The following is a 288,358-nucleotide window of genomic DNA, read 5'->3' on the forward strand; positions in this document are numbered from 1 at the left end:
TTATTTTCTTAAAAGTATGATTTTTCCCTTTGATTTTAAATTAAATCTGCGAATCTCAGTAATATGTGTCAATATTTCCCTTTTAAACATAATCAGAATGTAATTTCCACTGAAAAAAGTGATGGATTATTTTGATGCCCAGCACCATCTGGCTACATCAGAGCCTTTCTGTGGATGTTTTACTGTTGTTGTTTGCTCTGGATTAGAATTGGATTCTTTGAGCCATAAAGCGTCACATATTGCACAAAAACACAGTCCAATCAGAGCTCACTCTGTATGCTGTGCGCTACTGAGGCATCCTAGAATTAACTCTCTTGTTTGTTCTTGAGACTGACTAGAATGTTTAAACAGGATTCACCACAACTTATATGCGAATGTAGTTTATGCCCAGACTATATACACAATGCGGTCATACATGATGCATTTAATTTTATATCACAGTAAAAGGGTATTTTTCACAGTAAATTACATTTTTGCTCTAAATTCACCAAAATATAACCATGTGGCAATACCCATTTTCAGATTATGGATAGGTATAATTGAATTGTGCTTATTTTATAAGAATCTTGATGGACAAAATCATAACACAAGTTGCAAAACAAATCATTACATGACTAATCTGTTAAAACAAAAATGATCAGTTTTGACTCAGATGGAACTCAGATGGAAAACAGTTATTATGCATGCAGATATGACACAATCTATATTCTATATTAATGCAGCAATTGAAAATGAAATAGCATACAGTTAGGTTAATAAACTACAATAAATGGTGGACAATTTATTAGCTGTGATTATTTATGTGTTTACTTCGAATAATCTTTTCAGCATATATTGATTATTTGCAATTAATTAGATTATTTATTATTATTATTATTATTGATGTTCTAATTATTTTACATGCATGCATGTGTTCATGCAAAGTAGTAATGTTGATAAGAAATATATGAAAATATGCCATCCAATCAATGGATGAAAAACAACACATGCAGTGTTACAAGAGCAGACACTTCTAGTCAATGTTTAGAAAGTCATGAAGATTATTTGAGCAGCTGTGGCAGTTATCAAAGGTTCTTCTGCTTCTCTCTGGCAATACGGGCAGAGGAGTTAGCAGGAGGAGGTCCAGAGCGGTAGATGTGTGTAACCTTCATGACACCCTTCATTACTGGGCACAATCTGACAGCGGCTCTGTAGAGCAGATGGTGGGGAGGGGACACAATCTGAACCGTTCAATCTCTCATGCTTTACCCCAGCAGTGGACCCATAACAGATCCCAGCGGCACCTCAGAGCCTGTCCTTGTGAAGGTGCATGGATGGAGGGTAGCACAGGGCTGGGTCAGCCTGCATGGGGTAATCGTCCTTTCACAATCTCCTGCCATGCACTGGTAATCATCGAGGGTAGCAGTTGTGATGGGGCAAAACCTCTGAATACTTTCATTTGCATATCAGAAATGCAGGCTACTGATTTGGCTTGGCTTTGAGTTTTTTTGAGTTAAGATTCTGCTGCCTAAAAGACACAGAGATTTGTAAGCATGGGTTCCACTTTGCATTAAAAAGTGGTAAGAACAAGTTTTGGTCACACTTTATATTAGGTGGCCGTAACTACTATGTACTTACATCAAAAAATAAGTACAATGTACTTATTGTGTACATATTGTATTGCAAAACACATTTGCTGCTATTGAGGTGGGATACGGGTAAGGTATGGTGATATGGGTAGGTTTAAGGGTGGGTTAAGGTGTAAGTGATGGGTCAACAGTGTAATTCTAAATGTAATTACATAAATTAATTACAGATGTAATTACATATAGGCATTTTTAAAAATATAAGTACTATGTAAACACATGTATGTACACAATAAGTGCATTGTACCAAATTATTAATTTAAATGTAAGTACATAGTAGTTAAGGCCTCCTAATATAAAGTGTGACCCAAGTTTTGAATTATTTGTAGAGTATGAAGGTAGAGATTTTCACTGGATGGATTTTTCAATTTCACTACCGCAAGATTATGTCCCGCTCCCACCCAAAATATGCTATTGCCTGCAGTTTTCACGTTTTGTCCCTCTTCTGACTGCCAAAGTCCACAGAAAGTGGTCTATGTGGATTTTTTTTAATTTTTCAATCCTCTTTGGGTTGTATCATCTGAAGTTCTAGTGTCATAGGCTATATTTTTTCCAATTCCCAAACAAACAATGCTTCTGATCTCAAGCGCCAGACTTCTGTGTGCTGTATGTAAGCGCATTTTTTCAGCAGACAAAATAATGTGCTTTCCGTCACTGTCACAGACAATCCAGAATCATTGAGAATAGGGGAGCCTATGTCTGTAAAAAAAAAATTTTTTTTTTTTTTTTTGTGGCACAATAGGTGAACAACACAAATAACATTTTGTAACATTTTGACAGGGTTAGTGATTTGGTTCAAAAACATGCTGGTTGAAAGTCTCTTCACATCCTGACAGCAATTTCTGAGTTAAGTGGTCTAAATGTGTTTATATGTATTTATATCTGTGGAAGGCACGGGACCATAAAATGTTTGTCCAATCATATCCCTTGGTCCGAGGGCTATGATAGGCTGTCTTACCTGTCTGTCAACGTATGTATTTGCATACCTCCACACACCCTGTTTGTGTAGACATGATACATCATCAGTACATTCCATTACGCTATTGTAGACCGAGCAAGAATGGAAGATAGTTTTATTATAATATTATGAGCTTAGTACTGTAATGTTTTCTCACCAGCGAATGAGGAAATCTGACAGTGTTGCATTTGGACTTTTGCTTTCCTGTCTCAAACCTATCTTATGTAACAAAAAAAGGGCCATTTGGTATTCCTAAAGGCACAGAGGTGGTTGTAGTGATTAAGACCTGTAGGCCAAATGTGTATACATCAGGGGTCTGCTAATTGTCACACCTTTAGCATGGTGGGAAAAGTTGTAATCTGCTGATTGGTCAGTTTGAATTTCTCAGATTTGTTTTTTCATCACATAAAAGCTCTCTCTTTTTCAATTCAATGCAATTTTCCATTTTTCTTAGTTCCTCTTCCTCTCTTTTTGGTGCTCTGCCCAAAAATACTAAATATTAAAATATTAAACTAAACTATTAAAACTACTTTCATTACAGTACTTGAGTAAATTTTTTTCTACTTTCTTGAGTATAATTAAATTGTGGTACTTTTACTTGAGTTGAATAAAAATAAAGTATTTAACTTCTCTACATTTATTTCCCACCAAAAGTACAACCAAAAAAAAAAGACAAAGGTGCCGATCAGGTGCTGATGGAGAAACAGAGCGAGCCGGCATTTGGCGGGCACCTTTCAAACTTCTGGGGTGGAGCCCTGCACTTCAGGAAATAACAAAGAGGTCTGACTCGGGTGCAAAACCGATCACAACTTCCAGTTCAGCTGGGGGGCTGGGCCATTCAAACCGTGCTTTGCATTGACTGTAAAACGCATTGGCGTTTTGAATCAGCATCATTAGCGTTTCAATATATTAGTGAATGTGAGATATGCTCTGATTTTAAATCGTGCTTTTGACAGCTCCTGAAATGTGTCATACCACTGATATTACCAGAGCACTCAGCAGTTTAAGTAAATCGAAACTTGGTTGATAGAAGGACACAATTATTGCATGGATGGAGCAAGAACAATGTAAGTGTCCAAAATGCATGCACAAAATTCAGTGCAGTGAAACTAAAGCTAAAATAACCTTAACATTAACAACAGCACTTAAATAAGAGCACATGCATTTTACGGGCATCTGACTGACAGATCAACCATGATTTATTTGTCAGTCTCATGCATGTAAAATCACTTTTTTCTGTGTGCACGCTTTGGATGTGTGTGCACATGGGTGAAACAAGATAATATCTGTATGACCAGACGATTTATTAATATCCAAAATTAACGACGTGAAACATGAAGGAGCGCTGAACACTCTCATGCAGTGTATGTTTCATTCATACTCGAAGCTCGAGGGTGCTCTCGCGCAGAAGGTCCAAAACGGCCTAGTAGAAGTAATAACCTATGACCTGCAGGAAATCCTTAATACGGACAAAGGCATCCCACTATCGATGTAGTGATAAAAATAATAATAATAATAATAAATTTAAAAAATAAATAAAGTGAAATTTTACATGTTGCATTGTAAATATTACATCCATAAACAAAAATGTGCTAACCGTATACCCAATTGTGAATTATTCTTAAAAGAGTTAAAAAAATAAATAAATAAATAAACATTTCATAGAATTTTTTTTTTGTATCATTTGACATTCATTTACATACATGCTCTGTACAATTAACTGTTTCATCATCTCATGCATCTATTTTGTTGCCAGTTCAAGTGTAACCAGAACAAAATACTGTTATTAAACCATTTCAATTATAAATTATGTGCTAACTAGCCTTGACTTAACATTAACATTGAAGTGCTACCTATTGCAAAAAGATATAGTCACACAATAGCGACACTCTCCCAAATATGTTGTTATTGTATTTTTGTCTTGGTAACAGTGGGTGATACTATAAAATAATTTTACAGTTTTATACCACAATCATGCTGATAATGTTAATTTAGTCCCCTGGCAATACAACCTGAACCACTGTAGTTAAACCACCCTTACATGTACGATTTCTGAAATAACTCTCCTGAATAAGAGAGAATGATTAGTGAGTGTTCAGATTCAAAGCTTCTGTAGAAAACACACTATTTGCAGATTTGATGATCTCGCCTGAACACCAATTCAAACCTAATGGTGTCGATGTCTAGGAGGCCTAACTAAACCTGAAGACAGCATATGGGAGCATGAATAAACTTGGTTTACAGTGAAGTAATAAGGAAATCATGGATAGATTATGTTATGCCTGAACTTGTGACCAAATATGGCACCAGTGGAACAAATGCCATGTAGATGAATGGGAAAGCTACGGGATACTAGCATTCTTGCAGTATCAGAGCACTTTGGATGCAAAGCACTTTTACTCTTTTCATATTTCACATGTTTTAAGTTTTAAAGAGAAAGAAGAAAAAAGGCTACATAGCCTCAGAGGCTTTGCTGAGAGGCCTTGGTAAACCCAAAGGCAGCATATGTAAGCATGATCCCAGTCAGTTCCATCTCAAGCAGCATTATTTTTAATGTTTACATCTCTCTATGGGTGCTTCTCCAATGGAAGGCTGCATCTTAGTAAGGATTCATCCAGTCCTCCTGAGGCTTTAAGGCTAAAGTCCTGCTCAGAATTAAATGCTAGAATGAGACCCTTTTTTGTTGTTGTTTTACATTGCATAATGAAATTGAACAAACTCAGTGTCGATTCATTGTCAGCTAACTGTTTTTCATGAATTGGAATATGTGCAAAGGTTTGGGGGTAATTGAGGATACACCTGATACGTCCTTCAAAAAAGACTGAATGAAGCAACCGAAACAAAGACTGCCTAAAAAGGATCCTTCAAATTGAGACGTCCTTCACTGGGGCTTGATGACATGGCAGCCAGGATATGCAGCCTTACTAGTCTTTCTGTTATAGACTGAGATACATTGCTTAAACAGACCCCCCTCCCCTCCCCTCCCCCCATTAGCTTGGAAACAAAAAGTGCTCCGGTATTTCAAGATGTCCTTGGGATGTGTAATGTTTTGGGAGTTTGCTTTTCTGAGGGGAAGGGTCTCTGGATACCTAGTGGCATAGTCTACAATCAGTAGTACCCCACTAGGGAGCCACAAAGGACAGGACACCATTCTTTAACCATAAAGAAGAGAGAAAGTTGAGCCAACTGGGAACCTTAGTTGCTTTTCCTCATTAACAGTTTAAATTGTTCCCAACAATGCATGAGCTGATCATCTTTTTCTGCTCCATCTGAAATGAAACACCAAAAATAGATTTCTGAAAGCAATCAACCAAAGCCAGTGACATGGGTTCCATTCCCAAGGAAAAACAAGAACTGACAAAATGCGTTTGAATGCAATGTAAGTTGCTTTGGATAAAACATTTGCCAAATGTCTAAACCATTTGTCAACCAATCTATTACTCTGTTGAATGGTTCACTCCTCCTCACTGGATAGGCCTCACTGGTGTAGCAAATTAGCTCAAAAGGGAAATATTTATAATTAATTATACCTAGTTATAATTAATAATAAATATTTAGATTAGATCTTAGAATTAACTGTAGTAGAATCAATATTACAATTATTTGATCTGTCCGTCCACCGAGCAGACAATATAATCATTTATCAATTCTAGGAAAGATTATTTTCCTGGCCAAGGAAGAATAGCTTTCCTATTTTGCGCAGTACTAGCAGTAGTTTAGCATGTAGCAAGGAGCAGCATTCAGTGACTTCGAATCATGAGCAGGACACAGAGTGTCAGTCCTCTGTCGTGTGTGTCATGTGTTCCCGCCTCTTGTGTCCATATTTGGTCTTGTTCCTGTCCTTGTTAAGTGTGATTATTAGTTAAGTCTTGTCCAGCCGTGTTTTGTTAATTATCAGTAATTGTCATGTGTATTAGGTTCCTGCCTGTTTAGTTAGATTTTGTCTGGTCTACTCGTTATTCCCCGGTGTTCCTGTCTGTGTCAACCTTGCCTTGTCTTGCCCTGTCCTGATGTCATCATTAAATACTATTATTTTGAAGTTTATCCTCGTCTCCGTGTTCCTCATTCCTCCCTGCTCTGTGCACCGTGACACAGAGACAATCAATTGTGAATATAAGGGATTTAATAAATGAAACTATAGCAAACTAAACAATATACAACTAAACTAAGCAAAACACACACACACACACACACACACACACATATATATATATATTAATATTAGGGGTGGCACGATACGTACCGAACCGACATGGTACAGACTTCTCGGCATGAGGCCTTACAACAAATACAGGCATTTCACCCCCAGTCCAGAAGGGGGTGCCCGCAGTAATGCAATGCTGTTTGATAACCGCCAGCAGAAGAACAGCGAATGCTGAGTTGCGCACTTGAAAACAAAGCCCCCTAGACAGTGACCATGTGCTGATTCTGAACACATCTCTCACTGACAAGGGAGTATACTTGAAAGGCTTGCGCACTCAACTGTTTGCGAAATGGAGCTTTATGCTCGTGTATCCTACCTCTCTCATTCTGCACAAATCCAAATATTCCGTAATGTTTCCATATTTGCAATATAACTGAATGCAAAACTATTATTTATTATGTAAATGATAGGCTTTGTACTTCAGTCGCGTTCCAACGGTGACACAGAGGAGGGTGCGCTGATGTTTGGTTCACTGTATTTTATTTTGATAAAGTACCAACTGTGCTGTCAAGTTAGCAATGCTGGAACTGATGTGTTGTTTGTGTGTGTATGTGTGTGTGTGTGTGTGTGTGTGTGCGCTCGTGCTCTCCAGAGCGATCACTTCAACTGTTTCCTTATACCAGTAGAATCAACTTTAAATGTCTTATTAATAATGCATCACTGTATAAAGGTCTGCTTTTATTTGTGTACACTCACAATGAAAACAAAAAAATAAAACAAATAGGATGTCGCTTTCTGCCATTTGAGTTTCCTTTCTGTGAACAAAGTAAGTGTGTCACAAAAATGAACTGAAACTCAGCATATATAGGCTGTTACGTGTTTTTTCCCCCCTTAATTGTTTATCTGTAAACTAAATTAAATTTCAATAATTTATTCCTTGTATGTATATATGTACTGCAGATTTTGTATATATAAAATAATGTATTAATATTTAGTATTTTCACATCTAGGTGGAAAAAAAATAGTAATTTGTACTATTGTCTGTTCAAAATAAATGAAAAGAAACCGAGCATAGTAGATTTTTTTTGCTTCCTGTTGTACCAAAATCGAAACGAACCGTGACCCCGAACCGAGGTACGTACCGTACACTGCAGTTTTACTTCAAAGCATAGTAAAAATTGTATGATGCAGTTCACTATCACATATTAAAGCAGAGATACACTCATATACTTGAATATAAGCATTGAGAGTCTAACTAATACAAATAAAGAGTTGAAACTAGGCTAATATACTAGGGGAACATACATACAACACATGCATATATCGGATACATTTATAACCACTTAAGTATGGTCTAAATAAAGAAAATGTCTTTATGTGTGTGTTTATCTAGGAGGTAGTCCACTAGTCTAGTCAGGGCGTTGGTGCCTGGTACCGGGGGGTCATTTATGTCTCTTTAGAATGTGTTTGAAGTTTAATGGGGAGACCAGAGAGTTGATCTGTTTAGCATCTTCTTGATAGTGGAGGAAAACCATTGGCAATTTAGCACTCATATAAATGTAGAATGTAGGGCCAGGTCTGTAATTTATATGCAAATGTCAAAAGGCTAAAAGGGTCTTTTAAAACATAAATCCCCAACGATCATCACTGATCCTAAGCAGACGCTACACTGGATAGGCCTGGATAAGCAACATTCGGTTGCTTCATTCAGCCTTTCTTGAAGGACATATCAGGTGTATCCTCAACCACCCCCAAACCTTTGCACATATTCCAATTCACGAAAAACAGTTAGTTGACAATGAATCGACACAGTTTGTTCAATTTCATTATGCAATGCAAAACAAAAAAAAAGGTCTCATTCTAGATAGTAAATCAGCATCTAGCTGTTGTTCAGATTCCAGAAGGAGGAGGGGTGCTAAGGATATTCATGGCTTGTTGAGACATTGACTGACCTTGTGTCCTTGTTGGCGCATTTCTAAAGGTATGTTGTATGGGTGTTTGTCAGCCATTGACGCAAACCTCTTCCATCACTCTTATAGTCTCTCCTGCATGCGGGAGTCCTTTATGAGATCAAGCAGAGTCCTCTCTCCTAGTTAACATGCATAGGCATCGTTGGGAACAAGCAACTGTAGTATTCAAGCAACTTCACATGACTGTTGTCCATGAAGGAGCCAATTTTGAGGCAGCCGCATCTGCTGTGTGGCTTGAATCTCGAAGGCGCACCCACAGACCAAACATGCATGTTGACAATTGCAGCAGAATTCACAATGGAGACAGACCCATTATCTACAGCTAGAGGGTACTCCTTGAAGATGTAATAACTATCTGCAGAGGTGGTCAACAGAACATTATTCCCTCTTCAGAGATCCAGTTGTGGAAGAGGTGTAGCCACTTACTCACTTATTTGACCTTGTGGTTTGAGTGATTTTGCCCCACAGCCAGTTGCTCAGTGACTAACTGAAGGTGCTGGAGTTATTCAGCGAGTATACGTCCTGGTTTTCCATGAGGAATATGTCTCAAAAGAAATTAAAACTGAAGTAAGAGACATGCATTGAACCACATATTTCTGTGAGGTATGTTAAAGTACTGCATGGGTTACAATTTTACTTTTTGGCATTTGGGGTATGGCTGATGACTCAATGTATTCATGACCAGAGGTGTAAAAAGTACTCAAAATTTTACTCAAGTAAAAGTAAAAATACTCAGTGAACATTTTACTCAATTAAAAGTACAAGTATCTGGCCAAAAACATACTTGAGTAAAAGTAAAAAAGTACAACTTTAAATTGTACTCAAGTATTAAAAAAGTAGAAGTACTTTTTTTTTTTTTCTGACAGACATACAGAATTTTGGTAAAAGGACAAAACTAAACAAAATGCAATGGCACAGGTCAAACACATATCTATTGCAGCGATAACAATTAAAATGCAGCACAGCGGAACACACACACACAAAAAATTGCAGGAAAAGGAATTAAAAGGAAACTCCATCCTTTCCACCCTCATGCCATCCCATATATGTGTGTGTGTGTGTATATATATATATATATATATATATATATATATATATATATATATATATATGACTTTTATTTATCAGATGAACACAAACTAAGATCTAAATCATCTAAACTAAATCATCTCTCTTCGTATAATAAGACAAGTATGGGACTTCCAAAAATGACACTTCAAAAACTACACAAAGTGAATATGACAGTAACTCATACAACCCCTGTTAATGAATCAGTGTCTTCTAAAGTGAACGTTACAAATACTAATATTTTTAACTAGACTGTCGTGTTCACTTTGTGTTGTTTCTATAGTGGTCCTGTCCCCTTGCATTACACAGACTAAAAATCTTTGCTTGTGTTCATCTGAAGAAAGAAAGTCATAAACATCTGGGACAACATGAGAATCTTAATTTTTGGGTGAACTATCACTTAATAACAATGTGATGCGGAGCTTAGAAACATATTTCAGACAGAATGCAAGAATGGGCTAAATTAATGAGGAGTGTCATAGAATTAAAACATACAACATTAACGTTTTGAAAGGCCACTTTTTTTGTGTTGTCTACGTCACAACTAATTGTTTATTTGGGGCATTTTTATTTGGGCATTTTCTCAGCAAATGTTGCTACATAATTATTTGCAACTAATTATATGAATTAATGAGCAAATCATGTAATTATAAAGATTAAAAATATATATATTCATTGAGAGTCCAAATTCATAGTCAATGCGTCATATAATGACATATTATTAAAACAACGTATCCACTATCTGGTAAGAACATCACAACATGAATTACAATTAAGTAAACATACAATGTTCATTTAAACACTTTTTTTGGATATTTGTAACATTTAATTTAAAAAAGAATTATAATAATAATAATTCCCACAAAAATATTAATTATATTTAAATTTTCTTCACTGATTTTATTTGCACTCAATCTTGTGCATTCAGCCAATATATTACACAGCTAATGGCTCTATTAAAACAAAGAATAATGAATAAATTTTTTGGGAGAAACACAACTTTGCTACCTCAACATACTTCCTCAGATTTGATGGTGAACTTTTGAACCCAGACATTTACCTGATAAAAGTCATAACTGAAGCAGAACTGTGTGTTTTGATGCATGAAAACAATGATCATTGGTTCTCACGTCAAGAACACGTTTGAGATTCCGTTTACCATATTTAATGTGCATAAGATAAAATAAAAACAATGTACTTTTTAAGTTGAGATAAAATTGTAAGGAGTAAACAGTACTGTTTTTTTCTTCAGAAATGTAATTAAGTAAAAGTACAAGTAGTCAGTTTAAATTGTACTTGAATAAAGTATCAAGTAAAATCACTCAAGTATTTTACACCACTGTTCATGACTCTATAATGATTTAATGTGAAGTGTGGACCTGTCTGACACATAAGATGAAGAAAGATGAATTTCAGAGACTGATGCTGGGAAACTGGCCATACAAGTTCTCAAAAACTGCATTTAAAAGCCATTTGTTTGAAAAATTCCACAGTTGTTAAATAGTTCTTTAGGTAGATTATAGGTAATAGAATTAGCTCTTCATTTAAGCTTTCATTTTGAATTTTAGCTTTAGGAAATCGAATCATAGAGATTCGCCGGATCTGATTAATTGGTATTAATCAAAACGTATAATTTATACTTTCTTAATGACTCGAGCCAGCGAGCATTAAACCAGTATATTTTAGCAATTTTGTTTATCTCATGGATACGATAATAATACAGAATTGGTTGGGAAATTTATGAGCAACAGGTAACACGATCTTTGGCAAATAATTTAAGATTTGAAAATCACGGCACCAGACTATTCATTAAAAATTAATCAAGAGTTTATTTACTATTCTAGGATACAATACAAAACACATACACACACATACACACGTTCTGGCAAGATGAAAGCAGTTTGAAGAAAGTTTAAGGCTATTCTCTTTCCTGAGAATAAAGACGACCTGAAGACCTCACAAACAGAAGACTCGACTATCGTTATCTTTTAAAGATTAATTCAAGTCAGCTCAGCAAATAGAGATTGTTTGTTTACTTGCTTTGAGTTGAGTTGAAGGCTGTTCTTCTTGAGGGAATCCCAGACTTTCGCGCTGATGTGTCGTGGTCGCGTGACGTCACTCGGGAATCCTCTTTTGGATTGGTGGCTTCCTGGCAGCGCGAATGGCAAGGCTTTGAAGTTCTTACGCTGCAGGCTTTGCAAGTTACTTTGGTCAGACGTGGACAGAGTGTCCTTTGAGATGTCCTTTGAGATGATCAGCTGGATGTTAAGTCTGTAGGCGGGTAGGCAAGACCAAAGTTTCCAAGCAGCCAAGTTTTCCAGCTCAGTTTTTTTTCTTCTGCAGCTTTTCAAAAGCTGTGTGTCTGTTTTTATCGGACTGATGTGAGTCCATCCACTGCTTGGTCCAATCACATTGTCTCTGTAGGGCAGAGCCCCGCCCAGCATGGCTTCTCTTTGTGCATACATTAAGATAATGTTTCATCCATCATGTGAGGCACATTTCTTAATAACTTCTTATAAAAGTATTCGTCGTTCATACAAGACTGAAAATCGACATATACAGTTATTTCAACTTCTGGCATTTGAGATAAGCTTTAACCCAATACTACACACGGCTATCTATTCAAAAAGACAGTTATAAGGTAAAGATCAAACTAAACACACCATGCATAGCATAACACACCAAGCATATATATAAATATATATAAGACATCAAACATGAGGTATTTGTCATATCAAATACCTATAATTTTACCTACTAAACGGGTTAAGTCATAGATTAAAATACCCTTAGTTCTAATAACCACAGCAAGATAAACAAAACATAAAATACCACATTCATATATATATTGTCTCTTGAGTATATTGCTTTAATAGCAGCAGTCTTTCCTTGATTGTCCTTTTGGCAAAGTCCATAAAAGTTTGGGTGCTTTTTTTTTAGAAGGAGAGAAAAAGAGCACATTCCTTTGGAAGGCGGGAGACCAAAGCTGAGGTCGTGAGGTCATTAGGAGTATCACGTTATGTGGCTCTGGTGATCTTCTTAGCTCAGACGAAGCTGTAAGTCAGTCATTTTTTTGTTTATCAGAAGGTAGTTTATGGTAAGCGGGGTCGCAGTATCGCGAACGCTCTGGTTCTGGAACCTCTCCAAAGAAGTAGTTCTTTGTTGTTAACTCCATGCAGATGTAGCGCGGTCATTTCATCCTCAAACTTATCATGGTTTACGAGTCTCTCGAGGTGATAAGGAGAGTATGGCCGGATGCTAGTCAGAGAATTGTGGCGTTGGTGTTGGTCATTTGTTCATTTTATGAGTCGATGATGGAAGATAAGTTCCTTGGAATGTTCTGAGTTAAGCTTATGTGTGTGCGTTCTTTTCGACCAGGTTCTACATAGAATATTAAGGGCCAGTTTTACTAAACAAGGCAAATTAGCGCGAGAGTGCAATTTCAAAACAGCAAGGATGGGCATGGAAATTTCTGCGGCTGATTTACTAACTATGCGCAAATTTAAAGAACAGATACACCATCTCATTTACATATCAGCCAACGCAATATACCAAGCGCAGCACAAATTAGCGTAATTGCAAACAATATGTTCAGATGATGTGTTCTTCTGGCATTCCAAATAAATTAATACGTGTGGAAAAAAAAATTCTCCCTTCTACCACACGCTCTCTGTTCTTTGTGGTGCCTCCTCCTAGCAACAACAAATGCAGCCATTTCAAGCGCAAAATAGTTTAAGACATGCTTGTTTGGGCGTTAAATAATGGCGCAAATACCAGTAATTATATGAGCGTAAGCGTTAGTAAATCGCATAGCGTGATCCATTTAAATACTCTCCTCACATTAATTTTGCCTCTGAAAGTGAAACTCCTACAAATGTCTATTCAATAAGGTCAGGCGCAAAAATAACTTTTCAGTGCTTTTCATACAAAATAACAAATTTGTCACTGCGCATCTTTTTAAAAACCTGACAGTACTATTTTAACACCAAAAGACAGTTTACGCTGATGCGAGCTGTTAGCAAACATTTTCGTTCACTGGTCCTTGCTGGTGGAATGATCTTCTCAATCTCATCCGGAATGCTGAGTCCCTGCCAATATGTAAGCAACAGCTGAAAAATCATCTCCTCAGTGAGCACTTAACTGCATCCAATAAAAAAATTAAAATAAAATAAAAGAAAAAAGCTTTCACTCTCCATTAATCCCTTGTTGTTGTAGCTTGTACTTCAACAATGTTTGAAACTTTGCATTACAAGCACTTTTGGTGTTATGTGCCTCTTTATCACGAATAGCTTGTTTTACTCATTTGTAAGTTGCATTGGATACAAGTGTTTGTTAAATGCATACATGTAAATATAAATGTATTAATAAACAGTATTTGGTAACACTTTAGAATTGGGAACACTTATTCACTATTAACTACGACTTTTCCCTCAATAAATTCCTAATTTGCTGCTTATTAATAGTTAGTAAGGTAGTTGTTAATTTTAGGGATTGGGTAGGATTAGGTATGTAGCAACATGATCTCACAGAATTCCGTGTAATGTTCACGGACTTAATTAACCTCCGAATCTGTGGTGGCATCACGGAATCGCCGAAAATTCCGTGATGGGCTCATAGAAAAAATTCCGTGATGGGCTCATAGAAAAAATTCCGTGATGGGCTCACAGAAGTGATACCAATGTAAGTCAGTGACAGGCATCAGCCGTGCTCCACGCACGGAAACCCTTAGCATTAAAGGAAAAAACATTAAAGGAATAGGTCGCCCCAAAATAAAACTTATCCCCCTCATACCATCCCAGATGTATACAACTTTCTTTTGCAGAGACTATAGGGAAAATTGTGAACTGTGACCAAAACTTTGATGCTCAAAAAAGCAAAAAAAAAAAAAAAGTGTGCAGTTTATAAATCAATAAGAATTATCAGCTGTATATTGCTATATGACAACTACAGATTTTAGCCAGAGCTAAGTAAGCAAAAATGTATTAATTATTCCTCTTTTACACAGTGTCTGAAAAAAAGAAGAGAGAGAGAGAGAGAGAGAGAGAGAGAGGATTTCCAATGATTGCAAATAGCCAACCTTGACATCAAATAAAATTAAATTATTCAATTAATTAATAATTTAATAATATTTTTTATTTATTTGCAAGCTTTATGGCTATTGTTCATCAACAACATGTAAGCTGTGTAGAACAGTTAATTATTGTGGGACTTCTAGTAGGACCTTACTGAATATTTATAGACCAGTACGATAACTATAGTGATATAACATTTTAAAAATCGTTCTAATTATAAGAGAACAGTCCACACCACACACACACACACACATATATACTTTTTTTTTTTTTTTTTTCAGTTTATGAATGATAAAACCATTGACAGCCAATCAGAATCCATTCGAGTTTAAAGAGCTCATCATTTAAAGTAGCATTGGTATGAATTATCATATCTTTATCATTCTTGTGTGAACAGGCTTTAATGTATTTCTAATAACACATACCCAAGATTAACATCCATAAAAAAAGCATAATTTTCATATTTTGAAAGTTGCAAGCACAGATCAGATTTGGTTATTTCCCACACTAATTGCAGTGATATGCATTGTTTTAGTTTCTCATAATGTAGGTTAAATGTTTAAACACTGCAAGAGGAGGGAACCTCTAATTAAAACCCATAAAGATATGTCAAACAGGGTACAAAAAACATGTGACATTTAATGAACAGTCATGCTCATACTAATTTGACTATTGGAATTTTACAAATTCTGAGAAGAGTTAACATCATAAGTGAAGTGCAGTAGTATGTGTCACTGGTGCGTGGTTGTAGTATTTAAATAAATGAAAGACAGGAGAACGAAACAGCATCAACTCACAATCCCATTTAATAAACTCAAGATCGGACAAATACAAGGGGAGAACTGAGGACTTTTATATGAACGGGAACAAAAGAGAAAACAACATAATTCAAATCAGGTGGGGACAATGAAAGATAATTAACTAATGAGAACAGGAACTAAACCATATAAGGACAGACAGGAACTTCGGATGGGTAGACACGTGACAGTATGACACTTGTTCATGAATCTGGTATTAAGTCATGTGTTATAATTGTGGAAGATATTCCCGGCGATCAGGGTTAATTAGGTTCTCCACTCAAGAGACTCACTGAAGAACCTTAAGTATGAAAACACGTACGCTCTCCTGTCTCGAACTAGTTCACTGACCCCATCACTCAAAGCACATCTGATTTCTCATTGTGCAATGCCCGACCTCAGAAACGATCAGCTTGACAGATGAGGACGATGCTGGAACGTCACACCAATCCACCAGCACTGCTGAACACAAGAAGTCTGCTGGTGTCGGTGGGTTAAAAACGCTGGAGGAAAGACAGTAACTATGCGGTGTATTTGGAGAGGAGGTTGTAATGAGAGAAACAAAAGACGTGGGTTGGAGAGCCTCTGGTTCCTCTGGCAGAGACGGATGGAGTGAGAGACGCCGCTTTACCGGAGCAAACACTGGCAGAGCGGAACAGCGAGATGGCCTAAGATCGAGGACTTCAGTCAGAGCCATCAATCACAGACTCCATCACACAACAGCAGCAGATAGTTAACACTGAGTGTATCGACTGACTTCAATAAAGTACTAATGGCATGTTGTATCTGTATGCAGTGTTTTCAAGAAAAAGCAGACAAAGACAATGCAACAATGATGATTTCCATCACATTCAGTGTCAGAATCTGGCTCAAACATGTATTGCTGTATTCAGGTAGCCATCCAGAGTTATTAATACAGTTATATGAGTGTTTCGAATGTTTTGCATTGCTTCCTATGCAAAGACCCTAAAAAATTGTCCATTTATATTGAAGCCATGAAGAATAAGCCTCCCTTTCAGTCAGAGAGCCATTGACTGGGTGAAAAATTAAGTGAATTTAAAGGAAAATAATAATAATAATAAAGGTATTTCTGAACACATTCATTTAATACAATATAGCAAAAAGCAAAGGTGGGTAACATAAAATTGCTTATTGTTTTCTTTAGTAAAAAACAAGCTTGCAATTTTGATATGTATATAGCGCTTTTTTAATATAAAGACAGTGAAATTTCAGCTAATTCAATTATGATGGATTAATCATGTTAATAACAAAAATATCAGATTATTCGTGATTGAATTTGACTCCACTGACAGCCACAGACAATCATAAATCATCCATACACTGAATGTCGGCAGTTTCACCCTCAAGCTTTCATTTGTACTGGAAGACCTTTGAGACTCTTTAGTGTTAATTAACAGTATTTTCCCCCAATATACACCTTATATTCTTCATCTTTAAAATAAATAAATAAATCAAATAAAATCACTTAACCTCTTTATCTGCAGGATGTCATTATGTTTGTACATTATGCGGTAAAGGCCAACATATGTCAGAATAAAGTGAAAAATCATAAGCGAGCCATACTGTTGACATATTCATGTTATGAGATAACGTTTTTAAAATGATCTTTATATCAACAGTAGCTATATATTATATAGCCAAACACCCATATTTAAAGGCAATTTTATTGTGTGATGTGTAACAAAATGTTAGCCATCTTGTTTCTTGCTGATACCAGAACATATAAATATTGCGTATGTACAAAATAGACATTAAAATGCGCACGCGACATGGCAAACTTTATCTCTCAAGCGTAAATAGGGGGATGAATAATAGCTAATTATTTCTCTAAGATGTGATAATATATTGTGAAATGTCAAGTTTATTTCATTGTATCTAGAATTTTATTTTATTTTTTTATGGATATAAGAGTAAAATGTGAGTTATGTGATGTATGTAGTGTTTGGTATTTTGCTACTGTGTTTGAATGTTTATTAAAGTAAAATAATGCAATAATTTTTTTTTTTTTTAAATCAGTGTTAATGTGCAAACTACTAAAAATATGCAACTGTAAATGTATAGACTTACAATATTTTAAGGTTTGTTTTTCCGTGTGTTTTAATGTGTTATACATTTTAAAGGTGTAATAATAATTATAATATTTAATAAGTAATAAATGATAATAATAATTAGTGCATTAGACTTACTTTTAGAATGCATTATATAAAGGTGTTGTGTTACCAAAAATAGTAATTTGTAACTAATTTATAATATTAATTAAGAATTACAAAGTGACACTATATTCAGTTCAGTCTTAATATTCCCTTTGTTAAAAATGCATATCAAATGAGATTAGTAGTTATTTGTATCTATTTACAACCCGCTTACAAAGTGAACTTTAATGTCAAGTTATAACATTATTACAGAATTGTGCCCTTTGAAAGAAGGCTGTTGCAATTAAATACTCAAAGTTTATTGTTTCCAGTGGTGTTGTTGCAACATTTAGATGACATATCACAGAACATCTGCAACAATTATGTGTTCTCTCACATTCTGGCTCCTTCTCTGTTTCATCACTGTCCTCCACACTCTTGCAATTTCATTGGCTGTTGCTCATGCTGCTTCTCTTGCTCATCAAGACTGTGCTCTCCTGACAACTTGTTCAACAGACATACAGACATACACGTTTGAAATTTGTCTTGGTACCTGCAACTTGCAGCACGTCTCATGAGTGCACACAACAGAAGACCGTCGTGACTGTCGGCTATGATGTGGGATGTTTTAGTCTCAGACATACACATTAAAAAGGTGATGTGATTCAGTCTAGTAGTGTTTGCTTGGCTTCAGGAAAAAATAAAAATTAAATAAATAAACTCGATATTTTGACATTTTGTTCATTAAAAGAGACAATCTCAGCTGACTACGTAGGGGAGGGGGATAAATAAAAACTTTGAGACCAAGCCTCTGACCTCTGATTGGTTGGCAGTGGGAGGAACTGATGCCCATTGGCTAGTGCTGATCTATCACCACCCATAATTATATTTTAGCAAATCAATTTAGACCAATGCAAATACAGTAATTAATATTCATGAGCTCAACATCCTTCCAGGTTTAGCAGAAAGACAGTGAGCTGCTGACAATGTGCAATCTACCTGAGGGAAGTCTAATGTTGTTAAATAGATGAAAATATCTGACCCTCGCTAAATTGTAGTTTTTAATCTCACATCTCATTATTGCTCCCAGACTTCAGCTAATCCACAAACAGACCAAATGGACCAAGCAATGCCTTCATGACTTTTGTCATAGTTTCAGGTTTGGAATGCAGATATAGCAAAGTACATGGGAGACCATAGCAAATATGATTTTATGATTTGCGGTCCCTTTTCAACAGCAAAATCAAATAATAAAAAATAAAATAGAAATCACAATTGCATTTCCAAAACTTACAATTTACAGTCACTTCCACAGCAGCTTTATTAGAATCCACATTGAAGCAGTATATGACTTGTATATACACAGGCTTCAGACTTTAGATTTTAAAAAGACAGCACTGCTTTTAAAGATTTATAGTCAATGTATAGTTTATGCATATACAATTTATAGTTTATGTGAAGACGTTCATGTGAAGTTCACTCAAAATTAAAAGTTGTTATATTTTGCAAAGACTATTAAATGTTAAAAGTAATGGCTTTAAATTATACAGTAATGTTGAATGGCTATATTTAATGGATACAATTGGATAAAATTGAGGGAGAAATGCATTTAGTAGAGACATCAGTAGCTGTATTGCTACTTGCCTTCATTAATAATAGACTACTTAGTAATAAGATGACATTAAGCATATTGAAAAATATACTACCTTTATGTTGCTTCTACAGCAATTTAGAGCTCCAATGTGAAATTATGAAAGTATCAATATATTATATTAATATTTGCTTAATCACAATTAATGGCAGAAATATATGTGGTTATTATTATTATTATTATTATTATTTAAATAATTGACAGCACTATATATATATATATATATATATATATATATATATATATACTGTATATATATATGTATATAGTGCTGCCAATTTTTATGTTTGTTTTAGCCTGTCCAGATCCAGACGTTTAATATTAACATATGAAAATTGTGCCACAAATATATATATATATATATATATATATATATATATATATATATAAATATATTCTTTTTTCAAAAGTAAGTGACCACTGAGAAGAATATGCTTGAGATGAAATATGAGACGCAAATATGAACAAAGTGAAAATCAAGATAAATATCACTTATGAACTGAATATTTTATTGTACTTTTTTTTCCAATCGTGGTAAGTTCATGAAATTATTTTTTTAAATAAAACAAATAAAATATTATTTTTGTGTATTTAGCAAGAAGATATCCACATATTTTGTCTGAATGATTAAAAAAAAATATATATATTTTTTGTGTATGTATGTGTGTGTGTGGCACGTCTCTGCCTCTAAGCATATTTTTAAACACTACATGTGCGATGAGTGTATAAATACAAAAGTCTCTTAAGGTTTTTTTTTTTTCTTTTTTTCCTTCTTCATTCCTATCTCTTGTTATTTCCGCTGCTTGATCCACTCCTATTTTGGTGGTGAAAAGGGAACAAGTGTCAGTTCAATCACATCTCACATCAGCAATCATTTTGTGCTAGATGTGACATTTTACATTCTCCTTTCTTCTTGCTAAATACAAAATATATATATATATATATATATATATATATATATATATATATATATATATATGCTTTGTATTTGCTTTGTTTATTCATTATATACAGTATATATATATATATATATACATACAGGTATATTATATTTTATATATATATATATATATATATATATATATATATAATTTTATGAATTTACCACATGATTGGAAAAAAGTACAATAAAAATATTCAGTTCATAAGTGATATCTATCCTGATTTTTACTCTGTTCATATTTATGCCTCATATTTCATCTCAAGCATATTCTTCTCAGTGGTCACTTACTTTTGAAAATAAATAAAATAAATAAATTAATTAATATATATATATATATATATATATATATATATATATATAACAATCAAATAAAACCATTAGTAGCAAACATAAAAAACCTTCCAAAAAATAAAGAAAAATGTCTGTAGGTAGAGATGTAGTGTCTATTTGCAGTATGTATGAAAAATATGGATTTATGACAAATGGGTTATGGGAACATGTTGAATATTAACATGACACACAGCTCTCTCTCTCACTCCGTTTCATCCCCGTCTCAAGCTGCTATCGGTGGCCTATTTGAGTTTGGCAGGGGTACATTGTTAGCGTGCCCAGGTCCATGTTTTTGCAAGCAGGAAAGGTTGTACGCTGGTCATCGCTATGTAAATATGTTCTATTCTGTCAATCACAAAGCATAAATTGGGGCTGCAAATATGTCAGTGTCTTAGCCTGGTGCTGAAAATCTCTGGCTAGATTTTTAATGTAATATTGGCTTCAAATAACGAAACATAATTTTAAAGGCCTTTTTTTAGATCATAAATTGGGTCTTTTAAAATATTTTCAGGATTTAGGCTTGACATTGTTCTAGTTTTAATGCAAAGGCGATGGATCATTTGAGAGTAGCTCTTAGTTGCTTCCAGTTTTCAAACTTTTATTTGTGCACAAATTTATTCTGTCCCAGTTCATGATAGTGTAGAAAGACAGAGAGATGGGTTGATTTTTCCAGCTGCCGCCTTTCCTGACAGCCAGTGATGCCCTAGTACATGGCGAACTTGTAGGATGCTGCTTCTGTCCCACGAAGAAGTACTGAATAAAATAGGAGTGTGTTCAGGAACTGTACATGGCAGCCAGAGTCAGTCTCCAGCACATGACTGATGATACTGTTTCTGTGGTGAAATGACATTTTAGGCAGGACTGTTTGCTCGTAAATGCACAGATGCTAATGAATGTGTTTGGCAATACCAGAGTCATTGACTTTCCCAGCAGGACAGATTAAGAGTGCATTTGGGAACATTTCTAAAGCAGATGCAATGATTCCTGTTTGTTTTTCTTGTCCTCCGATTGAGCAAGTAGCATGTTCATTTAAAACAACAACAAAAAAAAACCCTTAAGGAGCCTTTGTTACAGAAGAGTGTATGCCACTAATTCTGATAAAATACATAAATAGTTAAGCATAAGTTGGGAAATTTCATTTCTAAAATGCTTTCATCGGGAACTATTTTAATTTAGTGCTAGAGATACAGTGAAAGTTGCTTTACTGCATCAGATATGTCACTTTGCTCACAGCTCATAGCAAAGAGTGAGAAAAAAAAAAAAAAAAGGCTTATCCGCATTGTCGATTGCATGCTCATTCTATGATATTCTCACCCAGTCAATGCTTCAGTCTTGTAATGCAAATGGCAATGTTAAACCAAGGTTAACAATGTCCCTTTTTTATTGGGAATAAATATTACACAAACATTCTAGAAATGGACATAATTCATCCTGAACTTATATCAGCAGCCGGATAACGTGATTTTTGTTAGTAAATAGTGTATCTTTGGATTTATATGCATATGTTTGCTTTCTCACCAGCAAATGGTTTGCTGTTTTTCCTGAAGCGTTCATCTGAGAAGTGCTTCTCTATGAGTACACTTGTCTCCCTCTTCATATCGCAGTATTTTCTCAGAAGACTTTTATCAAGGTCAGATCTTCAGCTATTCAGTAAGTGCCCGATTTGATGCTGTCTAAACGGAAACAGGAAGAGGACAATGAGGAGAACAGGATTACTGGGGGTTGTAGTTCCTCGGTGAAATGCTTTCCCAGTAATCCTATTATACCGGCTCAGTCCGTTGTGCTCCAATTCTGCTGGGCCGCAGGGGCCGCCGCCAGTCTTTCTGATGTCATCGGCTGATTAAGGACAGACAAAGAGTGTCACAGAAGGAGATCTGGAAAAATATTTTTCATGCTTTTTTTTTTTTTTTTTCACAGTGATGTTATTAAACTGCCCAATCCTCTAAGCTCAGTGACCCATGATCTTCACTTTGACCACACAAGTGGAACTTCATGTACTTTTAGCCCTCTGAGTTACAAATAATTTCTTACTATGTCAGAAGGTTTGGTGAGAGACTTTATATTGGTATTCTAGGAAACAAGAAGATCATACTGGCGGCAACCAGTAGATAAACTAAAATGTAAACTATAAACGTTATACATATATGTAAATTGTTTAGACATGTCAACATTAGGTGGCGCTGTAACCAACCTTGTTTCAGGTGTTTCTACATTTTTATTTCAAATATCAAACCAAATCAAACCAATGGCAAGATACAATGGCTTGTACTAAAATAACTATTTATTTATTTTTGACGAGCATTTTTTTATCTTTTTATTTTTTATTTTATTTATTTGTTTATTTTTTTAACAAAACTTGACCCCCATAATATTTTGTTGCATAAATATCTGAACATATCTGAAGTTTACTAAGAAAACAACCGATATTTTGAATAAAAAGTTGAGAAAATCATGTTTTTGTCAAAGACTATGTCCAGATCGGATTTAGAGTAATGTTCAAAACACAGATGGAATCAGTCATTTCCATCAACACCCTCAAAGCTTCACAGTCCTAAACCACTTCCTGGCTCAACATTACTTTCTGTACTGTTCAAACTATATGTTGTTAATGTTTGATAATTGCATTATATTACATATGCATCTGCTTACATATGTGATTGCAGTTTTTGATTCTTCTTCGCTGTTGTGATCTAGAGATTCAGTACTCTTTCTGAAGATGTGTTAGCACCTCTTACCGTAAAACAGTGAAAACATGGAAAGCCAAAAAAGTCTGGAAATGGCGGAAAAATATGTGGATAATGTGGATAGGCAATGTGGCTGGCAAAGAACTCAAGACAAATTAGCATAATGTAATGTTTTTTCTGACTGGTAGGTTCAGGCAATGACATTGCAGTACAAAGCACTGGCAAGAAACAGCTTGGCTTCCAGTTCTTCATCAGCTATAATTGAAAATCCATCCAAAATCATTTGCAATGCTTGGCCTGAAGATTCAGAAGAAGTCTCTTCATACGGACAAAAAATTGTAGAAGAAGACAAACAAAATCTAAATCCAAGACTGTGGTCAGTTCAATCTATGGAGACTGGAGAGTCAAATCGATGAATTCACTCAACTCAACATGAGCTTAGAAATCAGAAGAAAACACAGAATGTTCCCAGAAAAAAGGTTTATAAGCAGAAGAAAAAGTCAAAACTGGGGACTCAGTTGAAGGACTCTCAGACCCATCCCAGTCAATGCACCGACTTTCATTATTTTGTTCACAGTATGGTTTTAGGGCTGCTGCAGGCTGGCAGACCAAAGAAACAGCATAGCAAGAACACCAACAGATGCACATTTGGCTCTCGGCCCTTGATAATAACGTTCTTATCTTGTGTCCAAATCTGACATAAAACCCTACAGGGTTGGAGGTTTAAGGGTACGATCGATCTATCCCAGGTTAGTCCTGCCGTCTGATGCTGGGGCACAGGGGATATTCATGACATATTGTTGATGTTTAGTGTTATTCCTCTCAAAGAGCAAAGCTCAAATCTCGCTCTGCTCCTCTGTGATTGAAGATGCTGATAGAGATGATAAATCTTTGTCCTTATTGCTTTCTTCTGCCTCGTGGCACATTTTCTCAGAGCTAAAGCTGAGAATGAAGATTTATGGCGTTTCATGACTGTTGTGTTTTTCTGCAAATTAGGATCCTGTTTTTATATAGTTGCCACACCATATTTACAAATGCATGCATCTTAAAAAAAGCATGCTTTTTTTCCTCAGTTAGGTGACAAAATGAGGAATTTGTTCTAATCGTCGGACTGTCTTTGCCAGAAACAATTTGTTGAGATGTCTCATACAGAACCTGATACAGAACCACCATGTTTGCATCAAACATCACTGCTTTGTTGTTTTTCAAAGCAAACTAAATGTATTTGAAGTAAAATGATGGCATAGCGATTCTTCTGGGACTGTTTCAAAAGCATCATCACGCTTCATATTCCACATGCTTGAAAACTTCCCCAATGTAAAACTTCTTTGAATGGCAGTGAATACTGTCTCCTGGACTTAGGAGTACTTATAGATAGAAAAGCAAGGAACATTTTTCAAGATCCTCATTTAAATCACACCCAGTCGTCTTTGCTGCAACAAAAGGGGAAAACTTTGAATTGATGCAGCCCTATACCTGGGCCATTTCCTTTGAATGTTCTCAGTAACCCAAGGCTAGATGTACAATAACCTGGAAGCAGGCCATTATAGTGGCTTCACATTCATGTAGTGATTTTGTACTGAATCATAGTGTTTCAGCTGCATTGCTATGGAATAGCATGCTGATCTACCAATTTATCTGTTGCCATTACCTTGGCCTGTGTAAATTCATTTCCACTTAACAGTGTCCCTGCATTTCGGTCTGGACAAAGTTTGAGGCTTGTATAGACATGAAAGAAGCCATGTGCATTTTTGAAATACTTAAATAGTCAAAAGAGTATTGCTTTGTGAAACTGTTTAAAAAAATATATAAAAATCCATTGGCCTACATATATAACCGAAAGATGCCTAAAATTTGTAGCCCAGAGTTATTTTAAATGTATATAAAGCTGAATTTAAATATAAAAAGAACAATTATATACAATTCACACTAATATCTGTGAATTAAATAATTGCATTATAGTCAGATGGGGAAACAAAAGTGTCTGAGTAGCTGTGCAGTGCATCAAAAACAAAAACAAATCTGTCATATGGAGTGGGTGCTTGCAGCGTAGACAGCTCTATTTTTTAATAGAAGCTATTTAGTTTTGGCATGTCATGGCACTCACTTCCAATGCAGACACTGTGTCTCTGTTGTCATGATAATCAGCACTGTGAGGAATTATTCCCAGCCCGTGTGAAGCCAGTCGAGGGGTCGGGATCTGGACCACGCTAATTGGTGACCTTTGGTCTAGACCACCATTAAACCACAAACACAAGATAACTATCCAAGACTGATATCTTAGAATTTGGACACTGTTATTTAATCAGTACACCCTCAGAAAAAAAAAAAAAAAAAAGGTACAAAAGCTGTCACTGCTGCAAAACCTTTTCACAGGTACACTTTGATACCTTTTAGGTACTAGTACATTTAAGTTACCAGTATAGACCCTTTAGGTACAAAGTGTACCTTTTGAAAAGGTACCACCCCAATGAAAGCTTTTGTACCGTTATTTCTGAGAGTGCACCATCCTGAACAAAATAACCAGCCAGCTTCATGTAAACTTGAACATTTCTTGAAATGCTACATTTTTGGACAAATTTCAAAGATAATCTGTGTCTAAAGCTACAGGATATAGTTTAACATAACCAAAATTGCATCTTCATGGGTCTTAAATGGAGACATCTGGGAAAATTTACACAACACTCTTGCATGCACAAACTTCCACTGGATCATGTGCATGAATGATCAACAAAACTGATACTATTGAAATATATATATATATTGTTTTTTTTAGAAAATATTTAAAAAATATATATATTTTCAGCATTTTAATATCCTCACCTTTTCACCAAATAAATAAATTATATCAGAGTATTAAATGGTCAAGATGGATATTCAAATCTGTTTCCATGGTCAGCCTATATGCTGTCTTTTTCATTTTTAGGTGGGCGTGATTTCCTATATTCTTGAGAAGTATAAAAATGCACCAAAAGTCATTGTAGTTAATTTGCTATGTACACATAAAAGTGCTATTAAATAGGACAGTTACCATAGCTTGAAGTTCCTGTACCCTTTGAACAAGTCAATTGGCGTTGACGGTCGGGTGGATCTCCATATCAATTCCTCACGCAATCTTAGCAATGAGCTTGCGATACATTAAGCACAAAGCATGGTGATTTATTAGGACATTGTAATTATATCCTGGCAGAGCATTCGTGGTTTGGGCGGGGGTGTAGCAGTGGGCTAGCTCACACACAAAGACTCATTCGCCTCATTAGCTGCTGCATGCTACAGCATTAATCAGCATTTCACGTAATTGGATGCCACTGGAAGGACAATACCGCAACGTCTGCAGTTTACCGACCACACATCAATACTGGGCTTGGCAGGGGAAGAGGGTGGTTTACTTGACCTTGGTGGGTTGAGAGGCTTATTTCTGTTATGTGAGGAAAATGTAATTGACTGTGACATGTTTTGAGTGCTCATGTGCGTCCATTTCTTTGTGTCCTATGAGTTCACTGTGCAATACTTAAAGGATTCTTGACAAGATGAGGAGCACCTTCTAATTAGTGGCAGTTGCTAAGGTAACCACCATTACTATTGCTCTTAGTGATTCAGTTCAATTATTGTCTATTGTCTAAAGTACTAACTCAAAGAAATAAACCATGGTATATAACTTGTCCCTCAACAACTGTGAATGAATCAGGTGTCTTGTTGAGGAGAGTTGTGCTCTAGTAAATAAAACAGGTAACAAAATCTAAGACCAGAGATTTAAGGGTGGGCCTACCCAATGTTACAGGAAAACACAACTATTTTACTAAGTGGAGATTTTACAGAAATTAGTATAATGTGATTTATACCAATTGGTATAACATACGATTTTTGGAGAAAAAAATGTAAGCATGTAGGTCCAATGTTTTTACAAATTCATACAAATTAGCCACCAATTCGCCATAACATAAAATAGTTAATGTTTGCATCTATATTACGCAAGGAAGCCCAGTGGTGAAAGCTGCATCATAGCAGCAAGATGTACACGTTTGTCAGGTTATGTGACTGTGAGTGTGAAACACATAATGCGTTTTGAACCTTGACTAAAGCAATTTTAAAATCACAACTAAAATGACAACTTTAAGCTATCCATCAGTATCAGTAACATTGATATCAGCTCCTTTCTGTTAAGTGTAATTCAAACAAGACTTATTGGAAAAACATGCCTGTTATGATATTTTGTTGCTTTTTACGCAACACTTTCAAAGTGAAATGTCCAGTGAGTTGCACTAAAAGCATGTTGTTTTATCTGAAACAGATGAGGTTTGCATTTGAAAACAGTGTACCCCTAAATCCCATCCTAAACCCTAGAGTATAGTGCTAACAAAAGCAAGATAAAAGCATATTTATTGAAGTAACCATCTTGCTTCTACAAGTCATTCAATGTGCTTTATATTTCATGGGACTCGATTTACATTAAAGTGAAAGTGACTTGGGCCAAGTATGGTAGCCCATACTCGGAATAAGCACACACACACCCGGAGCAGTGGGCAGTCATCGGGGAGCAGTTGGGTGCTCAAGGGCACCTCAGTCGTGGTATTGAGGGTGGAGAGAGAGTTATACATTCACAATCCCTGCTGGTACTGAGACTCGAACCCGCGACCTTTGGGTTACTAGTCCAATTCTCTAACCATTAGGCCAAGACTTCCCCCCACAAGTGCAATTGCAAGTACTGTGTTGTACCAGGTGCGCTACTGAGCAAGTTTACTATACCAGAAAATCCATACATATGGAGCTGGTTATGTGATGCAAACATTAAAATATATTAGTTTACAAATCATATACTATGGTAAAAGTGTTTTAAGCTCATAACATAGTATTGTGCAAGAAACTGCAGTCTTTATTAATTGATACTCTGCCCCAATAATCATAATTTGTGAAAGGGAATATAAGTTATTGGTGTTTTTCATGCCTCTAGTGTTACATTTCACACCAGTTTCCAGTTGAAATTATGTTTAGATACTTTTTTGATTTTTCCAAAAATATAGTAGAGGCACATTTTTCCAGATAGCCAAGATTGGTGTAATTGTGTCCAAACCACAACACTGCTAAAATCCTTTCAGGTTTTCTTTTTAGTACATTTAAGACTATCCAAACGATGACAATAAACACACTAAGCCTCAGCTGTTATTTCATCCATCTCTATAAATGTTAATAATTTGCCTTTTCTAAACTAATATTTTCCAAACTTTTTCAGACCTGTGATTTGATTCTCTAATGATATGTCATCTTAATAGGAATTATGGGGAAACAAGATTAGATTTGCCCTGTGGTGTGAAACAGTGGCAGAAACTCTTCGTCTCACCAGAGTTCTTCAGCAGTATCAAGGGGTATTGTGTTAGAGTTCAGACTCCAGAAATGTTACTTTTATCCTGGAAGTCTGTAAACTTGAATGCCTCTGTGAACCAGTATGTCCTTGAGCAAGACACTTAACCCAAGTTCCCTCAGGTGCAACCGCAGCATGTTTCTACTGCATCCTTACCTGTTAGTCTCGAAAACTAGCAGAGTCTGCTCAGTGGCCACTCTTACACCAAACAGGCTGAGATTAGAAAATACTGGGACTGAATTGGCATGAAACCATAAACCCCTTGTTTGCTGTGTGATTGCTGCTGACTTTGTGCGGTACAAACAAGCATTGGTCTTCTTATTAAATATAGCATTTTAATGAGAAATAGATTATTATTTGAAACATTCATTTTGAAGAAAGCCGATATAGTTATTTCAACAGAACAGCAGAAATTACATAAAGTACTTGAAAGCAGTTTATCAACCCACTGAACGCTCTATCGAATAGTGTGTCATACATGGTTTCAACAGAAGTGTATGGAAGGCTGTAAGCATGTGCTCGTGTAGATCATTAACAGATTTAGCTTGGACAAGATCCATTTCAGCTGGTGATGTTTCTCCAGATGAGGGCAAATGTTTTCGTGGGGGACCTGCGATATTTACAGAACTTGTGCTCGAGGGGGGTTTGCGTTGTGTTTAATGGACTGTGGTTCAGTTGCTGTAATCTAAGAAAAGCTTTTGATTCCATGGCTATATCAAGACAAAATAGGTATTTACACTTATAATACACATTTAACTCTAATTCATTAACCAAGTTAAGTCTCCTCTCAAAAGGATATTTTCAATTCATGCAGAGTACAGCAAGAAAGCTTTTGGCCCTATTCCCATGAGTCAAGTGGCATGTGTTTAGATTTAGATGGTATCTTCTTGTTAAACCAAAAAAACTAAAAAATAAATAAAAAAGCATTAAAGGGATAGCTAACAGGCACTTAATAAGATTGAATAATAATAATGACAATAAAATAATTAATGCTAATAATAATGGCATTCTCCCTATGCTAGAAATTACTCTAGTTCTCTAAGGTTCTTTTGCACAAAAAATAAAATAAAATAAAATAAAATAAAAATTCCCCCATCCCAAGATTTTAGAGTAGAGAGATTAATCAGTCGACATGTCGAAAAGTTAAACCTGAATTGCATCAAGGAATATAAAACCCAAATGAAATCTTATAAAAGTAAAGTGTACATTTGGTATACAAGCAGATTTTGAGATTAAAACCATCATAGATATTTGAAGCTTTAATATACTGTTCTTGTGGATTCACTCTTGTTAATGAAAATGCAATGGCTTTACAATGTCATGCCATAATCCCGCAGTACATATATATATATATAATTTTCTTTTTTTTTTCAGACCACTGTGCTATATTTCATTAGAAAAAGACTGAAAAACAAAAATACAAAAGCAATTTATAGGACATTTCTCACAAAATGTGCCCAGCTTCTTTTTTTTTTTTTTTTTCATCCCTCTGAGAAATGTATGGCTTTATGCTGACCCTTAAAGAAAAGAGAAATGATCAAATTTAGTTCACGGTGCTGCAAAAAAGCTTGACACATCAGCAATCACAACGTGTACATTATGCGAAGCAGTACGAAATAGCATGAATTGATTATGTTCAACCATAGATACTGCACTCAGGCACCGAAGCGACTCGACCTCGCTGAAGAACAAGAGCGCGAATCTGAAAATACAACAGAGGGAGCCCACGCAGGATTCAGTTCACCTGGCGGGCGGCAATAAACGGCAATCAAGAAAACTGGACCTCCAGCAAGAAACAGTGGACGTCTGTACTGAACTCACTGCCAAGCTCTCTTGGAGGGTGTCGTATGAAAGGACAAGACACAGTACAGTCAATGAATCCTTACACTGTATAAACCTCATCTAAAAGATGCATGATAACAACATGGTGGTGCCTCAAATTAATTACTGTATTTTGGTTCTGCCCTTACGTAGTTGTCTTTACATCTCTAAAAATGTGTTAACCAGTAAAGAATGGCAGTTTAAGATGTACCTTTGTTCCCTCAAAGTAAAATCAAGGCCTCTGTGTCACTGGATGTTGAATTTAATAGTAATAGTGATCTTTTATCGTATTCTTCTTTTTTAGGAAATGACAGACATGCTTCGACAAATATGATACAGTATTTTTTTTTTTCCTTTAGTGAACTAAAATGATTTCTCTCTATATTTTTAGTTTCCCGTTTAACAATTACACTTACAAAGTTGTTAATAATACATCAAAAAGCAAACCAAAAGGTTCCAAATCAAACGGAGAAAGAAAATAAAAAGGATTATCTCTCTCTTTTTTTTTTCTTTGTCCTCAATACGTTTTCTTCTTTGTAACTGTGTTTTCAGCAAAGTTTGGTAGTCAGGTGGTCTGATTGTTTCAAGATTTCTGTGTTGTACATGTCCAAGGCATGATTCACGCGAATCATCTCGCTGTTGTTGAGCTTGAGCCGATGTTTCAGCATACAGGAGAACAGGTCCAGCTGGGGCTTCCCAGGGGCCACCGGAGGGGCCAGACGGTTAATTCTCTCCCGTATGTCCAGCAGCAGGAGCATGATGGACGACGAGGAGTAGAACTGGGTCCCCTGTGTGTACGACTGATTGACCTGCTGCACGGCGCTCCTCAGCAGGTCGGCGTTGAATCGCAGGCTGTAGCCGAACACTTGTATGTCAGAGATCTTGATGTAGATCTGCCGCTTGTTGGGGTCGGACAAGTCCACTGGGCCCTGGCCCGTGTCATTCCGCAGGACGGTGGGCACCTTAGCGCGGCTTCGCAGGTAGATGTGCACTGTCTCGAAGAAGGTCTTCCAGCGGTTTCCCAACAGCAGGGTCCAGTTAAAGCACTGCGAGTTCTGCAGTCGCACCTTCTCCCAGCGCGGGTATCCGTGCTCGCCGAACGGCATGCTCCAACCCTCCGAATGGCTTCCGCTGAACGGGTTGACGTAAACGAAGAACATGGGGTCCACGCTGCTGTTGCGCATCTGGCAGATCTTCATGGACAGGCCTACGATCATGTGTAGGTAGTCCATTCGGTTCTTGTTGCTCTTGAGCGTCAGCGACATGCGTTTGCGCCACCGCGGGTCGAAGAAGGTCTCCAGGCGCACCTCGTTGCTGATGAAGGTCGTGTGGATGTGCAGCCGTGAGTCCATCTTCTGCAGCAGGTACTTGAGCTCCAGGTCCTGGAAGTCCAGGTCTGTCTCGAAGCTGATGAACTGCTCGCTGCGCTCTGAATCCACGTTCTGCGGCTCACAGCGTCCGCGGTATAGCTTGTAGCCCTTGTTGCAGGAGCCGCATTGCGAGATGTTGGCCAGGCTGCACATGGCACAGCTGTTGTTGCCGCCAATCACGCAAGGGATGGGCCGCTGGCAAAGGGTAGCCCCCGTGTGGCACACGCACGTGCGCTGGCTCTCCAGGAAGGTTCCCCAGAAGCCGTTCTCGTTGCAGTAGAGGAACGACTGCACGCGGTTCAGCCACTGTAGCACCGATCTGAAAGCAGACAGATAACAATGCAGTCAAGGCAGGTGGGTAGAAGGATCCATTAATAATGCAGTGTTAAGTCCAAAGGCACAAAGCTAGCGCCTCAGCTTCCTGACGTTTGTTACAGTCTAATCACTAAAATGGATAATGTATTCTGTCAAATTTTCCCAATGCACACCTCGTCTTTTCTCTCCCCGCAGGCATTTTGCCTTGTCATTCTGAAAGCCTTTGGAGCTTCTCTGCTGCAAGAGGGGAGAACTGAACGCCTGAATTTTGATTTCCGGGAGACAAAGTGCTAAAGGTTACGATGACATGCTAATGAACTCAGAGAGTCAGATGTGGGATATTCTTACTTGATATACCTGTCTTCCATCTGATGTTAGAGACACAAAAAGGCAATGCTACAGTTAGCTTTGCAGTTCTTTGATTGCTGACAAAGAATTCTCCTTGAAACCAATTTTTGAAGGTCAAGCGATGACGTTATGCAGGGCTAGCATTTGTTTGGCCAGTGTGTGATTGTAAACAGAGGGTCATTTGCCTTGTTTTATCATGCAATATATAAAATTTGATTTATGGATGTATATTATTTGCACAGAAGCAAATGTTTATTAGGGATGCACAGGTACTGATACTGGCATCAGTATCGGGCTAGGTACTCTCAAGTCACATTTATAATAATAATAATAATAATAATGGTGTTAATGCTTAAAATTCATCATAAAAATCATTTAAATTTCAGCAGCTCTACAGAAGACAATAGTGTCATTATTTGGCTCAAGTCAGTTCAGTGTGGATTCATTTCAATTTGTAACACTAGCTATGTTTCCATCCACATACTTTTATTTATTTTTTATTATTTATTTTTCATTTTTGGATATCACATAAAAAATGCTGCATGGAAATGTCAATATAATAATAATAATAATAATAATAATAATAATAAATCACATAAAATCTTAAACGAGAAATATCTGAGCTCAGTTCAGGCGGATTTTATTATTATTATTATTATTATTATTATTATTATTTATTTATTTTTATTATTATTATTTTTTTTATCCAATAAGAAAACACTATAATTTGAACACATGTATTATTTATTACACATTTACTGTTTTCTTGAATACATGGGATAGAAACTGTTTTTCCCAAATATTTGCAATACTGTAATTTTCTGCATAAGTTCAGTTAACAAGTTTGGATGGAAACATAGCTAGTATTGATAATGTAAAGAGTCATTATTCTGCTCAATTCAGTTCTACCTGTCTTCTCATTTGCTAGGGTGATCAAATATACAGATAAACAATAAAACGTGTACAATACATTTAACAGGCATAATTAAGTATTTAAATGAATAAAGGAAACATTTACTGAACCCTTTTCCTCCTTTGATATTAGTTGATGGGTAACACTTTATTTTAGGGTCTCTTAACTAGTTGCTTATTAGCATGCATATTACTAGAATATTAGCCATTTATTAGTAGTAATTAAGCATATATTAATGCCTTATTCTACATTACCTTATTCTACATCCCTAATCCTACCCAATACCTAAACTTAACAACTACCTTACTAACTATTAATAAGCAGCAAATTAGGAATTTATTGAGGGAAAAGTCGTAGTTAATAGTGAATAAGTGTTCCCAATTCTAAAGTGTCACCAGTTGATGAATATAATATGAGATGGAAGTCTGATTTTAAGTGCTGTGCTGTTCTATTGTAATCTTTCAAGTAGGATGTTGCAAAATAAATTTTAAATGTTGAATTGAACTCAAACTGTGATCAACAAAGAATCTGTCAGACTGAGCCTAAATACTTTCAGTTTACCATATTATAACTTTAATTTCAACCACATTAGCCAGGCAATGTAAATGACGTGTCCCTGCACAAACCACAAAACCTGTGCAACCCAGTGTAAGTGTGACTCCACAAACCCTAACTAATCATATCAAATTTGTCCTATTTGAAATACAAACACATTTCTGAAATGATATGTGCAATGGAAATTGAAAGCAACAGATATGAGCATTCCTTCATTAGTCAGTTATCGTGAACTATATGCAATTTCCACAGACTAGCAATAGTGAAATGAAACTGTAAATTTATAAGCATCTCTCATAATAGACCACATGGCATTCAATCTATATAAGTAAAGAAATATTCCTAGCCAAATGTTATTTGATTTTCAGTTCACTCCAGATTACCTGACCAATAAAAAAACTTAAGATTAGTCTTTTGGATTTGAAGCCATACGCAGTCGTAAATGCTTGTGACATTTAATATTGTATTTTTCATATTTATTCGCAATAAGCAAGCTTTATGCGGTCTGACTCCCATGTGTTATATTCTCTAACTGCTTTCCCCAATATGGATCTCAGAGTGGCTTGCTGGTTTTATTTTGCACAATTATTTGTTTTGCTGAAACAAGTGGCTGACTTGAGTTTGCCGTGGGGGATGAGATGGAGAAGACGAGGAAGAATGCTGTTTGTTTTCACATCCGCATGTTTGTAATGACGCATCAGAGCGCTCTGCTGCACAGACTGTGTGACGTACATCACCGCAATTTCTCTCCTGATGGATAATGGAGGAGAGGAGAGAGAGCAGACTGTAGATGTAAGCCATATAGTGTGAGGAGGAGGCCTGCATGTAGGGTTCATTTCTTTTACTAAATTAAAGATGCTGCAAGTGATACAGCAACCTGTCAAATATCACCGAAACACAGTATGTGTTTCAGCTGTCTCCGTGTCAGCACTAGACTCCATAAACAGGGGCATGTGAGTCAGACAGAGAACTTGGAAGTGTCTCTGTACCATGCAGGGTTATTATAATAAACCTAAACTAAAGCCATAACAAGTTATACTAATTCAAGACAAACAATAATAAATATGATGAACTTGAAAAATAAAATATTTTACAAAACCTTAAACTTAGTTTATGTCATCTAGTTGCCAAATAAACATTTTTACTTAATGTACTAAACTAAATAAACCTAAAACTGAAATTAAAATTAATACAAAATTATAAAGACATACAACAACAACAACAACAATAATAATAATAATAATAAATCTGCCTATAAGACAATAAAAAGATAATTAAGTCTCTTAATGGCTGTAAGACAATACAAATGCATACAGAAATATGCACATTTATTATACCAAATAATAAATATGATAAACATTTAAAATAACAATATATACATAAAAAAGTCAATATTTTATTTCAATTAATTGCATTTGATCCCATTTATTAACTAATTTAAAAATATAAAATAAAAAATATAGACATTAACAAAACATAACAGCAAACATCTTAGAAAATGTAAAAATCTGGTAGTTTCTGCAAGTGCAATATTGTATGTTTCTGCAGAAAACAGCTGCTAAGATGACAAAAAATAAATAAATAAAAAACATTAAAAATATGCACATAATACCAATTAGGTAAAAATCAGCTGCAGAAGCCTTCCTTCACAGCCTGACCCATAAAATATTTGAGTTTATACAAAGCATACATGTACATACACAAATGTTAAAAGCACATGAGTAACTGTTGTGTGGGTGTAAATAAGAGTATTTCTCTATCCTCAGAATGCACATAATCACAGCCACGGTTTATCCGGTAGAGATCAGAGCAAACAACAAACATCCATTAATTACAAGCAGCTAGTACGGTAATTTTGGGGTTTTGCATAAACTGAAATGACCAGCACGGTGTGCTTACTCGTTTAATTGCATCATTTGATTTTATTAAATATCACACTACTTTTGCGATGCATCCAGTAGTCAAATGGCAGAGAAATCCCTGAGGCGTGGATCTATCTGTCACTGCAGTGCTTTTGCTCTGGTTAGAGCAATTTATCAGACTCTGCATCAAAGGGTGTTTAAATCTACAGTATGGGATTCATACTTATGTTTCACACAAAAGCCTTGTGATGTCTTTGGACCGTTTGGCATCAAAGTTCAGTTCATTTGACTTGTATAAATGCAGTTTGTCTGCAGTTTGGGGTTAACAGGGCTTGACAGTGTGAGGTATCATGTCTTTTGTGACTAACAGATGTGCAAACTGTAAAATATATTTAGGAGTACATGTGTGTAAGATATAAAAAGTTGGTCTCTGCAGTCACTAACATAACATAACATAGTTTTTTTAATAGTAGTAGTAGTAGTAGTATTGATTTATTGATTTATTTCCTCCCATAGGCCATAAAAATATTACATATCCTAAATGTTATAACAAAAGTCTTAATTGAGGTCTTGAATTCGGGGCAGAAAAAACAAAAAACAAAAACAAAAAAAACAACGGGAATTGCAATATGGCTTGTGATTATTAAACTTCAAAAGGCTGTGATTTAATGCAATACATATTTGATTGCTGCAGGTTTCAAAGTAAAAAACATGGAGCTGCTGTACGTTTTCCAGAGTCACCATTTCAGAGCAGTAGGAAATCAATGAATACCACGCATTGATGCCAAGAGGTTGCTGAAATATGACTATGTTTACTTTATGGAGTTTATATTGTAGTATGTTTTAAAGGGTTGTAACAGTGCATATTTTATTTCCCTGATATGTTTGAACAAGCAGCTGGAAGTAGTAATAAAGCACATACATTTCAAAATAAAAGTCCTATGTGTGTACACTATTCTGGGCTTGTTTATAATTAAAAGTCCTCCCACATTGTGGAGAACATTTTATCTCTCTCTCTCTCTCTCTTGTTGTTATTGGTATTTTGGTTAACAATAAACTGAATCTGGCATTTGATTTGATCCGGAAGCAGAAATATAAATCTAGTATACTTGTGTCCTCATATCACTTTATTAAGGAAAGAAAAGTAATGGTAACACTTTATAGGGACCAATTCTCATGATTAACTAGTTGCTTATTATCATGCCTATTGTTTATTAATACTTATAAAGCACATATTCTACATGACCATATTATACATCCCTAATCCTATACCCAATATCTAAACTTAACAACTACCTTACTATTAATAAGCAGCAAATTAGGAATTTACAGAGACAAAATAGTTAATGGCGAGAACTGGACCTTAAAATAAAGTGTGACCAAAATAATTATTTAATCAGTTTTCATTGTGCCCCTATAGTTCTTTATGTGCTCCTAAACTTTTGAAATTAAGAACACGTGCTGCTTGGGAAAAAAAAAAAAAAAAAGTAAACGTCAAGCCCTGGTTCATGTGAACTTCAGTAAGACTGCAACTGAAAGCAAGCTGTCATGAGTAACGACATATAATTTGCACATTTTCATGCTCCCGATAACACTTTTTATAGTATATTGCTCATAGCTGCTTGTCTCAAAATAAACTGCCTTAAAGCACAGCTCACGTTTTTTGCCTCATGTGACTCATCCTAAAGACAAATGCTGTTCTATGAGTGTGGATATTTGGTAGTAAATTGAAAAACAAAAAGACAAACAGTTTAATAACAGAGAGAAACTGGCATCATCCCTTCAGAGTTATTACAGTGGTAAACAGCTGATGCTAGTACTGACATCAATGATGATTTCAGACCTCGTGGAAAGAGGTGTATGGGAGCACGAGGATGCTGGATATCGAACAAGCAATCAAACAAAGTTGAAAAAAAACCTTGAAAAGCGTGGAAACAGCCTTAAAAGATCTCTTATTGGGAATTTTAGCCAACAGGACATTTTTAAGGTTACCTGATATTGGACTCCACTCAGGGAGAAGAAACAATAAAGGCAAAATATTCATGTAAAACTTGCATCAGCTTTTTCTCAGCCAGGAATAAACAGCAGCTGACTTTGAGACGCTTCCCTAAAAGTAGAAACTGCACAATTTGCAAAAGGCCAATAATTGAGCAAAGGCGAGGTTAAAGCTGAGCTCTGGTTCCTCTGCCCGGGTCTACAGACAGACCTTGTGCGTCGGCACTATTGCATCAAGAACGGACGAGAGGGAATATCTCGCTATATCACGGTATATATACAGAGGATCTGCCCTTAATATAGAAACAGCAGCGTAATCTACTTATCATAGAGGAGAAACATGCCGCTCTTAAACCAAGTCAGCGTGACCACCAGTGGGAAAATCTGCATTTTATTTGAGCACTTTTTCTGTTTTATCAATGCAAGAGTCACAAAAATGTGTGCAATTTATTGTCAGTTATTATGTATTGTTGATAAACAATATAAAGCATTGAAAACAATAAGTGATATTGCTAACTAAAAAATACTCTAGTTTATAAGGTGACAAGCTTGCATGACAAAACTACTTTAGTACTTAAAACTATCTCCTATCTTTCCTCATGGCTACATGAAAATGAATAGCCAGATCAGATTTAAACAGCACACAACATCTGCTTTTCATTTTTATGCAGCAGCGTTTAAAAAATAGAAAAAAGAAAAGAAAAGAAAGAAAGACTGCATTTGACAAAAAAAGAAGCAAAAAAACGAGAGAAACCGGTCACTTGAATGCACATTAAGTCTCACAATCATGATTTCTGAACTCCTTAAGTAAGAACTTCCCAAGAAAACTTGGCAGTAATCACAAGTAACCAAAGTTTGGAGCCAAATTAAGTTTTCTTCCTCTAGATAATTGGTGTGCCATCAAACTGGAAGCAGCGTGTCTGCAGAATGGAGTTAGTTAGCTTCTGTCTCTGGAGTCTATGGGGCGGATGGAGGCAGTTTGCTGCTAATAATGAGCAACGGGAAGCTGCTCAGTGTCAGCAGGAAACTCTTCCTCAAGCGAGCAGCCATCTTTCTTCATCAGGGCCTTCAGGCCAAAGAGCAGGTCAGCGGAGACAGAACGGACATCCTGAGTGACAGCACAGCTAGCACAACAACATCGCTGATATATGCCTTTATTTAGGGCTGATGTGAGCTCAGATGCTTATAAAACAAATACTTTCAGCTCTGACTAGATGAGTAAAGTACATCAGATAAATTGTATATCAAAACAGCAAGCTATGCTAATGAACTTGATGGAAGAACTGTACATTATAGTTATTGTTTTTTGGGTGTATATGTACATTCAAATGGCTCTAATTCTTGATACTGTATCTGTAGTGCGTCAGAACTGACTGTCTTCAGAATTTGTCACAGGTTTCATATTTCGAATGCTTATGTTTCTTGGGTTGTCATATAGTTGTGTTGAATATAATGATGTGTCTTTCAGCAAACCGACAGATGGCAGCAATAACAGTAACAACCTTCCCAACAAGTTTTCAGCCTAAGGTTACAGATGCAAACTTTTTGCATGCTTAAAAAGTTACAGTATACTTGAGCTGAAAGTTTGTAATGATCACTGCAAGAGAAGTTTGCATTATTTGGACAGAATAGGAACTTCAACATGAAACGCTGTTCAAAAACTAATTTCACTTCTTCAATTTGCCACATTTTTTAACATATAATCTATCTATCTATCTATCTATCTATCTATCTATCTATCTATCTATCTATCTATCTATCTATCTATCTATCTATCTATCTATAGGGTACAACAGGGCTAAAGGTGCCCAGGGGTAAAAGGCACCTTTGATTTTATTTTCCTCTAAACCACTAGATGGCACAAAAACTTGACTTAGCACTTTCTGAAACATCTGCTTTTCAAGATGCACATGCAAATTTGGCTGATCCTTGACTCAATTGCGGGCAGCAGTGCAAAGTTGATTCTGTGCTAATTTGATCCAATACTTGATTTTCTTTTTCTTTTCTTTTTTATGTTGTTGAAGTAGCAAATGAGAATCTCTAAAATTATTGCATATATTTTTGAGACAAAGGTCTTCTTAATATTTTTAATTTTGTTTAAGGTAATTAAATCAACAGTTTTTCAATAATGGAAGTTTGGTATTTGGGGTAAAAAGTGCCCCTGCTTTTGGGCAAAAGTCAAAATAACTAACATGATATTAAATAGCTGGCTGAATTTTCTGTTTGTTGACATGACATTGATACCAATACTGCTACTGCATGGTGTCTCTATTCAATTTTCCCTCAATTTTCCCTATTAATTATAGCCATTCAACATTACAGTATAATTGAAAGCCATTATTTTTTACATTTAATAGGCTCTGGGATATTAAGTGATTTTAAAACAATCTTCACATAAACTATAAATTTCATATGCATAAGCTATACAAATTAATCTTTATTAATCAGCGACTAGAGCAGTCGAGTGATTTCTCTTTTTCTTTTGTTCCTTGAGTTACATCAATGACAGACTTCAGCAGGTTTTACTTTAAAAGCAGCGCTGTCTTTAAAACCTGATGCACATGACGCAGATCTGACACATATCCGATTTTCTCCCAACTCTTTACAGTCATCTAAGACTTTATAACTCAAACTATGTTTACGAGATAACTCGCCAAAACCGCATATTTTGACATAATTGTGTGTGTTTTCGTCCGTTGAAGTGCTACTGGTGCGCTGTGTACTGCGGCTTGGTGTATGTGTACATCCAAACGTAGCCTACTTTACTGCACCGTTTCTGCGGTGTAACCTCAGGTATGTGTTGCCACATTCTTGAGTTATGAAGAATAAAGAAGGGAAAAGTTAATCTTCCGAAATGAAGAAGCAATATCTTCTCAGGTAAAAGTTATTAGAACCGTGTCTAGGCACAAGCTGGCCATCACACTGCTCTGAACTTATCAGCCCGTTTGTATTCTATTATTTGATTCACTCTTGTCGCTTATGACAGAACAGCTAACCAATCACGATGAGCTCATCTTGGGAAAAGAAGATTATTTTATTTGCTTACGTCAGAAACAGCGAATCTCTTTAAAAACTGGCTGTTGTTCTCACTACATTGCATTGCATTGCATTGTTATATTTCGGAAAAGTTTTACCCACCAAATGGCGACTGACACTGTTACATTTACTCGCCAACATCGATTTTTACTCGCATTTGGCGCTTGGCGAGTGTTAATTTTAGGCCCTGGTTATATATATATGTATTTATACAACAGTTCTTTCTGGTTCTCGAATCTGATTGGCTGATAGGTATGTGATATTGGAGTCCAACAGAGCTCCTCGTCCTCTTCACTGTTTGTATCACTCCACTTTCCGAAGTTGCCGTATTTCTCACAGAGCGTGTCATGGTGGATGGCCAAATCCAATATAATTTTTAAAAAATAATACTGTTTTGTGTCATGGAATGCAGTTTTAAGAGTTTTTTTAGGCAAGAATGTGCTGGCTTGGACTTCAAATACGCGGTTTGTTAATAAAGATAAGGTCTACTTCAAAATTTGCTTCGACGTTTTCGGAGACGGGAGATCCATCGATTCAGCGGCCATTCAGAGCTCATTACACCCGCAGAGAGTGCCTGACCGTGGCCAGATCTTCTGGAATTTACCGCTGACTCTGATGTCTCTATAGTGGTTAAACACGAGATATAATTTGTGTTGGGTAAATCTAACGGCCAGTCTTTGGTCTCATTAAATTACTATTTGTTCCAGAGCAAATAGTTTTGGCAAAATATTATCATGTTTATTCAATGCTGTATATCGCGCTGTCTTTGTACGGTTGGCTGAATTTCCTAGCAACTTTTATGATGGCTGTTCTTGTTGTTGTTTATTACAGTAAACATGATTATTCAATAAATAATATTTTATATAAATAATAATAGTATTTAATAATAGTGTTTAGTACCGAGGCATGGTGCGTGTTCGTGATTGTGATTTTAGTTACATTGTTCCGCCATTAGATGGCGACAAGAGACTGTTTTCATGAGACAGCGCTGCAGTAAAGACCTTTATTTTGAAAAATAAATGCTTTTGTGAAGTTATTTTTACATTCAACAAGGACGCCGCTAACAAATGAGCAGTGCTGTCATCACAAATCACGCTTAATGGATGAAAGGATATTGAAATAAGACAAAGATAAAGCTTTCCTCAGTGGACATTTAGACCTATGTTTTATTGTCTGTAGGAGATGCTGTATCAAATGCAGGTAATCACAGTCGCTCAGTCCATCTCTCTCTCATAATACTCTACATAATACACTGCCACAGCCATATCACCCTGCAGCCCAAGACCGGTTGCCCATGGAAGCTAAGCAGGGCTGAGCCTGGTCAGTACCTGGATGGGAGACCTCCTGGGAAAACTAGGTTGCTGCTGGAAGAGGTGTTAGTGAGGCCAGCAGGGGGTACTCACCCTGTAGTCTGTGTGGGTCCTAACGCCCCAGTATAGTGACGGGGACACTACACTGTAAAAAAGCACCGTCTTTCGGATGAGATGTTAAACCGAGGTCCTGACTCTCTGTGGTCATTAAAAATCCCATGACACTCATCGTAAAGAGTAGGGGTGTAACCCCGGTGTCCTGGCCAAATTCCCTCCACTGGCCCTTGTCAATCATGGCTTCCCAATAATCCCCATCCACTTGATTGGCTCTACGACACTCTCTCCTCTCCACCTGTAGCTGGTGTGTGGTGAGCGCACTGGCGCCGTTGTCCTGTGGCTGCCGTCGCATCATCCAAGTGGATGCTGCACACTGGTGGTGGTTGAGGAGAGACCCCCCATGATTGTAAAGCGCTTTGGGTGTATTGCAATACACATGAAATCGCTATATAAATGCCTCATTCATTCATTCATACAAGCTTTTACTATAGTAATACAATAAGTTTTCAATGAGGCAACTCAACGTTCCTTCGATACTATTTCTAAAGTGACCTTTTGGAATTAGTAATGGAGGCTTGGGCTCAACTGTTAAACTGTCAACTTTAGATTTAAATCTGTGGCGGAAGGAAGTAGTTCTGCACAAAAGAGGAATTTTAAAGACACTTCATTGTTTTTTCTAATTTATTTACATACTCGTGCCATCAAACTGTTGTATAAACGCAATATCACAGAAGTAATATATATATATATATATATATATATATATATATATATATAATTTTTTTATTGTAATTTTTATTGTAAAATATGTATTTTTATTTTAAAATATTTTAATGATAGTATATGTATTGAACAAAAATAAATTATATTTATCAAAATAAGCAAAACAGGACAAACTTTGCTAAAGTGATTGTTTTGAACAAGTATTAACTTTTTAAAAGCTGTAAAAAGTAATTTTTGTTAAATGTTTAATAAACTGTTGTTAAATTGTATTGGTTTCATGATTTCAATTTTAAATTTTGAATATTAAAATGTAATGTAATTATTAAAATTGAATAATAATAATAATAATATATATATATATATATATATATATATATATATATTTTTTTTTTTTTTTAATCCAGAAAACAAACAAATAAATAACATCTAGTTTAATGTAGCAGACATTTTCAAGTATACTTGAGTACTGATATTTGAAATCTGATAATTGATGCATTAAGTATGTTCAGTTGAATTCCAAAAGTATGTTTCTATCCGAAGCATTTATTGAAGTTGAGGTGTATAAGCATAGGAACTGTGTTCAAACTCTCTGCTTTCCCCCAGAGATTGTTTACCATGACGAATTTGTTACCCCTGCTGCTTAGTTTATTCAAATGGGATGCTAATTTGGTGCACTGTTATCAGTTAGCTAAACTAGCCGCTCTGACTTTGAAGTATGAATCTAATATGTTGCACATAAACATAAATAGACTCTCTCACCCTCAGCAAAACAACACTCTACTTTGAAGTCCAGTGTTTAACAAATTAGCCCCGACAATCACATGCAACCTTTCTATTTGCCGCACAAACGCTGAACCGATAACATTCCCGTGCTTACCTGGAATTAAAATAGTCCATTGCGTTTTGTATTCCCCTCTCTCTCTGTGCTATTGCCATCAAACGTCCTTGATGTGAGCCCCACAGAGCTCTAACTCTGCTCTGCTTGGCTTTGATAACGCTTCAGCACAGACCTTGTCAAAGCCGCCATTGAAGCGTGGGTGAGCCACTTCCACATTAGTGACAGTTGATGCTCTCCAACTCCTTAACCGTATAAACAGTTTTTTTTTTTTTTTTTGTCATTTATTTTAGAGTTTGATTTATTTGCATTTCCTGAGTGTGCATATTATTGTCTGTTTGATAAGTCAAGTTTCCTAGTGGACAGATAACTTTATTTGTCTACGTTTCAGGCGGTGATTTTGACGCTTTTTAATAGATCACTGCACTCTTTAATTTCACTTCAGTCAGAAAGATTGCTCTTTCATTTATCAATATCAACAGTACGCTTCATTAGCAATCAGATATACACCTTGAAAGGCGAGTCACATTTGTTTATATAGCACTTTATACAATACATATTGTTTCAAGGCAGCTTCTCATTAATTAAAAATAAATAGCAATGCTGTTATAAAATGCATCAATTATAGACAAAGTTTAGCTGTAAAGGACATGGTACCATGGGCTGCATTTTTTTTATTTTTTATTTTTTTACTTATCTTAGAGTGAAGATACAGAAGATAATAGTGTCATTATTTAGCTAAATTATGATTCAGTTCAGTTCAATAACAGTTGAGTTTAAAGTTAAAAGAGTTTTTTAAACAAATTCAGTTTCAGCTGTAAAGCAGCTCTATAGAAGACAGTAGTGTCATTATCCAGATCAATTTAGTTCAAATTTTGTTCCCGTTCCGATAGTGTCAGTACAGTTAAATCTTTTAAACCCCAATTTATCAGCATGAAGTCTGGTTTACTTTGTATTTTATTCATGCAAAAATCCCCTAACTTAAATGGGAAGAGACTGACTGACAGTCACTTTTGTTATTAGTTGTTTTTTAGGGATGGATAAATCTAAAATTGATGATACTGATATGATAGACTGTGGCCAAAACATGCATTCAAATAATTAAACAGAAGTGTGAGCCTACAATTAGAGGTACAGATTCTCTCTCTCTCTCTCTCTCTCTCTCTCTCTCACTCACTCTATTTTCGTGCACTAATTTTGTATTTAATATACTAAAAATGATTCTTTAGTACTTCTTAAGATAAACTTCTCGGTTATGTACGTAACCCTCGTTCTCTGATGGAGGGAATGGAGACGTTATGACGTGACGACATTAGGGGATTCACTTGAGAGCTCCAATCACCTCTGATATTAAGAGAAAATGTCAATGAATATTGGCTAGTGGATTTTGCATACCTGAGCCACTCCCCGTGCATACAGGTATAAATAGGCGACAGGTGCATCCACTCATCAGGTTTTACGCTGAGGAGCCGAGAACGTGTCCCGTGCACCCAGCGATGGTTTCAAGATTGTGGCATGGGGACATAACGTCTCCGTTCCCTCCATCAGGGAACGAGGGTTACGTACGTAACCGAGACGTTCCCTATCTACCTGAACCCCGTCACAACCTTAGGCATGCAAATGTTGACAAGCAAGCGCGTGACAGACAAATGCCCTGCAAAGGTCGCAACCTTCCCATCGCCCAAGCACAGATTCACTGACCTTGGTACCCGCAGGGACCAGAGGTGAGTACATCACTGCTGGAGTTAGCCAAGCCGCTGTTCCTTTCCCCACAGAGTTTGGAAGGGATTTCGACCTTCAATGAAAGATAGCTTCAGGTCTTTCCTATTTGTTGTTACAGCTTGGCAGTAACGACGGGGAAGCGGGACTTCTGGAGAAGGGCGCTACGGAGGCCACATCCTGCCCATAGGGAGGTGACATGTGGAGACACTGATATAGACTGAGCCAGGCCTGGGGCAGTACTACATATGACTGGACTCTGGGGTAGATCCTACCTAGGCGTAGGGAGGAGGGCTGCCAGTAGAGCCTGACAGAGTGCTCTGTCAAGGGAAGACACAGGTTTATCATGAGGGAAACCTTACCGTGGAAGAATACACATATGGGAATCAAGCCATATGGACACCTAGCCCAGTACAGGGGCTGACCGGAGACCTGGGCGAGCAAACACCAGTACTAGGGGTGCTGGAGGAACTCCACCAGGGTTCGCCGTCCGGGGAACTGAACTGGAGGAGGAAAAAGGCGTTCGTTTCCCCGGGTGAGGGGGAATGGCGCAGCAAGCGTGACACCGGCCAGCTCTTCCTGCCATTTACCTGTTACCCAACACATGGGAAGAAACTGGCTCAATGCAGAGACTATAAAATCTTGCGAAGGTATTCGGTGTTGCCCAGCCCGCAGCTCTACAGATGTCTGCCAGTGAGCCACCGTGCGCCAACGCATAGGAGGTGGCAACACTCCATGTGGAGTGAGCCCTCACCCCTAGGGGGCGCGGCTCGCCTTGGCATCCACTATCCAGTGGGCCAACCTCTGATTGGAGACAGCCTTCCCTTTCTGCTGACCTCCGTGGCAAACAAGAGCTGCTCAGAGCTCCTAAAGCTCCGGGTGCGGTCCACGTATAGCGCAATGCTCTTATGGGACACAGCAACGCCAAGGCAGGATCTGCCTCATCCGAGGGCAGTGTTTGCAGGTTCACCACCTGATTGCGGAAGGGCGTGGTGGGAACCTTAGGCACGTATCCAGGCCGGGGCCTCAGGACAACGTGATAGTAGGCCGGCCCGAACACAAGACACTTTTCGCTCACCGAAAATGCTTGGAGGTCCCGACCCTCTTGACGGAAGTGAGCACGGTCAGCAGCACTGTCTAGCAGACAGGAACTTCAGCTCCACTGAGTCCAGCAGCTCAAGGGGACCCCTCTGAAGTCCAGTCAGGACAATAGAGAGATCCCAGGAGGGCACCAAGGGTGACCTAGGAGGATTTAACCTTCTGGCACCCCTCAGGAACCTCACAACGAGATCGTGCTTTCCCAGGGACCGGCCATCCACTGCATCGTGATGGGCCACGATAGCAGCCACATACGCTCTCAAGGTGTAGGGTGACAGCCTACGCTCCAACCTTCCTTGCAGGAATAAGCACTATTCCAATCATGCATCTTCGAGGGTCTTGTTGTGAGAAGAACAGCCGATCGTGAACAGACTCCACCCCAAGGCAAGAGCTCGCCTCATAGAGAGGGCTCTGGCCTGAGTGAAAGTGTCTTCCACCACCGCACTCACGTCTGCCGCGTCATCCAGGAACCACACATGGAGGTTCCCAGATCTGGACGCTGGTGCCACATGGGGCCGGGCCCCTGAGAAAGAAGGTCCTTGCTCAGAGGGATGCGCCAGGAGGGGCTGTTATGAGGAGCATGAGTTCTGAAACCCAGGTCCAGGTCCTCGCTGACCTTGCACAGTGTTTGTGCGGGAAGGCTCACTGGGGGAAGCTCAAACTTGTGTAAGCTAAAGGCCAGCTGTGTGCTAGTGCGTCCGTGCCGAGGGGGCCTCGGTCAGGGAGACATACAACTGGCCGTGGGAGGACTTGTGGATGGGAAACCAGGTTTATTTGAGCTTCCCCGAATTGACTCCAGAACAGCTGGATCATCTCGGAATGGAGTCATCATTTTCCTGGGAATGTGAGCTGTCGTGAGAGCACATCGGCTGCACGATTAAGCTCCCCCAGGATGTGGACAGCGTGCAGTGACTTGCGCTAGGCCTGACTCCAGAGGAGGAGATGGTGGGCGAGTTGTGGCATGCGACGTGATCGTAGATAACACTGCTGGTTGATGTATGAGACAGCCGCAGTGTTGTCCATGCGGACCAACACGTGTTAGCCAAGCAGCAGCGGCCAGACCATTGCGAGGCTAGTAGTACTGCCAGCAACTCGAGGCAATTGATGTGCCAAAGCAGTCGAGGCCCTGTCCAGAACCCAGAGGCTGCCTGCCCATTGCATGTAGCGCACCAGCCTGTACTGGAGGCAACCGTCGTGACTATGACATGCCGAGGCACATGTTCTAAGGACACTCCGACCCGTAGAAAGACAAGGTCCGTCCAGGGGCTGAATGAGCAGCAATGTGTTGGCATGAGGGTCACGCGAACTATGCTGCAGCACCATGCCATCTCGGGACTCGAGAGTGTAACCTGTGCTGAAGTGGTCCCATATGAAGCAATCCGAGCGACGAGATTGCAGCTGCGAATGCCATATGCCCCAGGAGCCTCTGAACGTGTTTCAGTGGTACCACAATCCTGCCTCTCAGGGCAGTCCTGCCAAATCTCCATTCTCAGAGGACGATTGCTTATCCCCCGATGCAGTGATCGACATCTGATCCTCTATCGGCACGCTGAATGAAATGCTGGGCACGCCGTGAGACGACACAGCAGAATCACCGGGGAGCTGCACAGAACAGCTGCTGCGGGACGAGTGAAAGGTCCGTGGGGACTGGCCCGGTGGAAAGGCTCTCACTGTAACCCTCAGATCTCCCAGAGCACTAGCCGATGGTTCTCTGCTCATGGCAGAGAAGCCAGCGCGGGTAGTGACAGAGGGAGCCCCTCCCATCCCCTTGAGGAGAGAGTAGCGTGATCGCAGCGCTACCATAGTTACACGCTCAGAACGAACACATAAACCATCCACGTACGCAGCTTCAGCGTGCTGGATGCCCAGACACTGAAGACAACAGTTGTGGCTGTCGACGGAGGATAGGAAACGACCTCAACCAAGAGGATACGGCCGGAACGGCGTCTTTAAAAAGACGCGAACCGACCGTGATTTGCTCTTTTAGGAAATCTGCTCTTTTAGTTGAAGTGCCCAGGGGAATTCGCTACAGACAGGGACACTGCTGTTCACACCGTGACGCCAACCAGAACAGCTTCCAGACAGATGATGAATGGCTTTGTGGCGATCAACACGTTCATCCACTCAGCTCCGAAGCAGAAATCTGATGAGTGGATGCACCTGTCGCCTATTTATACCCGTATGCACGGGGAGTGGCTCAGGTATGCAGAATCCACTAGCCAATATTCATTGGCATTTTCTCTTAATATCAGAGGTGATTGGGGCTCCCAAATGAATCCCCTAATGTCGTCACGACATAACTCGTAATGACCGACAGACAGGGAACTTAAGGTCATCTAAGAGTACTCAACTGTGTAGAGCCCTGCATGGGCCTCAAATTTAGGCCCTAGCCCGGCCCTGGCCCGAGACGTTCAGGCCCTAGCCCGGCCTGTGTCTGACAGCTTATCAGAATTACCGGCCCGAGTCCTACCCGGGCCCGTCTTTTTTTTTTTTTCTTCTCCCAAAATGGCTAATGTTTCCGCTATTAAAATAGTTCAGTTTTGTATGTAATAGCAAAGTGATTATATTTAGTTTTTTTATTAAGTTCATTTAGAAAAACGTTTGGAGCATTTCTTGTTCATTAAATAAGTTTTTTTCTTTCTTAAAGTAACGACCAAGCGGCCGGCTGCAAACCGGCAGGCTGATCATAGCTTATGTTTGATGAATTTAGCCTTCTCAAATCATCAAGACTTGCCTAAAATAAAATCTATAGATATACTGAAACAGTTCAAGCATATAATATTTAAACGTTAAACCTAGATAAATGTGCGCTGCATCCAATAGTTAAAAGCTAAAGCGCATGACATGGAGGCACCAGCGCAATTAATTGCATTTTTTTTTTCAATGGAAACAACTTAAAATAATTTGTACTCATAAAGGTAAGAGTAATACATCATTCGGAACTGTAAAGGGTCTACTTTTATTTGTGTGCACTCACAATATCAACCAAACGTTATGCTTTTATAAAATAAAGAAAACGATGCACTTTCTGCCGTCTTCACAAAAATGAACTGAAAGTCAGCGAATACATGCATCACAGACATGATAAATATATCTATAGAAAGCTTTAAATTACTACGTAACGAAATAAAATTAAATCGAAAGCAAAAACACTTTCATTATAATCATAATCCGTGAAGATGCACTTCTCTCTAAAGGCGCGTCTAATGAGGAGATGGCGAATCAGGATCATCATCTTCATCTTTGCGACACTGACACAGAAAACACTAGTTTATTAGTAAATAATTCAAATATCTCCTTACTATTTCCCCCCGGACACATTCATGGTAATTACTTTTGCTGGGGCTTTACAGCAAGCTTTATTGCGTGTATTTGAACACAGAACTCTTCAGCTGCGCTGATGGCACTTGCCGCTGCTGCAGAAATCTAAACACCATCGAGCCGCTCTCAGTCGCGGCAGCACGGCCTCGTGTTGTTCCCACTAGCGCAGCTATTTTTTTTTTTTTCATCACTAATTGATGGATGTCAAAAATATAAAAATGAGGAGAAGCCTAAAACTGGCCCGAGGCCCGGCCCGCGTCTTAACTATGACATGAAAATTGGCCCGAAGCCCGGCCCTAGGGACGTAAATAAGTTGGGGCCCGTCAGTCCCGGGCCGAAATGCAGGGCTCTAAAACTGTGCTATTTTGGAACACCATGAATATGAACTAAAATGCACTTTTAACATACTATCTCTGTATTTAAAAAATGTATTTAGTTACCACTTGTAGTACACTTAAGTATTCTAGTGTATGAAAGATGGTTCAAGTGTACTACAAGTGGTAACTAATTTTTTTTTTTAAATACAGAGATCGTATGTTAAAAGTGCATTCTAGTTCATATTCATGGCGTTCCAAAATAGCACAGTTGAGTACACTTAGATGACCTTAAGTTTATCTTAAGAAGTACTGGTCCCACTTTATATTAGGTGGCCTTAACTACTATGTACTTACATTTAAATTAATCATTTGGTACAATTCACTTATTGCGTACATACATGTTTTTACATTTTACTTATATTTTTAAAAATACCTATATGCAATTACATCTGTAATGAATTTATATAATTACATTTATAATTATGCCGTTGACCCATCCCTTACACCTTCACCCACCCTTAAACCTACCCATACCACCAAAACTGTCCCTAACCTTACCCGTATCCCACCTCAATAGCAGCAATTGTGTTTTGCAATACAGTATGAACAGAATAAGTACATTGTACTTATTTTGTAATTTTAGTACATAGTAGTTAAGGCCACCTAATATAGAGTGTGACCAAATATTGTAACAACTGATAAGAACTTTTGGTAACACTTTAGAATAGGGAACACTAATTCACTATTAACTACAACTTTTTTTAATTACTACTAATAAATGGTTAATATTCTAGTAATATGCATGCTAATAAGAAACTAATTAAGATACCCTAAAATAAAGTGTTACCGAACTTTTAAGTAACAGATCACTGAAACATTTAGAAATAGCTTATTCTAGTCTCAGTTGGAGGAATAGTCAGGTGTTGAAGCTCTTTCCATTACATCAACAACAAGTAAAAAATACTTCTTTGAATTGGTTTTGTGGATGCAGAACAACACAAAGAATCAGAAAAAAATAATGCCTGTGAGAGGGAGAGGAATAGCTGTAGAAGGTAGAGGAGTAGTTGGATCAGAAAAGGGTAGAAGAGGTAGGGGAGAGGAGTGAGAATGTGTGTTAGACTGTGCATTTTTTATGATTGTTTGTTTTTTTCCCCTTACACATGTGGAACCTATGAAAGCTTATTTCTGCCATGGAATATAAAGGGTAATGGGTACTTGTGACTTTATCTCAGAATTCTGACTTTTTTCTTGCAATTGTGAATTTACAGTATCTCACAATTCTGATAAAGTCTGAATTGCAAGATGTAAACTCACAATTCCAATATAGGTCTGAATTGTGAGATAAAAAGGTCACAATTACTGTTTTTACTTTTTTTATTCTGTGACGGAAACAAGCTTGCATAGTAACCAAAGGCTATGTATGTTGGATTTTTTGTTGATCACTGGCATCACTACCATGGGGGCACCATCACAACACTCCAACACTCGCCCACTGGAAGGTTCAAGGTTCCAATTGAATTTCTGCATAGGGGACCCTATTTTTTTCTATTGTACATTCTATAAAGTAAAGATTCATTCAGTTTTAGATAGTATGTTGCCAAGAATGAACAATGTAAAAATGTAAAAACACAATATTAAAAATGTAAAATGGTTTTCAGATGAAGGTAAACTGAAGGCTAAATTACAAAAAAAAGAAAGAAAACTATGGATTTTTATATAGCCTATCATATGCAGGTAAAACTGAGACACGACAAGTAATGCAGTTTTTGCAATGCCATTAATTGTTTTATCATTTTTACAGTTTATGCTCTATGATTGACTGTATGTTCCTATTGGACAGAAAACCAGTGCCAATGTTTTGACCGAATGACTTGATTTTGATTCGTGTTTGCTGTGTTTTCATAGAGTAAGCATATGTAGAAAAAGGTATTCAGCATTTTGAAATGTGTTTTTATTTATTTCACAAAATGTGGTTTTGGCCAGAAAATTAACTAATTGGCTAATTGTGTGATGTAGGTGTGTTGCTGTCTTAAGAGTTTAGAAAAAGTACTTTAAATATTGGTAAACGCTTGTTAGCAATTAAAAAAAAAAAAATGTAAGTAGCCTTTGTCCTTCCTTGTTTTTGCAAATACTTTTTAGCTAGGAATCAAATGGTAAAATGTTGTGATTCATTTGGAAGCTGGTTGGTTCAGTTCATGAATCTCCTTAAATCCCTAATGAGAAAATGAATGGGAAAATACTTCCAGAACCAGAAAGATGCTGAAAGTGGACAGCTAACTCTAAAAATAAAGCTTCTGATGGTGCCATGAAGAACCTTTAGCATCTGTCAAACCTTTCGAGTCCACAAAATGTTTATTATAGTGTAAAATGGCTTGTTGGATAATTAAAATGTTCTTCACACTTAGAAAATAATGGTTCTTTTAAGAACTGTTCACTGAAAAGTTATTTTAGGAACCAAAAATTGTTTCATTTTCCCTTTGGAGCATTATTGGTCCCACTTTATATTAGGTGGCCTTAACTACTATGTACTTACGTCAAAAAAATAAGTACAATGTACTAATTGTGCTCATATTGTATTCCAAAACACTTTTGCTGCTATTGAGGTTGCATACAGGTAAGGTTAGGGACAAGTTTGGTGGTATGGGTAGGTTTAAGGGTGGATTAAGGTGTAAGGGATGGGTCAACATTGTAACTATAAATGTAATTACAGAAATGAATTAAAGATGTGATTACATGCAGATATTTTTAAAATATAAAAACATGTATGCACATAATAAGTGCATTGTATCAAATGATTAACATCAATGTAAGTACATAGTAGTTAAGGCCACCTAATATAAAGTGGGACCACATAATTTTTTTAATAGTGTCCCATTGAGCTCTATTATGAGCAGTTCTTGAAATACAATCCTAGTTCCCCGCTGTATTATTCTGTAAGAGAACATCAGCTCTCACCTCTCTCTGGGCATCTGGTGGTTGGGGTTGTGGTGGCAGCGAATGCTCAGACCGAAGAGTTTCCTGGCCGTGCGCTGGATCTTCAGTCTTTGGGCCTCCAGTGAACTCTGCAAGAGTCGGTAGCGGTTCTGAAGGTCCCAGTCGCTGCCCCACAGCAGGTGCACGCTGCTCACTGGCAGGAAGTGTGTCGCGGGCAGACGTTTCAGAAACGACTTAAACTCATCTAAGGTGAGAGAGAGAGAGAGAGAGGTGCTCATACGGCGAAGGGCAAAAGCATATCCACATAAACCACATGTTGATACTTGGAATCCATTGTGGGAGAAATCTGTTAAGAGTGATGGAGAAAAGTGTTGACTTTAACGGACAAGGATTGATTATAACCACAAAAACTGTGTCAATATACCATTAAAGAGCATTCAGAGTTCAGTGTGCAGAGTCGAAATGATTTCCATCTCATATCTTTCACCATTCAATCCTTCAATGTCTCTTAAAGTCAACATGCAAAGCCATTTGCAATCCATTTTACTTATATAATGTCAAATTTCTAAGAGCTATATACAAAGAGTTATCTATTAGCTATAGGCTGCCTTACCGAAACAATAGCCTAAAACAGTGATTAAAAATTAAAAGTTTTGACTGCTAGTTAACATTAATAACATTAATTAGTAGCCTGTGTACCAAATCAAAAATTGTTTAATTAAAAAAAAATGACTCTTTTTTTTCTGTAGTTTAAAAAAGTACAAAAAGTAACTTTAGAAAGAAAAAGTTAATAAATTCAATGCGCATTTTATTTATTTTTTTCTTTTTTTCTTTCTTTCTTTCTTTTTTCATAATTAATCACACAGCCCTAGTTCAAATTTTTTGGCATTATATCACAAATTATATCACAAAAACGTGTGAGTTTACTTTAAAGTCCAGGTATAAGTTAATGCAAATACTTTTTCTTTTTTTTTCAATTTGGACACCAAAAACAGGTTGGAGCTCTTTTATTTTGAAAGAGCACCAGGCTGATGCAGTTAAATCTAAAATGCATTTTAGTTTAAAATGTACAATGATTTCCCCCAGACCCCCATTGAGGGACCAAGGCCCATCCTCTATAATCTCACAAAATCCTGTGGATAACATTGAATCATGATTAAACAGAATAGACTGTTTTTCATGTTGACTTTAAACCATGTTTTGGTAGAATTTAGCTTCAACCCTACAGGATTGAACACCACTGCTTTAAACAACATTTCAAACGGGAGTCCAATGACACAGTCATGTCAGACAGCAGTCAGATGAGCTCTAACTATGAACGTGCCTGTAGCACGCGGCACATACAAGAAAAGTGTCTGTTTGAGTGCAGTCAAGTTTGGTTGATGGTCCATTTAAATATTTGCAGCATAGTCATATTGGGAATGTCAATATAATGGTCTAAACATGCACTCACGGTGTTTAACAACTCCACCTGCTTGTTTCCTTTGATGTGTTTGATATGCTATTAAAATGACACAGTGTGGCATCTGAATCCAGAAAGCGCTGCTGGCTCTGATGCAATGACACATGACTGTCTGCAGAGCGCCTGTGTTTACTGGTGTGTTACTTGATGAAAATTATGTGTCAAGAACAAGAAGGAATCGAAAACATGCGCACACATACACATGCACAGTAGAGCTGTAATGATACAAACACTGTCATCTTTTCCCAAGAATACCGGGAATGCATTTATCACTGCCTGTACATATGAAGGTAGCAAGCTTTCCTTCTTTTTTTAAAGTACAGAGCAGAGCATATTGTTTTCTGTTATGTTTTAAAGGATATTTAAAAGGCATTAAAAAGAAAGAAAAAAACTTTAGGTTGACTTTGGACAGTTTCTTTAATAATAACAGAATATTTCAAAGCAGAATAAAACAGGTGTGCTCCAGGAATTTGTTGCATTCCCTGTTTTTGCAAAACTATTTTATTAAAACTGAGCTCTCAAACTTTGGCAAATGAATGTATGTATGTATTTACATATGTTTTTTTTTTTGTTTGTTTGTTTTTTTGTAAAACACTCCTTGTCTGTATATGCTCACTTCTAAGCATCCTTTAAACCTCCACTGACTTACTATGTAAAATGTGCACTGACACTGTCAAAGCTGCACTTTAATATTTACTGTAAGCATGCAGATATTCTCTATTTGATCGCTTATATACTTTAACTGTATGTGCATACTCATGTCACTCAAACTAGTGTTTATTTGTTACATCTCTTTTGTAATTACATATATATATATATATATATATATATATATATATATATTGTGACGAGTCGGTTACCTCCCCCCTTATTGTCATCACCACCCCGTCCCATATTCGCCGCCCGGAGTGGGTGTGCGAGAGAGGAGGGGCGTGGAAACAGCGAGGGCTGGCGGCGTGTGATGAGGCACACCTGGATTGCATGAAGCACACCTGGATTGCATGAAGCCTCATCACCGCCGCTGTTTAAATGCCAAGCGCGCCTCTCCTCGAGAGACCGGTCTCTTCCCCCGTGCATGCACGCTGGTGTCCTCGTGGGTCCAGGAAGGGAGCGTAGAGGGACTTCCGCGCCACCGGAGACGTGAGCTGCCGAATCCGCGGTCCGGACGAAAGCCGCACCCGTATTACGGCCGTCGGGCCAGGATGCCGGGCCGTACAAGTCCTGCCAAAGGCCGTGGACAAAGAGGAAGAGCCGCCGCTAGGATGAAGCCACCGCCCCTCGCGCCCCGGACCAGAGCGGGAGCGAGTGCGGCCGCCGGACTCCGCCCCTTACTTGGACCCTCCCTTCCAGAACACTGCCCTCCTTCACAAGCCCCGCAGCACGACGAGGACACCAGACCCCCTGTTTATTTTGGACACTTTCTCCCCCTGGACACTTTATTTTATTATTTCTGTTGAATAAAAGCCTCTCCAAGGCCTGACGCCACACCCACTGTCTGTCGTTGGCTCCTCCCGTCACTGTATCTATCTATCTATCTATCTATATATATACATACACATACAGGTGCATCTCAATAAATTAGAATGTCGTAAAAAAGTTTTTTTGTTTTAATTTTGATGATTAGAGCTTACAGCTCATGAAAGTCAAAAATCAGTATCTCAAAATATTAGAATATTTACATTTGAGTTTCAATTAATGACCATCTCTACAGTATAAATTCTGGGTATCTCTTGTTCTTTGAAACCACAATAATGGAGAACACTGATGACTTGGCAATGATCCAGAAGATGAACATTGACGCACTCCACAAAGAGGATAAGTCACAGAAGGTCATTACTGAAAGGTGTGGCTGTTTACAGAGTGCTGTATCAAAGCATATTAAATGCAAAGTTGACTGGAAGGAAGAATTTGGGTAGGAAAAGGTGCACAAGTAACAGGAATGACTGCAAGCTTGAGAATACTGTCAAGTAAAGCTGATTCAAACACTTGTGAGAGCTTCACAAGGAGAGAACTGAAGCTGGAGTCAGTGTATCAAGAGTCACCACGCTCAGACGTCTTCAGGAAAAGGGCTACCAAGCCACTTCTGAAACAGAGACAACTTCAGAAGCATCTTACCTGGGCTAAGGAGAAAAAGAACTGGACTGTTGCTCAGTGGTCCAAAGTCCTCTTTTCAGATGAAAGTACATTTTGCATTTTATTTGGAAATCAAGGTCCCAGAGTCTGGAGGAAGAGTGGAGAGGCACAGAATCCATGTTGCTTGAAGTCCAGTGTGAAGTTTCCACAGTCAGTGATGATTTGGGCTGCCATGTCATCTGCTGGTGTTGGTCCACTGTGTTTTCACAGTCCACAGTCAACGCAGCCATCTATCAGGACATTTTAGACCACTTCATGCTTCCTTCTGCTGACAAGCTTTATGGAGATGCTGATTTCATTTTCCAGCAGGATTTGGCACCTGCCCACACTGCCAAAGGTACCAAAAGCTGGTTCAATGACCATAGTGTTACTGTGCTTGATTGGCCAGCAAACTCGCCTGAACTGTATCCCCATAGAGAATCTATGGGGTATTGTCAAGAGGAAGATGAGAGACACCAGACCCAACAATGCAGATGAGCTGAAGGCTTCTATCAAAGCAACCTGGGCTTCCATACCACCTCAGCAGTGCCACAAACTGATCACCTCCATGCCACGCTAAATTGAGGCAGTAATTAAAGCAAAAGGAGCCCCTACCAAGTATTGAGTACATATACGGTAAATGAACATACTTTCCAGAAGGCCAACGATTCACTAAAAATGTTTTTACATTTTTTTTTATTGGTCTTATGAAGTATTCTAATTTGTTGAGATTGTTGTGAATTGGTGGGTTTTTGTTAAATGTGAGCCAAAATCATTAAAAGAACCAAAGACTTAAAGTCTGTGTACATTGAATTTATTTAATACACGAGTTTCACAATTTGAGTTGAATTACTGAAATAAATGAACTTTTCCACGACATTCTAATTTATTGAGATGCACCTGTATATATATATATATATATATATATATATATATATATATATATACTGTGCTGCTTGAAAGTTTGTTATATATTTGTTTGTTATATATTTACATTATTTTCTAAGAATTCAACGGCCCGTCAATAATTATTCCTTAAATACTATTCCTATATATATATATATGTATACTTTTGATCGGTACTGTGGCCTATATATTTTTGCTGAAAAGTGTCATCATCATTTATAAAATGTAACAATCATTGGTAACACTTCATAATAAGTATTCACCAATAAAGTTCTCACAAATCATTAGCAAACTATTAATTAATAGTTAATTCATAGTTTATAAACTGTAGTTAATATATTAATAGACTCTGTACAAATAGTGAGTTCTTCATTCATTATCACTGTAATTAACACAATTATTATTATTTTTTAAATTAAAATGCAATGAATTAAGAGATTTAAAGGCTCGATTTAAACCAACAATTATAGAACACTTATTGCATTCATATTCAGTGTTATTTAAAATGTTTACAAATACATTAAGGACACACGCATGCACACACACACACGAGAACTATTAATGAGTTGAACAATAATAATTTGGTTAATTACTATAACTATAACTATAACTATAAACTAATAGTTTGCAAAAATGATTTGTAAGAACTCTATTAGTGTATACTTATTAAGGAATGTCACCCAATCATTTATAAATCTTCTATGACTACTAGTATTTCAAAATAATGTTCAGTTTTCACAGGTGATGACAGGAGACTCTGGGTCTTCAACAATTGGGACACTAAATGTTTGCACTAAAAATCTCAGAGGCTTCCTAATTTTCCACCCTATTATGACTGGAATTATCCAGACAGTTTATATCTGACAAATCGGTGACAATCATATTCAGTCATGCCTCTAAATGATGGGTTAGGTGATGATTTAAGAACTGACTGGCATTAAATTAAGACTTTATTAACACATTCAAACAATTATTACTTCCCTAATTGATCAACTTGACATTTCAGAAGATTCATCTGTTCATGCTGGAGCGTTTTCTCCTTGGGCCGGTCCAGAGGAATATTGCTGCGACCTTGAGGTTCACAGACTCAATTTGAGTGTCCTCTGCTCTATATAAATATATCGCAGTGTCTGGTTTTATTTGGACCTTTTATTACCTGTTAATAATATATAAGCTAGCGTGCTCATAAGGTGGATATTGAGCAATCACCTTGGGGAGTAACCTATTTCTGCTTTATGTTTTTTGTTCAGAAATATTTGATCAGCGAGGTGAAAAATGTCTGTCAGCGTGTGAGCTGCATTTAATGCGATCTACGCAGGACAGCCCTTTAAGGTCGACGACATTCAGAGAACCTTTCCACAACCATTTTGCAATGTTATATAGTAGTGTTTATCAGATGAATGTTATTAACTAAACTTCATGACTGAAAATGTTAAAGCAGGGTTAAGCGTATATGAAAGCTACACACGCACAACTTTTTTTCCTTTACTTACAGTCTTCTGGCCCAGGGAACCAGAAAATACATGTAGTCTACTCAGGGTTATTACAGTTAAATAAAACTAAAACCATGTGAAAGAAAGAAAATATGTATCTTGAAATATGAAATGTTAGCTGAACGTTAGCTTAAAATAAATTACATATATTTCAGCTCAGCTAATTCTCATTTTAATTTAGTTTAACATGCCATACTAAAATACTTCAAATTGAAATAAAACGATTAACTACATTGACTTATTAAAGAAAATAAAAACTAATAAATAATATTAACACTTTAAAAATAAAACAAATACAAAAAATGAAAACTAATTCTAAATGTTTAAAAATATGATAGCATATAACTTTTTATTTATGTCAGCTAGCTGCTAAAGCAGCATTTATTTGTTCTCATTTTAATTTAGCTTAACTTGATGTACTAAAATAACTAAAACTTAAACTGATACTTTATATACATGTATGTTGCTTTGGCAGCTAGGTGAGATAAAAACAACTTTTCAATATTTTCAAACATTTTGTAAGTATCTCCTTATTATATTATCAACCTAGTATCTCATTCAAACTAAACTAACACTGATTGTATTGCACTAATGGCTCTGTAAATAAAACAAAGATTATATAATATATTATATATATATATATATATATATATATATAACTTGTTAGTTGTTAGTTGCCATTTCTTTGTAATAGATTTTACAAAGAAGAGATTTTTTTCTTTTTCTTTTTTCTCTACTGTATGTTTCAGACTACCTGAAGGTCACTCTGTAGGTGATATTCTACATCAAGGACCAATGATTTTACAACCATCCTTTTTTTGGTTTTAACTGTATGCAGTTACACAGTTATTAATGCATGAACAGACCTTTTGAGTTGCTCGTATCCAGCATACTTTTCATTACTCCATTTAGTGGACTAATGATGCCTGAGATTGTGTTCCTTCAGAAATGCAATTTACTCCTTGCAGATCAGGAAGGTGCTGTAGAAGGGCCATTAACAGACCAGAAACATGACAATATGCCCTTAATGTAATGGTCAGACCTTATTTAAATATATAAGAACCATAGCAATTAATGCACATACAAGGGACAGTAGGAATTTTCACAATTTTAAAGTCAGTCGTTTTCTATAGCACTTTGTAGGATATAAATAGTTTCTTTTAAAGCAGCTTTAAAGAAAACTGATGTGAATGTTTATAATATCATAATATCTTCATGCCTTACAGCCGCATTTAGCAGATTAGAGCTGGACAATAATATAGTTACATTTTGTGACAATATAAACAATCAAGCAGCTGAGATTTGCTATACATTATATATTGCTTTGCATAAGTGTAAAGTGTGTATGTGTATGTGTGAGTAAGTGTATATACATACTTATATACGTATATATCCAACATGTGTCAGTGATGATTTGGTTACACATGTAAAAAAACAAATGGGAACCATACACTGATGTCAGAAGAACATTTATCTTTGCTGGATGTTTAGTTTGCATGTTTGTTTGTTCTCTTAAACTGACAGACAAAATCTAAATGGGATACACATACTGTCATGTTTGCAATGCAATGCAGCTCTGATATCAGAGAAATAGTTGGTAGGAATAGGAGATTCATTCATAAACCTGCACAACCTTTCTGTGAATCTATCTTTTGGGAGCGGGAATGGAGCAGAGCTTTCGCCCGTGGCGTGCGATTTGAGTTCAGGCAGTGGGGTGAAATTGACTGTTACAATAAACCGCAAGAAGTGCCTCTTCTCCCAGAGAAAGCATTGTGGGGCGCTGAATTATTCATGCTTGCTTTATTGCAGATTGGCTCAAAGAGAGAAGTTAGCATGCAAGTCCTATGCAGAGTTTTCAGTACAAGGCAGCTCACAGAAATCAACAACAGACTGAGCATATAAGCAGCTGATTAATAACATTTAATACTTATGGTCAACCGGCCAAGGACAGCCTAGATTCAGTAAGTTTCCTTGCTTAAATATGCAGTCATTTGTTACCCATTTGCATTACCTTGGTTTTTGATTATTATGTTCATTTGATTGCTGTTCAAGCATTTGGAATCAGTATGACTTTATTCATCAAGGATGCTTTAAATTGATTAAAAGTGACAGTAAAGTCATTTAAACTGTTACAAAAGAGTTCTATTTCAAATTAATGGTGTTCTTTTGAACTTTCTATTCATCAAATCATGAAAAATAAAATGTATAAGATTCCACACAACTATTCAGCAGCACAACTGTTTTCAACATTGATAATAATCAGAAATATTTCTTGAACAGCGAATCAGCATATTAGAATGACGGATTATGTGACACTGGAGCCTGGAGTAATGATGCAGAAAATTCAGCTTTGATCACAGCAATACATTGTTTTACTATATATTCACATAGTTATTCTAAATTGTAATAATATTTCACAATATTACTGTTTTATAATGCATTTTTGATCAAATAAATGCAGCCGTGGCATGCAACTTTTAGTAGACCCCCTGTTATACATTGCATTATAAGTCTGTGCTATAATAACATGCACTATATACATGTAGTACTATATTAATCTATTTAAACATTTTATGACGCACACATTAAAAGCCATTAAAATAATCAATGTTAATGTATGAAGTCATATACTTGTATATAACTAACAGATTGTGTTTTTTTTTTGGCAATACAAATAAATATGTTAATCTTTTTAGTTAACTGGATAATTGATGCATTATTTGTCAACATGAAGTCAACTTCCTAATATTTTCTGATTCGTTGACTGAATGCAAATAATAAAATGATGTTCTCTCAGGCAAAAACGAGTGAGAAGTCAAGTATAATGCCTGTAAAGACGGCTGCCGTATAATGAGAACTGAATATATGCCTAGAGAAGAGCCGAGAGCAGCTCCTCTATTGAATGAGCAAACAGACATCTTCTGTTTAATTCAAGCAAAATCAATGAAGATGACTTCAAACGTCACTTAGCCCAATTAGCGCAGTCGTGGAAGTGTGCAGTGGTGAGAGCGTTGTCGAAATCGATCCGCGAATCGGATTACAACACCTGACTCGATGCTCGCTGTCGCCACATCTACTTATTAGTCATGATGTGTGGTGTGGTGAAACTGTCAAATTTGACAATAGATCGTAAAATTGGCTCTAGACCAGACTTGCTGACAGACCTGACAAGCGAACTTGCCGGCTAATGCTGTCAGATCATTGTGTTGGTGTTCTGCGAGCAGACTCAATTTACCACTAGGGTTTTGAAAGGACATTTCCACTGAAAAATTATAGATAGCAATGAATTTCTGTCGTTTTTGGTGTTACCTAGAGTGGCCATCTGTCCAGTTTTAGGTTAGACAGTCCAGTTTAAAAATATCATGTTCGTATATCAGCACAGGCTTGAGTCGGACACTCATTTGTTCTCCATTAAAGATCACTATTGTATACTTCATGCAGTTGTATATATTAAAAACAGAGTGTCTATTTACACTAAGTGCAAATAGCCCACCTTGTTGGCAGAGACTATTTACACTAACTCCGCCCATTTATTGTACATACAATTTATCACTACAAAAATATGCTATTTTCACTTAGTGTAAATAGCATCCATCGCTATTTACACAGTGTAAATACAATTTATCACTACAAAAATATGCTATTTTCACTTAGTGTAAATAGCATCTATTGTTATTTGTACTTAGTGTAAATAGCCTATATCGCTATTTACACTTAAGAGCCGCTGCAAATAGCCGCTGCCTATTAAAAATGTTAATGTTAAGTTTAAGTTAATATTAAGAGACATTTTAGACACAATATTGACAGTATGGATTGTTTTGCTCTATTTTCGCTTATCAGTGGTGATTCGTTGCTGTGTTTATGAACAAATCGAGTGAATGATTCAATAAGCCATTCATAAAGACAGTTGCTATATTCGAAAATGCATACTAATGTACTATCCTTCCTATTTGTAGTAAATCTTTATTTGACATAAATAACACAAGTAAGAGACTTGCACCATTCCTAAACGAATCAGGCATTTTGAATCAGTTGAATCAGTTGAATGAGTGAATAACTGATTCACTCATTAACCCTCTGGGGTCTGAGGGTGTTTTGGGGCCCCGGAGAAGTTTTGACATGCCCTGACATTTGTGCTTTTTTCAGTTGCTTATAAACAGTGACTTGTCACCACCTACTGGTGGTTTTAGTTTCATATTAAAATATAACTTTCATAGCTCTACATATGACACATTCATCCTAACACTATTTATGCAAGTGTAACTGCAGTGTAAATCCATTCATGGCATCTCTGAGCTGCATTAAACAGTCTGTGTAAATGCATCTAAATGATTTCAGATACAGCTTGTGTGCCAATTCTGGAGGGCAAAGATGGATTTTGTTTATATTGATTTAAGTTGATTGATAACAACCCTATAGTGTCTTCTTATTCTAATTAAATTTATTGAATAAATACATTAATTTACATGAAAGATGACACATACTGTGCATTTAATAAAGTTGGCCAGTTTGCCAAAAATGTCCCCAATAATCATACCATTTTGGTGTGGATATCATCCCTTAATGAAAATCTTTATTTTTAGCCACTAGTTTAGGATTTTTTTTTTTCAGTTTTTATCCTGGAAATTTGAATCCTGAAAAGTGTCCAGCTTTTTGGTGTTACAGACATGGCCGCTCTAGTGTTACCTGAGTTCTCAAAGTCGTTGTAAGATGCTTCCCAAGTCTCTGCCATGCCGATGAGTGTATTCTCCATGATCTGGAGGTCCGTGGTGGGACAGTTGCATTGTGGGAACTCGTCGGCACACTGACAAATGCACTGACTGTTCTGGCAGACGTATTCTCCCTCCCCGTTACACATGATGTAGCTGAGAGCTGACTGGACGAACTTCTCCTGCAGGTACTCTGGGAAAATGACCTGCAAACCTGAAAACGTGAAAGAGAATCAATGTTAAAGTCATTACAGAGATCCAAAGACATTATTGATTTCACATCAGCGCCCAACAGGTAGAAAGTGCTGCAGATAGCCGACGACAGAACTTTCTTGATTTCACATTAAGCAGTGCATCGGCCCACTCTGGATACGACCACCAATATGGACCCTACGTAGAGTGTTTACAGTTCAGCTACAGTAAATGAGCTCAGAATATTCTGCCGACAGTGACAGTGAATCATGTTGTCGGAGAGCAGCGAGTTTGTTGTGAAAGTTTTGCCAGAGGTCCACTTGACTTTGAACTGTCCCCTCGGAGTGGGAGGACTTTACATAATGGAATAAAACGGAGGAGTGATTGATGTATTCTGTCGTGATCGGCTTCGGCTTATTTACCAGGGCTGTCATAATATCCTCCACTCTGTGTGTGTGTGTGTGTGTGTGTGTTTGAGTGGGGGTCTGAATGCACACTTGTGTTAAATGCAATTGCAACATTACACCACGTAATAAACTTATGCGAATGATTCCTCGAATCATCAGCCTATAAAACACCAACTAGAACACCTAGGGCTCTAAGCAATCTGGTATATTATTCCCCCCAAAATTCTGTTTCACTTTCTTTTCTTTCTTTTTTTTTTCTTTTTTTTCCAAATTTGGTGTTTTCCATTTTATTTTTATTTAATGCAAATATTTAATCAAACATTATAAATAATCAGCAGTAACAGATACTATATTAATGTTTGCATTAAGAGGTGATATTTGACACCTTAAATTGATTTCCAGGGGATTTTTACCTTTATAGTGGATATTGTTTATAACCTTATTAGTTGCATGCGTAATTTTACATTAAATTATTACATGTAATAAATAAATTAAATTAGAATAATATACTATATGATATACTATAGATCTGTCACTATAAATTTGTTACCAATCAAATGAAATCAGAATCAAGAAGTGGCACACAAGCTGCATCTAAAGTGGCGTTATGTGTTGTTCAGAGATGTAAATCAGTTCTGCTGTGGTTTCATTTGGAAATTTTTGCTGACAAAAACACAATATTGCCAATATTGTGTCAAAAATATCACTTAAAATAACAGTACCTTAAAATAAATTATTGCTCATCAAACTGTGATTTTGCTAAACTAGCATATGATAAAAATATAAAGGTGTCTTAGCCAAGTTCAGGCTGCTCTGTGCCTGCTCAAAATTCAGTGTAAAGATGCAATGCCTATCAAAGCCAGACTATTCCTGCTCTGATTCACCTCAGCCCTCGGATCAACAATTGCTGTGTAAATGCATTTAGGCCACCTCTGAGCAGCTTTTAACAGTCTGTGTAAAGACACCTAAATGCCACTTCATAAGCACTTTTGTGCCACTTTTACAGTGTTTTACACTTTTACAGGGGAATGCATTAGACATTCCTGAAGGACAATTTTTTTTTTTTTTCATATTTATCCATATATACACACTCATTGCCAAAAATATCGGCACCCTTGGTAAATATGATCAAAGAAAGCTGTGAAAATTAATCTGTATTATTGATCCTTTTGATCTTTTATTAAAAAAAAAAAATCACAGAAATCTAACATTTCATTGGATAATAATATTTTAAAATTGAGGGAAATATCATTATGAACTAAATGTTTTTCTCTAATACACATTGGCCACAATTAACGTCACCCTTTTATTCAATACTTTTTGAAACCTCCATTTGCCAGTTTAACAGCTCTAAATTCTCTCCTATAATGCCTGATGAGGTTAGAAAACACCTGACAAGAGATCAGAGACCATTACTTCATCCAGAATCACTCCAGACCCTTTAGATTTCCAGCTCCATGTTGGTGCTTCTTCTCTTCAGTTCACCACTCATTTTCTATAGGGTTCAGGCCAGAGGACTGGAATGGCCAGCAGAAGCTTGGTTTTGTGCTCAGTGACCCATTTTTGTGTTGTTTTTGAGGTTTGTGTTTGGATTATTGTATGGTTGGAAGATCCAAACATGGCCCATTATAAGATTTCTAACAGAGTCAGTCACTTATTGATTTTTTATCTGTTGCTATTTGATAGAATCCATGTTGCCATGTGTCTAAACAAGATGTCCAGGACCTCCAGCAGAAATATAGGCCCACAACATCAAAAATACAGTGGTATATTTCATTGTACATATGGGGTACTTTTTATCCCTGTGTTCACCAAACCCATCTTGAGTGTTTGCTGCTAAAAAGCTAATTTTTTAGTTTCATCTGACCATAGAAGCCAGTCCCATTTGAAGTTCCAGTCATGTCTGGATGAGCTTGGAGAATTGTTCTTGAAACCCTCCCAAACAACATGTGGTGATGTAGGTGCTGTTTGACAATTTTTTTTAAAGGTTTTCTGACCCCGAGACTCAACTATTTTCTGCAATTCTCCAGCTGTGGTGCTTGGAGAGTCTTTAGCCACTCAAACTCTCCTTCTTACCGTGCATTAGGATGATATAGACACACGTCCTCTTCCAGACAGTTTCGTAACATTTTATTTTGATTGGAAATTCTTAATTATTGTCCTGATGGTGGAAATGGGAATTTTCACAGCTCTAGCTCTTTTCTTAAAGCCACTTCACTAACATGTGTCCAATGTGTATTTGAGAAAAACATTTATTTCATAATGATATTTTCCCCCATTTTAAATTCTTATTATCCAATGAAAGGTTAGATTTTTGTGAATTTTTAAAATAAAAGATCAAAAGGATCAACACTACAGATTAATTTTCACAGCCTTCTTTGATCATATTTACCAAGGGTGCCGATATTTTTGGCAATGAGTGTACAGTATATATGGTAATGATAAAGTTATATATATATATATATATATATATACATATATATATATATATATATATATATATATATATATATATATAATGATTTGTGCAACATAGCTACAGCACATCAGGAGACGCAATATATCCCACATGATACAAAAATAAATCAAAAGCCCTATCGAAAGAGCTATTGAGTTGCATGGGGCTTTCGTGCCAGAGACCGTATCATTCTCTTAAATAAATAATAAATCATACCTCAAGCATCGACATAAAACATTGTAATGGAAGCTAGCCCTGATATAATACAGCGTATCCATTTCTAATGGAAGGAAATGTGCAGCGTGCATACGGATAATTGCTTCATAGTAATTACACATTCTCTCTGTGAAGAATTATAGGATTGAGTTTGAGGTTGTGTTGCCTTATTTACCTTTATACACACACACAAAACACAGAACACTTTACAAACTATATATATATATATATATATATATATATATATATATACATATATATATATATATATATATATATATACATATACAATCATATAACTAAATAAATAAACAAACAAAAGCATTAATGTGCATAAATGATTTATTATTACACAAATAACAGGTCTCACATTGACCAATCCTGAATATACAGTTCATGAGTACATTTAAAAGGCCATTTCAAAATGACACATCAATTCATCTACTACAGCAGGCAGCAACCTTCTCTTACTGATGTTTATTAATGTTCATACTGATGAATTTAAACAAATCTCTAACCCTATATGCATTAAACGTTGCAGTATTCTGTTTATGCTACAGACATGAATGATGTGTCAAATTGTCTTGTTGAAGAGAGGTGGGCTGTAACCTGTGATCACCCTTGTGAAAAAGAAGTGCACTTGATTATAATAAATGTGCACTTATACTGTACTTTAAATGTTACAGATATATTTTTGAAAAGGTGTGTAATATTTACGAATTAAAAATCAGCCTTTTTAACCATATTTTAAAGACAAGAAGTTATATGGAAATTACATAGAATAAATAGAAGTTATATATAGAAGTTATAAAGAAATTACATATTACGTAAAAATGTACTTAAGTCCTGCTTCACACACTAATTGCATTTAAAATAAAATTAAACTGAAATCAATTTAATTTAATTGCAATTACCCTGAAATTAAGTGTCCGGAAATTATGCATTCAAGTCATAGTTAAAGTGATAGTTCACCCAAAAATGTAAAATCTGAGAATAATTACTCAGCCTCATCTCGTTCCAAACCTGTAAGACCTTCGTTCATCTTCGGAACACAGATTAAGATATTTTTGATGAAATCCGAGAGCTTTCTGACCCTCCATAAACAGCAAGGGTCAAAACACGTTCAAGGTGCAGAAAAGTACCAAGAACATTGACAAAATAGTCCATGTGATATCAGTGGTTCAACTGTAATTTTATGAAGCTATGAGAATACAAAAAAAAAAAAAATCTAAAATACATTATTTTATTATATTGGTAAAAAGCTATATTTTTAAAAGTGTAATTTATTTATTTTTTTCATAAGGGCAGTACTTACGTTGTTTTAGATTGGTGACTGGGTAAAAGATAAGCCCACAGACATCAAGACTTTTGACTGTAAGCGACCATCCAGCAATGACCAATAACATGCTGGAAAACACATAGGAATACATTACTAACCCTAAAGCAGCATCCTGGCATCATGGCAGTTCTGCATAGGCCAGTGCAGAAAATGCATTTGTCATTTTCCCGGAAGTGAGCTTGGCTGGACTGACCGTTCAGATTCCCAGCATCTCTGAGTCGCAGCATTGCCGAACAGTCAATGTGACAGACATGAGCTGCTATCAGAGTGCAGGACTGATCATCACAGCGGCTCGACTGTCTCTCTCTCCATCAAACTGACTGTGGAGCCCTGAGCCAATATTCATTTAGCTTGATGTATTCCTGCTCCTGCAACTTTAATGTGATTTGTGGGAGAATCCAGATGGTGGGTTCATGGATGGGTGCAGCTCGACGACACTGGCGGTGCCAACAGCCCTGGGTTCACAATAACAGCCCCGATGCAACACACACACAATCCCCGTCTCCATTACTGAAACACTGCAGCGTCGAGAGAGGGATTCCAGTGCTTTTCTCTCTCCCCTATTATCATTTTATCAAACAGCTCTGTCTGAAGTTTGTTTCATTCATGCTTAAATTTACAGCTTCTTTCATTGAGCCTATCTGAATATTTCTGTGTAGTTGAATAGGTGAATAAATGAAGCCACAATAAATTCCCAGACTAATTATTTATGTATGTATGTATTTATTTATTTATTCTTCTCAGTGGATATATATAAGCAAAATAATAATGAAGACAAATAATCATCTTTTTTGTGCTAAATATGTCCTGTTTTTAGTAAGTTTCAAGTTTCATTACTGAGCTTCACTTGTTTATGGGATTCACCTCGATCACTTAATTTTCACACTTTCATTCTTGTAAATACTGCAGGATGATTGCAAAATCTCACTTCATTCAGTTAAATGTGAAAAACAGTCCTCGTACCAGACAAATATAGTGTGTGATGAGCAATCAGGTGTAAAAATACTAATGAGAGCCTGCGGATGCTGAGAGAGGCAGGTTTCGTCAGACCGTCACACATATTCTCAGACTGTGTCCACAACCAAAGTCATACACATGAATGATGGCAGACTGTGACGGAGTTTAATGGACTAAAACTTAAGATAAAACAGGGCACAATTTATCAGTTCAGTCTTGCATTTCAACCCATCAAAAACCAGCCATTCTCCCTGTAGCTGAGCACCTAAATTGCAGGTCTAGTTTATTTAATTGCATCCCATACATCATTCAGCAGTAAGATTTTGGGTGCATGTTATTAAAGTCTGTCTGCCCTGGATTTCATCATAAACTCGGCATCAATTTAGACTAATCTTTGTTGCGTTTGTACATTCTGTACCATTGCATTTCTATTCACAGGTAATATCTCTGTTTTGCTTTAACATGATTTCTTTCGGTCCAGGGCTGGTCTCGACTCCAACTCTGCAGAGAGGATGGATACCCCCTAAATACCAACGAATAAATGCATTTCCTCTTAAGGTCTGAACTATTGATCAGCTCTTGCATGTGCCCTTTATTCAGGTGAGAAGCATGTTATCTAAATGTTAAACTTCATCCATGGGACTTGGCCTTGACTCTGCTATTTTTACGGCGTTTAAATCGGGCCTGATTCCAGAGTTCACAGGCTCTTGGCAACGGCGCGGATTGTGATGCCACAGTCCGCCTCATAAGCAAGGGTTTCATCAAAGATTAATTGAGCATTGTATGCCCCCAAATTCACAAAATAATCATTACCTAATGCACTGATGGAGTGAGAGGCTTTACTTGAATAAGGTGTTAAATTATGGCTCAGCTCCTGTTAAAAATCACATTAAAAAAATGAAGACCTCACGAACCGCCCTTCCCTCGACTGTGTAATCACACTGAGTGGATGCTATGGCCGGCTCATTTAAAGGGTCATAGCTTTATAACAGTGCACTGCACTTTGTAAAGAAAAGCAGCCCGCTCTTTTAATGCCATAAAATAAAATGCGCCACATATGACTTTGGCTTCAGTGACAGTAACGTTAGTCTGAAAATCAGTAATGCAGATCAGATCTGTGGCAATGTTTCCTTGTCCTCCCCTGAAATCACACGATAAAATAAATGGCTTTTTAACCAGTGCCATCAACCTCAGGTGAACGCTTTTACGCCGACCATTGGAACATTATTTTATTAATTTTGCGCCACTGGTTCCTTGAGTATTCATTACTCAGTAACTTGTTGGTGCTGCTAAAATGCCAATGAGAGCCACTCTAGAACCACATAGTAAAAGTTTGATAGGAAACATAAACCAGCTTCTCAGCACATTAACTTCTAACCTAAGCTCATTAGAAAACCATCAGCACTTCAAAAGTGTTCCTATACACGCAAATTGCAATTCCCACACAACACTACAGGCAGTAAACCAGCAACAATTTTTATTAATTTCCACACAAATTACAATGACAGGGCAGATTATTGATTAATAAAGACTTAATTGCACGTGGTTCCTTGCACAATACTATTTTTTGAGTATTTACCAACACTTTTACCATGTGTGATTTGTGAACTAATACATTTTTATGTTTGCATCACATAACCAGCTCCATATGTATGGCTTTTCTAGTAAAGTAAACTTGCTCGGTAGCGCACCCGGTACAGTATTCACTCTGGTGAAACATGAGACACAATAAAAAGTTCAAAGACTTGTAGAACCCACATAAAATCACATAGCTGCTATTGTAAATTTATTTTATCTCAGTACCGGTGAGTCCCTGCTCCTGGTGCCAACATTATTTTGCAGGCACATTTTTTGGTCACACTTTTGGTAGGGTGGTTGTTAAGTTTAGGTATGGGGTTAGATTAAGGGATCTAAAATATGGCCATGCAGAAGAAGGCATCAGTATGTGCTTTATAAGTACTAACAAACAGCCAATATGCTAGTAATATGCATACTGAAATGCCACAATAAGAAATGAGTAAAAGATACACTGACCCTTGTCGTCTCTTCAAGCTGCTATCAGCATGTATGATAAAACACTACTCATTTAGCATCAACTCCAGCAAAGAATGACATGAGAATATTGCACAAGGTTTAAAAATGACTAATAGGCACGAGTGTCAATACAGCGTCATTCTACACAGGCCACCAGAAAGTCAGAAAAGAGTAGGTAACAACTATAAAGAGAAAATGGCATGCAGAGATTGCCTGGCTAATGAGGAACACCGCTGTCTAAAGGGTGAAGCAGAAATTGCACTGTGCACCAAATTGCTGGCTGACGCATGAGAGTGAGCTGCTGAAACACTGAGGACCGACACACACTAGAATTACACGCTGATTTCTGGTCAGTTCTAACCACAGGTTACTTATTTATCTGTTTTCAACAGGAGGCAGGTTTCAGGATAAAAGCATCAAGTTGTATGTATGTACTTTCCAGTAAGCATAATAACTTTGCTCCAAAAGCGTACTGAAATAGGTATGTTCCATGAAGCATGTGACAGAGACACCACTCAAAATTGAGGTGCATTAGTGCCCATCCATTTTTTTAAGCAGCTTTGGTTCAATAATAATAATAATTATTATAATTATAATAATAATTATTATTAATATTATTATTAAATTATTTAAAAAAACAAAATTATAATAATATTAATGATAATAATAACAATTAAACCCGCATATAAGTAAGTTCAAATATCACACTTGCATCAGCAAATGTGTTTTTCTATTCATTTTTGCATTCATGAACACTATCGGGTAGGTTTACGGTTGTGTTTGTTATTTTTCCCATACATTGGAATTCTGAACCGCCGCAATACACACATGAAGCAAAGTAGTAATGACATAGTAATGCGTACCTGTAGCAACAGAATAAAAAGCACAGCAATATGTGCCTGTACCAAAATAATACAAATGTGCCATGGTCACATATTGAATGCACATTTTAGTGCCACTCACTGGACATTTCACTTTGAAACTGCTGCGAAAAACATGAAGTAAAATACGTGATATCAGTGCTGCAGAATTGTCACCAAAAGCACATATATCCAGTGAGCATGGGCTGCAAAAAAATACAAATAATAATAATTTGAAAGATGAAGATACAAGACTGTGAACGTAATGCCTATAGTGAGGGAAAGAGCAACAATCCCATGAAGCACTGCAAATGATAATCAAATAAAAAATGATGGGAAAATTCTAAACTATTGATTTAAAGATGTTGATATAGAAACAATGTATTTTACATTTATTACAGAACATGCATATTTTGAACACAAATTTTAAAGTAGTTAAATATTGTCAAAAAGATTTATTTTGGTGTGATTTTCTTGTTTTGATTCTCTGGTTGGTAGCAATATCTCTGAGAAATGTGGGTAGTATAGTTTTTCACCAGCAAATTCTGATTATATAAACATGATTATTATTATTTTTTTTAAACTCTATGCAGTAGCATTCTGACAATACCATGGATATACCAACCAAACATATACAACCTCATATCTCATAGCAGGTCTGTTTTTAATGGTTTATAAGTTGTTTTTAAAAACCAATTCCCATATAGGACAAATTTAACTTATTTCTGGAAGTTGACTACTGAGGGTTTTTTTTGTTTGTTTTGTTTTGTTATCATTTTAACTACATCACCCATAATTCTGCAGAGAATCTCAACCAATCAGAGAATCACATCAAGCAAATTGCATCTACAGAGTGTAACACAAATTTGAGTGATTAATTAGTTATTACAGTAATTAGACTGAACTATTTGTATTTAAACCTTTCAGTATCTAGTGATATGCATTCATAGTTGATATTCTGACTGACTTGAATGATGTTTTCTTTATCACAGTGCATTCTAAAATTGCCCTGTCTATGAAATATGTAAATTTGGCCCAAAACTTTATCTTGGAAAGCAGCACAGTCATACTGCCAACATTTTATAAAAGTTAAAATTCCTGGTTGGGAGGAAACGCGCTAGGATTTGAACAGAGCTTTTGTGTTTATGCAGTCTTATGGCATAATTCTGAAAGTCTCTTGTAAAAATGACATTTTTGAATTTTCTATATACATACACCGTATTTAAGATGCTAAAATGTCACACAGAGCTGAAATTCTTAATGAGATCTGCTAACAATATCCAGATGCAACATTGCATGATTGTTGCAGTCACTACACAGCCAGTATGGAGTCACAGAAACTATTTGAGAAGTACTTTTTGAAACCTGGAACCATTTCAAACGCAAATCAATATTTCTTTACGTCAGCTCAGAGGACTGTTAGAGTTGCTTTGTAAATAAACGCAGAGTTGAAAGGACGGTAATATCAAGCTGTCGCAAGCATCAGAAAACTAAAACCGAATCAATATAAAAACAGAATGTCTTGAAATTGCTTTGGAGGATGAGGGCTAAGAAAATATATTTACTGTCAGAGCCGGTCTCAAGGAGGAGGGAAATGGCTGATTTATCTGCCCCACTAGTCCAAATAGAAACTCACTCTTGATTGACCACCTCAGATTGAGAGCTGACCTCGGGGTCAGCCAGGAAGGATTTCATCAGCCCGCTGGATGCCTGGCAACCCGGAGAGCCGAATATAAGGATAGTGGCATCAATCTTTTAAATGATGTACCATTACAGAAGAGCTATGCCCAGCGCCTGTGCATTTATAAGGGGAATGATCTTCAGCGACTGTGCCACATCAGTCTGATGCTCTTGTCGCCGCAGTTAAACGTGATTGGATTGTCCGTCATACTGCGCTGATTGTGTTTCGATCTGTATGGTTTAACAAACCGAACAACAGAGCCTCTGATTATTGTGCAGTGTGAAGCTCCTCCATCCTTCCGTTTTCATCTACGGTGCTCGTGCACATTTAAGAGGAAACTCTGCATCTCTCGATCTTCTGAAACGAAACCGCAAAAACATCTCCTTCTGAAATCCTTGAAAATCAACACGACCCCATTTCCATTTGTGAAAATAAGTATTTTCACCAAGTCTGCATTTAATTAATCAAAATACAGTAAAAACAGTACTACTGTGAAATATTATTACAATTTAAAATAACTTCAGTGCTCATGTATTAATAATGGTCCTTATCAGTTTTGAAAACTAGTTTGCTACTAGTTTAAATGTCTTAGTTTCTAGTGTATGCTAATATTTTTGTGTATTTTTTTTTTTTAATGTATTTGAAATAAAAATCTTTTGTAACATTGTAAATGTCTTTACTAGGGGTGTAACGATAAATCGATTAATCTAATGCATCGCAATTCTCTCTGAAATCGATTTTGAGCTTAGTTTTAACAGCAGATGGCACTGCATGCTTTATAAACAGCTTGCTTTCAGTTCCTTACACACACAACTTGAACTTAAAATAATCATTCATAAAGTTCAAAAAGGTTGAAGCGAATTACAAGAGTGTTCACAGTGGGTTGTTTACATTAATCTTGCATCATAAAAGCATAAAAGCAGAGGTGCAAGTATACATTTAACGCACAAGCGGTCTTCTTCGTGAGCATTTGAGTGTGCAGTTAAAAACTAGCCTAGAGCGCCATCTGCTGTTAAAAACTAAGTTCAGAATCGATTCAAGAGAAAATCACAGAATCAATCCATTAATCAATTTATCTTTATACCCCTGCCTTTACTGTCATTTTTTTTTTATTATTAATTTAATGCATCCTTGTTATTATCTATCTATCTATCTATCTATCTATCTACATATTAGTGTCACAAATCTGGTCTATTAACTTCCGTTCACTCATCACCAGAGGTCACCCACTCTCCACATGGACTCTCACACTACACAGACTGTTACACTATACCCTGGACTACATTTCCCATCATCCATTGCACTGATTTCACCCACAGCTGTAACCAATCACACACCCTATATAAGCCATGTACTTCCTCTCTCTCACTGCCAAGTATTGTTTACCATTTATTACTCTTCTAGCAGAGCCAGTTTCCGGTCTAGTTCATAGTTCATAGTTCATAGTTCATAGTTCATAGTTCATAGTTCATAGTTCATAGTTCATAGTTTAGTTTAGTCTAGTCTGTTTACCTGTGTGAAGATCCTTGCCTGTGTATTTCGGATTGCCCTATCGTCTTGCCGTTTGGACTCTGTTTGCCCCTGTCTGGACTATTACTTGTTTACGGATTACCCCTTTTGTCAAGCCCTCTGGATATCATTTGCTTATCGAAGACCCACGCTTGCCCTAGGAATACTCTTTGTCTTGCCTGTGTTATAACTGTTTGCTGGTGTTTTGACCCTGCCTGTGTTTTTGACCATGTCTCTGAATAAAAGCCTTGCAAATGGATCCACACGTCTCACGTCTCGTTCGCCCCGTAACAATTAGGATGACTTCTGAAGGATCATGCGACACTGTAGACTGGAGTAATGATGCAGAAAATTCAGGTGTGATCACAGCAATAAATTACGTTTTACTATATAGTCACATAGAAAAAGCTTATTTTAAATTATAATAACATTTCACTATTGTACTATACTTTTAATCAAACAAATGCAGTTTTTGGACTTCTTTTAAAAAGATAAAACAAATCTTACATATCAAAAACTTCTGACCGATTGCACAATCAATTAATCAATAAGGATGATGATGATGATAATAAAAATACTACTACTACTAATAATAATTCTAAATCCTGATATAAAATAATGGCTCTTTTCCACTGCGTGGTATGACTCGGCTTGGTACGGTTCAGAACGGCACTGCTCAGTTCGGCTCGGTTTGCGTTTCCACTGCAGTTTAGTACCGCTTTAGAGTGTGCGGGATTATTCATGTGTCGTTATAGTTGCGCTGCCTCTACTGCCATGACTCCTGAAAAAACGTTTTCATTCTGCGTCGCTCCATCAAGCTCTCGCTGGATCCACTCCTCGGCTATCAACGAGAGGACAGTCTGTACTTCGTCAACTGCCAACGAAACAGCTATTTTTTGGTTGTTAAAAGAAAAGTGCGCTCGTTCAAAACAGATGTGTTCGATCCTTCGCTGGCTGTGCTGATTTAAATCTAGCGGGTCTGTTGTGTCTCGTGCTGCAAGTTCAGTGACGATTTTCTCCGGCCAATCAGTGATCAGCTGAGTTTACACGTCACGTTTTGGTAATGGTATGGTTCGCTTGGAACCTTGACCGAGGTGGTACTAAAAAAAGTACCAGGTACTACTGTACCCAGTGGAAAACTCCCCAAAAGTGAGCCGTGCCGTAGCATGCAGTGGAAAAGCACCATAAGACACCAGAAATTTTCCCAGAATTTATGGCCATGTCATTTCCGTCAGTCTTTTCCTGAGAAAGACAGAAACATTGATCTGGTCACCTCGAAAGACAAATCATTTTTCATCATGCTGGCTCTTCAATCCCAGGCATATTTTCCATCCACAATTCATCACTGACAAACTTCATTGCACATATGTCCTAATTGAGTTGTTTCGTGTTTATTCATTTGTTTGCCAAATGTTTGCCAATCTTCTGAAGAAAGCAAGAGTGGCAGAGAGAGAGAGTATGAAGATGAGTATGTAATCCATCAAGCAGCAGATGAATTGCCTGTGGGGCTATTTAATTTATTTTCACTCCACTTCTTTGAAAACTGTTGGCTCAGGCTATTCTAACGTATTCATAAATCTTCCAGGATGGGCTTATGGCTCCGGCAAGAACACAACGGGTGTGTATGAAAGAGAGAAACAAAACAAGCGGCAACAAAAAGCAACTTTCTTTCCTCGTTCTGCTAGTGGATTCATTACAATGTGCTGTCAAAAGCCTCTTAAGAGCCTTGTGTCTATCAAGAGAGAAAGTACGGTGTGAATTAACCAATAAACGGCTCGTTTTAACTACAACTGCTTAGAAATGCCTTCTCCTTGATCTCATGTTATTTATTGGTCCCAAATGGCATGTCTTTATCCAAATCGATATCCCAAAGTTACTGATGTTACCAGTTGAGAACGCTAGGAGAAAAATAAGTGAACAGGTCAATTCCACTTCAAAATGTAAAAAAAAAAAAAAAAAAACTTAAGGAAATTGAAACCTGTTCTAATGACTATTATGACCAAATTGAAATAGCTGCAATCCATTTTACATTTGATTTGTTGTTGTTGTTTTCATAATTCCCATTATTCTTAATTATGAGTCTCATTATTTTAATGCAATTTACTTTTCTATTTATTTATATCAGCATAAATTAAAAGCAGTACCAGTTGTTGTGGATGCCATGATGAAAATGCAAAAACATTAATGATCCTAAAAATAGGCTTCGATTTCTTTGTGTAAAATTTTGTAAGCTTCACCCACAGAGACTGGAAACAAAGTGCAAGTTTTTCCAACTTTTAATTAGTAATACTGGAATATGCAAACGCAACCATCTGTTGTGGGTTATACAACAAATCAGTTGTGAGTTGAGTCTCATAAGGCGCCATTTGTGTGACGCGTGTGTCTCTGGCGATGTATGGCGTTGCAAATCACATCCATTCCATATCAGTTATATTGCGCCATAGCAGGGAGCTGCATATGTAGGTTGTATGGCTGATTTTACTCATGTTCACAAATATGAATATTTATTTTGCTCATGGTTTGTTTATTTATTTTTCCTGAGAACAATCATGCTGTGCTGTGAAATGTGTTTAACTGCTGCTGTCATAAATAAATAAAATACATGCATTACATTCTTGCTAGATTATCTACTGCTTTTGAAAAGCGTCATTTGAGCTGTGCTTAAAAAATAAAAAATAAATAAACTTGGTGTTGCTTTGATAGTTGATTTCCCTTCTTTTATTTAGTCTAAATCAAGTGAAGAATCCATATCACACTGTGCAGATTGATGCATTAACCATTAGTCTTCTCATCAACTGTTTCACATTATTTTCCTCATGAATCGGTTTATTTCAATACAGAAAGACATTTACAGGAATATTTTCCCTCAGTTGATGATTACATGTTGTTCAGGTAATGACACGTAGCTTATATGTTTAAGCATCATTCTTTAAGTTTTCCCATTTTCATATTCCCGTTTTTACGCACATCAGTATTATCCTCATCTAATATTTTCAAGTTAACCAGCAAGTGATCTAGCTTGTTGTTTGAAAGGCATTAGAGTTACAGTAAGTTTGGTTTGGATATTGATCACAGAAAGAAGAGACAGAATTGTTTGAAGGTGAAGTGGAGTTTGCACTTTTAGTATGATTTAGTGCCTTACTGAACTGCATGCTTTAGTTTTTAGGTATAAACTCATAGAAATTTGCTGAAAACAGTGATTCTCAGTAAAGGACAAAAGGATATTGAAATATCAAATGTTATGTAAAAAAAAAAAAAAGCATATCCCTTCCACCATAATATCCTACAAATAACTTCTGTGGAACAAAGTCATAAAGCTTCCGTTCATCTCAAAACTTTTACAGGAGAAAAAGAGAGGAAAAATCAATATATCAATACTTTAAAAATAATGCATTTTAAAGCCTCTGCAGTGAGGCATTTCTCTTTTATTTGCATCTGTGGCCACTGGCAGCAGGTGTAGAAGAATCAGCTTCTGCTTTCACTGCCAAATCACATTTACGAGCAAAATATCCTGAAGTACAGATTCAATATGCATTAACAGTGTTAATGGGAAATAGGACTGATAAAAACATCACAATAATCCACAAGTAATCCAGTCCATCAATTAATGTCTTGCGATGCCAAAAACTGTGTGTTTGTAAAAACAAATCCATAATTAAGATGTTTTTAACTTTAAACCATAATAACACTCGCTCCAGTGAAAAGTGTTCTGGTCTGAATCAGGAGAGAAATATGCATAGATCAAGCACTGTTTATAAGCCAAAAACTAAAGTCTAAAATGGTTGTGAGAGACAACAGGATATGGACTTTTTCACTGGAAGAAATTATGGATTATTATCAATTGTGAACTTGAATTTTAGCAACGGTTTGAAGTTAAAAATGTTTTAATGGGTTTGCTTCTTACAAACATGGCTTCACAAGACGTTAATTGATGGACTGGAGTGATGTGGATTATTTTGATGTTTTTATCAGCTCATTCTGATGGCACCCATTCACTGGGTGAGCAAGTGATGGAATGCTAGATTTCTCCAAAGTAACAAACTCAGGATGACCTGAGGGAAAGTAAATTTTCATAAAATATCAGCAAAGAGCTCATGCCATGACATATTGATCTTCTCTTGGTCTCCCGTCTTCATGCGATACAAATTTGCAGGTCAAAGTTCACCAAACTTAAAATTTGGAATGCAGTGAAATGTGAAACTTCCTCTCATAATCCTGCATTTCTGGTCTCCAGCGTTTGCAAATTAAAAAAAATAAAATTAAAAACTCAATGTAACAAAAAGTTTTCCTTAATTCCCACACTAAAATCTCATCTATATTTCATAGTTATATAATCAGCTAATTAGCATCTTGAAGTTCTTGTTTGTTTAGCTCATGACTGAAACGGCATGTTCAAGCAAACTAGTCTAATGACATCAGACTGGGAAATATATTCCTAATCATACTGTAATACTTTCCAAAGCTCACGAAAGCATGAGTTCCTTCTGTTTTAAGATTTAAATATTTCTCATTAAAATACACTGTGAACCAACGAATTTTCCATTCGTAACCAAAACAACTTCACATTCGTGTTGCATTTCCAGCATCTCCATAGCAACAGCTGTTCTCTGTCCCTCTCTGGAAATCAAACTTCATCCCGTGACCTCAGACCAGGCCTGAGCAGCGATCTGTCTCCAGACCTGGAAACCCCAGCGGGTCTGGACCGGGTCTCCAATGCTGGGACTCTGTGCCGGTCTGCATCTGGCTGTCTTCGGGGCAGGAATGATCTCTGTGACCAGCCGTTCGCCCCTCTGGCCTCTCCATTCAACGGACACCTGCTTGAATAGCCTGTTCCCCAGGCCATACTGTTATCACTGATTGAGGCATGCTGGGATAGCGCTAACACAAGCCACATAATGTCAGATGAATAGAGAGTGCGGAAGAACATGGCTGGAAAAAAACGAGCAGGCTGGCCTGACTTGAACGGCTGGATTGTTGAATCAATATGTCATGCTTCTCAGGTGAAACATTAGCATTCTCAGCCAGATGGCAGTAAACATGTCTGCGATATTCAATCGGCCCGGGTCAGAGTGCACTTTATTTCTACAATACATGCTTTCTTCATCCACAGCAGTCATATAGGCAATGCTAGCAAAGATCACTTACTGTGTTATAATATTAACAGCTTGGAAATGAATTGTGAATAAAATTGAATCTTTTTCATATGATCAATATGCATTCATGCATTCTGAGTACAGCTCAAAGCCTTTGTGTTTTTTGCTGTTCAGTTGAAATTGCATTGATATATTACATATGTCCAAATCTACATGATTTCATAATCACCTAGGGTCATCTGAATGACCAGTTAGTTATTTCACAGGCTTGTTTAGGATCATGTCCAGCAGAAACTAATCAGAAACATTTCTTAGGGATGCATGGATGTGGCCTTTAATGGGATAACTAATGAGACTGACGTTACTTTAATTCTTTTCAATATAACCGCTTTTTGTACAACACCATCTTAGGCCACACATTCATTGCATAGTGACTATAATAGATTACAAGATTTAAATCTGTCATTATACAATGTCATAAATGTTACATTTTCAGTTCAATGCACTGTACTGTATGTTGAAGCAAGTGATATAGACCCCCAATTATTCATGTAATGCTACATAAAAATTATGATGAAAACAATTCAATCTATCTCTATATTGTCTGAAGTATTAAAGCTAAAAAATTAAAAATAAAAATAAAAAACACTAATAGTATCTAGTAAGGAGCTTTTTTTGGGAGCTTTTTTTAATTGTTTTTGAAAATAAGGCTACATTTATTTGATCAAAAACATAATAATAATAATTATAAAATATTATTACAATTTCAAATATCTGTATTCTATGTGAATATACGTTAAACTGTAATTAATTGCTTTGATCAAAGCTGAATTTCCAGCATCATTAATCCAGTCTATGTCACATGATCCTTCAGAAATCATTCTAATATGCTGATTTGCTACTCAAGGAATTATTATCAATGTTGAAAACAGTTGTGCTGTTGAATATATTTGTGGAACCCGATTTAAATAAACAAATAAATAAATAAATAATGAATGAATGAATGAATCATTCTTTACTAATTATTAACTATGTTCATGTTGCTTGCAAATGTTATGCTATCACAATACAAGAAAAATACTGCTTTTGAATGACTGTTAATGAAAATTTTTGCCCCCATTAATAGTTACAATATCTTACTAGTTATCTATTTGGTTTTTGGACTGTCTAGCTGACCAGATGGTCATCATATCGTTACATCTCAAACCTGACTTTGTCTGCAGTACACTGTGTAATTAAAAGTGTGAATGTTTTGTCATTTCATTCTCAGCTGTAGTCTGTGCCGTCAGTGTTGCTCCATTCAACTGTCACACTAGTGAAACTCAGGCTTTAGTAATGAAACGAAGATTCGCTGGTGGCATTGTGGGCTGAAGGTCAGTGTGCTCTGACTCGGTTCCAGGGCACAATTACAGTCTAATCTGGTGGAGACGTCACACGATGGGCAAAATGTGGCCGCAGAGAAATGCAGTGATTTCCTCACACACTGCAGCACAGAAATCTAACAGTTATTTCCAAATCAGAAAATCAAAGATCCTACAGGAGCAGACGAGAGCAGCTGATTAGTGTGTGTCTGTGATGTCGACACGATGGCAAAGTTGATTTTATTGCGTTTGGAAATGTAACAGCATGTCATTATCACGCTCCGTCAGATATCCCGAGGCAAAGTCACTTGACTCGTGTCTTTCTCTGAATGAGAACAAGACAGAAAGGAACAAAAAACTACAAGAAATACTGCCTGTTCTGTAAATCATTTGGAAGCTGTGTAAATATTTAAGCAATATTGCAAACACAGTCGCGCTATTATGATGAATAACGGCACGATTGTGATCGGGCTGTGGTTGATCATTATATTCAGTACCAGAAAAAGAGAAAGAAACAACAACAACAACAAAACAAACAAACAAATAAATACTGTCTTACATAATTTTGCTTTAGGTCAAGTTTTCCTGTCAGTGGAAAACAAGCCTAATAATAATAATAATAATAATAATAATAATAATAATAATAATAATAATAATCATCATCATTTGATGTTTTTTTATTTTTTATAAACTAATACTTTTATTCATTAAACTGATCAAAAGTGACAGTAAATACATGTATAATGTTACAATAGACTTATATTTCAAATAAATGTTGTTATTCTGAACTTGAAAGCAGAAAATCAGCATGTTAGAAAAAAATCCTAAAGGATCATGTGACACTGAAGACTGGAGCAATGATGCTAAAACCTCAGCTTTTACGACAGCAATAAATTACATTTTAACATATATTCACATAGAAAACATATTTGAATTTGTAATAATATTTCACAATATTCCTGTACTTTTGATCAAATAAATAATGAGCATAAGAGACTTCTTTCAAAAAAACTCAAACTTTTGACTGGTAAGTGTACATATTCTACAGTGCAGTTCCATTTATAAAGTATTTGTCAAATGGCTTTTTAATGAGGTCACAGCTGCTTTTATGAGGCACACTAAACTAGACAAACATCGATTAAACTGTGAAAGTGAAGTGTGGCGCAGTTTCAGATCGTGATTTAATTTTGATGCATCACAGTGTTGGATTGTGGAATGTATTGTGATGAGGGAGTTGCTGATACCCAGGCCTAATATTGAGTAAGCGACATTTCAGACATGATATGGCCAGATAGTGAGGATTTTTGCTGCAACAGAAATAGTTCCAAAACAGCAGTGGACACAGACCGCAAACTATGAAACGCTCCAGTGCTAATCACTGCTTATTCAATCCATGTAGTGGAGCAGTTGCATAAATCTGCTCGAAAAACAGAGAAACATTTTGAGCAAATACATTAACAACAGCGACGGATTAAAACAACGAAATCATGTGCTTTACAATCACTGACAAAGATGTCAGATAGCTTGCGTTTCAAAACGGAAAATGTCAAATTTCAAGCTCAACCCTAAAAGGCAGTTCCTGAAATACTGTAATGCTGAACTTTGAAAATAGCCACCAGCTCATTATTCTGAAGCAGGACGTACAGAGAGAGACAGAGAGTCCTCTAAACTCCACTGACCTGTAAAGACCTTCATCTTTAGACCTTCAAAAACATCCCTTTAAAAGGTTCGTTCAGCCAAACGTGAAAAATCTGTCAACTTTTAATGATCCTGTCGTTCCAAGCTCTTATGACTCACTTCCTTCTGTGGAGCACAAAAGCAGATGTCTAGCAGAATGTTCACACTGCTCTTTTATGTGAGTGGGGAAAAACGTTATTTGTAGCCCTTGCCATGCAATAATAGTGTCACGTGTATGTTCCTGTTGAGTTCCTGTTTGTCCATATTTGGTTTAGTTCCTGTTCTTATTAGTTAATCATCGTTTATTCTCTTCACCTGTGTTAATCATCTTGTTTACTCCTTGGTTACCCTGTCTTTATAAGCGTTCAGTTTCTATTCAGTCTTTGTCTTGGATTAATGGAAATAGTGTGTTTATGTTTATTAAAAACTCCTTTCATCTACTCCTTCTTTGTGCGATTACTACTACAACCATGTCCCGTGACAGAATCCAAGACCAAAGACAGAAAAGTAAGCGGCGCTCCCTTTTCCCCGTTTTTTGAAAGTTTTTGTTTGCCTGTTTTTCTCCTCTCCGCGGCATGGAAGTCGCCGAACTGTTCTCCGCCCTAGCCCGCAGAGACCTCCCATTCGTGGAATATGCGCACTCGCCACATGGGCAGCTCTTGACGACGCTACGCTTAACTCTCTGTTCTGGATCAGGGCCAATTACCATCACCCCGTGGACCTCTCAGACACCACAGGACTGAGGAGCTGGAGCGAAGGGATCCTCCTGTGTCTGGAGAGTGTCCAGCCCCAATCCAGAACCAGCCCGCCATCTAGACCGTCAGCTGTTCCCCAGTCAAGCCTGTCAGCCGCCGCTGACTCAAGCCCGCTGCCGTCCGTGGCTCCGCAGTCAAGCCCGCCGCCGTTCGCGGCTCACTCAAGCCCGCCGTCCACCGCACATGTGCCCCTGGGAATACTGGTGGAGTATTAGGGGATGTCATTGGCTCCAGCCCCAGAACTATCTCCAGTGTCGGTTCTAGCCCCAGAGCCCATTCCTCCAGTGCCTGTTCCTCCAGTGCCCGTTTCTCCAGAGCCCGTTCCTCCAGAGCTTGTCCCTTAAGTGCTCGCTTCTCCAGAGCTCCCCCTAGATTTCCTAATTCACCCCAAGAAAATATTGGGGGGGGGGCCATATATCCATAGTGGCCGGGCCAAGGCCAGGGAGGCGGATCCACCTGGCCTCCCGTGTCTCCTGATCCGCCATGGCTCCCCGAGTCTCCTGATCAACCATGGCCGCCCGAGTCTCCTGATCCACCATGGCTCCCGGGTCTGCCTGATCCATCCTGGAGGCTGGTGTAGGACAGGGACACAAAGGACCTCCCCGATGGTACTGTTACGGCGCGGGACGCGCCTTCCGGGAGGGGGGCGATATCTGTCACGTGTATGTTCCTGTTGAGTTCCTGTTTGTTCATATTTGGTTTAGTTCCTGTTCTTATTAGTTAATCATCGTTTATTCTCTTCTCCTGTGTCAATCATCTCGTTTACTCCTTGGTTTCCCTGTCTTTATAAGCATTCAGTTTCTGTTCAGTCTTTGTCTTTGATTATTGTTGATTAATGGAAATCGTGTGTTTATGTTTATTAAAAACTCCTTTCGTCTACTTCTTCATGCGATTACTACTACAACCACGTCCCGTGACAAATAGCAGTAAGCTTTGTGTTTTGTTATGTTGTATATGAAACAAGTTCAGCTTTCAACTTCTGTCAGTTTTATTATGAAATTCAAACAATAAATGTGGTTTTGTCACTCTTTAATGTGTTATGATCGCTGTAGTGAAATTATCATCTTATGTAATTGATCAATCAGTGTTTCAGTTATGGAAAGACAGTATAAAACAGCTTGAAAACAATAATGTCATGTAACGTCACATTTACCTTAACTTGACTTAAAGCCTTTATATAGTATAATACATTACAAAAAAAACAACAACAAAAAACAAACAAACAAACATTAATTATTAATGATTAATTAATTAATATTAATTAATTATTGTAACTATAGTTATAATGCATTATAATACATTGTAACACCTTAGAATTCTAATGCATTAAAGCGCATGACAGTCAGATATTATAATGCATTTTAAGCTTGGTTACAATTATTTATGAAAAGATACAATGCATTACATTACAAATACCTTTACAATTCATTATATATAAAGGCTTTAAGTAAAGTGAAAAATAACTATTTAGAGGAATATTGTTTCACTGTATTGCATATTCATTATATTTTCTATTTTAGCTAAAATAAAATAAAATAAAATGAAATTTGCAAACTTCAATTTGGGTTTCTGTGTTTCTGTATATTCAAATATATATATATATATATAACCTCACTATTATTGAAATACTCCTGAAATAAAACTCAGAGAGATGTAATGAACTGTTTTTGCAAATGTGACTGATCTTATACATCATATGCAGTTTGTGTGATTCAACTTTTCCCCATGGTGGTACATGAAGGTAAGTATACAATGACCGACTTCTCATTTAGGTTTTTCTCATTGAGGCAATTGACCAGGCAATTCTTCATCTCCACCTTGTTTATAGATTTCTTTAAACAGCTGATCCTCCCCTCCTTCCATATTCCCATCAGGATTATTACTTGCAATCGACTGCAGTCAGAGGATCGCAAGGCAATTTTATTAATGGCAACAACAATTCCTTCAAAGTGACCTTTCTTAATTCATTAAGAGATGCAGACACAGGAGACGACCCTAATGGGAGACAACAAATGCCATGGCCGTCCCGTGATCGTGGCCATCTCTCACTCATGTAAGTGTGTTAAATCTCAGTCCATGTCAATCACATGCCATATCTTCCCTCAACGTTTCCGCCATCTTTGATGTCAAGTGTCTGTTAGTGTTTAGTCTGTTTAGTGACCGACCGTGCTTGTAGTTTTGCATTTTGTCTTGACATGCGGAAAGAGTCTATTTACCTAGTTCATTTTACAGTTGTTGTTTTTGTTTTTTTTATGTATATAAATAAATACATGTTTTATTCTGCAGTAAAACATAATTAAAATTATACATTTACTTGCAAAACAAAACTGCATAAGATAAAAAATAAAAATAAATTATATATATATATATATATATATATATATATTTGTATTACCCTATTAGCATACAAATGTTTTGCTTATAACAAAAATTAATAAATAAAAAAATAAACAAATAAAAAAGAGCAACAACAGCTGTGTAAAAATAAATAAAATAAACAAAATAGAAATACTAAAAGCAAATTTAAGATCAAAAACACTCCCCCCCCATTTATTTTTTTTAATCTGCTTAGTGGAAAGCAACACAAATATTCAAAATATGAAAATGGTGTCATGATCCACTTATAGTTTCTGCAGCAAACAGTATGTTTTCTGTGAACAGTGTGAATAATGACCTGATGCATTTACCAACATAAGTACTGTAGCATACAACAAAGGACACTTCACAAAATACTCCCGCAATGCAACGCGCTCAACTTGACCTTCCGTTTCCAGTGTATGTATGCAAATATGTGTATAAATATACAGTTCTAAATACAGACAAAGTGTCAGTCCACAGAGGGTCGTGGTGAAATGCATAGTGCTGAAACACATCAGACAGGGAAATGAACAATGACATTGCACTTTCGAGAAACTAAAAGTTTGCGGATGAACAGAACGAAACTTATTGCGAGTGTCCTCAGAAAACTCTTCATAATCAGTTTCTACAGCTGTTCTCTCAGACTCTCTGTTTTGTCTCTGGTGGAAAAGTGAAAACAAAACTTGCAGTTTCATTCCGACCTTCTAAAAATGTGTAGAGCAGGTAATTTATATTTAAACCTGCATTACACCACAGTAACTAAATAAATTATATGATGAAATAGATGAGTTTGAGAGTGTCTCATAGAAAGCACACGGATGGTCTCAGTCACAGGGTTGTGCTTTTGCTTCTGTCTGCAGTGTTGGTCTGTGTATATCATCATTCAGATGTTTTAGGCTGATGTGTTATGTGTCACTGTTTTATCTTGTATTGCACCAAGAGCTCATTAAAATGATGCTGTGTAATAAAATAAAAACATAAAAGAATGTGTTTTGTTCTATCCACCTCATCCAGCAGTTTTGTTATGGATGGAATGAAATAAAGTATTTTTTTTCCACTGATTTATTGTATTTTGACATTAAAAAGTTGTAATTGACATAAAAGGTTGAAACTACAGCATGAAATGTGTATATACAGTGTACACATATATAAAAGTCATGCAATTATGATAAAATGTAATATGTATGTAATTAAAAGTAAAAATTGACCAGATGTAATAATTATGAGATAATAAGTCATAATAATAATAATAATAATAATAATAATAATAATACCAAGTAACAATCATGACACAAAAAGTTGAAATTAGGAGATACAAAGATTATGACATAAAAGAAGGGTGGGGGGAGTATTTTAACTGTTATAATTTCAACTTGTTATCTCATAATTATGACTTAGAATATCATATTTCTGCTGTGTGTCAATTTTTATATCTCAAAGTTCTTACATTTTATCTCATAATTGTGCCTTAGTATTTCATATTTCTGATGATGTGTATGTCATAATTTTTATATCTCAAATTTCTTACATTTTATCTCATAATTGTGACTTAGTATTTCATATTTTTGATTATGTGTATGTCATAGTTTTTGTATCTCATAATTGTGACTTGGTATTTAATATTACAGATGATGTGTGTCATATTTTTATATCTCAAAGTTTATTTCATAATTGTGTCTTATTATTTAGTATTTCTGATGATGCGCATGTCACAATGTTTATATCATAGTTTTTACATTTTAACTCTTTGTGACTTGGTATCGCACAATTTTGACTTTTATCTCAAAGTTATTGCTTACAAAGGCATGATTTTTGTTTTTCTAATGAGACATAAACAGGCTTCTATATTTTCCTATCTGAGCGAGTGGCTGAAAGTCAGAATAAGGTGCAAAGTGGACGAGACCTTATGACAACAGTATGTGAGACTGTTTCATCAGCAGATGTTTGCTCATCTTCAGCTGCTCGTCTCTGAGAAGATATTTCCATCAACAGCCATCAAATCCATCTTCTCCAAACATCTCAAAGACAACAGCCTGATAGCAGACCAACAGCACAAGACTTTTATCCAGATCAAGATGGCACGGATGACCACTCTCTGCCATGACCTGATATACTGTCATCACGATGGGATGTTTTATGCAGCGTAATGACGTGCAGCATCAAAGCCTGTTACCTACTGAGAGCTTTCACAGAGAATATTCAAAATGAGACGGCTAGATAAAAGATGGATAAAGTTGAGCTGCTCGCGGCTCTGACAGATTCCTTTCATTACACACCCCAAATGTGTTAAAAATTTAGTTAACCAAAAGAGAAAATACATAAGACAGCAGAGTGCTTCTACTAACTAGACTATTAGTAGAGTTAAAGCATGAATCATGACACATGCAATTAGACACAAGTGTGGCGCTTGTCTCTAGTTAGATATCAAACTTCACATTAAAACCGACTCATTCAAAGCTGATCACATCCGCTTAACTGTGAGCATGAGGGTGGTGAATGGAGGACAGATTTTGCATGTGAATTCATCCACCAATGCAGACGCAACTCGGTAATAAAACACTCTGACAGTGTTTGTAGTGCCACCGTTGAATCTTCAACACCACAGCAAAAGAAATAATGTTTTATGTGTTGTGAGTTTGCAGCCTGAATTAAATGAAATAATACAACTAAACAATAAATGCAATAAAGGTTATTGCTGTGTCATTGCTGGTCGCATGAAATAAATTCTACAATATGACCACTGTAGCGCAATTCATGAACAAATGACTCTTAGGAGCTAGCTTTAATTAATCATAGGCAAACTCATCTATCACAAACCATTTACACTTTAGGGAAAGAAAAGAAAAAGGTACTGGTAATTTTCTGCCACGACATTTGCCGTTAATTTTAAAATGGCCTGAAAATCATAAGATATAATAAATTAAAGTATAAAAATAAGAAAATTAATAAATAAAGTAATGTACTAATAATATAATAGATTATAAATATTTTATATAAATAATTGTTTTTTTGTTTTTATTTCTAAAACAGAGTGCAATGCATGATCAAATAAAATAAACAATAGTTTACTTTGAGAAAAAAAAATATATATACTTTTTTTTTTTTACAATTTAAAACTTTTTTTAACAACACAATGCAATATGTAACTCTAAAGAAAACTCAAATACTATTGTTTCCATCTTAAAAGTCATTACTGTAAATGTTAAAGAACAGAATTGGTTATGTTTCTTTCGGTTCCCATCCTTGGTGAGCACGTCTTGTGTAACCTCTAGTATTATCAGCCAGACAGATTCATACACATTTATTTTCCCTGCAGGCGCATCTTGTCGCAGCTGTGCAACTGTGTTTCTCTCTTCTAAAGCATGTGTCAATACAGCAGATGTGCACACAGTAAAATCTAAAAAAAAAATAAAAAAAAAAGGGTTTTCTGATAGACAAGAATTATAAAGACATAATGATGTTTTTCATATGTAAATGCTGAAAGGAAAACATTTCTGCACGTTTTGTCTGCTTTTAATTTGACAAGCAGCTGGATTGATGATGGATTCAAAAAGTAATTTATGCAAATCCTAGGTGTTGCTAGACCCTGTTTAGGGGGGGTTTCATCTCAGACCACCTAAAAATCTCTGTGACAAACTCAGCTGTCAGCACCCTTAAACGTCTGTGATTCTGTGAGCTCTGTTCACGCATACATGCTGCTTTTTGAGATGAAATCTGAGCTTATTTTACTCTGAAACGTAACAGTGATTATGTTAGAGTTTGCTATTCCTTCCTATCCGTCACTAGTATAGGTATACAATTAATTCTCATCTGATTTATTTGGTATTTCTGACTCAAATGAGTTTGTAACAGACAGTCAGGCAATACAAATTTGAATTGGGTGCAATGCGAACACAACCAAATGAAACCACAATGAAATTTGAAAACATAAATGAAAACACAAGTCACATACCTTGCAGATGGAGTTTGCTCTCAGGGCTCTGAAGAAGAACAGAACTGACAGAGTCCAGATTATCATACGTGCTGCAGCCGAGTGGACCCGTCCGCGTTTCCGTCACCTGGAGACAGACACAGATCACGTGTCAAGTCTACCCCAATAATAAAAAATGGACAATTTCCTGTATTTGATTGTCTTACACCGCTCTGCTGCACTCTGTTTGTCAGGAACTCATAAATGTCAAAATGACTGAGTTGGCCAATCAAATCAAAGTAGGCGGGGTTACTGTCAACAGAAGAAGCTTGAATTCCAGCATCAGTTTTAACATTTAAAGAGAGTGAGGTAAGATGAAAGGAGTGAAACATTTAATATTGACAGCTGTTTTGTTGTAGAAACTTTAAACGACCGACATTAATATCCAGTTATGCAAACTACTTGACATTTTTCTCAAATATTGCCATTTTGAATTGAAAATATGGTATAATTTAGCCTACATGATCCCTGTGATTCCTAACTGAACGTGATGAGGCAAAATGTTTTCAACATACAAGGGATATAAATGAGAATGATTGTGTGCAAAGTTTAATATATTGTTCACGAATAGGGGTGTGCGATATAAATCGTCTGCGATAATATCGCAATTGTTGTTTTAACGATATGCGATTTGACATTATCGAGTATTTTGCAAAAAAAAAAAAAAAACACCCCTACAGAGTGCACACCATGGGCGTCGCTAGGCCATTTTTAGGGGGGCTTCAGCACTGCTCAGCCCCCCCTAAAAATTCTTTCCCTTTAAATTTCAAATGAAAACGGCAGCAGACTTCGGCTCCTCCCCATCTTTCTGCGCGTTCTTCAATCCACAGACTGCAGTGGCGCAGAGGAGAGGACAAGGTGTGTGTTTATCGATAGATTGTTATAATATCTACATCTATGCAGTTCTTTGCCATAAATACAGTTTACAAAAAGTCATGGGAGAGCAATCGGTTTCCAATCTACTGTAAAGTTTTTGCTGCATTCACCACTCATCACACCACAGCTGTTTCCTTCAGCGAAAGCCCTTAACACATATGAACGCATACTTTATAAAACGATCACGTTATTGCTATTTTCATTTGAAAATTTAGCTTTCAATATAGAACATAATATTACAGTGCATGTGGCATTAACTACCATACAGTTATGCATAGAAATGATTAAAGACAGTGACCGACAGCACTCAGTCAGTGCACTCATTTTAATTGCATATCAGAGTGATTGACAGAGATTGAAACATTGTGTGTGTGTGTGTGTGTGTGTGTTTTGTATAAATTTAAAAAAAAAAAAAATATTGTTTGAATTGAATTGATGTAGAACGGTTCTACAAATTTTCAATCAATTTTTTTGCAAATATTTATTTTTTATTATTATACTCATTGGGGGCTGAGCCCCCCTAAAATGAAAATCCTAGAATCGTCCCTGGTGCACACATACATTACGTGAAGTCTAGACTAGTGCAAGCATGCATTTAGAGTGTGTTCTTTCACTGCATGATTCAGTCTAATAAAATAAATTTAGAATGATCACAAAATTCAAGATATGGGGTCAGAAAATGTATATATTTATATAATTTCATATAGTTAATCAACATCACACAGAGTTACATTTTTTTCTCCAAGAATTACCATGATTACAAATGTAATATAATTATTATTATTTATTTTTTTTTTTTTTTTTACAACAGCTCCAAGAACAAGAAGTTAACTAAGAGTTGTTTTTTTTTTTGCTCCATTTCAACAACAAAACTAATTCTAATCACAGCCACAAAGCTGTTTTATGTCTCTGAGCAACATGACGGTGTTTCATTCCTGAATTAATCAATCGTTTGAATGATTCGGTTCAATTGCAATGACTCAAATATTAACAGTGACTTGCTGCCACCTGCTGCCGGTATTAATTTCACATTTAAAGTTTCCTTTTTATTATTTAAGGAATTTCAAATAACAGTATTCAATGTATTATGTTTAATATATCAGAATATTATTTATGCATTTGTAATTGCAGGTTAAATGCATTCATATTTTGCACTAAACAGTAGTGTGTTACTACATCTAAATTTGCTGATACTGATTTAATTTGCTTGGTAACAGCCCAAATGTCTTATTATTCTAATTCACTGATTAAATGTAAGAATTTGACTTAAAAGATGATGCACACTTTTACAGAAATGGCTTTGCAAAGGTAAAAATATCCATTAAAATGTAAAAATCAAAAATCTTATTGGAAAAGATTAATTTCTGTCAGTATGAACTGACCACCACACAGAATATGAAGAATATCAAAAACTTTAGGTGTCAGCTGTCCATGGTCCTTAAGATACAGAACCAGCACAATAACACACTCACCAAAATATTGTATAATTATCATTAATGATAAAATCCCAGAATCCCAGAAAATATTGAGATATTATTTTTTGTCAATATCGCACACCCCCATTTGCGAATACTTCAAAATGATTACTTCCCAACTAGAATTAAAAGTAATTTCCTTCACCTTTCTGTTTCTTTATACTTAAAGATAGGTTAGGCTATTTCAGAGAGGCTACAGATAGAAAGTTAGTTTTGAGAACATAAGATCCCACACTCCCTGCAAATCAGTCTCCAAAGCCACACCTCCTCCAAAACAGATGAACGCACGCAGGCAGAGCAGAGGCTAACCAGCTACATGGTGAGAGCCGGTATTGGTGGAGGGTAGAATGCAATGCTGTCAGATTACATCATGTCTCATTCACCGGTGAAAAAACATCACAGTACAAAGCAAATAATATTACAAAAATAACACCTTCCATTCTTTCTCGGTCTGCAATAGCATAACCAAGAAACCTTCCACACCTCACTACACCTTCCACAATTTATATAAATACATAAAAATAAATTTAGACTACTTAACTTAGTGATCGCTATTGTGATGTTAAGAGACTTTTAACCTTTAAAATTGTGCCCTACAATTAAAAGTACACAGATTTTTCAGAGTTTTTTTTTTTTTTTTTTTTTTGCCTGAATGCGATAGCTTTTTAGTTTTATCATGTTTGTCAACATGTTCTCACTCCCAACTGGTCACATATTGACACTTGGTCAGGATATTTTTTACCATATTTTTTTAACACACAAGGTACCCCTTTAGTGTCATTTTTCGATGTGCAGGGTCCTCCATTGCCCAATATATAATTTAATCATGACAATAAAACTCCCAATGCCTTTCGCTTCGGCATATTGACGCCAAAGCTTTCTTATTTAAGTCAATGGAGGACCCTACACTTTAAAAAAATGATGCTAAAGGGGTACCCTGTGCATCAAAAAGTGACACTAAAGGGTCCTGACCAAGCATCAATATGTGATGGGTTGGGAGTGATAATGTGTTGCGTTTGTATGTCTGTATGACAAAACATTTTATAATGCAATTTAATTCACTTTGCATTAAGAAGATGATTCAACATGATTTATCCCCTCTCTTTTTATTCATTTATTTGGTTACTTCTACTTTTTAATACTTAAGTGCAGTTTGAAGTTGCACTCTTACTTTCACTCAAGTATGTTTTTGGCCAAATACTTGTACTTTTATTGAGTAACTTCAAAAAGCTTCAAAAAGATGACCTTCAGAGGCTTTATTTTACATAAAAAGTACTGCATTAATGGTCTTTTTCTCAAACATCTTAATCTCTAAAAAATAACTCCAGTGGTTTTATGATCTGGTCAAAATTATAGACACGTTTCTGAATTTATGTTTTGCACGTTTCTCATGATTGCATTTATGTATGCATGCAACATATGTTTATGCATATCCAGCACAGAGCTATAATTTGAAGACATTTTCATTTTTTGTCCCATGTTTTGGTCACTTAATAACTGCCATACCTCCATTTTTGTTACTTTATAGTTTTCTTGAATCACTATTCTGCAATTAGGGAAATAGTAATGAAATAGCAATGAAGTTACTGTGCTTTAACATTTCAAAGCTTTGCATTTCACCCTCTACACATGAAAATGCCTCAATAAACACTTTCTTTTCTTTTCTTTTTTTTTTTAATATCACTATATTATTTACAGCATAAGTTGGTGTTGGTTATTGCTTTATACAGTATGTTCTGCCTTGATGTGTCAGATCATAAAGTGTGCACACCACCTTCCCCCCTAGAAAACTCAATCGATATGTTCATGTATTGGCCCTGGGCGAAAATCGTAAGTCCTATTGCTTAGAAAAGTAATAGCACACCTCCCTTGCAAGCTGCATGATTTGAGGAATCATTCCTGTCTGTAGAACAAACTTTGTGGGATGACTTATGCACTAAAGTTTTGGAAAGAAATAGTATTAACAATAGTGATGAAAACCTGAGCGAACACTCAGCAGTGGATCCTCTGCAATTAATGGGTGCTGTCAGAATGAGAGTTCAAGCAGCAGATAAAAACATCACCATAATCCACATACCTCTAGTCCATGAAATAACATCTTGTAAATCCAAAAGCTGCATGTTCATAAGAAACAAGTCCATTTTAAACTGTGCTTGTATCCACCCACATATTTGTTTAGAGCTGTTTTGGCTTGTACACTGTGCTTTATCTGTGCATATTTCTCACCTGATTCAGACCAGATGACTTTTTCACTGAAGGAAGCATTATTACAGATTATGGAACCAACAGTCTGAGGCTAAAATTGTCTTAATGCTCGATTTGTTTCTTACAAACACGCAGTTAACTGATGGACTGGAGTGGTGTGGATTACTTGTGGATTATTGTGATGTTTTTATCAGCTGTTTGGATGCTCATTCTGACGGCACCCATTCACTGCAGAGGATCTATTGGTGAGTAAGTGATGGAATGATACATTTCTCCAAATCTGATGAAGAAACAAACTCAAACAAACTTGGATGGCCTGAGGTGGAGCACATTTTAATTTTTAGGTGGACTATTCCTTTAAATGTGCAATTAGTTATTTTTTATGGTTTGCTAAATGAAAACTTAATGTTTCTCTTAGATACCACATGAATTATTAAAAGATGCACATTAAATGCATTGCATTCTTCTGTGTACTTCTGTATTTTGGAATTTTTTTTTTGGTCTTAAACCATGAATGCCTGACTCAGAGGTTTGAGTTTCCCAGGTGCATTTGAGGCAGCATTGTTTTCTGATCTCTTCTTGATTGTTTCCAGGTGTTTTGTAGTTTGTTCATTTACCTCCCAGTGTATTTATAGCCCTTGTGTTCTTCTAGTCTTGTACTCCTCGTAAGCTGATGAGTTCTTGGTTTTCTGGATTCTAATTTAAACTAAATATGCACTTGAAACTAGTTCTTCCTGTGTTTCCTCATTGTTATTTTGTCATCTTAATGCAGCCTCCAGAGTCTGATTTACAGCAGCCTTTGACCTAAATACACTCTTTTGTTCTGCAGATAGTGTTACGTCTGCACACTCTCAGGGTCACTTTAATTGCAATGACACGGTAGCAGAACTGCAGCACGTGTCTGACCTTTAGTGCCTGTGGGCAGGTGAAGGCAGGCGACACATCAGAGTGAATCACAATAACACACCTAAAACCTACAAGCTGTTCAACTGTCCCTGTTTGGAAAACACCAGAGAACTGAGAACGAGAAATCACTCTATTTTCAGAATAATTGAGGTAAAAATTAAACTCTGTCATTTAATTATCCTTGTGTCAATCCAGTGCATATGATCATCTGTTTTCCTTGGAACACAACAGCCATATAGTTCTGAATGTTGTACAAATGCAAATGTGCTTCTTGAACAGATTTTAAAAAATAAATAAAATATGAAAAAACAAGTGCACTTAATTTTATTGATCATGCATTTGTAATGCATTTGGAATCCTTAAAGTATATATAAAAACTGTACTTGCAGATAATATAATATTAATGAAATATAAACCTCTTAAGTGCACTTAAAGAGTGTCATTTATGTTTTTAAACTTTTAAGAAGTGCATGTTGTACTAATATCAAATTACTTCTATTGTCTTTGAAATATGGTTAAAGTGGTACTGCTGAATGTACTGACAAAGATTTAGGGTAAGCTAATATATTATTTAATGGCATTTCTATTGAAATGTGTATGTCATGTATTTAAATACATTTGTAATTCCACATTTCTAATGATGAATTTATTCAATTTAGTACAAAATATAGTAACAATATAGTAATGTAATATTAAATAACACACTACAGTTAAAATTGTAATAAAGTACCATATTGAATTCAGTATGGATCTGTTCCTCACAAGTTATTATATGACCTCAGCTGAATGTAACAGAGCAGCATGAACATTCAGATAAATATCTGCTTTAGTGCTTTGTGGAAGAAAATGACTAATAATTCAGACTAAATAACTGGTATTTCATGTTTCAGAAAACTATTTCTTGAAAATCCCTTTATGAAGCTCTGTAACACACGTCACTTGGCATGGAAAGGGAATAATCTCTGGAGTCTAAAAGCTTCAGGACTCTCTCTCACACACACACACACACAAATAATCAGAGGATTAAGACATAGATTGCCAGAGTATAAAACAAAACCAAAGCCCTCGTCTAATGAAGACGGAGATTTGTGGGATTACGCACAAACGCTGAAAAGCCGCATGACTTGATGCTCATTCAAGCTCACACAGATAAACACAATAACAGGCATGTAAACATTTGACTTAAAAGACTGTAAATCTGCCAGCTTTGATTCCACCTGCTCATGTTCGGCATTTAGGAAAGGGCTGTCTGTCCGGATGTGTTTGTGTTGATGTCGTTTCTGCTTTTATCATGTATTCATGTGAAGATCGTCGGGAAGACGGCGACAGCTCCGTGCTCCTATCAAAGCTGGGACTGTTTTGTCTTATGGGGAGATTAGAAGCTCTTGTAGCATTAAAGAACAAACTGTATCCAGAGAAATCTGTGATGAAGCAGGGCATCATGGGACGGCAACTGTGCCTGTTTCTTATTACATCTGTCACCTGTCAGCCCTATAATGAAGTTCTATTTTGAGTTTCTGATAGCAGAGGGACATGAACCTCAGCTACCCGAGAGCCCAATGATGTCTTCATTGTATTATTCAATGTTTTTATTTTTTTTGGTAAACACAGAGGGCAAACTAGAGATATATGTCAGATTTTAGTTAAAAATACTTATTCAGTCTGACAAATAAGCTGTCCATGACAACCTGCAGCTTCTCCAAATTAATTTTCTTTTCTAACATTAGTGCAACATCTGAATGTGACACGACTGATGTTGTAAAGCAGCCAGTTATCAATGTCAATTGTGAATAAAATTCAAATATGTATATCACAGTGTTTGACATAAAAGCATGCTGATGTCTCACAGTATGCCTTAGCTTTAGCCGAGATCTCACATCTGTCATGTCATACAGTCTGACAGGGACTGGAAAAAATAGCACAGAGTGCACTGGGCTTTACTGGAGTCATCCTCAGGATGTGATGATGTTCATGTGCAGAGTATTTATCCATGACTTACTGCTGAAATAACTCATATTATCTGACATATTCCACTATATTTAGAGTGCAGTGCCTTTAAATAAAACACATAAAGTTTTATTTGTTTAGCATTGTATTTAAATGATTTACACTTTTGTTCAACGTTTTGGGGTTGGCCATATATTTTAATGTTTTTGAAATAAGTATTTTCTGCTCAAAATGCAATAAAAAAAATACAGTAATACCGTGAAATAGTATGACATAATAAAATAACTTTTATATGTTAAAATGTAATTCATAAGCTGATTTTTTTTTTTTTTCTCGGTGGAAACTATTTGAAAAATAACTTTATTATAGTTATAGTATCAATGTGTCCTATGGTGTAACGGAAAAATGTAAAAAAAAAAAATAATAATAATAATAATAATAACCTCTAACATTGAAGATAAACCTCTCTCATGCTATTTGTAACTCTAAGAATGAAGATACATTTTTCTCATGTTATTTGTATGGTAAGGTTATTTACTTCTTTTTTTTTTTATTAATTTATTAATGTATTTTTTTCTACATTTTTGCTATGTCACACCATAGGACACAGTCCAATATTTATTTGTCAACTACCCACATATTATAAATGTATTTAATGTCATTTTTGTAACTTTTGATCAAGTTAATGCTTTTTTAATAGCACCTAACAATAATAACAATAGATAGACCTACTGTTTTCTTCTCTAATGGATTGGTTTGTTTTAAGTATGGACTGCTGAACGTTTTGTCAGTACAACAAATTTACCTTTGGACACTAATAAAGTTACTTTGACCTAATGTTTGAGGTACTTTTGGAGTCACAGGGTGTGTCCAAAATCACATATGGTCTGAGTAAGAAAAGGAGTAACAAACTTTGCTACCATTATAAATATATACGTATAGAATGTATAGAATATGTCACGTTATCAACTTCATGTGACTTACAGCGACAGTCGTGTTACTCCACTGCCTTGTACAAATGTATAAATATAGTCTTGTTACTTTAGGTCTAAGGTGGGGAAATCGGAATTCTTGATATTCTTCAGAATTTCTTCAGCCATAACTTTAAATGATGCAACTATATTACCATTTTAGGCATTGTTTTCACTGCTCTGTTACAGAAACGTATCAGAGCGTTGTTGTACTGCGTACATATGAGTGATGTCATACAGCTCTTCTGCATAATCACACAGCTGATGTGTTTTGTGCAGGTAAAAAAAAAAAAAAACATCCATTTTAACAGCACCTGTTTTGGGAACGCTCCGCAGGATAGCAACTAAAATTGGATCCTAGCCAGCCAATAGATTTTTAAATAGATGTCCTCTGAAACGCTCGATGCATCATCATAAATTTGCATATGGAGTTTAAAACTAAATCAGCTGAAAGCATTTGAGAGAGGAAGACATGACCTTGAGGGACAACTATCACACAGCTCTCTCTCACAGCATAAATCTATTCTTTGTCAATCCAAAACACCCAATCATAAAAGTGCACCTTATATTAAAGCTGTTAGGCGAGATCTTAATTATATTCTTAAATAGTTCCCAACAGGGAAAAACGGGAAACATTTGTCAGGATAAATCTGCTTCTCTGTGGGATATGAAGCTGATTGCAAAAACATGACTGATCTGATTCACTTCATTTTATGTGTATATGAATACGCTTCAAGTTCAGTGACATTAAAACATAATCACATAAAGCATACAAAACTGCACATGCATAAAAAAATAAATTAATTAAAAAAAAATTGTAAATACAAGAAGCTGAGATTTGATTATTCTGCCTATTATCTCTTCGGGTCATTGCATCTAATAAGCTCTGTGTTGTTTGCAATATTTTTATATATATTTTCTTTTACATTATTTCAACTGTATTTCAGTGCTGTTATGTTTCTTTAATGGGTTTGGTTTCTATTATTAAAAACCATCCAGATCGAGACAACAAATCTGCTTCAACTGAATTCTGGCAGTATTGTTTTTTTTTTTTTTTGGACTGACCTTAAGATCAGCGGTAAGGTTCACTAACCCAGTGGTTCTCACTTCCAGTCCTGGGGGCCTCCTGCTCTGCACATTTTGCATGTCTCCCTTACTTAACACACCTGATTGAGATCATCAGCTCGTTAGGAGAGAGATCCATGAACTGAACTAACGAGCTGATAATCTCAATCAGGTTTGTTAAAATAAGGGAGACATGTCTAAATAATGTGAAGCAGAGAATGAAATTCACTGCACTAACCATTTGATTATAGGTTTTGTATAGAATTTTACAAATCAGCATCAATAAAATCAATAATCAACATCAATAATGACCAGACTGTAATCATACTGTAATCTAATTAATTTTCCTCGTAACACAGTAAAGTAATGAGTTACATTTTAAATTTATGTAATTTGATTACAGTTACTTATGTCAATTAAATTGCGTTACTTAAGTTACAGTGTTAATTTCGTCAACGAAGATGACGACGAAAAATGTTCGTTAACGAACCTTTTTTTCTGTGACTAAGATGAGACGTTGACGAGCTAAAAATAATATCTGATGATAAAAACTATGACGAAATTTATGCTGCGTCTCCGTTAACGAGACGAGACGGGACTAAAATGTTATTTGAGGACTACCAGACATTCAAAATACATCCTATAGGCTAAGTTAACTGTCTTGTCTTTCAAAATGTGCATCCCTGTCATTGGATTACAATCAGATGAGGGGCGTTCGTATATCTAGTCTCAGTATGGCAGCCGCGGACGGATTGGCTACCAAAACGCGAACTAGCGATCTGAAACAATGGCCTCAGCAGGTGACCAGACGTCCCGTTTTTCCCGGGAGTCACAATTCGTTGTCGATTAACTTAAAGTTAGTGAAGGTGGGATAGGCGGAATCGCACTGATAGAAGTGTTCTCGCGCACGCTCCACTTCTTCAGTTCTCATACAGCGCGTGATCAGTTCTCGGTACTCGGTACTCAAATACATACACAGCAGTCCAAATGTCTATTGTGTAGTAGAATATATCACGTAAATACAGTCGGATATGGCTTAAGTGAACGTAAATAGGTGGGTGAAAACTGAATGTGTGTCAGTATTACATGCATCCGTTTTAAATGGACAGCATATTAAATACCTATTTGTGTCATTAATGTTAACCAACGAAAAATGTTAAATAAATGTATACTACTGTATCTAAAAATGAGTTTAATTTGTATCTCTACCAAAAAATTAATATTTATTCCAGTTTTTCCAAATTCAATCCTTTTTTCAAATTTCTCATAAGCTTAATTGATTTAAAGAGAGATTAATTAATGACTATTTTTGTTTGAAGACTACATATAAAATGGCTACCAAAATAAATGTTGGTAACTGCAGTTTGACTAAAAGTAATGACTAAAAGTTGACAAAAATGCAATTTTCGTCGACTAAAACTATGAAAGAAATGACTATATTGTGACTAAGACTATTAAGCATTTTCGTCTCATGATAAAGACTAAGACTAAATAAAAAATGCCTGCCAAAATTAACACTGTTAAGTTAAAAATGCAGTGTTAAAAAATATAAAGTAAAAATATTGTTTTGCGTGCCAGTATGCCCTTTAATAAATCATCTGAGCATGCTAGATAAAATGAGAGTCCTACAACATTTAGATTTAATGAAAGGTTGTATTTGAAAAGCTAGGCAATAACGCGTTCATAATCGCAGACGAATCGCCTTCGATTACGAATGCAATATTGCCTAGCTTGTCAGTGAACTACGGTTCTGTGTAGTAAATGCCGCTCCATCTGAAAACGGGTGATGACGATTTACTACTAATCACGGAACCGGCTTTACTGACGAGATGCGCATGATAATCGAATTCGACTAATTGCACAGCCCTACTCGACATATTTTAGTCTGGCATTATAGTTTGGGAAAAGTTCAACAAGTGAAAAGTTTATGTCACAGTAACAGTAATAAAGTAAAAAATAAATGACTCACAGCGCGTCTTCCAAAAATGAAAAGTAGCCGAGATTAACTTGAATCTTTCTACAGAGGTGACGTGAGTGTTCACATGTTCGCGCATCTCAAGCTTGGTTTTGTGAGGATGATTATCGTATAGCGCGCGTTGTGCGTGGGCATGATCACATTATAGGTGAGCTCAGACGGGAAAGACTGTACCTCGCATTGGTTTCATACAGATTACTTTCAAATAACATTCATCCACTGAGGTAATTTGACTCCAAAGAGAGAGTTAAAATATCACGGCCCATCTGAAACACACAGTGACAGAGCGTCTTCTCTGTGATTTAAGTGTTGTAGTGCTCAGACTACAGAAGACACTGATAAATATAGCAGAGCACTGGGAGGCCATTTTCTACTCCTCTCACTGTTCATTTGTCTGCTGCAAGCCCCCAAATACATACTGAAGTGTCTAGGGCACGTCCCCTCCCGGCAGGACAGGGTAAGAGAGAGGCTAGTTGACAGACGTCATGCATTTCATGCCTCCAGAGAGCGAAGCCTGACACCATGCTGTCATAATGTGTGTGTTTGAAAAGCCGGAGAGAGTGTAAGTTTATTTAGCGGTATTTTGGGCACAAAGTGTCCTCAAAAGTGAACGAAACCTGTCTTTGGGGATGTCGTCAAAGATTAAAATGATTCATAAAGTAAATCATGTTTTTATATTTTTTTCTGCTTAGGTATGTTAGGCCATATGCATTAACATAATGCAAACAGGCAAACACAAACTTACAAACAAATAAATAAATACATTATGTAATGGGGAAATTTTGTTATTAATATATAGTAATTATTTAAAATATGTATACATTTCTGCTTATTAAAAAAAAAGTAAAAAATAAAATAATAATAATAAAACATAAGTGTATATAATATGCAAGTGTTCTAAAAATATAACATGGAGTTTTAGAGTGAAATATGTTTTAGTAAATATTGTTAAAATACATCTTAACATTTATACCAGTGTAAAATATCATTGAGTAGTTTTTTTTGGGGTTCCCTCTTAATATTGTGAATTAGATTTTATTTGTTTGTTTATTTATGCTTTGTTTTTAAAAGAACAATTGAGTAATGACAAGAAGAGAAGTGGGAGAGAGAGTGGGGGTGGGATATATATTATTTAAGTTAAAATGTATTTTATTTCAAGTAATTTTTTTTTTTTTTCAAGGTTTTTTATTTTATTTTATTTATTTATTTATTTATTTTGTGAACTATAATAACTGTATAATAACCCTTCTTTATACTGTATGTAATACACTTATACATTTTTAAAAGATGTAACACATGTGTTTGTTGCACACACTAATTAGCATGTAGTGTAGTGTAGTATAGACACTCAGTTCCACATACTAAGACATATTTCTGTGTGCCAATAACACACTGAGCACCAGTCTGCAGGATTCACAGGGAAGACATGCTGGCATATCAACACTTTCATTCTGTCTGTATGTGCGTGAGCTTCCAGAGCTGTACTGTCATCCGAACTCAATCGATATTGTTAGCACAGGTCTCTCTCGCTGTGTGTATGTATGTGTGTGCGTGTGTGTGTGTCTTCGCTCCAGCCTCTGCCTCTTCTTGAATGCAGCAATTGTTTCCTGTCTGCAATGTGACTCTCAAAATCATACACATAGATACCCCTTTATCTAAATGAGGACATATCAAATAATTATATTGTTTTAGATACAGCAACATAAACACGACACATTCATAATACAATATTTTAAAATATATATTGATGCATAATATGATTTATTTTTTTCTATAAATAGATGTATTGTTCTTTGTGTTGTCCCTGAATTCCTCAGTATGCACATTCTTTTTAAAACTAAACATAATTTAGCGGTAGCATCCCTTGAGAAAAAGAAGTACACTTTAGCATACTTTTAAAAAGAGCACTTAATATGGAAATAATAAACTTTTCAAGAATGTATTTAAGTGCAAACTCAATTTGAAAATGTACTAAATTCAAATGTACCATATGTTTACATTAATATTAAATGCAATCAGGTGAACCTTAGAGTGTTTTTATTTTTATTTTATTGTTTTACATTGGACTTTATATGTAATTCCATAATTGTATTGCCTCTGAAATATGAATAGAGTGTACTTAATAGGCTGACAATAATTTATGATGAACTAAAATATAATTTAATCTCAGTTCTATTGGAAACTGTGTCATGTATTTAAAATTTGTGACCCTGGACCACAAAATCAGTCATAAGTAGCATGGGTATATTTGTAGCAATAGCCAACATTGTATGGGTCAAAATTATCGATTTTTATTTTATGCCAAAAATCGTTAGGATATTAAGTAAAGATCATGTTCCATGAAGTTACTTTGTAAATTTCCTACCATAAATATATCAAACCTTCATTTTTGATTAGCAATATGCATTGCTAAGAACTTCATTTGGACAACAAAGCGATTTTCTCAATATTTAGAATTTTATTTTATTTTTTTGCACCCTTAGATTCCAGATTTTCAAATTGTATCTCGGCCAAATATTGTCCTATCTTAACAAACCATGCATAAACGGAAAGCTTATTTATTCAGCTTTCAGATGATGTATAATGTGGTCTAGGGTCACATTTGTAATAATGAAGTTCCAATTTAGTACATTTAAAATGCATTAGCTTTAAATGTAATATCAAATAGCACACAGTTAAAATTATAATTAATTAGTACTTTCCATGTGTTTTAGTATGTTATAGTCAACACATCAAGATAAGTGCACTTCTTTAAAGCGCAACAATAGATTAAACCTAATGACTTAAAATGCAATTTTAAGTTATTTTAAAGTGCACTTTTTGAAAGTATTTTTCTTTTCTTTTTTTGTTTTTGAAGTACACTACAAGTGCACATTCAGCACAATTCAACACACATCTGGTAACACTATTGTAAGGAGTCCTTGTTACAAGTTACATGTACTTACTATTATAATGACATACAAGTAACTCTAGACCAAACCCTAATTCTAACCCTAACCATATAAAAAGTAGTTAAATAATATTACACTGTAACAAGGACACCTTAAAATAAAGTGTAACCACACATATGTTTCAGAAGGGATACCACTTTAATAGAGACACACAAACACAGACAAAGTCGCTGATGAAACATTTGTGAGCATAAATGCACATGGAGATTTGCACTAGTTTGTCAGGTCAGTCATTCTTAGGCCCGTGTCTGTATTTAAGTGCAGCACAAGTGCTGCGTCTGCTGCTTGCTGTCGTCCTGACTCAGCAGCTATTGTCAATTCCGTTTAATTTTGTCATGCTTGACTTCCTGCTACCTCGGGCCCTGTCTGCCAGGAGCTCTTCAGCGGCCTGTCAACAAGAAAAAGCTCCACGGACAGATGGACGGTGGGCGGATAATGGAGGAAGAAGAGGATGTTTCTTTTTTTCTGACTTTATTCCTCTCCATCGCTCTTATTTTTGCTTACCTTGATGGCGTTGCTGGAGATCTGTATTTCGTGGAGTTTGCGCATGGTGCCATCGCGGTCGATGAAGTATGAGGAGGCGAGCTGGTGCAGTGCCTCGACTCCTTGGGTGGCATTGACCATCTTCCGGTCCAGCTTGTTCTTGGCCATGTACATGGTGAGAGCTTCCTCACCTAATGGCACAGAGCAATATGGTCAGTTAACGCAAGACTTCACTTCCCGTCTTTCAGATGCCAAGAGTTAAAATATCACACTCTCAAACGCCCATTCACTTTAAAGGAATGATTCAGTCATCATTTACTTGCTTTGGTGTCATTCCGTGACTCCCTTTCTTCTCATTCAATTCAATTATGACATCAAAGACACTCCTATTGAGTGCATCGTCACTGACGGCACACCTGACGAAAAATTTTCTACAAATAACAGCTTAAGGCGAGACCCTACTTTTTTCATAGTCAATTTAGAGAGTTTAGGCTGCTTGTCTTTCATTGTATGTCTTGTATCAGACAAGTGGACAGAACACGCCCACATGCACATTAATGTGTTTATTTGATATCACTTTATATATGTGCTTCTATATATTTCAATTACAATCTATATTTTTATTTCCCATTTCAGAAACACTTACATAAATCAAACTTTAACGTCTTCTTCCTATCTATATTCTGAAGGGTTTCACTGAGGGGTAGATAGATAGGGGTATCTATCTATTTGTCTGTCTGTCTATCTATCTATCTCTTGAAGGTTTTTTGTGATGATAAAAATGACAAAAATAATCCAAAATCCACTATGTAAAAATCTTAAACTCTGATTTGTCAACAAAACGAAATAGCACTTGATTTTATCCAGAATTCAGATTTCTTTTCTGGAAATGACTGCAAATGTGTGCATGTTTAAACAATACCTCATTTACATTTTCAAACATAAAATTTCAGAAAATCTGTAATACAAAACAAGTGTTCTAATGTACTGTGATTAATTAGCTGGGGGAAGCCCTCTTTGCCTGTCCAAGTATTTCTAAGTAGAAAAACTGAAATAGTATTTTCAGTAACACTTTATGTATATTGCATTGCATAGTGTTATTAAAGTGTATAACATGTCATTATTTGTTGTAATACATTATATATTGTCATAAATAATTATAACCCAAATTAAAATGCATAGTGTAACAATGAATTGATAAGTGTTATAATGTATTAACTGTGGTTACAATTATGAATGAGATTGTACAATGCATTATAAGGTGCATTACAAAGCATAATTAATGCATTAAAACAACTTTTATAATGCATTGTACATGACGGCTCTAAGTAATGTGTTACTGTATTTTCTTGAGAAACATACTTGAAAATATTTGTTTTATTTATCGTTTTGAACAAAAACATTTTACAGTGTACTGTTATGGTGCATTTTGGACATTGGGCAATGTATTGTCCTATCGTCATTCGGGTCTGAATGACTTGAGGATGACTAAATGATTTCCACTATTGCTTTACAGTAAAACGATACTGAGATGCCACAGCAACAGCATATTTCAAGGCTTGTTGTCATGCTGTATAAAGTCGTCCCATTGAGCTTGCCAGCATTCATACGGGCATCATTTTGAGTGCTGTGGTTCATGCAGCCAACATGTCATTTTATCAACATGCTTCTTCAGCGTGGACTTCCTAGTGTGTAAGAAGTGCCAAACACACTGACATGATGGAGACTCGGCGTGCATCGGTGACTCACTTCACACACTGTCACAGAGAAAATTTTGCTTACAGTGTCAAACTGACATGACCCGAGTCTCTCTCTCTCTTTCAGTCACACCACTCGATGGCAAAGATTTCTTCTCCACTGGAGTCGAGTGGGAAAAGCAGCTATGATTGATTTTTGCAAAGCGCCACTGACCTTTTCCTAAATAACTCATTCACTGGGACACCAGAGGAATATCTGCTCTGACAGTAGCCGTAAAATCCAGCCAGCAAAAAAAACACCAGCTATATGTGTAGACACAGACATACACAGTGAGCAAAACATTATCTATTTTTCTTTTCCTCTCTATGCATCATCTATTCCTCTCATTCTAGCTTTAGAATTAAGCATCCCAAAGCTCTACTGTAGCTCTGCTCCATACACTTCTACCATTGAAAAAATGATACCGAATTCTTCTAGATTTCACACTTTGCATTCAGTTAACAGATCCATATGAATCATGCATGAAATAAAAGTTTATAAAGTCAAACGATAGTTTTGTGTGTCTTAATTCATTCGAAATGTTCTAGAATAGATCATCTTTGGCGCGGTAATGCGAGTTCATGATTCGATTCGTGCACAGATGATTCTTTTGAGTCAATCTTTTAAATGAATAATTTATTTTGTTTAATGAAACCAATGTGAATGGTTCACATTAAACTGGATAGACTGATAGATAAACTGGGGTATGTTTCCCAAAAGCATCGTTAGCGAACTGTGGTTGTTAAATTACATTGAACTATAACGACATTACTTGCGACCGTAGTTGCTTTGGGAAACGAGACCTGTCAATTTTAACTAAGCGATCGCTTCTCCATAGAGAGGATTATGAAGTAATCACTTAAAGTTTGGGCCATTCATTAAAAAAATCTATTGTATAACTTGGAGAACTGTGCCAGTTGTTTTGGCTACGTTTATGATATGTTTGGTGTGTTTGGATTCGTTTTGAAGCTTGGAATGCAGCATGAAAAAGCACGGAATCCCATTCATTGTATTCAAATTCAATTTATATTGATTGGTTAATTTAAATGACATAACATTTTTTTGTTGTTGTTGTTCATAGAAATGCTGTGGAAAACTGATGTTGTTAAAAAATGCAAAGAGAAAACATAAAAACAAGACATTAAGTTAATATGTTCCTTTGTGTTATATAGCTTAAGTATTTCAAAGTATTCTAAAGTATTTAGATTAAGTTACTAAAATAAAAAAACCATCGAAACAAACAAAACAAGCTCCAAAAATATACACACACACATATCCACAATATACTTTACAGTATAAAAAGGTGGTTGTTTATTTGTTCATGGCACTATTGTAGCTCACTCACTCATCCAGTCTACCATGAGACAAAGTCACATAGTGGTTACCATTGACAGATAAACATTATACGCAGTCGTGGTATTAGTCGTGGCCTAATGGATAGAGAGTCGGACTTGTAACCTGAAGGTCATGGGTTCGAGTCTCAGGCAGGAATTGTCAGTGGGAGGAGTAAATAACCGATATATAATAATCAACAATATGATGACTGAGGTGAGACCCTTGAGCAAGGCACCGAACCCCAACTGCTCCCTGGGCTGCCCGCTGCTCCGGGTGCATGTTCATGAAGTGAACCAGTGTGTGTTGGAGAACTGTGTGTGTGCGCACTTGGATGGCTTAAATGCAGAGCACAAATTCCGAGTATGGGTCACCATACTTGGCCACACATCACTTCACTCACTTAAATGTATTCACACATGTAAATAAATGTATACTGCTCATACTATATACATATGTAACATGATAAACATTCAAACCAGAAAAATTATGATATCAAACATTTACAAATAAACGCACTGTATAAGAGTAACCCCCTCGGTCGGCCTCCGTGTTAGCAGGCTAACATTCACAAAAGTGATGAACTGTAGAACCTTTCAGTGAACAGTTCTGAAAAGAACCTTTTTGTCTTAGGCTGTCAACATTTTATGTATCTAGAGATCCTTTTTCCACTATTAAAAAACCTTTAGGTCAATGGATGTTAAAGGTTCTTCATGGAACCATCGAGAACTATAAAGAACCTGCGAATGCAAATTCAGATATCCCTCAATTTGTCCAAAAGGCGAGACACACAGTTATGGAATAACATACTAGCATAACATTCTTACTATTCCTGTACTATAGCGTGTGTATGCTGTGTACAGTATGCAAAACAGCTTGCAAGAAATAGCTGGTTGACCTATATATTACAGCTGGCAAACTGTGTGCTATAAACCAGAGCACAGAGTGTGTAATACTGTATCCTACAAAACAATGTGATTGACTTGACCTTCCATTTTTAATATCTTATTGTCAGTACATTTTAAACAAGAGTCAGTGTAAAAACTGCCAATAAACAATTTGCATTTCTGAGATGATGCGTGGACCCAAACAGTAATGAGATCATGTGACAAAAATTAAGTAAGTACATTTTGTTAGTTAATATTATTCAGTGCTTAATTGTATAATTACACTGTATCAAGGACACCTTAAATAAAGTGTAGCCCAAAAATATAGCATGCTACTGTTTGAAATGTGTATCATGTTGCATAATGAATTCTGTTGAGGTCATAGTCAGTGGTGGGGAGGGGGGGTTCTGATTAAAAGCATACTTGTATTTTACTCAACATTGTGAAATAACACTTTTTCACTGAATATTTATGTGTGTATTACAACAATAAACTGTAAAACAACTAAAATCTGAAAGTATGTCACTTCACGTGAGCATTGCAAGAGCTGTTTTCCTATATCCAGAATATTCCCAATCATTCACTTTGTGCAGTCTTATGCTTTATCTACACTAGAAGTGCTGATTCAGCATATCATCTCAAGATCTTCACTAACCGCTGGCCAGCTGTGAGCTTCAGGCTACACGGGACCAACAGTAACATAGAAATACTAAGACTGAACAGAAAACTGCTGGTATAAAACTGACTTTACTTGGGTTCTCTTGTGAAAAATGTCAGCATACTTTTTAAAAGAGCACTTATTATAGAAATAATATACTTGAATATACATTGATGAAGTTAAATGAATATACGTCAATACGTAAGTGCAAATTTAATGGGTCCCACTTTATATTAGGTGGCCTTAACTACTATATACTTACATTTAATTAATTAATTAATGATGCAATGCACATATGGTGTACATACATGTTCTTACATTGTACTTATATTGTTAATAATACCTTTATGTAATTACATTTATAATTACACTGTTGACCCATCCCTTACACCTTAACCCACCCTTAAACCTACCCATACCACTTAGCCTGTTCCTAACCTTACCCATACAACACCTCAATAGCAGCAAAAGTGGTTTGCAACACAATATGAACACAATAAGTACATATTAGTTAAGGCCACCTAATATAAAGTTTGACCAGTTAATGTAATGTTTTCAGATACTCAAATGCATGTTAATTGCAATTGCATTAAAAATTTTATATAGTTTAAATTTATATTAATTGCAGTTAGCTTTAACTTTACAATGCTTTATTTAGAGCTATTTAAGTAGGACTTAAGTACATCTTTATATGCAATCTATTGTTTTTGAAATACTGCTGAATGTACTGACAGACAATTATGATAAACTAAAATAAATAAAATGTAATTTGTATTGAAACTTGTATGGCATGTATTTAAATATATTTTTATTTACACATTTGTAATAAAATTGAAATTTAGAACATTTAAAATATATTAACTTTACATGTGCTTTAGTATGTTAGTCAACACATGTAATATTTTAAATGTACTAAGCAAGTGTACTTCTTTAAACCACAACAAAACATTGCATAATAATTTAAAATGCACTTTAACATAAAACATTTATTTTGACAATATTACAAAGTGCACTGTAAAAAAAGACACCTCTCTTTAAAAACATGTCTCTCTTTAAATCACTTAAGCTGATTAATATTATATTATCTGCAAGTGTTGCTTTTAAAATACACTTTTAAAATTGCACATTCAATATAAATGAGCACTTTTATGGGTTTGATTCCCAGTAAACATATGAACTTATAAACATCTATATTAAATGCAATTTGCATTAAAGTATCTAACAAATGTATATTCATAAATGTAAAGACAAAAGATGATTTAAACTATAACATGATGGCTAGAAATTGGGCATGTTGTGACACAAATGACACTTCTATTGTGCATTTACATTAATAACCTAACAACATGTAAGGTCATCTAAAGTTCATGCATCATCGGTTAAAGGTCATAAATTATTAAAGTGAAAACCAAATAGTTCCTTAATTTAAATGCATTTACTGGCATTATAGCTGCTTTTTTTCAAGATTTCTTGATTTCTGATATCAGTATGTATCAACACTGAATGTGTGCACATAACCACACTTATCGAACATAATCTGAGGTTTTATGTTTCGCAACATGCCACACGCAGTTCAAAAGCCTCAGGGGCTGCATATGAAGACAGATCACCAGGTTTTGTAATGAATTTCATGTCACATATGTTCGGGAACCTTAAACCACAGTCACAGCTGATGTCTTCTGTCTGTTCTGCCCTCATCTTCCTGCAGGCATGTTAATGTTATGTGCACATCCATGACTGTCGATTAACCTGCTAGCATCAACCTTTCGATCCTTGTGACCTTTATTTTCAGCTGTGTCTATACTGTTCAATCTCAGCCAAGAGAAATGTGCTACAACAAGGGCGGACCGCAAACCCTGACACTAATGTAAGTAACCTTTAAAGGCAGCATTAATAAATCAGATTTCCTGTTAATCAACCGATTAATCAATGTAAGGACGCCTACAGCGGACAAAGAACAATGAACCTTGATTTGACCTTGAGCTGCGGTATAATTACAAACTCTCCGTCTGTCCACAATAAAGCAGCTGCTTCCTCCGGCGCTGATATCTGAACACTAGCGTCTCGTACCGTTTGTAATCACAGATATTATGGGCTGCGCTCAGGTATTAGCCTTGTGTTTCTCTGGATTATACAGCGGTTTGTGATTTATTGTGGTACTCTGGACTGGAACAAGCATATTGCTTCTATCGATTTTCCATTGGGTTTTATGGTCGTATCGTGTAGGTGACGGAGGGTAAAGGCTTTCGTGTCCATGGATTCCCTTGAACACTGCATCTGAAATGTAATGAAATTCGAGTTGCCATTTCATATTTCGTTGCTTTGCAATAAACTATATACGGTTATAATGACCAATAAATGCTGTAATTTACCAACAGCACAGCCACTGACCTGCTTAACACTTAAAGACAATACATTTGTAATTCCAAAGATTACTTTACATCCTTCAGCTTAAATGAAAGAATGAATGAATGAATGAAGGGGTAGGTTTAGGTGTAGGGCAATAGCACATACAGTAAGTACAGTATAAAAACCATTACGCCTATAGAATGTCCCCACTTTTCACAAAAAACGAACACGTGTGTGTGTGTGCGCGCGTGCGTGCGCGTTTATATTATATATCATATATATATATATATATATATATATATGAAGAGTTAATTTGCAAAAACAGATCACTTTTTTTTGTAAATCATGTTTTTTTTATGATGTTATCATGTTTTTATTATTTTAATGTGTTAGTTAGCTGCATTTTTTTTTTTTTTTTTTTTAACCTAGTCAAAATAACCCAGCTACAGTTTGATTGAGATTAATCGGAATGCACAATGAAACAACATGATTTTATCTGTTTTGCAAATTAACTCTTCATATATATATATATATATATATATATATATAGTATTATTATGGGTATTATTATATAGTATGGATATATATGGGTTATTTTGACTAGGTTAAAAATAACTAAAAATACAGCTAACTAACACAATAAAAACTGTTGTAAAAGTTATCTGTTTTTGCAAATAAACTCTTCATATATATATATATATATATATACTGTTAGACATTTCTGTAATTTCTGCAATTATTTACTGTATATCACCCAGTATAATACTGCAAATTCCCTTTACAGTAAATAACTGTAATACCCTTTGCATCATGGGAATTTTCTGTGATGTCAGACCCCACATACATCGTTTTTTATACTTTTTAATGGAATTTAAGATTTACTGCATTTCTTTTTTTTTTGTATTTATGTTTTATAGGCAACTGCAATGAAGCATCAAGAAAGACATGAGCAGGCCAGCCACCCTGAGACTTATAATTCATGTTAAGAGAACAACTATGGTTTTGAGAGGTTTGTGTATTCTGTATGGGGTTTGCCTTTTAAAAGTGTGTCATTTCTACTTCTTGTTTTTCAGAGAAGACATTTCTGTCACTAACAAAGTGGAGGGTGAGCAGTGGTGGCCACGTTTTGGAGCAGCACCTGGGTTTTGCAGATGGCTATGCATTCTTTGGCTGTTTGTCTTTTTCCCCATTATGTTTCTGTTGCCTAAAGATTCTTTGTGAGGATGAATCCAGAGGACACAACATAATGCACTGCAAAACATCACAAGACAGGACAAATGGTGAAGTTGCACTATTCCAGCATTGGAAGACTGTATTTTTAAGTGTTGTACATGCAATGTTTTAAATAAAGAATTTTGGGTAACACTTTATAATAACTGCACACTATGAATCATTAGTTAAGTATTAGTAAATAGTCAATTCTTCCTTTATAAAGCATTGTTACAACATTTATAGGCATTAGTAAGCAGTTTATAAATACTGCTATAAAGGTTTTGTTCTTGAGCATATCTATAATGTTTAATAATTGTATTTTCATACTTTATAAATTATCAATTTATCATTTTTAAATTATTACGTTATTTACAAACCAGTTATTTAGGAGTTGTCAGTGGTTCATAAGATCATTTAGAAAGTGTAAGAAAATGATTAATAAACTATTTAAATGTACATTTATGAATCTTATTATTTAGACACATGATAATAGTTGCTCAGTGTGTTAATAAATGCTTTATTAACACATATTCCTGCTGTAATTCATGATTAAGTCAGGTAGTTATAAAACATTTAGTAGTTGCCAGCCATCTATTTTTGTGAGCTCATCTAAAGTGAGGACTATTCATACCTTGTAAAGCATTTATAAAGGTGATTTAAAGGCTCATTTATCTTCCAAACAGAAAAGTTAAACAAACACAACACACAATACAGAACACAGAAATATTTTTTCAAGATGCAAAAAATTAAACTGTACAACTGAAAAATAAAATAAAATTCAAGTGTACAGTTGTACAGTTTCATTTTTCTTGCATCTTGAAATAAACATTTATGAGTTCTGTATCCCCCTGTGTTGTGTTCATTTATTTTTTCTGTTAGGAAGATAACTGAGCCTTTAAATCTCCTTTGTAATAGATATGCTTATAAATCAAGAACAAGGCATGTATAGCTGCATTTATAAACTGCTTACTAATGACTATTAATGTTGGAACAATGCTTTATAAAGGATGAACTGACTATTTACTAATGCTTACCTAATTATTCATAGCGTGCAGTTATTATAAAGTGTTACCGAATTTTTATATATATATATATATATATATATATATATACAGTACAGTTTGCAACTGTAAATCAAATACAGTTTGTAACTGTAAATCTTAATGTAAAAGCCCTTTGAAATGTCCAACAGTGTATGTGTATATATATGTATATATATATATATATATATATATATATATTTATTGTCTCCCTTGTTATTTTGGCGTGTTCACATATCTCTTTAGTACTCTGTGACATTGGTCCTGTTGGGATTTCCAGAGCGTTCAGAGACTTTTACAAAAGCCCACAGATGCTTGACACACGCTAGCTTTAATGTGGATCAGACAGCATCATCCTCTCGGCAGAGTGTGTCTGTGTGTTTGTGTGCGCCTGCTCTCTGCTCATGTTTATCTGCCAACATAATGACACACTGTAAAACGCGCGACTGACACTGAGAGCGCTGACCTCAGGCCTGTTATCATGTCTTATGACCCCTAGAGCAAACACAGCCTACTGACACACTGAGACATGATGATCATGATGAGAGACAGAGAAATCATGAATGAAGCTGTGCGGCTCATTCTCAGAAAACTGTGCATTAAAATCTCCCTCAGGACCAAAGGACCACCATAAACAGAGAGAGATACAGGGCTGAAGGTCAGTGCAAAAAGAGATTTATCTAGCAAATATCATTGCATCACACCAAATTATTTATTAGTTCATATTACTGTGCTTTGCTCCAAGCACTATATACAAAATAAATTAAAAAAATATATATTTTTTTTTTCTCTAACAAAGGTAAATTATTGTGCTTAGCAAGAGTCAGGAAAATGGTAAAATTATAAAATATTGATAAAGAGTATGTAAGAAATTGTATTTGAATAAAATTTTATTAAAAATTAAATCATTAAAAATACATTCAAATGGGGGAATGTCACAGCATAACCAGTGTTTTGACAAACCATTATAGTTGATTAAAAGTAATAATAATAATAATAATAACAATCATCATCATCTGCATCATCATTGTAATTATAATAATACTTCCCATTTTGTTTAGTTTAACTTGAAGTACTAAAAAAAAAAAAAAAAAAATATATATATATATATATATATAAGACCGCTGCTTCCCAAACCTGTCCTGGAGGACCCCCTACCCTGCACCTTTTGTATGTCTCCCTTATCTAACACATTTTATTCCGCTCATCAGCTCGTTAGTAGAGACTGCAAGAACTAAATTGGGTGTATCTGATTAGGGATACATACAAAATGTGCAGGGCAGGGGGTCCTCCAGGACAGTTTGGGAAGCACTGTAGACATAAAACATAACTAAAACTAAACTTTAACTAACAGTAAAGTGAAAACTGAAAATGTAAATGAAACTAAGCATATCAATGAAACTAAGATAACACTGAGCCACACATAATGAGAGACCATGAAAGACTAAGCACCGGAGCTGCTCTGCATTTGGTTTTATGCTGTTGTTACAATCCAGCATCATATTCCCTCTTCCTATCCGATTTCTCTATGCCATAATTAGAGCATCAAGTTTAACCACTAAGCCAGAACTGATATAATATTCCAAACCCTGAATACAAACTCCCCATGAAAGCAAAATGACAGCATATCAGAGCAATTACTCTTGACAGCTGCAAATCTATATGAAACTGAGACCTTAAAGGACAAAAAGGGTATCGGGCTCAGTTCAGTTCTGCACAAACACGTGAAATGGGATTATGAATTGGCATTACAGACACGATCCATTAACAGAATGATTTGATCCTCAATGATTCACAGCAGGGAATCTCACGAACCACAAAAACAGATATAGCAACCGTACAATTGAACATATTTAGGATAGGAAAATAGATTTTCTATATTATAGACTTATCAATTCTTGAGGCAAGATACTACAGGAAAACATAGTTTGTTCATGCATTGCTAAATTTTAACAATTTAGACGACTTTGTTATTTCCACATCTTAACTTATGTCAGACTAGTGGAAAGAAAATACCCAAAATACACATTTAAGAGTTTATTTCATTAATCTTTATCTATTTGCCTCTCTAGATTTCAGTTATAACACATAATTTAAGATTTTTTTTTTCTCTCCACTTCAACAGCACACCAACACCAGACTTTCTCTGTCTTTCTTTCTTTCTTTTTCTCAACTTCAGTAACACTTACACATATAAAAACTCATATTAATATTGGAAAGGTTTTTACTAAGGTTTTTTATGTCATTTGCAATATTTCACAATATATACAATATTTTTGGAAAAAGTACTGTTTTTTGGGGGGTTTTATGTCTGCTGACAGTATTATATGAATTTTAAAAAAAAAACTTTGACTTTAATATGTCAAACAGAATAAAATAAAATAAATAAATAATAATAATAATAAATAAATAAGAATTAAAGAGACTGAAAAAAGTGTAGCATCAGACACAAGTCCAAATCAAATTAGTTACATAAACTTGTGTAGGTGTGAAGATCCTAAAATATATAAAAAATAAATAAATTACAAAAAAAAAAAAACACCTGCTCACGAGAACTTGGTCAGAAAAGCTCATATAAATTTACTATCCAGAGGCCACAAATTAATTGAGAATAATCAACTTGGGAACGTATGCAAATATTCTTGTTTAGTACATGCACTTAGCCAAATTACTATGGTCAGGCTACATGAAATGTCAGTGTTCCTCTTTAGTCTGTATCAGGTTGAGTCTGCATTCAATATGAATCCATAATGTCATGGACATGCAATATGCCAGTGGCAGCGCTCACCTCCCAGCGTGGCTGAGATCAAGATGTGCGTCCCATATTTCTTGATGATGGTGTCGATGAACTGTTGCGTGGACGGCCGTCGTCCGAGCATCCGCATGCTGCGCTGGAACTCCGGCATCAAGGGCAGAGGATTCCGCATCAGATCCCGCCTCTCAATGGCCGTGTTCCTCACCTTCCAACGTGCAAACTCCCTGCAGAATGGAACGGAGCAGACTGTGAAGGCCGGTTATGTATTCTTGCATATGCACACGGATTTCAACAGTGCTTTCAAACACACCTACAGTAACCACAAAAGTTAATTTAAACAGCAGTCATAGTGTGTTTTTTCTCTAGCCGGTAAACACACACTATCGCATACAGAAATTGCTTTCACTAGAGGAGGTAACCATAGCAACAGAGGCCGCTCGAGTACTTTTTATTAGCATCATTATCAGATGGAACATTGACAAAACATAAATACTCATTATCAATTTATTACCATTTCACAAATATATAATTACAGAACATTAGTGCTTTATTATACAAGTAAGGTGATAATAACTTATTAAAAGTCAATTTTAGATTTGCTTTCAGGGTTCTGTGTTCTCTTTTTGTGTTCACAGAAGAAAAACATACTGGAATAACATGAGGGTGGGTAAATATATTTTTTGCTTTTTGGGTGAACTATTCCTTTAATGTAATTTGGTTTTGTGATGTAATCTGTCAAGACAAAAATTATATATATACATATATTTTGTGCCATCAGGATTGGATTTCATCTGGCACTTTGCAAAATACAATTTCAAATGCATTGGCAACTGCAAAAGCTCAACAAGCACCAACAATCATGTGGCAATCACTTCTGTCCAATGTGATAGAGGGAAAAACAAAAGCAAAAAAAAAAAAAAAAAAATGTGATATTGAATTCAAATCAAGGCTTTCACAATGTTATCTAATCATCATGACTGCCAGCTGCGGATCGCGATTGCTGTTGTCGTAACAAAGCCGTGAGTATCAGTGCTGATTTGCCATTGGCCAGATTTTGGTCTCACTAATCTCACAATTGGTTCGATTAGCATCTCATTTGGCAGCGAATCACATGCATCTAGTTCCTGTAATGAAGTGAAAATTGAAAATCCTTGAGACATGAAATGCATTCACCGAACGATATGCTAATAATCAAATGAAATATGCTTCACTCAAAATGAGGCTCAACAGTTGAAACTACTTTTTAAAGAAGCATCTATTTTCATCAATGCTGACTTCAGAGTTGGACACTGGAAATGTCCATTCAGCACCCGTCTAAAGTCTTAAACGTGTTAACATTGGAAAAGTGCCACAGCAGCAGTCACTGCTGAACTTCTGCTAACACCTGCCACTCTGTTTGAAGGAGGCTGGACATTCAGATCAGGAGCTGGAGGAACCTTCTGTCAGGAGATCGCCCTGACATTCACATTTGCTTCATAGATTGTTGTGCAGTGTCCACATTGAGTGTGGTGTTTTAGGTAAATGCAAGATAGAGTCCGACTTTATATTAGGTGGCCTTAACTACTATGTACTTAAATAAAATAAATAAATAAATAAATAATAATAATAATAATAATAATAATAATAATAAATAAGTACAATGTACTTAATGTGTTTATTTTGTATTGCAAAACACATTTGCTGCTATTGAGGTGGGATACGAGTAAGGTTAGGGATAGGTTTGGTGGTATGGGTAGGTTTAAAGTTGAGTTGAGGTGTAAGGAATGGGTCAACTGTAATTCTAAATGGAATTACAGAAATTAATTACAGATGTAATTGCATGCTGGTATTTTTTTATTATTATCTATTTATTTTTAAATATACGTACAATGAAAAAACTTGCATGCTCACAATAAGTGCATTGTATCAAATGATTCATTTAAATGTATGCTTACATTCAGATCAACTCCCTGACAGATTTTGCTTTTATACAACAATAACAGCACTATTAATATTGAATATCTTCAGTCACAGACATCATTTGAAGAGTTCAGATGCAAAAGCCTCTAAGTGCCATTTTAAATTTTCTTCTAAAATATGACCATGGATGACAAAACCAGTCTTAAGTGTCAATTTTTGGAGATTGAGATTTATACATCATCTGAAAGCTGAATGGATAAGCTTTCCATTGATGTATGGTTTGTTATGATTGGGCAATATTTGTCTGAGATACAACTATCTGAAAATCTGGAATCAGAGGGTGCAAAAAAAATCAAAATATTGAGAAAAACACCTTTAAATTTGTTGAAATGAAGTTCTTAGCAATGCATATTACTAATCAAAAATTAAGTTTTGATACATTTACGGTAAGAAATTTACAAAATATCTTTATGGAACATGATCTTTACTTAATATCCTAATAATTTTTGGCATAAAAGAAAAATCGATCATTTTGACCCATACAATGTATTTGTGGCTATTGCTACAAATATACCCCAGCGACTTAAGGCTGGTTTTGTGGTCCAGGGTCACAAATGAGCATTTTTATCAGACTCCTGTGTGTAAATTCAGTAATTTCACTCTAATGACAATGAATAGGTTATTTTCATTGCCATTAAAGTGAAATAACGGAACATAAACACGGACAAATTTAACAGTTAATGGACAGACGATGGATGGATGATAGATGAATGAATGAACGATGGTGGACGGACGGATGGATGGATGAATGGATGAATGGATGGAAGGATGGATGATGATAATATTCGGGGGTTTAGACACACTTTGATAGCAACATATAATCATTGTTGTTAGTAGTGTTTACTGTCTGTTTGAATACATTATTATCTATCTGCATGATTTTCACTGTACATTTCTGCCATATGGACATCACATTGACATAGTCACCACTGATAAGTTACTCCTAAATATAATGTAGAAACTTAAATTTTCTGTGAAGCTACTGTGCAACGATTTTTCTTGTGAAAAATCAGGTGTGTTATCCCCACTGGTGTGGGGTCCCCAGGACAGGTTTGAGAACCACTGGTCTAAATCACAGTACATTTGCATAACACAGTAGGAGAAATATATTATTTAGTAAGTTATTGGCCATATGCCAACAAATTCTGCATCACCAATAGCTGTTTAGTTCTGATGTAGGATGCTAGCACTGGTTTTAGGTGCGACTCAGCTGCTTTGACGCCAAGCAAACGTGTGTCTCTACAAACAGCTCTAGCGTGAAAGCACTCTAGATATCCAAATGTTAGAAATGAATCAAAATCAGAGATGCAAAATAATTGTGCTACTGATTGTTTTGTTAGCTACTGTCTTGAGAACAGACAGAAGAAACCTGGTGAATTGACTCCATTTGAACAACAGCCTGAAAGCTGGGCGACTTCACTGACCTTACAGGTTGTGTGATAAGGAGGCCACAAAAATGCTTAATAGACTAAACCTGTAAAGATATTGATCCACCTTTCCAACATTTGTAAATGAAAAGTCAATTAACACAGTTATACAGGCTTATCTGCTAGTGTTCTTGCACTTTTCAAATCCTGAAACACTAGATGCAGTGACATGTTAATTGCTGTTCGTTATCCACAGCAGGGCTTTTCCCAAGTCTGGGACATGGAATAACTGCAGTAAAATCAAAAGTAAAACATTAAAATAATGATACAGAATTATTTAAAGCTGCAGTCCATAAGTTTTGCCTCGTTGTCGCCATCTCTGTTTGAAAACCTGGAATTGAAGCTGCTTGCGGAATTATCTTCCTTGCGTGGGGTTGTACTCTGGCACGGCTTCAGCGCAGATGAATTTAATGTTTTGAGGTGAATGTGTAGCTGTCAGTCACTGTGCCGGTGTGGATGTTTACTGTACTTCACAATCACAGATTGTAGCCTACGTCTTGGAATATATGACCCAAATAAGAATTTTCACCGTATATTGCCATCTGAACAAGTAAGTAACAAGTCTGCCAAGTTTGTTCTGCCTAACAGCTTTAAATAAATTAAAATGTATTAAAGGGGTCATAGGATGCCCATTTTCCACAAGTTGATATGATTATTTAGGGTCTTAATGAAAAGTCTATAGCATACTTTGGTTAAAATTTATCAATGGTAGTGTAAAAAACACCTTTTTTACCCTGTCAAAATCAGCTCTGTTTTCAGCAAGCCTTTTTAGTCCATATTGCGTTAAATGATAATGATCTCTGCTGACCCCGCCCTTCTTTTCCGTGGAGTAGACGCATTTAGGAAGATCGGGATTGGCGCATTCCCTTTAAAACGAAAGTAACGTTAATCCTCTGAGTCTTCAGCGGCTCAGATGTCGGAAGTAAATGATGACTGCTATGTTCATTATTACATCCAAAAACAAAGCACCTCAATCGCTTAATTGGAAACATCTTGTCTTTCTCTGCACCGAAATTGACACAATGGTGCAGCTCACAGCTCACTCAGGGCGGGTCTAAGGTAAGACGGCCTTGTCAATCAATTATTGTGGGAGGGGTCTGTGCAGAACTACATCATTCTGACAGGAATCTCAGAACAGCCTGATTTGAGAAAGGGGATTTTAAAATAGGGATTAAAAAAAAAAAAAAAAACGCTGGGTGGATGTTTTTATCAACACACATTTATGTTCAAACAACTTGTAAAGTGAATTTTGCATCCGACTACCCCTTTAAAAACATTGTTATTATTCTTTTTATTTATTTATTTATTTTTGTTATGCACGTTCATGAGTGTCTCGTTTGTCCTGAACAGTTAAACTGCCTGCTTTTCTACAGAAAAATCCTCCAGTTTGTGCAAATTCTTTGGTTTTCCAGCATCTTTTGCATAGTTGAACACTTTACAGAAGTGATGGATGCAACTTTTCATATTATACATTATTTCACTGTTGAGCCCATGTTGTACACGCAATATGTGAGAAACAAAACAAAACAAAACAAAAATAAATAAATAAGATGTTAAAAATGAGAGATTATAATTAAATAGTGTTGAAAGAGGTTGGTGGGCCGACATTATTTGCTGATGTACCATAGTCAAGTTTGAGCACCTTTGGTCAACAGCTATTCCTCAGCGCACCTCGTCTGGAAATTTTTACCAAGACAAATTGTGAATCGAGTGGAACTGATTGTGTTCTACAAATGTTGGCGGTTTGGAGGGCTTTTGGGGTCGGTACTGTAATAAAAATATCACCAGGCGGCTGAGAGCTCCGGGCAAGCGCGTACAATTAAGTCTACCTGCGTGAAGCCGACCCTCGCTGCGCTGCGGGTGCCATAACAATTCTGGATTGACACCCTCTTATTCAGACACTTCACAAACTGCGATCAGCAGGTCTGTCTTGAGAATAAAAATATAAGGAGTCCTCTGCAAAACATGATGATAATTCACTTATGCGGTGGGTTTGGGCAGCCCCCCTCTCATCGAGGAAAGTTGAAGCGTTACGCCTTTGGAAATCATTCTAAGAGCTTCGTAATTACTGCTCTTCAAGGGAACGGGAACAAATATATGCAAATTGCATTGTGTCTGCTTTTGCATCAACAAATCTCAAGGTAAAGTAGTGCAGATAATGAGGCGTATTAAGACTCCACATGAAATCACTCAGGAGGAGGATATAAGGTGTGTCGGCTACACACACGTGTTCAGATGCTTGAGTAGATGGGAAGAAAATGAGACGAGGAAGCTGAGGAATAGGAAGCAGTGGCAGAAGGAGGAAGAGAGACGGGAGAGTGAAGAATGAAGATGAGAACACAACTAGAGACTGGAATACTGATGAGTTCAATGCCAGACCAGAATAGACCATCAACATTGTGCTCTTATAAACAGTTACGACAGGAAATTCTGAAAGGATGAGCAACATCTGAGGGTAAATGTACATCTGTGTAAAATGTAAACACATATATATATATATATATATTTTTTTTTTTTTTTTTTTTCAAAGTAAAATACAATTTCAGTCTTTCTACTTAAAAATTTTCCATATTACTTGATGGAATAATTGTTTATTCTGATTACTAATATTAAAAAGTAAAACTTATTTGACCATTTTATCATATTGCCATTGTGGTAGCAATTTATTGTACAGTCCTGTTCCACGTGTAAATGCTATGTACTTATTATAGCATTTATAATAACTGGGTAATAACTAGGTACTAATTATGAACCTACCTTATAATATCCAGTACTTTCTTGAGTAAGTACACTGTAAGTACACATACTGTAAAATAAAGTGAAACCGCCGTTTCCACTATAACACACAGTCTTGAGTGACTTAATGCTTTATTAATAGTCATGAATTGAGTCAGAAAGAGTTGTAAAAATGACAATATTCCTTGACTAGCCATAAACAATATAAAGTAGTGTAGATGGTAGTTTAAATGAAAAAAAAAAAAAAAAAAGATAATTGTTACGAACACAATTTGGAAGGGATGCGCTGAAATGTTTGTTGAAAAATTATGCAAAATGAAAGGCTAACAACTTGCATTACACTCAAAAATTAGAACAGAAATAGAGGCCAATAAAAAGCCCAAGTCACACAAGTTAATAATATTGTATAATTATAATCTGTTCTAACTTTCTGTTTATATCTCGATTTGTCCAGTATTGTCCATTTTGATTTCATTTCAGCACATTACTATTTCTTATAAGTTCCTTCCATTGAATATCATTGAGCATGAGTGTAAATACATTAATACACTATGGTATAATGAGGGCTTTGTAAATGCTTGATATAGTAGGGTGCAATGGGGCTAAAGGCCCCCCTTTAGAAAATAAATGTGCTATTTACTGCGCCTAAAATGTATAATTGCAGAAAAAATATATATGTTGTATTGAACATTAATGGAGCAACAGATTTTGTGTGGAAATAAATCATTCAAGTTGTTTATTTTGTTTAAAAATCTTATAAATGTATGAGGTGGCAAGGGGGGCCTTTTACCCCACACACGGGGTAAAAGGCCACCAGTATGAGGTAAAAGGCACACGGTATTGATACAAATACTTCAGCTAAAATAATGTTTTTTTAAAATAATGTCTAAGTTAATACTTGTTCAAAACAATGACTTTAGCAAAGTTTGTACTATTGTCTGCTTATTTTGAAAAATAAAATGATGAATTTTTGTTCAATAAATATACTGTCATTAAAATATGTTAATATAAAAATATATATTTTAAAATACAGAAACAAAATCATTTTAATAAATAAAGATTATGAAAGTATTGAAGGAGATCCAATAATAATTGAATATACTGTATATTTACAGTAGTAACAACAAATTATATTTTATTATATGATATGATTAATATCATTTTTTTTTTAAATATGATGGTTTCATTCTAAACATGGTGATTATCTCTAATATGGACACCCAACATAATATATGATATTTACCATCTGAATCTAACCATGTCATGTCAACAAAAGGAAAAGTCAGTGATCTATTAATTATCATGTTAATTACTGTGTGCCTTTAGCCCCAACAGCAGGGGTGCTTTTTACCCCAAATACCATACTTTTACATATTCTTCGTTATTTAAAAACTGTTGCTTTAATTATATTAAATAAAGCTGAAAATCATAAAGAAGACCTTTGTCTCAAAATGCATGCATCAATTTAAGCGTTTTTTCATTTGCTACTTAAAATATTAGATCAAGTAAGCAGTAATATTAGATCGTGTCAAAGAGATCAGATAAATATACATGTGCATCTTGAAAAGCAAATGTTTTGGGAAGTGCTAAGCCAAGTTTTTGTGCCATCTAGTGGTTTAGATTAAAGTAATATCAAAGGTGCCTTTTACCCGGGGCGCCTTTAGCCCTGTTGTATCCTATCATATTATTTTGTCAAGCACTAGTTTTCTAGTTTGGAGGCACCTCACCAGCATATGTTCAACATGTGCTCTGTTGGTTGGCAATTATGTTATTTTTCATGCTTTCATTTCAGAAACCAGAAGCGACGACAATGGAGAGCCTGTACACATGCTGAAAACAACAGCTCTGGATATTCTGACGTCTTTTCCTTCCACTCCTTTAATCGCAAGTGTGTGTTCCAGTGATTTTGCTGTGAAAGGCTCCGAGGGCCCTCAAATTGACCTATTACTTAGCTCAATTCTCTCCGAGCCGATCAGCGCGTTTCAATCTCCAGCTGCATGGCTTCAGTGCGCCTCCGTTCTCCTGTGCTTGTTCGCAGGCTATTAGGGTCAGAGCACTTTCTTTCCCTCTCTCATCTCTGGACTGTGTCCAAATTCACAGACGTCAACGTAAAAGTCATCCACTGCCGGCGCTCAAGAATCACTGGTGCGCTCTGCTCAGGAGAAAGTTTAAGGTAATATATCTTCTGACTGCGAGGGGTTCGAAGACTGTGTGTTTGTGTCCCTTTGAGTGTACTTGCTTGGTTTTGTGCTAAAGTAAATCTTTTTAAAATATTCAAATGTACCATGTTGTCCACGTATGTCTTCACAGAAAATCTGAAATCTGTTTATTTTGGTGAACCGTCATTAAAAATAGTATCCATGCAAATATCTCAGTTCATGCACAGTAGCAGAAACACGTCCAAATGAAAATGATGTGTGAATTTAGAGAAAAAAAACCCAAGTCATTTCATGACCTGTTTCATAATGTCACTGGAACCAACATATGCATAATTACTGATTTTATTCTTGATGACATATCATATATTTAAGGAAAGATGATCCTTTTTTTATTTTTGATGTCTGAAGATCTTTTTTTAGCACATGTTTAGTAAGTATTCAGTCTACTCCACTGACAGGTTCCTAAAACATTAGACATATATAAATGTATGACATAAGGTATTTTTGACTGTGAAAAAGAAAATAAATAATCTCTTTCTCTTTTTTTTCCCTGTTGATCAGATTATTTCAGGCCTATACTGGACCTTTCAATTGAAATTTAATTCGATTGAGCTGTTTACATGGCTTTCAATCCAACTGAGCCATCAATCCGATTGCTAATGGATTATCTGGGTGCTTAATGCATATTTTCACATGTACTGAAGCATTTAGGCTTTAATTTTACATTTTTTTACATTTATTTATTTGAGCAGACACACATGAGATGTATACAAACTATTCAATTGCAAGGTGTCAACAGTGTTAGAGTAGCTATTTTAAACTCTAGCCAAGGTACAATCTATATTCCTAATTTAGAGTCATTCAACTGTAGTCTAATAACTTAAAAAAAAAAAAAACAGTCAGTACATGAGATATAAAAAGATTTAAAGGAGAGCAATATCAAAACAATGTCAATTAGTCAATTAGTGTGGCAGTAGGCATATAATAATGTACTGTAAATATTTCATATAACCAGTTTTACATTTGTACATACTGCACATACTATCATTACATCTCTCTGCTGTGATATTGCACAGAATGAAGCAGCATTCTGGACGCAACCACAGCCAATGAGCATAGCCAGAGATTATCAGTTCAGCATCAAGTGTAAAATCTCAATCACACATCAGTTAAACTCCTCTCGGCTTTGGCCATTACCGAGGAGCCATATGTGAGAGCCATATGTACTTAGGCCCATACGCTCAGATTAGCAGAAGCTGTTGGATGGGAGTTGCGATATGATTCACTGCATTATTTCTCAGCTCAACGGCAGATTTAATGACCTCTCTGAGGAACTCCTGCGATAACAAATAGCCCACGCCAGCAGAGGCTGAGCGCACAGGACAGGAGAGATTATCACGCCACAAAGCCATTAAAGAGAGAAAGAACCGCTGCGGGTTCGTCGCTCAAGACTGGGGAAACCTGTGTTTGGAGAGATGGTTAATAGCGTTAATCAGTTGAGATATCACTTAAATGACTTGTCTGCCTAACACAGGTAACGCCTCAGAAATAGACCTGCACTTTTTCTGAGTACAATTTGAGTGTTTGTCCACAAAACCCATTGCTGTGATACTAAGGCAGCAGATATCAAGCATTTTGACTGCAAGACCCCTACTTTTCACAACAATATTTAACAGCAGGATTACCGAAGTTTAAAGCTATGAATATTCTTCAGGTTTTGCACTCTTTTAAATCAAACCATTTACATGAATTTATCAGTTTTTAAGAATACTTTTAATTAGGGTTATGTCATATTGAGTCCGGGATAAAATCGATGTTGATAACGACGTGATCTTGCCATTTCATTTGAGAAAAACTATCATCAAATACACACTGAGACAAGGCATGGGCCGGTATGAGATTCTGACGGAATGATAACCTTAGAAAAAATATCACAGTTTCACAGTATCACGGTATTGCGATTACAGCTCTATTTTATTTATTTATTTTTTTTAATTTCTGGGTAAAAACAACAACTTTTTTCCCCACTGAACACAATGTATTTTATTTTTAAGAAACATAGAACATTTTGTAACAGTAAACATGTCAGGCTAAATAATTAAAATAAATAATTTAATTGTTCTTAATTAAATTAAGTGCAGGCACTTAGGTGAGCCTAAACCTGCAGCTCAACAATAATCAGAGCATAAATAAATACTTTTCTGTAAAAAAAAAAATTATTAAAATGCAGTCATTAAACCTGCAGCTCAACAAGGTTTTTGGAGACATACTCACTTTCTACACATTCATATTTTAGTCCAAGTTATGATGCAGGAGTACCTTTCCTGAATTAAGTTTGGTGCGGTGAGGTGCGAGGATGTGTGCACATACACATAAGGATAGAGAGCACGAGTGTGTTACACACACACACAAACACACACATACACACACACACGGTCTCTCTCCGTACAACACTCAAACAGTGGCAAAGACACCTGAGAGCCAGCAGTTTGTTTGTTTTTTAAATGTCATGATTTTGAACAGATGTAAACAATGGCAGGAGGCTTAAAAGTATAGACGTGATACCAGCTAAATGTAATTATTGTACTAAAATCACAGAAACGTAGTACTTTAGTCTACTATTCCCCACTCTGTGAAGTAACGTGAGGGAGGAAACTAGTTGATGTTAGCTAGTTAATTAGCCATGTTATCTGTCTCGGTAGCAAGCCAAATAGTATTTAAACACTGAAACAACTGCTGGGTGGGTCTCTGTCTTGATCGAGTGGTGAAAGAGGAAGAAATGAAGATGACACAGTTTAAGTATGACCTGGAAGTATTTATTTAGCGATCGGCGCTAAAACATCATCTGTATGGAACATCATTGTGTACGGAACATGGTTAGTCTACGTTACCCGAAAAATTCCAATACGGCAGACTTCGTCTTTTTTGTCGGGGGAAAAGGATCCAGGGATTCACCTCTTCAGGCATATACACACAGGTGACTCTCACTGACTGCTCGCACCAACCGAAGGGGTGCACACAACTGAGGGAGTCCCTGCACTTTCCGTCTTTGACGACACATTAAAAACTGTGCATACCGCAGGAACGGTATAACAGAAAATTTTAGTCGTTTTGAAACCGTGACTTTTCCAAACCGAGGTATACCTTGAAACGGGTTATTGTCCCATGCCTAACTGAGACTCAAAGATCTGCCCTACAACCCATCAAAATTTCTATTACTATTATATACTAAAATGTATTTCTCTAATTCTTATTCTTATTCTTATTTTTATTCTTAAGGAATATCATATAACCAAGATATTTTTTCCTCCATCATTCATGATCAATAAATAAATAAATATTTCAATATTTTCATTATTTTCAAAATATTGATTAAATTGTTAAAGTTTTATTAAATCATTCCATTAGACACTCGTGAGGACAAGTTTGTCTTAAATCACAAAACAGAATAAATCATTCATTATCAAGATGTGGAACATCTAACAAACATGTGGAAATCATTTCCTTACTTATTGTGATAATTATCATTTTGGCTATATGCCCAGCCCTAGTTTTAGTCACAATTTCTACCCAATAAAACATTTTATTTCCAGGTCTAGAAATCATACCTTTGAAATGGGCTATTCAGTATATCCAGACATTTCAAGAGGGATCCATGGTTTTTAGTTGTTTTACCTATTTAATTTTTTTTAAGCCATCTTGGGACCTACTCGGAAGATTATTGAGCCTGGCGACTTGAACCGTCTGCGTGTTTCCACAGACTTGAGAAACAAATGGTGACATAATGTTGCTATGTGTTGTTTACCAGACTATAACCACTGTAAAAACAAACATTGCAGGCCCCGGTGTTATGCGGGCATTACAATGCTTTCATTTCACAGTACTGGGAGTGAATCAAGCACCGACAGCTCTCCTGTAAACTGACCGTGCTGTCTTCTGTCCTTGCTGGAGAGATTTTGAAATTGAAGCCGCTGACTCACTGAATCTCACACACGCGGGTCTCTTTCTCTCGTGCACAGTTTATATATTTAGACATACAGAACAATGTAGAGCAATGGGACAGTGTCAGCATTTCTCTGCCATACACTCTGTTAGAGACCAGCAGGTTTTTAGGCCTGGCTGAGAGTTCGGACTAAGTCAGATAGTAGGCTATACTACAGTAAGTCTAAATCTGAGCATGCCTTGCCTTAGAAAACTAGGACAAAAACTACATTTGTGTAAAATATGACAACTGAACAATATTCTGACGTCTATATGTTCCCTCGGCATGCATCGGTTTATTTGTCAGACACACAACAAAATGCATCACAGAAAAACCTTGTCTTTTACAGAGAGAGCTTCAGTACAGACACCAAAAACACAACACGTATTTGTTTGTTTCTGTGTAAATATATCCTGCACAAATCATACTGAACTCACAGCATCCTGTCACAAGCTAATTCCCCTGCGTGCTCTTCTGAGGGAACAGCTCTGAACATTTATAGCAGGACCCCGTCTGTTTTGCCCCATCAGAGCGTTCAGACAGACACCAGCGTAATCAAAGACAATCGCTCATCTGAGTAGAGGACAAATCCCACCAGGCTCTGCTTCGCCTAATGATCGCATCTGATGCTTGGCTAGCAATCCAGTTGTACTTTACGACCCAAGCACAACATTTAGATATAATGGAGACACTATTCACAATCCAATTAATTCCTAACGAATAAAATCACATCTGACACTTCAGGTTTTTCATGGCGAATATCCCTTCTTGCTCATAAATACGTCACGTTTTTGTAAAAGTATAATTAGTTAGGAATGCAATTTCATATAGATGTTAACATGCGTTCTTCTGTTAATTTGTCAAACCTGCTTTTGGGAGTGAGAGGGTTTCCTTCAGATGTCTTTATCATATTTCTATTGTGACGTTGTGATGGCCCACGAGGTGGCCACACATTAGAGAAAGGTAATGTGTGCTTACGGGCGTACACATACACGTACCCACACATGTCAGTGTATTTTTATTTCCATATTGATTGAGTTAAATCCGGCTGATAACAAAACCTTTAAATCATATTCTTAAGTTTGTATTTCAGATAAGACGCAAATTCTGTTTATCTGTCATCTCAACACTTTATTAAATCACAGTACATGGTAGCTAATTGGAGTGCACACAATTTAGTTTGCTGTTCTGTGTATTTGTTTGTTAATAACGTTTCTTTGAGTTGAGGTTGCCGTGCAGTGGGCGCTGTGGAAAGGTGTGGAGGTTCTCGAGCTTTCGGCATTGGGTCCCGGATATCTAAAGGACCGTCGTGCTGCTTCCACCTCTCTTTAGTTCTGCCGGCCGGCACCAACAGACAGATGAAGCAGGGGGAGAACCAATATGGTTTAAATTTAAGACTGCTGGTTTACTACTTTCTTTAATAGTATTTTGTTTGGTTTTATTTAAGATTCATATTTAATCTTTGTTTCAAGTATTTAAGAAGTTTTGTTGTTTGTTATTGTACTCTGTAGTTTGTGGTTTCTTGTTTCCCTCCTTTTGTGAGTAATGTGGACTAGTCCAATTGTATAAATGTGGTTTTGTGTCATTTGGCGTGAGTTCAGTTTGGTTAGCACAAGTCTTTGTTTAGTGTTGATTATTTCTTTAATAGGCCTAGTTATTTGATTTGTGAAAAGTTAGTTTGTTTCCTTTCAAACGTGAACATTTTATTTGATTGATTAAAATAATACATTTCTTGAAAACCTATTTTTCTATGCTCCCTTATGCTTTGGCTCGGTCCTTCACAAGTGGTGGCAGTGGTGGGATTTCAGCCATTGGGAGCATAGTTTTTTTTGAGTCATGAGCCAGGGAGGCCGGAAAAGAGCCCCAAAGACTGTTCCAGTAGAGCAACCTGAAGTTTTACAGGAGCTGGGGGAGGTTGGTGGAGCACAGGATGTGAGAGACAGTGATATGGAGACTGAAAGTAGAGAGCCAACTCTCGCTGACTTGACTAGTTTGTTTCGAGCTCATATGGTAAAAATGGATACCCGGGAAGCTCAAAGGAATGCAGAGTATGCTCAGCAGGAACGGCGGTTTAAGGCCCTCCAACACCAGTTTAGTTTGTTGCAACTGGAGGTGCAGGCTCGCACCGCTCCAACCCCTAACCCAGTACGGATTGCTCAGGACACTTTGGATGGTGCAGATGAGGAGGATGCTGTTTCTAGCCGGCTAAGGTCTCCAACCATTACCTATCGGAAAGATATGTCTGAAGTTCGTGATCCAGGTCAGTGTCAATTTAAAGAGCCTAAACTGGAGAAATTATCTGATTCTGATGATGTTGAGCATTTTTTAATCACCTTTGAGAGAATTGCAGCAGCCTGCCGGTGGCCAAAGGAGGACTGGGCCTTCCATCTGATTCCCCTTTTGGCGGGTAAGGCAAGGGCTGCATATGTTCACATGGATGTCGATGACTCCCTTGACTATGAGCAACTTAAATCTGCTATATTAAGAAAATATGACATCAATTGAGAAACGTACAGACAAAGGTTCCGTTCTCTTGATGTTGAACCCCTTGAGAGTCCCAAAGAATTGTATGTGCGATTAAAAGAACTGTTTGGAAGGTGGATGCAGCCAAAAAGTAAGTCAGTTGAGGAAGTTGGTGAAGTTCTAATTCTCGAACAATATCTTCAAATGCTTTCTCCTGAGCTTCAGGTTTGGGTGCGAGAGCATGATCCACAATCTGCTTCACAGGCGGCAACACTGGCGGATGTGTTTGTGGCAGCACGCAAGGGGAATCAGCCCTGGTGTTGGAAGCCCAGCAGGGATGATCGCCGACTGAACTTCCCCCAGCAGTCTGTGAGAAATTTGCCCAGTGCTGGTAAGCCTCCGGGAGGAGGGCCTGCATTGGTAACTACTGTTAAGGGTCATAGGAGAGTGCCAATCTGTTACCTGTGTGGGCAGGAGGGTCATACGAAACCCATGTGCCCTAAAAATGCAGTGAAGGCTATTCACCTTTATGTGCCCAGAGGTCAAATGAGCTCACTGGATGAAGCTGAGAGATCAGCACCGATGACCACAGTAGAGGTGAATGGAAGAAAATTGGTGGCCCTTATTGATACGGGAAGTGATCAGACCTTAGTGCATCCTAACTCTGTTTCTCCAGCTCTCCTCCGCTTCACTGACAAGAAAACCGTTCGCTGTGTGCATGGTGACGAAAAGGTATTACCCATTGCAGAGGTGTATGTGAAGGTGAGAGGACAAACTTATCTCTTGGAGGTGGGCATAGCCGACAACCTCCCGTTCCCTGTAGTTTTGGGTCATGACCAGTGCTCTGGGACTTGTTGCAGTTGGTACCCACATGTAATATGGTTGTTACACGAGCCAGAGCCAGGAAGCGGGAGGAAAGGCAGCAATTTCTTGGTACCCTACCATTCTTTGAGGAGGATGTGGAAATCTGTGGTTCTGGTAAACCCAGGAAGTCTCGACGACAGAAAAGGTTGGAAAAAATTCATTATATTGCTTCTAAAATGCCAGAGGAAACCTTAGCTGACTTTTCCCCAGAGTTTAAGCTCCCTTCTAACATTATTCAGTTACAACAAGAGGATGCCAGTCTTGTCCCTTATGTGGAGAAAGCAAAGCGGGAGGATGTAAAGGCTACTGACAGTGACCTAAACGAAAGATATTGTTTTCAACAGGGAATACTTTATCGTCAGCTTGGGCCAGTGACACAACTGGTGGTGCCACGGTGTGTCCGTGAAGTTATTCTTGCTCTGGGCCATTCGATTCCTTGGGCTGGCCACCTGGGGAAGTGTAAAACCATCGCCCGGATTAGAAAATACTTCTATTGGCCTGGGATGAATGCAGAGATAACCCAGTATTGTAAAAGTTGCCCAGAATGTCAGAAAGTCTCTACCCAGGGCCCGTGTCGGGTACCTCTCCAACCGCTCCCAATTATAGGCACTCCGTTTGAAAGGCTGGGAATGGATGTCGTCGGGCCAGTGGAAAGAAGTCGTTCAGGTAACCGATTTATGCTTGTGGTAACCGACTACGCCACCAGGTATCCTGAGGTGTTTCCGTTAAAGTCCATCAAGGCGAAGTATGTGGCAACCTGTCTAATTCAGTTGTTTTCCAGAGTTGGGTTTCCGAGGGAGATTCTAACAGATCAAGGAACTAATTTCATGTCAACCCTCCTAAAACAGGTATACAAGTTGCTGGGTGTCAAGAGTTTAAGAACTACTCCATATCATCCCCAGACAGACGGGCTTACTGAAAGGTTTAATCAGACCTTGAAGCAGATGCTCCGCAAGTTTGTTTGTGACTCGGGCACTGATTGGGATCAATGGCTCCCGTACCTTCTGTTCGCTTATAGAGAAGTACCACAATCTTCCACCGGTTTCTCCCCTTTTGAACTGTTGTATGGGCATGAAGTGAGAGGTCCTCTTGCTCTACTTCGAGAGATGTGGGAGGGGGACCCGAGCAGAGGTGAACCGATGAATGTGGTGTCCTATGTGGTGCAGATGCGAGAGCGTTTGGAGGAGATGACTGCACTAGCTCAGTCGCATTTGGCGGAGGCTCAAACACACCAGAAAACCTGGTACGATCAATCCGCTCGTGAGCGACAGTTTGAACCTGGTCAGAAGGTACTGGTGATGCTGCCAAGTCATGAAAGTAAACTGCTGGCAAGATGGCAGGGTCCGTATGAAGTCAAAAGGAAGTTGGGGCCCACCACCTATGAAGTTGCGGCGTCTGATCGAAGTCGCCCTACACGAACCCTGCACATTAACCTTCTTAAGCAATGGCTCCCCCGTCCTGATAAGTCTGCCCAAAGCTTGATGGTTAAGCAAGTGAGAGAGGAGGAGGAATCGGATGATCAATACTTGCCTCGGTCTGTTCTAGGGGATATTGATTTGATTCACCTGTCACCACAGCAACAACAGGAGGTGAGCGACATTTGTTTACCTGGGGTTTTTTCAGAATATCCTGGGTTCACTACGTTAATAGAACATGACATTGTGTTGAAACTGGGCGCTGTGGTTAGAAGAATGAGCTACAGAGTTCCAGAACGTCTTCAAGGGTCACTAAAGGGGGAAATTGATCTGATGCTGAAATTAGGGATCATAGAACCATCTAGAAGTGAGTGGTGTCACCCTGTGGTCCTTGTTCCAAAAAAAGATGGTACCATAAGGTTTTGTATAGACTTCCGTTATCTCAATTCAGTGACCAAGTTTGATGCTTATCCAACTCCCCGGATCGGTGATCTTACCGATCGTCTGGGGGCCTCATCTGATTCCACACTTCCGATAAAAGAAGCCGGTTGAGGGTCGTTCGAGAGTGACATTCTTCGTGCGCAATTGGAAATACTGCGATCGATCGCCTATTCAACTTCCCGCTGTTTGGGACTGTGACACAGAGTTTACCTTGAGGAAATAACCGTTTCAGTGGGATTATTTTGCCTTGGAATTCGACACAGAACAGCGCTGTTCCTTAACGTGCTCCCGGACTAACAAAGTTACACCGGTGAGACCGATACATACACACACACACACACACACACACACCATTGGACTTTTATGGACATTTACACGCATGCATACCTGTACATACATATATATATATATATATATATATATATATATATATATTTTGTCTTGCATCTTGTATAATACACTCCGGGTTGGCATTTATTCTTTGTTGGTTGTCTCATCTTACCTACATTCCGTTGACTACAACATTTAAAGAGAGAGCCGGATAATTTTATTTGTGTAGCCTGCCTTATTGCGGCTTAGTGTTACACTATCAAACACATTTCCAGATATCTGTCTGTTATTGAGGTAGCTGTCAATGGTTTAAGCATCCCTTCAAACCGTTGCTCTGGCATGACAGTAGTTGATCTGAAATGTTGGGTTTTGTGGGTGTTATTCAAGACAAAAGTCCAGATCAGAGAGCTATATAATAAAGCCCTATAGTGAAGTTTCAGGAAGTTTCGGTAACGCTTTATAGGGACCGATTCTTACTATTAAGTATGCTTATTAGCATGCCTATTATTAACATACTGGCTGTTTATTAGTATTTATAAAGCACATATTTTGCATGTCCATATTCTAACCCACATATCCTACCCAATACCTAAACTTAATAACCAACTATTATTAAGCAGAAAATTAGGAGTTTATTGAAGCAAAAACCATAGTTAACGGTTTGCTAATAGTGAGAATTGGACCTTAAAATAAAGTGTGACCGAGTTTTCCTTTGGCGTTAGTACTATTGCAGAAAATAAGCACTGTGACCAACAGAAGCTTACGATTCTTACACAGTTTGTTTATGAACCAGAGTTGGGTATAACGCGTTACACAGAAACGCATTACTGTAATCTAATTACTTTTCCTGGTAATGCAGTAAAGTAATGCATTACATTTTACATTTATGTCATTTGATTACAGTTACTTATGTCAATAAAATTGCGTTACTTAAGTTACAGATACAGTGTTAAAAATTATGAACGAAAAAAATCATGTTTTGCGGGTCAGTATGCCCTAATAAATCACCGGACAATGTAAGCTAAAATGCAGGCGAGTACTACAACATTTAGATGCAATGAAAGGTTGTATTTCAATTCGTATGAATCATATTTTAAAATGTTGCACTCAACATATTTTAGTCTGGCATTATAGTTTGGGAAAAGTTCAACAAGTGACTGTGAATGAATGAATGAGGCATTTATATAGCGCTTTCATGTGTATTGCAATACACCCAAAGCGCTTTACAATCATGTGGGGGGGGGGGGGCTCTCCTCAACCACCACCAGTGTGCAGCATCCACTTGGATGATGCGACGGCAGCCACAGGACAACGGCGCCAGTGCGCTCTCCACACACCACACTGTGTGCAAGTTTATGTCACAGTAACACTAATAAGTAGCCTTCATCAGAATGAGATCATCCATTGCATTAAGCCACGTTGGCATCACAATTCAAGGCTTATTCCTCAAAACGCGTCTTCTTCCAAAAACGAAAAGTAGCCGAGATGAACTTGAATCTTTCTTTGTATACGGAGGTGATGTGGACATTTACATGTTTGCACGTCTCAAGCTTGGTTTCGCGTGGATGGTGATCTTATAGCACGTGATGTGCGTGGGTGGGATATAGGTGAGCTCAGAAGGGAGAGACTGTACCTCGCGTTGGTTTCATACGGATTGTTTTATCAGTGAATATTTGTTTTCGACTTGACTTACTACATTTAATAATAGACACTTCATTATGATATAGCCTACTGTATTTCTCATGTCATTTTCGTTCATTTTAGTGACTGGTTTCAGGAAGATATTCGCGGAGACTGAGAATGCAGAAAGCCCACCCAATTTGTTTTCTTTATTTTACAAAACAAACAAAATAAAAATAAAAAATAAAAATAAAAGTTTTGTTGACATTGGGAGTGTAGGCTATAAAAAATAATACTTATGTTTGTTTGTTTTTTCAGTCAATATTAAATTAATGAAAGAACTATGAGTTTCTCTTTGTAGTGCATTTTTTTTTTTTAGGTTTGATAACTTGAAAAGTAAAGTAAACCTGAAAGTAACTTGAAAGTAAAGTAATTAGTAATCTGATTACTTTTTAAATGCAGTAATCAGTAATGCAATCAAATTACAATTTGTAATTTGTAGTGGATTACTTTTTTAAAGTAACTTACCCAACACTGAACATAACCATCAAAAATGAACACAGCGTTTATTAATTCTGAAGCCTAAGTGAATTTGCCAGAAGCCAGACGTATCCGATAAACGAACTACACCACAGTGACGACTTCAATATCACCACCTTAAGCTTCCAACAGCTCAGTGTTTATTTAAATGAATTTTCCTTGAAAGTTTGAATTAGGAGAGTTCACACAAGCGCGATTATAAACACCACAAGGCTGTGAAAGTGACTAGTGAGTAGATGAGTTTACCTGTTTGGTGTGATAATTAATGTTCCCAATAACCTATGTTCTCCAATTCAGCTACTTTTTAGCAACCACCCTTTTTAAGACAAATAAAAAATCTGAAGGGAATATTACTGATGTATTTTATGTAATAGAATATAACATGACAATATCTTGAGCTTTGGTTCACCACAGAACTTATTTCAAGCATTTGAATAAAAACCCTTTCAAAAAACCCACTGACTTCAGGACCATAAATCTGGCAAAAATACTCAGTCGTTTCTGGGTTTTAAGAGTCATTCCTGCCACACTCTGTTCACTTTGGCAGGAAAGTGTCTGCTGAGCATATATAGATGTACCACCGTTTGCAGTTCACAGAAACTGATTTAACCATTGAAGGCATTTATCCACTTTCTTTGAAAGCCAGAGATTAAATATGTGACATAATGTACTGGGTGCAATCATTGGCTGGATCATTCCCATAATGCAGTACTATTTGAACTCTGAGTTTGAGCAGAGCAGACGGTGCAGTGGGTGGGAGGAGGTTTTCTTTTATAATGTACCATGGTGTACCGAGGTGTGTTGATCCCAAGGACTGCTGAAAGAGCAAGTGAAGGAGAGATGCTATGAGAGAAGAATTTGATGAATTTCATGACAAACTAGAATGTACATGAGTTTCACCTACATCAGGAATGTTAAAACAGGTTAATTGAGTTCGGCATTGTAGATTAATTGCATATTTATGCTTGTGTGCAGACAAAACAAGAGTATGTAATGTAGGAATGTCTGCTATTAATGGTCTTCACTGAGATCAGAAAATATTTTAAAAGGACTGGGAAAGTTTTTTTTGTTTTTTGGCATAAACTATTTTATTGACATAGCATTTTAATCCGCTAAATGAAATAATATCGCAAGGTAAAAATAAGTAATACATTTTCACATCGTGATTTTCTGCTTTGAAACAACGCGTATTGTGAGAAGTGCTATATAAATAGCCTAAATTTGACTTGACTTGACTTTTATGGATGGTTATATCAGCTTATCACATTGTGACAGCATTTTTCATATTTATAGCTCACATATACTGCAAATTAAAATCAAAGAAAGGTAAAAGAATAAATAAAAACACCAAAATGAAAATGGGCTAGTTATGAGTCAGCATTGGGCTGGAAATTTTTCTGGGACCTGGCAACACTGAGAGCAGATTTCTTCCAGTTTCCTTAAATTATAGGACACACATTTTAATATTTAAGCTGTTAAACATTATTAATAATTGATTATTTACAGAACTGGATGAAATTAACATCAGACATTGCTCAGTCAGAGACTGACAGTTAGTTTACAGTCAGTTGAAAGTTTTCATATTTTGAAATTAAACTGATTTACATGATTTGATCAAACAGGAGTCACGCAAAGCAACTAAAACCACAAAACATCACAAAATCCATCACATCCATCACTTACTGATGTCTGTGCAACGGTTTTTACTCGAAATGTAAAAAAATAATATGATGAAAATGAGCATCCACTCAAACTAGTGAACATATTCTAATATGACCTCCATCTTTAACATGTGTGGATGTGATATTTAATCCGATAAATTAATGCATGTATGATCTAGACATTAAAACACAGCCTGCTGGATATTAGCAGAATGATCTAGAACTATTGGTGATCCAGTGAGAATTTTTAATTGGGCGATTTAATTTGCCGTTCCATGGGAATTCAGCTGGTTAATTCCACTAACACTGGCATAAACTGAGCATGTCTAATTAGATCAAGGCAAGACCTTGTTCTCGAATTTCTGAGCATATTTGTCACATTGGTGCTTCTTTTATGCTAATGAGCTATTATAAATGAGATGGATATTTTTAAGAAGCCGTGAATCGTGGTAGGCATGCAAACTAACAATATCACGGACTCAGAAGCGCTGATACCTTTTGTAGGATAGTTGGGAAAAAGCCACTCTTGACCTTTCTGTAGATCACAAAGGATCAGTCATATAGATGCGTACAGAGACTCCTGCCGGCATCTAATCACAATCTGTCCGCTGATGAAGTGCACAAACACACACATGTGCTGTACATACTCCACCCCATCCACGAAGCAATTTCACAGGGAAATTCATTTTTCTCTAAAAATGGGTGACATTAAAAGAGGGAACGTACAGATAATCCAGCATGTGGAATGGTTTCTCTGAGCGGACGCCCCTGACAGCACCATCTTTCAGTCCGTAAAAGACACAAGGGAGCTATTTTTCCTGAGCTTTGTAAAATGAATGGCCGTTGACGGCGCTTGGGAAAGACATTTCTGTCAACGGAAGTTTGGATAAACATGCATGCGAATCCATGCAGTGTTCAACTCCTCATATTCAATGTTTAAAATGTCAAAAATTGTGTTCAGCTGCTGATTGATTCACACTGACAGAACATTGCAAAATATATGCACTGTTTGCTAATAAACTATATAAAGAAATGCACAGAAGCCAGTTATCCGAAGGATGTGTCCATACTTAGAAAAAATAGATAAATAAAAGCAATTTTCAGATTTTAAGGCTCTTTTGTTCTTGTGTGTTTGATGTATTATGTAAAAATATTCTAACTTGCATTACTTTACAATTTCTCCTTAATTCACCCAGCCATTTATGTTCATTTATGTTTTATGTTGATAATAAGTGATGTTACACCTACATGTCTCATTACATAACTCTCATTAGAGTATGAGTAGACTGTCTGGTTAATATCTGCTAGCTCTTTATTGTGATGGTCTCCCAACAGTCTACTGAATAACTAAAGAAGCTTTGCAAATACGTCAACTTATTCTAACCCTAACCCTACCAGTCTACTAATACTCTACTAACACTCTATTGAGAGTTAGTACACCTGCAGGTACAACATTACAATAGAATGTGTTAAAGGGACCATCAAAATAATGTGCCAAACACCAAATCACATTGCCAACTTCTGGTCCAGCATGCATAATGTAGTTTAGACAAGACTGACCCTGCATCCCAATGTGCATACTATCCACCCTAAATATTCTTGAAAATGACTAATGTCACATATAATTTAGGATGGATAGTATGCACATTGGGATGCAGGCAAACTCTCATAAAGCAGCCAATCAAATTAGTTTTGTACATGCTGTTTACAAATTCTGTCACAATTCCAGTGACTAGTTCCTTTTCCAAACCTGTTACAATGTAAACAAGACCCATCTTCAGGCAGAATTTTTTTTGTGTGTGTGTGTGTGTGTGTGTGTGTGTGCAGTATGCATCAGATGGTCAGTCTTACCAATTATAATCACTCATATTTACAGATCAGTGCCTTTTTAGCCACCTGATGGGGTATTGGTACTCATTTCATATTAAAAGACTTTAGCCAGTTAAAGGGATGTTAAAGATGCAAACATAGCCATGTCCATGAAACAAGAAAAAAAAAAAAAATGAAAAGACGCTATGAAAATATAGTCCAAGATTTTAAAATGGCAGCCATCATTTTACTAATCAATCATTTTGTGACTGATGAGCAATTAACAGCAGAGAGAGATCCTGATGTTCTGTCTCAATCGCTCGCTATCTTCCCGTCTCACACTTCTCCTGTTCATTCACAGGTCCCTTATTGTCAGTGTCTCTTCCCTTAGTTCCCTGTAAAACTTCCTCTTAAAGTGGAAGCTGGAAGAGCTGCACAATGCGGCTTTTCATAATCATCAGTCCGGTCAAACCAAACCCATAAATCACCGCAGCACAAATACAATCAGACTATACAATCCACTGCCCTTAAATATACAGGCCCTGTGAAAGTAGGTTTGAAAATCAATGCATTTCATTTCCGTTGCATGTTCCTTATGCTGCCTGGCCTCATTTTCATTCTGCTCACAACGGCTAAACGCAGCCTGAAACCTGGAAAAGTGTGAAAAGGAGAGTTGAAGTGTGTGGGGTTTGTTTTATTGTGGCTTAATGGAAATGAAACCACACCGGCCTCTTTTAAAATCCATATAAACTATTTCAGGCACAATATAAGAAAGGTGAACGTGTGATAGAAAGGCAATTAAATGTCTTTCCCACCTCAATGCTTGGCTGACATCACATCTGACAGAGACAAAAGACCTTTGTGTAGGGTGGGACTTGATTGTATGCATCAGCTGTTGATTGGCTGTTGATATGTGGGCGTGGCACTAAAATATGTATGCAAATGAGTGTGGGCTTGCAGGGGCGGGGCTTAATCTGACTACTCATTGGAGAAATAATGCATATTTTATAATAAATAAATAAATAAAATTGTCCTCTTTGACAGGAAAACAAAATGAGGATTAAACATGCAAAAAGAAAGAAAGAAAGAAACATGCATGGATTTCATAGATCTACAACATGCATTTAGAAAATAGGTGAATTTTCATTCCATGCAAAGTTTAAAGACAGTGCTCGGTGTGTTTCTTCATTCTAAAGTGTCTTCCATTAGGTCAACATTCAAGAGGTAATACAGCATAAAGCAGAACACGAAGAGAAGAATAACCTCTGCTCTGTTCTTTTGAAGCGGTTATTTCATGATATATATTTAATTTCTTCAGCACACACTGCAACATTGTTCAGTCTCATTTGCAATCAAGCCCATCTAATGACGGTCACTATGGAGACCAACACAATACTCTGTTTGTTTGCTGTAGAAACTCAATGTTCTCGTCTGGATCGCTGTTAATTTGTACTTCAGCACATCTGGGCTGGTAAGTGCTCATTAGTAGTACTTGGAGTCACTCTTTTAGGGTTATTGATTTGAGCAAAGCCTTAAACTTCATTGTGTTACTCACACATGAATGATTCCTCAAATCATGTGTGTTCTGCTACTTTACTATGCATGCAACTTTTATAGATGGTGAAACAGGTGAAAAGACAGATCTTAATAACCACCCAGGTCACTAAAAACTTAGAACAGCTGCACGTAGCAACACCCAAGAAACCAATTGCAATGTTCTAAAAGCACTAACAACCATACAAAACTATAAATAAAGCCAATTGTGAGAAATTGTGTATATATTTTACTGACTGAATCAGTATTATTTATGAGTCATAAATAAATAAATAAATAAATGTTGGATCATTTATCTGTTTTATATTGATCAAAAAAATCTAAATTACCGGTAGTTCTTTCTAAGCTTATAAGTGACAAATAAGTGGATTTAATTGTATTGACTGTGCACTTGAAGTGTACTTCAAATCTTTAAAAGTGCAGGTTAAAAAAAAAAAAATAACATAAAAAAAAAAAAATGTAATTTCTAAAATATTTGTTAAACCAGTTTAAATACATGTAATATTGTAAACTATGCTATTCATCCAAATAAATTACATTTGTCTTGTATTTTGTCCACGGGTGTTCTTGCTTAATAATACATGTTTTCTTTTGATTATTGCTTTTTCCTTCTAGTAATTCTGTGTGTGTGTGTGATTTTTTTAATTTCCAGCCCATTTTAAGCCAGCAATATATATATATATTTTTTTTAAACAATAGTTGACTTAAATAAAACAACCCAGCATATTGGGTAAAAAACAATTAAACCAACCAGCTGGGTCAAAATAACCCAGCATGTGTCCTGTCCAATACCCAGCCAGCGCTGGGCTGCCACATAACCCAAGTTGGGATGTTTTTAACCGAGCATTTTTTAGAGTGTATATTCATTTAAATCTATTATTTCCATAATAAGTGTACAATGATGCATATATGATGTACTGCATGTCTGCTCACCAAACTCTCTCTGCGTTTTGAGCTGCAGAATCAGGCCTTTCAATATAAATAGTTACTTTCCTCACCCGTATGTGTCGTTCACAGCGCAACGCTCGCCAATATGTGACAGCAGACGGCGGGTGACCGTCCCGCAGCGTCCGTCTGTCCACAGAGAGCCTGCCATTCACACAATGACAGACCGAAAGAAAATCGTACATTTCCATTGCAAAGGGAATGTCACGTTCCTGGCTAAGGTTTGCTTTATGGAGTGACATTTGCTGTCACCTGTACAGCCCTAATTTGGAACGACAGAAGACGGAATAAAACGGACCTGACTGCTTTTCACAGGAAACAGCTACTTGTCGGACTATGATTTGAACATTCACAAAACGCTCCACTTTCCTGCACCGAATGACATGCCTAGCAGTGACTCTAATGATTACTCAAGTCATCTGTGAAGTTTGACATAAATACAGGTGTGACGTTTATGGAAAAGTTTTCTGCTGATGTAAAACCCAGGTAAATCCGGAGTTGAGGTGCAATGACATCCACACCAGCCCTTTGTTATTAAGTTAGAGATGAGCTCAACACTTTTACTGAGGTAAACTTTATCAGCTATTTCTCATGATTATCCTCTCTTTTGCTTTCTATTAGCCAAACTTTTTTGCTCTCTTTTCTGGACCTCCGGAGTTTGTTGAAAATAAAAACTTTAGCAAAGAGTGAAAATATCTGCGATGAGAATTTGAAGGGTATTATTTGCCTTTTATAGGATGAGAGATGAACTGCATGAAATAGTAGATGTGTAACACTGATGTGAACTAATGGAGCTGTGAATATAATACCTAAAGCACTCAGTCTGAAAGAGAAACATCTCTGGTTTTGAGTTTTGTTGTCCAAATGTATTTATCAATTCAATTCAAAAGCATTTAACTCATACTATCAGCAAAACTATACAGATTATAGTTGTAGTTTGATGATAAATGTATAAACCTGTTTCAGGTTTTCTTAACTCTGTAGAGTGTTTTCACATCTGTCTCATTTGAAGCGGGGAGTTTTTTCTCTCTTTTTTTTTTTTCTTCCTTAGGGTTGTTTTTTTCAGCATACTGTATATGCACATGATCTTTTTGCTTGGATCCACACCAAAATAATCAGTCCGAGATCACCTGAATGAGATTGAAAACAAACTCTGAAGTGGCTCGCTGGTTAGAAAGCAATCTTACCCAAAGGACCAGCAAACCAATCTATATCATAATTCATGGGAAAAGTGTTACATAAAATGCAGAAGTGTCTGATTCTCAATGAAACAGCTATTTGTTTCAGTTGACATATTTGGTCACGCTTTATTTTAAGGTCCAATTCTCACTATTAACAAACCATTAACTACAATTTTTGCCTCAACAAACTCTTAATTTGCCCGTTAATTAATAGTTAGCAAGAAAGTTGTTAAGTTTAGGTATTGAGTAGGATTAGAGGTGTAGAATATGGACATACAGAATATGTGCTTTATAAGAACAAATAAACAGCCAATATGCTAAAGTGTTACCATATATTGTATCAGTCTAAGTTATTTGCTACCAAGCTTGATCATTAAACATCATTTTGATTATTATAAAGAAAAATATGCTTATTTATATACAATATGATTGTATATAAATAAAGTTAAGAGAGCATTTGCCATAATGAGTCAGAATGTTCACAGAAGTAGAAAATTATATGCCAGTCACATGGTTTTTGGAATTTTGATTTAAACCTTGATTGATTGACTTAAACATTCATTATTTTGAATTAAAGACTCATCGATTCAAGAAGCAGACTTCAAATCCCCAATGATTCATTTCAAATCCCCATTTCAAGCAAATTGAAAAACAGGGTGCACAAAACGTAGTATAAATATCCCTAATGGATAAAATATGACATTCCTGATGAAAATTCTTAGAGAACACACCTTAAATTATAGAATGACCCATATGTGTGTGCTTTTTCAACTTATGGTCAGTGAAAGCTATCATCTATTTTGTATGAGGTTACCAAATTTGGAACATGCCTAAATACAGAGTCATTTTTATGCATAAAGACTACTGAGTTTTTTTGTTTTTTTTTTCTCCAAAAACAATAGTTATTGAAATTATTAAAGGAGAAAAAAATAATAAAAATAATATATTTGATGTATTTTAATTTAGATGTGAGTTTGATTGTTTCAATATAGTAAAAATAATTTCTAAATGTAAATAGCTTTATCCTGACGTCCCCTATGAGCCCCGGGCCCCCTGGTTGTGAAGCACTGTTCTACAAGCACTATAAAAAAAAGCAGGAGATGTTGTGATGGACATATGAAGATAAGCCACAGTGGTAATGCTGCATTAATGAACTGCATTAATGAACTGCATAAGGACTTAAATAGTGCTGCGTATCTCATGATGGTGAGCTTATCTGCCTTTGTGAGAGCTGTTTTTGTGTTACACACACCTACAGAAAAAAAGCAGATGCAACGAGTCAGGAAAATACAATTATTATATAATACAACTCAAATATATTATAACTGAACATATGCAATTTGAAAAGGTTTCAAGGTGAACCAAAGGGTTTTACTATCTGATTTCACAGTAGAATCTTGTAAACTTTTTATGTATGCATATATGCATTAAAAAAAACAACAAAAAAAACCCCATCAATTTAGAGTCAAGCTTTATTAAAATGAATAAACATTCAAAATGAATAGTTCAGAATTAATCTTACTTGTATGCATTATGGAGACTTAATGTCATTCCAGATTCATTTTGGCATCAATTTTGTCAACTAGAGAATAGGGATGTTTCTTCTAAAACTCCTTATGATGGACTTGGTTTTGGTGCCGGCCCACTTCAAGCAATGTGACAACATACTCTTGGAAACACATAATTTCCATCCAAACACAATGTTTAACTAAATATGCACATTCTGCTGATTAGCATAAAACACCTGAGAGTAAATGAGCTAGTTTATGAAAGGTGCTTCACAGATCCACATCAATTTTAGCAAAGCTGATTTATGATTCCGCCTCCTGATCCAAATGTAATGTGTACAGCACTGTCAGTTTTAAGACAATAAAAATTATGCGTTCATTTTCTATAGAAAAGTCTGAGTTTGCTGGGATTTCAGTGAAAGTCTACAGGATTTTTGCTCGCTTAATCGTCCACCATGGGAATATTCTGCATCACAAACAATGGACGAAAGTCAAGATTTATTGCACATTATTTGTAGAGACATACCTGCTTTTTAAGTGTCACTGATATTCTGTTTTTTGTTAATATTTTGGATACTTGGAAAGATTTTGGAACACATTAGTTAATGTATTGACTAACATTAACCAGCATCACTGTATTATGTTTATATATACATATATATTTATGCCATGGTCTGTCTGAATACTCAATTCTGATTGGCTGGCAGGTGTTGATTAAATTATCACAGGTAGTTCCAGCTCAGTTTAATCACGTTCTATGTTAATGCGCTTCCTATAAACATTGGTAAGCATAGTAACATACAGTTACAGTTGAATAGTAGTACAGACGAAAATAACCGTCATTTTTATCGTTCCGGTCAAATATTGCAGCGCAAATATTATTAACATCTTTAATATGTGAATCCTGGCAAATGACCATGGTATAAACGGGATAATCAACGGCTAGCTGAGCATTAACGATTTGACGCTGTGCGTCAGGTGGTTCCTCGCCTCCACGTCGTGCATTCAAATAGTTTAATTCACATAGCTGTTGATTATCCCTTACATATATATATATATATATATATATATATATATTGGTTTTTTTTTGTTTTTTTTTCAATTACAATTTAACTTGGTTTTTCTAAGTCAGTTTAATATAATTAAGTTGAAATGACGAGTACAACTAAGTTGAGCATACCTAAAAAAAATTAAGGCAGCAACTGAACTTAAGTTATTAAGTTGAAAAACTATTTATATATAAGTTTTACTTTTTTGTTTTAGTTTAGTTTTATTTCATGTTTGTCATTTTAGTACTTCAACTCTAAATGAAAATGACAAAATGTCGCCTTAGTTTATTTCAGGTAATGACTTTTTTTTGGTTCTAGATTTAATTAACAGTAATAACCCTGATATATACAAGGAAACAAAATGCTTTACCTCACAGGACCTTGGTTCAGTCACAAGAGATGTGAAGTTAGAAATGAAACTCCGTTCAGGGAAGTGGGTCAGTGCAAAACATATTAAAGTCAGTGCATAAGAAAGACATTCAGGGGTTTGTTCAAATCCCTAACAGTGATGCTCGACTTAACAAACAGCACTACTAGTAGTAATGAAAGTATCGAGGGAGTAATATCTCCAACGCCATGTTTTCTCCTGCATTAATTCTGAAGACCCAACATTATACATTCAGTTATTAAAACAGTTTCAAACAAACATGGCCGGCACCCTTGCATCTGAGCGCGTTTTCTTTCCTGGAGTGGTGTGAATAAACTCCCCGGAGACGCACTTTCAGCCCACTCGATGGTTTAGGCAGTGCTTAACCCTGACATGTCTTCCAGCTCCATTTCTCTGCTAATTGCCAGCTCTTCCTGCCGGTAATTAACTAATCCCATTGTGGCGGATGATTATCTGGGGTTCGAGAGCAATGCGACATCATCCTCCCCAATTCAGATGTTGTTGATTTTCACGGAGAGACTGCAGTTACGGCTGTGTGAAAACGGCTTCGCAAAGCATTCAGTAGTATTTTACTCTCACTATGTAAGTATTTCAAGGACTGAAAAATACATTACCAACATATTGGCAGAATCTCTGATGTTGTTTGATTCGTAGAATTCAAAATATCTTATTTTATGTTCTTTAGAAGAAAGAACGTCTTACATTTCTGGAGTGACATGATGGTGAGTAAATGATGACAGAATTTACATTTTTGGCTGAAGTATCCCATTAAGCAGTTGATTGTTTTACGTCTCTCATCCCAATGCTCTCTGATCCAGCGATATTTACAATCCATATATCTACTGACAAACAGATGCTATTTCAGTAGCTCATTTGAAGAAGTGTTCCATCAAACAGGAATCAAATCTATCTCAGGCACTTGTGGCAAGACATACTTCATAAGTCATAGCAGCTTATACTGAATATATTACAGTTTTTTATTTTTATCTTTTTTTTTTTTTCAACTGCTTACACCCATTTTCAAAACTTTGCCTCTTTTTTTCACAACTTTACACACAAATCCAAGAATTGCACACTCAAAATGCAAAATGCTTCACATCTCTTGCAAAATGAAGCACTGCATTCGAAATATCACAAACACATCTCAAAATCAAACATTCGCAAGCACCTTTGCCATGATATTAATTCCTGTTAGATTTTTGTGTGTTACATAGAGAATTGTGTGTAGTGTTTTGCAAAAAGTGTTTTATGAAATTGAAAACTGAGTCAAAAGCTGAGAATTAGTGTATAGTTTTTCAGATTCTGTGTGGTTCTGGTGTTTGAGTGTCAGGTTTCAGAAAACGTGTGACAATTAAAGATTTTGTGTATAAGCAGTTGAAAAAAAAAAGTGTAATATATCATATTAAATCAAATTCTGTGTATTTCAACTTGACTTCAAACTGATAAACTCTTTCCACAGCCTTAATAACAGTTCACATATCTGTCAAAAAAAAAACTGTCTGAGACAAACCTGTTTTCAATTCACAAACGAAAATGATAAGTCATTTGCACTCTTTGTAAGGAGGAATTTAATTATCAAAGCTCAACAAGTTAGAAATGTAAGTTGACATAACAATGTGGCATATAATACATCAATCATCACTTTAGTAATATTGTGTGTGTGTGTGTGTGTGTGTGTGTGTGTGTGTGTGCGGGTGCACATTTTTTATTTTTTATTTTTTTATAATCAGACAGAACAGAGTAAAATTAGGTGAAAGTGTGAATTTTGTTAAAAGTAATGACATTAAAAACATTTAATTTTATCAATTCAATATTCTGCAAACCACACATAGGACTTCTGTCTCAAAAAAATATTCATTAAAATAAATAATAATAATACATTATTAACAATTAAATAATACTACACATTGGATTACTGTCTCTAAAAATTTTAATTAATTAATTAACTAAAATAATAAATTAAATAACATAAATGTATTTTACTTCCATTATTTTACAGCTATTGTAGTTTTACAATTACTGTACTTAATCGTAGGGAAATTAATGCTACAAATGCAAAAGGAAAAACTAGGCTTTATTTACTGTATCTAATAATTTGCAGCAGCAGACTACAAAAAGCACCAAAAAACAAATGTTAAAAAAATCACAATGCCAAAAATGTAAAAAAAAAAAAAAAGGTGCGCACATGCTACAACCCCAAAAAGGGCTCAGGTGCAGGACAAAAAGGACAAACTGAAGCAAAATGCAAAAGTGATGTCCGCGAACTGATATAACTGCTCCATACAAAATTGTATTGCAACGTTTCGACCATCAGGTCTTTGTCAGGCGCAAAATAAATGTAAAAAAATCACAATGCACCAAACATGACATGTTCTTGACAGGTTTCATAAGAAAAGCAAAAGGCCGCAAGGTAGACTAGTAATAGGCTACACACTGATTAGGGCACTTGTCATGGTTTCTGTGTATTAGATGGACAGCAAGTGTCTCTGATTATTTCTCACCTTGAATGTGACCTTTTAGTCTCTCTCTCTCTTCCTGTTAATTCCATCTCACCCCTTTCGTCTGAAAGTGTGTCCATGCATTACACATTCCTCTCACTTCCTGCGTATCTGCAGCCTGCATCTAAATCAGCCACCTCTGCTCCATCTAATTACTGCAGGATCAAGCAAACTCATTCAGCCAGGCCGACTTGGACAAAGGATTTGTCTCTGGCTTAAAACAAAAGGCTGAGATAGCGGGCCGCCCTCCACCGTGGCATTCACACACACTCTGAATATATGAGGCCGCTTGGCCTGTCACGCCAAGGCATTGTGTCCTGCGCAAGATCGATATCTGGACGTTTTCATTTAGTCCTGCACAATATTGGGTTTCAAAAGTGCACAACACAGGACTGAGAGCAGAAACAGCTAAAAATGTGGGCCAACGTATCTATTTAAAGGGACGGTTCATCCAAAAATGAAAATCCTCTCATCATTTGCTTTTATGCTAGCAATTTTTTTTTTTTTTTTTTTTTTTTCTGTGCAACACAGAAGCAGAATACAAATAAATGAAGACTGGTTTGGGGATTCAAAATTTCCATAAATGCAGTGTGCACAACAATTCCTTCAATACAGTCAAATAATATACTGAATCAACACTGTTGGACAGACACTTTGTATGTCTAAAACCTTTTATTTTTATTTTTATTTATGAAATTTGAAAAATCTGTAATTTGGGAACAAAATTTGACAAAAGACCCTCAAAAACACATTATTATTATTATTATTATTTTAATGATTGTACCATTAGGTGTGAAAAATATTTAAATTTAAATTACCTATAAATTCATACTAGTGTCAAAAATTGATTGATTGATTGATTGATATTTTCCCCATATCTCACATATCTCACCTTTGGGACCAAATTGTGGTGATAAACATATACACACGTATTGACATACCAATGCAGCATAATTTTATTTATTTATTTATTTATTTTACTTTCAAACTGAAAGTTAAATTACTTTATTTAGTAATTTAGTAATATTTATGATAATTTGTTATAGTATCATCGTTGATTATTTAATTATTATTATTATTATTATTATTAATCAAAAAGGGTGATTGCAGTAAAAGGATGGTAACATTTAAAACTTTGTAGGTGAGGTTTTGCTGACAGTTTGTGGTTCCAAGAGGTTCAGTCACAAGCTCTGTTTAATACTTTCCATTGGTTAAATATATGTAAAACCAAAAGACATACATAGAGTGACTAATTGCATTGAATTATGAAAACAAAAACAAAAAAAACAATGACATAGGGAGATAAGGTTTCTGCCTAACAACGGCAACATGCAGCTAAAGCACTAATGTGCTAACTTGCTAGCATAAAGACTTTGATAAACCATTATAAATTGCACTTGCAGATGGTGATCATAAGCAAACCACTTCATGTCAGCGAGCTGTGCATGAAAAACTTGCCATGGCCATGATAATTAGTTAACATGTTATTATATGCTGCTCTGGTGAAGCAAGTCAAGTGGCAGCTTGACAGGTGGAAATTAGCACTCTTGCACCTCTAACCAGAGTGCATTTGGTTCACGTTTATTTTTGGAAGCAGTCATTTCATCAGTAAAGTAAGGCGAAGCAGCACCTGAACATCTTATACTGATCCATGCCACTTCCTCTCAGAGGGCAAATGAGGACGTGGGTAACATGAGATCTCTCTCGCTCATAAAGACCCATTTCAATTATTAACTAAGTCCGCTTTCCCATTGCTGTTGATACAGATAACCTGCAATTAATTCTCAGCATTGGATTTCTCAGTATGTCTACCCAGCGTACTAATTAATGTTATCAAGTACAACCATAAGTTGCCTTGATAATTTGACCGTTGTACTTTCCTACACTCTAAAAAAAAATATATATATATAATAATAAATGAATTTCAATTTACCTAATAATGTTGATCATTACAATAACTTACTATTGTGTGTAATTTAAACTCCAATTTCTACATTAATTTAATTTCTTTAAAAGATAAGTTGTAGGGAATTGGGTAGTGGATTTCTAGTTCCCAGCATGCTTTGCATAGGATGGGATAAGGAGAGTAAATATTGAAATTAAGTGTTATTTCATGTGTTTTTAGTGAAGAGAAAGACATGTTAGTGTTTAATGCTGTTATGATTTAACATTGCATCTCGTTATACATAATTTGCTGTAAAATACTGCCCAGTGCTATTAAAAACTATGAATTACTACACTATTTAATGTGAAGAAAAGGACATGAGTAAAAGGACGTTCTCGTAGTGACACATCACATTTAATATTTTATTTAAATATGTGTGTATATATATATATATATATATATATATATATATATATATGATATTATTTTATAATACATGTTATGTTTAATTAATGTTTATTGCATTTTTTTTAATATCACATAGATTTAATACTTGAATGCGGTAAAGAGAAACTACTTCAATCTTTTAAGATCAGACAAACAGCACAAGACTCTTTTAAGTGAAGTGTGATGGGGATTGAGTGATTCAAAATTAAAATCGAACCTGATCAAATTGACTGTTTAATGTTACTTATGTAACATTTCATCTGCAACAACACTGAACTTTTTATAAATACATGAACAGCACAAAAGCTAAGAAGGTGGACTGGGATGCACCAACTTTTTGAATGAGCCATTGAATCATTTACTCAACCAATTGGTATGAAAGCCCTGAATTATTGAAAAACAAAACAACACATTGTGTTCGTCAACATGGATTCTGCTGTAGCTTCATCTAGATCTATTTAATTATTTATTTATTTATTGAAATGGGCAAACCTGTCACAGCAAGTTCAAATGTGATGTTTTCGGATAAGCAATGGTGGCTTGGCTTGTATATTAGCAATTGCATGTGTGCAAAAGGCCAGAAACTCAGGATTAAATTTCCATTTAAATTGAATGCAATCTGACAACAACAGTGAAATAATTTAGCTTCTTTTGCTCAAATAACATGTTAAAAATGTCAAATGAATGGGACTTCTACAGTAAATTAACTTTTGAGCTAATATATTGACCCTCACCATTTGTCCCATTCATTTTTCTATAAATGCAGCATGCACTCCAGTAATTGTATATATAGGGCTCAGCTGGGGCTGACAGACGGATATTTTATTTGAAGAAGAGCTCCTTTATTGCTCCGTGAAGTAAATACATCTGTGCGCATTTGATTTGTGAGAAATGTAAGACTGAAGATATGCCGCCGTCTCCAGACAAATGAAAAATAACCTAAAATAGGACGCTTCTGCTGAAAAGTGCTGATCTTCAAGAGCAAAAGTTGTTGAGGTAGGTACAAGGACTTGTGCAAAATTGGCACTTGTGGAAATACTGCTTGACATCTGTTATGTTTCGAGGTTAAGAAGAAAAAAGAGAAAGCTGCAATTTTTACCCTAAGTTTAGCAGTCATGTTGCAGCATAAGCAAAACTGCAGTTTGTTCTGGACATTTCTGCAAAATGTATTCTTTTTCCATAACATAAATCAGATGAGTAGCTTTTTTCATATGCCAGTACCACAATTAAAACACAGTAAACACTGGATGATCACCTCATTTTCATTGCATCTTGCTATTAAACTCCATTGAATCCTGAGTCAAGGTCTACAATAGTCAAACAAAGCCTCTCTCACACCTTTTCAACTCTACACAATAACCTGATCAACATGCCACTCTCATAAATATTTATATTTCTCATAAAAATGGACATTTTTGCTTTGATTACATTAGACGCTTGCAGACTTTAAAGTGCATTAATAGACAGATTTGCATTTATATTGGATTTGCCGTCGACACAAGCTGCAGTCCAAGAACAATGATGACCGATCAGGCCGATCACACAAACCCTGGACCGTCTGAGGACCTGCAACCTGAGATTTGAGGAACGAGCAATCCCATTAAGCCCCATGCAAGCATTTTGTGCATCCCATGTTTCAGTTAAAAGTGCATTGCTGTCCTTTAAATTACAGTTTTTGCAGTGTCCGTTTTTTAATTAGCAGGGGTCAAACATTATGAATTTTAAGTAATTTACTGTAAATTAATCAATTAAAGTGGTAACACTTTATATATATATATATTCTTATAAGTACAAATCATTTGCAAACTGCTAGTTTATAGTTAATTCAAGGTTTATAAACTGTAGTTAATACATGAATGGATTCTATACAAATAGTGAGTTTCATTCATTGTCATTGTAATTAACATATGATAAGAGTTAGATAATGCGTTGTCAACATCTTATTAACCATACATAATTCTCACTTCAGATTAGGTCACAGAAAATCAGAAAATGTCACTAATTAAGTGTTTTAAACCAACTTTCTTTTTTTTTTCACAACCTTTACTTTAATTGCATTAGTATTAAGTGTTCCTTTTATTTGCAAGGTGGGACTTACTTAATTAGAGCCATCATATTGGGCGTTCCACTTTCTCCTATTAATTGTAATACCATTGCCCCATCACAGCTATATCCACATGTACTGTAGGATACAATTCCCTGAATTTCAAAACGATTACACTCCCAACACAAGCCTAAAAGGCTAATGGGCTTTTGCTTATTAGCAGCACACCATGTCATTTGATTTTATTGTTGTGCAATCTGACTGCTATTATGGTGCTACAGAAAGGATGCCGCAGTCTCTCTCACTCTAAAAATTAAACCATAAAATAAATCAGACTATAAGAGTTAGTTTGTCAATTAGCTTATGGAGTTTGATAGCCAGTAGCACATTTTTAATATCGCTTGCACAGAACCAGTTCAGGTTTACTGCGAGACTGAAATAACCCCCGGGCCATTACATGGCGCTATATTTTTTGGACTTCCTAGTGTAGTTGCATCAAGATGAATGTTCATATTTAAGTTCTGGTCAATGTTAAGTTCCCTGTATTTAACCTTTAAGCCTCAAGAATTAAAGCAAACACCTTTACAGCAATGCAATTACACTCTTAATCCGTGGTGCACTACAAGACAAGGTTGGATATCATTTTGCACAGACAAGGTTGTTAAACAAATCTCAGCTGTTATGTTCATACTGACATAACAGTGTAATGATTGCATATTTGACTTCCACTTCAAGAGAAACATGTTTTTGCTTTTGTTTGAGGGACAAGTCCAAATGATGTGGTGACTCACAGCATATCTCAGAGCTCAATAGAGCTTAAGGTTTTTTTTTTTTTTTAAACCGAGAATTTTCCTTTAATGTTGTACTATGTTCAAACAAAAACAAAAAAGGTTTAATATGAAGTGTTCTGGTAAATCCAGCTCATGCAGTGCAGAGTGATTCCTAGAAATGGAAGATTAAAAGTGACAGAATCAAAGTTGGTTGATTGAAATCCTGCCTTGCAGCTGAATACTGGAAAACAGTCACAGTGGGTTCCAAAAGTCTGAGACCATGCTTGTATGTATTTATTTATTTGAGTTTAAATCAAATTATAGTATCAGTATAACTATTTAAGTATTCAGTGTGTCTCTCAGCAGAACTGCTCTGTAAAAGATTTTGGAGGTCAAAACTCAGATTGTGTTGAGTTGCTGCGTTGTAAATGTTCAGTTGGCTCAGTTAAATAATGCAAACTGAACTGTGTTTTAACATTGGCTCTTTAGCTGATCCAAATGAACATTTTCAGTACAACAATCAACATAAAACTACATACAGTAGCCTACATACAAATTACAAAAAAACAAACAAACAAACAAAAAAAAAAAACATAAAATGTCCTATGTATGTATATATATATATATATATATATATATATATATTTATTTTTTATTTTTTTGGAAAACAAAACAACAACAACAAAAAGTTTTATTCTAGCTTCATGCATTCTTATTTTTTATCAGCATTTGAATGTGGGAACGTTTCATGAAAAGGGCAACATTTTGAACAACATGTTGAGAAAATTGTGTTTTTGTCAAAGACTTGATTGGGATTCAGATCGATGATCAAAGCAGAAAGCTTCCCAGTCCTAAACCACTTCCTGGCTCTACATTTCATTTAGTAACATTGGGCAGTTTTGATTTATATGCTGTTTAATGTTTGATGATTGTGATATTTTGCATATGCATCCGCTTACATACGCAATCGCTTGTTTCTGCTTCTTCTTCGCCGTGTTTTGATCTAGACATTCAGTGCTCTTTCAGAAGATGTGGAATAGAACCTCCTACCATATAACAGTGAAAACACGGAAAGCTAGAAAAATCTGTCAGTGGTGAGGAAAGAGTTAAGTACCAGGTTAGTTACAAACTAACTATTATACAGTCTGAACTTCAGATCATAAGGTATGATGGATCTTCCAAAGGTTTTGCTGCAACTCTAAACTCTCTTTTTCTCAGCACCGCCCAACATGTAACCACTTCTGCTCCTCACGGGACAAGTTTAACACAAGTGAGCAGTCAGCAATGATGTCACAACAGATTACTGATCGAAAGCCATTTAATTATTCTCTAGTAACATGCCTTTGGGCCAGTAATCGTAGATTGGCGATTCTTCATCTTCCTCAAAGTGACTATGACCTTTCTGCCTGAGCCGAGCACTAGAGCAGCAGCATGTGAAATTGCAGCGTTTGGCCTGCAGACTAAGACGGTGCATCCAGGTCATTAGAGGAGCGGAGATTTGCTTGTTGCTGATCGGGCTGCCATTGTCCAGCATTAAGCTGTCGTTTAATCTGGCTTTATAAAGACGCGCCCAGGGAGAAGTTCACTCGGAGAGCAATCTGATTCTGAACACAGCACGTCCTACAGAGCTCCAGGGACACGTCTATTGTTATTACGTTCTGCTCGCTACTAACCATCGTATTTGAGCCGCGCGTGTTCCCAGGCAACAAGCAAAACGACTATTAAGAAAAGGGTTGTTGAATAATCAAGGCTATAGGGCATTTGTGCTTGGCCAGGAGCATTTTCTCCAAGGATTCGAGGCATCTGGTGCCGCCTCGAAAATTCTGAATGTAAAATAATTGACAGTATATAAAAAAAAAGAAATATTATGATATATGACACGGGTGTCCAAACGAACAATTGCTAGTAGTAACAATGAAAGTGTTGATGTTACTTGGTTTCACAAAATATAGACGTTTGAGTATATGTATTTATATATATATATATATATATATATATATGTGTGTGTGTTTGTGTGTGTGTGTGGTCCAAAATAGTATATGTAATAAATTTGATGTTGGATCAAACTACATATTTCTTGCTGAAGCTATATACTTTTTGTAATGTCTGTTTGATGCTTTACACAACAATGACTTTAAATTAATTTTCGGGAGTAATTTATCAGCCATTTGATGTGTGATTAATTTGCGATTAATTTTATTAATTAATCACCAAATCATGTAATTAATTAGATGAAAAATTTGAATCGCTTGCCAGCCCTAAATATAATATAATATAATAATAATAAAAAAACGGTAACACTTTAGAATAGAGAACACTTATTCACTCTTAACTACGACTTTTCCCTCAATACATTCCTAATTTGCTGCTAGTTATTAATAGTTAGTAAGGTAGTTGTTAAGTTTAGGTATTGGGTAGGATTATGGATGTAGTATAAGGTCATGTAGAATAAGGCATTAATATGTGCTTAATTACTACTAATAAATGGCTAATATTCTAGTAATATGCATGCTAATAAGGAACTAATTAAGAGACCCTAAGTATGGTATAGCCTGTAGTGCAAGAGTAGCTTGACTATAACTATTTAGTTTCACTAAACACTACGTTTGACCCATAGACATGCAACATGAATTTATAATCAATCTATCAATTAATATCAGAAGTCCACCACAACCTCTGTGTTTAAGTAATGTCTGCTGTACAGTGGCCTTTACACAACATTAAATCACACCATTCGGCCGAATGAAAATGAATGCACCAGTACAATTTGCCCATTTCTATTCAATTTGCTCATCAGGTACAGTTCAATTACCAGCTACAGTAAAATGAATGCATGAATAATTTAATTCCATGTCTCTCAGTATTTGAACACAATTTCTATAGAATTAGCAAAGAGCTGATGTGAATATAATATTCAGAATCTAATCAGTGAATCAGACGAATGAAGATTCATATGTAAGATAATTGGTTCAGTGAAGCTGAAATACTTGGCATGCTCTGTAAATTGCATACAGATGGAAACTTTTTCTAACTATAAGGTTGGAATACAACATTGAATACTGATAGAATAAGTCAAAATATAATCGGTTACGTCGCAATGTTGGAAATATTTCTGTTTCAAACCATGAAGGCGAACCAATGGATATCACACAAGCAACGTGCAAACTTTGTGCAAGAATTATGCCGTTGAACATCTTAATTTCAGTCAGTTCACTATGCAGAAAGTGAAAGTATAAACGCAATGACGGCGTAATGACGGAGCTTTAGACATTTGACACTGCATATTCTCTCAGAGATGACGAGATGAATCTACTTCAACATACGCTGATAACCGTATATACAGTACTGTTTTTTTTTTTTTTTTTTTTATAATTCCCTTAACATTTGTTTTTTACATTCAGGCCCGTACATAGTGAAAAAAAAGTATTTTGTGTTAAACAGGTTGTTTTTGAAAGTCAGTGCTTGAAATAGGCTAAATCTTTTTATTCATGGATTTTTATTGATGGCTGCTGAGTTAATATTTTAATTATAGGCCTATAATTCATTGTATAGCCTATAGACCTGCTTTAAAAGACATTTTTTTAAAAACATTTTAATTGAAGAGTAAATAGCCTAATCTTTTGTTTTCCTCAGCACGTCAGTTATGCGGTAATATTGCGGGGCAAATTAATTGTAATTTTAATTTAATAATAAAAGTAAATTCATAATAATTATACACCTAATAAAAATAAAAATGTAACAGGCCTACATTAATTAGAAATGCCAAATCCACTTAATATTGCCAATAATTGATGATTTTGACAATATCTCTGGCTATCGTCGATACAAGATCATCGTCTTTCGACGCACCACAGCAAGAGGAGGTTATCGCGGGCCAGACAGCACGTTGCCTGTTACGTCGTTTGGTCTGCCTTGTTGAGCGCAGCAGTACTGAGAACATTATATTTCACACACTTTAAGCTCTTTTATTTTATATATGTAATAGGATTAGTCCAACGAATCATTCGGTTTGTAATGCGTAACGAACCCAAAACCTCGTACTGAATGGTTCAATACGAATACATGTATCGTTACACACCTAATATATATATATATATATATATTTTTTTTTTTTTTTTTTTTTTTTTGTAGTGGTAGCGGTGCACAATTGCACAATGCACAATGCTTTATTTGATACTTTCAGTTGATTTCAATGCTTTTATATATATGAAAAAGCATTTGTTCATGCATCGTTCAAAATGAACAACACACAAACACAGCTCACTTTTGTTTTAGCCATCAGTCACATCATCATCAATCACTGAAAGTCCATCTGGGTCAGCCACTGTTACATACTTTAGAAGTCAGAGCAAGAAGCGTGTTTGTGAAATCAACACAAGGTGAAGCCAAACATGAGGAGACGGGCCTTCAGGGTTGTTTCTGATTGTTGTATAATCTGAGCAGCTAGACCCAATCAGAGCTCACTGTATTGTGGGACAAAACATGACTAGACAGCATTTATTTGGCATTGCGTAACTTCTGCTGGCTAGAAGTGAGACCAGAATTAGATGTGATGACCCAATTCACCACATAAGAGGCAGCGGCAGCCTGAGCGACTCAAAGGCCCGAAGACACACATCATCGGCTCCGACGTTCGCTCCAGAAACAGAGAAACGAAACTTTTGTTCAGATTACTGACGTTTGATGGATGAGCCTTCCCAGTTCATGTGACAGCAGTGCAGATGTCAGACAGATGTGATTGCAGATTTTTTGATTAAATTTTTAATGAGAAGCGCACTGAATTCCACTCAGTATTGATGCACAATTTAATTGTCTTGTCACAAGCAAGCCGATATCCTGCATTGACGGCTGAATTTGATGCTTCCTTCTGTTGGAGGAGACAGGGGAACACAGGGAGACACGATCTCTCCGTGCCGCCACCATGTCGCCATGCCAGAGGCAATGTCCCTGCCAAATGCATAATGTATTTCCGTTTTCCGCACTTTATGAGTCGAGCGCACACCTGAATCACGTCCCTGGCTGAACCCTTGGTGAATAAGGCTTCTGCTTGCAAACACGTATGGTAAAACTGTGGCAACAAAAGGAAATCCATCACAGCTGTCAAACTTCATACTCAAGTGAAAATGATTCATTTCAATTATTTAAATTTTAAAACTGAAAAACTTGTAACCAAATTTTAACTTTAAACAAAATTAAATTTATTTTTTTTTTTCTCCCTTGCGCAATAACGGCTGTGATAGTTTAGAGTCTGTTGCAATACATTTAATATTTAGCATTTCTAATGCATCTTTTTATTTGCATATTTTGTAAAACTGCCATTCTTAGCTTCATTGGTGAGTTTAAATTGCATAATTTCACTGTTAATCTTGACATGAAATGAAACTTCACCTTATGTGTTTTCTAAATATATTGATCATAATAAGATCTATAATGTCTATCTATATGTTTCTTTTGGTGCATTCAAATCCTGCTGGAAAGTTTGCATTTACACGTTGGGATTACACTATTATGTAATCAGGTACGTTCAAATCACTTTGGTTGCAGAAAGATGCCCATGCAACCTTTTCAACATTAAATTGAACAATATTTTAAACGCTACATAGACAAAATGATGAGTAAAGAATGTGCATTGGGTGTGTTTCTGCTTTATGCTTTTTTTTGGTCCCACTTTATATTAGGTGGCCTTAACTGCTATGTACTTACATCAAAAAAATAAGTACAATGTACTTGCTGTGTTCATATTATATAGCAAAACACTTTTGCTGCTATTGAGGTGGATACGGGTAAGGTTAGGGACAGGTTTGGTGGTGTGGGTATGGGTGAGTTAAAGTGTAAGGTATGGGTCAACAGTGTAACTACAAATGTAATTACATAAATTAATTACAGATGTAATTGCATGAAGGTATTTTTAAAAATATATAATTACAATGTAAAAACATGTATGTACACAATAAGTGCATTGTACCAAATGATTAATTAAAATTTAAGTACATCATAGTTAAGGCCACCTAATATAAAGTGGGACCCTTTTATTTAATTGATATAGATGCTGTCAACTCAATCAGTATGCAGTGTACTCGGTTGTAATATACAGTGAGGAAAATAAGTATTTGAACACCCTGCTATTTTGCAAGTTCTCCCACTTAGAAATCATGGAGGGGTCTGAAATTGTCATCGTAGGTGCATGTCTACTGTGAGAGACATAATCTAAAAAAAATCCAGAAATCACAATGTATGATTTTTAACTATTTATTTGTATGATACAGCTGCAAATAAGTATTTGAACACCTGTCTATCAGCTAGAATTCCGACCCTCAAAGACCTGTTAGTCTGCCTTTAAAATGTCCACCTCCACTCCATTTATTATCCTAAATTAGATGCACCTGTTTGAGGTCGTTAGCTGCATAAAGACACCTGTCCACCCCATACAATCAGTAAGAATCCAACTACTAACATGGCTAAGACCAAAGAGCTGTCCAAAGACACTAGAGACAAAATTGTACACCTCCACAAGGCTGGAAAGGGCTACGGGAAATTGCCAAGCAGCTTGGTGAAAAAGGTCCACTGTTGGAGCAATCATTAGAAAATGGAAGAAGCTAAACATGACTGTCAATCTCCCTCGGACTGGGGCTCCATGCAAGATCTCACCTCGTGGGGTCTCAATGATCCTAAGAAAGGTGAGAAATCAGCCCAGAACTACACGGGAGGAGCTGGTCAATGACCTGAAAAGAGCTGGGACCACCGCTTCCAAGGTTACTGTTGGTAATACACTAAGACGCCATGGTTTGAAATCATGCATGGCACGGAAGGTTCCCCTGCTTAAACCAGGCCTGACTTAAGTTTGCCAATGACCATTTGGATGATCCAGAGGAGTCATGGGAGAAAGTCATGTGGTCAGATGAGACCAAAATAGAACTTTTTGGTCATAATTCCACTAAACGTGTTTGGAGGAAGAAGAATGATGAGTACCATCCCAAGAACACCATCCCTACTGTGAAGCATGGGGTGGTAGCATCATGCTTTGGGGTGTTTTTCTGCACATGGGACAGGGCGACTGCACTGTATTAAGGAGAGGATGACCGGGGCCATGTATTGCGAGATTTTGGGGAACAACCTCCTTCCCTCAGTTAGAGCATTGAAGATGGGTCGAGGCTGGGTCTTCCAACATGACAATGACCAAGCACACAGCCAGGATAACCAAGGAGTGGCTCTGTAAGAAGCATATCAAGGTTCTGGCGTGGCCTAGCCAGTCTCCAGACCTAAACCCAATAGAGAATCTTTGGAGGGAGCTCAAAGCCAGAAACCTGACTGATCTAGAGAAGATCTGTGTGGAGGAGTGGGCCAAAATCCCTCCTGCAGTGTGTGCAAACCTGGTGAAAAACTACAGGAAACGTTTGACCTCTGTAATTGCAAACAAAGGCTACTGTACCAAATATTAACATTGATTTTCTCAGGTGTTCAAATACTTATTTGCAGCTGTATCATACAATAAATAGTTAAAAATCATACATTGTCATTTCTGGATTTTTTTTTAGATTATGTCTCTCACAGTGGACATGCACCTACGATGACAATTTCAGACCCCTCCATGATTTCTAAGTGGGAGAACTTGCAAAATAGCAGGGTGTTCAAATACTTATTTTCCTCACTGTATATATATATAAATATACGGTGGCCGAGAGAGCTCAACACGCTGCAACTTCAGAAAACTCATGCAAATAGAAAAAGCACCAGAAAATCAAGAAAACATCTTCATCAATTTGAAAATGAAAATGCTCACAACACAACCAAATAAATAATTGTATTTGCACTGTGTTTCTTTGTTTGGTTGTGTTGTGAGTATTTGCAGTGCATGTGTTGTAAAATTGACGAAGTTGTTTTCTTAATTTGCAGGTGTTTTTTTTTTTTTTCTATTTGCAGTGTGTTTCTTTATTTGTTTGTGTTGTGAGTATTTGCAGTGCGTGTGTTGTAAAATTGATAAAGTTGTTTTCTTAATTTGCAGGTGTTGTTTTTTTCTGTTTGCAGTGTGTTTCCTTATTTGTTTGTGTTGTGAGCATTTGCAGTGCGTGTTGTAAGTGTTTTATTTATTTATTTATTTTCTATTTGCAGTGTGTTTCTTTGTTTGTTTGTGTTGTGAGCATTTGCAGTGCGTGTTGTAAGTGTTTTATTTTTATTTATTTTTTTCTATTTGCAGTGTGCTTCTTTATTTGTTTGTGTTGTGAGCATTTGCAGCATGTGTGTTGTCAAATTGACGAAGTTGTTTTCTTAATTTGCAGCGCATTGATCTCTCTCGGCCACCATATATATATATATATATATATATATATATATATATATATATACACACACACACTTTTTTATTTATTTATTTAATTGATTTGAATTGATTCAATTATTTATAAAAAGACGTGAGTGCACCTTTATTGTTGTTGTTGTTATTTTTATTTTTATTTTTTTTAACACCGTAAACTGAATCATTATGCAAAATATTGAAAGTATAAGTCCATAATGATTTATACTATGGTATAATATAATAATAATTTCATTAATTTTATCATTCCCACTCATGATTATGACTTTGTGATGATGTTCATGTGCGTTCAACTTGTAAATGATTTATTTTTATTTTTCTGACATGGCTTGAATGCACCATTACTTTTCTCTTTTCTGATAATCCGTTTTCTCGTGACTTAAAGTCATAGTTTGAGGAACTGAAAATACAAACACACATAAATAGGTCACACAGGAGAAAAGGGAGCAGCGACTGTCTCACCAAACAACTCAAATTCAGTCAGTCAAGCCCTCCGACAAAAGATGACACCTTCAGTATGTGACATATTAAAAAAAAAAAAACTCATTTTCCCAGCCCTTAGGGTCCACGAAAAGAGTAAAACTCAGTGGAATCACAGAGAGACAGAGAGAGAGATGTTGAGGGTGATCTACATCTGACATGAGAGGAAAGAGATACAGTGAAGAGAAAACAAGGAGACAGGGTGAAGGAAAGATAAAAGAAGAGAGGAATCGAACACAGAACAGGACGAGACGGGAAGGACGGAGGGGAAAAGAGACGAGAGAAAGCAAATACAGACAACAGCAGAGACGTCGAAATGAAAGCAAAGACAGAGCGAAGGAAAACGGCCTAAATCTTCCATTAGAATATCAAACACACGACCCAGATGAAGTGTATCGCACAATTCTCGGCTCACAGGAAACGGAGGCATCAAAGTGTGCACTTGTGAAAGCTGAGAGCACAACTTCTGCGTCTTTATTTGCAGTAGCGTGTCAGTCAAATATGTGGAGCTTTACTATGCAAAGAGCCTGGAGGATATAGGAGTAATATTAGGAATTGTGTTCCTTCAGATCACATCTCAGCTGTCTGTCTCCTTTAGGACGCTCGTTCTGAGCCGTTCCAGACACGTTAAAGCCACTGGATGACAGTGTCGGGAATGGGAAAATGCAAAACGCCAGACTTCTTGACATTAATCGTAAAATAGGACAGCGAGTGCAGACATATGGACGTGAGGCGGCTGGCTGACTCGGCACCAGCATCTCTCTTAAAAGTTTGCTTGGAATGGCAGCTGATGGGTTGGGAATTGAGAGGAAAATTATTTTATAAGGAGGTCATGCATGAACATTGCTTGTGTGTGTGTGTGTGTGTGTGTGTGTGTGTGTGTGTGTTTGAGAGTACATAAGGACGATTCCTTTGAAGCAGCTGCAACAACAACGCAAGTGCTGTATCCTGTTGTAAGCTATTTATTTTAATCACTGTATGCTGCACGCTTCAATATCTATAAAGTATAATTTTACTTTAATTTCTATGACACTTCTGACAATAACAGCTTTGAAACCCATAAGTACAACTTTTGATTAAAAAAAAAAAAATCCATGACAGAATGCTTTACAACACTGGACGCCACAGACCAAATAACATGCATCAGTTTTTCTTCATAAACCCAAGCAAGTGTTTCACTATACAGATGGTTCTCAACAGTTCTCAACTTTTTTTGAGACTAATGTAACATATAAAAGAAAATACAGTTGTTTCGGTAACACCCCAGACAGCAACATAGTTTTGCTATCCAGCCCACATCTGGCTCGTGTGAAATCCATGTGGGCCAGATGTGAGCCGGATCTGGGCCGATACTGCTTGCTGTCAGGGACTTTATTTTAGGGTATCTTAACTAGTTGCTTATTAGCATGCATATTACTACAATATTAGCCATTTATTAGTACTAATTAAGCACATATTAATCCTTATTCTACATGACCTTATTCTACATCCCTAATCCTTCCCAATAAACTTAACAACTACCTTACTAACTATTAATAAGCAGCCAAGGTTACACTTTATTTTGATAGTCCACTTTAGACATTCTACCAACTATAAGTCACTCTGTAACTACATGTCGCATTAATTTGCAACTACATATCTACTAACTCTCAGAGTAGACGGTCAGGGTAGGTTTAGGGTTAGTAGAATACGCTGACATATACTTGCAAAGTTTCTCAAAGTCAGTATGTTGTATGATGTGGACCCATCAAAATAAAGTGTTCGAAGATATTAAGCAGACAATCTACGAATATTCTAATGACTGCTAGTTGACATGTAGTTGCAAAGTTACTTACTTTTAGTAGAATGTCTAAAGCGGATTATGGAAATAAAGTGTTACCGCAGACAATTAGGAATTTATTGAGAGAAAAGTCATAGTTAATAGTGAATAAGTGTTCCCTATTCTAAAGTGTTACCATTGTTTCTAATTTGTACAAACCTATGATTAAACATACTTCATCATTTTGCTTTTAGTCTCAATGAAGTATGCAAAGCCATGTGTTACTCAAATTAGAAATATTGCATTATTTTTAACTAGTTGTGTGGGATATTAATAAAAAATGTTCAATGCGCATCTTCTGTATTTGATTTCTGCAGTTGCATAATGCATAAATAATTAAATGGTTTTCAATTAAATTATACTTTAAATGTGAAACTCAGTCAGTGTCTTAATGAACGGATTAGTTTAAATGGCTGATTCATTCAGGAACAAACCAAGTGACTGTCTTTCGGGATAAATCTACCTCCAAAGGGCACTTCGGAGTGAGAACGATCAAGGCCGCCATATTGAAGGTTCATTCCAAAGTGAAGTTCTCAAAACTGGCTACTTCAAAGGGCCCTTCAGAATAAATAATTGCAAAGGGTACAACTGATGGATGCCTCGCTCCCATGATTCTTTGCACAGGTTGAATTGTGTAACGACGATGCCTCCTAAATTGTGTTGACTGGATGACCCAGTGCATTTCAAGGAACATTTTTTTAGTCCCCTACTACACCATTCATCTCTTCAAAGCTCTCACTTTGGGTGGTAAACTTCAGTTGGATTAGGGCAAAGAAATGAGCCTGTCAGAATGAAATGAAGCATTTATGAATGGATCATTGAATTATTCACCCACTCGATTAATTCAAAACACAGATTTATTAGGTAAAGAAACACACCTGTGTGTTGCTCTGAGGCCCTGTTTACACCTGGTATTAAAATATGGTTTTGTCGATCCAATCACAAGTAGACAATGCTAAATAGAGGTATAAATGGGTCCGAAATGTTTTGAGTTTGTCCACTCTCAACCACTTCCAGAGGTAGTCGAAAACTCATTCGTCCAGATTGCTTCCATAGTGTTAGCTGCTATAGACAGCTTCCTTTCTGCTTACTGATTTCATTCTTATGGGAAGTGTTGTTGAAGTGCGCTAGCCAGATTCAATTTAAACCTTGATGTCTAAAATCACAAATTTAGTTTGAAGGCAAAAAAATGAAAAAAACACAATGTTCTCTTACCAGTCATGATTCTAATGCAAACTCACAGCCTTCTGCATAGTTTTGCTGCTGTCAGAGTGGAAACGAAAGCTGCTGATCTCCGTATCATTTTCCATTGTCTCCTTTCATGTTCATAAGTATAATGCATGAACTTTATTTCACAATAAGGATAAAGCCCATACAAAAACCTGTCCATAGAGCCTCCCCACAAAGAAATCAGTTGTTGAAAGTGGACAAAAGAGACAGACTAAAACAGTAGGTGTAACGTGTCTCCTTCGTTCATGTGTGATCTGATCAACCAAAATGCATCTTAATAACAAACATAACTGTGGCTTTGTTTGGAACTGTTTTTTTTTTTTGTTTTTTTGTTTTTGGTTTTTTATTATACCAAACTGTTTTTGGCCTTTTCCAGAACTGAATGATATCCAAATATGTATCACAGACATTTCTCTCACCTTATCTGCCATCTTGGACTTTCCATTGGATCAAGCTTTTTGCAATGCTTTCCAGGATTGTCTATTACATGAAAGATACACACGATGCCATTTGCATTGGTGTTAATCAAAAAGGTTTTAAAAAGATGTGGACTTCTGTAGCTTTCTGCTTGTTTTAGAGCAGAGCCATTCATTGCTGTTTCAACAAGGTATCTTTTAGTCACTAGAGCCACTATTACATACAATATAAAAACTAGATTTTAACAAGTAGAAAATGTACTTTTCAAGTGTTCCTCACCTCTACAACACTGTAGTAGTGTTCATTTAGCTTCTGAGAAGTAAAATTCTCACGCATATGTAACACATTCAGAGTGTGCTGTGATTTATGTAAGTGTCACTGATACTGACAGGTACGTTTTCATGGCATCGGAAGGATATTATATCAGGAAGGAATAAATGCCAATGCAAGTATTTTGCTCTCGCTGTATCCATGCTCAAAAAAACACTATAAACTGCAGAGTGTTTCATTTTCACTTCCATATCTATGGCCTTCCATTTACCTAGACAGACTCTTTTCCTTTTTACAGTACATTTAAAGGGTCATAACATGAAAAAATAGTAGCTTTTGTGTTAAGTTGATTGTACTTTAAAAACATAATGTAACTTTGTATTACTGTGCATAAAAAGGCTGTTAACACTGTGTTTTTGTTGTTTTTTTGTGTGCCAAAAACCCTTTGGTGATCCCTCCAAATTTACAAATTTTTTGGCCCATTAACATTTTTTTTCACACATTTCTAAATATGCTTATAGTATTAAGGGTTCATTACAGCACTGTCATCGTTTGTTTGTAATATCTCTTGATGACAAACACTACAGGATATTTTTCACACTGTGTATAACAGCATATTTTAATTACATCCCTGCAATGATTAGAATGTGCCATTTTAATATATGACATCTAAAATTGTAAAACAACTGCATTTCAAGGCACAGTGAGCGAGATGAAGGCTAGGCGATCACAAAGCCTGAGCTGAACCAGTGCATCAAGGTGAAAACACAACCGTCTCTCGCGCTCCAGTGCAGATTTTAAGACCATTAGAGCAACCACATACCGAATGCCGCTTTATCCTTTAATGCACTGAAGATATAGAGACATATTGTATGTGTCCTCTGCAGTGACTTTTTATGTTATTATCTTGAAAGCTTATTTTAAAAGTCACTGCACGCCAAGTGGAAGCATTCTTGAGAAAAGAACAGCAGTTTTTCTGTGAGAGCTTGTAGAAGTACATGCAATGTCCATTAGTATCTCAACCATATAGATCCAATCCATACTTTAATTACTTCTCAGTGGGGCTTCTTTTAACACATTCGCAGGGATGCAAACTAGAAGCACTGATTCATGAAGCTTCGAAATCAAAACATCAGTGGTATGGAGATTGTATCAAATTTTGCATATCACGTGGTTTCAGAAAACAAGATTTTGTTACGTCATACGGTTTTGAACCTTGTTTTCACAACATTTTCAACATTCCATAATTTTGCCATAACAAGTGTCTAATGGTTTTAACTGATCTCGAGTCAGTTTTGTAATTAAGGTTCATTTTTAAATAATTTAATCAACTTTAATACTGATATGGGTGTGTATCACAAAAAAGAGAGTGATACTGTACTTAATTGCTCCTCATTGACCTAGTTTTCCAAGACCTGACAAATGACACAAAACAAGGACTACAAATTAATAAAGCACGGATTTTACAGAACCTTCATATTTAATGGTATTTAATTATTTGTAGATTGCATTTAATGCATTAGACATTAATTTAAAAAATAAATACATAAAAATTGCAGTTGGTTTGCAACATGTTTGGAATGAGTTTGCAATGCATTTACACCGTTTTGACCAGCAGGTGGCGCAGGCCTGTGGTGTTTGGAACGTTTAGAAACACTGAATCATTTTACGGAACAACTGATTCAGTTGATTCAGAGCTTTGAAAAGCTTTATATGTGATTTTGCCAAGTAAGACATATTCCTGGATCAACATTTTTTTGTCGATCCTGGATCAACATTACTATTCAAAAATATGGACCTAACCCTATCCCTACCCCTAAACCTAACCCTACTCATAATTCAACAAAACAACACGGATGTTGATCCAGGAACACTTGGTGAAATCACGTTCACCGTAAAACTTTGGGGGTGCGGATGGTAACACGTTTGTTCTGCGCTTGTTCATTTGAATAAAATTGTGGCAAATCGCGAGCCTGATTGCCGTGCTTCTGACTAGAGCAACGACCAATCGTGTGACTGACTACAGCAGCATGTGCACAGGAATTCCATGTCTACAGGAGCGCTGCAGGTTTTGATGGACTACTGAAAACATGTGAGGCAGTTTTTTCTTTTGATTAGCCATTTTTGTAGATATAAACACATACTATATACATAGTAACTCTGGGCTGGATGTTATTATAAAGTTATGTATTGTTATTGTTATGAATAAGCCTATTAAATGATCGTAAAATCGTTTAAATATTTATTACATTTGTAAAGCTCATTCTTTTACAATAAATTCCCACTGATGCATTTCCTCGGCTTTGTAATCGTCTTAGCTTTTTCACTCCTCATGAGGTTACATCACTGCAGTATAAGAGCACAGCAGTTGGGCTGAAATTGCATTCATTTTATAGAGAATTTGATACTGAATGATATCCTACACATTTTTCAAGACAGACCAACCATGACGTTGTTAAGCAGAGATATATATAACGTTTTTTAAAAAGTCATATGTTAAATGTGATTTTAACTTAAAAAAAAAAAAAAAAAAGGTTTAATAGATAGATGTTCAGTGAAAATAGAGATCCACAAATCAGAGATACTTTTACCATAGAATTAGAGTCAAATTTTTGTTCAAAGAGCTCAAAAAAAGCTTTCTACTAGAGCCCTGCGCGGGACTGTTTTCTTAAACCCGCACCCGCTCGCACGTGCAATGTTTGTGTCCACTCCTGCCCGCTCCCGCGGACTTTCTCTCAGAGCTTGTGAAAAATGTACACAAATACTCAAACTAAATAAGTTAACATCCAGAATAACAGGCTTTAAACATGATTGCGTTTAAATAAGATGAAGTAATGCTAAACCAAAGCACCACACGTGACAAAAACATCGGGTATTTTTTATTACCGTTATAAAATATTAACCATTAAAACAAAACTAGCGTCTTACGAAGTTTAATTCTTTCCCATTTTTTTTCTGTGACAATTGAGAATTGTTTCCAGATGTCTGACTTGCCTTGGTTTGCTTTTGGTAAAACCGCCCACAGGAGCCCAAACCCAATGCAGCCCTCTACTTTCTACTTTATCATACTCTTTTAAATTTAAAACATAAAATACATTGTTTTTACTGCACATCAGGTTTTCACAATAAAGCCCACATAATTTCTGCCCAAAACTAGCCCAAATCTAATGTTTTGAGGGGGTCCCGTTAAAAACCACAACCGGAGGGTAAAATGCACGGTTTTTGTTGGGGTTCCCCTGGTAAAAAACAACCTACGGCAACAGAGTTAAAGTAGCCCAATTCTGCGAGAAAACTGCAGACTTGGCAACACTGCTGCACATATACAGTACATTGTACCTCTTATTTTAATATTTCATTTACAGTTCATAGGATAAGTAGGTTGTTAAAAGATTGTTCATAAAATATGTTAAGTACACAGTTTTGTACATTTTTTTCAGAATTTATTGTACGTTTTTTTCCAAAATCAAAGTTTGCAATGTTGTATTCATTAGGGAACAGGTAGCTTTGGTTGATGAGTTAAAACTCTGTATTGAAGACGTTTTTGAAATCCCTATGGAGACAATGAACGTGAAAAACACTTCAAGAACCAAGCGTGGATTTCCTTGTTGCACCATTGAGTAGTGAATTTTATAAATAGAAGAGTATTTCATGAAGAAAGGGATTTGCAATTATTTCAAGTGACTTAATAATAAATCAAAAGGAAGGTTACTTCATAGACTGATATAATAATGACATGTGGTAAAGATCTGAGGAGTTCTGCTGAATAAAAACATGCTTAAACTCTCCTGGAAGGTGCATGTCGTTATTTTAATGACTCCATGCTCAAACATGTGGCAGTGTTATCATACAAGTGCCATTAATTCCTGCTCTCTTGATGCTGATAACTGCCCAATAATGAAGCTTTAAATGAAGCTGAGATGCTTCACCTAAAACTAAAGAAAAAAACACGATATCTCTTCTTACTTCTCAGATGTTTCTCCTGTCACAGACAACGTCCCAAAAATGTCCCAAACTACATTTGCTATGACAGCAGAATCAGAACCCAGATGTTTCTCAGTGCAACAACTGTGGACTCAATTGCGGCTCATTGTTTTTATTTCTCCTATAGACCTTCCAGAGAGGTATAAAACAGCAGTGAGCTCCATTTAATCTCCTGAACAATGAAAGAGCAACCTCGCATTAACATGTTGGTAACACTTTACAATACAATTTGTTAATATCAGGGACAGCATTAACAAACTTTAACCTCCATCAAATGTCTCTATTGGTAACACTTTACAATAAGGTTTAATTTGTTAGCATTAGTAAACTGCATTAGTTAACATGGGTAAAACTTCTACAGCATTGGTCCCACTTTATATTAGGTGGCCTTAACTAATTTGCAATACAGTATGAACACAATAAGTACATTGTACTTATTTTTTTAATGTAAGTACATAGTAGTTAAGGCCACCTAATATAAAGTTTGACCACAGCATTTATTAATCTTAATGCTCTCCTCAGCATTTACTAATACATTTTCAGATCAAAAATTGTATATTTTAATATTACTTAATTGCACTGTGAACTTGAACATGAACAACTGCTTGAACATTTTTTATTATTATTATTATTACCTAAAATTAACAGAGGTTACCAAATGTTGTAAAAATATATTGATCATTGTTAGGTTAAAATAGTGCATGTATTAACTAATGTCAACAAATAAAACCAGATTTGACGTAAAGTGGTATCTCTTTATTTTCAATGTTCTTTAAAGTATTTTCAGAGTGATTAACAACAGAAATCAATGCTCCACAAGAACAACAGCCGACTTAATTGTGCACACAATGCAGGTTGTTAAACCTCCACACCAATGAATTTCAATTTTTTATTTATTTATTTTTTAAAATCAAGTAATAGCGAACAAGTGAAAAAGTGAAAAGGTGTGAAAAAGTGAAAAAATTTACTGAGATTTCACTCACTCTCAAAGAGCAATTTCCTGCCGATGCAATATTTCAGAACTAGAAAAAATGGTCACACTTTAGTTTTGGGACCAATTCTCACTATTAACTACAACTTTTAAACGTCTTGCTGCTTATTTATTAATATAGTTAGGTACTTATTAATAGTTAGTAATGTAGCTGTTAAGTTTAGGTATATGGAGTTTAAGGATTAAGGGATCTAAAATATACAGTAGCCATGCAGTATAAGGCATTGATATGTACTTTATAAGTACTAATACACAACCAATATGCTGGTAATATGTATGCTAATAAGCAACTAGGTAATAGTGAGAATTGGTCCTTAAAATAAAGTGTACCACAATTTCTTGCCAATGTATTATTTCAGAGCTAGAAAAAAAATAAATAATAATTAGAAATGCTTATGATTTATCCCAAGCCTGGAAAGCACTATTTTAAAGATATCAGCTTTTTTATAAGCGTGGGAACCCTGAGAGCACAATAATGCGGCGCTGATCAGATTGCATGCATATCCTCTCTGAATAGCTGGAAACGAATGCTCGGGACGCTTTGAACTTCTATAAGATGATAAAATAGGTTCACACTGAGGACAGTTCTTCATAACTCGCCCATTTTAAGAGAACTCAGCAGAAACTTATATACAGCCATGAGCAAAGCCCATACACAGTGCATAGCATGGTGTTGATTACTCACCTATAAATTTTATACCGGGTCGTGAATCCTTGGCGAAATCTTTCCATGAAGGAAAGGTACCCCTTCGAGTGGTGGAAAGGGCCACGGTCAGAGATGAGCCAGTCAAACTGCTTGGTAACATGCTGCTCGTTGGCCGAGGGCTCTTGGCGGGAAGACTGAACTGTTATATGGTTCCATATAAACAGGAAGTAAGTGACTTCAATGAGCCTCCAGTTCATGCTTCACTCTCGACCGCACTGTGCTCATTCTCGCTCCATTCTGTGGAGACCTGCGGGACGCAAGAAACACAAGACAACATCTGAACATCAGTCATCAAACCCTGACACCACTGAATGTGCAAAGAAATCGAATCCTGTTGTCATAACCCCAATAGTTTATTTTATTAGCAGTTGATCTGCAGAGTGACGCACTAACACGACTCACTGCCCTTTTCACCGATGAGAATGAATTACAAACAGGAAGTACAGCCTTCACTTTATTCAGACTAATTGGTGGCATGATAAGTTCAGGCGGGGTAAGTGTCAGCTTTATGATATGTTGTGACATGGGGTCGGTTCGTGGAGGAGGACGGCACATCTCCACTGGCTAATTAACGGCGGGCGCGCGTTCGCACATGAATTTATTGCATTAGCCTCATTTATGCAATTAAGTGGTACATGCTGACATCCTGCGTGAAAGTGAGATGCACAAGAGTAAATATGCTACTGTCTAGAGGTGTCTGTAAAAGAGATGTTAATATTAAAATAATAAAAAATTAAAATAAAAAAAACAGACCATTATATAACAATGAAATGATTCTGAGTCCCGCAAAAAAAAAAAAAAAATGCATCTGTCCACATTTTATTTCAAGCCACACCGAGTATAAATCTCATGAAAAACATATTTCACCTAAAAATGAAAGAAAAAAATGGAGCAATCTTATTATTGTTAAAATTCATTCATTCATTCATTCATTCATTCATTCATTCATTCATTCATTTTACCAGCCATGAAACTGTATGTGCACTATTTCACCAAAAAGGGGTAACACATCTGATTGCAATAATAATAATAATAATAATAATAATTAATGCATACATGCATACATGCATAACAAAAACGTGTCTTGAAATAAAATAAATGCTATGAAAATAAATAAAATTTAACTTGATGGACTAAAATAAATAAAACACAAACTGAAAAAAAAAAAAAATGAATTAAAGAGCTGAAAATTAATTAAATAGCAGCATTTACTGTGAACCGTTAAAAATGATCACAGTGCTGAAACAGTGCATCAGATTACATTTTATATAATTACAACACAGTCTTCGTGATTTAATAACTGTGCTGAATCATATTGAATTCCAGGCATTGTTAGGATTAATAAGACATGTTACAGGCCAACTGATGAGTGACAACTCACAAATGCTGATATTTACTCTCATTTGGTGCTCAGTTAATTTTAGCCCCTATCATGGTGTGTTGTATTATTGTACTTCATTTAATTTCGGGATGATTTTTGTGACATTCATGAGAATCAGATGTGTTTTAGCAAGATAATTTTGGAGAAAGTAACGCAAAACTGTTTTGGTTCAAAAAACAGGTCTTAATGTCTTATGCAAAATATTAAAGAAAAAGCTATGTGAGCTTTCCACGACCAGCCTGCATGTTATTAAATTGAGCTGCATATCCATATCACAGCATATGTCAGCAGCACTCTTTTTGACTGTCTATCCGACAGCGTATTTTTATGTTGTGATAAGAGCCATTTTAAATTGTAATGATCCTCCATATCTTCCCTTCCGGCATTATAGCCCAAATTCTGAGCTATTAAAAAACAACATGTACCCTCTTCATGAAGTATCAGACAGCATGCAATGTGACTCAGCACCTGTGAGTGACTAATACTTCATAACTTCACTATATTCCCTAGCAGAGTGACAGACGCTCAACTGGTTTCATTATAGTGATTTTGCCATAATACAGTACTTTTTTCCCCCCAGTTAGTACTGTGTAACATCACTATTTATTTATTTTTCTTCATCAAATTGTATTGTGTATTCATTTGTATAGCCAAGGGAAAACATTTTTTTTTTTTTTTTTGTATGTATGTATGTATGTATTTATTTATTCATTTATTTATATGACTGTGGCTTCTTTCTGAGAAAATATTTAATTAAATGCTGCTATTTATCCAGGGCTATAATATTTTTTTAATCAAGTGTTTTACTTGAAATAAAATGAATATTAGTTGTAATAAACTTTTACTTGATGTACTAACATAACTAAAACTGAAATACAAATTAATACAAATCTATCTATCCATCCATCCATCTATTTAGTTTATTTGTTTGTTTGTGTGAGATACTTCTTGAAATATATATATATATATATATATATATATATATATATATATATATCATCTGTTATAATTTATTCAGATGTTTTCCTCATGTATAGCTTCAATTTATCTACCTTTTTCAGCATATGCTGTAAATATTTGAAATGTGACTGTAAATTATGAGTTGAATAGCTTATACTTTGAGAATTTAATTACAACATGTTTGTATTTTCACTGTTAATAGAAATATAACCTTACCCACCTTTAATAAAACAAAAACAAAAAGGTTATGAATAATTAATGTGTAATATTATGCACAAGTCATGTATGCATATTTCCATAATTAACATTCTGTAGGCAAAAGATTGCATTAATAATATGTCTGAGAATGCAAAAACTGGCCATGGTCCATGCAAATTTATGGATATTACCTTACAAATATCCTGCTCATCTTAAAGGTGTCTTTACAGAGTACATACATAATTAAGAGATGTATATGCTACGAGCTCCAGGCAGCTGAATGCAGATTGATATTCTCTCTTCTATCCAATTATCTAATTGTCAATGAAATAATTTCTTCCCTCTTCCTGTACGGCTGTTTACAGTCTTTAATGAATGAAGATCTCGCAGTCACACAGGCTTCTGCTGCCGGCGTCACCTGCAGTGACAAATATGCAGCTGAGCGTCTAATGAGGGCTCCTTTAACTAATTAGTTCAGACTAATTTGAGGTTGCCTGTCAGAATGTAACAATGCATCATTTCACTGAAATTACAAACATAGAGAGAGACACGTTAACCCTTTGAAATCTTCACACCAGAAGGAAAAGTTCAGTAGCCTTTACCTGGACGGATTTTCCAAAGGTCACTGAGAGACAACAGACAAAATAATTAATAGTGAATGTATTTACAAAGTCAAGGTGAACGGGCAAAGTTAATGTAATTCATAACACAAAGGGGGGAAATTTGATTTAGCTTTTTCATATTATTATAGTGTTATAGAGGACTAAAATAGTATGTATATAGAGGGTGTTCAATATGCAAATTAATAAAATTAATACAATTTTGGGTTTAGGTGAGTTTCAGTTTTAGACAAATTTTTGAATTAAAGATTGTCATAAAATATCTTGATTTCTATATGTTGTAAATTATGTACACTTGAATTAGTGTCAGGTTTATTATAGTTAACTAAAAAATTAAATAAACTTCAACTGAAATAAAATACAATATAATAATTTAAACTGATTTTATTTCAGATAGTCACCAATGTCTCATTTTAGTTTAGCTTGATGCACTAAAATAACTAAAACTGAACAACAACAACATAATAATAATAATATATTGTTGTTGTAATCTATATTATTATTATTATTAGTAGTAGTAGTAGTAGTAGTAGTAGTAATAATAATAATAATAATAATAATAATAATAATAATAACAATAAACTACTGAAAAATGACAAAAACACAAATCAAAATTACATATTCAAATCATACTCAAATAATCAAAACTCCAAAACAGCGTTCCGGAAAATATTCTTAACTCCATTTTCACAAATGAAGGAAGAAAAGCTGTCATGGCCATTTGTTTTTGTTTTTGTTTTTTTTCCTTCCATGTCTGAAAAGTACATCTCTTTAGGAAACACTAAGTATTTTCTATTACACCCAATGTCCATGTTTCGCTGATCTGCTCCTGTAACCAGTGACTATCACCTCTGAATGACACGGCTCCTCTAGAGGAAGCTCAGCCGTAACAGCTGGATGTGATTTGATCAATGGCAGCTGAGGGTTATTCTAATGACATTCAGATTCTCCATACAATCCCACAGCTCTCCAACACTCAGCTGGCTCTCTGACACATGACCAACATGGGCTTCGGGTGTCCGCCAGAGCTGGAGTGGTTGAGGAACACGGTTGATTTGAACAGACTGATTTATGGCGTACTGGTTACCTTTTGAGAAAGTACTGCCCCAGTGACAGCTTTTGTACCTTTTTTTTTTCAGAGCCGGTAAAGCTCATCGCCGGTTATTGTATATGTTTGCTGGGTAGCCGAACTTGTTGTAATGTCATTTGCCTTGGGTAAAAATGTCACCTCTCTAAAGGGATAGGTCACCCTAAAATAAAAATTCTGCCATCATTTACTCTCCCTACAGTGGCTAGTTCCTATTGACTTCCATTGTATTTATTTCCATATTAATGTCAATGGCTACCAGCAAATTATTAGTTACCAACATCCTAAATAAATTGCTAAACAGAAGAAAGAAACTCATATATGTTTGGAACTACTTGAGGTGAGTAAATGATGAGATTTTTATTTATTTATTTTTTTTTAAATCTTTTAAATGCTTAAAATGATTGATTACACCCACTTTAACTGCATACACATGTCCACTTCTTAATGTGTCCTTTACTGATTATTGATTTGCATTATGCCTAATTTGCATAAGGAGTGTGCTTAATTGCGTATAATGTCTACTTGTATTCTGCAAAGTATATGTTTCTTAACGCGCTTTTGCTTTGAAGCATTTTAAATCATGTTTTAATAATCTGTTGTCATGCTTTAAAGATTTTAAAGAGTTTTTACAAATATCCCACCATTTTCTCTTGACTGCCTGAAGGACCTTGGGTTTTGTCAGTGTGGATTCATTTATTGACGGATGTTTTGAGATCAAACAAATCCGCTTATGACTCAATGCGTCAAACACTTGTTTTGATGTGTTGACTAACATACTAAAACACGTAAAGTACTTGATTATAATTTTAGTGTTTTAACTGTAGTGTTTTATGTAATATTACATTTAAAGGTAATATATATTTAAATATAGCCTACTAACACTTCTTCATTACAAATATATTCAAACACTTGATATACAAGTTTCAAAACAAATGACCTTAAAGTATATTTTACACATTATTGTGAGTATATTTTATATACTTTAATCACATTTCATTAAATATAAATTATAATACTTTTTATTTAACTGTAAATAACAAGCAGTTAAGTGTTGAAAATAATATATTCAGTTCATACTTAGGTGTTTTCATGTAATTTGTTCTCTTTTCATAAATATGCTTAAGTGTGCAGACATATGGGCCTGCATAGAGTTTGTTGTTGTTGGTGGTGTTTAATGTACAAGAATTGATGCAAATCGGCTTTTAACCGAAGAGAAGCACATGCATCAAGCGGAAAGCGATGCCGGCATCTGAAGGACTGACCATGACGAATGCTGTCTGATATTGATATTTCTTGCGGTGCTCAGAGAGCGGCTGAGGCATGGAGCCAAACCCACCGCAGGCTTACGGAGAAGCACAAACATATAATAATTAATCTGTGCACATTTATACTGCACAGAGTGCAATACTGTGACTTACACTGACAGCACGAGCAAGGGAACTGTTTAGATGTCTTGCAAAATAAAGCAATTTGTACTATGATTTATATTTATTACACACAAAGAGCCACATTGTCTATCGGGGCAACAGGGTCATAATTTATTCATCCTCTCACTTTAAGTAATGCACCTCTTCCTTTCTAATCGAGAAAATTGCATGAGCATTACAGAAAACATCGCAGAGGCAGCAGGGCAGCAGAATACTTACAATGCCATGGTTTATTGTGCTGTTTAAAATGAACACAATCACCTTGCCAGACCTGGTTAAGGTCCACATAAAACTAAAAGTGACCCTTTATTTGCTTTATAAATAAATGTCCTTGGTCATGTTGTGCATGATTCATCAGTGCAGGTTATTCCAAAGAAAAAAAGTTTCAAAATGTAATAACTTTTTCTGCCTCTTCACTAGATTTGTCACGACACTTATTCTTAATCTTTCTGTTTATATGAACCCTAAACGTTGCATATTTATTTACATGAGCATTACATGCCTTCCAAACAAAACTTCAGAATGTGTGTAGTGCTATTGGAGAAGGCCACTCGGATAATGCCACCAGAACTTCTGTGAGTATAATTGCCGTTTTTGTATTTCCAATCATGTTTCCTGACTTTTCAGTGAAATCAAGCTAAATATGTAGTCATCTGATGATGTATCAAAGCTTTGTCTGAAATTTTAAAATTACTTGAAAGTTTAAAAAAGCTTCATGGTTAAAACACTCTGCATGGTATTAATACATCCAACTGAATATATCTTTGTATTCAATGATATACATTTTTTTTTTTTACTTTTTAACCAAACTGATTTTGTTCCATATTCCAAGTGTAGCTGCTATATATCAAAACCACCCTAAAACGTCTTCTGTGGGTGGCATCGCCTATAGGCTGTGTGAGTTAATCAATCAAACAGCTATTTAGGCATTGCAAGCTCATAGTGACTCTGATTCCATTCTGGTAAGAAATGCCCACGTTGCTCCATCCAATCAATTCCCCATGGATAACATCAAGTTACAGCCTATACATGTTTTTTTTTTTTTTTCTTGTTGAATATCCTGTTTCACATTATGGAAGTAAAGCAAAGCACCACCCAGGGTGTCTGTCCCTGTATTTCTCAGAATAAAATGTGTCTGCTAAATAACTTAAGTGGGTAAATGCACTGGATTTTCACATCACAAATTTATTACAACGAGTTCTTTGCACTAGAAAATCAATGAACCCCAGTGAGCCTTCTGAAGTCTTCAGAAGTGGGTCTCACAGATGAATATTCCCCTGCTGATACACTGTATGACAAGATATTTCATATTAAACACTCATACTATTATCCGCTCTTATGCTTTAGTCGTCTCCCTCTAAGAAAGACACATGCTGTTTACAAATTTCCCACCATTTTCTCTCGACTGCCTGAAGGACCTTGGGTTTTGTCAGTGTGGATTCATTTATTGATGGATGTTTTGAGACCAAACAAATCCGCTTATGACTCAATGCGTCAAATTATAATATTTGTAGTGTTTTCCATGCATCCATTTGTCCAAACCACTTGTACCATGTCGGGTCAGCCTGGACTCACCTTTCAGTGATATTTCAAGCTAAATATCTATAGTCATTTCTGCATATTAAGCTGAGATATGACATAGTATTACATACAAACAAATGCACAGCCTTTCAAAGTGTATTTTTACTTGTTTGAAGTAGAGTTGCGTGTATATTTTAAACTCCTTACACAGGCACTCATCAACACAAACATTGTTTTTTTTTTGTTTGTTTTTTGCAGTCTTCACTAATTTCTTCTTGTTCTTTTTTCTGTCTACTTCGGGCTGGGCCAGTGTTGCCACCTTGTGGACAAAGTAATTAGTGCAAAAATAATCAAAGCGCATAAGCACACATAAAAACTGAAGCATACTTTGGCCTTCATATGTAGCTTGTTGTTAGCATGTTTTAACAAGTTGATAGCATGGTTCTAGCATTTAACATATTGTTAACATTTATGACTTGTTGCTAGCAAGATTTAATGTATTGCTAGCATATTGCTAATATGTTTACCATTTTGCGACCATACTTTACCATATTACTAGCATGTTTTAACAGTTTGCTAACATTATTTAGTATGGCTTTAATGTGTTAGAACATTTCTTAGACAATTTAGCCTGCTGTTAGCATGTTTAGTCACGTTGTTAGCATGTTGTTAACCTGTTTTTAGCCTATCACCCCCATGTTTTTATCATGTTAATAACATAATTTTGCATGTTGCTAACATGTTTCTAGCATGTTTCCTCACATTTCTATCATGTTTTAGCATGCTTCCATCTTTTTAACATGGCATGTTTTAGCATATAATGCTAATATCTTTCTAACATGTTTAAGCCTGTTGAAAGCTGGTATTGACAATTTACTAATGTGATATAGCATGCTTTTTTCTAGCATATTTTGTTTAAAAAAAAAATATATATATAGCATGATTTAGCACAGGGGTAGGCAACTTCGGTCCTGAAGTGCCGATGTCCTGCAGAGTTTAGCTCCAATCCTGAAAAAAAAAACTCACCTGCCTGTAGCCCTAGTAATTCTGAAGACCTTGATTAGCTTGTTCAGATGTGTTTGATTAGGGTTGGAGCTAAACTCTACAGGACAGCGGCACTCCAGGACCGACATTGCCTACCCATGATTTAGCATTTTGCTACCGTGTATTACTTAACACATTGCTAACATGATTTAGCATCTTTTGGCATGTTGCCTGTATGTTTTAATGCAATTATAGCCTAATTTAACATGTTGTTAGCATGTTTACATCATGTTTTAACATGATTCTAACATGTTTAAACACAATAATAACATGATTTAACACATTGTCAGTATGAGTCGCACATTGCTGGCATGTTTTTTACAATACTAGCACATTTCTAGCATGTTTCTAGCATTTTGTATCACGTCACTAACATTTTTTTAACATGTTGTAGCCTGTTGCTAGCTTGTATTAGCATGTTTGCTAACATCTTTTATTTATCTTTGTTAGAAGAATTGGAAAAATAATAAGCTTAGTATCGATATAAAATTGTAATATTAGGAATAAAAATATTACAAAAACTGGTTTTGTACTGAATTGTTGTTGTTGCTTAAACGCTGTTGCAGTCTTTCAGGCTAATCCTTGCCCCCCACTCCTTTTTGTGAGTCTGTAAATGGTCTCATTCACTCTGAGAGCTTCCTGTCTTCAGTGCTTTATTCAGAAATCTCATTTCTAATGCAAGTCTTGTGTGGACTCAATCAATTGCTGTTTCCCTTCATAGGGGCTGAGCTCTGCTTTGTTCCTGACAGTTCACAGGGATGGAGGCTTGTCCCCTATTTGTATTCCAGGTCCCAGGAGCTGTTGGATTGAACCGAGAGAGATTTTGCTTTGTGAGGACGTATCGAACAGTTTCCGCCTACAAACTCCTCTGAGAGGAAGTAGATGGTTTGGGTTTGTTCTCGAGTCCCCGTCCACTCGATGTAGACCACATACTGCCTCTGTCAACGCTGCACTGGATGTTTGCTGTCAGAGTGTTTTCAAAACCTCAGTGTCAAGACCTCTAAACCTGATGTGCATAGCTAACATCCATCTGAACTTGAGTCGTCTGAATCAATGTTATTTATACATACACCAGTCCTTTTGAAAAAGAGAAAGAAAAGCAACTTTACAGTTTAATCCAGATTGATGTAATGATATTAAGTTATATTATTAGTGCTGACTCTATTCATCTGTTTATAGTTCCAGTCCTAGATACTATGTTAAAATATGTGACATAATGACAGCTATGAAGTGAAACAGCTTTTTCACCACAAGTTTCATTAGAAAACGTTATAGCAGAGTTTTATACAATGGATGTCTTAAACAGTAGTAGATTTCTATATGTTCTGTCAAATGTTTCATTATTCTGAAGGTTCATAATATAAAAGTGATAAGTAATAAGAAAAGATATATATAAGAAACATAATGAATCTAATGTAGGGAAATTATGCTTTTCATGTTGATATAAAATGGGATAAATTCAGAATATCTTCCTACCATACTAAAATGTGAAATACTAAAATAACACAAATGTGATTATTATTTGATTATTGATTATTATTTCTGGTCACAGCATATAATATATACTGCACAGGGCAAGATATGGACTATACACATTCATACTTTAAAAAAAAAAAAAACATTAGTTAAACCATTAGGTATTATGAACAGTAAAACATATATTAAACAAAAAATCCACAGGTACTACTATATTTTAACATAAAAATACACATTAAATAGTATAAATCTGTGTTGCAAAGCCAAGGCACTTGAGAACTTATATTAAAAAGCCTTTATTATCTCATGGCTTAAACATAAAAAATAAGTCACAGATGACCGCACACCCACGCGTTGCGGCTGATATGCCTTCACCCTGATGAAGGCATATTAGCCACCATGCGTAGGTGTGCGGTCATCTGTGACTTATTTTTTATGTTTAAGCCATGAGATAATAAAGGCTTTTTAATATAAGTTCTCAAGTGCCTTGGCTTTGCAACACTGATTTATAGACGAGTTTTCCCTTGTCCAAAGAGCACCGAGATATTAGAGAGTTTTGCATCCCAGTAGCCCTCTTTTTTTTGCATTTTTGTGACCAACACATTAAATAGTATTTTATATATATGTTTAGTTGCATTATGAAGTTACATAAAATAAAAATGGACTAAATTTACGTTTAAAAAAAATCAAACTTGGGTTTCAAAACATGAAAATATGAAGCAATATAACTATTTTACAGCATGTGGCTATGGTCAATTTATATGAGTGTATATGTGTATATTTTAAATTGCATGCTTTGTTTAGTTGCATTATGATGTTACATGAAATAGCAATGAATATAAATTAATGAATAAATAAAACACAATTAGGTTTCAAAGTGTGAAAATATAAAGCATTTTTTACCACGTTAGTTATTGTTAATTTATGAATATAATATTGTTCATTATTATACATGTATATCATATGTAAGCCTATATTTCTTGCACAATTCAGGCATAAAATATTAGCATAATGTACACTAAACATACATATGCCTAATATATTATTCTGTATATCACATAGTGTACATTTTGTTGTAAATGTTAGACATTAGTTGAATTATGTGAAGATACAGGAAGTAACAATGGACCATGTAGTGTACGTTTGTAATTGCAGAAACGTTCAGGAAACATTTAGAATCCAGAATTCACCATAATGAAGACTGAAATCGTGATTCTCTGGCATATTTGAACAAACAGTAAACTAGAAAATTATTTTGTAGCGCGGCAGCGCTGCCAGACGCTGGGCGATCTGCCACCGAAACTCAATCCCTCGAGGAGCCGCCGGCCGACCAGCAGGACTCTGACCGTGCTCTTGTTTTATATGATTTTATATTAGATTTGTATTCATGTCACACGCTGCACTGCAGGGGAGAGCTAATCAGGGGAGGGTAAAGCGAGTGTAGTGCAATTTGTCGCGTTCAGATTACGAGGCGTCACAATTATGAAAATGCTACAGGCTGCGCACACCTCTGTGGACGGCCACACAAACGTGTTGCCAATTACAGCCGTCGGCCACTGAGCGAATGGACGCATGTGTGCAAACAGCCCTCACAGCGCATTCACGCGGCTCTCGCAGAAGCCTGACCTTCAGGAGTCTGAGCTCAGCACTCTCGGCAAGATAATTAAATACCCACGCCTGCCTCAACCCAATCAGCAAAGCCCAGATCAATGCACGGTTTTCAAAACAAACTAATTCACTAATGGTCTGACTTATTGTTCCAATTTACCTGGCCAGTGAATTATGGGCCCGCGATCGGCAATGGGAGGAGACCAGGGCAATCGATGGAGAGACAGAAGTGCCTGCGAGCGGAACCGCTGCCCGTGGACGGGTCATTTGGCCCGGTGCTTCTGAGCGGGACGGCCGCTGTCTAAAAGCCAAGTAATTAACGCGCTCAGACCGACAGCTTGGCCGGTCAAGGTGTTGGGGAGTTTGTTCCAGATAAATTATCCATGCTAGGCTTGTAGCAAATTCAATTAAACCAAAGGTAATTCAACCGTAATCACCCTTCAGATTTGCACAAGTTATTTGTTTTTACCTGAAGTGACTTTGGGGTTTTAATTCATGTGTTATTATTATTATTATTACTACTACTATGTCATCTATTTCGAAGAAACCCTCCTTTGTTATACGTTAGCTGAATTCTGAAGTTAGTTGAACTAATGAGCTAAAATTGATGGTAATATTTTAGTTCAGGGACCATTTCTCACTATTAACTAGCATGCATATTACTAGCATATTGGCTCCTTAATAGTACTTATAAAGCACATATTAATGCCTTATTCTGGTTGACCATATTTTAGATCCCTTAATCTTAAACAACTACCTCACTAATTTTTAATAAGAAACAAATTAGGAGTTAAGTGTTTTTTTTTTTTGTTTTTTTTCAATATATTATATATATATTATACATTTTGTTGTTTATGTTAGACGTTAGTTGCATTATGAATTTAGAATAACTAATATCTTTGCAGCAATTATTTATCAATTATTATTAGTAGTAGTAGTACTAGTAGAAGTAAGTAGTAGTAGTTTAATCTACTTAAACCCATAAACCCACCATCTGTTTCTCTGCAGGTCAGATCAAGTCACGGTGAAAAATCATATTTATAAGTTGAACACACATTAACTTCACCACAAAGTCAACATTACAATTGGGAAACTCATTACAATTTCTTTAAACCCTGACTTACCAGATTGGGAGCATGTCTGCAAGAAAACATATATGACATACAGTGAACTTCACATAAGAATAACAAATAAACAGATAGAAAAACAACAGAAAAAAAAGTACAGAATAGTTCAGAATAGAAATTATAAAGTAGCAAATCACAAATCCTTCTTTATAAAACAATGTAAATATATAAGCCTATTCATTAGATGCAATGGATGCAAATTGAGTCTCTAAATTCTCAATTTATAATTTGTTCAAATTATTATTATTATTATTATGATTCCTTTTAAAGCTAAACTGCATGTAGAAAATACAACAGTACCGTACAATTGAATATATATTTAATTCAGTAAACTTTCCAGCATGTCTTGAACGCACCATAAGCTGCAATGGAGCAGAGCAGACTGTGGCGTCAGTTAAAGGACTGATTATGTGAAAGCGTTCTGGCTAAATGTGACAGTAAATGATGCTGTGTTTTATGGATGGCTGAACCTGTGTTTGTGCAATTGCTTTGTTTTCCTTTCCGTTTTCATCAAGCAAATGGAAGTTTCATGAAAACAAATGGCTGATGGAAGAAGGACAGGGATTTTCTCCATTCCTTGCCGATGGTGAACACCATGTGTCTCTTTTGTCAGCATGTTTAAACAGATATGCTAATCGCTCGACTCCCGCGGTCATTTGTAAGCTCATACTGGGACGAGGCACTTAACATTCCACCCACTCGCCCTGTGGAGGAGAATCACGCGCTTCTCAAAACGCATCTCGCAGGCTGTTTACCGCACCAAAGAACACGTGACCAACTTTACATGAGCTTCCTCCAGTTTGACCGAAAACCTCACAACTCTGACTCAAACCCACGACTGTCACATCACAAATAGAAATTGTGTAGAGTTGGTGTCAGACTGTTCTAGATTGAACTAGACTGCTTTATATATATATATATATATATATATATAGTTTTAATGACCAAATCGTCCTCAGAGAGATACTCAGTATTTGTTGTGTTATTTTCCATGTTGTTTAGTGTTGATCCAGAAGAGCGGTGGGTTTTTCTGCAGTGCGTTTGTAAGACGTGATGTGTGCTGAAAGGCTGCAGCAGTGAACACAAACTGACTTCTGCTGCGCGTCATTCGTGATCTTCACCCAACGGACCCTGAACAACAGCATGAGATCACTGTGGATGGAAATAACGCAGCTCTGATGAGGCCGTTCACGTGTGAATGTCAGAAGACGCCAGCAGATCCTCTGACTGGATCAGAGATGTGGAGGTTAAAATCAGCGTGAACATCTGAGACAGTTTGGACATGAGGCTGGGTTACATTAATCACATAAATATAGGTACTAGTGTTGGTGTGCATGTAAAAGCACATGTCTTTTAAAAAAGTGATCTGTTTGCTTGAGCAGACTTACATGTCAACTTCAGACTCAGTCGATCAAGAGTTTGGAGAGTTTCACTATTAACCCCTAACTGTTAGCATTGCACCCCTTTTGAAAAGTTAAGTGTGCTAAACTGTTAAATATGCACATGCACATTAATATTTTAATATCTTTTTTTAATGTGCTTGCATTTAATATAATATTAGTGAAATAAAAGGTCACTTAAGTGCACTTAAAGAGCACACTTAATTACACTTTTTAAAAAGTGCTTTAAATAATTTAACTTATTTTGATTAGTTGATCGACATACTAAAGCACATGTAAAGTACTTGATGATAATTTTAACTGTAGTGTGTTATTTGATAGTACATTTAAAGTTAATATATTTTAAATGTACTAAATTGCAACATCATTACAAATGTGAAATACAGTTTGTATTTAAATACATGACATACAAGTTTCAATAGAAATGGCATTAAAGGTAACACTTTATTTTAGGGTCTCTTAACTAGTTGCTTATTAGCATGCATATTATAGAATATTAGCCATTTATTAGTAGTAATTAAGCATATATTAATGCCTTATTCTGCATGACCTTATTCTACATCCCTAATCCTACCCAATACCTAAACTTAACAACTACCTTACTAACTATTAATAAGCAGCAAATTAGGAGTTCATTGAGGGAAAATTCGTCGTTAATAGTGAATAAGTGTTCTCGATTCTAAAGTGTTACCAAAGATGCATTTAAGTGGGGCAGAAAGCACTGTAAAATTCAGCCAACTGCATTTAATATTAATTTAAACTACATTTTCAATTAAATGCAACTGACATAAAATTAAGTGTCTGAAAACATTACATTCAGTTCACACTAAAGTATATTCTTTATAAAATGTATTATTTCCGTAATAAGTGTCCTTTTCAAAAGTATGCTAATGTTTACTTCTTTTTCACAAGGGACTGTGCGGCAGACATGAGTGAGTGACTGAAGGAGACTCTTTTTACACCAAACAGAACACACTAGCAACCCACTGCAATCCACTAAATATCACAGCTTAGCAACCACTTGGTAACACCTTAGTAATGCAGTCGAAGCGTAAACACAAACAGTTCCCAGGCCAGCTTTGCACAGGCTTGCACTCAATTTATTTTGGTGCCTCTAAAATAACTTCACCTTTAACCTTTAAACAGGAGCCCAGCATACAAAAAAGAAAAAGACTATTTAACAGTGTGATTTCAAATCACAGCACGTTTAGTATCTCCTGCAAAGGTGCATTATGCCTTGCACTGCTCTCTGCAGAGTCACGTTAGCCCTGCTGGACTAGTTAGTGTAACCAGGCAGTCGTGCGCTATGCAGGCGTCTTAAATTGAACCAGCAGGGCATAGTTTATCACTGCAAATATTGGCTGGAAATTGCCCTGCTTATCAGAGTCTGAGATGGATGAGTCGTTTACTCCTGCCCTATAAAACTCCGCTTTCAAGCCAGAAAGAGCAGCGCTGTCAACTCCACTCGCCGTGTAATACGCTGGAATTTCACAAGCTGACATTTGTTTCGTAGACCGTCCTGCTCTGCCGTGTATCACGGCGGTGGCTAAAAATACGACTGGAGAAAATGTTTGGCCAGCACTTTTTACTCGCTGACTTTCTTCGAAGCGATGCCACGCGGCCTCGACCTTCCACGACCAAAGTTTCCGCCGTCTGTGAGCATGTTTGTTATTAGCAGCGGGCGGTGAACAGATGTAGATCTCTCGTGGGACGGGGCCTCTGGTGCGTCATGACGAGAAGCTTCGATCCGGCTGCTACTTTATTTTCAACCCGCCTTTTTTCTGACCTAATTTCCACATGGCATGCTGTTTATCCTTCATTTCGCTTCCCTCCCAAACTCAGATGGCCTGCCGTGTGGCTCAATCCCTCCCGCTTAAACCGGACCTTTAATACATGCTCAGCCGGCCCATTGTTCTTATTTAAGCATGATTTTGAGGGAAAAGAGCGGATGAGAGCGAAATGGCGCGCTCCATAAATCAGAGCTCCTCTGGGACGCCAGGCAGATGGTAGCGTAAGCTCAGGCCGCTCACCGTAGATCTACACCTTTAGGTGAAATATGCCACACTTACGCGCTGGCAGATTTCATGAATATACATGAAGTAAGCCAGTGGTTTGATTTAATTTAGCTCACACTTTCAAATCTGCATGAAAGTGACAAAAAAAGCATATGTTGGAGTTATATAAGCATTAGCAGCTCATTTTGAAGACTACAGTCAGCCTTAATCTGTAAGATTTAATGTGCTCCTGACATCTTGATGAGTCTAGTGTGACAGCCGTTTGTTTCTTATTTATGTATTACGGTGTGACCCACTTTATATTAAGTGCTTTTAACAACTGTGTGTTTACTTTTAAATTAATAATTCCATACAATGCACTTATTGTTTACATGCTTTACTTTTTCTTTTTCTTTTTTTTCTGTAATTAGTTTCTGTAGTTACAATCCTAATTTTCACTGTTGACCCTACCTCTAGCCTTAACACAAAACCTAACCATACCACCAAACCTGTACCTAAACTTATCCATATCCAACCTCAATAGCAGCAAATGTGATCTGCAATTCAATATGAGCACAAGTACACTGTACCAAACAATTCATTATGTTTGATGTAAGTACATATTAGTTAAAGACACCTAATATAAAGTAGGACCATAAAGGGTAAGTAAAAAAAAAAAAAAAACTTTCCCACAACTTCATTTCACTAGTTAATTTTAAATCATTTCAAATGATCGTGCGGTTTGAACAGTACTTTATTATTATTATTATTATTATTATTACTATTCCAATAGCATTAATTGCCATTTATAAGTAAAAAAAAACAAAACAAAAAAAACTTTTTAATAAAAGAATATAGAAGAAATGTGTCCCATTTGTTACATTGCAAAAAAAATAAATAAAAAAAATAGAAACATTTTGAAAAAAGTATTAAAGCAAACTCATGCCCTCTGATTATGTTCAGTAAATAGTATGCAGTATTGAATTAATTACTTAATTAGTATACACTAATATGTGCTTAAAATACAAATGTTTGCCAGCCTTAATTTCCTAAAGAACACATTTTATTGAGAACAACTAATACATTTTTACTTATTCTTTATATACTTTAAAAAAAAAAAAAAAGAATAATCCTTGGACAGTCACACCAGTGGACAGAACTCATAATTCATTCATAATATGAGTAAAATTCATTTCAACTTGTGTTTTTTTATTTTTATTTTTATTATTTATTATTATTATTATTATTATTATTAATAATCATTTTAATTTTAAGAATAACTCATTTAAAAGTAATTATCCATTTGATGTTTAAACATCAGGGAACCAATATCCAGTCTGTCAACTCTCCTGCCATTACCATGTAATGCTGGTAATTTACAAGATACATGCAAAGAAAGCTGAAAAGGATTGTTTACATGGAGTGAAATTCACCTACATGAACTATAGCAATGATGTATAACCACAAATTCACCCTTCTAGAACTTACTAAAAGGTTATTTAGAAACTTTAAAGCTCAAGTTTTGAATGAGATTTAATTAATATGCGTTAACAATACAAGCTTCATATTTGTCCCTCTGAAATTCTTGCCCATAGACTTCAATTGTAACAATTTCAGAATTATTTTCTCTGATAATTAACAGTTTGCCATAAATGCTGTCAATAGAGCTGAACTTTGAATCTTGAACATTGCAACATAATATTCTGTTGATTTGCGTGTCCGGGAATTTCCAGTAGCTAAATTCATTGGATTTATCTGTTATTGATTATGTTGTTTGTACAGGTTCATCATAATTAAAGTCCTTTCAGTAATTCCTGCATTTTTTCACTCTTCTGGAGCATCTGGAAGCGTTTCTGAGTGCTGGATGCAGTTCAGCATAGCGATTACCCTGGTGTCAAGAGCTCCCATGGTAATAATAATCATCTCTTCTTCAAATGAGGACAAATATGATTATGAAGACAGCTCAGCTTGGCTTCATGGCAGATGTAAACACTAACCCGCCAATAAAAGGAACAGAAACGCAAAGAGTCCTCTCAGCTTTGACAAGGTCAATAGCAGAGTGATAAAGGTTGACTCCGCTAGACTCTGCAGAAGAAGCAGATTTACCAAATGAAGCAAGTATTTCATGCTCCACCGGCCCACACTTACACTACTAGATCACACATGCTGATTGCTCAACTGTAAATCTATCAGGCCTGCATCTTTCATATCAGGTGTCATGTGGCCATGTGTAATGTATACAGCATGTGAGCGGCATCCAATCTAAATCATGTCACAGGAGGCTCCAGTCAATTACAAGGAAGATGTAAAGGGTCATATTAATATCTGTTCTCTGGGTCAAAAATCAAATACACTTCCAGTCAACCGTTTAGACACACTGTACTGAATCTATGTCATCATTTCTAAGACTTTTTTCTCGTATTCTTGAAACTAGCTTTGTAGTCCTGACAGGAATGCAAAGGTTTACAAGTTGTTAAATAAAAACATAAATAAATGATTGATTGATTGATTGATTGATTGAATGAATGAATGAATGAATGAATGAATGAATGAATGAAGGAAGGAAGGAAGGAAGGAAGGAAGGAAGGAAGGAAGGAAGGAAGGAAGGAAGGAAGGTGAAAACTACACACACAAATATTGGGAAAAAAAATAGCCTTTTTTTACTTGGATATAAATTAATGATTGTATAATTACACCATAAAAGGGATACCTTAAAATTGTAATCATACATCAAATTAATGTATGTATTAAATAATCAATAATATTTTGGGTCAGTATTGATTGATAATTTATTAATCAAGGACATATTTATCAAAAGTGCCAGTAAAGGCATTTATAAAGTTACAAAAGATTTATGTAAAATAAATGAGAAATCATTGATTACATCGATTAAAAAATCCTGAAAAATTTGGCAACACAACTGTTTTCAACATTGATAATAACCAGAAATGTTTATTGAGCAGCAAATCAGTATATTAGAATGATTTCTGAAGGATCATGCGACACTGAAGACTGGAGTAATTATTCATTAACATTATATAAAATAAAACATTATATAAAACTTTACCTCATCACCTACATTTGGCACAGCTGAGAGCTGCTATGATTGCAGTTTTGATTTCTCCAGCATTGATTCATAATAGACAGATTCAAAGCACACTGCTCGCATTGACATACTTTAAAGTTTCGCTCCATTACAGCCTAAAATAGAGGCGCGTGACCCCTGCACCGCTGAACACTGAGTCTCCACACACTCCCCGGAGCCTAATCATCTTCATAAAGCCCTGAAGAGAGAATCAAAGACACACACTAATTTAAAGAGCCATGCAATCAGTCCTCACGACAGAGATATCAGTAATGCTGCTCATCTCAGGACACATTTAATGCCTGGAGGTTTACCCGTGATATTTTATAGATACTGAAAGGGAAAAGCGTTGCATTATTAAAACGCCGCAGGAGAGTGATATTGTAAACTCAATGCAAACGCAACGAGAGCCACATTTAATATATAAGTATTTATTAGCTATAATAAATGCTCATGCATTGACCCCTAAACACCATGGGTTGCAATCCAACAGCTTTATTTAAATTAACACACTTCTGGCGTGAAACTAAAAGCTTAAACATTATTGCTTAGAAAACACACAGATTATCCAATTTGAGGCTAGAGGCAGTAATGAGTTTCTGACATAATGCTAAGCGTCTCAGAATTAAACCGTTTGCGCTAAAGGGCCATAACTAGATTTGCACAACACTTGCATTTTCAGGCAATTTACAGTTAAAGTATTCAGTGTTCTTGTGCGATTTGGAAAAAAAATAAATAAATAAAATAAAAAACCTGTAAGGTCGACAATTCAAGCTGAATAACAGGTTTTGGTTCAGGTCTGTGGGCTGAAATCTTTTCAGCTTCTTGTTGACTGCGGTAAAGTTGGCGTTACCCTCCGCTGAGCTCATCAAATCATTACCGGCACAAAAACACAGCACTGATGTGATGATCTGCCTGCAGCACTCGTGCGTGTGCGCGCATTTTTGTGACAAATGAGGACATAAATTTGTATAATGACAACGATGTGACATAGGTATTACAAGGAGAAGGTGACTTTTCAGGACATTAGCCCATGTCCCCACTTTTCAAAACGCTTATAAATCACACAGAATGGAGTGTATTGAAAATCTGAAATAGCACAAAGTTTCCTGTAAGGGGTAGGGTTAGGTGTAGGGTAATAGCACATATATTTTGTACAGTATAAAAACCATTGCGCCTATGGGATGTCCTCACTTTTCACAAAAACAAACATGTGTATGTGTGTATTGGTTTTTGTGGTTTACGGGGACAAAATTTGTATAACGGCATGGGTATGACAGAGGTATTACAATTCGAAGGTGGTTTATGAGGACACTGCCTATGTCCCCGTAATTCAAAAGGCTTAAAAAACATACTAAATGGTGTTTTTTGAAAATCTTAAAATGCACAAAGTTTCCTGTCAGGGGTAGGGTTAGGTGTAGGGTTGGTGTAGGGAAATAGCACATACAGTTTGTACGGTATAAAAACCATTATGCCTATGGAGAGTCCCCACAAGAATAGCAAACCAGACGTGTGTGTGTGTGTGTGTGTGTGCGCGTGCATGTGCAGCTGAATCAGCAGGCTCGTGCTTGTCAAACACAGCACAGAAACACGCCTGTCTTGAATGTCGGATCGTGTGAAGTATGTGAACCACACGCTGCTGTTTGCCAACAGTGGGCCAAAGCACAAACAGCCCAAACCTCTTGCCCAGATACACTATCACACGCCAAACCACCCAATTCACACTTCCAACCCTAAAGCAAGCACACTAACCCAGTTTTAAAAATATACATTGAATTAAAAATTTGTAATGACTTCATAATTCAGTATTAGAGATGATGAAAGGGAATGTTTTGCTCATTTTAATAGCAAACTCAAGTCATTTGTTGATAACTGCGTTCTTTGTTGAATCTCAAAGGAATGAGATTCCTCTCCAAAATCAAAGCAAAAATTACATTTTGCCTAAAGAATGAATGAAGCCTGTTTTTAGTAACATTGCAGCATTTTCATGACAAATGTCCCGTTCTCATTTTGTACAATAATAATAATAATAATAATGCATTTTGACATGCACTCTACATTCACTGTGCAAAAAAAAAATATATATATATATATATACATATACATATATATATATATATATATATATATATGTATGTATGTATGTGTTTGAGTGTATATTAATATACTGTCTTCATTTCAGTAAATGAGACACTTGCTTTTCACAATCCAATAAGCAACCAAAAATCAAGTTATAATCTGTGTTTTTAATTCTGAAATACATCACAATATGGTAGTAAAGTCAGCTGCAACATCCGCTTAATGTTGTCTTTAAGATGACCATAATAAAGCTAATACAGTGTCTCTATAAAGCTGATGTTGGCTCACTAGCTAATACTCAGCTTGTAAAGCACTGAAGACTTGGCACAGTGACTTTGGTTCAACAACATTTATAAAGTGTCAAGTGAGCATGTCTATAAGTCCCGTATTATCTCATAAATTATCCCTCACACCTAATATAAAAGCCCACTTAATGCATTAGGTCTTTAAATAAGCCATTTTGTGTTTAATAATAATAATATAATAATAGAGCCAAAAAACACTGATTTTAATGTTCTCGCTACATTTGCTTGGGGGGGGGGTGATATATATTTTGATGTAGGCTACTCGCTACATACAGAGTAAAAAAAAAAAAAAATGCATGTTTTATATGCTACATTTACCATTTTTATTTAATTTTTTTTTTTTTTTTTTTTTTTATGTACACACTGGATACATTGCAAAAAATCACATTTTCATGTGCTCTACAGTCACTGAAAAAAAATAGTTTTGACGTACACTCTACATTCAATGCAAAAAAATAAAAAAATAAAAAAAGTATTTATATAATGACAACTCTCTGAAGGTTTTAGCACGGCAATTGATTGGTCTTGGCGGAATATATCTGCTACGGTGTTGCTGCTGTTGGTTATTGCTATAGTTGTAGATTGTTGCTGCTGCTGCAAACAAGTACAGGAACTTGCTATTGCCAACACATACGCCAATACAGTGCTGTAAGTATTTAAGACATACTGCTGCTGCACAAATAGCATATAACCGATAGCAGATCTATACAAATGGAGCTGGCTGGGGAAGGTGAAGTGTTTTACAGGAATTCTGAAAGCGCGCTGTGAAATGCTTTACTGAATGCTAACCAACCATGCAAAGCAGCAAGCTCATTGGCTGCGTATACAACATGAACCAATCAGCTTGAGCCTAGTTTAATACTGTGAATAATCATCATCAACTTGCATTAATGACCCATTAGCTTGTACCATCCAGAGTTTCATTATAGAACTTGGCATTTTGGGGTTTACTCTACATTTACTTCAAAAAGTAAAATAATAATAATAATAATAATAATAATAATAATAATAAAGCATTTTGACATGCACTTTACATTCACTGGAAAATAAAATCATGCATTTTGAAAAAAATAAAATAAAATCACTGCAAAAATCATATTTTGACTTTCACTCTACATTCATTGAATGAATGAATGAATGAATGCATGCATTTGAAGTCTTTATAGCCACGGCAAAACAAACAAATAAATGATACATACATACATAGATAAAGTATTTTGACATTTTTATTAAGGCCAGTGACCAGTATTTTGCCTTCTGTTCCAGTAAATCTAAGATAAATGCATTTGAGAAGTATGCAAATAAATAAATAAATAGAAATTGCCAGAACGGAAAGAAAAAAAAAAGATATATTCAAGTCTTTTTATCTTGCACAGTTTGATTTCTAAAGTAGAAGCATCATGTTTTAAGGATGTTTATATTAAAAACAAAAAAGTATGCAGAAAAAGCTGTTTTTGTCTGTGCTGCTCTCTCCTTCCTCTCACCATATTGTCTCTACTCTTCTCCAAATACTCATTTGGACAATGGCGGCATATAGCATCACTCGGGGCGTTCTGCGCCATCAGAGTCTCTCCACGCTTTTAGTCCAGCACTCCTTCTCTCCCATGACCCTCTCTTTCTTCATTTCTCAAACCATCCGGAAGGGCCAAAGGGAGAGCCCTGTGCAATTTCCTTCCTCTAATAGGTACTTCCAAAGCCCACTTCCATAGTCGTGAGAAGTGACAAGATTAAAGAATAGCTGCTCCATTCGACGGAGGCAGGGGCAGAAACAGAGGGCAAAAATACTCCGGGTAATTATGGGGAAATCAAGCACACTGCTGCAGTCGAAGCTCAGCCGGCTCTCACGTCACCGCTTTGGTCCCAGTGGATCAAATCGAAAGCTTTTTACTTTTCTCTCTGCCTCTGTTCTCTCTTTCCGAGCTGATATTGCACTTTAGTTTAGAAAAACAGACTAACAACATTCTCTGAAGCTTCGGCCTCCTCCACTTTGAAGCTTGTCTGTGAACAGCTTAAAAGCGGCAGAACTACAATGGAGCGATATCGAGGGCTCATCCAATGGCCAGATGAAGAGAGAATATTAACTAGCCCAAGCCCAAGGCCAAAGCAATATATTATACAAGGAAACTCTACAAAACCGTCCATATTTGTGACCCTTCATTATTTCGAGGTATGTCTTGCAGGCATGATTTCGTCATCATTTACAAACTCTAACGTTCAGCCCTTTTTGAAACACGAAATACGAATGTCTAAGCTTCTGTTTTCCATTTCAGGGTCAATAAATAATACTGCCCGTACACAAAAATGACAAAAAAAGCAGTGTTTTATTAGACATGACAATATTCTGCAATATGGTATTTTGAAGAAATGACCATGCACGGTCTTGCTATTGTAGGTTTTCCAAATCTAGATACCTTATTATGCAAATTGCTCAGATTTTGAGAATGCATGTTAGCTTCTTTTCAATCGACCAGGCTGAATGAATATGCAAAGTCACTCTTCAACCCGTTTAATCCCAAATTTTTCCCAGACATGAAATTATCCAAATACTGTGTCATTAGTAACCCTTTGAAATAATCGATAGCTATTTATTTATTTTTGGAAAGTGTGTGAAAAATTGTGTTGTATGGTCGGTCACAATTGTGGCCGGTGGGATAATGTGTGTACTGCATTAACATATTTCTGAAGTCATAAAAATTGTTATATATCTTAGCCTAGCTCTTTAAACAGTTTGATCACATTCTAGGGTTACTATTATGCATAAAAAAACCTTATGCAACATTGATAGGAACACAGATAAAAAAATAAAAAATAAAATAAACCATCAACGCATTTCAAAATTGTTACTTTTTTGTAAAATATACCATCGATGTTTTATATTAGTGCTACCGGCATTACAACATCAATATTGTAAACTTTTTGTAACATTTGAATTTTTAATTTAGTGCAATATTTTGTCATTGCAACATTTTAGTGTAATTTTCACTGGCAACTGCAATTGGATTTATATTGTATACCTAAGTTCACTGTTATCCCACCGGTCACAACATGTTTACTCATTCTATGACCACACTCAACAAGACTGAATATAAGTGAATTCATATATTAATACTAGACACCTTAAAGATGATGTGTACCAAAAATATTGGTCATATCTTTATGATGACATACTTTACTTCCCTTTTGTTTTGGAGCTTTGATGCAGTTATCATCTTCTCGAGGTGCAAACAGGAACAGGAAGTGCACTAAAACATCAGTCAGTAAGGTTTTTAGAGCTTTATAAATGAAAACCTTTTTTTTACGGTCACTATTGTGATCGGTGGGATTAAATGGGTATGGTTAACAGTAGGTATGGTTAAAACAGTGCTATGCAACTTTCCATCCTGATCTCATGAGAAATGATGTTACAAGCTCATGATTTTGTATGAATTTGTACAGAAACATGATTTTTAGAAAAAGAAAAACACATGAATGAGACTGTACATATTCACATGAATTATCCCACAATTTGCCAAATGTAAAATAGTTGTTTAACTTCCTGTTTCTGACACCCGCTTGTCATGGAAAAGAAAATTTTTACATGTTTTCAAACAGCCGATCAGAGAATTGCATTTGCGATGGTGTTTACCAGAAAACACAACAGCATATTTTTTTTTCAAACATTTTGTTTTATGCATGCTGGTATATTTAATGCTGATGTCATTAGAAAAAAAATATGCCTGTGATGACATTTCTGCCAAATGATATTGTGTTGCTTGTTGCACATTGCATGACACTTTCAAAGTGAAACATTCAGGAGTTGGCACTAAAAAGTGTTCAGTTTTATCTGAAACAGATGACCAACAGATGAACTGGCAACATTGTATTACATTGGTTGTCATATGTAACACAGCAGTTCGGAAATGAAATGTCTGGTGAGTGGTTTGAAAATAATGTACAGCCTACACTAAATCAACACTAAACTTAACCAAGAGTGTTAACAAAAGCAAATGTGAAATAATGTAATTTTTCCTTCTTCTACATGCCGTTGAGCTCTTTTATCTTGACTCTTGTTTCACATGACTCGTACCCAAGCACTTCACATCACAACTGCAATGCTGTACCGGGTATGCTACAGAGCAAGTTTGCTACATCCTACATATAGAGATATTTATGTGATGTAAACCTTTAACTTTATTAGTTTACAAATAATGCATTATGGTAAAAGTGTTTTGAGCTCATAACAGAGTAGAGCTGCACGATTAATCGTTAAAAGATTACAATCTCGATTCAAACAGCCATGCGATCCCATTTATAAATGACAACGATTCACCTGTGTCTAATAAACCTTTGAAAAAATCAAACCGGAACATTCAAATCTGCATTCACGCTGCCGCTGACAAAGAAAGCAGACATTAACCATACAGTATTTGGGTAAGAAACAGCTTCACAAACAGTCTTTTCAACTACACAGTATTATTACACACTAGGTGGTGACAAGTGATTTGACAAGTATTTGTCATTGAACCATTCATTCAAGAGATTCTTCAAAAACGCTGATTCATCCAGTAATGAAACAAGTGAAATATATATGAGTGAGTCATTGAAGAATTTTAATATAAAAAATAGTTGAATTAAATGTATGTTAAATAAATAGACTGCAGCGATAATATTTTGTCGCACATTATTTTGTTTAGTTCAGAATCGTGGGAGAAACGTGATAAATCGTGATTCTCAATTTATCCTTAAATATATATGTATATATATTTATTTATTTATTTTTTGTTTTGTTTTTTTTTTGTTTTTTTCTTTTGCATGGATAATAGAAGCTCAGTCAAAAGAAAGGTAAATGGTGACAGAATTATCATTTTTAAGTGAACTAATCAATTAATTACAGACCGACTATGGCAAAGAGCCTGTCTTTGTTCCTTCTTTGGGTGAGTATCTCTAAAGCATCTCTCTCTAAAGAAATTGAAGAAAACAGGGGACGACCGCTGGCACTGGTGCAAGCCAAAAAAACCACAATGAGTGGTTTATTGCTTTTATCTGTTCTCTTTTCTTGAGTGGTTTCCGATAACAGTTTGCCTCTCAGTGACCTCTGATCTACGAATAGCTACTTTTAAGACTCAATTATAAGTCTTGCTCGCTTTAAAGCAAAATGTAAATCTCAGTCGAAGGTGCTGTCAGTCACAGAGTAATTGTAGGTAGCAAGTGGATCTGGAACATTTTGTGGAGAGGATACTTGACGCTGCTTTATTATGCTGAGTCACGACTGTTCTCACTGGTACATTAAACCGTCTCCAACCAGCTCGGCAAGGAAATAATAGAGCCGAGAGGAAACCATTACCATTTAGATGTAGAGATTTCTGATTACAGGTTATCAAAGTGGTATCGAGTTAAACTTTTGAGTCCTGGTCACCTGAGTATATGACAACTGACAATTATTTCACACTGTTTCCAAGATGGACAGAATGCAATAAGGCAATGTTAGACAAAAGCTTACACTTATAGTGGGGTGTTTAAGTACACTTATTTTGAAGTAAACTGCTTGATTATATTTTAACTGTAGTGAGTTATTCAATAGTAGGCCTACATTTGAAGTTAATAGATTTTAAATGTACTAAATTGCAAAATCATTACATTTTTGTAATTACAAATATATTTAAATGCATGGCAAACCAGATTCAATAAAAATTACATTGAAGTATGTTAGTTTATCCTAAATTATTGCATTCAGCAATACTTTAACATTATTTCAAAGACAACAGAAGTAATTATGAAATTACATATAAAGATGTCCTACTCAAAAAAAAACAAAAAAACAACAACAACAACAACAAAAACAAAATAAATAAAAAATCACTATAATACATTTCCATTTTATTGCAAATAGCATTAAATTAATGTCCAAAAACATTACATGCATTTAGCACTTCAGTATATTCTTTTAAAGCCTTTTTTTCATAATAAATTGTCTTTTATCTATTCCCATGTAGTGCATATGTGCAACCAAAACTCCACGGCTATAAAACTTGGTCATCTCTCATTTCTGAACAGCTTTTTTGATGATGTTGTATAATTCAAAATTCATTTGTAATTCCATTATTTATTCTTTTCTGTATCCAGTTCCTGCCCTATGTATAATTTGCATATATAATTCTAAAAGTTTTTAGCACAGGTGATCAGATCTCTCTCTTTCTCCAGAAAGCTGTATCATTCACTATATATCGCTATAGATTATAAATCTTTAGATGAGACACAAGGATTAGGAACTTCATCTGAAGATCTGTTTGTCTTAGCAATGATGGAGGGAAGGCTTACGCAATTTAACTCAATTCATCGCACACATCTCTGCATTTGCTAATGCGTTAATTCTACAGGCACTACTGTAGCAAAAACATACGTGTGTGACGTCTCCTCGTGCCCTTTCGTTCTCCAGCTCACTGGCAGCCGTTCACCACTCCAGTTGGGGAAATGCACTGACGCTGAGGTGAAGTCAAGCCAGCTGGCAAACCACATCTACCTCTTCTCCCCCTACAGGTTGCCATTGTTTATTAATAATCCCAGCGGTCTCTGTTGGCAGCGGCGAGGTTGAAGCAGCTGGTGGGCCTCAGTTGAGCTCGAGCGCCGAGGTTTTCTCTGTCACGAGTGCTTCCCCCACTGCCTAAGCAGTCGGGGGCCACAGCACAGCCTTTCATTCAGTCCTTTCATTACATAATTGTATGAATTATGGAGGTTAATCGCCGCAAATGACCATGGCTTTTAATAATTTATGAAGATCAGGCAAAAACAGTCGCCGGGCACCCGGTCGGCCATGAAGGGCCAAGCGCTTCCCTTCTCAGAACCATGTAATAAGCGTTTAAAGGGGTCTTGACATGGATTCTTTTTAATATTGTCCTTGAGGATTGCTTATAATGTTATTAAACTGTCATATAGTCTCACAAATGCCGCACAAGTCGCACAAATATCATATAGCCGACACTCTGTCTCAAATTATTTGTTTTTAAGGATTTACTAATTTAAGGTCATTACATGAGAAAAAGTATCAACACCCCAGATTTTTTCATTTGAGTAAGTGTTTTGAAACATAATCTAAAACAGTCACTTACAGACAAAGCATTATGACATTTTTGCTAACACTTTTCTTGAAGATTTTATGAATTATAATAGTATTTTGAATGCACTAATTTTGCTTTGTAATGCACCTTATAATACACTATATGATTTGATGAATAATTGTAAACACAGTTACAATACATTATAATACTCATCTATTCATTGTTACACCTTTATAAAGTATAATGCATTAAAGCACATGACAAATAACCAATTACATATATAACAAGGAATCTGCAAATATTATAATGCATTTTAAGTTACAGTTAGTTATGAAAATTCACATAATGCATTACAACCTACATCATGAACATCCATATAATGCATTGAAGTGTTACCAAATTGTTCACTCATGCTTTGCGATGCAGATGCTGTCCGATTCAATGCATACTTTAACAAATGTCTATTTGCAAACTCTTTGCCTCATTTAAAAAACAATCTGCAGTCAAATGCTCCTAACAAACATTTCTCATCTCTCATTGGGCCCTATCATACACCTGGCACAATGCGGCGCCAGGCGTGACGCAAGTGTTTTTTGCTAGTTTCAGCCTGACGCAGATATCATTTTCATGTCCTGTGCCACGTTGTTTAAATAACAAATGCTTTTGCACCCTTTTTTGCGCTCATGAAAATGAGGTGTGTTCTGGCGCGTTTCTATTTTGAGGCAACTTAAATATAATATGCCATTAACCAACTTTAAAAGTCTAAAGTCAATGGTGCAGTATTTTGTTGTTGTTGTTGTTATTTAAAGCGCGTTAGTAATATGCACCTATAGGCAGGTCCACAATGCTCGTACACTGCATATTACACACACAGGGATGCACAGCAGCACACATACATGCCAAATATGAAAAATTAAAGCATTACAACGTAAAAGATTATTATTGTGTAGGCTACATAAATATAAAAATGCCTACATGTCATTGCATGTTTCAGAATTCGCCTACCTATTTGCTCACACACGAGCAGCTCCATTTCCTATTTGGAGATGCGTTCAGTCTATGCACTTGCAAATTCTAGTGTGTAAATAGCGAATCTGCCATGGCGTGCGCACAACTGGCTCTTAAAGGGAATTTGAGATGAGACTCTGATTGGTGTATTGCACGTTATGCCCAAAACACACCCATTACTCATTAAGAAAATAGGTAAAACCCTATCGGACCATGCGTCAGGCGCGCCGACTGTTTTTCCAGTCGTTAAACTAGCAAAAGTGCACCATGCGCTTAGATCGTTAAAATAGGGCCCTATGTCTTCTTAATAATAAGATTAGCTTACACTGAGTCACACTGAAACAAACTGCTGTTACCTACACACTTATATGAGTCTAAAAGATTGAAATGTCACGTGCATTTACAAGTATACAATAATAAAACATGGGCAAGAGTGGCTTTGCTAATATTCAAGAACATCATAATTTTCTACAATGGTTCGAAAAATCTGACAAACTACCTTTCAAATGTGATATACCCAGCTATTTGGTTGATATTTGCTCCGGCAACAAAAGCAGTTCCACAAGAAGCCAAAACCTAATCAATATTCCACACATAATTAAATAATGAATAGTTTAATTTAAATGACAGTGTAGTTGTCACAGTGTCCAACTATCTTTAATTTAAATCTATTGTGTTTTCAGCTTCTTTTCTGGCATCTCAGAGTTGCATCTGCTCTACTGTATCAAAAATTTAGAGTCTATAAGATTTGGTAATGTTTTTGAAACAAAAAGTATCTTCTTCTCAACAAGGCTGCATTTATTTGATCAAAAATACATTAAAAATTGTGAATTATTATTATGATTTAAAATAATAATTCACAATTTTTAATGTATTTTTGATCAAATAAATGCAGCCTTGTTGAGAAGAAGATACTTTTATGTCATTTATTGCTGTGATCAAACTAAATTTTCTCCAGTCTTCAGCGTCACATGATCCATCATAAATTATTCTAATATGCTGATTTGCTGCTTAAGAGGCATTTATAATCATTATCAATGTTGAAAACATTTGTGCTGCCGAATATTTTTGTGGAAACAGTGATACATTTTATTTTTCAGGATTCACAGACAAATAGAAACTTCAAAAGAACAGCATTTATTTGAAGCATAAATATTTTGTTATTTTTATGTCTTATCAGTATGTCTTTACTGTCAGTTCTGATCAATGTAATGCATGCTTTATTAATAAAAGTATTAATTTCTTTAAAAATAACTGTACTGACCTCAAACTTTTAAAAAAGTAGTGTACAGTATATGCTGCATGTAAGAAAAGTTACTTTGTCAGAATATGTGGCTATTTTTGAACGGTTGTGAATGAAGAAAGATGCTTTTCGTTAACAGAATAGTGACTTCAACCAGCTAACTAACTAAAATGCTAACCAGCCAAACTCTTTTAGAGACATCACCAATCAATTACAATTATGGCATTCTCAAATGTCAAAGAAAAACCGTTGCATATTATATGATCCAAAACCCCACAGCATTAACAGAAGCTTTGTCCTCACTTTCTTTTCATAACACTGGCCTCTAGCTTTCAGTCTATAGTCTATATTTTAGTCTATAGTGTCGTTTGACTCATAATTGCACAAATCAGATCATCTTTTCAAAGAACGGCACACATATTTCCTTCAGCCTTACTGATAGACCTATTTCAGAGACATTATTAAATGATATGAAACAGAAGACAGAGGACATGCCGCAGTGAGATTGGGCACTTTCATAACAGCTAATATACGTAATAGCCTAATCAAAAACTCCCTATGCCCAGAACAATCTAGTTACAATTCTCACAGCCGGCTGAAATATAAACAGATACATTTTAGATAAAATTATTCTTCACAATGTCACAGGAACATTTTACAGCGAATGCAATCAGCCCATGCGACATCAGAGAAAATGCACTTGTGTTGTCTAAGAAATTATGAGGGAAATTATAAAAATGGAGACGCAAGGTTTATGTCATAAACAAACAATAAAACTAAATGTAAACATTTTTTTTAACTGAAAAGGGACTGGAATTGTAAAAGCAAACATAACTAAATGTGAATGCAAAACAACCTGATATAAAATTTTAACCATGACCTGTTTTAGGTCTAAAAAAAAAGACCTTTAAAATCTGACAACCCCACAATTTATTTTTTTTCTTCAAAATAATCCATTTATCAGCACTAATCATGCATCATTGATGTTCATAGCTCAACAATATATTCAAATTAACACTAAACACCAATGCAAAATCACTAATAAGTAATAAAAAGTTAAAGTAACAGATATAGAGTATTACACACACAAATTATATAAATGAATGTAAATAAACAGCACTAATAATGTTTATTGCTACTATTATAAAAAAAAAACTGTATGCCAATGTTTGTTAAGTTATTTGTTTACTTACTTACATATAAGCTTTATTCGCATAACAGCATTCCCAAGATGGCCATCAAATGAAATGTGTTTCATTATTGACATGTACAGCATCTCAAATCACTCATTATGATTATTTCTTTAGTTCCCTATGAAGGCATTAGAGAGCAAGGCAGTGCACTGGATTTCTGAACAGAGCTCTACAGTACTGAGATATATTATGCCTATGAAGTCAATCAATTTGACATGCATTTATGCTGAGCTTCTATCATGTGACATTAAAGGCTTAAGTACTGTAACTACAGTACAGCAATAACCATTCAAAATGTCAATGATGAAACATATGGAGGAGTTCCTCTACAATGATGTGCAAATCCTGCCAAGACGACTGATAATGACACTGGTTCACATCACCGGAGAATCTTTGACCCATAAATGTTTGATTTGGGCGTCTATATTAACTCTATGAGGCTGAGATGAATTCTGCGAGCTGGATCAATTGATCCGGCGATATTCATTTAGAGTACCTCGTGCCGATTTCATATTAGCATAGAAGGATTATTATCAGCGGGCTAATTTTAGCAGCTAGCTAATTTCTGTTAACACAAGGTGTTCTGAGATTACTCAAATCACTGAAACCCAGAGATCGACTTTTTACTATGCTTCGCAATTACCATATCCCGGAGAGAAAACTGCTGGTATTATCTGCTTAAAGTCTTGAATTAATCAGAACACCAGAGACATTCTCGCCTCTGTGATGCTGTAATGACATGTGCCGCGCTAGGCAGAAGTCAAGACATTTCTTTGGCAATAAAAGGAGATGACTTTGGGTAATAACGACAAAGCTAATGTGCATATTCACATCTAATCATCTTGCAATCTTATATTTAGTATTTAGTCATGTTTTGTGTTGCATAAATAATGATTTTGATTTAAAATAGTCTGATTAAAGGGATAGTTCACCCAAAAATGATCATTCTCATGTCGTTCCAAACTATAAAAAGTGTGACAACTTGCCCCAGTCTCCCCTATATCCTAAAACTACAGTACTGGTTAAGCATTGATTGGATAATAAATCCATATTTGGTATGAATACTGAAATTTAAACATCAACATTTAAGTCTCATCATCACCTTAGCTTTTTTTTTTTTTTTTTTTTCATAGATTAATAATAGCCAGCATTTCAAAGCATACAAGCATCATATTGTTACATTTGTAACATTGTCACACTGTTACAGTTTTTGTAAAATGGGGAATCACACTGATCATTTAATGATTCTTTAAAAATAGTTAATAATTTAAAATGGTTTTAACTACAATAATTGGATGATGACTTAATAAATTATGTCAAATTGTTATTGTATGAATGACTGAAATTAGTGTATATTAGTGTGTCTTATTGAGTGACAACATGCCTCAAAATAAGACACATATAACAACATCCCTCAAAATAAGACACATTTAATAAGTGTGTTTTTTGGGGGGTTTTTTAGACAATGACATGCAGTGAAAACAATTCCAAGTATGTACACTGACTCACTGACTTCACTGACTTCAGAGCACCCAGGTTGGATAATAAATCGATGTTTGTTATGAATAATAAAATCTTAATTCCCAGCATTTATGTCTCATACCATGACCTCCGCTTTTATATAAACATAAATACTAGACAGCAGTTGAATCTGATGGATGCATCTGAGCCTTGTCATCTTTATGACACTACAGACCAGCACAATAAACAAGCAGGCGTTCAGTAGCACATGATTCTTCCTGAGAACGAGGACGCCAAGACCCCCAGCTGCACCCTTTCACATGGCAGCCAATGCGACTCCTGCCAGCATGAGACAGTGCTCATTATTCCCTCTGCCAAAGCAGTCTCGTCGTTGATATTCTTGTCTTGGCCTGCGAGTAGAGCAAGCGTCCACAGTTCCACGTCTGTGGTCTGAGACGGGCTGAGAGAGGCTCTGAATGCAGACCGTCTCTTATTTGCCTTGGTGAATGACGATCAGAACAGGTACAGAACGGCTGGTGCGGTGGCGAACGTCAGGCTACGACGCACACCTGGGCCAGTTTGCACTGGGTGCGTGACACTGAGTCTCCCTGAGCTTCTGCTGACATTATCAAACGGTCAAAGTGAGGCTTATTTGTGCAATTAGATACGCAATTAGAAAGGTTAGCATGCATTCATTGCATAAGTGAGTGAATGCAATCACATTGCTCAGACAATGCAAACTGGTTATTTTGCATTAAAAAAAAAATAAATAATAATAATAATAAAACAAATCCCTTCTACAGTCCAAACGTGGCCACTAAAAGTATGCTATGGACTGATCATTTCAATTGACGGATGTCATAATTTTGCATAATATGACCAGATGAAAAGTGCATATCGACCAGGTTTGATTCACTGCACCAGTAATGGGATGCATCCCGGAAAAACTCTTTAGGGCTCTCGGCTGCGCCTTTGTGTCCATCATAATCACTCAATTACCAAAAGCTTCAAAGTCAAATTTGACATCAAGCGCAAAAGTGCGAGAGCTCCCCCAACAGTTAAGCGTCAGAAACACATTCACACAAGTTCACCTCCAGCTTTGAGCCTCTCCGTGCCCTCAACACGCCGTTTGTGGCAGAGCTGTGAAGATTTGGCCCCTTTTCACCGGCAACACGAGCTCCTCGCCACCACACTTCCGAGCTTAATGCGAGTGTGAACACTTTATATCCTTGTGCATCACATTCCAGGTGCGATGCAGGCCTGAGGATGGAGATTGTTGTGCTTTCTACTGCAGTGTGCATGTTTATTGACTTTGCAGATGCAGCAGGAAACATACAAAGGGGGGGGAAAGCAGTGATCTTGCTATCATGTTTGTCCTGAATGTGCAGTTGCTGAGTAGAAACATTTCAGACTGCAAAGCGGAATGATTCATTCAGCCTCTCTGAAGACACATGGTGTCATTCTCTAATAGTGATGAGACTTCATTTATGCTTTGTGCACTAATGGGCATTTAGGCTGTGAGTTGACTCAGCAGAGATATAAAAACAGCATCAAACCCCACACACATACAATGCCCCCCCCCCCAATCTCGATCAATCCGCATTCAAACTTGCAACAATGAGTAATGCGCGGACTGAAAACATATCACACGCGCGCGTGGGTTACTCAGATCGTCAAGCATCTGCAGTCCAGAGCCAGTCCGGTTCAAATCCGTGCAAAAGACCCTCTGATCCCCTCAAGCAACATCTTGTACTGACCGCGCACGAGCTCCGTGAAGTGCTGCATGTAAAAATCCCTCCAACATCCAGTTTCACAAGCACCCAGCGCGCCATCGCTCACACACTCAGCGTCCATCTCAACAAAAGCTCAGACTCACCTGAAACTGCTGCTCCCGTGTATCGGGAATCTGACGCTCCGCGCTGCTTTAAAGTTCTGCTGAGGCTCCTGGTCCGGCTGCGCGGCTCATGCTGCTGGCTCTGGTTCTGCTGTGCGGATGGGTCATCGGTCCCTCTCATACTCAAGAGGGAGAAATCCGGCGGTTCGGTTCGCTGAGCAGCATCTGAGAAATGGTCGAGTGTAAAAGCAGAGCTGAGGAGGAAATATCCGACAGCAGTGCAGCTCCGGATGGAGAGATGGAGAGTCCGACTGCTGCTGAGAAACGCGGAGAGAAACGAGGAGGAGGCGCCGAGCATCACTTTACTGGATTGTAGAGGAGGGTGATGGCAGACAGAAAGGGGAGGGACTGAAGCACATCCAGTGTTTGGAGGAGAGATAGAGAGAGAGAGAGCGTCTTTATTTCTACCCAGTATTTGATTAGTGATATAATTTGCGTTTTATCATTTGACTTTGTGAATGGCCTTCTATAGCGTTATGTGTGTAAATGTGCATGCATGCCAGATATAAAGCAGATATTAGAAAAAGCAACATCCCGAGACTTGGCTTTTTTTTTTTTTTTTTTAGGTGCGGACTTTAATCGTGTAGGATTTCTTTATAAAAAAATATAACAAAGGCATCTGTAATTACGTAATAAAGTCCGCACATAACGGATAAACAAGACGGAATCACTCGCGTCTTAAGCGTTGAGCTGTCAGTCAAACTGAGCTCGGGAACTGTCCGTGGTGCTGAAATAAATGCTCAGTTACTGGATTGTTCCGGGTTAAATATATGCAGCATCTGCATGTCACATGCGGAGAGAAAATAATTTACATCCGCCCCTCAGTTGGCAAAAACAAACAAATATCGTGTTTTAAGTAATGCGAGTCTGTTATGAAAGCAGGATTGCAAAGCTGTTTTTTGTTTGTCTGTTTGTTTTACTTTATTATTACACCAAAAATATGTTTTTGATGAACTTTTGGTTATATGTTTATCCCCTGTTGTCCTCTCACAACAAAATCCACCAACATATTTTTTAGAGCTGTTTTGGTTTATAAACGGAGTTTGATTTGTTCAAATTTATTCTCCTGATTCAGGCCAGGCCATTTTATTATTATTATTATTATTTTTATTTTTTTTCAATGGAGGAAGTGTCATTATGGATTATGTACTTGTATTTTAGCTGGAAGCAACAGTTTGAAGTTAAAAACATCTTAATGATAGATTTGTTTCTTACAAACACACAGGTTTTGGCTTCTTGAGACTTTAATTGATAGATTGGAGTGGTGTGGATTATTGTGATGTTTTTATCAGTTTGGACCCTCATTCTGACGGCACCCATTCACTGCAGAGGATGCATTGGTGAGCAAGTGATGTAATGCCACATTCCTCCAAACCTGATGAAAAAACAAACTCATCTACATCTTGGATGGCCAGAGGATGACTATATTTTCAGCAAATGTTATTTGTTCTGTGAACTATTCCTTTAAAAACCTTTAATTTGTGTAGTTAACATTGTAATCTGCTTTATATAACTTTGTTAGACAGTGTTAGTAAGTGATTTTAAGTGTTGCAATACTTAATTCCACTGCTACATTTTGGAACAGCCGGCCTTGAAAACAGTTGGCAAACATAGGCATTTATACAAAATCGGAGTCAGAAGCCAGACCAATATAATAAAACCCAGGCCTTAGACCAGGACCCAGCACCATTAACCTCCAAGAATCATTTGAAGGAAGTGAAATAGAGAAACTGATGAATCCAGTGCAGTATTCAGTGTTTCAAATGAAATGAGATTTCAAAAATGGTGACGATACAGTGCCAATCTGTAGTTGAGGTAATTATCACCTTAAGAACGATGGAAATAGACTGACCTCTTGTCTGAGACCATGAAATGAAACCAAGACCACACTAACATGGTTTATGAGCTCTCAAGACAAGGCCACACAATCAAGATTCCAGTTCAGTGTTGTTTTAGAGTCACCAATATACTATTATAGTTTTTGTTAATCTTTTCAATAAAACTTGTAATTTTATATTTTCTGTTTTCAAACTTTCTTAATTGTGGTGCGTTGTCATTTTTAGTTTTCAAGTATGTCTATATCATTTTTATTAAGTTTTCATTTTTAGTTTTAGCTATTTTAGTACTTCAGCTTATTTTATTTCAACTAGTTGCCAAGGTAATTAATGATTTGCATTAAATTTATGTTATGTTATGTTCTGTTATATATTATATATTATGTTACTGATAATAAACCTGATCCAGGCCTAAAAAGGTCAATTTAATCAGTTCGTCAAATCTGTGACAAATACTGTAAATTAGTTCAAAAAAGAAGAAAAAAAAAAAGGATTTATTATCCATCTACACACTAGAAAGCCTCATGAAAGCATAATTAAGCAAAAACAAATTGATGTTTGATCACATAAACCATCTTAAATTATGTCTTTAATGAAACGGCACTCATAATTATGATTTATGGTTCTTATTTTTGTTGAGTTTTCACAGATAATTTTCACTTGTCTTTATTCTTCAGATACTTATTGGTGATAATGTCACAGATATATCTGTACTCATCTGTCTGTTGTGATCACATATTTTTAAAGGCGCTTCAGGCCGTACTGAAGTCAAGCATTTATAAACCAGCAGTTTGACACACATAGCAGCAGCAGCTTGAACGTGTGCTTGATGTGTTAAAAACACTGACAACCCACTAATGACAGTTCGCTGTAGGTTTGGCTTGCAGATCATTTTCAATCTGTCATCATTTCTAATTACCACGAACTCTCATGCCATTTTTATCTCAGAGGTTGAGAACAGATGAGTTTATAGACAGATCTATTTTCAGAATACACTGTTATCTGGATTAAAAGTTCAGCACATCTAATCAATGTTATGCTGTATGACATTTGATTTTCATGAACATACAGAAATTCCTCTATTCTTTTTTTGCTCTTGAGCGCTTTGAGCAATACAGCATTTATTTCAAATATTCGATTTCTCTGGCATGAATGGATCAAAAACCATCAAACTTAAATCCACATTGGTTTGTATTATGCAGGCAGGGCTCCAGGGCTCTGAACGTACTGTACATTTATTTTGATTCACATCATATATTCAGTAGTAGGAGACTAGAAAGAGACTGGTTTGATATGAATGACCACATGCATGCGGTAAAGAGCTTTCATTGAACACAGCCTGACAATTTTGCCATGTGATTTGGTATTTCCTATACTGAACAAAATGGCACATTGGACCATTTGTTTCAGTCAAATTCATTAGTTTTTCTTATGATTGACCTCAAATTTTGTATTAAAACGACTGACTGTAGAATGTTTGTGTGTGTTGTGTTTAGTGTGATTCACAACTTCCCATATTAATCATGGCTCCTTTAAAAGTATTTTAGTCATTAAATGTGATTGCAATGTACTTGCTAAACAATGTGGTTTTGACAAGTAAATTTCTACATCTGTTTATTTTTTGGATTATAAATAGCTAATTTCTCCTTGTAGAAAGGAATCGTGACAGCAATTGGCTGTTGTGAGAGAGGAGGCGGAGTGATAAGTAAGTAATCCAGATCAGAATGATTTATTGTTTGTTTACTAACAAATCATTTGTAAGGAATTTTAATCCTGCTTGTGATTATTTTATGAAGGACAATACTTTTTTTTGAGTTTGTTACAATACAAAATAAAAAAATAAATACCCAAAGTTTGTTTGTTTATTTACTTATTTATTTATTAGGAGTGTTGGCACTATAAAAATGCAAATATAAAGTACTGAAATGTGCAAAACTCAAGTTAGTTCAGATATTAAGTGGTTTTTAAAAGCTCTGACAGTACCTGAATCTTCAACAAAATGAGAGTTGAGACAAGAGAAGATGGCACCTGAACAGATTAATACGGTGTATAGGAACCTCTAAAGCAAAGCATTGCATGTTGACTAATGCCAGTCAGTTGAGGTCACAGAATGAGATTTGGGAAGATGATTCTCCATCCATGTTATTTCCTTCCATGCATTTTTTTATTTATTTTATTTTATTTTATTTTTTTCCCCCTGCAACATCACAACTGATTTTCAAGCACACAGACAGATGTCCAAACTGCCAGCAGAAGCATCCATCATGAATTGTGATGAGGGCTGGAGAATGAATATGAGTGTGGAAAGTAATAGCGGTGTCATCACAGACCAGCCATCCACGTGCTCTAATGAAAGGCAATATCATCTGCAAAGGTTACCCGGCATGTCATGGTATCCATCACCCTTACAGCGCAATAGCAGCCCATCAGAGCCGCTCCACGTGTGACTGCGATTAGTGCTGTGTGTGGCCATTTGTATGGAAAACTGTTTAGATTAAAGTACAGAGGGATCCCATCAAAGTGTCATGAATTGGAGTTGTTCACCAAACATGGCAGACGTCTTAATTCCTGAGATCTGTGAGAGAAACACATAAAAATAGATTATCAAAGATACAGACTACATAGAAAATCACATCAATGTCATGCACTGTAAAAAAAAAAAATTATATATATATATATATATATATATATAATACCTTAAGGAACTGTATCTACATAAACTAACCCTTGACTTTTGCTATGGAAGTTTATTAATTCAATCATATTAATAATAGATTTGACTTACTGTAAATAACATGATTAAATTTTATATTGTACACTACCATTCAAAAGTTTGGAGTTTGTACAATTTTTAAATATGTTTTAAAGATGTCTTTTTTGCTCACAAAGCTGAATTTATTTGTTCAAAAATACAGTACAAATTGTGACATATTACAATTTTAAATAACTGTTTTGAATATAATGTAAAATGCAATTTATTGCTGTGATCAAAGTTGAATTTTTAACATCAGTATACTCCAGTCTTCAGTGTCACATGATCCTTCAGAAAACATTAGAATATGCTAATTTGCTGCTCAAGAAACATTTCTGATTTTTATCAATGTTGAAAACAGTTATGCTGCAGAATATTTTTGTGGAAACCATGATAAATGTTATTTTTCAGAATTCTTTGATGAATAGAAAGTTCACAAGAACAGCATTTGAAATTGAAATATTTTGATACATTATAAATGTTGTTACATTATCCTCTCACTTTTCACTAATTTTATTGTGTTGCTGAATAAAAGTGTTCATTTCTTTCAATCAATCAATCTGTCAGTAAATTTATTTATATTTAGACGACTCCCTCCCTCCCTCCCTCCCTTCCTTCCTTCCTTCCTTCCAAACAAAGGTATTTCACCTAGACCCTCAAGATACAACCCATCAGCCGTAGGGTTCAGGTTTATGGGAATAAACTCCTTCAAAGAACGATAAATCATTGACACCAGTTGAGTGTCTCCAGCGGGAATGGTTTGGATCAGTCTAAATGAATCCAGCAGTGTGACGGGCATCTCCTACTGCCATACAGACTGATGATTGATGGCTGTTCACGACAGCTTTACTGTACTGATGGATGACTTTTGTAATAGAACAGGAGCAGTGCTTGTGCTTAGACGAGTGGAGGGCAGCAATCACTGCATATGAGACCTGCTTGAGCTCGATTTGAGCTGCTGATCAGTGAGTTTGTGCAGGGCGATGGCCCGTTCTGTGTGATCTGCTGCACTGTGAGGCAATCGCTACAGTAAGGATGCACCACAGAGGCAGCTTAACTGTACTGATTGATGACTCTGGTAATGCTGTTTGTTGAAGAGTCATATTGATTGATTTTACTGAACATTACTGCAATATCATGAAATCTGTTTACGGGTGAAGATTTGCAATCTATAGTTTCATTTTTTTTTTTTGTTCCCTTGAATTATATATCTATATCTATATCTCTCTCTCTCTCTATATATATATATATATATATATTCTACAGAATTGGTCCAAAGTCAGAGTTGGACACATCTTGAAAGAAGTGTGTCTTTTTTTCCAAAATATGTTCATGTATGCAAATTGTATAACATCCAAGGTACACATTTTTAGTAATTGCACAGTTAATTCTCAATTTTTTGGGATAACACCCAAAAACAAAGATGTTACTATCAAAACTCCACCAAATGTTTCGGTAGTAACTGTTTCGGTAGTGACAATTTTATATACTTTTGAACCTAGCTCAAAGATGCTAATCAGCACATGGTTAGCTAAGTTTTGAACAGTGGTACACATATAAAAGCTAAATGTTATGGAATATCTCCTAAAAAAAGGTGTGCTTAATTGCAGAAAAAACTGGTGTTCGGTAGTGACGGTCCTTAAAGTTACACACAGATTTTTCAGATTTTGAACAGATTTACCTCAAAATGATGAGGGCTCTCTATTCACTATGTAGCAATGAGAGAGTGACACATAAATGTTTCCTGATCATAAATTTAGGGGTGTAGTTAAAATTTGTCTCCGCCAATATATATATATATATATATATATATATATATATATATATATATATATATATTTATTTATTTATTTAAAAAATACAATGTAAAAAGATACAAAATTATTTTAATATAATTTTCATAAGTTGACATTTGGGAGTTAGGGTTTGGGACAGCCGCCTCTCATTAAAAGTACCCAATAATATTAATACTAGTATTTTAAATATTATTGCAGTTTTCACTAGATAATAGAAGGAGCTTGGTAAACATCTAAGATTTAAATTCTTAAACTAAGATTTAAATATTGGCCCATATATATGGCTTATATATATATATATATATATATATATATATATATATATATATTTTTTTTTTTTTTTTTTAAGCCATTGTATAATTTTGCAAACATTGTGGGAACGTTACGTTTGAATGTTGTCTGAACGTTCTGAAACCAATAGTAACATTTAAAAAATAATAATGAATGCCCAACTGGAACATTTCACAAAAAAAAAAAAAAAAAAGTGTTCTTGCCTGCGTTCAACATTCATTCAGTTAATGGGTCTCATTCATGAAACACAAGCAGAACGGATTTGTGCGTAAATCATTCCAGCAACCATTCTTACGTAAATTGGAGCATTCGGTTTCATTTACATAAGAAAGGTTACACAAATGATTAACACAGACATTTCTTCTGAAGGTTTTCATGAATGAGGCCCATTGTGTCTTTGCTGATAGTTCTTGTGTATTTTCCCCATTCTTTGGCGTGTAGTTACAAACTGACATGACCGTTCAGTTTTAATTTTCCTAACCATTTCATTCCAATTGACAACAACCAGATGTAGGCCTTGAAGAGAACACTTAACCTCCAACCTCCACTTACCTCAGGGTCAAATGGTCATTTATGGTCATGTGAAGCAGTAGACTGGTTGTGTGGCAATTGATAAAGAGCATGCTCAAACATTTTTAATATGAAGGTATCACATGTTTTCCTCTATTTCTACACTATGCACAGCGTGGCTTATGTTCCTGTTGTTCTTCATTTTGTTTGCTTACCGGTCCCTGCTGAAATCTCTGCTTGTGTTAATGAACTATCAGCACTCATACAATATTCTAATCACCCCTCAGAGGGACACGAGCGAGTGTCGGAGATCCTGCACTGTGTATATTCATCATGACACGAGTGAGAGTTTGGTTTTTGGACACATGCTGCTTCAGCTGCAGCATTCTTAAAAGACATCATGCTTGTGTTCTCATTTAAGGAGGTTTATCTATAAAAGTGTCTCTCAGTCTTCTCAGCTAACAGGGAACCATCACAGAACTTTAGAAATATTATTTTAGTAAGATTAATAAAACATTAATCATTATCATTATTAATCAGTAACATTAATAATACATGTCAATGAGTTGACATGTACTGGCAAAACTACTAGTCAGTAGTCAGTAGAATGACTGTTGGGAGACCATCACAATAAAGAGTTACCTTATATTAATCATACTCTAATGAGAGTTAGTTGACACATAGGTGCAACTTTAATTATTTTCAACAGAATGTTCAATAGGGACCATCAAATTAAAAAGTGTTACCCACATTTATTTTCACGTAAAGTGGGCCATCCCTGATTTATCAAAAATTTTCTTATTTCTTAAAAACACATAATTTATGAGCACATATTATCAAGCAAAAATATTCAACAACATATTTAACATTCAATAAACATATAGCTTGCAGACTATTAGTACAATTCATCAGTTCACTTAATGAAAATTTCAAACAACTGATAGAACATGCTGTGTTGACATTAAATATAATTAAATCAATATCAGAATATTCAGAAATCAGAATGCTGATGAAAAATGAACTCTACAACATTAAAAATGTGACAATAACACATGCAACAACAAATAGGCGAACAAAAACTGAATAAGATAAATATTTATAATGGTCACTATGTGTGAAAACTTTTTTTTCTGTCTGTTCACTAAACACTAAACGAACTTTAACTGTCTCCATATTTGTAAAGCTTTAATATTCTGTATCTACATTTTGCTACACTTCACAGATTGAACTTCATGCATCGCCTTTCTCTCTATTCTCTCTTTCCTTTCTTCCATCTCTGACATGTCTGAATTTCCTGACTCTAAAAATTTCCTAACTATAAAATAATCAGTGAATGTCAATTTATTTAATAAATTTGAGTATAATTACTGAAGGTTGCCCAATTTACCTGAATCCATTGACTTGCTTTATCTAACATATTCAACAGAAATAATATTTGTTTACATTTAGTGAGCCACTTTATAAGTTATAACCTGCCAGTGCCTAACTACAGTGCCTTAGTAGTGCACATAGGACTAATTCTGTTGTGTTGTGGCTTTTTTCCATTGTGTTGTGACTTGTTTCCATTGTGTTGTACTAATTTCGTTATGTTATGCTCATTTCGTTGTGTTGTGGAGATTTTGTTGTGTTGTGCACTACTGGGCCACCATACCTAACCCTACATCAGACCAAAATGTTTTATAATTTAGAGTAATAGTATATCTTTAATTAAAGGCCGTTGCTATGAAAACGCAAAGTGTAAATCCACTGAGCACAGTACAATCAAGCTTAAACGGCCCACTTTGTCTGAAACGGCCCACTTTATTGCAGTTTTGAGGTGTTCAGTTTGATTTTGACTTTAGAAAATAAACATGTTGATGATGCTTTGAACAGTAAGATAATGTTGAGTAATAATGTTTTAGAACTTAATGGAGATGTTAGAGAAATGTTCTTAGCTAGGTTTCAGAAACTTTATTAATAAAACAATGACAAGAAAGCAAACAGATGTTCATAAAAAGCTAAAGTTAGTTGTTGCTCAGTGAGGAACTGACAGCAAGGACATCTAGCTGAAAATGATTTCCATTGAACAGCATGAATTTTTTGAGTGACACACACCAGGAAACACAACAGAACTCATCAAATTCATCCAGAACACTCAGAGATGTTTGCGCTGCTGTTTTTATCATTGCTTCTATATGATCACACACACATAATAAACCATAATAATACATGTATCAGAGAATCACACATGAATGTCACTGATATTTTATTGCTACTTTCTTAAATTCAAATTGCTACTTTCTTAGATTCAAATTAATAAATTATGATACTGCATCCCATTTGCCACTTGAATTATATTCACAGTCAGGAACTGACCTGGTGAAAAGCACTGTGACTTTAGGTGTGAATGGTGCACAACTCTGAATAGAGCATAGAGCACACCTGAGTTTCAGAGTGGAAATCTGTCTGGAGAGACTGCAACTCTTCTGTAATAGATGAGCACTGAATTGCCGATAAACTGCCTGATTATGGAGAGACAGTTTTCGTTGCACGCATGAAAGGGGTGATTTGCATCATGCTTGGGATGAATGTATTCCGTGCGGTAAATACAGAGTCCGCTGTCCTGAACCGACACAAGCACAGTCCCATGCACAGTATGCATGAAGAAGATCAGAATAGCGAGGTGTGGCTGATGACTATGTGTTTTCAATGCATATATTTGCATTGCATCTCACTGAGCAAAACAGCGGTGTTTCGGTGAGTTGCTGAATTCACATTTGATGCTGTACTTCCTAATGAAGTGCTGGCATGAGTGCTATTCACCTTGAGTTTAACTGCGCCAGACTTATTAAAAATGTATCCAGCAATACTAAGATTGAGCTCTCAATACAAGAGGCATTTTGCGGTTCTAGTGTTCTAGTTTCAATCTTCCATCGCCGATTGCTATTTACCGCAAGGGTATTACCGCAGTTACACGAGGACCGCTCTCCAGATCTAGGGAGTAATTTCCTTTTAAATAACCTGCGTTAAAAGATAGATGACTCTCATTCAGTGAGGCGTAATGCAACGTTGTTACATCACAGACTTTGTCACTCGAATCCTCCGCCGTCTAAAGAGCTAAGAGGTGAGCACACTGCCGCATCGCAGCGTATCAATTATTTCCCGGCAGCGCTTTCACCCTCACCGAGATCCTAATCTGAAGGAGCCGCTTAATACAGTCGCTGCTTCTCGTGGCAGAGCGATCTACACATCAGCGCTGAGACGTGACATGTCTCTGACACCTCCAGCCCTCAGAAGTTCAGCTACAAAAAGCTCTTTGTGTCAACAGAAGACGTTGAGTCATGTAGGGAAAGGCGTACAGTAAAAGTCTCTCTTTGAGAGAATCGGGGAACGTCTCGGCCCACTGACAGCCCCAAAAGACCTGACTGTGAGAAGCTTTTAACCAAGTCAGTCTAACGGAGAAGAGGGGCGACTGTTGCCTCACGATATTCACACCTACAGTAAGATTCACACAACATATGTCTGCTTGAGTCAGAGCGCTCAGAATAGAGTGGAGGTGTATGTGGGCAGCGTGGCATAGCAGCTGAGACTCAAAGGGGTTCCTAACCAGAGGGTTGCTGGTTCGATTTCAGCATTGAGTGTGCCGTTAGCCCTTAGAAGAGTCACTTAACCTCGGGTTACTCCTGGAGGACTGAACCTGTGAGGGTCTTCAAATGAAAACGGCTGCTAAGTGACTACCTGGCTGTTTATTACAACGCAGGCTCAGGCAGAGTGAAGTGCAAGCAGTTGATTCACACCAGTGAGAGCAGAACATAAAAAAGAGCGATGGGTTCTCAAAGGTTTAAAAAGATTCTCCATGACCGAACATACACCCCAGACCTGATGCAACATGAAGACTGATTAGAACACGAGCCCATTCTTTGTGTTTAACAAGTGGCATATTGATTTTTAACAATAACGTTTACTTTCAGAAAAAAAAAAAGGTACAAAAGCTGCCTGAAGGCAGAAGGTCTGGGAATGTTGGCTGCTTTGAATGGCCAAAGCCTGCCCACAAGGCCATTTAAATGACAAGGTAAAGCAACCAGTGATGTTTCATTTTGTGCCGTGCCAGGTTTAGGGGCATGGAAATGTCCCCACAATAACAGACTGGTGTGTAAAACTTTTGGACATATTTTAAAGATTATATACCACGAAGTGAATATATTAATATAAATATTAATAAAAGTAAATATTTCACATACTTTTGAAAATCTAGCGTTTAGTTGATTCTGATAAGCGCTCACAGTTGTAAACACGACGGCTTTCTTATTCCATGAGGGGGTTTGGTGTCACGGCATCTTTGTTTTCAGGAGAACATTAAAGAACGTGTCACACACGTCTACCAGAAAGCCTGTATAATTTAACCAATCCGATGACGACCTCGAAACTACTGAAGTGATTCCAATTGCGTGTGCCATATGCATTGGAAGTCTGAGACTACCAAAAGAGTACATACCTTAAAGGTACATATTAGTACTTAAAAAGGTACAAATATGTACCTTTTGAAAAGCTTTTGTACTTTTTTCTGAGAGTGCAGTACCTAAATCTAAATGGTACATATCAGTAGCTTTTAAAAGGATAACACCCCCAGTGTTGCTTTTTCTCTGAAAGTGTATAAACATTTCTAGACAGACCTTCTTTGATCTCTGAGGTTTAGTGATATTGTCAGTGTTATTTCAACCTCATTTGTGCAATTTCTAAATTCCTGGTGAAGAACTACACTATCCATGATCCCAAGAGAGACACCCACCAATCAGAGAAGTCACTATAGAGAGCTTTAGTCTCCACTAGGGATGTAAGGATTACCCGTTTGACCATAAATCATGATAAAAATCACCACGGTTAGTATTACCTTTTAATTTTTTTAAATTATCATTAAAACCATATTCGATTACCGCGATTTGAACATATCACGATAAATAACTACTGTCCAGCATAAAGCACAGTTTTCAGTAACAGTCTCACGTGCGCACAGCAGCAGAGTAACTTAGCAGAGTAAGTTTGAGTGAGAGGAGAAACACGTTTTAAGTGCGCGCACTCTCAGTGGGCGAGAGCAGCGTGTATCTGAGCTCGCGCGTCCATTTTTTGTGCGACGGCAAAGGAAATCCGCGTGCGAGCGGAGAGATTCGCTCTCGCGCATTATATTAATGTGCTTTCGCGCTACAATAATGCGCTCTAGACATTTGTCATTAAAATAACGCCATAAACTTAGTTTCGTTTTGAGTGAAAACACGGCGGAAAAGTTGTGAGGTTTTAAAAGAGTGATTAGGGAATTATACAAATGAATTTATGAATGAATTAATTATATGAATGTACCTCTGAAGGTTCTTACTGTCTTCAGAAACGATTCGATGGCATTTTGTTTTCATCTTCGCTCCATGTAATACCTAAAGGAAGTGTTCTTAATCGCAATACTGCTTTGTGCACGGAGATTACGGGAAACAGCTGTATTCAGTTTTTCCATATAAAGCGCTACCTGCTGTCAGTGAGTGGATTTACAGAGACTTATATTTACATTCAGCCTGTGTGCAGTTTCTGTCTGGCCAAAAACGGACTGAATTTGCATGCCCTGCTGTAAACTTTGACCGGTTGAGGAAAAACAAGCTTATGTGGATTCTTCACATTTAAACAATTCAGATAAGTTATGTAGAATTATTTATGGAGCAGATAAAATACATATAACCATTTATTAATTAATTATCATTTTGACTTAACCCTTTTCTTTATTTAAAGGCTGAAATGTGAGGTTTACCTTTAGGCTATATGACATTTTTTCAAAGCTTTATTTGAACATTTACATTAGATATTTGAACATGCTATTAAACTGTTTTCAGTCAAGTTGTCATTTAAAATCCGAACATCATTGGTAATGTTATTGGTTTAGTGATTATGCAAACAAAAAGTCATTTTATTTGTCGTCTGTTGATTTTTAAATATAAAACTTGGTGAAGGGATTTATGTGTCTGTACTTTTTGAACATCTCCAGCACATTTAAATAATACTGTGATAATACTGATAACCGTGATCATTTTGGTCACTATAATCGTGATAAGAAATTTTCATACTGTTACATCCCTAGTCTCCACCCAATTTTTTTAGCAGCATTATTGGCAGTTTAGTGTCAAGTGAGTAATTTACACCGAAACAAAAGATAGCATCTATGCTTTCATGTCCAAAAACATTATTTTTGTCTTACATTTCATAATAAATTCAGAAAAGCTCAGTACTGACTCGTTTTTTGTCTGTGCATTTTCATGAATAGGAATGTGCACAAAGGATTGTGGGTTATTGAAGGTCACAAAACAAAGGCTACCTTCTGACTGAGACGGCCTTCAGCGGCATTTGATGACATGACAGCCGAGATATGCAGCCTTCCACTTGAGAAGCACCCTAAGTCATGAACCAAACCCACCGGTTTCAAGGAGAAGAGCAACAGCACAAACTTTGATTTAAAGTGGAAAAAAGTATTTCAAAATTGGACAAAAAGAACTTAACTGCTTTAGTGTTGGAAAAAACTACAATCCCATGAAGAACGTGAATGAAATATTCAAATTAAAAACTATATTTCAATTTAAAATTAAACATAAACTTTTAATTTAAAGTCTTTGATTATTTCTAAAGAAAAAAAAATCTATTTTATAGTTATTGCAAAATATGCATATATACAGTATATAAAAAAAGTATTTTGACTGCATAGTGAGGCTGACAGATATATACAGTAAATATATATATATATATATATATATATATATATACACACACAAGTATTTTATTAATTTTACAGCATACCAAGACCCGAATATGTCACTCACAGTGCTTCATAGGAATGAATTTTCCATGCTGTGCTCTTCGGCCTGATTTGCTTGCTGCAACTCTCTGATTGATTGAATTTTCTGCACAGCATCATGGGAAATGTAGTTTTTATCCAGCAGTTAAACACAAAGATTTTAAAAATAAGTTGAAATAATGAAAACTGATGGCTTCAGCAAAAGCATATATCAGCATATAACAACCTCAGAGGTCACAGTAGGTATATCTTTGGCAGTCTGTAAGTTATTGTTAAAAATCTATTTCCCTGAGGAAATGAATGGAGATTTTACTCTCGGAACCCAACTGTTTCACTCTATCACCATGGAAACACGAATCACAATCACTCTAAAAGCCTTACAAATGAGGTAATTGAATCTGTTTCTCATTCAGTTTTGCAGTGCAGTGTTCTCAACTAACTAGAAAGATTTATTTATTTATTTCTATTGATTAGAAAATTTTGTATGAACTCAAATCCCCCAGAGGATTAATAGCGTTTTATCCTGTCCTCTATCATTTTTGTATTGCTGAACTCTGACAATGCAAAATATAAAAACCACAGAACAAATAAACATCAAACAATCACACTGCAAATCAAACAAATGCAAACAATCAAACATTTAAATTTGTTAATAATAGCTGGCCATACAAAGGAATAATATGATAACATATTAGAACTTAATAATGAGTGTTTTATCATCAGTTTACACTCATGGATAAACTGTAAACTTGAATATATAGTCAGTGGCAAAAAGCAAAAAGTTCAATGATATATTGTTTACACTGATTTGGCCCGATATAGCTTGCCATTGTTTTCAGAGAGATTTTTCCTCAAAAACGCTGGATTAGAAAACAAGGCACAGGAAGAGGAAACCACAGGGAAACAACAAAACACTTTCATACAAGAGAGCAAGATCAAGAAAAGCTAACCGACTCCTTTGGTTGCTCGGAGTGTGTGTGGGTTTGTTCATGTTGTTACATGCTCACAAAACTGCCAAACAGAAACGTATCTACCTGTGATTGATCCATCCCTTAGCAGCACACACTTCTCATCAGTAACGCAGAGGATGTACAGCATTACCATCCAGAGTTAGCAGCTTATGGTCTTGCTTTTGAGACCTCTGAAACCACATTAATGTGACCTCGGTCTGGGTCTCAGTTATTACTGTCTTGGTCAAGTTCTCAAAGTGTAAAAGATTTGGGTCTCGGCTTATGATCCGGAGTGCATTTAGTGTGTTTTTCATGACCCAACACAAGCCAAGAGGTCTGTATGAGACTCTTGCATGATGTTTTATTGACAATTGAGAATTGTTTTCTTCAGGATTTAAGCCTGTAAAGCCAGACAAATGAAATAGTAGTCACATTTGTATTATTTTATTTTGTTTTTATTTTTTTCCTCACAGTTCTTAGTTTGCTGATATTTACATGATGCAGTTTTTATGCTTGTGGTGTAAATTAATAAGATCTTTATACCCGTATAGAAGATACTGACATAAAATGATTTAAATATCAGTCATCACTCTATCTCTAATAATATGTCTTAGTGAGATGATATTTAAATGATCAAAACATATAATGAAATGCAATCCAGTGATGATTGAGAGATGAACAAACAAACGTTCCTCAAAAGATCTGAGATGCCATGGATGCTTGGGAAATGTATTCCTCCACTGAGGAACAGTGAAAGTAAAGCTTCTGGAAACAAACGTTCCTCTAAAGCCTAATGATCTGATTTGAGAATTGAGACTCACTGATTATATATATATATATATACACAGTATAGTATATATAAAATATGATGTCTGGATAATCAAGTGAAGTCAAACTGCCTTAGTCCATTAAGTGTTCATCTGGAAATATTACTAAGTAAATAATTAAGTTATTATGTTTACTTTATAAACATCAATAAAGATATGACAGCAAGAAGCCGTGAAGCACAAGCTGAAGGTAGATGTTTTTACTAAAATACCTTTGACTTGCTAAAAAAAAGTCTAAACTATCAATTAGGGCTGCCCTCGACAAAGGATTTTTCTGGACGACTAGTAGTCGTTCATTTTAAGCATTAGTCGACTAATTGCACGTTCATTAATAAACCATTTAAATCATTATAATGAGCCTTTAATTCCCTACATAGCCTAATAAGCGCTCAAGCACATGCTTGCCACAGCGCACCGGCAGAAGTAATGATTATGAATGTGTCAGGGAAAAACAGTAAGTAGACTGCATTAACATTTTAATAATTTGACAAACTAGTGCTTTCTTTGTTCTCTGATTAAAAGATGAACTGGGCGACACAGACTCATCATCTCTGCAGTAGTGATGCACCTTGTTTCATATATAATATTTGTTTTCCATTTGAATTGGTTCATTTGAAAGTAGTCATTCCACTCACTACATATATATTTTTAATGTCTTTAAGGTAAAGATGATAAAAATTATAAAATGTTGGTCGACCAATTGTCTTCTGGTTGACTAACGGTTAGTCGACTATTAGGGGGCAGCCCTATCAATTAAACATAAGAAGGCATGTAGCATTATCTCCATCCACAGATATATGTATAATTAGACTGAAAATGTGTCGAAGATGTCAATGCACTGCTGAAACATTTCTATCAGTTCTGTTGCAATATGTTTTTGCTTATATAGTGAGGTTGTATAGGTGATCGCAGCCTTCTATGTATTTAAATGTCAGAAGAATGCTGCGAGAAGAGCATTTACTGTCGGTTATCACATATTATATATATTAGCACATTTAGCACTGAACATGGATCTTCTAGCTTATGACTGGCACCTTGTTATACTGGCATACCTGAACATGGCAGTGCTCTCACAGGCGCACACACACAGCTGTTGAGTGATGGAGCATTTAAGGTGTAATTGCTCTGATAAATCTTGATTAAACACCACAGATGTGCTGTGTGTGCTCGTGTGATCATACTGTCAAATCAGCTTATCTTCATAAGTAACAGGGGGGAGTTTTTGAATTTGAAGAAGAAACGTGGTTCTACTTGACAGACCTTAACAAAATACAATAAAATCAAGTGTAACAATTTCATGCCAATCATATTAGCACTTGTAGTCCAAGACCTTCAGCTGCAGCGGAGAGAGTTTGTTAGACATGTTGTTGTCATATAGTGCATAAACATTGCGGTGGCCTCATTGCATTTATTGCACTGCAATAACTTTTAGTTTTGTCTGTATTGTAAACTAATACAAAATCCACAGAAGGCTGTTATTCAGAAGGTCACCGTGTGTTTCTATTTGCATACTGAAATAAGAGGACAGAGTGGAAGCTCGCCGAGAGAGAAAACAACATTATAATAAAGACTGAACAATTGGCTATTATCAAGCCCTTATCCTTTTGAATAATTCAGAGAATTCCCTTGTTGACAAATCTGTGAGGAGATTCACCGTACATCATTTTCAAAGAGTAAAATGTAATATTTTCACCACTGAACAGTGGAAATGGACGTCTGTTGTGTGTGTGCATGCATTAATTATATTCAGCTAAACATGAAGTTTGTCTAAGATTGGCTCACTTTGAAACACAATGGAAACACAGAGAGAGAACAAGGTTACGTTCTGGTCTGGTTTGTTCTGATCTCTTTTTCTGAGCTTGAAGTGAACAATGCAGAGTTTGAAGCAGAGTTTGTGATTAACTCTAGAGCGCATGCACCTGAAAGTGACATGCAGCAATCAGTCAATCACGCAAAACATGGAGAGCATCAGCAAAGTGTCATTTGGATGCACTTCTCACGAGAGTCAGCGCAATTCACTTTTCTGCTGAAGATTAGAGATGTCATTATTAAAAAGGTAATACATTTAAATGCATTTACAAGGCAGGAATAAACACTTCTGCTACAGCAAAAGTTTGGCAGCAGAAAGAAAATATATGACTATGAAAAGGAATAAACTGAATTTAATTATTTCTATATAGTTTCACACAGAGCTCAAAAGGAAAACATAAGTTTAGTAATTTCATATTTAAATATGTATATATATATATATTTTTTTTTATTTAAATACAAAGATTAAAATTAATAGAAACTGATCCACTGTCAGCAAACAACCCAGAGAGAAAGGGATAAGTACTCAAAACATCAGATTTATTGACTAGAGGGGCAACCGTCTATAGGTGAGTCATACTGGGATTTCAAGGTTTCAAGTCTCTTAGCTGGAGATAACAGATGACCGTCTCTTGCGGGTGATCCAGAGGAGTGAAGGAGCAGTGGAACGAAGGAGTATCTGAGGGTAAGCAAACACAGGAAAGTAACAAGGTAGGTAGTCAGATTTAGTAAGGCACAGCAAACTGTAGACCAGACGAAGAGGCAGTGGGGAGAGTGCAGTGATAAAGGGAACTTGATGAGCCGTGACAGGTGCTGGTGATCAATAACCAGTTGATTGGGATCTGGTGAGCGCTGGGGCTGATGACTGTAGTGACTGAGACTCCCTGACATCCACAGTTTTTTTTTTTTTTTGTGATAGTCATTCATAAGTCCCTTGTTTGTTCCTGAACAGTTAAACTGCTCGCTGTTCTTCAGAAAGATCCTTCAGGTCCCACAAATTCTTTGGTTTAACAGCATTTTTGTGTATGAACCCTTTCCAACAATGACTGTATGATTTTGAGATCTATCTTTTTACCCTGAGGACAACTGAGGGACTCATATGCAACTCTTACTGAAGGTTCAAATCCTCACTGATGCTTCAGAATGAAAAACAATACGTTAAGAGCCAGGTGTCATGCTACTATGTTGAAGGAGACGGGCATACAGAAGATGAAGGTTAACATCAGGTCTTTATTAAATCCACAAAGAAGGTATAATCCACACACGGGAGGCAGGAAACACACGTAACAAGACGTTTAAGACATGACAACACACACTGAACAGACAGGAACTTAAGTACACGAGCAAATGATGATAATCAATGAGCATCTGATAGAACACACCCGAACGTAATGACATAATCAGACACGAACGGGAAACTAGGTCAATAGAAAACATGAGGGATGAAAACACAACAAAAATGTCCATAGGTGTGACATTGCACCGCAGAGAAGAAAAGGGTAAGGAGAAGACAGAGGGATAGTGACAAGGGATGGCATAGGGCTGGCAGAAAGGCAGACAGACAATTCTGGTGGAGGTTCCGGAGGAGGACGACAAACAGAATCCAGGGTGGAGCTGACGGAGGGAGGAGCCAGGATGGCGACAGAAGGAGCCAAGGTGGATCAGATGGAGGGTGGAGCCAGAAAGAAGAAATGAGGGACTTGGGGCAGGAGGAGCCAGGCGGGACCCAGGCTGCAGACATGAAGGTGACACAAGGTGGAGCCGAAGAGGGAGGAGCCATGGTGGAGGAAGGGCTGATGACTCTGGCATATGCTCTGCACAGCGGGGCGATGGTGGGCTGGGCTGGGCTGGGCTGGGCTCTGGGGCTGGAGTGGGGCTGGTGTCATCGTCTGCAGGTTGGATGGTCATGGACGATCCACATGACCAGCACCCACTCGACATAGTCCATGAAGTTCCCTTGAGGGCCTTCCCTGGACAACTGCCCACGTGTTGTGGTGTTAAGTCCAGCTTGACCAAGACATGTAACAAGATGTTTAAGACCTGATAACACACACTAAACAGACAGGAACTTAAGTACACAAGCAAATTATGATAATCAACGAGACACACCTGAACATAATGACATCATCAGACACACACAGGAAACTAGGTCAGTGGAACAGCCAAGCGAACAAAACTACATAAATGTTATAGCCTAATAGATAAATGAAATGTTTTAAAAATTTTTACATGTTTCCCAATTATTTATATTCATGATTTCTAGTATTATCTTTGAGGCAAATTTCTTATGTGACAGCATTAATTAAAGCTGTTATTAATTAAAGATCCAGTTATCTGCATCTCCTGTACTCCATCAAGCCACTCCCATAATAGCTGTCATCACTCAAATTAATGATTCAGAATTTATAGCATCTTTCAATGAGTAAAACTGGCTGTGTCTATAGTATTATAGACTACACAACATTGTTATATTATATTATTTTCAAATTAATTTTAAATTATTATTATTTTAAATTATTGTCCCTGGACCAGTAGGGTACTCTTGTAATAAAGTAGCGGTGGCTAGGACAGCTTTTAAGTATCAATTCTGCTTAAAAAAGATACAATCTAATCCTGTTTACATGAAATATACCTGCTCCCGAGCAGGTTTAAGCTTACGGACCCGTTGCTATGACAGCAAGTCTAGGATGAGCTTGGAAGAACCAAATGATCCAAGATCAAGCAAAATCATCAACAATCAAATCCAGCTAACTGAGTTAGCAACGTACGAAGAACGGACTCCAGAAGTGTAAACTTTTGAACAGAACTTTTGAACTTTTCATATTTTGCCTAAACATCATATTTTTCAACCTCAAATTTTCATTTAGTACTGCCCTTCAGAAGCTACAGAGGATACTTGCATGTTTCCCAGAAGACAAAATAAGTTAAATTTACCCTGATCTTCAAATTAAAAAAAGTTTCCTTCTGAAAGATCAGTGAACATGTGTACCTTCTGTAATATCACAAAAAAACAACAAATCTGTGGATCATTCAGGTAACAACACAGTAAACGGGGTCATTTTTTAGAAATTCAGCTATTTTATCTTGTGAACTATATGAAAATGTCTTTGTGAAATGTCTTGTTCAGGTCAGTACTAAATAAATAATAATAATAATAATAATAATAATAATAATAATAATAATAATAATAATATGCATTTTGTATGATCCCTCTTATTTTGGTAAAATAATTAACGTTTTGCAGATTCTGCATGTTGTATGTTAACTTTTGACCTTAACTGTATGTATGCAGTGTTTTTGTATCAAATGGGTAAGTACATAGTAGTTAAGGCCACCTAAAATGTAATCAGAAAAAAAAAAAAATATTGCGACCCTGATGGTACAGGAGAAACGTCCACAATCACAGCACATTACCAGTAATCTAGTGCAAAGACTTTACTGCATTAACATGTCAACCAATAGCACTGGAGCAATTAGCATATTCATGATTCGGTAGCGATTATGGTTTGGGTGACACCCCCAACCCATGTGGGCCAAATCTGATTTAAATCTACTTTCATGCCAGCGGAGGAACGCGACACACAGCTGTGAACATTGGCATATGCGCAAACCCGTTTGATAAGGACATTTGCTTAATCGACTCGCCTGTCAAAGCAAATATTCCTCCTCACTACCTGCTGCCGCACTCTCTCTCTCTCTCCTCCATTTCTCTTTCTGTTCACTGAAATTTTCTCCCCTCAAAGCCAATTTGCAGACTTGGGTTAAGTAAACACCTGTTTCCTGCGAAACTCCCCGGAGGCCCTGCCAGACAATTTACACCACTAACAAGCACAGGAATACACCAGAGAACCAGAGAGGAGTTGCTTTCCATTTATTTTTGCTTCAGAGGGACAAGCACTGCCTGATCGACCAATTAATGTGTGACCGAGCAGTGAGGAAAGGATCCAGTGGTCAGTGTAGCTCATGATGGTTTCTATAAGGTGTACAAGGATGGACTGATAGGGCCAGTGGCCTCTGACTCTTTGACTGACATCCAAAAACAAGACAGTGCAAATCTGAAATCAAATGTAAATCTGAAATCAAACAGGGCCTGAATGTGCACCGGTGAAATAGACGACAAATTGGGGATTGTGTTTTGTTGCTCCTCAGCACTTAACAATGCATTAGCAATATTGCAGCTTTTAAATTGCATTCAAGTCTACATTGTAGTCATTGTTTATCCTTTGAATTGTGATATTCCAGACCTATTGATTCTTGATGCATTTGCAAAATATAAATGTGGAAGGCACACTTTTGAGTTATAAAGTCACAATTATTATGAAAAAAGCTCCAAATTCAGAGATTTGTGGGATGTAAAGTCACAAATGCAATGCTGTTTCCTCTTTAGGCTAATTATTGTATGGGACAACAAAAAGAAACCTCCAAAGCGAACAAGATGCAACCTATTTTAGGGCTTTAAACCTTGTGTGAGTGTGTGTGTTTAAATAATTTTGTATTCTTGGCCTTGACCTGATCCAATTTTATATGGAACTAAAGAGCCAAAGATTTATGATCACAGTGTGAAACTGGAGAGAAAATACAGAGACCTCAATGCTTTAAATTAACTGTAATGAACTTTTAGACTTTGTCATATACTACAGAATTCTTAACCTTGTGAAATAGTATTAGTAACACTTTATTTTAGGGTCTCTTAACTAGTTGCTTATTAGCATGCATATTACTAGAATATTAGCCATTTATTAATAGTGATTAAGCACACATTAATGCCTTATTCTACATGACCTTATTCTACATCCCTAATCCTACCCAATACCTAAACTTAACAACTACCTTACTAACTATTAATAAGCAGCAAATTAGGAATTTATTGAGGGAAAAGTCATAGTTAATAGTGAATAAGTGTTCCCTATTTTAAAGTGTTACCAAAGTATTGAATGTGCACTTGTAGTGTACTTCAGATCTTAAAAGTATATTTAATATGCTAAAAACAACTGTACTTGCAGATAATATTAATGAAAAAAGGCCACTTTTAAAAACTGAACTTTGTGATAATGCTTTGAATTACATTTTAAATCATTGTTTTAATAACCTTTTGTCGTGCTTTAAAAAAAGTACATACTAAAGGACTAAACTGTACATACTAAACTGTTGTCGATTGTACATTCTAATGTCATCAATTAAACCGTCCGTTAATTTGTTTGTTATTTTGTTTTTAATTTACTGTACATCATGTTAGAAATAAAAACAACATTGGGTCTTGACTTTGCAGTTTGTATATTTAATATTTTGTAAGGGCTGCTGTTTTGTTGTGGATATGAGACTTTATCTGTGAAGTTCAGTGATGAATGTGCTCTCAAAAAGAGCTGCATTTAAACTACGCAAGTGATAAAGCTTTATGATAAGCAAATGCACACCAGCACAAGAGCAAACACTAGCAAAACAAAATCTCACGAATATCACAATAACTTTTCATTCAACATTATGGTGTCTGAAATCAAATGTATTTTAAATAAACAATATTATGCCCATGCAAACAGCGTTAAAATACAGGTGGCATAAACAGCCTTTGCTCTTGTATAAACTGTTGTGTAATCACATTATTACTTTGTTAGGGAGCTTTATTTAAACAATGCATAAAAGTGGTGTAAAAGGTTGAATCCATCAACAAAACTGAACTGCGAAACTGAACGTCATTGGCTTTCCTCCTCTTATGAAATCCTTAAATGCCCAAATGATCAATTTTTAATTGCAACAAAGTGTTTTATCTGATACATTTTAGTATTGAATGAGATACAAGTATTTTGTATTATAATCAACATTCCTCTCAGCCTATTAACCATCTTAGAATGTATTATATATGTACTTGCTTGTCACAATGCATTCTGGGATTCTGTTTACTGCAAAGAATATACGCAATACTGCCCTAATTTGGCCAAAAGAAGGTATATTAGATTTACATTTATTCATTTAGCAGATGCTTTTATCCAAAGCACCTTGCAAAATACAAATCATTTATCGTAAGAGCAACATTCTTAGCACACAACATTCTTAGCACACAATGCCAAATTTAAAGTATAAGCTAGATGAGAATAATATATATATTGTTTATAAAGAATTGCAAGTAAATTTCACAAACAAACTGTAAGAAACACTTGGAATTAAACATGGAATTTTGAAGTAGAAGAACTAAAATAGTATTTCTTGTAAAACGTAATCCAATAATCTTTGTTTTGTTTACAACCGTGCCTGATTCTGTGGGTGATCAAGTGGGCAAATATGTTTTAATTCAGCTAATGTTTGCTAAAGCAGCATATGCATTTATGTGAAGACGCTGAATAATAGAGCAGTTCACACATGGCGCACACTTTCCTCTTTCTCACACACACGTCTGAGAAACAGTGGAAAATATGTGATGACTGTGAAAAAAACACTGTGTTCCAAGCATGTATAAAAAGCAAAACCTTGGACGCCGTGTTTTCACGAAGAAGGAATTTGTCACGATAATGTACATTGTATCCTCTTGTCTTTACCGCTCAACCAATTACACACCGCTGGAGACTCCATGAATGACAATATTGAGGGCATCAGTCACATCGGTGCGAGCGCTCGCAGGGTTACACATCAGTTTTAGGTAACATATCGACTGCAAGTCGACGCATCGCATCCAATAAGGCGAGTCACCTTGGGCTTCGCCTCGGATCTCCAACGAGCTCGTGCTCCTGAACGCCGAACACCGCTTTATCTGCTGTTTGAAAGAGACTGAGAGAGAAAATCAGAAAATAATGCTGTTACCAACCAACCAGCACAGTGGCCGAGACATCAGCAGATGCTGTGGGTGTGTTTGCAGCACACATACAGTATATATTGTTCACTTTAACCTGCACAAGAGTAACACGCTCTGTTCCAAAACCTTGCGAGATGCCAAAAATGAAAGGCATTATACAATACGCTCCTGGTTAGAGATGTAATTACATAAAGGTGTTATTAACAATATAAGTACAATGTAAGAACATGTATGTACACAATAAGTGCATTGTACCAAATGATTAATTTAAATGTAAGTACATAGTAGTTAAGGCCACCTAATATAAAGTGGGACCTGATTTTTGAGCGCTTATTATGGAAATAATAAACCTTAAAATAATATACTTACAGTAAGTATGAACTGAAAGTAATGTTTTCAATCACTTAATTGCATATCAATTAAATTAATTATACTTTTACATTTACGTTAAATGCAATTAGCTGAATTTTATAGTGATTCTTTAACCCACTTAAGTGGGACTTAAGTGCATATTTATATGTAATTTCACAATTCTCTTTAACATATGGTTAACGTGTACTGCTGAATGTACTGACAAGCATTTATGATAAACTTAAATATAATGTAATTTTTATTGAAACTTGGCTAACACTTTATTTTAAGGTGTCTTGTTACACGTTGCATGTACTTACTATTATAATAGAAATAAATTATGCATAATTACATGCAAGTAACCCTAAACCCCAACCATATAGTAAGTACATGTAGTTGACTAATATTACTCAGTACTTAAATATATAATTGCACTGTACACCTGGACACCTTAAAATAAATGTAGCCTAACCGAAACTTGTGTTTAACTATGAAATACATTTAAAACATTTTAACTTTAAATTTTAAAATAAGCAAGTATGCATGTTCTATAGTATGTTAGTCCATACACCAGAATAATGATAAAATCATAATTTGACATTAATATAAACAGCACTTTTTAGAAATATACTGTATTTGTAATATGGCTGGCAGACAAGGCAGCCAGAGACATGGATCTAAGTGCAGAAGTTTTAATAAAAGAAACAAAACAGCAAACACGAACACAAAGGGCACCAGGAACAGAAGCATGACATGAACCATAACATCAAATGACCGATAAAATACAAGATAAACACAACAGTTATATACGCAGAGTAGAACCAATGAACTGACTAGAACCATGGGAACTGAAAAGGAGGTGGGTGTTGTCTAATGAATTACCATAACAACTAACAAGGGACAAGTCACTCAGCAAACAGGGGCAGAACACGCACAGGCAACATGTAACAATAGTCATGAAAGTATTTCTCTTAAAACACACTTATTGTAAGTGGCCTTTTATTGTATTATAATATTATGTGCAAATACAGTTTTTTTTTCTAAATAATTAATATTATAAAAATTAGTATTAGTGTGTGTGTGTGTGTGTGTGTGTGTGTGTGTGTGTGTGTGTGCGAGTGTGTGTACACACACACACACACACACACGTATATGACACAAATTGCTAAAAATTGCCTTTAAAAAAAACTGTTTATCCAGTGTGTGTTTTTACATTTTTGAGTGCCACCAAAGTCCCTTCAAGGCAAGTAATTTCATCATATCGTAAAATGCTTCTCGGGCAGCTCCTATCTCTCTGAATGGGGAAACATCAAATTCTCCAAAACTGTTCACCAAGCTTATGATTAAATTTCATATTTGAAATCACCAATGAAATCTGACAACAACTGTATCATAAATGTTGTTTATTTTGCACAGTGTTAAAAAATATATATATATTTTTCAGACTAGATCAGCCAGTGCTCATGCGCAGTCCTGAGCGCATGTTTCAGAATGCTGACTGTTTCTATAGCAACTGGGACTTCTAACGGCAGCTGCAGTGATGCGATGACTATACCGATTAAGGCTTGGCTCTTTTGCTTAGAAGGCGGGGCTAACTTCAATAAAGCGGCCATATTGAGTGTTGCATTTTTCCCATTCAAAACTATACGAGTGACATGTCTTGGCTATTCTGTAGTCTTTGGTGTCACTAATATTGGCTTAGCAATATGCTAACGTGAAACTGCAGTGAAATCAATGGTGAGGCAAGTGTGTTTCATGTGAACTGTGCGATAGTGATGTAAACGCAGTCCCAAAATACCAAGCTTTATTTCAAAGTCCTTTATTTCAGTTTGGACTTATTCTGTTTTAATGATATCAGGAAGTGATGTGGATGGTACAGCATTCTGCATATAAAAACTCTATCTGTCTCTGAAAACAAGACCACAGGAAATTTTGTCGATGACAGTCGCTGGATGAAGTACTGAATACACTATTGATGGCCCACACCATCTTAATTCTGTGACCCGCAGAGATTCGTGACATTAACTGACTATATAAATCAGCATCACCTTCACATATCACCTCAAGGACAGAGTCCATCCATTTACAGTCATTTGATCTTATTTTTCACTTTTTAATGAATGGCACAGTTTCATTAACAACTGACCACAGGGAAATGAGACCTATTGATCTGTTTACCAGGTAGAGCATTGACTTGAATATCGAGCTTCACAAGACTAAAGCAAATGGCCTTCATTTGATGTATTTCACAAATGGATTCACTGAACATTAACCAGACTTGCAGTACTCTCAATGAGAGATCTGAACATCCTCTAAAGCAGCAGCTATAAGTAGAAAGCTGTGAGCAGGTGTTTGTGCGTCACATAGCTTAAAACATTTTCACATTCAGCACTTTCATGCAGTTCGGAAAGTTCACCGGAATATGCTGAAAAATCGTGTTTTTTTATCCTGCACAGCTTTGTTGCGAAATGTAGCGGTCTGCCTACCTTGGCAACATTTAAAGCATCATGAGCGCAGCAGAGGCCGTTCCAAAAGGTAGGTGGTGAAATCATGCTTTCTAAGATTCCTCGGTCTGACTGATTTGTAACGCTCATTAGAAGTCCAAATGTACAACTTCCTGTGGAAGACGATTGTTTCAACTCAACAGAGATGCACACATTGCTGCACACAAAGAAAATAAATAAATAAATAAATAAAATTATATATATATATATATATATATATATTTGTAAATAAATAAATGATATATAGGAATCAGACCCCCCCCCCCAAAAGACAAAGCCATTCATGCAAAGTAAAACAATTATTTATTATAGAGACCATACCATACTTAATTAATAATAATTAGTTTACTGTAATGTGTAGATTTTTTCCCTCCTTGTTTTAAGCATAAATGTGATTAATTTTGATGCGTTGATACTTTTCCCTCTCTCTCTCTCTCTCCAGAAAACATGACTTAATAATTTTTGCAGTAGAACATTGTTTTTGTAATTGCACAAGTTGACCTTCAACACCATTTTTCTACAAGGATAAATCTGGTGTTTTGAAAAACAAAAAGATAATCGAAAAATGTCTCATGAGCAGGTAAGTAATACACCAAAGATGGATTTTTTATGTGTTCACTTATTTTAAGTTTGTTATTTTCAAAAAAAAAATATATATATATATATATATACTTTTTAATACAGTCTGATACACACATTCTCTGTTTTTTACACATGCATGGTCTCTTTTTTTATGTCCGTACACTCACTCAGAGTCTCTTGTAAGATGTGAAGAGGTGCGGAGATGTCAGATCCTCTCATTAAGATGTTCTCACCTTCTCCAGTCTCTCTCTCTCTTATCCAGACCACACAGGGGAGCTGCTGAGGGTCTCTGGGGTTCAGGGTTCAATGTCCAAATCAGCGTCAGGGTGCCGGACGCGGCTCCTCTTCAGCTCAGCCTGTGATTTATGGCTCCTGCCCCGATACATGGCATTAACGCTTTTTGAGTGCTCCATAGACCATGGGGAACGATGAAATAAATCAAAACCCTATAAGATCTCACACACACATACACACATGCTATCAGCCGCAGACCAGCAGCAAGCGTGCAGTCAGGAGTCTGCTGCAGTGAATCGGCCTATTGAGTCTATTGAAAAGGGCTGTGTGTAAATGCACTGTTATAGATTTTAAAGGTGTTTGTTGTGTGCAGACACACCATGGCAGAAACACAACATTCATCACGGTTTTGTTTGCAGGCTGCTTTGAATAATGTAGCGTACCATTGCATCTGTTCTGCGCGTTCTGGACTGCCGTCTGCAGCTGTAGGGATTTCTTCTGCCCGTGTGTCTGCATTAATCACTTCTCCATGGACTGGATCTGTTTAAAGCTAAACCCACATGTAAATTACTTCCTGGAATCCCTTGAAATTTTGACAGTTATTATGTATTATAAAAACTTCTTTCATTGTCTGAAGGAAATGTGAGTATCCACAATGCTAGGTTGTCAGGCGTTGCTAAGGCGTAATAGTGCTTTTGAGTGGTTTCTTACCCAAATATCTACGATACTCTGGTTTGCATCAGCTGTTTGTTTTAGGCCTATGCTAGTAAATGGTGTATAGTTTGTAAAATAATACCTGGTTGCATAAAATAACACTTTTATTAATGCAATAAATAAGACTTAAAATTTAAAAAGTAGTTGAAAATTCATGCATGTTTTGTTTTGTCATATGTATGGAATGAAAGAATGAATCAATCAATCAATCAATCAATCAATGAATCAATCAATCAATCAATCAATCAATCAATCAATCACACATTTAAATAATATTTAGAGACAGTAAATCCCCATTTCGCATTTATCTAACCTCATTTCTACATAAGAGAAACATTTGAGATATTAAAGAGATCTCGTTTGTATTTTTGTTTTTCTTCTGTCTTTATCATATAGGCTATGTCAAAGGATGGAAGTATGTCACATAAAACATAATTATGAACCTCCTCCTTGGAGGCTTTTGTAAATTTTGTGTTATTATATAAGGTTATGTTTCAGCTAGGATTGCTCAAGCACTTGGTAGTGTATATTTTACAACTTGGTACTTATTTTTGCCAGAACTAGGCAAAGTTTATGAACTTGCACACAGCTGACACAGTTTTCCAGGTCGGTCTTGTGTATAATTATATTGTATTCATTGTCTTAATATATTGTATGTGAATAATGTGTTGGCACACTTTATGTTCTCTGAGAGTACAATCTCTGAATGAGATGTGTGATTTTAATCAGATCATGTTTTCATTGTGTTTTTATTCATCTAAAATTAAAGGGATAGTTCACCCACAAATTGAAATTCTGTCATGAATTACTCACCCTCATGTCGTTCTAAACCCGTAAGACTTTCATTCAACTTCATAATACAAATGAAGATGTTTGTAATGAAATCTGAGTGGTTTCTGTTCCTCCATTGACAGCCTAGGCAACTACCAATGTGAAGGCACATTAGACATTGCTGTGACTCGTGTGGTTCAACCAAAATGTATTGAATTAATGGGAAAAAACAAACAAGCAAAATACACTTTGTTGGAAACATTGTGTTAGAAGTAAATAGTGGGTGAATAAGTTAACATTCAAGAATAGTGTGACATGAAAGCTGTTTTTTTTTCTTTTCTTTTTTTTTTTCTCCTGCCCTGATTTTATCCACCTACTTGAAGGCCTTTGTCATTTCAAACAAACTCGATGCCTTCAGTGCATTTGGCCCATTTTGCCAGAAGAAAAAGATATTTGTGTATGTCTACTAGATAAAAGTCATTTTTCTCCACTTTTTGGAATACAGCATGACTGCAAAATCTAAAAGATTCCACCAAACTCCAATATTGATAATCTGTTTGATCATTGGTTGTGTACATCTACTACACACTGTTCCTCAGTCACAAATGAACATAGTAGCATGTGGAATACATAAACTGTGCTCAATTATCAATGTAGGATTCTCTTGAAGGTTTAACATACAGTAGAAAAGAATAAAAAATGACATCTAAATATCTATTGCAATGAGATTGACTCGAGAGCTTTAAAAACTCCCCAGGAGAAACAAAACTCGACGCAAATTAGAGATGAAACATGAATGTCAACTCTATTCTGTCTCCCAAGCTATGAAAGTGCAGCATCTGAGCAATAACATTTTCCTCTGGGTTTTGCTCTTGAGTCTTGAACCCTGGATTTGTGTCGCTTTGAAGGCCGGTGGGACCAAAGCCATCAGAATCGTACTTTATTCTCTCTTGGGACTGTTTGAGACTCATTTCCATATACCTGTTCCTCTATTGTGGTCTTCTGTTCATCTGTGTGTTTTTGCGCAGCACAAAATAAAATCAGTGCATTATTTAGCCTACCCAGTTTCAAGGCATATTCATCGCTGAGTGACAGTCCAATTATAAGGCAGTTTCAAGGAGAAAACACAATTACTAATACACAAATGTAATAATTCCTCACATTTTTGTTTCCTTTCAAGGTTTTTTTGGTGCACATGGGACTCTGTTATCATGTGAACGTTGCTCCAAAGAAAGAGTTTTCTTTAAGAGGTTTTGCAGAGTCAAGGCTGTGATGCTTGTGAAGGAGAATAAAAGAGGAGATTCATCTTTTGGCAGTTATATTCAGTCGTTCTTCATGACATTTCCGTGCGATGATGATGATATCAAACGTCAGAAAAGAGCTCACTAACATTTCATATCTGCAACCACATTACGTGTGTATAAATGACCTCTCTGCCAGTTACTTTGATGCTTATCGTATTTTAAAAATAACATTGATCTAAATAAAAAAAAAAATTAAATGTGATTTGTCGCCTTCAAAGTCGAAAAAAAAAATTCTACTTTTATTTATGAAGGATTTGAATTGAACTTGTTGCAACACATTATGTTGAACTGGAATTTTAATTACAATATATATATATATATATATTAATTTTCAGTAATTAAGCCCATTTAAATCCTGATATACAAAATACTGTCAAAACAAGCAGCAACCAAATGATATGCAGCTCCACAAAATATCTGTTACATGAGACACTAAATATAATGGGTAACAGCTGCATTTGTTAGCATTAGTTAATATGAACTAACAGTGAACAAGAACATTAGTTAATCTATTAACGTAAATTAATGGATTAAATTGTTGACGTTTATTATTGCATTAGTTACCATAAATCAATAAAGAACAGCACTTAATGTAAATTTCTTAACAGCGATAAACATTTCTGTGAAGCTTACTCTAAATTGTAACATACTGTATTTCAATATTACTTGATGTGTTACTAATGTTTGTTTTTGATTAACAGTGTTTAAAAATAATAGAGCATTTATTAAGGGCAAGGATCTTAATAAATGCTGGATCTTATTATGAACTGATAACAATTATCATGTTATTGAAATTTGCAGAACATTCATTAGCATTACAGATCCATAAAACTGAATAACTTAACAAATGAACGTGTTTGTTACGAATCCTGGGCCTGCTCTTCGTTCTGACTGCCACAAGAGGTCGCCCTGCCATCATATTGACTTTCACACCACACATCACAATGGACTGCATTTCCCATCAGCCATCTCACTAATCACAAGCTCACCTGATCACACGCACACAGCTGTATCCAATCAGACACTCTTTATAAGCCTTGGACTTTCTCTCCGCTGAGTATTGTATGCATTTATCGCTGCCTTGCCTTGCCTTGCGACTATCGCTTACGTTTGGATTACCTCTCTTTTCAAGCCCCTTTTGTGACTGTTCGCCGATCGTCGACCCACGCTTGTCTTTGTTTACTCTTTGTCTCGCCCATGTTATACCTGTTTGCCACTGTTCGACCCTGCCTGTTATGACCACGTCTCTGCTCAAAGAAAGCATGCATATGGATCCGCACATCTCACGTCTCGTCAGCCCCGTAACAGTGTTAACATTTTCAGAGCATTTAGGAAAAATAAACCTATAAATCATTGACAATATGCACATAAATGAGAAATTTCCAAATACAATATCATGGCGGGTTTGGCACAGACAAAAACTGACTGGAATTGTTTTTGGGTTTTTTCAGAAAATACAAAACAGTCTTTATTTGCTGTCTTGCTAGCCATTCTGTTGGATCTCAGAACTCAAATGATTCAAATTACACTCAATTTGGATCTTCAAATGAGATCCACCTATCACAGAAGTCACTGTTACAGATTATTGCAAGTTTAAATATTTGAAATTATCCTGGAAAATATTATGCAATACATTACATAATACATTTCCATATATGGGAAACTAGTGCTTTTATATTTTAATATACTGCAATATATGCGCAGACCATGTATGGTCAAATATATAATGAGGACAAAAATGGCACTACATGTAATAGCTTTATTAAAACACTCAATTAATTAATTTCCCTTTCATGAGTTAACACATGGGTTTACATAAAGCTGAAATTCATACCCTTTTATCTTTATTGTTTACATAGTTCATAATGAAAATATGTGTGATGTATATTATAAAAAAGTGTTTACAGAAAACAAATGGTAAAATTTTAGAACAGATGTCTTGTTAAAGTCATGGAAACATGGTGCATATTTTTTTTTACAAACATATAAATAAACAAACATAAAATATAATAAGTATAGATTAGCTTGGTTTGGCATTTCTTAGGACACTATTCATCTATCTATCTGCACAACTGCATATGTAATTTTGTGAAGAAACATGAAATAATCTATACAGAGAAGTGATCAGCTTATAGTGTTCTGTGGAATACAGACCACATCTGGTTTATGGTTTGATTTGCAATGATGTTCATGGAAGTTAATAGACAAAACTGATCTCATCTTCAGCAGATTCCCTAGTTTCAGTTTATATATATATATATATATATATTATAACATTCATTCAGTCTATATTTCATCTACTTTACGCTGTAGCAGCCAAATATGAGAATATACAAACCACTAATACAAATCACTAAATCCTGATTGCAAGTCTATGCTTGCAGTGCCTTTTTTTATTTTAATTAATTTAAGTTTAATTTTATTAACCATGAGTTTAGTTTTATTAACATTTAACATTTACAGGTTTCTAACTTTTTTATTTTTTGTTACATGAAGGACACATTTAAATTATCTTAGAAACTGTTTCCATGGTCTCATTTTTTTTTTTTCAAATGCCACATCTGTAGATTATTGTCACAGAAGTATTACAGATACAATTTGAAGAAAAGAATTCTTCTCACGTGAAGAATTTCCTTATTTAGTTCAATAAATACCTGCCACTGTAATTTTATCTGCCTGTTGCGTGTTTTATATCATTGAGAGGTGGTTAGGTTTAGGGTAGGGGTGCCATTAGATGCTCAAAACAATATATGAATATATAAATATACATATAAAAATTATTTCTACTTTTGAAAATGCATGCTAAGAATTAAATGTGTAATACATTTTATTTGATAAATTCCTCCCACAATCCATAGACAATACAGGTGATGCAAAATTTCCCATTTGTGTGAGTGCAAATGTGTATGTGGATGTGTGTTAGGGACTTCTGTATGTTTTTTTGGTGAAAAAATTGCTTTTATTTTACAGTAATGTCTAGTAATAACACTTTATAAAATATCTTTTACTGTTATATAAAATTAGTAAGGAGCTTCTTTGTATTACAGCAAGTAATATCACAGTAGGTCACTTTTTACTATAAGCAGGGATGCACCGATACTACTTTTTCCGATACTACTCGCTGATACCGAGTACCGATATTTGTATTCTCATTGCATATGGAATTTTTATTTTCACTCTTAATTATGCCCATTAAAATGTATTTTACAAGCTTTTGTTACTTACACTGTTAATGTTTTTTTTGTTTGTTTGTTTGTTTTTTGCTCTATGGTATTTCGCCTTTAATTTCATAGCACATTAGAGCTTCTCCATTCCAGTGGGTCAGTACTGTAATCACAAGACATTTTCCTGTAATAATGTAAGGAATCAATCATTGTCCTATAGCCTACATAAATATTGTATAATAGATATATATATATACTGTATATATATATATATATATATATAGATAGATAGATAATTTTTTATCATCTGAACCATGCTGTGACTTATATTTCAAAGCAACTCAACTCAATTAACATCAATAAACAAAAAAGCAAAACACGCACACACATCTGCATTGGTGCAGAATGAGAGAGACTGCTAGTTTCTGCAAAGACTGCTAGTTTCACTTTTTAACTTTAAATAAGTTGTGTGTGCTACGAGTATGAGTTCAAGAGCGTACGATCTGCCCGATACCGATACCGATACCAGTATACTATAAGATTCACAATTTTGCATAATATGTAAAGTTAACAAGAAGCATACATGCATTCGTGCATTCGTGCATCAATTAAAAGTTGTATTCGCTATTTGCAAATGATTTTAAATTTTCAGTCAGAAATTGCTAGTAAATTTCATAGTTAATTACAAAAAACTGCAAGTAACATTGAATTAAACATGGAACTTTGAAGTACAAAGACTGGAATAGAATTTTCTTGTAAAACATACCTCAATAAATGTTTTTATTTACAACTTAAATTTTTTATTTCATTTTTTTATTATTTATTTACTTATGTATTTATTTTACAGTGTAACAAATTCAGCTATTGAACTTTTCAACAAAAATTTACTAGTATTGTATATTTCTTGTTCACTGTTAGCTCATGTTAAAGCTGTGGTCCGTAAGTTTTGCCTCTTTGTCGCCAACTCTGTTTGAAACCAGAAACTGCAGTTATTTGCAGAATTATCATCTTTTCGTGGGTTGTGCATCAGCACGGCTCCTTAGCGTGGATGAATCTAATGCTTTGAGATGTATGTGTGACTGCACCAGTTTGGATATTCACTGTCGGTACCTCAAAATCACATAATCTACATCTTGGAATCATCTGAAAAAGTAACATGTCCGTTTTATTCTGACCAACTGAGAAGAAAAAAAAAAGCATTACAGTATATCGTGCTACCAATGGTGATTAAATCTAACGATCGCTAACCATGCAAATTATCATTATTGTTATACTTTGTTCTCAAATGTTAATGTTAACAACATCAGACTGTATTTAGTGTGTATTAGCGTTATGTGTAGACTACTAGTGACTACGGGTGAATCTCCAGTTGTCACTGATGACTGTTGTATGGAACTTTCTGGAGAACAATCCACCATCAAAATGATATGTTTAATTATTCCAGCTGTTGTGAGAAAAGGCTATAAATGATCTGCCACCTGCAGCATCCTCACGTGCGATATAGCAGGTATATATATTTATTTATGCTTACAGACGTATCGTAATGATGCAAAGATGAACGGCGACATGCTTGTACTTTGTGCGAAAACCTAGAAAACAGTAGTTCAAGCTTACTGTTGTGACTGACTGGTTATGTATTTGCCCAGAAATTGATTTTGGATCATTTTTAACCAAAAAAAGTTACTGACTGCAACTTTAACTACTAATAAATACATCCATACAAGGAAACACTGTGAGCATGATTCAGTTTATTGGGAAATTCATACAAAATAAATGAGATATTAAAATGAAATTCAAAATTGACACTTCAATTTGAAATGAATTCAAATGTGAACGGGAAAGAGTTAACACCTCTGGTGTTTCCACCTTGCTGAGGCATAATTGCCTGTTCAGTGCTAATTACATCACTAAAGGTGTCTTAAAGAGACATCACCGCACTGTGTCAGCTTTAATTAAAAGGCCCAGCCTGTTCCAGCCAAATCCTAATCAATTGTATGATCAATGCGAGGTTTGATTCATTCGCAATGCAGTTTGTTGCACCGGCAGGACGACTTTCTCTCTCCCTGCCATGTGCTGCGGTGAAGCAGCCATCAAATGAACCACCCATAAATATCTTCACTTCACTTGATTTAAAGAGCACTGTCTAGGGCCCACTCTGTTAGTTTTATTCTTGCTTACTTCAAGGGAAAGCGTGCATTGGCTTTTCCTTTTTTTTAATCCTTTTCCCCTGCTTATTGTTCTTTTTCCACAGTTCAGTGCTTTCCTTGTTCTTGTTTGCGCTTGCTGCAACATCTCATTTAGAAACCGGATGAATTGTTTATTCTCAGCAGCAAATGCAAATCTAGCATCACTTGCTCTCCTCTGCCAAATATTTGCAATCTGAAGTCTGTATTTATTGCCTGTGAAAAATATTAATGTTTTGTTTGTTTGACAGATTCTACGTGCATAGAAATCTAGTTTAGAAGTGGTTTTAAATCAAATGCAAATCAAAATGAGTTGTTCTTGTTTTACTAACCACTCAAAAACATTCTTGATGCTTTTCTTGTTGGAAAACCACTTCAGATTCTCATTTCAATTTCCCACGGGGCCAGTGACTCAGACGTACAGTCTAGAGCGCTCACAGTCTTTCCACAGACACAAACACTGAGGGTAAAATAGTGATCTTATTATACAAAATGGCATTTACAAACATAATCATATTAGATTCATCCTTAAGCCTAAATCAGCAGCAAACACGGAAATCGTACTCTAAAATGTGTATAGATATCCCAGTTGGTGACAGTTCGTGGCTCTTTTAGTGAGCCCGGTCTCATGAAAATGTGTATAAATGGTACGCCATATAAAAACGAAAACTCGTGGTATTGATACGCAAAAATGGACTTAGGCGTATATATGAAACGAAAGTGTTTGGCGTGCATATAAAACTCTGTTTTCGCGTGCATGTGATACCAAATTTGTTGGCGTGCATATGATACCCCACAACCCTAATCCTACCCATCGCGTAGCATATACACACCAAAGTCCATTTTTGCGTATCCATACCACGGGTTTTCATTTTTATTTGGTGTACTATTTATAAGCACTTTCATGAGATCGGGTTGCTTTTAGTCCAGTAGAAATTTATGTTCCATTTTCTGTTTACAGAGTTTACAGGTTAAAGTCAAACATCATTTAGGCCTGATTTACACTACCAAAAAACAAGCAATACTACATTTATGAAATAAGTACATTGATGATATATTAAGGTTGGGCTTATTGTTAGGGCTTATTGATAATCTACTATTAATGAAAAGCAAGGCTGTATCCGAAATCATTAGTCCACTCATACAGTTCACTTGAAGGAGTGAATGAAAACGAGTGAGTGAATTCAGACACTGAGTGCACCGGAAGGAATGCCACTTTTGCATATTTGCTTGCTGTTTAATAATCATTTGAAACGGGCAGCTCCAGTAGTAAGATTGAAGGATTTATCTTGACCTCTGTTACGGAAATTATGTATAAACCCTAATAGTCAATTTACAATTAATTTGTACCTGTGTTGTATTACTGTATTACGCCGTGGACGAGCGCTTCTAAAATAAATTAATGGATGATTCAGCTGCAGGCGCCATCTTCTGGTGAGACGCGGGAATTCATTCGGTGCGCGACTCTCACAGTGCATTATGGGTTATCTCTAGCTGTTGAGTGTACATCGGTAGTACACTTGTTTTTGCGGTGCATTGTGGGATTGAATAAGTGCATTCGAGACTATGGTTTCGAAAACCATTTAAAATGGCTGTCCCCTCAAATAATGCACTATTTGAGGGTATAGGGGGCGATTTCGGATACAGCCCAAGACTACTTAAGTTTACTGATAGACAGACACTTTCACGACTATTGTGCATCTTGCAATGTACTGTAAAGTATATATTAAATCATTGTTTAAAAAAAAAAAAAAAATGTCTTACTTTAAAGTATACTTATTTTGATGTGTTGATTAGCATACTAAAGTACACATTTATAACTGTAGTGTGTAATTCAATATGATATATTTTATTATTATATATAATATATTTTAAATGTACAAAAGTGCAGCTTTATTACAAATTTGTAATAACAAATATTTAAATATATAGCATACAAGTTTTAATAGAAATGACAATAAAGTATATCTTAGTTTCTAACATAAATTGTCATGGACTGTGCTTGGAGGAACGCAAAGGAAACATGTGTAACGGGGTCAACGAGATGTGAGGCGTTCACTTGATCCATTTGCAAAGCTTTATTAGTCAGAGACATGGTCATAACAGGCAGGGTCACACAAATGGCAAACAAGTATATAGAGGGCAAGGCAGAAGAGTACTCAAGTGAATGGGCGTGGTCTCCGATCGGTGAACAATATCCAGAGGGGTTGACAAGAGGGGTAATTCAGGTACACGAGCAATAATCCGGGCAGGGGCGAACAGAGTCCAAGACAGCAGGCAAAGGGTTAATCCAAGATACAACAGCAGAAATCAGAACACGAGGAAACAGGCAAGGCAAGACTAAGACAACTAAGTAGACAAGACTAAGACAACTACGTGGGCTCCGTAGAGTAGCTACCACTGGGGGAGAGATAAACGCTAGACAATACGGGAACTAAACAAACACAGAATGGCTCGGTAAAGCAGCTATCGCTAGGAGAGGGATATATGCAGAACTAAACACAGAGCTAAACATAAACACAGAATGGCTTGGTAAGGCAGCTAACACTTGGAGAGTGCTACATGCAGAACAATACTCGGCCCACTGTGAACGGACGTCCATGGTTTATATAGAGTGTGTGATTGTGTGATAGCTCTCAGGTGTGAGCGTGTGATTGAGACAGCTGTGTGTACTTGGTGCAATGAATGATGGGAAATACAGTGAAGTCTGGTGAAGTGCAACAATAGTGTTGTGCAAGAGTCCATGTGATGAGCGAGTGACCTCTGGTAGTGAGTGAACGGAAGACCATAACCCGGATTCATGACAACATGGAGTATAATCAATAGTCTTTAATCCATAGAACACAGGGTTCATCCACAAGGAAATGGCAGGAAACACACAAACATAACTAGTAGACCCGACACAAACACAAACTGAACAGACTGGGGCTTATAAAGACAGGATAACGAGGGACAGACAGGTGCGGGGAATCAACTAATACTCAACTAATACTCAGGAACATGACCAAATAAGGACAAAACATGACAGACAGTCCAGAATCCTGACATAAATACTTGTATTTGACAGTGCACATTTCGAATAAGTAATTATGTAGTAAATACAGTAAGCAATTAAATACAGTACTTCAAATAAGTAAATATGAAATAACATGAAGGTGTACTTCAGTCCTACTTAAGTTGTCAAAAAAAAAACAAAAAAAAAAAACACTAAAGTTCAACTAACTGCATTTATTATAAATGCAAACTACAATATAGAAAACTATTAAACTATAGAATTTCATTTAATTGCATTTAGCATGCAGTTAAGTGTTTGAAAACATTACATTTATTTCACAAATATATTCTTTGAAAGTATATTATTTTTATAATAAGTGCTATTTAAACTATGCCTAAATGTACAGTACTTTATCAATAGATGGACACAAATCAAAAGAGCGTTTCATAACAAATGGCTCTGATGTCGGAAAATCTTTCAAGACCCTGTACTACCTGAAGATCATCATTGCAGCCTTGCTGGACCTCCTTTAGTTTGTATACTGAGCAAAAAGTCTCATTGTGGCTGACGCAGTCAATATGAGACAGCATTCAGCATTACATGCTAGTGAGAAACTCCACTGTAAGGACTGCTGCTCCTCAGAGATGTGTGCAGAGTCTGACTGCACTTCCAAAGACAATATTACAGTCATCTGCCTCATTCGTGACACTAACGGATTTGTATACAGAAGGGAGGAGGAACAGCTGGCTGTCTGGTGCAATCATAACAACCCGGAGCTGAACACGCTCGAAAGCAGCGGAGATCTGAGCAGCACCGAACTGAACACACATACTGTATAGGCTCCATTGTGGAAAAGGAGCAGGAGATCCAGGAGCAGCTTCCCCTCAGGCCGTCTACCTCATGAACAATTAAAACCCCCTCACAACTCTCCCCATAGTGCACTTATTTCCATTGTGAACACAACCAGAGGTGTAAAATGTAAATTTGACTCACATTTATTCAACTACCCGCAGACACTCCTATCTCGTTTGCACATTAACTTCCCTAGTGAAAAAGAAGTACACTTTAGCATACTTTTAAAAAGAGTTATTGTTACGGAAATAATATTCTTTATAGATATATATTTATACACACTTATTTTGATGACTGACATGCTAAAGCACATATAAAATACTTGTATAATTAAAAAGTAGCTTCTGTAGTGTATTTCAATTTAGTGTGTTATTTAAATTGAAATATACTAAATTTCATGTTCATAATTACAAATGTGAAATTACAAATATATTTCAATACAAGTTTTAAAAGAAATGACATTAAAGTAGTAGACATTATAATAGTAATTGTGAAATGACATATACAAATGTATTGAAGCCCTAATAAGTAGGTAAAAATAAAAAAATAAAAACTCTAAAGCAATTACCATGCAATTAAGAGTTCAAAAAGATTACATTCAGTTCACACTTACGGTTTATTAACTTTTTGTAGTGCACTCAAGAAACAGTCATAAAAGTGTTTTGTTTTGTGTGTGTGTGTGTGTGTGTGTGTGTGTGTGTGTGTGTGTGTGTAAGAGAGAGAGAGATAGAAGGCTACAACAGGTAGGCTACACTTTATGCTCGGCCTCCTCAATGAATATGATCATGTGACTGACCAAATCAGAAGAAAACTTTCAGGTTTTTTAACGGAGCAATCATGCAAATCTGCATATTGTATGTCACCCTGAGGAACGATTACTAAATAGTAACCTAAAACATATACAAATAGTACCAAAATTTGAGTAGTCAATATCAATTCAAGTGAAATTTCACCATTGTAAATTAAGAATTAATTTCCATGAATTATTAATTAGTTCCTTCATTTTAGTCAAATCATGGCTAATGATAATTTGTTCCCCCAATTTATTATTTTGTTTCCTTGTTTTAGTTCAATTGTGACCCTGGACGACAAAAGCAGTCTTAAGTGTCATTTTTTCGAAATTGAGATTTATACATCATCTGAAAGCTGATGTATAAATCAAAATTTTGAAAAAAAAACGCCTTTAAAGTTGTCCAAATGAAGTTCTTAGCAATGCATATTACTAATCAAAAATTAAGTTTTGATACATTTACGGTAAGAAATTTACAAAATATCTTCATGGAACATGATCTTTACTTAATGTCCTAATGATTTATGGCATGAAAGAAAAATCGACAATTTTGACCCATATAATGTATTTTTGGCTATTGCTACAAATATACCCCAGCGACTTAAGACTGGTTTTGTGGTCCAGGGTCACAATTGTGGCCACATAAGATGTTTCTTTATTAAAACATTAAATAAAGAACAAAGAAATAAATGAAGAGCAGTGAGTAATGTTCTATTTTTCTGATGACTATTGTTGTGTGATTCATGTTAATAAGCAGCAGGATTGTCAGGCTGCATTTACTCTTAGCCCTACTGATAATAAAACTGATAACCGCCACTGATCCATTTTATTATCAAATTTGTAAAGTATTTTTGATAAGGCTGGTCCCACACACAGGGCAGGTCACATTTCTGAAGTGATCAATAATCACGTAGAGATGGCCTGCTAGGTTCAAGCCGGAGTGGATCAGAGCTCTGGCTATGAGAGGTCATAGGTTGATTAGACAAGTTAATTAGTTAACGTTGCCCTGGGCCTCTAATCACTTAACACTAGCTGTCTCAATTTGACAGATGGCTGGTAGACATTGAGCTGTTAAATGCTACCAATCAGAGGCTGTGCTGGGAGGAAAACCAAATCTAAGGGAATCCTTTGTGGAAATATGTATCTTAACTTCAAGGGTGTCATATCACACTATGTCTGAGTATATCATTTGATATTTATCAACATATTTTAAATCCTATTAAATGTTTGATCCTGTTGACAGATGCTTCTTGTCATTCAGATTCAAAGGTCTTGCACATTGTCTTCTACAATTATCTCTTAAAACTCAATACAGCTATAGACATTTCCGGCAGACTAACAAGGCAACCATATTTTAATGAATGAACAGAGACAGCCAAATGAGATTCACATAGAAGGTGTTTGCATATTTAAATACATTTCTACTATTTATCTACTCTATAAAATGTAAACTGAGGATGATCTGACCGACACCTTGAGTTGTCAATACAGACACATACAATGTTTAAATAATGCAAAGTGTGTTTGCTCCCGAGACTTGGGGAGGATTGTTCAATATTCCAGACACGACTCCAATTAGTATTGATGGTGATTCCAGAGCTCTTAGTAGTGTTGTAAGCGTAGCTAGCAGAATGTTCTGCCCTTTGCCATACAATCAAAACAAATGGACCAGATGTTGTCCAACACCAAAGATGACAAACAAGCACCATCAAAGCAACCATATGATAGTAGTCCATGGTGCTCGTGCATGATATTCCAAGTATTCTGAAATCATATGAAGGCAACCTGCTGAAGCTCTGTAATGGCATTGTTTATCCCCGTACTCATATTTAGCACATTAAGACTCATCCCACCAGGTTTGATGTGAATGATGACTGGTCTATGTTTTTCCACAAACTAAGCTTTCATATGGCATCATATGGACTGCTGCTATGAGTTTCGCCAATATTTTTATTTTATATTTCTTTATATTAGGTTATTATGTGCATACATGTTGATCCATTATAATTACATTTAAGTACTTGCATTTAATTAGCATTTGTTGGTGGGGCAGAAATTAACAAAAATGCCCCACAAATTCAATATTTAGGGGCAAAAATTGCCTCTTAATTAAATCAATTTATTACGGCTGTCGCAATTAAAATGAAATGTGACAATGAATGGAATGTGTCTATTCATGAAATTAAATTTGCATTAGATTTGTTGCATTAGATTGCCACTTTGTTTTGTTTTTTTATAAACATTATAAAGGGTGTTTTGCATAACTTTTGCTAGAATAGACTAACGTCATGAAACGACATGTTTGTCAGAATATGACACGATGTTTCCCTAAACACAAAAACATTTCTACATATGTATTCTATTAATCAACATTAATAATTACTATTATTATATCAAGAGCAAAAATACAGCATAATAACTTCTGTCATAGTATTGCAGCCATAACCTGTAAAGAGTCCTCGTATCATTTTAAAAAGTTTGTTGTTATTGATAACAGTTTAAAGTATTCTGATTGACTGAAGTAATTGGTTAAATTCAAGTAACTTACGTTAAAGTCAATACAGATTTGATTAATAAGTAATTATAAAAATTCACCTTACGAATAATTTTAAAAACTGCCCCTGAAAATCATCACCAGGGGGCAAATATTGCCTCTTAAAGGAAAAGACCCCAATTTGTATTTACACTGTTAACTTCAGCCCTAACCGTAACCCAACCCTTACCCCAAAACCTAACAACTACAACCCTTATAACCCTAGCCCTAAACATATCTTTACTCCTAAACCTAACCAAACTCATTAGCAGAATATTTTTCAGAATAAAATGTAGTTAAACAGTAAATCCTTTGTCTTGGGGGTATTTAATGTTAGTACATAGTAGGTTAAGGCCACTCTAATAGTTTCTTAGAAAAATAAACAACTTGTTTTTATCAGTTTCTTACTACTGGTGCTTGCAAGCTTTCAAACCTATCGATTCTATCAGACTTCAGGATCACATTCAATCAATTTCCAAGTCTGTATCTGGTTAATGTAAACATATTGATGAAACTAAATTATTGAGGGATGTCAAAACAACGCCCTGACAGGGTCATATATAACTGCTGAAATAAAGTAGATGATTGTCAGTAGGGGACACTGCATGATGTGTTGGTTCCTTTATGAGGTGTCAGGTTTTTGATGGCAAATATTATAACTCGTCTTTAGCTATCAGACTGCTGCAATATATTAAGAGACAGATCAGCTGTGTGGATCAGATCAAGGTCCCATGAGGCCCCTGAGTGCTTATCTTCCATTAAAGTGAGTACTCGGAATCCTCCATCTTCCATTAAAGGGATAGTTCAGCCAAAAATAAATAATTTGCTGTTAATTTACTCACCCTCATGCCATCCAAGATGTAGGTAACTTTCTTCAGTAGAACAGTAAAAAAAATAAAATAAAAAAAGATTTTTAGCTGTAAACGTGGTCCTTAGTGATTCATATAATGCAAGTCACTCGATGTCCATTTTTGAGAGAGAGAGAGAAAAAAAAGGAACTCAAAATTATTATCCGTAGCTCCTGATGATATATTGAGGTCTTATAAAGCAAAATGATCGGTCTGTGCAAGAAACTTATCTTCATCTGCTCACCTTTTTACATAAACAATGAGAAACCATAAAAACTTTAATTTCTTCCCTGGGTTCACGCATGTGAATTTCAGCGGCTCATCTGTCTTCAGTCCAAGTCGAACTGTTTCCTCAGTTTAGTGAGTGTTGGAGGAACTGGAACTCTGAATGAGTTAATTTATCATCATTTATCGTTCAGATACACAACTATTTTTGGCTCATTTGAATGACTGTAAGGTGTCTGAAAGTAAGTTTTGATTGGGTAACCTATAGATTGCTGCTCAAACTGTGAAATGTTTCAGATGGTTTCAGATCACTTTTGGCCACTACTATATGGCAGTTTATTGACTTTCCAACTGACCACCAAACCATATTGCAAAAACAAGCCACTTTTATGAGGATTGTGGGCTTTCCTGGAGTTGTTGGAGCCATTGATGGAACTCATGTTCATATAATTGCTCCAACTGTAAACGAGGAGACATACCAATAGAAAATGAAGCATCAGTAATTTGTGATAATTTTGCACAATGCAAAGCATTTAAAAAAAATACATTTAAATATTAAAATATGTCAGTGTCTTAATTAAATGATTTTATTGTTACATTAAATGATTGGTGTTGTGCTGCTGTGTCTTCACATAAGTATGCTCACTATTGGCTGATTCAGAGGTTGAGGTCAGCCATTTTGTGTTGACATCATCGTAGTCCTTAGTTCACAACACTTAAGTTTCACCTCAGTCAACACTTAAGAATCAGTCTTAGACTTTACTGAAAGTTGCTTTTAGCTTCTTTATAAAAGTCTCCTACTCTTAGAAAAGTCCTACTTTTTACTAAGAATTTTTTGACACTTAAGTCAAAGCTTAAGTCTATTCTTAAGAGCATTTCTGAGAAGTTTTATACATACAGTGCTCACCAAGGGGGAGAGCACTATGGACAGCGAGAGCATGGAGGGATGCCCACTGCACCATGGCTGAGGGTGAGCTGAGCTCAGCGGACTGTGTATTACCTGCCCTTCTCCCGTCATCATCTGCCTGCCCTGAACCATCTGTCTGCCCTGAACTCTTTGTCAGTCCTGTTTCGGCCATGGAGGCCATTTGTGAACTATCTGTCTGCCCTGAATTGTCTTCCTGATGCGACCACGAAGGTCGCTCCCCTATCGCTGGCGCTCCCGGTGCTGGTAGTGGCCTTGTGGTGTGTGTGGGCAGCGCACACCGTTCCTAAGCCCCCTGATCATCCTGAACTCCTGCCCAGCCTCCCTCTCCCACCACCTCTGCAGCAGTCCTCGCTATTGCCACCATTGTCCCCAGGCAGCCCCTGGCTCACCTTCAGCCCACCATCAGTGCAGTGGATTCGCCGTGGGTCTGCCAGTCTCCATCGGTGTCGTGGCTGGAGGATCCCTTGTCTCCGCCTCCAGCCTCAGAGTTCTGGACTCCGCCTCAGCCCTTTGACCCAGCGGCTCCACCATGGCTCCTAACTCCCTCCTCTCCACCGTGGCCCGTCAGTCCACCAGCTCCCCTAGGTTCCCTCGTCCCTCCAGCTCTGCCTTGGTCAGTCGTCGACCATCCGCTGCCTCGGGACTCCACTCCTCCGGCTACACCTCATCCCTCCGGCTCTGTCAGGCTCCTCCTTCCCCCCCAGCTCCACCTTGGTCCTCCCTCGCTCCGGCACCACCGCGGCCTTCTGGATCCCCGCTTCCACCTCGGTTGCCGGAGCCATCTGTCTTGTTAATGAATGAGCGTGTGTGCATGATTGCCAGATTGCAAAAAAATAAACAAAACATTGGGCAGAAAATATTTCCTTGTAACAGAAAAGCTCTGCTTTGGGGATTTGAGCTCACGTAGTAGAGGCATGTACAGCAGTCTGCAATAATATTTTGTCTCCTTTTTTTTTTTTTGATGAAAATAATTTTGATTATTAGATTTGATTATTTAATTTTAGATTTTGGTAAAGTTTTTATCTTTTAAATACATTTTAGTCTTTTTCATCAACAAAATTCCATGTTGATATAGTCATCGTTTATTGACCTTATTGTCATCTCATCTTCATCTCATTTTAGTCAAGGAAAAAGTCTTGTCAATTAACATTTTTTTGTGATAGTTTTCGATAACAAAATTAACACTACATAAGACTCAATATATCATTAGAAGTCATGGGTATTAATTTTGTGTTCCTTGATATGATTTTTCTGACTCTCAAATTCATTGACATTTTATGAATCACCATGGACCATGGTTTCAATTAAAAATCCTCTTTACTGTTCTACAGAATAAAAACAAAAATAAAAAAAAAACTGCCTTGGATGGCCTTAGGGTGAGTAAATTAACAAAGATTTAAATGTTTTTGGGTGAACCATCACTTTAAGCAATTTGACTCTGCTGATTTGGTAGACCTCAGCCCAAGTGATTATTCACACGGTACAGTACGGGGCCAAGAGCTTTAGTGTTGAGCTTCCTTAAAGAAAAATGCCTCTAATAAATTACTGAGTTTATATGTTGACTGTATAGCTAGAGAAGAACAGGCCTGCTGGTGCTCCCAAGGATTTTTCACTCCATTGTCCAAATATCACAAGAAGTTTTTCTGTGCTTTCCACATTTGCCTTTGGTTTGCAGACTGATGGACTAAATTTATTATGCATTCTATACAGTGTGTTATGTATTTTATGCCACGTCTACTTTCAATTAAGTCCTCAGTTACACTGCTCAAGGGTGAGTGAATTTTTTATGTCAGTGACACACATCCCAAAATAGTAATTAGACTTGTCACTACACCAAATTCTTATACATCAAACAAAACCTCATAGGTTTCATAATTCTCAATATCACCTTAAAATTATACATACTACATAGCAAATCTCAATAGCTTGATTGTTATATAATTGAAAAACATAAACTATACTATTGGACAGCAGTATATTAGTATATAAGTAGATATAAGTTTGATATATAAGGAATCCTACTTAGGATTCACATCACTGTATATCTATAGTGTACACCTGCGTACATTCAGTATAGTCACACAAAGTGTTTTATAAATGCTATGTATAAAATCACAACTTCCAGTGATAAAATAGCTAAATGTGGACTATATTATTGCACAGATCTTCGTATAAAGTTGGATGTATGTCTAGCTTTATCCGCATACATACAGTTTACTAGCGTAGGGCAATATACCCAGGTAAAAAAGAAATATATTTAAATTGTGCTTTTTCAGACACACTTGATGTATTTATATTATACTATACTAAGTGCATATTAAATGTATTATTTTGAAACAACTTTAAGTATATTAAGTGTATTTCAAGATATGTTTAAGTTCAATTTTAATCTATTTGTAATACATTTAATATATTGAAATTGTGTTAAATTGGAACCACTTTAAGTATATTTAGTGCAATTTAAGTGTATTTCTTAAAATACATTTAAAATGTACATTTAATACTTCATGAACTACAGGTAGAATATATTTGAAGCATCGTTTTAATGTGCTTCAAGTACATTTCAATTGTATTTCAGCTCATTAGAAATGCATTAGCATTACACTACTAGTATATTATATTTATTAGTATTATATTTTTCAGTATATACACACATGTACACTTTGATATCTAGAAAATTTTAATGTATTATATATTGTGTACATTAGAAATATTCATAAAGTACATTAAAAAAGTACAGCAGCGTATATACTTTGGTGAAAACAAAAAACATACTATTAAATGTATTAAAAATGTACTTGAAATACAAGTATGTTTATAGTATATTTGTATTACTACAAACATACTCAAGTACATTTTAAAACATTATACAAAAAACATTATAATAAATGAAAAAAAAAGACAAATGCTATGGAAAAGCTACCTTATCCATTTGTAGAACATTTCAGTTATTTTACATCAATGAATAAATAAAAATTACAATGCAATTTTCTGAAGAAAAAAAAAAACAATTTACAGAAAAACAGTGCAGAAGTGAATAGATATGTGTGCAAAGACTGAAGATGATAAAGTTAAAGCAACAGAATAGGGAGAAATGGAGGGGGTTTTGGAGGTGGACGAGGAGATGGTGTAAGAATGGTGAGAGGCAAAGGTGCGGGATGATGGCAGGATGTGGTGAAGGGATGGTGATGGGAGGATGACGATGATGCCCTGGCGGCTTAGATGGAGTTTGGCACATGGCACAGACCCAAAGCATCCCAGTGCTGACAACACACGGCGGAATCGAGGGAGCGAGGAGTCAAGATGTAGTTGGTGTGGCTGCCGACATCTGGGGGCCGACCGATGGAGATAGAGCTGGTGGACCCGAAGACGCAGACGGAGGGCCGATGGAGCTGAGCGCCATTGCAGGTTCCGGAGACCTGGGCACAGCCTTGTCGTCCTGTCATACAATATTTTGCACAAGTGCCTTGCAGCTTTGGAAAAAAACAAAACAGAAACAAAATTAGATAATGGATTTTTACATGAATGACTGACAGGAAGCACAGATTAGCCACCTGGAATGGACACATTGCAAACATTTTTCTACCAAGATTGACCTCCATTATCAATCTTGATCATCCTCTATTAGGCCTGATTCAAAAATCTCTATAACAGAGGTGATACGATATTAAAATATACTTACTATTCCTTTCCTTGTCTCTACACTCAGATTTCAGTTTGTCTTCTATAGCAGCTGATCTGAAAAACAACAAATGTTAATATTTCTCACAAGCACAAAAAAAGGCAAATGATGATTGATGATTTGTTTTCTATTTATGAATGACAGAACAATGTACCTGGTCTGAAATATAGTCAAAAACCTTCCCAGCCTCAGCAGTTTCAGATGTACTGTATGCTCTTACAAGCAGCCCTTCTTACAATTTAATCTTTGTTCTTATCTGTAATGAGAAATATATATTAGAAAATAAAGTCGATAAGGTTGTCAAGCTTGAACAAATATAAACACCAATCAACCAACACTACCACAGTTGGGTGATCAGCTCAAGACAAAGTAACTGTATGTTCATAATCATGGTTTTTCAAAGATCATTAACCTCATTACAATGAAGACAAGTTGTTCAGGAAATCAGAAATAAATACACTTCATGTTGCAAATAAAAACTGTTAATGTTGTACATGTTATAATGACTAATTTTATTTTATTTTTATTTTTTTTCTGCCAATGCATTTGTCAAAAACATGACTGGTACAGACAAATAACGTTAATTAAATACAAATCTTACCTGAAGTCACAGTGAGGTATAAAGCCAGATGCCATACACACTTGCAGAAGCTGGTAAAAATAAGAACACATCGCTATATTTTCTAATTAATCTCATAGTTCCTCCAAAACAATTTGAATTCTGCCATCACTCACCCTTAAGATGCTCCAAACCATCTAAGACTTTTGTTCATCTTCGAAAAAAAAAAAGCGGAGCTATTTTAATGAAACCTGAGAGATTTATGTTCCTCCGATGAAAAGATTAATCAAAGATGTTCACGTTTCAAAAAGTTCATCGCAAAAAAACATCGCCAAAGTAATCCATATGAATTGCGTGGTTTCCTCCAAGTGCCCCAAAGAGACACGATCGCTCTATATAATACTGTTTAAATATAGACTTATATGCACATTCAAGGGACATTTTCACGCACATCATATTTGATTTACGAAGCTCTCTGCTGCGAGCTCATCATCATAGGAACCGATCAAGTTTAGTCTATGTTGTTTGAATTTAAACACAAATAAACTTTTTTTTGTTTTGTTTGTTTTTTTTTTGTTTTTTTTTTTCCAGATATGATGTTGAAATCCTTATGGGAATTTCAGAAATATATATTAGAAAATAAAGGCATCAAGCTTGAACAAATTTATAAACACCTAGCTTATTACAATTAATGTATCATACTGAACAACAGCCTAATCAAACAAAGTAGCATAACCCATATTAAACAACATATTTTAAATATTGCAATGGTTAATAATATTTGACAAAGGTTTGTGCATTGTAAATGTTAAAAATGTTTTTCAAAATATTGTACTTTTCCAAATATTATAATTATAAATACATAAATATTTAAAGTATATGTGTAGGCCTACTGCAATATAAAGTACATTAAAAACCTACTAAAAGTGTAATCATTTTATGTTCTTACACCAAATACACATAAAATATACTTTAAGTAAGGGTAACATAAGTAGCCTATGTTTTCTGTAAATACACTAAAACGTCACTAAACATATGCTTGTGTTTAATATATTCCTTAAAAGTGTAACTAATAATATATTTATTAGCATAGTATTTCTACTATACTTTTTGGAAATATAGTAATAGTGTGCTTGTGTTTAGCATATTCCTTAAAAGTGTAATAAAGCATATATTTATTACTAACATATTTCTAGTATACTTTTTTATAAATGCATTAAAAATATGCTTGTGTTTAGCATATTTCTTAGAAGTATAACTAAGCATATATTTAATACAAAAGTACTTCTAGTATACTTTTAGAAATATATTAAAATGCAATTAAATATATTTTTAATGCACTTCAAATAAGCATGTTGGGAATAAAAATGTATTATAAACATACTACTTGAATTTCACGTATATTTTTAATACATTTAATACTAGTCTTTTTCACCTGAGTACACTATGCTTGACTGTTGTCTCAAAATGTAACTACATTCCCAGTTAACAAACGTCACGGTTGGTTTTGGGTTTTGTTGGTGTTCTTGTCTTTTGCGTTGTATTCATGCTTTTAGTTTAGTTTCCTGGTTTGTCATGTGCTACCCTTGTCTGTGTGTTATGTTCTGATTGGTTCCTCTATTCATGTGTCATGTTCTCCATAGGCTTGTTCGACTTCATGCGGTGCCACAAAGATATGCTACCGCCTGCCAAAAGCAATGCATTCTGGTTAGAACATTTGTCTGACTTCGATCGGTGCTGTAGCCGCCTTACATGTGCCATCAAAGTACCGCGAGAGCAAAACGAGACCAGCCGCCTCGTTCAGACGCTGCAGTTGCTCAAAATCGGCTGCGAAAGCCTTGATGATGACACACTTCTCATTGGTTAGATTCTGTGATGACAAGCAGTGTGTTGTGTGTTTATTCTAACAATTCAATTCCAATAACGCTCACAAATCTGTGTTTTTATAACAGTAAAAGCTTTTTTAGTGTAGTTGCACTGTTATCTTGAGTCATTTTTATCAAAAACACTGATAAAAGCATATATACCCACACTTTATTGGTATTTAGTAGCCTACTGTATATCTTAATGCTGAACTTTATTCTTGAGTTTTATTCTTCTTTTATTCTGAGAACATTTTGCTAACATTCACATTAAGTTAAATGAATGTTCACAGAGTGCAAAAAATAAAAATAAAAATAAAAATAAAAATAAAAATTCATTCATTCATTCATTCATTCATTCATTCATTCATTCATTCATTCATTCATTCATTCATTCATTCATTCATTCATTCATTCACTCACTCACTCACTCACATTAAGGGAACATTCTTTTTTATTATTTAGCAAACATTATGGGAATGTTACTTTTGGGTGGACTGTGAATGTTCAGAAACAAGTCCAACTAAAATATTTAGAAAAAAATCATGAACATATAAATAACAATTATTCTTACATTTTTGTTACATTTTGAAAATATTATCAAAACTAGAACTTAGAAATAGAATAAAAATTAGAACTTTGAATAAAAATCCTATTAACACTACTGGAAGGACAGTGTGTTACAGTGTGTATTGTGTAAAATTTTCTACAATTAAGTTTGACTTGACTTGGTGAAGAATGCGGGCACAATGCCCATAAGCCAGACCTGCATCAGTTAATGTAACACAAGAGCCTCCACACCACTGCACTTATGATGCCTTTTGGTCATGTTTAGAGCTCAACAGTTACCAGCCACATCCATTTTTATTTTTATTTTTTTTATTATTATTTTTTTTATACCAAATATCTCTTTTTGTGTTGCACAGAAGACAGATGGGTTTCACTAAATGGGTTTCAAACAACATGGCAGAAGTTTGCCTTTAAGGATCTCAACATCACCCTTTACTCATCCACTGTCAACACCACAGCCAACACTATCCATCTTCTCTCATCCCTCCATCCAGCGATGTGAGAAACCCATCTATTACAGCTTCTGTGCAATTACAGTGTGGCAATGAGGGGACAGAGATATGCGTGTCAGGACCAGTTTCACTAATAACAGAGGCACGGAAACGTCTTTTGAAATGCAGCGCATATTTTGCTGCAGTAATTTAAGGTGCCTTCAAGGTAACAGTCTGCATATTCATCTGCATCATGGTCATGCTAATAATTTTATGAGTATTGACCATGTTTCCTGATTCCCAGAATAAGGTATCGCTCTGCTATGTGAAGCGTATTCTGTTTACGCTTGGCAAAAGAAGCTTTTCCCTTCTCATTTTTCAAGTGAAATTGATACTCAGAAATTTGTGGAGAGCAGTAATATGAAATAATACAGGAGATGCCTTGGAGGAAATCTTTAAATGAAAACATGACCGAGGAAGAGAGACTCCTTTCCTTTAAGCGGAAACAGCACATCCATCACAATGAAAGTCCAGGACACCCTTCGGTGAGATGAATAACTACGCGTTTCACTTTAGTGACATACAGCATGTGCACCAGACACACGCATACACTATATTCAGGCATTACTGCATAAACAGTGAAAATGTCCCTGTGGAAAGTGTTTTGACAAGCCTTTATGCTGAAGTTATTTATAATCTTACAAGTTCAGCTTTCCTTCTAAAGCTATCTATCTGAAATAATCTTGAACATCAAATGAATATGAAGGATGTATAAATCAGGAGCCTGTGCTTTCCAGGCAGTAGTGAAGCAATTAGTTTAACCACATTTCTCAGCAGCGAGGTGATAAAGTCACTATTTTTTAAGCTACTTTAACGGTTCAGTAATTTTCAAGCATTTTTAGCATCGCCTGTTCAGTATTTTCTCTCAGTCGTTCACCTGTTTTAAAATGAACTCCAGATGCCTGATTCACAAATGAATTAATGAACTGATCTTTTAATGACTTCTGAGCTGACAAATAATAAGAGTAAACAGAATACCTTAGAAATCAGAGAACAAAAAGTGAGCCGATTAAGTGGAATATATACCTGGATCAATTGAAACCAAATCTGCAGACCACAACAATAAAGTAGGTCTTTGTTTAGTTCATCTCTTGCAGTTTGTGAATTACTCTATGCTGCAGGTAAAGACATGTCAAAGACCAAAGAGAAACAGCCTTTATGGACATTTTGAGAAACATACTCTAGTTCTGTTTCATAAGGCATTTCTAATACATGTTGTATTTGGTCCTACACAAAATAAGAAGTAGCCTAAATGCATTAAGCTACTTTTGCCTTGTAGCTTTTAGTTTCTCTAAAGGAAAGTGTACAGCTCATCTTTCTGTTGAGCAGTTGGTGGTTTAGCAGTGGATCTCTTAGCTTAGACTTCTTGCAGTCTGCTGAACAGTATTTCTAGGCTGAACTAGAAATGTTTCATTCTACTGGTTACATTTTGATGGATTTCCCAAATCTGTCAGTGTTTAGATATGAGTTCTCTCCAAAGCTTTCTCCAGCCTCCACACACTGTCAATGGAGCGACACACGTCCCGAGGCTCGTTTCATAAGACTGTTATTTTTTAAGAGATGCACAGGCTGCTGTATATCTACACTGCTGGAGTCAGATGTACTGATGCTTTGCAGTGACAGATACTGACTTTCAGAAACTCTTCTTTTTTTGTATGATTACATCTTATGTAAAGGAATAGTTCGCTCAAAAATGATTCACCTTCAGGCCATCCAAGATGCAGATAAGTTTTCTGCTTCATCAGATTTGTGGAAATATAGCATTTCTACAAATCTGATGAAGAAACAAACTCATCTACATCTTGGATGGCCTAAGTTTTTTGTTGTTGTTTTGTTTTTTTTGTTTGTTTGACTGTTGATGTGCAACAATATTGTTTATTATGCATGTTGCAATTAACCTAGCAAAAAATAAATTAAAAATGCCATACTTTATTTATTTCAAATACATATAAGACTTAAGACTTACTGATATAAAATTATTATTAAACTTAATTTGGAGTATTTATTTATAGCGCAATGTATATTTCTTAATATTATGCATACAAGTAGTTGTTCCAATTAAGCATACTTTAAGTGTACCAGTTTAGTACAAATGCAAGAGTATTTTTTTTTAATTAAGCACATAAATATGTAAATGTATTTGTAGTATACTCAGCACAAAATAAATGTATTTCAAATACATTTTAGTATTAGTTTTTTTGTTTTCACTAGGGTACAGGCATTCAGCATTTTGACGTTGTCCCATTATTGAGAAGTCATTTTTTTTTTTACTTGAAGCCTCTTTGATAACATGAAAGCTGACCACAATGACCAGCTCTTATTTCATTTTACCTTAATGCCAACAGAATTGCAATATGCTATTAAATTCATGTGAATGTTCATTTTTATTGCTCTGTGCATTTTTATGAAAAACCAGCCCAATGCAATTTCATCATTATTACAAGTTTGCTGATAAAGTAAAAGAAAGCACATTGAAATTGCACTAACACTCTCTTCAAAAAGCCCTCTAACCAAACAAACATTATAAACATTATATGCATGAGGATTTTCTGAGCCGTAGCCATGACATAAAACCCAAAATGCCTCTCAGAATAACTCTCAGCTCCCCTTTCTCTCTCTTTGTTGATATAAAGATAAACCCACGGCCGGCATCTCTGGGACTCTGTGTACGAGGCGATGCTCTGTATTCCTTTAGCATTAAAGCCCAGAAGTGCCATCAAAGCAAACAGTTGAGCGGTATTGACTGCCCGTGGCTGTGTACTTTAACTATTACCTCCAACTAGAAGAAATGAACAAGTGTGTTGTGAGAGTGTACATCTGTACTAGACTACTGAAGCGAAGCAAATTTGCATACTTCTGTGTTTAAATAACTTGGCTGCGGGCTTTGCTCTGTGTGTCCATTTCAGGCTTCATTGAACATCTGAACCTGATAAAAGGTGCTAGTTAAACAAATGTGATGCAATTTAGGAAACTGGTATATTTTGGCCAAGAACTGAATGCATACACATGGTGAAGAACATCAACTAGGCCAGATGGGTGAAATCCAATGAAATCCCAAACTCAAAAGACAAAAATAGGAAATTATTCTTTGCTTGAAGAAACACTACGGCATTCTGAAATGGGCTCCATGTACATTTATGATTAGTACATTAATTTAGCTATTTGTGGAGTTGTTTGTTTTTGGTCACCACATCACAGAATCTGCAAAATCCCTGACAAGTACAAGACGTATATCTGAAAAATACGTAATCTGAGCAAGTATGAAAAAAAGCTCTAATTTGTTATAGCCAAAAGTATTCATTTTTTTAATCAAATTATATTTATGGTTCAGTTCAAAGACAAAGTAAAACGATTATTGCACATAAAGACCATATACTGTACTTAATATATTTTCTTTAGACATAAACCAAAATGGTACTTTATGATCTCTGAATAAAAAAAAAGATATTAATTGAATTTACTATTTATTTATTTTTTTTTACATGGTTTAAGTGGTTGCAATAAATTTATTTTAGCTACATTGTAACGTGGAGTTTGGGTTTGGTTTCTGGTTAAGGTTTTCATGTCTTTTATTTTGATATTTTGCCTTGTTTCCTGTTCTTGCCATGTGCTCCCTTAGTCTGTGTGTCATGTTCTCATTGGTTATTGTCTTGTCATGTGATTATCAGTTCTGTCTGCTCATTGGTTACTTTAATCATGTGTCTTGTATGAAGGTATTTTTGGTGCAAAACAAATGAGCGTCCGTGACAGCGGAATAGCCACACATGTGTATCAGTAAATTTGAAGCCACAGACAAAAGTCACAAACTTGTAGATTGTTTTCTCTCCCACAAACTCAACACAACAGTTACACCTTCTCGGATCCTTCATTGCAGATACACAAATCCTATTCTATGAATCACAAATCAAGAAACTCGTACGCTCACATGTTTTGGTACTATTGCTGCAGTGAATATGGTGCAAAACACATTCACACACCTGCATCAAAAATGTGAAGTCGTGGACAAATTTGGACATCCGCAAATCAGTATGTGAATACTTCTAATGAGATTTGCACACTTTTAGAATGTTTTCTTACATATATATATATATTTATTTCTTGGATGCTTTTTCTAGCAGTGCATAACGACAATGGCTTGAATCTGCTGCTACGAGTCTTAAACGCTGTTTTTCACCTGCAAATGACAAGTTTCACGCACTCTCCCTTTTGCACGACATATCTGTGTGACAAATGGAGCAAAGGTGATTTGTGCATCTGTAGAGGAAGCGGCGGCCCCTCTTCCGAGATCAGAGAAGTTTGGCCAATCAGAAGAGCTAGTTTGGGCGCCTATCAGCAGGGAGAAAAAATAAATAAACTTTCGCGAACTGTGAGCATCTTCCGGAGCGGAGAGCCAATAAAGGTATGTTTTTTCTTTCTTTTTCTGAAATCACTCACCGTTATACTGTACAGTATATTCATTTATAGTTTAAATATTAAATGAGTTTAGCTCCAATCCTGATATATCTCACCTACCTTTAGACTTCTAGTAGTCCTAATTAATTTAGCTGGTAAAGGTGTGTTTGATTAGGGTTAAAGCTAAACACTGCAGGACAGTGGCCCTCCAGTACCAAGTTTGCCCATCCCTGTTTCAACTCACAAAGGCTTCATAAAAGATAAACTCATTAATTAAACAGATTATTATGAGAGTGTCATATACAAGATGATTAAATATATTTGTTAATATATTTAAATTATAAACAAAATGTACAGTATAACAGTGAGTGAATTCAAAAATAGAAAGAAAATGTACCTTTATTGGTATTTGCTGCTGTCCGCTCCGGAAGATACTCGCAAGCGTTTTTATTATTATTTTATCCTAATTTTAACCTATCCTGGGTAGGTTTAAGGGTGGGTTAAGGTGTAAGTGATGGGTCAACAGTGTAATTATAAATGTAATTACAGAAATTAATTACAGACGTAACTACATATAGGTATTTTTAAAAATATAAATACAATGTAAGAACATGTATGTACACAATAAGTGCATTGTACCAAAAAATTTATTTAAATGTAATTACATAGTAGTTAAGGCCAACTAATATAAAGTGGGACCATTCTTTTTATTTGTTGAACATGTTCTTTTTAAAAATACAAATTACAAATCTTCATCTCTAGCATGTGCATCACCACAGTCCCCTGGGGACTTTGTATCTGAAGCAAAACAGACTTCACAGAAATAAAATACAGTAAAAATTTGTTTGTGTTATTGTGTTAAATTTCAGTAATTTTGGCAAAGTTGACAAGCTCTTTGATGAGAAACACCATGAGGGGATTCAGACTGATGCTTTTTCTTTGCACCCTCTTTCCAGAATTCCATCTGATCTGTGACTGAATGGTATGCCACCAGGGTTGATTCTCGGAATGAACCTGCAAGCACAAGGAAAAAAAATAAATAAATCAAAAAAGTGTTAACAGAATTTGCCCTAACTGCCAGACTTTGTGCTGTATGCAATTTGAAATTAATAAAACACTATACTATACTATACTATACTATCCTAAAGGTTGCGAGTTCGAGTCACAGGTCCAGCAGGAATTGTAGGAGGAGGGAGTGAATCTCAATACCACGACTGAGGTGCCCTTGAGCAAGGCACCGAACCCCCAACTGTTCCCCGGGCGCAGCAGCATAAATGGCTGCCCACTGCTCCGGGTGTGTGTTCACGGTGTGTGTGTTCTCACTGCTGTCTGTGTGCAAAGTCAAGTCAAGTCACCATTATTTTATATAGTGCTTTTTAAAATGCAGATTGTGTCAAAGCAGCTTTACAATATTAAACAGGGAAATAGTTTGTCAAGATAGTGTGTCGTTCTCCTCTAGCCAGACGAACCAGCAGTTTGTTCCATGCTGCAGCAGAGTCAGATTGTGTAGATTACTCATCTGGTTCCCGTGGTCCTTTCCCGATTGCCGTCTAGGAGACGAGGTCTTCACTAGGGATCTATCTCTGGGGCTCATCTAGGTGTCCTGGTCTCCGCTGACGTTCAGGGCTGTAGAGGTGCTGATCCACCATCTTATCTGGATACGGACTGGATCTGGTGGCTACGGTGACCCTGGAATAAGAAATAAACAGACTAATATTAGCATAGATTCCATTCTTCTTATGATGTAACAAGTACATCGGGTTTTATGGGAAGTATTCCCGGTTCCGGTTGACCTAATTAATGCAGCCTAACAATCCTTTAACGGATTTGAATTATAGAAATGTGTTAGTGTGTTATGTGTAAACCAGGTTAAAGAGATGGGTTTTTAATCTAGATTTAAACTGACACAGAGTGTGTCTGCCTCCCAAACAATGTTAGGTAGATTGTTCCAGAGTTTGGGCACTAAATAGGAAAAGGATCTGCCGCCCGCAGTTGATTTTGATATTCTAGGTATTATCAAATGGCCAGAGTTTTGAGAACGTAGCGGACGTGAAGGACTATAATGCACTAAGAGCTCGCTCAAGTACTGAGGAGTTAAACCATTCAGGGCTTCATAATTAACAAGATTTTGAAATGTATACAATGTTCAATAGGGAGCCAGTGCAGTGTTGACAGAACCAGGCTAATATGGTCAAACTTCCTGGTTCTAGTAAGAACTCTAGCTGCTATATTTTGGACAAGCTGGAGTTTGTTTATTAAGTGTGCAGAATATAGCATTACAATAAAGCATTACAATGATATAACCTTGAGGTCATAAACGCACGAATTAATGTTTCTGCATTAGGGATGCAACAATTATAGATTTTGTTGGTACGATTATAGTCTGAGGAATAATCACGGTTACACGATTATTACGATTATTATGCATGTATTCATTTCACAACATAAAATCACATAAACACTCTTTAGATATTAAAGTGTTATTGATTGCTGCCTTTCGAAACAGAAATAACACAATAACCAATAATACAGCACACAAAAAAGTGCATCTCTCCTATTGGAATTAAAAAAACGTGACCTCTGCTCTGTAAACATCCATGTCAGTATTTCCCTTTTGAAAATAACGAATGGAAATAGATCACAAATGTATTTGGTGTTTTCATTTTGTATATTCTTTCTACATTTTTTTTGGACCTGAGGTACAGAAATTGGAAAGATGGTGAAAAATCTAAATATAAAATGATGATAAAATATAAGACTAATATTAACTTTATCCCACAGAGGGCACTGTTACTAATGAGGGGAGTAAACTAAACTATTATTGTAATCAACTGTCATCCATACTTATTCATTTTAATAATCTTTATTCATCTGATTTTACATATGGCCTGAGAAAATATCTATTATTTTGGTTTGTGAGATCGAGATCGAGCTGCCCACACAAACATTTAGGAGGACAGAAACGTGTTGTCAACGCTGCCCAGCGACTTTCATTAATAAAATAGCTTATAGATAGTGGATCGCTACATTATATTAATCAGCAAAGAGGGGGTAAAATGACTGTTTAAATAACTAAACTCAAATCTTCATTGCTTAAAGTGATGTGCAGATGCAGGTAGGCTAATTCACACACTCTCTCTCTCACCGCACCATTTCATCTCTAAAGCGAGCAGAATGTTAGAGCTAACGAACTTCGCGTCAGGTGGTCCTTGCCTTCACGTCGTGCATTAAAATCGTTTATTGCACAGCGAGAACAGGTTGGCGAGCTGTGTAATTATCCCTTATGTATACACTCTTTAGCAATTTTTACGGCACTATTTAAATGACGCCCTGGTCATTCTTGGTGTACCCGAAATGGTCCCACACTATCGACTTCAGTCATTTCTCTGGTGGAAATAAAGGATCGCTGTTTGGTTCCTCTGTCATAGTTAATCTAGTAGCCTCCATGTCTCTGATAAGCAAGGCATTTTAAGATGGTGCACCGCTAGTGTAACTTTGTTTTCATTTTGCGCAAGTTTCAACAGTTCCGTTCCGTGCAACAGAAACACTCGGTGTAGCAGAGCCTTTACGATTAATTAACCGTGACGTTTTAAAGCGCGGTTAATCGTAAAACCGGTTAATCGCTGCATCCCTATTCTGCATTTGACATTGTGAGCTTAGTGTTATATTGCTGAAATAATGGGGTTGACTCCCAGGGAATGTATAACGATTAAAAAAAAAACAACTTTAACTAGTTTACTTCGGCTAACTTACCAGTTGATGTTATCCCTGTTACGATGGCAATCACAAAAAAAGCCTCCAACTGGAATGCAGATGACATGATCCAGACCATAAACTAGAAAATAATAATAATTTAAAAAAGCAGAAAGTGAAAATACTACTTAATTTTCAACTGTTTCACTGTTTTTAGTGTTACTGTAGTTTATACAATATTGTAGGTCAGAAAAAAAAAAAACTACCATACAATAACAAAACTTACAGGTTATAATAAAATAAACAACATTCATAATATTTGTTAGCGAAACTTCAAAGAGTGCGCGAAACTTGTCATTTGCAGGTGAAAAACAGCGTTTAAGATTCGTAACAGCAGATTCAAGCCATTGTCGTTATGCACTTGTTTTTGTGCTAGAAAAAGCATCCAAGAAAAATATATATGTAAGAAAACATTCTACAAGTGTGCAAATCTCATTGCAAGAATTCACATACTGATTTGCCCATTTTGTGATGCAGGTGTGTGAATGTGTTTTGCACCATATTCACTGCAGCAATAGTAGCAAAACATGTGAGCGTACGAGTTTCTTAATTTGTGATTCATAGAATAGGATTTGTGTGTCTGCAATGAAGGATTCGAGAAGGTGTAACTGTTGTGTTGTGTTTGTGGGAGAGAGAAAAAAAAATCTACAAGTTTGCAACTTTTGTCTTGCATACTGTGTTTTGCATACTGTTTACCGTGTTTGTTATCCCATTACCGTGGGAAAGTGAAGTCGCGTTTGTTCTCGGCCGCATCACGGGAATTTCCCAGTTTCGTTTAGCTAAGTAGTAAGGCGTGGTCAAAGCCAGTAAAAGTACTTATATACCTGATTCGGAAGCACTTGTCAGAAGAAGCAAAAGAACAGCAGAAGAGAACAGCAGTTTGTAAGTGTTTTGTCTTTTTCCATTAGATTTCAGCGCAGTTGTTGTTGCTAGGAAACTTTGTTTTGCATACTGTGTTTTACTGTGGGAAGGTGAAGTCGCGTTTGTTCTCGGCCGTATCGCGGGAATTTCCCAGTTTCGTTTAGCTAAGTAGTAAGGCGTGGTCAGCTGACTTCTATAACGAATAATTGGGCAAGTATAAAACTGGGCTGTGTACCGCTGCAGCGGTCGCAGCAGCCCTCGTGCGAAGACCGACGAGTGTAAAGACGATCATCTCTACCTTGCGCGACTCCACCGAGCAAGAACACGGACAAGGCACTTGAGTATTGCTCTTTCCCCTTCCTTCAATTTTTGCTCTAATTGTTCTCATTTACTTATTTAGTCAATTGTACACACTATGTGCTTTCAAATCTCCACCATTACTACTAACACTCAGAAGGCACGCACTGTACGGTGGAGGCAGGCCAATCCTACTAATCTACGGCCTGTTCCTCTGTCATCTACTACTTTGCTCTCTATTCCAACTGGTCTCTGGAACTGCCAGTCTGTTGCAAACAAAGCAGACTTTATTCCTTCTATTGCTACTCACTCCGGTCTCAACCTCATGGCCCTAACTGAGACCTGGATCAAACCTCAGGACACTGCCACTCCTGCAGCTCTCTCCACTACTTTCACTTTTTCCCACACCCCTCGCACAATTGGGAGGGGTGGAGGTACGGGTCTCCTTATTTCAAATGATTGGAAATTTGATCTTCTACCATCTCTTACAGGCAACAGTTCATTTGAATCTCATGCTATTACTATTACCCACCCTGTTAAAATCCACTTTGTAGCTGTGTATCGTCCCCCAGGTCAACTGGGTAACTTCTTGGAGGAATTGGATGTATTGCTCTCAAACTTTCCTGAGGATGGTACTCCTCTGGTACTGCTTGGTGACTTCAACATCCACCTAGAAAAACCCCAGGCTGCTGACTTCAACACTCTTCTCACATCATTTGACCTCAAGCGAGTGTCTACCATGGCTACTCACAAATCAGGTAACCAACTGGACCTCATCTACATACGCTACTGCTCCACTGACAACACATTAGTTACTCCACTGCACACTTCAGACCACTTCCTCATCACTTCTAACCTCACACTAACTCCTGACATAGCACACACTCCCCCACAGGTCACCTTTCGCCGTAACCTACGCTCTCTCTCTCCCGCTTGCCTTTCCTCAATGGTTTCATCTGCACTTCCTTCACCCTCTCAGTTTTCAGCATTGGACACAAACAGTGCTACTGACACTCTTTGCTCCACTCTAACATCTTGCTTGGACAACTTTTGCCCCCTTTCATCCAGAGCAGCACACACTACCCCCTCTGCCCCCTGGCTGTCTGATGTTCTCCGTGAACATTGCACTAAACTAAGGGCTGCAGAGAGGAAGTGGCACAAATCTAAAAACTCTACTGACCTTAGTGCGTATCAGTCACTGCTCTCTTCCTTCTCTGCAAATATCTCCATTGTTAAAACGACATACTACCACAACAAAATCGACAACTGTTCTGACTCTCGCACACTTTTCAAAACTTTCTCTTCTCTTCTCTGTCCTCCTCCCCCTCCTCCTTCATCAACTCTTACAGCTGATGACTTTGCAATTTTCTTTACAAATAAAACAAGAACCATCAGTGACCAATTTCTCCCACCACAAACTGATAACTTCTTACCGACAAATACACACTCTCTCACCTCCTTCTCTCCTCTCTCGGAGGCGGAGTTCTCCAAACTCATCCTTTCCAATCATCACACTACCTGTCTGCTAGATCCTATCCCCACTCACCTCCTTCAGGCCATTTCTTCATCAGTCATACCTGTGCTTACTCACATTACCAACACCTCTCTTCACACTGGTACATTTCCCACAGCATTTAAGCAGGCTCGGGTAACCCCACTGCTTAAAAAACCTTCTCTAAATCCAGCACTTTTAGAACACTACAGACCAGTATCCCTTCTTCCATTCATTGCAAAGACACTTGAGCGAGTTGTGTTCAACCAACTCTCTTTGTTTCTTGCACAGAACAATCTTCTGGACAACAACCAATCTGGCTTCAGACGCGGCCACTCTACTGAGACTGCCCTACTTTCGGTTACAGAAGCCCTGAGACTGGCAAGAACGGCTTCCAAATCCTCTGTACTCATCTTACTGGACCTGTCTGCTGCCTTCGACACAGTTAACCATCGGATCCTCCTGTCCACTCTCAGAAAGATGGGCATCTCAGGAACCGCGCTCCTGTGGTTCGAGTCCTACCTCTCAGATAGGTCCTTCAGGGTGTCTTGGAGGGGTGAGGTTTCAAAGTCACAACTTCTGGCTACTGGGGTTCCTCAAGGCTCAGTGCTTGGACCACTTCTCTTCTCCATCTACATGTCGTCATTAGGATCGGTCATTCAGAAGCATGGCTTTTCTTACCACTGCTATGATGATGACACTTAACTCTACCTCTCATTCCTACCAGATGATCCGACGGTAGCTGCTCGCATTGCAGCCTGTCTGAGTGACATCTCTAGCTGGATGAAAGACCATCACCTTCAGCTCAACCTCGCCAAGACAGAACTGCTCGTGGTTTCAGCCAACCCATCACTCCACCACAACTTCTCTATACAGCTGGGTTTGTCAACCATAACTCCTTCCAGGACAGCCAGGAATCTTGGAGTTATGATAGATGATCAGTTAAGCTTCACAGACCATATTGCTACAACGGCCCGGTCCTGCAGATTTGCCTTATACAACATTAGGAAGATTAGACCCTTCCTGTCAGAGCAAGCTGCACAACTCCTTGTCCAAGCTCTTGTTCTCTTGAGACTGGACTATTGTAATGCGCTCTTGGCAGGCCTTCCCGCAAGTATTATCAAGCCTCTACAACTGATTCAGAATGCAGCAGCCAGAGTGGTCTTTAATGAACCGAAGAAAGCTCACGTTACCCCTTTCTTCATCAGGTTGCACTGGCTACCAATAGCCGCTCGCATCAAATTCAAGGTACTGATGTTTGCCTATAAGACAACAACTAGCGCTGCACCAATATATCTAAACTCACTAGTTCAAACTTATGCACCCTCCAGAAGCTTGCGTTCTGCAAGTGAACAACACCTTGTGGTGCCATCACAAAGAGGTACCAAATCTCTCTCACGGACCTTTTCCTGGACTGTGACCATCTGGTGGAATGACCTCCCGATCTCAATTCGAACAGCTGAGTCTTTAGCCATTTTCAAAAATCATCTAAAGACACATCTTTTTCGCCTGCACCTCATCAACTAATACTAATACTAACACTTACCTATTATGTCTATCTATTATTTAAAAAAAAAAAAACTAGCTACATCTGCTGTGCTGGACTAACTGAGACTTGTCATGGCACTTGTATACTGCTGCAATCTCGATGGTCTGACTGCTTCTATTGTTCTCATTTGTACGTCGCTTTGGATAAAAGCGTCTGCTAAATGATTAAATGTAAATGTAAATGTTGTCTGTGGCTTTAAATTTACTGATACACATGTGTGGCTATTCTCTACAACTACAAATTCCACTGTCACAGACGCTCAGTTGTTTCGTACCAAAAATACCTTCATAGTCTTGTCCCCATTGGTTTGTTCATGTCACGTGACCCTTATTGTTTGCAAGTAGCACATTTGATTTCATTGTCTCTTGTCATGTATTGAAGTTGTTACCCACTGCCGGTGAGTCAAGTCTGTTCATGCCAAGTCAAGTTTGTGTCAAGTCTTCGTCTGTTCAGATTATGTTTGCATTCTTGGATTACTTTTGTAAATAAACTGCACTTGGGTTCTTAGCAACTTGCCTCCAGTGGACTGTTCATTACAGAATACTGACTTTGCTTTGAAGATTAGTGGTTCTGCTTTCACTGTGGGTGTCGTGGAGGAGGAACGCGACACTCCCCCAAAGTCCTCAGTCATGTCTGCTACGCCAAAGCCTGCTAACATGTCTGCTACGCCAAAGCCTGCTAACATGTCTGCTACGCCAAAGCCTGCTAACATGTCTGCTACGCCAAAGCCTGCTAACATGTCTGCTACGCCAAAGCCTGCTAACATGTCTGCTACGCCAAAGCCTGCTAACGTCATGTCTGCTACGCCAAGGCCTGCTAACGTCATTTCTACTACTCTAAGACCTACTTGTGTCGTGCCTGCTACTCCAGGACCTGCTCACATCATGCCAGTTAAGTCAAAGTTTACTCATGTCATGTCTACCAAGTCACAGCCTGATCACATCATGTCTGCCAATCCAGAGTCTGCTAACATCATGTCTGCTACCTCAGGGCCTGCTCATGTCATGCCTCCCAAGCCAGGGCCTACACACAAGATGGCCACCACACCTGATTCCCTGGCCAAGATGGCCACCATGCCTGAGGCGGTCGCCATTTTGAGCGTGTGGGCTGCACACTGCACTCCTGAGGCCTCTCCTGTCCATGAATCTTCTCCTAAGGCCTCTCCTGTCCATGTATCCACTCCAGTGCCTCCAGAGGTGGCGGCTTCTGCTGCAGAACCTCCAGAGGAGGTAGCGTCCACTGCAGAACCACCAGAGGTGGTGGCTTCCACTGCAGAACCTCCCGAGGTTGTGGCGCCCACTTTTGAACTCACTGTCTGTCATGTCACGGCCATTGAGGCCATTCATGAATTGACTGACTGCCTTGTCACAACCATGGAGGCCGCTCATGAACTCACTGTCTGTCCTGTCATGGCCAAGGAAGCCATTCACGAACTCACTGTGCCACAGGTCACGGCCATGGAGGCCATTCATGAATTGACTGACTGCCTTGTCACAGCCATGGAGGCCGCTCATGAACTCACTTGTCTGTCCTGTCATGGCCAAGGAAGCCATTCACGAACTCACTGTGCCACAGGTCACGGCCATGGAGGCCATTCATGAATTGACTGACTGCCTTGTCACAGCCATGGAGGCTGCTCGTGAACTCACTTGTCTGTCCTGTCACAGCCAAGGAAGGCGTTCACGAACTCACTGTGCCACAGGTCACGGCCATGGTGGCCATTCATGAATTCACTGACTGCCTTGTCACAGCCATGGAGGCCGCTCATGAACTCACTGTCTGTCTTGTCACGGCCACGGAGGCCGTTCATGAACTCACTGTCTGTGATGTCATGGCCAAGGAAGCCATTCATGAACGCACTGTGCCACAGGTCACGGCCATGGAGGCCTTTCATGAACTCTCTACCCGTTCTGTCAGCGTCAAGTGGTCTGTCCATGTCTCTGCTCCACCATGGCTTCTTGCTCTGCCGGCCCCACCCGGCCGTCCTGTTCTGCCTGCTCCGCCATGGCTCCCTGCTCTGCTGACACCACCCGGCCGTCCTGCTCTGCCTGCACTGCCATGGATTTCTGCTCTGCCATGGCTTATTGTCTTGTCATGTGATTATCACTTCTGTCTGCTCATTGGTTGCTTTAGTCATGTGTCTTGTCTTCATTGGTTTGTTCATGTCATGTGACCCTCATTGTTTGCTATAAGTAGCACATTTGGTTCCATTGTCTCTTGTCGTGTATTGAAGTTGTAACCTGCTGTCGGTGAGTCAAGTCTGTTCATGTCTGTTCATGCCTGTTCATGCCAGGTCAAGTTTGATTATGTTTGTATTCTTGAATTACTTTTGTAAATAAACTGCACTTTGGTTCTTACTACGCTCGCCTTCAGTGGACTGAATAGTTACATACATTTAAATAAACAAATTTAGTTGACTAACTTTCAACATCTTTTTTTAATTAAATGTAGCTAAAATAAATAGTTTGCAACCATTTACTTAAAAAAAAAAAAGTATATATATATTATTTTTTCAGTGTAGGTCGATATAAAAAAAATGGTTTGGCTTTTTAGAACTTAATTTCACCATAAACATAAGCTTAATTAGCTATAGTATGGAAGCAGATCTCTTTCTTTCTTTCAATAAAATTTGTGACATCGGTAAAGCTAGTCATCATGTGTTGTGCATATCAACACTCTGGTTTCCAGCAAGTGTGAAGAGTGTTGTTTGCTTTTATACAAACTAAACAAAGCGATAATTGCTACAGCAATTATTATTATTATTATTTTTTTGGATGCTTCTGACATGGAAGAAAATAAACTGGTTGTTGTTATCATTTGTTCAATAACCTGCTGCTTTATCAATAATTATTTGATGCTTATTGTAAGCTTTCACATGAGCCAGAAACTGAAGACATACAAGCCTCTAGAACCATGTCATTACATAATGGAATGCAACAGAAAGCCTTCATTGTAAATATGTGATATGTTGTGTTGTATTGTGTATACAGTTATCTCTGCTGCATGCCTTAACTAACAGAATATAGTAAGTGCATTACATTAATTAGACGGTATGTAGGAAAGGTATGTATCCTTATAATAACTGATTTATTACAACTGGAGGAAATGGCAAAGACTTTAAATTCTTTATTTTATGTTCTATAAAAGTGTACAGAAATAAAATAGCTGTCATTGAGTGTTAAACAGATCACTTGTGCAATTATTTTCCACGTTTTGTTCTTTCATATATTCATACTGTGAATCAAGAATGGTTTATGCTGCAAGTCTTTATTCATATTGTCTTTCTTTCAGCTCTTGTTTGTTGCTGCATTTACAATAGCAGAGAGTGTTTACTAGGACACGATTGAGACCCAGTCAGGATTTTCTTTTTTTTTTTTTTTTATGTAACATAGTCTGCTTAAAAATAAATGCGTTAAACGAGTTGCGGTCCAACTCTTTATTTATCCTGCTAAGCTGTGTGTGTCTAACTAAGCTCTCTGATTTACACTCCTTTGTGTTTCTTCACCTGTGGGAATAAAAAAAATAAATAAATAAATTTTTTCTTGGCCATGCACAAGACAACATGTCATTATTTTTAAATTAAATCAATTACCCAAACTAAAAAGCCACATCACATGAGAAACAGGACACACTGGCTGCATATTATTCCCAGAGGATTCCTTCGCTCAAAAGGTACATTATTGGCACAATGACGGCAAAATCATGCTTTGATGGGTTGTTTTGGATAAAAACATCTCCCAAATGTAAATGTCATTTTCGCCATTTGTTTGGCCGTTTGTATACATACTTATACACATATATATAGTTTTGTGAGCAAATCCAAAGTTTACTTTGGGAGAACCTTCTTGTGGGAACGCAAAAGTTTCAAGAGTAAACGTGAAAGCATAGATTTTTCTTGCAACTCCTATTTTGCAAGTTATTACCTCTGTTTTTGCTCTGCCAAAATAAATGCTACTGTTCCAAATTTGAGGGCAACAGTGTTGTGTTGTGACATCAGCTCTATGCAGCTGCCTTAACACAGTGCCTTCGTGTTATGTGTTTATAGTCGAGAAAAAAAAAAAATAGATGTGGAGTGCCATGACAACAGCAGCATTGATGCTTCATTTATTTTCACAGAAATTTTGAATCTTACTTAGAAACTTACCTTGAACTTCAGCACAATTTGTCTGCTGCCTTGCAAGTATTGCCATTTCTTCCAGGAAATTCAAATGTGGAGAAATGTTATTTAAAAAAAAAAAAAAAAGTAGTTTTAATATTAGTGTCTTTAACAACTTATGTCAAAAAATTAATTAATAATAATAATAGTAGTAGTAGTAGTTGGGCACATCTTATTGTGTTCATGGTGCACTGCATTTTTGTTGCTATTGAGGTGATAAAAGTTTTTTTTTTTTTTTTTAAGTTTTATTTTTGGTTATACTACTTAGGTGTCCTTGTTACAGTGTACAGGAAGGAAAGGAAACATGACATTTCTTTGTAAGATTCACCTAGATGTAATATCTGCTGGATTATTGGACTTTGTAAGCATTGACCTTTTGTAGTGACTGTAAATTGAGCTGTAAGCATTTAAGCATTTCTGTGATATTATGGTATAGATTCAGTGTCTCCTCTAAAGTCACATGAGACCTGAGCTTGTTTTTTCCTCAATGTTTCTCTGAAAAACAAACAATTAGTGCCTTTGCATAGAGAAATTATTCAATACATTTGACAAGAATTAATGTAGACTGCATTAGCCTTGCTAAATAAAATTCACATATATAAATACACGATGCACAGTATTAAATCTGCGTAAACTGTTAACTTTGTTAAAGGTTCTTCCGCAGTTTACTTTGCATTTGATGATGTCAAATAAAGTGTGAACCCCTAGGGTCCCATTTAATGTTTAACTCCTACTATTAGTTCATGTCTCCATTTGGAGGAGGTGTACCTTAAGGAACACTAGTAAAATGGTTGGGGGGAAATCTGTAGACAGATAAATATAGTTATTGAACATTTGTCATTTTTTGTAATTGGCGTGATGCTGCTTTATTTGGCAAATAAATTGTTAAAATGGATTTATTCTCATTTCCACTGAAATCATTATCTCTGGCTTATATTTGAACACAGTGGTAGACTGGTCATCAGACTATCATTTAGTTTGAAGGAATTATCATTTAGTTATGAGAAAACAGCAGGCAATAAAATTTTACCCTGTAAAACTACTCTATTTATTGATTTGTTTATGTATTTAACAGCCTATTTAACATTTTTTTAAAAATAATTAAATAAATAAATAATATACAATAATAAACAATATAGTTGAATATAGTGAAAATATGGAGGAAAAAAACAACTCAGTTAATCAGCTCAGTCAAAAGTAAGATGAAATTGTGACATTTTGTAATGGAAATTAACGAGATCTTAAAAACAAGTTTAGCAGATACTTACAAAAAATTATATAAATATCAGTTGTCACTCTGTATCTCCGATAATATGTCTTAGTAAGGTGATATTTAAATGATCTAAACATATAATGCAATGCAATCCAATGATTGAGAGATAATAAATGTTCCTCAAAAGATCTGAGAGATTCTGGTGGCTTCCTTAAAACATTCCTTTAAAAAAATGATGTCTGGATAATCATGTAAAGCCAAGCTGCTTCAGTCCAGTAAATGTTCATCTGGAAATATTAATAAAAGTTATTCTTACGTTTACTTGAAAAAAATCAGTAAAGATTAGACAGCAAAAAAGCTTCAGAAATTTCCATATCAAATATGATACAATAGGCCTTTTAGAGTTAATGGCATTAGTTAACCTCGCAACCTCAGACTACGACCAGTTTGTGACTGTGAGACATCAGATCCCTAAAGATTTAAAAGTAAGAAATTACCTAGAACAATCAAATACCCATATTAAGATTGCATCTCAAATGATGATCATTCTATTACTTGAGTGTCAACTTAAATTTATGGTCTTGTGAATTTAAGTAGGATTAAATAGTAGAGGTGTCAAGGTAATTCTAATCTAAATTAAATAGTTTAAAAGATTTGTCTGGAAGCATGAGAAAATACAATCATGGAGGACTTTTTCACTGCTCTATTGGATCTGGTTGTTCAGTCTAGATCAGTTTCATAATTGATAGTGTTCATTTTAAACTCTTTGCTTTGAGATATGAGCTCACTGAGCTCATCAGTGCTGTTGAGGTCAAACAGTTTCCTCACATCCTTGAAGTAGCCGTTTGATTGGACTTTTTCCGTTTTTGGCACAGAACAAGGACGAGACCTAGTGAGATCAATAGGCAATATTCTATTGTCAGGCCAGATTTGGTCTGTCAGTACATGCTGCTGCTATTTGTGATATCTCAAGTGCTTTCGATCTCCAAAGGTGTTTAATGCTAGAAGCTGACCTTGCTATTTACTCTGCTCAAGATAAATAAAATGAAGAAAGTGAGATGGAGCAAGAGTGAGATCTTCAAATTAAGTCAGAAATTCTTTAGCTGTAACACTAACACATTTACATTTGATCATAACAACTTTGGTGCATAATGCTGGCCAGCACTGATTTGCTCTGTAATATCAAAAAAAAAAAAAAAAAAAATCTCAAATACACGATGGACACAATTATTGGCACCCCTAGAAATTCTTATGAGTAAAATATCTCTGAAGTATATTCCCATTCATATTCACAATTTTGAGCACTCCAGGGTGATTATGAGTTTGGTTACTGCATAATATTTGAAATTGCGCAAATGGCCTTATATTTCCCCCCATTTTAAATTCTTATTATCCAATAAAAGGTTAGATTTTTGTGATTTTTTTAAATAAAAGATCAAAAGGATTAACAATGCAGATTCATTTTCACAGCCTTCTTTGATCATATTTACCAAGGGTGCCGATATTTTTGGCCATGACTGTGTATGTATTATATATATATATATATATATACTGTATATATATAATCAACGGCTAGCTGTGCATTAAACGATTTGAATGCACTTCGCGGAGGCAACCACCCTCCGCTGTGCGTCAGGTGGTTCTCCGCCTCCACGTCGTGCATTCAAATCGTTTAATGCACAGCTAGCCGTTGATTATCCCTTAAATATATATACAGTATATACAATTATAATCAAGCTGTGAAGCTGTCTATATATTGTTTGATGAATGAATCTCTACATCATACGTACGTGCACTTTGTTGTTTATGATGAGAGTGCAGAATTCAGTCAGCAAAGGCATGCGCTGAATAAAACGTTTCACCGATGTCTCATCTGAACACTTCTGATTGGCCACTGCATTCATAAAATTTACGGAATTGTCTGTATAACGCGCAACGCTGTTAAAACGTGTAAAAAATATGATGCAACATTAATTTACAACTGACAAATTTCAAACTGATGGCAGAAGGTCTGGGAACCTCGGCTGATTTGAATGGCCAAGGTCCACCCAAGAGACCACATGACTGACAGGTAAACCAATCAGTGACAATTTAAGTTTGTGCTGCGTCATGTTTAGGCATGTTGAAATGTCCCCACAATAAGAGACCGGTGTGTAAAACTCTTGGACATATTTTAAAGATTCTATGCCGTGAACTTTGAATATTTCACATACTTTTGAAAATCCAGCTTTTAGTTGATCCTGATAAGCGCTAATCATTACAGCTGTAGACATAACGGCTTTCTTTTTCCATATGATGGGGTTTGGCATTATGGCATTTTTGTTTCCAGGTGGAACATTAAAGAACGTGACACACACATCTCCTGGAAATCCTGTATAATTTAACCAATCTGATGATGACTTCGAAACTCTTGAAATTTTTTCAATTTTGTGTGCAATATGCATCATACATTATGACAATATGCATTGACTCTAGAAAGCTTCATCTTTGTACAACGTTTCATTTAAAATTAAAATTAGCCCATGTTTTACTCATGTTTTTAATGCATCCTAGGTGTATATGACCTTCTTTTAGAAGAATCCAGTCAGAGTTATATTAAAAAATTGTCCTTGCTCTTCCAAGCGTTTGAATGGGAGTAGGCAGGTGTTTTTATTCAACGATCCAAAAGTAGTCAAATAAAGTATTTATAACATTATAAATATGGATATTTTTCTTACAAAAACACATCGATTCGCTACAGGAGGCCCTTATTCACCCCCGGGAACACGTGAGGAACGTTTTATTACGGATACGTGCGCTTTATTTGACTACTTTTGGACTGTTGAACAAAAACACCCACCTACTCCCATTCAAACGCATGGAAGAACAAGGAAAATTTTTAATATAACTCCGACTGGATTTGTCATAAGAAAGTCATATACACATACAGGATGCTTTGAGGGTGTGTAAAACATGAGCTAATTTTCATTTTTGGGTGAACTAACCCTTTAATTGCATTGAATGTGCACTTCAAATCATAAAAGTTTATTTCTGAAAAGCTTGCAGAAAATACGGTAGTAAATGAAAAAAAAGCCACTTAAGCACTGTTTCTTAAGTACCCATATATACACTTTTAAAATGTGCATTTTGTATTCATGTCAGTGTTAAAAGTTTAAGTTTAAAGTACATTTGAATTTATTGTTTTAATGATCTTTTATCATGCTTTACAGAAGTACACTTTTTTGTGTACCTTTGTTGTGTTGACTAACATACTAAAGCACATGATATATTTGATATTACAAGTAAAGTTAAACTATTTTAAATGTACTAAACTGCAGCTTCATCATTACAAATGTCTAATTACAAATACATGTTAAATGCATGACAAGTTTCAATAGAAATGACATTGAAGTATATTTTAGTTTATCATGAATACTTGTCAGCACATTTAGCAGTGCTAAAGCCTTTAACCATATTTCAAAGACAACAGAAGTAATTTTCAAGTTACTGTCACAGATCGGCCAGGCTCGCTCACCACCCAATCACAGCACACACCCTCATCTGAATACTGAATGCACACACCTGCACATCATCTGCACCCTCATCAAGCTGGCTTCATAAGCACACACCTCACATCACTCCAGTGTCCAGTCTCGTTCATACGAAGTGGACTCTCTATGCTACTCCTACCTCCTTTGTGTACTTACCTCCTGTGCCTTCTCCAGTGAGTTCTCCTACACTCCACTCCAACGTCTGTCGTCTCCAGCGTCTCCAATTGTTCATCTCCATTACCTTTTGCGGTGAGGTGTGTGCTATCGTCTGTCCTTCATCCGTTCCATCCACGAGTTCCTGTAAGATAAAGAAAACCTTCATTACATACCTCATCAATCCGTTGAATTGCCCCTCTGAACGTTATACTCACCTGCCATCTCTCCCATCGCCTCTGTTGCTTTCAATAAACATTTACCTGTTGATTCTAATCCTCTGTGTGAGTCTCCTTCCGTAACAGTTACATATAAAGGTGAACTTTTTCGACCCATTTAGGTTCAAACAATTGCACCATTTCATGGCAATTAAAATACAATCAATTGTCCAAAAACATTACTTTCAGTATATTGTTTGGTAACACTTTATTTAATTGTCACACGTCACATGTACCTATTATAATAACAATGTGCATAATTACAAGCAAATAACCCTAAGACAAACCCTAATCCTAGCCATATAGTGGTAGTTAATTAATCTTACTCGGTACTTAAATGTATAATTACACTGTAAGTAGGACAACTTAAAATAAAGTGTAACCTGTTCTTTTAAAGTACATTATTTATGTAATAACTACTCTTTTTAAAAGTATGCTAAGGTGTACTTTTAAGACACATTATTACGCTATATATATTTGTCATCTGATCATATCTGTTTCATCTAACAGTGTTTGAAATCCTTCAGGAGACCCTGAGAGAGCTGGAGACATGCTGGGCCTTTAGAAATGAAAATATGTGATATTTCTTTCTTCAAGACTGATAATATGTAAAAGTGTCTAGCAGGAAGATAATATTGGTACTTAAGATCTTAATAAAAGCTGGTCACCTGTGATGAAGCCTTGTGATCCATCTGGCTTGATTTTCCAAAGAAAAGAGCATTTCAAAAGTTCACATTTACATTCTTGTATTGCTAGTGTATTCAGAACAGTTTTTAAATACATAAATACTGCATTAAACATTGAAACATGATATATGTACCGAAGGCAAAGTAAAAAGCAAAGTTTGATATAAACCATTGTTGAAGGCTGAACACAACTGAAAGTTCAGTCCAAGCGCCCTCAAGAAGTGAAGGTCCAATTTTGAAGTGAAATCTAAAATAAATGCATTACAAAAGGTCAGTGTTGTCGTGGATTCAATTATTTTGAGAGAGGTTTATGGAGGCGAACAGTGAAATGTGACTATGTTTCTCAAACACTCTTCTGTGGACAGAGCAAAGCAAACCGATAAGTTGATCTGCCTGTCATCCAAAACCTAAACCTGATTTTGATCAATTTTTTGTCAATGTGACTTGAAAGATACACTGTGAGAGTTTATTTTGTGCCGTGCGCTACTGCATATTAAATTTTCTCCAGGCCAGAATGAGTCCATTGAGTTCTCTTTCAACTAAGTTATAGCCGAGTCTCTCATCTCACATCACAGTGCTTCACATGGGCTGGGTGGCACAGGTCAGCCCTTATAAACCTGCTTCTCTGACAGCTGGGATTTAAGAAAATAAATCAGATTTTGTTCATGTTTTTCTGGCTCTTATTCCTCCTATTAGTCCCAGTGGTTCTGGACTCCATGCTGACACCTGTAGGCGGTGAAAACGAGGTGAACTTATTGTTGCATTAACCCAAACCTTGTGTATTCGGGCTATGCTGGTTCCAGAACACTGAGTTAGTTCAGTCAACTTCCAGTAGTTCCCCAGAGTTAACTCAATGAGTACATAAAGGCCACGTAAATGGTGCAGCTAAATTTGGTTCTCAGTTCACCATTTAGTCATCAATCCTGTTCTGTACACACAGAGTTCAATAGTTTACGGGAGTCACAAGTGCATTCTCCAAACAAATTAATTCCTGATAATGCAGGTAGTGGCAACTGCATTTACTGAAATTATATGTAGTGTGTACAGAACCAAAATGAAGTTGTTAATGACGTATTTAAACACATATCAGAGTTGTGGTGCAAAAAATCACAGGGAACGAGGTATGTCTTTCCATGTTGCCAGATCTTACTTTAAAAAGGCAAACATAAATAAGTCTATAATAAACTTAAATTCATGCGCATGCCTACTTTATCTCCATAAACTGAATCGCTTTTTTAGTCAAACGCAACCAATAAGCCCAAAGAAGCTTAATAATCATGGCTTATAATAAGTGGACATGGCAAATTTTCAAGAGCGGCCCCTCTGCAAAACAGCCTTACAAATGTAAACAAAACATGACGCTCTGTTGACGATGGACACAACCTGATATTGCTGAGTGCGACGTGTTCCTGGGTCAACATCTTTGTTGACCCTGGAACAACATTGTGATTAACCAATCAGATTTCAAGAACCAGTTTATAATTTTTGTGAAGTTTAGGATTACAATCAGTGTTTGGTGCCTGTACATCAGTGTAATTCATCTATCAGTTCCTCTGATTTTAGGGATTACTCATTGGTAAGGTTAGGTTTAGTTGTAGGAATATGTTTAAGATTATATTTTTGGATTAAAATGTTGTTCCAGAGTCAACAAAATATGTTGACCCAGGAACACGTCTAACTCGCCAATATCAGGACGTGCTTGACGGTGGTTTAGTTAACTCAGTGAGTACATAAAGATGTTGTCAATGGATTGCCAATTCCAGGAAATACTGTGGAAATGGATGCTAAGAAGCAAGGTTATTCTAGTTGAGCTGGTTAGATATGCAGAATTTAGAAACTTTTGTTATTAGCGACACCAGCGGTCAGAACGGAAGAGTGTCTCTCTGGAGTGTGTGTAAGTCTCCCAACAAAAACGTCCGGAGTCCTTCATGTTAAAATCAGTCTACAGGCTTTCATTGACAACCGAGGAAGTCAACAAAGGTCTCATTTTTTTTTAAATTCCATTACAAGCTTTTCACAATTGGCATTTATTAAAATGACAAAAACACACAAAAAAAATACTAAAACATTAACTAAAATTAAAATAAATATGAAAAACATTCATTCAAAATATTAAAAATGTAAAATTTACTGTTCACATTAGATCACATTAATTAATATAATAACTAGCATTAACTAACAATAAGCAATACATTTGTTACAATATTTATTAATCTTGGTTAACATTAGTTAATTTAAGATTTATGTATTTGAATTGCATATACAATTTGGATTGCATAGTTTTATCATAAACTAATTAACTTAATGTGATGCATATTTGTGAGTCACAGAAATGAAACAGGTCAGATTTCTGCACTCAAAGAAATCATGGTACAGTTTATTATTTATTAACTATTTGCATTTTTTTAATTTTATTTTAATATTTTCATAAATCTGTTTATTGTGAAAACAATTACATTTACTCAGATAAAAAGTATAAAGATGGTTTAAATGGAACAAAAAATATTCAATTAGTGTGAGATTGAATCAAACTGGATTTGTTGATGAGAAATTTCTAAAGAAAATGGTTGTTGTGTACACATTCCATTAATTAGTGCAATTACACAAATCTGAGCCGTTTCATTCATGTATGACTGACGAATATGCATCACATTAAGTTAGTTATTAGTTTGTTAAAAGGATGTAATCCAAATGCATGGGCATTTTAAATGCAATTCACAGACAAATTTAAATTTTAGGCCTACATGTTTGAGCAGCTATAGTGGATGAGGACAGAGCAAGATACAACACAGGTTTTAATCTGAGAAAGTTTGGAGTGAGATATCATTTTTATTCTGACAGAATGGCTCAGCATTCACACACACTTCGTGTTTTAATAACAGCCCAATTGTTGTTCAGTCAATCCATGTGCAGCGGACAAAAGGAAGCTGACTAAATGAGTGTCTCTCATTGCCCATCACGTGTGAGTCAGATAAAATGTGTTCGGAGATTGTCTAGCAATGTTTTTGCTTCAGGCACATCTTGGACCATGTTCAGAGCGGTTCTGTGAGTCAAACGGGTGGGAGCAAACAGCTAAACATGAACATGCCAAAACTCTGAACAGAACCTCCAGAAACATGAGGTGACCCGTGACCAGAGTTTACTGCAGACAACTGAATGTCATGTTTGTGGGTGACTCTCTGAGGAAACTTTATATACAACACAGTAAGTCAAGGAGCACTGCATTATGTTTACAGTAACTACACAAAGCGCTACTGATAAGCACCATTTTTTCACTTTAACCCTCTGGTGCTCTTCGGTCACTTTTGACCGAAAAATTTTCTGTTTAGAATTTTTTTTAAATTACGGCTTCATCAAAATGGTAAGAAACTTGGAGACTTTTATGGCATTTGGAATGTGAACACAAAAAAAGAAAAAAAATTGAGGGCATGATTCGAGCAGGCTAAGTGGTCGTAAAAAAAAAAATAGGCCTTCAGTCAAAAATGACCAACCATAGGAAATTAATGGGAAATCGACAAAAACACGAACAATTCAGAGAATTTTTGAGTGTACAATGTACAAATCGGCCACAATGCAGAAAAATGTACACAGCAATGACGGGGTGAAACCCTAATCCTGTCACATTCACACGTACACACACACACACCTATGAACTAGGGGTGTAAATCGGATGGTTCGTCACGGTACAATACGATATCGATTCTCATACCCAGCGATACGATATTTGCCGATACCTCAAAAAATTCTGCGATACGATTATGATTCGATTCGATACAGGAGTATATCGGATATTATATAGGCCTACCTATTTTAAACAACCATATACATTTTTATTAACTCACAAGTGCAACCAAAATATATAACATGAACATTTATCAGAAATTTTCACACACCTCAGTTGGGACATTCACAACAAAAAATATAGGCCTATACACTTTTTTTTTTTTTAATAATAATAAAGTACGACGGCGTTTTAGTGCCTCGTTAAAAAAAAAAAAAATCAATCTAAGATTACGAGATTAAAGTCGTAATATTTCGAGAATAAAGTCGAAACTACGAGAATAAAGTCGAAACATTACGAGAATAAAGTCGAAACATTACGAGAATAAAGTCGAAACACTACGAGAATAAAGTCGAAATGTTTTGAGAATAAAGATTATATAGTTATAATATTTTGAGATAGGCTATTCTAGCCTTTTGCTCATGCAAATGGCCCGGATTGGGAGCACCGGGAGATATTCCAAATTTCAGTTTTCAAAATCTGTCAGTTTTATAGCGAAATACAAACAATATGTAGGCTATTGCAATAATGTGTTTGCTAAGCGGCATGTGAGTCAATCATCTTTCCGATTACAATAACGAACGGCGAGACATTTTCATTATAAATTAGGCTAAACTTTTTTTTTTATGCCTTATGATGTTCCTTCAATTTATATCTTGCTATAAACTTGAAATAAAGAGCAAAAACACATTTATAATTTGTATTTCGTTATAAAACCGGCAGAATTTGAAAGCTGAGCTGTGTGTAAAAGCAACAAAGCACAAAATTGTTGCGATTACTGGTTGGTTGGCTGGCGCGCTACAAATAATGAATGGAAGACATTAAATATTATGTCCTCATTTACAGTATACCATGAATAAAACAGTTTGTAAATAGTCACTTAACGTTTACAGCAGAAAAGACAACAATATAACGTATGTTAACAAATTTGAGTCCACTTCAACCTTTAGAACGTTTTATTGCTGTTTAATTAAACAGGCTATGTGAGGAATGAAAGTTTGGGACGTTTTTGCGGAGCAGGTGGTGGAATTTTCACAATAATTCAATGAATTTATTCACATAAATACAGCGATCTGTCACGCCACATTAAAG

The 288,358-nt window shown here is 36.1% G+C and overlaps 2 protein-coding genes and 2 long non-coding RNA genes across 4 annotated transcripts in view; 1 reads left to right on the forward strand and 3 right to left on the reverse strand.

The window, feature by feature from the left end:
• Positions 1-29,092: 29,092 nt before the first annotated feature.
• On the reverse strand, positions 29,093-209,028 carry brinp1 (bone morphogenetic protein/retinoic acid inducible neural-specific 1). Its single transcript, XM_058777680.1, has 8 exons — positions 208,667-209,028; positions 173,516-173,783; positions 117,690-117,880; positions 105,708-105,877; positions 90,815-90,920; positions 63,943-64,179; positions 53,305-53,527; positions 29,093-32,264 (listed from the first exon to the last, which is right to left on the reverse strand). The coding sequence occupies exons 2-8, from the start codon at positions 173,731-173,733 to the stop codon at positions 31,124-31,126; spliced, it is 2,286 nt and encodes a 761-aa protein (XP_058633663.1). The 5' UTR covers positions 173,734-173,783; positions 208,667-209,028; the 3' UTR covers positions 29,093-31,123.
• A 47,941-nt stretch (positions 209,029-256,969) lies between these two features.
• On the reverse strand, positions 256,970-259,003 carry LOC131541422 (uncharacterized). Its single transcript, XR_009271501.1, has 3 exons — positions 257,858-259,003; positions 257,704-257,759; positions 256,970-257,494 (listed from the first exon to the last, which is right to left on the reverse strand). It is a non-coding gene; the product is annotated as an uncharacterized LOC131541422 (long non-coding RNA).
• A 14,772-nt stretch (positions 259,004-273,775) lies between these two features.
• On the forward strand, positions 273,776-275,868 carry LOC131540048 (foot protein 1 variant 1-like). The gene has a single exon (XM_058774455.1). The coding sequence runs from the start codon at positions 274,159-274,161 to the stop codon at positions 275,128-275,130; it is 972 nt and encodes a 323-aa protein (XP_058630438.1). The 5' UTR covers positions 273,776-274,158; the 3' UTR covers positions 275,131-275,868.
• Positions 275,869-282,258: 6,390 nt separating this feature from the next.
• The window catches only part of LOC131540049 (uncharacterized), a 9,587-nt gene continuing 3,487 nt past the window's right edge, over positions 282,259-288,358 (reverse strand). The window contains exon 4 of the long non-coding RNA XR_009271167.1: positions 282,259-282,726. This is a non-coding gene — a long non-coding RNA (uncharacterized LOC131540049). The remainder of the gene's footprint in view (positions 282,727-288,358) is intronic.

This window comes from Onychostoma macrolepis, chromosome 05 (assembly GCF_012432095.1).
Source record: "Onychostoma macrolepis isolate SWU-2019 chromosome 05, ASM1243209v1, whole genome shotgun sequence".
In the NCBI taxonomy this organism is placed as follows: Eukaryota; Metazoa; Chordata; class Actinopteri; order Cypriniformes; family Cyprinidae; genus Onychostoma; species Onychostoma macrolepis.

Bases quoted from the DNA above. Each gene is read 5' to 3' on its own strand.
- brinp1 (XM_058777680.1), bottom strand. From the start codon at position 173,733: ATGAACTGGAGGCTCATTGAAGTCACTTACTTCCTGTTTATATGGAAC. The intron at 117,881-173,515 runs GTGAGTAATCAA...TCCATTCTGCAG, and splicing joins ACCCGGTATAAAATTTATAG to GGAGTTTGCACGTTGGAAGG. The intron at 105,878-117,689 runs GTGAGCGCTGCC...CTGTGCCATTAG, and splicing joins GATCTCAGCCACGCTGGGAG to GTGAGGAAGCTCTCACCATG.
- LOC131540048 (XM_058774455.1), top strand. From the start codon at position 274,159: ATGTCTGCTACGCCAAAGCCTGCTAACATGTCTGCTACGCCAAAGCCT.